General features: G+C 52.3%; 7 protein-coding genes and 2 long non-coding RNA genes across 26 annotated transcripts in view; 7 read left to right on the plus strand and 2 right to left on the minus strand.

Annotated features, from left to right (window-relative positions):
- Nucleotides 1-3,407: 3,407 nt before the first annotated feature.
- On the plus strand, nucleotides 3,408-69,249 carry KIAA1671 (KIAA1671 ortholog). 11 transcript variants are annotated; one of them, XM_039560752.1, is made up of 18 exons: nucleotides 3,408-3,556; nucleotides 4,085-4,138; nucleotides 10,909-10,986; nucleotides 15,604-15,742; nucleotides 16,348-16,480; nucleotides 17,048-17,176; nucleotides 23,897-24,026; nucleotides 24,287-25,925; nucleotides 26,431-26,524; nucleotides 27,940-31,137; nucleotides 31,925-32,047; nucleotides 59,029-59,147; nucleotides 63,662-63,917; nucleotides 65,383-65,557; nucleotides 65,749-65,876; nucleotides 66,066-66,199; nucleotides 66,351-66,423; nucleotides 66,848-69,249. In XM_039560752.1, exons 8-18 carry the CDS (start codon nucleotides 24,340-24,342, stop codon nucleotides 66,872-66,874), a joined length of 5,913 nt encoding a protein of 1,970 aa, XP_039416686.1. In that variant the 5' UTR covers nucleotides 3,408-3,556; nucleotides 4,085-4,138; nucleotides 10,909-10,986; nucleotides 15,604-15,742; nucleotides 16,348-16,480; nucleotides 17,048-17,176; nucleotides 23,897-24,026; nucleotides 24,287-24,339; the 3' UTR covers nucleotides 66,875-69,249. The 11 variants fall into 11 exon arrangements, with proteins under 11 accessions (XP_039416686.1, XP_039416687.1, XP_039416690.1 ...); XM_039560753.1 differs by lacking the exons at nucleotides 4,085-4,138; nucleotides 10,909-10,986; XM_039560756.1 differs by lacking the exons at nucleotides 15,604-15,742; nucleotides 16,348-16,480; nucleotides 17,048-17,176.
- Nucleotides 69,250-69,343: 94 nt separating this feature from the next.
- CRYBB3 (crystallin beta B3) lies at nucleotides 69,344-75,454 on the plus strand. Of its 4 annotated transcripts, none has more exons than XM_039560763.1 (6): nucleotides 69,344-72,077; nucleotides 72,862-72,941; nucleotides 74,132-74,250; nucleotides 74,329-74,461; nucleotides 74,538-74,680; nucleotides 75,188-75,454. In XM_039560763.1, the coding sequence occupies exons 1-6, from the start codon at nucleotides 72,035-72,037 to the stop codon at nucleotides 75,351-75,353; spliced, it is 684 nt and encodes a 227-aa protein (XP_039416697.1). In that variant the 5' UTR covers nucleotides 69,344-72,034; the 3' UTR covers nucleotides 75,354-75,454. The 4 variants fall into 4 exon arrangements, with proteins under 4 accessions (XP_039416697.1, XP_039416698.1, XP_039416696.1 ...); XM_039560764.1 differs by having other exon boundaries at nucleotides 69,344-69,983; XM_039560766.1 differs by lacking the exon at nucleotides 69,344-72,077 and adding an exon at nucleotides 72,143-72,160.
- A 2,248-nt stretch (nucleotides 75,455-77,702) lies between these two features.
- On the plus strand, nucleotides 77,703-81,421 carry CRYBB2 (crystallin beta B2). 2 transcript variants are annotated; one of them, XM_039560767.1, is made up of 6 exons: nucleotides 77,703-77,806; nucleotides 78,573-78,648; nucleotides 79,361-79,479; nucleotides 80,295-80,469; nucleotides 80,850-80,992; nucleotides 81,109-81,421. In XM_039560767.1, exons 2-6 carry the CDS (start codon nucleotides 78,592-78,594, stop codon nucleotides 81,275-81,277), a joined length of 663 nt encoding a protein of 220 aa, XP_039416701.1. In that variant the 5' UTR covers nucleotides 77,703-77,806; nucleotides 78,573-78,591; the 3' UTR covers nucleotides 81,278-81,421. The 2 variants fall into 2 exon arrangements, with proteins under 2 accessions (XP_039416701.1, XP_039416702.1); XM_039560768.1 differs by having other exon boundaries at nucleotides 80,295-80,427.
- A 13,698-nt stretch (nucleotides 81,422-95,119) lies between these two features.
- On the plus strand, nucleotides 95,120-155,456 carry GRK3 (G protein-coupled receptor kinase 3). Its single transcript, XM_039560844.1, is given in 22 exon segments — nucleotides 95,120-95,287; nucleotides 95,289-95,332; nucleotides 108,854-108,930; nucleotides 123,049-123,122; nucleotides 125,780-125,881; nucleotides 126,646-126,720; nucleotides 127,675-127,736; nucleotides 128,798-128,849; nucleotides 129,459-129,550; nucleotides 132,223-132,322; nucleotides 137,669-137,747; nucleotides 138,187-138,317; nucleotides 139,071-139,165; nucleotides 139,995-140,102; nucleotides 142,136-142,202; nucleotides 142,397-142,497; nucleotides 143,854-143,920; nucleotides 144,373-144,468; nucleotides 146,647-146,809; nucleotides 147,552-147,688; nucleotides 148,633-148,746; nucleotides 149,255-155,456. Coding segments are annotated over 22 exon segments (2,067 nt in total). The 5' UTR covers nucleotides 95,120-95,218; the 3' UTR covers nucleotides 149,417-155,456.
- A 48-nt stretch (nucleotides 155,457-155,504) lies between these two features.
- MYO18B (myosin XVIIIB) lies at nucleotides 155,505-212,482 on the plus strand. The gene is given in 45 exon segments (XM_039561332.1): nucleotides 155,505-155,522; nucleotides 156,574-156,723; nucleotides 158,546-158,701; nucleotides 158,795-159,835; nucleotides 160,071-160,137; nucleotides 160,336-160,448; nucleotides 160,626-160,802; nucleotides 161,644-161,842; nucleotides 162,471-162,613; nucleotides 163,563-163,663; nucleotides 164,102-164,165; nucleotides 165,454-165,598; nucleotides 169,215-169,379; nucleotides 170,170-170,260; nucleotides 170,537-170,729; nucleotides 171,993-172,073; nucleotides 172,463-172,610; nucleotides 172,744-172,903; nucleotides 173,621-173,804; nucleotides 175,186-175,378; nucleotides 175,904-176,013; nucleotides 178,131-178,196; nucleotides 179,497-179,625; nucleotides 179,881-180,024; nucleotides 181,231-181,320; nucleotides 182,567-182,686; nucleotides 182,792-182,900; nucleotides 183,519-183,643; nucleotides 184,930-185,084; nucleotides 185,403-185,526; nucleotides 186,142-186,336; nucleotides 186,449-186,559; nucleotides 187,235-187,339; nucleotides 189,480-189,626; nucleotides 192,825-192,938; nucleotides 193,340-193,456; nucleotides 194,161-194,244; nucleotides 195,070-195,207; nucleotides 195,419-195,604; nucleotides 202,495-202,628; nucleotides 203,597-203,638; nucleotides 204,348-204,509; nucleotides 209,723-209,810; nucleotides 209,812-211,015; nucleotides 211,784-212,482. Coding segments are annotated over 44 exon segments (7,587 nt in total). The 3' UTR covers nucleotide 211,015; nucleotides 211,784-212,482.
- A 6,110-nt stretch (nucleotides 212,483-218,592) lies between these two features.
- LOC109144425 lies at nucleotides 218,593-223,157 on the minus strand. The gene is made up of 2 exons (XR_002045192.2): nucleotides 222,956-223,157; nucleotides 218,593-219,738 (listed from the first exon to the last, which is right to left on the minus strand). It is a non-coding gene; the product is annotated as an uncharacterized LOC109144425 (long non-coding RNA).
- Nucleotides 223,158-231,281: 8,124 nt separating this feature from the next.
- On the minus strand, nucleotides 231,282-232,571 carry LOC109144413. The gene is made up of 2 exons (XR_002045180.3): nucleotides 232,472-232,571; nucleotides 231,282-232,031 (listed from the first exon to the last, which is right to left on the minus strand). It is a non-coding gene; the product is annotated as an uncharacterized LOC109144413 (long non-coding RNA).
- Nucleotides 232,572-237,856: 5,285 nt separating this feature from the next.
- SEZ6L (seizure related 6 homolog like) lies at nucleotides 237,857-273,616 on the plus strand. 2 transcript variants are annotated; one of them, XM_039561269.1, is made up of 17 exons: nucleotides 237,857-237,968; nucleotides 258,811-259,557; nucleotides 260,211-260,344; nucleotides 263,690-263,882; nucleotides 264,358-264,543; nucleotides 264,931-265,096; nucleotides 265,810-265,976; nucleotides 266,500-266,694; nucleotides 266,780-266,918; nucleotides 268,595-268,791; nucleotides 269,911-270,105; nucleotides 270,226-270,417; nucleotides 270,656-270,850; nucleotides 271,187-271,219; nucleotides 271,344-271,455; nucleotides 271,656-271,758; nucleotides 272,042-273,616. In XM_039561269.1, exons 1-17 carry the CDS (start codon nucleotides 237,899-237,901, stop codon nucleotides 272,069-272,071), a joined length of 3,054 nt encoding a protein of 1,017 aa, XP_039417203.1. In that variant the 5' UTR covers nucleotides 237,857-237,898; the 3' UTR covers nucleotides 272,072-273,616. The 2 variants fall into 2 exon arrangements, with proteins under 2 accessions (XP_039417203.1, XP_039417202.1); XM_039561268.1 differs by having other exon boundaries at nucleotides 237,858-237,968; nucleotides 271,341-271,455.
- A 3,936-nt stretch (nucleotides 273,617-277,552) lies between these two features.
- ASPHD2 (aspartate beta-hydroxylase domain containing 2) overlaps nucleotides 277,553-278,154 on the plus strand; it is an 8,283-nt gene continuing 7,681 nt past the window's right edge. Inside the window, exon 1 of one of the 3 annotated variants that reach the window (XM_039561277.1) lies at nucleotides 277,553-277,595. The gene's annotated coding sequence lies outside the window, so the exon portion shown is untranslated. Of the gene's footprint in view, nucleotides 277,596-277,808; nucleotides 277,922-277,959 lie in introns of those variants that run through there. The other 2 variants (XM_039561278.1, XM_010398270.4) reach the window with 2 other exon arrangements.

Genomic DNA, 278,154 nt, shown 5'->3' on the forward strand with positions numbered 1-278,154 from the left:
TTGGAGTGTGTCCAGGGAAGGGAACAGAACTGAGAAAGGGTCTGGAGCACCTGAGGGAGATCAGCCTGGAGAAAAGGAGGATCGAGGGGGGACCTTCTGGCTCTCCACAACTTCCTGACAGGAGGGTGCAGTCAGGAGGGAGTCGGGCTCTGCTCCCAGGGAACAAGGGACAAAACAAGAGGAAACGGCTTCAAGCTGTGCCAGGGGAGATTTAGACTGGATATTGTGGAAAATTTCTTCATAGAAACGATTGTCAGGCATTGGAATAGGCTGCCCAGGGAGGTGGTGGAGTTCCCATCCCTGGAGGGATCCACCAGATGTGTCGATGTGGAGCTTGGGAACATGGTGGCCTGGGCAGTGCTGGGGGAACAGCTGGACTCAATGGTCTCAGAGGGCTTTTCCAACCCAAATAATTCTATGATTCTAAGGGAGTGGCAGCACTGGGGTGGCACTGGGGTGGCAATTCTCCTGCCTGGTGCCAGGGCTGGGCTGTGATGGCCGGGGGGTTCTCGTCTCCCTGTGCAGCACTGCCGGTCCCACAGTTCCCTGCTCTGCGCTGGCCCCACACTACAGTCATTCCCTTTCCCACAGGTTCGGGGTGTCCCCAGGACAACAAGGGCCAGGAGAGGCTTAGGATTCGGCCCCTGCGGCCCCACACCGGTCGGGCCCGGGCCTGCTCCGTGCCCAGCACTGCCCCGCAGCGCTGCCATCCCGCTGGAGCTGCTCCTGCCCCGGGCCTGCCGCAGCTTGAACCAGCCCGAGTTTCTGTGGCCACTTTGAAGCTCCCAGGTCTCATCTCCTGGGGGAATTCACAGAGGCACCCGCTGAGGCTCCTCCTCACACAGCGGGAAACAAGACAGCAGCTCCTTGGGAACACGGCTGCTCTCTTGAAGCATCCATTTGAATGCAGCTCCCAGGGCTATGGAGCCTCCGGAGCCTGGCATGCCCAGTTCTCTGGCTCTGTCACTGTGGAGGTGTTTTTGTGGAGGGAGCTGCCATTAAGCGGCTCCTGAATAACTGATCAGGCACTTTCCTCATTCTCTATGACTTGCTGAGAGCCCCGTGTGCTGGAGCAGGGGTTCCCAGCCATGGGTGGAACAAGAACCGCTTCAAAGAGGTGTAAGAGGCAGGAACACCCTCCTTGCAGAGGCACCGGTCCAAGTCATGGATCGCCCTCCTCTGCGCCGGAGCTGCAGGGAAGGTGCTGGCAGGGAAGGGTGGCTGAGGGGATGGGTTATGGCTTGGCTTCTAGAAAAGCAAAAGGCAAATGAGTCATGGAATTGGGATCCCTTTGTGTGGTGAAGATAAAAGGGTTGCCAAGGTGGGGAAAACACCTATATTATCCTGATTTGGGAGCAAGGGGGGAAGCTGTGGGAAAGCGATCTTAATTTACATGGGATGTGGGTGGGGTCAGAGGAGGCGAGGCAAGCTCCGTATTCCTGCTGCTGTTACAAGGCTGGATGTTTTTGCTGCTGACACCTTTCCTCTTGCTTCCATCCATGCACCTGCTAAGGAGCAGCTACAGTGACTCTGTATGGCTCCCTTGGAATGGATCACGGAGAGATCCAGCAGCCCCACTGGTTCAGGACCCCCGTGCCTGCAACAGAAGGAGATTTGGGCTGGTTACAGGCAGATGAGTGAGTTCCCCATGGAGGGCAGGGACACAGGACCAGCTGCCTGGTCTTTCCCTGTCCTGCCAAGAGCTGGCTGAGGACATGGAGATGCGTTTTCCATGTGCCATGGTATCACCCTGGCCTGTGGCCAGCCCATCATCCACACTCTCCTTCCTCCTGCCGTGAGTCACGGCCTCACCTCGGAGCCGACTTTGGACTCCTCAGCAGGGAACCACACCTTTGGTAATGACAAAAAGCAGCATTTGGAGCTTTTGAACTGTGGCAGCTGTGGCATGGAGAGGATGCCAGCAGGCGGATCCAGTGACTCTGGTGCCATTCCTCAGGAGGGGACTGAGGAGGAACACTCCATGGTCTGAGGGGAAATGCCTTTCTGATTCTCCCTGCTCTGAGGCAATGTTCCCTGGACTGGGCTCCACAGTTGTGCTGCCCTGAGGGTGACAGAAGGACAGTGGTGGCCAAGGGGCTGCCACTGGTGGCCACAAAATTGGATTTCTTACCTGGTGTGCGACAAGCCAATAATGACACACTTGAGAGAGACATTGATTTTTTATTTCAGGATTGTGCAGCCTGGGTGCTTGGTGTGTTCCTCAAATCCAGCACACCCCACCAGACTTTCCTGCTATTATTTATACACAGAAATTCAGAGTTAGTAACTTTACAAGCACAATCCTTTATTAGGATTGGCCAATAATTTCCATACAAGTTGCTTCTCCACATGCTCAGGGGAAGGGTCTTCACCTGGGCAGGGTCTTTTTGACCTGTAGGCGTGATTTTTATTATTATAACAAACATAGTTCAGCTATAGAATATATGGGCTTTGCAAGTTACCAATGTTTACATAAACATACATCAACAAATTAATTTAGGTCCTTAAAGCTTGATAGTTTCAGGGTGTCCTTGACTAAGGGATGCAGCTGCTGCCTGTTCCACTGATTAGAATCATAGAATCACAGAACAGTTGTGGTGGGAAGGGCCCTCTGGAGATCATCCAGTCCAATCCCTCTGCCAAGGCAGGGTCACCTGAAGCAGGTGACAAAGGAATGCATCCAGGTGGGTTTGGAATGTGTCCAGAAAGGGAGACTCCACGCCCTCCCTGGGCAGCTGTCCCAGTGCTCTGCCATCCTCATGGAAAGAGGTTCTTCCTCAAGTTGAGGTGGAACTTTTTGTGCTTCAGTTTATTGCTCCTTTTCACCGGGCACCACTGAAAATAGTCTGGCACCATCCTCTTTGGCACAAGATTTGAGATGTTTGTATGGATTGATGAGGTTCTGTCTCAGCCTTCCTTTCTCCAGACTGACCAGGCCCAGCTCCCACAGTCTCTCCTCATCACAGAGATGCTCCAGATCCCTCATTATCCTTGTGGCCTCTGCTGGACCCTCTCCAGTAGCTCTTTTTTTTTTTTACTTGCACTTGTCCAGAACTGGACACAATAAGATAATCTTGACATATCCCACCTTTTCCAACACTACCCACACCCACCCCTTGTCCCTCGGGACGGCGGGGCCGGGACTCGAACCCGCGTCCCCCGCGGAGCAGGTGGAGCGGGGCGGAGCCAATCGCGAGCGCGCTGCGCGGGGGGAGCCCCGCCCACGGCCCGCACCGCGCGGTCACCATGGCAACAGCGGCGCTTCCCGCGGGGCCCCGCGGCCGCCGGGGCGAAGGGGCCGGACCGACACCGGGGCGGGACATTCCCTCCTCCCGCCGCCTTCCCGCCGCCTTCCCGCAGCCCCTCGCTCCGGGGGAGCGCGGAGGGACGGCCCCCTGCCCGCCCCGCCCCGCCCTCCGGCCGTGCCCGGCCGCCGCTCGCCGCCGCCGCAGCGGGGGAAAGGCCGCTGCGCGCCCAACTTCACTTCAAGCAACTTCCCCGGTGCGGCGGAGCCGGCGCCCGGTTTTGCGGAGGGAGCAGCCGGTGGTTTGGCTGGGTAAGTGCTGCTGGTGAGGCCACGGTGAGGGGCGAGGCGGCGGTGGGACAAAGGCGGACAGTGCTCGCTCACCCTTAGGGCCGGCATGGGAACCCCATCCCCGCTTCCCCCGGGGGTGCCTCGGCCTCCTCCTCCGCGACCCCGGGGAAACGGGGAGCGGGTCCCGTGCCGGCGGTGCTGTGGCTGCTCCCGCATGGCCCCTGGCCCTGGTGCCGGACCTCCTCGCTGCTTCTTTCTCACTGCGTCAGAGGCAAGGGCTCATGTCCTCGTGTGTTAGAAAGAGGGGAAAAACCCCCCTCCAAAAAACCCCGTTCTGTGGTTCCAATTCAGCGGTGTGAGGTGGGGAGGGGTTGTTAGGTGGGTTTTGGTGGATGGTGGTGTGCTGGTGGTTCTGAGGATTAGAGCGTAATTTTGTAATCCATGAGGGCTGCAATTATCTGTTCCTCGCTGGATTAGGGATGATAATGTGCTTGGAGGTCTTAAATGGACAAATAAAGATGTTCCCCCCTTCTCCCCCCTGGTTTACAGCCGGGCGACGGCTCCTTGGGCAGAGCAGGAGGGATTCAGGCATTGCCAAGAATGGTATGTGACTCTTTTATGCCTTGGATTTCAGGAAATATATTATCTGCTCGTTACAATTACTTTGAAGTGCCAGTTTAAAGTCATCACGCTGCTTCTTTTTAATTGAAGATGCACATAGCTTTGCTTGTTGGCATCGCGTGTATGTAGAAGCTCAGGATAGTTTGGCTCGGAAAGGATCTTAAAGCTCATCTCATTCCAACCCCCCTGCTAGGGGTATATATTTTTGTTTTGGAAGCACTTGGATGGACAGATTGGTGTTGTTCTCGTGATATGCAGCTCGTTTGTTAATTTTTCCTCCTAACTCCAAATCCGAGCGGTTTGTATGTGCGTGGAGAGACGTGGAGTGCTGCTTCTGGGTGGAAATAGCTGGTCCAAAAGATCACGTGGAGGTCAGTTCCCTGAATTTGCACAGAGTTCTGTGCTCAGATTCGGGAGGGAGCAGCACCGGGATTCTGGACGGGTGAAGCTAATCAGTGAAATCCCAGAATTTCCTGTGTGGTGCTGTTCGGAGTCGGGTGGAAAGCTTTGCCTTCCTGAGCCTGCCTACAGCATTGTTGCTGTTCTTGCCTTTCTCCTGTCTGGAGGTGGGAGATTAATCCCGTGGATTCAGGTATTGACTTGACTTCTATTTCTGTGGCGTAATCCGGGTGATTCTGATTTGTGTGTGGGCAATGGGATTAGGGGAAATCACACTTGGCAGATGGCAGAGCTCTTCTGTACCATTAGGAGATAGCCTAACCTTTGATTATACCTACATGTCTGGTAATAGAACTCAGAGTCTTTGGGGTTTGGTAATAGAATTCCATTCCAGATCCAGTATTGCTCATGATGAATTACCGGGATCACATTAAAGGAGCTGCAGCAAACAGAAATTGATGTTTTGTCCAAACTGGTGCTTTTCTCCAGGGTGGTAATTGCGGGCAATTTTCCCGTCTGCTGAGGGGTAAACTCTGTTTCCAGGGTAACTGGGAAGTTGTTCAGCTGCTTCTGAGGTACTTTTTGCCAGAGCTGAAGGTTGATGGCATTTTCTCTTCCTTGCCTCTCCTCCACAAACCAGAAGGATTTGCATCTTTCTAACGACCACATGAAAATGGGAGTTTTCTTTGTTTTCCTGTGACGTTGGCAGGGTGTGGCGGGGAAGCAGACAGTGTGTGGCAGAAATGCTAATAAAGTTGCCTGGCAGCTTAATCCAGGTAAAGACTTTCTCAGAAAAAAAAAAATCTTGCAAGAATTTACAAACTTTCCCCCGTTTTTTGGCTTTTTTGGGGTATTTTTTTTGGGTTAGGATTTTCTTCACTGTATGCTCTGCCTTTTCCAGTAAAAATTACCGGGGATATTTATTAGCAAGTAAAGCTCTAAAGCCTTTGTCCTTCAGAGTGGTTAAGGAGGTTGGAATCCTATTTAAATAAACCTCACAGCCTGTAATTCCCTTTTGATAGGTGTAGAGTTTATTGAAAATAGGTGTGTAAACTTCTCCTCTGGTTCAGACAATGCCCTGAGCTAATTCTAAGATCAATGTTCCCTTCCCAGTATATAGAAGACACAGACCCAAGTCACTCTGGAGTGTCACAGTATGGAAAGTCTGTAAAAGGAGGCAAAGTCTAGGACTGTTTCCAACTCAAATACTTTGGTTTGTCATTTTTTGCTGTCTCATATGTGGCAGTAAAGGACATGCACGGCCCCAGCCCCAGGGTTGTGCTCACGCTGCAGTTCTGGAGCTGCCACTCTTATGGCAGGAGAAAGGGCACAGTACCCATCTGTGCTCCTCCTCACCCAGCTCTGGACTGACGAGATAACCAGGGGTTCAGAAAATTTCCATGGCTGATGATGAAGCAGTTTTTCCCTCTGCCATACTGAGGCTTTGTGTAGCTGCAGGATATTTTTTTTTTTTAATTCTGTTTTCAGCCATGTGCAGCACCATCACCTTGGGTGTTAACTGAACCCCTTGTGTGTGCAGACTCCTCTGGCAGTGGCAATAGGCTTCCCCAAGTGCCTGATTTCTACCAAAGGAAAAAAAAAAAACCACTTACAACTTGGAAATAGATTTTATTGAAAGCAGGAATTTCAGACTTTGTGTTTCATAAGTTAACCAGCCCTTCCTGCCCTGTGTGCTCAAGGTGACATTCAGACCACATGTGAAAGAAGCAAGTCCTGACCAGCAGGTCCCAGGTGGACAGAGAGCTCAGGCATTCCCACTCCTGCGACTCTGCACAGCTCTGTGATTTTGCTTGGGTGTTGTCCTGGACTCTGCTCCATTCAGCACTTGTGTTTCTCTGGCTATTAGATAATTTTGAAACCAGTCCTGTCACCTGCCCTCTCTTTTGCACGTGTTTGGTTACTGCAGGGTAAAAGAGGAGCTCAGTCTCCGTGGTGTGCAATGTGTTGCTCTTCCCTCCTGGTCCTTGCCCTGGGGTTACTCTGTGTTTGTTCGTTGCTCATGGAGCTTCCTCCCTTCTGGCAGGTTTTCCAAGTAACATGAGAATCAAATTGATATGATTTGTCTGTCCTTGAGCTTGTAAACAGAGATAAGAATACTTCCCACAGTCTTGAAAACTTTGGTGTAGTGCTGCTTGTGGGGAGTGCTGTGCCCATCAGGGACAGGACTTGGGATCCTGTCAGAGAGGATTTTCTTGAGCACGTCAGTTAGGGACACCTTACAGTTGTGACTTCTCCTGGCTGCTCGTGTGTTTAAAAATTATACTGGTTTCTTATCGGGGAGTTTCATAGATCAAGATAGTTCTTTAAGCTATGGTGTGTTTTCTCGAATTGACACTCCAAAGAAGTTGGTAACTTGGCACTGTTGGCTATCCAGGGGAAGTGTCCTTTGGCACATGCATTGGTCATGCTGACTCGTGTGCTGGGTAGTTAGTGAAAAATTTGACTAGTAAAAGGGTGTGTCTAAATGCAGATTGGAGTGTTCTGCATCCATTTATGTGTAATGTCACTGTTCTTTCCTGATTTTCAAGCTGTTTCTTTTAGTGGGACATTTTCTTGCATGAGTTGGAAGTCTTTCACTTCCCTAGCTGGCTAAATGTACATGATGCTGTTGGTCATAGGGAGGTTTGCAGTGCTGCAGCTTTTCTGCTCATTGATTTTATAAATTTATTTCTTCGGGCGGGTGCAGCTTGTTCAATTCTCAAGTAGTAGGCAGCATTTGGGGAGGAAGGAACCATTCCAGTGAATCCTTTACGGAGCCATTCACAGAGCAGGAGATGCTGCTATGTGCCATGGGCTGCTTGGAAAAGTGAGACTGAAATAAATGCTTAATCCTGCAAGCCCAGGCATGAGGCTTGTGGTGATGCTGTGAGCCCAGTCTGTATCACTGGTTTGTGTTTGGTGCACAGGGCTGACTGGAACCTGGGAATGTTGCAATGTTTTTAGTTTTGTGTGTAGGAATCGCCCAAAGACATTGTAGGGCAAAAGCCATAGACTTTTTGCTTTTGCTTCAGAAATCTCTTTAAATGATGAGTCCCTGGTTGTGGAAGTAGCCTTTGTAGTGTAAACCACTGCGTGGTTGTCTTGAGCTCGCAGCCAAAGAGACCGGAATAATAGCGTTGGGAGAGCTGTGGAATTCTCTCCACAGCAACCAGTCTTGAATCCTAATCATGTTCCTTGGAGGGACCACAGCCTGGTAGGTTTAACAGCTTAACTAGAAGACTTCATGCTTGACAAACTCGAGATGCACCTGCCCTAGGCAGCTGGATGTGCAGACTTTTCCTAAAAATGTCCAGGAATTGGCTGTTGGGTTGCCTGGATATGTGCTTCCAGTGAGATATGTGATTCCAAGGAGATGCTCTGCTTGCTGGATTAGAAGTGAAGTTGGTTCTCTGTTCTCTTGTCCTTCATTGACTCTCAGTGAGATTGAAGGACATACACGAACTTTTGAACTCTTAGGCCATTCTTTTCAAGCTGTGTTCCAGGAATAATTCAAAAATTAACAAGTAACAAATCCAGAGGAAGTCAGTTGCTCTTTGCCTTGAGAGGGCTTCTGTGGGTGAAGAGGACTTCCCATGTCTTGGGTTCTGTTAACTGGCAGGAAAACCAAATTCTTATGAAAACCTGGATATTGAGTGTTGCCAAAACACACTATATTTAGTGTGGTGGCTGTTTTATCTATTTGCAGCTCTTGCTTAAAAAAACCCCTAATGCTTCCCTTTTATTCTCATGATTGGTATGACCTGAGCACCTGATCACAAAAGGATATTTAAGTCTACTGGGTGATGATTTTCCTCAGGCCTAGGCATAAAGAATTCAGACTCTTAAAATTAAGCTGTTTCTGGGCGCATACTTTATCTTTAGATTCTTTTCTCAAATGAAGGAGATGTATTTTCTTGGTTCTCGCTGTCTGTGGTTTGTTCTGGGAACATGGAATGCTGGAACTTTGCAAACAAAGAGGCTTTCAAACAGCTTGGGGATATTTTTCAGTGCATCTGTATAAATAGGAGATCATTAATACATATTTTTGCCGTTCCTGAATGCCTTACACTTACGTTGAGACAATGGGAATTGAGTTTTCTTTTTATGCTCTTCATGTCTACAAAACACGCTTGAGGAGAGGAAATGAATGTTTTCTGAGGGTTGTGTGATTGTGGTGATGCAGTTTGAGCAGTCCAGGGCACAGAGGGTTATTATCCAAAACACTGCTTGTTTGTGGTTGAGTCATGTCCAATGAGCACACACTTAAACGCTGGGGGTGGGGGATCTGGACTCCTCTAAAGCCACTTACAGAGCTGTTCATTAAAAGTTCTAACCAGAATTAAGTGCCAAAACTTCAGTTTTGGCCTAGAGTAAAGCTGCTGCTTGCCTGAAAGGAGATAGTGTTGGTCTTGCAGCAGTGTGAGAACTGAAAGCTTCTTACTATTGTAGTAATTACGAGTCAGGATGGTCATTAGGCTGGTGTAACGAGCAGAAAAAAATAATTCAGTTGCCGGAGGTTTGGTATGTCCCCAGTTTTCACTTGGAGGGAAGAAGCGTGTGCGCTCCAGCAGCTCTTCCAAAGAGAGGTGCTGCAGCACGGGCAGCTTTGGAGTAAGGCTTGTCTTACTGTACACAATTAGATGAGCTTTAATGTGGGCAGGGAGGAGATCTGAGGCTTGTTTCCAGGTCAAAACACCCCTTTCATTTGGTTGGGGGCTGGGAATCGCCGGGAGCCGAGTGGGCTGCTAACTCCAGCTCCGGGCTTGACCCAGTTCCTGTATGGAGCTCTGGGAAGTGCCTGTGCTCCAAACGGGCAACTCCAGCTCTGCTGCAGGATGCTGAGGAGATGGATGGCAAAGAGAGAAGAAAAAGAAGTTAGCTGCATTTTGTTGTTTGAATCTGAACTACATGGGTTTAGTGCATTGGGGAGGAGGAGAGGAAGTGAAGATGCTCAAGCTGTGCTTTGTTAGTTTGTCTTTGGTTCTGGTAGTTACGAGCCCTTTTACCCTTTGTAGTTTCCAGGGGTAGGAAGCTGCCAGTGTTTTAGTGAAGTGCATGAAAATAGGAGGATTTGTGTGTGCTTTTAGTGCTGCAACATTGTTGCCATACACAGCGGCCTCTTCTGTTTATATTTTCATAGTGACTGTTTTTGTAATCACAGTATTGGTTAAATATGTGCTTTCAATGCCTTTCAACAAGTGATGTTAATAAATGTCAAGTTCTAAAACTGGTTATTCCTGCTGTCATAAAATGAGGATGATCGTTATTTTACAGTGTTGGTGAGACTTTGAAAGGCACAAACAGGAGCGGAATTTGAAGTTTGTCTTTATTCTGCTCTTTTCATGAGCTCAGCCTTCAGCCCGTGCTTGGCCTGGCTGTCTCAGTGCAGCCCTAGCACGGGCGGCTCCTCGCAGGGAGGGAGTTGTGCCAACATTTAGGAGGGATGTTTATCTGCTGGGAGTATGTTCAACCATACAAGGCTTTCGATGGACAGAGCTGCCTCATCCATAACGAGCCCAGCAAAGCCAGGACGTGTTTTAAACAGAGTTGGAATTTCTGGTCACTGTAACTGTTTGATATTTCATGAGAACACTGGGAATTCTTCATTGACCCAAACGAGCACAACAGGCCTTTCTGCTGAAGCTGAGCAGCACGGCTGGCTTGCTCCCTAACTGGGGGACCTTACAGAAATGTCACTGTTGTTATTGTTGTCAAACAGTGTCTTACTGTATTGGCACTACTGAATGTCAAATATTAGTGTAATCTGCCATCAGAATGTTTTCAGTAACATGATGGTTGCAGATCTATCTAAATACGATCCTGTTCCTGCTGTAAACATGATGCAGTGTGGGTTTTTTGCATGTTTGAGCCTGCAGTAACAGTTATGTCCAAGAGAAGCTGTGGCTGCCCCATCCCTGGAGCTGTTCAAGGCCAGGTTGGACAGGGCTTGGAGCAACCTGGTTTGTGGAAGTTGTCCCTGCCCATGGCAGGGGGTGGAATGAGTTGAGCTTTAAGGTCCTTTCCAACCCTTCTGTGATTCTATAATATCTTCATTTAGCCAAGTAGTATTAAATATTTCTAAAACATTTGGATCTATGTATCACATTTCTTACAAGTCATCATAATGTTCAGTTAATGTTCTTCACAAAATTAATATTTTAAAAAATAATTAAATCACTGCACCCTCTGTGGCTGCTGCCTGCGAAGGAGAGATTAAATAAATCACTCTGATTACAGCAGAGCCTCCAGTACAACTTTAGGTCTTTGTGTCTCTCCTAAGTACAGTTTTAGTCCTATTCCTGTGTGGATGTGCAGGCTGCTGGAGAGGTGTCTGACCTGCTCTCACTTGACAGGACAATGATGTTTCCTTGACTCCTTCCTCAACTGGATGAATCACAGCACCCATCGGAAACGCTCATCAATAGTTACAGGTCAGCATTTCAAGAAGGTCAGGGAGGCTGCTTTCTGCCTTGTGAGCATTATGCTAATTCAGTCGTTAAACATATTGGAATTGTGCTTCCTTTTGCTTCTGCAGTGCTTGCAGATTCCATGGGATCCTTTTCCCTGCGCTCTCGCTGTCGGGGCACAGAGGGTTAGTTTTGGACAGGGAGAGGTTTTCTTGTAGCCTGTGTTGTCACATGCAGGAAATGTCTGTAGATCTCAGTCTGAATCTGTTCTTCATGTGAAATATTTGCTTAAATAGTGTCACTGTCATGTTGGTGCTTATGCATAAGGAGGAAATCTAAGGAGATGATGGAGAGGCTGAAGCCTTAGGATGAAATACATATTTTCCTATCCCAAAGGCACTTTATTGAAGCACATTTGTAACTTAGACCCCAGTGACACCTCTGACAAACAACACTGAGCCTTTTCTCTCTTATTTGCTCTTAAATACTGGAATGTGTTTTAGTATTGCTTCCACATCAGCACGTGCAGACTCTTCAGAGATTATTTGTGCTGCGTGTGTGTGATACATGTGTAAAGAAATGATCACACAGAGTGTTGTCTTTGTTGATATGGGACTGTTGCACACCATGTAGAATGCAGTTAATCTGGAATCCAGGTTTTTTGTACTGTAGATTTATGGCTGGTTAAGATGGTGTTTTCACAAGCTTGGCTCTGTAGGGAGCAGGTTAGTATATTTTTCAGATTGTCCCCGAAATTCTTGTTTCAGTTCCATTGAATTTATTTTATTTTTGATTTAACAGCTTTTCCCACTCTAAAAATGCTGAAAACAGTAACTTTAAGGTTAAAGCTTTTGTCATCTTTGTTCACCTTGACTCTAGAAATGGTTGTGCTCTTGTGTCTGTCATGTCCTGTCTAATAACCCTGGAAAGCTGGATTTGAACTGAGCTCCCAGAGCCCGAGATTGTAGCTGCTCACAGAGAGAGTCAGCACCACAACTTGTCTGCAAACAGTGCCCCTGGCTGATCCAATGGCTCTGCTCCTGCTCACATCTGGACAGAAGGCTGGAGTGAAAAACTTGTTAAGGCATGAGTGTATATTTTAAGATATATAATTAACAGAAGGTTGTTTATAACTGTTTAACCAATATTGGCTCTAAACCAATGTGCAAGACAGTGTTTGTAGTAGGCTGGAGTGGCTTTTATTAGACTTCAGAATCTGTGGCGTTCATCACTTTGCTGCAGAGCCACACGCTGCCTGAGTACTGGGCAGGTTTGGTCAGGCAGAGCTCTTCCATCCTGTCTGTCTGCTTTTTGTTCATCCTGATTTTTGAACACTTTGGCTCTTGAACCTGATGACTTTGGGGAGGAGAACTCATCAGGCTGACCGGGGCAGTTCCTGGGCAGTTTGTGTCTGGTAGTTCACATGGACCTTTTGTCCGTGGTTTGCTGGTTGATTCATATGTGGTGAAACAAAACGAAAAAATTGCCCAATCTTTTTCACTGAGCGGGTGTCTCCTGTTGGCTCATCAAGTTCAAAGCTACAGATTACTGGAAAATGAAAAGACATTTGATTTTGTGCCTAAGTCACTTCTGAAGCATCCTGTACCAGCTGCTGTGTCATGAAAGATGTTTGGATGTGTGGATCTTTAATTTCCAACTTTGCCATTTCACATTCAGTTGCTTGGATTGGCATGGCTCCTGTTCTGTAACTGATTTGGCTCAGGTGGGATTCCCCCTGCAGAAATTCTGGATGCAGTGCCAGTTATCTGTTTTTATGACAGCTTTATGCCACCCTTTGAACTTGCAGATCTGTAACAAAAAGGTCAGCGAGGGAGTTGGCTCAGCAGATTGCTCAGTAGCTGCAGGACTTGCTGTGCCTCTTGAGGCTGGTGAACGTCTCATGCCTTCCAGAGTGTTAACAGTGATCATGGTGGGATCAGTTGGTTGTGCTTCACTGTGTGGCTTTGTGGGGACAGGCATGAGGTGGGGAGCTGGGAGAACTCGGTATAGCCTGGTTTTCTTTTGAGTCAGATTTAAGTCAAAGGATCCTTCTTTGTAATAAATTCGGAAAGGTGTTTCTAAATTCACTGTGAGATCATTCTCAGGTTACTAAATCCCTTCCTGGGATATACCCAGAGAAACTGGGATCAGGTGCCAGGGCTGCTGTAATTGTGGTGTGAGTGTGGCTGGGTGGGGGCAATTTGAGGGAAGGTTCTTGGTCTGGCTGCTCATGGGCAAGTGAGTGCTCGTGCTGAGGCGCTCAGGTCTGGATGAACTGGTGAGGACAAACCTGTGATCTTTCATTCCTCCTCGTTTTTGTGAGCTGCAAAATACGCCTGTGTCAGCTGTTCATTATTATCCTGCCTTAAAATGTTGGTGGTCTCTACATTGGACCGTGAGTTTCAAGTGCTTTTATGTTACTCTTCTGTCTTCATTTTGATGTGTTAAAGTGTCTCTCTGGTCTCTGTGCTTAAAACTTCCCAGAAAGTAAAAAAGTCCCCGGGGTTCACTTGTGGTTAAAAATGCTCTTCTGTGCCAAAGCTGTGAGTGTGGTTTGAGCAGCCCCTGGGGTTCCCTGGGCCTCCCTGTCCCTGTGCTGGATGTGGGGATGTTCCACACGAGTGTTTGTGCACATCCAGGTGCTCCCAGGTTCCTGGTGCCACCATTTGGATTTCGGAGCTGGTTTTTCCTGCTTCAGCTATTTCTTTTTCTTTCACCCCCCTCAATAAATACGTTAATGTTTTTAGTGCCTGAACTGTTGTCTTTCAATTAATAGACATTTTTTCCCTTTCTGTGCTTTCTCAAGCATGTAGGGAGGTGGAGGGGATTGTTTAGTGCTCATAAAGCTTCTAGATAGTGTACGTGTTATCAATAATTCATTCCAGGCCTTGATTTTGCTGAATAATGTTGTGTTTCTGAAGAACAAGGTAGTGTACAATGCTTGTGCAGGCTTGTTGCTGTCAGAGTTCCTGGCTTAAACATCCTTTTGTTCAGAAACGGGGAGAAATGCAGCATCACTGCTCTGACTCCTCAGAGTCACATGCGACCGTCTGAGCCCTGTTCCGTGGGGCTTTGGGGGAAGAGGAAGCTCCTTTGTGGGTTGCTGATAACAATGACCTGCTCACAGGTAACCAGAGGAACACGTGTACAAGCTGGCAATACCCAGCCAGTGGTTCTGAGGTGGGCATTTGCATTTAAGTGGGGAAAAAACCCTATTTCCTGCATATGTGAAAAGCCAGATGTCCCCACTGAAGGAAAAAGAGGAGCCTTATCATCAAGGCAGCGGCAGTAGCTCCTCTGGCACAACGTCAGACATTGTTGACAGAGCAGGTTTTTTCTGGGTGTGCAGCTCAGGGCAGTTTATGGATGCCTGGCAGGAGGCAGCACCGTATCCTACTCGAGTTAATGCTGGGTTCAGTACACAAGGAAGAGATCAAAGAGCTGTTGGAACATTGGGAACAACCTGAGAGGCAAAAAGATTCATGTCTCAGTATGTCAGTGTGTTGTAGAACAGACGGGTGACATAAGGGATTTTGGCCCAGGGAATGATAAATGCCACCAAGTATTTGGCTTTTATAACAATATTTTATTTGACTCAGAATAGATCCACTCATCTCTCCTTAGTCCAATGCTTTTTTCACTATTTATGAAACGGGAGTGGAAATTGTAAATCTGAGGGTCATGTCCATTTGATCTGAATGATTTTAATGGCTCCATCAGTATCCTGAAAGGCATAACTGGAGTAAAATTAATCCAGTTTAATACTGTTAATAATTTTCTTGTTCAAAGTTGGATCATCTTTTCTGTGTAGCACTTGAATTGCTGCTGTAGAGCTGGGGAAGGAGGTGCTGCCTGGGAGACGGAGTTGTGTTGTTTATTAGTGCCAGCTCTGCCAGTCTCTTGTCACAGTGCTTGTCTCTTGCAGCAGTACCAGGGAGATATCCTTATCTCCAGCTGGGTACTGCCGTGCTGCGGCTTTGCTGGCTTGATCTTCAGGGCAGAGGTTGCTACGATTCAGAGGAGCAGGCTTTGAAATTGTTCATTTGTTCATGGAACAGAATAATCTGTTCCTGGGAACCACCTGGTCCAACCCCCTGTTTATCAGTGTCTTTCTCCCATGAAGCTGCAGTTTGTTTCTAGAGCACTGCCTGGTACAAGTATTTTGGGCTCAAGTGTAGTTGCTTGTTGACTGAGCTCGACTACGTGCTTATGCTCTGACTAATCAAATATCTGAAAGGTGGAATGATGGACTGAATGGAGAAATTGCTGCGACGCAGTATTGGCTGTCTGTTTTGACAGAAAATGTGTCATTAGCAGCCAAATCGAAAGCTGTTGAACACTGAGCTTTTTGCATATGATTTTTTAAGATCGCAAGTGGAAAATCAGTCATCAGAGAAGACATCAGACGGCAGAGCTGTGAGAGCTGAAGCAGTACACAAATATTCGTATTGAGAACGTGCAGTGACAGTTTTCCCCAGATCGCCCAGAGAGGTTGTGGAGTCTCCCTCACTGGAGTTATTCCAGAACCGTGCCATGTGCTCTGGGATGACCCTGCTTGAGCAGGAAGATGGGACCAGTTGACCCTCTGTGGTCCCTTCCAGCCTGAGCCAGTCTGTGATCCTGTGATTTCTTTTTGTCCAGGTGAAAGCTTAGGAGCAGCATAATCTATTGCAGCATCTCTGCTCTGAGTGTTTTATCAGTAGCTGCCACGTGTTCTTTGTGAATGAGTCTTTGCTGGCGACTGTGCAGCTTCCGAAGGTGTCCGTCAGGACAAGTACAGGTATAAAAATAATGCACTGTAAACCTGCTTTCTTGTTTTTGCAGAAGCAAAGGAATGTTAATTCTTAGCCCTCGAATACACGTGTTAGTCACCATAGCTATATATACACATATATAATTTTTAATGTCACGATTTTGGTCTTCTATGCCATCGCCCTGTTTCCTTTGTCCTTCAGTTTTATGGGTTCAGATTTTCTCCAGATGGTTAAACTGTTGAAGTGATCTCTCAGTGTGTTCAAGGTTGTGCTCCAAGGCCAGTAGCCTCAAGTTTTCTGAAAGTCTGGATGAAACCACTTTTTTTTCTCTCCATATGGCAATACCTTAATTAATTTTTCAACACTCAGATGAATGTATAAAGGCTCAGCATTTATAAATTCGTCCTGGTGCCCCCATGTCAATCACAGAACAGCTCAAGCTGCTTGTACTTTCTGAAGGTGGTTTACTGTGCCAGGCCACAAATGCATTTTCCAGCGCTGGAAATCCTGTTAGAATTTGAGGAGGCAGATCAGAGGATTAGAGGCTTTGTCCTTCTGACACAAAAGCACCTGCTGTGCATGAAGGCAAGCAGGAAATGTCTTCTCACCTCATTCTATTTCTGTGTTACAGTGACCTTCGGAGGCTGGGTTTGTGTGAAAAGATCCGTCCCCCGCATTCCTGCCTGGGGGCACAGGGCCATGGGTCAGCTTTATTTCTGAAGGCTTCAAAGTGCTGTGGAGGCACTTGCCTATTTTTGTAACAAGTAGGTGGATTTTTTCAATAAACCAAAGCCCACGGATCTGCTTCACTCGATCCTTTGACTTGAATTCCTCAGCAGGTCAGCCGAGCCCCATCTCCCACAGGAGTGCTGCACCTCCTGTGCTTCACATGAGCTTTGGTGTCCCCACACTGGCTGCCAGCCCTGTACTGCTGGGCTATTTTAACTGCACCTTTGCTCATCAAGGAGTTCCAATGTCAGTGTCCAAGTAGCTTCCACCACTGTTTCGGGAGAAAACGGTCCCAATTATATCATTGCTGCTTTTAAAGCATTTGCAGCAGCTGGTGGCTCTAAAAGCAGCGAGTAAAACAAAACCCAGTGGTGATATCCACGTCCTGTCAGCTCTGAGATCAGACAGTTGTCCTTCGTCTTCCCTTGCTGCCAAGAGGACAAGAAATATGCACAGTTACAGTAAATATTTCCAGGTGTGGGTGGTCTCTAAGCTCCTTTTACTGCTGAAACATGGTACAGAGCGTGGTATTGTGTAGGGGAGTATCAAATGGAAGAATGCCAAAGTTGTTTTTCAATCCCATATTTCTGTCTGTGCTGCAGCTGGCTCATCCATCTCCTTACACTCCTTCAGCTGTGTCCATGGTGTGCCTGCCAAATGAGAGCATTCCCACTCAAAGCTGGAGCCTCTGGAGAAACACAGCCCTGCCTCAGTTCTGGGGGCTTTGGAAGGTACTGCCTGCTTGGGGTCAGAGGGATCAGTAGCTGCTTGATGTATTTCTGAAACAATAATGAGCCAAATTGGACCTTTTTAAAGCAAGGTCATGGAGATCATACACTCAAAGGACATATAAATAAATTAGCTTTTGATTAATTCCATCGTATTCATGATGTATAGCATAAGATACGAAAAAGACACAGACAGGGATTTAACCCATTCCTTCAGAATCTGTGCAGAAAATCTGAACTCTAACCGAAATTTATTTTAAATACAGTTAAAAGTGAAGTTAAGCTTCCTTCAACAAGACCACCATGTTACAATTAACCAGAGGAATGATGATTCTGAAAAGGTTTGAGGAGAAATTTACTACATGGCAAATTCAAGTACCCACCCTCTGCTGGGTCCGGGACGTGACCCCATTGACCTTTGGGAGCTGCAGATAGAATAAAGTCCTCCCTGAAACAACCAAATATCTTCCTGGAATAGCCTTAATTTGACTTCTTTTTCTTTTTTCAGTTCCATACTCAGTTTTTCTTGCTTGTAGCCAAACCTGATCTTTAATGTTTCATCTGGCACGCAGTGCAGTTTTTTCTGGAATGTCTTTTTTTCCTGCTAAACTTCATGGGGAGGTTATTTGCAGGTCTTGTTTTGTGGTTTAAAAGCATTTGCAAGGAGGGAACCTAAAAGAACATTAGCAGGAGTTGAAACTGACCACAAAAGCAAAGATTTGATGAGAGAAGCAAACAGAACAGCACTTTGAGGCCTGCTGGGAATACCCACCTGCTGCCCAAACAGACTTTTAGCCTCTCTTCAGCCTTATCCCATAATTCATGTTGTTCTTCAGAATGTCATCCTCAGCTGGCAGAAATCAGGATTTTGCTTTTATTCCCTATTTCAACTGCCAAAAGAATTGGACTTTCTGAAAATACCCACCCACTAATGAGCTGGGTGGAATCCCTCATGTGGAATGCTGGAAGTAAAAGGTGATTCACACAGGAGGGTGAGGATATGTAGCTTCTGGTACCAAAAAAATGGTGATTCATCAACATTTAATGTAATTTTCCTTTGGTTGGGGTTTTTTTCTACCTGAGATTCAAGAAACTTTCAAAACAAAGTAGGCCTTCTGTGAAACTGGGAAAGGAGAAGAGTTACCTGTGAAACTGTCAATGAGAGGGTTGGGGAGAAGGAAATTGTGGGAGATTGGGGTGTAATGAGGCAGTTGTGCAGTCAGAGGAAATGCCGAGCGTGCTCTGGCAGTCCCTGTGCTCTTGAGGGATCTCTTGAGTAGAACATGATGGACAAAGAGGAACATCCCCAACCAGGAGCTGGCTTGGATGAAGCTGATCTTGACAGAAAAGGAGTTGGCCTGAATTGTTTGTAGAACAGTGGTCATTGCTCCCAAAACCCAGTGCAGAAATTTTTGGAGCTGAATACCCAAAAAATGGGTAGTTGGTAATAAATCTATGGTTGCAAACTGGACCTGTCTAAAGGATGATATTCTGAAACTGTTTTCTAGAAATAACTGGAGCAATCTGCCCCTTTTGTACATTAATCCTGTTGGGTTACATTTTGTGTGTGACAGACATTGTTATGAAAATAGCAAGGACTGGCAGCTGTGGAAGCCGATTATTACATGTAATTTTTTCCCCAAATCATTCTCTCCAGACACATCTCTGTCTCATAAATTCAAGGAAATTTGGAGGATGACTCCCTGTGCCCCACAGCCATCACGATGCATTCTGCCCTGGTTACACACAGGAGCATTTTGCTGTTGAATCCTATTCTACCATAAATTAATCACAGACTCACAGACTGGTTTGTGTTGGGAGGGACCTTAAAGCTCCTCCAGTGCCACCCTTGCCATGGGCAGGGACACTTTCCACTGTCCCAGGGTGCTCCAAGCCCCGTCCAACCTGGCCTTGGACACTTCCAGGGATGGGGCAGCCACGGCTTCTCTGGGCACCCTGTGCCAGGGCCTCCCCACCCTCATGGTGTTTTCCTGAATCCCTGTCTCAGCTGATTGTCCTGCTACATCAGGAATGTGATCTTAAATTCATGTTGACCATTACATGGACACACCAGTGTATTTAACATTGAATTTTCGCTTTAATAAATAAATGTTAAGGCCTCTGTGGGGCCAGTTTGAATTACTGAAGCTGCTGCTCTGTAACTTGTTACCATTTTAACTGCCCAGTCTTTGCAGCATGGAGAGCAAAATACAAGGTGTAAAGTTTTCATTGTGGTACCGAGATGGCAGCACTTAATGGAAAGGGTGGTTGAAAATATTGCAGTTCTTTAGTCTTTATTGCAGCTGCATGGGGGTGAAGTTCTGGCAGGTGATGATTGTTATGCAATTGTGCTGGCAGGAGCAATTAGAGATTTACAAGTGCTTGTAAATGCTGCTATTTATAGGATGGACACTTTATTTAACGAAATGCTAATCTTTTCTGCAGTGGGAGGAAATGTCAGAGTGGAGTCTTTCATCCTTGGGATGGGAGTGGACTGCAATGTCCAAAAGAACAGCACTTAGGTTTTTTTGTAAAAGAAAAGACCTAGAGGTTTCCAAGAGACTTGGACATGGGAAATGGAGGAAAGATATTCTGAACTTTGCAATACTTTGGAATTTTAATATTAATGATCTGTGGAGCTTCGCAGACCTATCTGGCTTGTGAGATTTGGAATATGTAGTTTTAATTCTCAACCTTCTAGTTTTCGTTATGGAAAAGCAGAACTGAGTTTCTCACTGTGAATCTGGGAAAAGATAATTTAAATGCATTTTATTAGCTGTTTTTACTTTGTAAATAAACTTGTCCTGGGAAATTAAAAATCAGAGCCATTATGGAAGTATTTTTGTTAATCTTTCCCCTTTAAGGGACCCTGAATGTCCTTTTAAGTACAACTGATGGATTCCATTTCAGTGAATGATGATGTGAATCAGGCTTAAACCCAAAAATAGAAAAAGCCTGCTTTTTACTGAATTAGTTTCATGATCTACTTGGTTATGAAAGTTTCAGAATAGGTGGGGTGGTTTTTTTTCTTCTTTGTGTTATTTTGGTTGTGCTGTAGTAAGTCGCGTTCTTGTCAGCACTCACACTCGTACGTGCACAGTAAGTGATAGGATCTGCTCTGTTAATTCTTATTTAATCCAATCACAGCACCTCTCCAAGTGCAGGAAGCAGCAGAAGGAGGATTTCTTGGGAGAACGGACAGGGATTGCTGCAGACTGACCCCAGTGTTCGGTCAGTGAGGACAGGAAGGAGAAAGGAGAGAAGTGTTTGTAAAGATTGAATCATTTAAGACAGGGGGGCAACCTTTTGTAGGAGGGATGAAATAAATCTTGGTTTATGGTCATCTGCTCCCAGTAGCTCCTGTGGCTGCTTGTGCCAGGGGAAAGCTGCAGGCCAGGGGAATGTATAGAATCATGGAATCCCAGACTGGCTTGGGTTGGAAGAATCCTTAGAGATCATCCAGTCCCAACCTCCCAACCACAGTCATGGACAAAGCCATGTTTTCAGGAGCTGCTGATACATGTAGTTATACAAACTTCTTCCTGTATTTGCACAATAAGGGAGTAATTTTTTTATACTGGAAGCAGATTTGCAGATAAAGTTGTATATAAAAAAGAAAAACTTTGTGTTTATTTGGTGATTTTCTATGGAGTATTTTTAGTGGGTATTCGCTGCTGGAGCCAGGCTTTCTGCTTGATTTCCATGTCATAAACATGGTTTTGGTTTTTGTTTGTTTGGGTTTTTTAATAGCAGAGAGATTTTCTTTGTGGAATTTTTATGCTTTCCACCCTTAGAGAAGACAGATGGACTTGTTTATCTGCTGCGAGGTTCAGGGCCAGATTATAGATGATTTTGCTTTGTGTCATTTGGAACGTTCTTGTTTCTGAGCGGGGAAGTTGGCAATAGTCACGTGATTCACGGTGGAAAAATTATCTGCAGGCTGTTGCCTTAATAGGCTTAAAGGAATTAGCAGTGATGTAAATAATAGTTGTGTGTGTGGTGGGTGGGCAAGTGCCAAAGCGAGGGTGTGTTTGGGGTGAAGCCCTTCCCGAATGATTTTCTGCAAAAATAACCCTGCAAAGTGAATAATCCATTTTGATTTCTTATGAGCAATGTTAACAATCTTTGTAATGATGGATCTTTTAATTAAAAATGCAAGCAACACCTGAGGGCATTAAGATTTGAAGGGGCCTGGAGCGGTGTTTGTGTGTGCATCTCTGTGACACCCTGTGGTGGCTCAGCTTGGCCCAGGAAAAATCCCAGTCGCAGGTGTTTGGAAGCTGAGGAAGAAGAGCAGCAGGGAAGAGCCAGGTCTTCGTGTGCCAGCCTTTCTGATAAAAGCAGGAGGATGTCTAGAGACACTTCAGTACCATTTATAATTTCATTTGTGTGCAGAATGCATCCGCCACAGCTGAGGGGAGCATGGGCACTGCTTGGGGGGCGTGGAGAGAAACAGTGCCCACAGCTGGGGACAAGGTGCCCACAACTGGGGACAAGGTGCCCACAGCTGGGGACAAAGTGGTTTGAGGGCTCTGTCACACGGGATGGGGGTGCAGGGGCAGCATGGGCAGCTCGGCTGACTGTCCCTGGGCAGAGGAGGTCAGGGAGGGAATAACACGATGTAGCTGATGGTGAGGGGTTTACAGCTGTAGCAGTATGATTACAGTAGTATTACTAAATTTTAATAGCGTCTGAAATCCTCCTGCAGTTTAATTTACAGTTGATCTTTATAAATTGCCCAGAATTTTGTGTGTTGCCAACTGGACTAGAGATATTTTATTAAGAAGGAAACACATTTATCTAAACCAAGATATGTGTTTCAAAACTGAGACACAGTGTCTAGTGTATGTTACACTTGGCATTGATAACATGATTCCTCTTTATCAAGTGTATTTGTATCAAGGAGCTTTATCACTTTGAAAGTTGGGTGATTATTTTTTCCCCTAAATATTTTGTTCTTTTTCAAATACTTGTCTGTTTGGGGCCAAGTATTTATTGTAGGGTATTTGAATTTAAAACATGAAAACTGACTTGGGTAGATTATGTAGGGGAAAATGGGGTCCTGTAAAGCTGGAGTGTAATGAAACTAAGGAAGGGGTAAGTTTTGTGTTAGGAATGTTGGCTGGAGAAGTGAGTTGTACTCTGTTACCAAGGATTAGGTCCTGCATTGTAAATTCACTGCCCCGCGTTCCATTGAGGATCAAGTTTTAGTCCATTTAAGAAGTGCTGTGCCCCCTTCTTCTTTTCCAGAGAAACAGGGACTACAGAATGGTAGGAGAGAGTTGATTCTCAGCTACTGCAAGACAGATGCTGTTTTCACAGCTGAATTTTTCCCTTTGCAATGTTGCCTGTGAGCATCAGCCTCATTCCAGCAAGTTTCCTTTTAGAGCGCCTCCCAAACCTTTGCATCCTTGGAATGTGAGAGCATTTTAATCGGATTTTGATGGCATTTCTTAGAACAAGGAGTTGGGAGAGGGAGGAAGATTTCATGGAGATCTGTGAGATGGTGGAAGGGGCAGATTGATGTGGATAAGCTGATTGGGTTAGTGGCTATTTCAGAGAGAGGAGGTCATGGACTTGGGAGGGGAGGAATGGCATCAGGGATAAGTGGTTGAGACAGAACTCCCAAGTGGATTGGAAGATGAAAGGGAACGGACAAGGTGAGTGGAGTTCGTTCTCCTGCCTGAGAGAGGGAGCACAAGCAGGGACAAAAATAAATCCCTGCAATTTCGGTGCCAGTGTGGGCTAAGTCTGGTCAAGGGAAGCTGAAGGTGAAATAACCACTTCTGCAGACTCAGGAAGGCAAGATCCTGGTTGGGGTTTTTTAATAATCACAAGCAGGAAGCTCCGTACTCCATGCAATCTACAAATAAGTTTATTTGCATGGTAAATTCACACCAAAATAGGTCCCGTGAGAGGAGTCCAAAACTGCCCCTTCAAAGGCTGCCCAAAAGAGACAAGAAGGTGGCGACACAAATTTGGGCCCCTGGCTATGAAGTGCAGTGTGAGTTTTCTAAAAAGGAAGAGTATGACAGCTTTTGAAGGAAAAAATAATCTAACTTTACATAGCTGCCTGCATCTGCTACGAGTTTAAATATACTTCTGTTAGGGAGAAAATTCAGGTTACTTCTTGTAGCTGAAATTCTAATTACTGCTGGTTTTCCCACTTCTCTGCAGTAAGAATATAATTAAAGCCAAAGCTCTTCTCCTGCCTTTGCTGGCAAGATACTGGGAAAACTGCTTTGTCATGGTAAAAGTCCCATTTTGATGGAAAATCAGCCGTTTGCAGGTCAGCTGCTCAGGTAGCACTTCACAGACTGCTGCCCCAGAAAAGAGCTTTACAATAGAAAGTAAATTGCAGTAATTGAGATTACAGTAATGCAGAGCTCTGTGTTTAACCAGTGATTGACAGCACTTGAATATGCAAACAGTCTTACCTAAGTGTGGTTTTAACCCTTCAGATTTGGTGTGTCTGGTGTGCAGTACAAGTTATTCCCCTTTCACCTTTCAATTACACCTTTAAGTGGTAATTTCTTGTTGATTCTTTAATGGCTCTTTGAAGAATAAACATTCTTCTGCTTTTTACAGTTACACGAGGTGCTTTTTTGCTTGGGAACCAGCTTTTTTTCCTTAGAATGCTCTGGAATTTTGTCTCCCATGGCATTGCCTGTGTAGCTCTGGATATGTGCCACACCTGAGTCTGAATATTTTGTTTATTTGCAGGGTGAGGTCTGGACAGTGTCTCTGCAGTGATCACATTCCCTGTCCTTAATGTGCCCTTGGTGACCAAGCTCTTGTTGTCATTATGAAAAAAGGTTCAGGCCCTATGGATTGGTTGCAGCAACAAATTATGGTAAGTGGGAGGGTGGAAATTTGTAGGATATGTTTATTTCCATTGTATTTGGTTGTTAGGCCAAGTCAGTAAATAATGGTGTTGCTGTTTCTTAGAGAAGGAATGCTATGTCTTTTAGTGAGATACACTCTGGGATCAGCATATCTGAAAGGCACCTTAATCTGAGTTTACTTCCTTGTGAATTTATGTGAGAATGATGTTATTTGATGTTCATGCTGATTCTACATCAATACTTGCATTTTTCTCTCTTTTTTTTGCAGATTCTTTTTCCTTGCTGGAGTTTTTCAGTTCTGTTGAATGTGTAATTCCAACTATGGCAACAAGAGTAGAAATAAATTCTGCTTTGGCGTCTTTGACGGCAGTCCCTGACCTAGCTGAGCTCAGGGCTGAGGAGAAGGCACAGCGTGTTTATGTCAGTGTGCTTTCAGAGGCCAGCAACAAGGCAAAGGAGGCCTCAGCATCACTGACTCTCGAAGAGAACAAGAAATTTGGGAATTCCTTGAGATCTGCAACGATGCCCTCGGTGGGATCAAGACCGAGACTTTTCCCAAAGCCTTTTTGTAAAGAGAAATCCTCAGATGCTTTTGCAAATGTCAAACCGCCCGTCCCAGCGTTCAGATCCAGCAGCATGGTGAGAAAAGCCACTGAGGAGACGTCCTCTGTGAAGGTGTTGAGTGGGAATGTCCCTCCCTTAGTGGATCAGAAAGCCATTGACACTGAAAATCAGGCTGACAGTGACATGGTGACAAATGTGACTTTCTACACTGGGCCCAGTGCCAACACGGTCATTCTGTTCGAGCCAGCGGGCCCCGAGCAGGCCAAGGTCAGCCTGGCCCAGGAGAAAAGGGCTCAGGACCGCAGGGGATTTACTGCTCTGCAAACCAAGGACCTCCAGGGCTCTGTGAAACCAGCAGAGACACCCAGGAATCCTGAGGGGTCTGTCCATAGGCAGATGTCGTTTTCTTCCAGTCTCAGACCAGTCTCCTGGAACTCCCTCAAAACCGGTGAAAAGAAAGATGCTCGTGAACTTCATCCAGTGGAGAAGAACAATGATGATGCAAATAATCTCAACAATAAAGTTGATTTCTCTGCTGATGTCCAGCACAGGGCAAAACATAGACCAGTGTCTGCTATTTTTCTGGAATCCTTACGAGATCAAAAGCATCACACTGTGGAAGCTTCTGAGGAAAAATCTCCTACGGAGAAATCCGGGGTTAGAAAACCAAGGCCTTTGTCCATGGACCTGACAGCTAAGTTTGAACATAAAGATCTTTCTTCTTGCAAGAAGGCTGGTTCATCCCATGAAAGCAAGGAGAATGTATCCATAATTGCTTTTACTGATGTGGGGAGTCATGATCAGTCTGAAACGGGGCCAAAACATGAAGAAACTGAATTTAATAAAAGCAGTTCTTCTAAAACAAATCTGAAATTCAGTAGTCAGGACATTGGCATCCTAAATAATGGGAAATACACCTGGGAAACAAAACTTAAATCTAAAAGTGAACAAATTGAGACAAAACCAGAAATAATTATTAACTTGCATGGTCCTGAAAGAAGCCCTGAAACAACCAGTGAAAGCAGAACTAATAAGGGGGGGAAAAGACCGGATCAGAAGGAAACGTACGTGTTCCTGGGCTGTGAAAGTCCTGCAGCTTCCTTGGAAAAAGAGAATAATATCTTAAGAGGTAGTGTTAAAAAACACATCAATTTGTTTACTTCGGAAAATCCCAGTGCCACAGTGGATACAGAGCTTCTCCCAGCAGCTGCTGAGAAGGAAAACAGGTGTGTGACCATCCAGCAGAGGATCAAGGAGCTGACAACAGAAAATGCTGACGTTAAGGCAGGAAATGTGCGCCGGTCGCTGCAATCACGGCCACTGTCTGCAGACTTAACCAAGATGTAGGTTACAGAGAAATTCTGTTTAATCCTCTTGCCTTCATGTTGTTCAGTAAAACTTGCTCTCTCAGTCCAATGAAAAAGCTGATCATTTTGCTTCCACTAAATGTGGGGGTTTTATGCTGTTATTCTTAAGCTATTCTCCTGCTTTTTTTAAATCCAAAAAAGAGAAAATTTAATATAGTCTGACGACAGCTGAAAAAAAAAATAATAACACTGTCAATATTGTGACCTTTGCATGTAGCTGTCAACAAGAGATATTATAGTATGTTATACATCTCTAAATTCTCTATTATCAAATAAGCTGCATGACTACCAATTTTTGGGGAAGTTCCTTTGGTCTAGATACAATTTAACCAGCAAATACAGCCATTTACTATGAAATAGTGATGTTTCTCCTTTAGGAAATGTGATTTGTTGGATAATTTCTATCAGTCTACTCTGGCAGGAAGTGACCCTGCTCACTGATGAACTGGGCTGAAGAAGTAACACCAGTCCTTTGTTTTAGGTTTTCAAGTCCAACGTCAGGCAGTGAAGCAAAGCCTGAGAAACCTGGTGAGACTGGAGCTGACTCGATCCACGACCTGCAGGAAAATCCAAAAGTAAGGAAGTGGCAGCAGCTGGTGGGTTCCAGCTGGCTCTGCAAGGAGAAGGTCCTGTTGTGTGTGGCTTCATCAATCAGTGACTTTTAAATGGGTGTGGAGAGCATTAGGGCTGCCACAATCCTGGTGGATTTGCTGGTGTGAGTCTGTCTTTAGGACTTGCAGATAAAAGTGCAGGAGTATTGTGTCTGCTGAGTTTGTCAAGCTCATTGTGCACACTGTTCAGTGCAGGAGTGGTAGAGAGGGAGAAGTATTTTGGGTGCTATTTTTAAGGGGTTTCTAGTACATGAAACCCCACAGTGAATCGCCTGTGGCTGTGGTGGGTTCATGCAGCAATTTTTCTTTATTTTCTCCAAGCAGAGCATTAGGATTGTGCTTTCCTGCATTCAAGTCCCAGCTCCTGATAAATCACAAGCCTGGACCTTTGTCAGTCTCCTCAACAACATTTACCTGAGCAGTTTAGACAACAAAGTGTTCCAGGGAAAATGGGGATTTGCTGTGGAAGCTTTAGGCTCTCTCTGTTTCTAAGCAACACTTCAGTGTTGCAAAACAGAACTTTTCTGGTGACAGTTCTTAGTAGAGGAGATTTAATGTAGTTTAAGGGTGTTTGTAGTGAGTTCTCATGGCTTTTTTCCTGTCCAAGATAGGAATATGTGGTAAGGAGAAGCTACAGGTGCAAAGTTTCTGTAGTTTGGTGTTATTTTCAAGAAGAGTAATTTGTTTTAAAAACAAAATCTGTCATTAATGGAAGTGCTGTTTTCAGAATCTGGCAGGAAAGTAGGGTTAAAGAAATTCCTAGAAGAATATAGCTCAGGCTTAAAAATATATATTTATAAATGCCTTTAGTGTTAATTTTCTGATGTTGTTTAGCTTTTTTTTTAAGACAATCTTAAGTCAGCTTTGAGTTTTAAATTTTAAAACTTGATGGAACTCTTGCAAGACCTCTAGTATTCTTTGATTCCCTTTATTATTTGCATGCTGTACTTTTTCAGCAAGTGCTATTAAAAATACCATCTTTTAGGATGCTGCTTGTATTTCCTGTGAGTAGGTGATAATGAAGCATTGGTAATAAATATTAATTTCCATCTTTCCTTTTTACTTTGGCTCAGCTTAACATTTCTCATAGCTGAGCAGCTCCAGCTGTGATATGTACTTAGATCTTCATGTTCCTTGCAGTTTCTGACCACGTAACTGGTCATTAGTGAGATAATTCTGTTAAAATCAAGATTCAGGAGCTGCAGCTACGCATTCCCTTAGGTTACCTTGGTGTCAGTGGAGTTTGTGTTCAGGGAATGTGGATGTGTTTGATTTGTACAGGCTCTATTGCACAAAGTAGGTGCAAATAGGTTTTAAAATACACTTTATTACGCATCTCTTAAATAAACACAGTTAACTGTTGGATTTTGTTGTTCCAGAGTAAGGAGCTGAAGCTCGCCCATGGCACAGATTTCACCGAGGCATTTGCTCCTGGGAAGCCTTGGAAATCCCGGCAAGTTTTAAAGATAACCAATAAACCTGATCAGCTGGAGAGGAAAGGAAGTTTTTTGGGAGATGGTCAGCATTTCTCACAGCAGAGTGAGAGTTCTGTCTCGTTCACAAGCAATTTTGAAAAGAAATTAAACCCAGCCCTTCTGGAAAAGCCCTTCATTAAAACTGTCCGGGCCACCCTGTTTGAGCACAATGTCCAGAAGCACAACGTTGTTGCTGAGCATTCTGGGGCTGATCCTGCACCAAAAAGGAACCAGGAGCCTGAGGCAAAGCAGGACCTGGTGGTTTCGGGGCACAGCAGACGCTCGTGGATGGGAGAAGGGGAGGAAACCGCTTCTGCAAAGGAGCATCACAAGCAACCTGATCCATCAAAACATCCAGCACATGTAGAGAAAAGTCCAAAACCAGCTTGTTCAAGTGAAGACAGGAAAATGAGTCCAGGAATTGTCTTAGAAAAATCTTCAGTTGAGAAAAGTGAAAAACCTGCTCCCAAAAACGCAGAAGATTCTCAAATTTACCAAAGAATAGAGCCCAGGTATGAAATCTTTCAGACATGTGGTGAAAGGGCTCTTAGTGAAGTCATCACAATGGCTCCTGAGAAGAAGGCCATGACACTCAGAGCTAGAAAATCATCTGTGAAAGAGAATAAAACTGATGAGGACGTTGTACCCCCAGGACAGTCGGTTAGGGCAAGTAGTCACACTCTGTACTTGAAAGAAGATCATGTTACTTCAGAAGCCAGAGAGGCAAAAGTTCTCACGAGCAAGGCTGTGTTGAGAGAACCTGCTGATTTTCCCTCCAGTGAATGCACTTTACCTGAGCAGAAAAGAGACTCTGATAAAAGTGATCCTGAGCCACTGTTCATAGCTGAGAAAATACCTTATTCCACAAACAAAAGTAAAGGTTTGGGAATGAATGAAAAAGTCAACAAGGTACATGCTGAAACTAAAGGTGATAAGAGTGAAGTCTCTTCCGTAGATAAATCAGAGAGGATTAATGTTGTGAAATGCTCTTCTGAGAAAAGGAGTTTCAGAGCAGGTGGGACAGACATCCATGAATTCCGAACCAACTTGGATCGTGAAGTGATTTCCACAAGTGTCAATAAACATGGAGCTCAGGCTTCAGTACTTGCAAGTGGGCAATTTTTAAAATCTTCCAGTAGTCACCAGGCTGATACAAAAGGACTGAACGTTACTAAAGAGGAATCTGGGGCCTTTGGGTTAAGGAAAAGTCTGGACTTAAATTGCAAAGAGCAAGACTTCAGCCTGGCTTGTACAGCTCCTGAAAACAGCGAGAAACTCCGAGGAGCAGATCCAGAAGAGAAGGTCAGGAGAAGCAGAAGTAGCGTTTCTGACTTGAAGATTTCTGAAAGGTGGAGGAGGAAGACCTTGCCTCAGGAGTCACTCAAGGTGGAAGAAGTTGTGTGGCTCACTCCCGAAAATATCAAGAGGCTGAGCCGGACAGATTCATTGCAATTGGCTGAAACTTCACTTAAAAAGAGGAGCAAAAAAATCAAAGAAGGGGTGGAAGGGAGTGAGGCAAACCAAGCTGTTCTTGGCAGTCCTGATGATTACACAAAACATCAGAGTTCTGTCTTTGAGCCAAAGGCAACTTATTTTGCAGTGACTTACCAGATTCCTGGTATCAAAAAAGAGAAAAGCTTTGTTGGTGCTCCCAGTGCAAGTGAAATTAATACGGTTTCTGGTTCAAGTGAGGGAGCAGCAATTAATCTGGACCATGTTTTTCCTGGAAGGTCCAAACCTTTATTGCAGCAACCAAATAAAAATGTGACGAGTTCATCTGGTAGAGAAGACTCACGGGAAGTGCATATTAGCAAGGATTGGGTCAAAGAAGATGAAAAAGATACCATTTTCTCCAAAAACGTCGCATTTGGTAATTTTCACGTGTCTAGGAAAGATAACCAACAGCATCACGAAAAAGGTCTGGATCATTCTAAAGAGAAAATTATAGATGTTGATGCTTTCCTGTTAAAGCAGGATCTGGAAAATACAGCTGCAGCTGATCTCAAGAGTGGCAGAAGGAAAATCTCCTCTTACCATGAAGCCCGGTCCCCGCCGCGTTCCGCGCAGGTGCGTAAGGACACTGAACCGGGCCCCCAGAAAAGGAGTGACAGTAATTCTGATTTGCCTGGAAGGAAGGCTGAGGATGGGTACAGATCCCAAATTCTCGATATCGATGCGCTTATGGCAGAATATAAAGAGGAATCAGCGAAGGCCAGTAAAGTTCAAGATAAGCTCTTCGAAGATTTTGGCTCATTGAGTAGGGAGAAATCAAAGAACAAAAGAAATGTGTCTGATAGGATGACTCTTACCTATAGCTGGAATGAGTGGAGGAGTGCATCAGATCATTATTCTGTTAATAACAAACCAGGTGAACGTGCAGAAGAGCAGCACAGGCCAGAGAAACTAACCCTAAATGAAAAGAGCAAAGAGAAACTGGAATTACAGAGCCCTGAATTCGATAAGCAGAAGTCCAAAGACAGAAAGGTCAGCCCTCCTTACTGGGGAAACCCCAGCAGCATTTTTCCAGAGAAGTTTGTAAATTCACCTGTGGAATTCGCTAGGAAGAAAACTTTCATCGTTGATGAGGATGAGGAAGTGAACTTGGTCTCCAGAAATCAGGGTGCAAAATTTGTAACTGATAAGGTACAGCCCATAAATGCAGTGAGTGCAGAGCAGAGGCTGGAAGTCAATCTGGCCTCCAAGTTGTCCCTAAAGGCAGATGATGGGCTCCTGCAGAAGAGGTTGGTGACAAAAGAACAGTTCTTGGAGGTGTCTCCAGAGAGTGATTGGAGCAAAAACATAGTGGGGAGCTCTACACTGAGAAGCAAAGAGAGCACGATTAAGATGTGTGAGGGTGACTCTTTCAAAAGTAAAACCGATTGGAAGAGCTACGTGTCTGGGTTTGGGACTGCACCCGCGGATCTCAGACGGTCCTACTCGGAAAAATGCCGCCAAGGAAGGGACAGTCTGCCCCTCATGCAGGAGGTGAGGGCAAGGAAGGACCTGTATCGATCCAGGCCAAGCTTCCCCTTGGAAAGTGTGGATAACGTGTGGAAACACAAGATGGCTCAGTCAGAACCATTCTTCCATGAGGATAAAAAGGTATTTCCAAATGGTATCCGAGTGTTTCATGTAACTGAAACTGAACTTTTCTTTATTAAAGATTCTATTGGGTCCTTGTACCGCTTTTCAGCACTCTGCAGCAAGGCAGCAGAGCCATACTTTTCACTGGAGTTCATTTCCTTTTGGGTTCTCTTTTCTTGAGCAACATCTGTTGTAGTGATGACCTGATTTTTGCTTCAGGTCTAGAAATACTTATTGATGTTTCTATGGAGAGCTTGAAAAAGCTTTTAAAAGTGTGCTCATTATTTTTTTTAATGCTGTGAACCTGGGAGGTTAAATTGTTAACTCTGCAATTTTATATTTACTTGAAAAGAATTAATTTCGGTTTATTTTACAAGTTGTTGGCAGTGATCTTTTTGGACTTCTCTTTGTTTTTTGTCTTTATCTGAAGGAAGCAAAATTTATTTTTATTTTCACTGGTTGAATGGCCTTCCATTTGTCTGTGAACTCCACTGCTGTTCTGACTTTTCTGAGAGGCAGGAGATTCTCTTAACACAGTGACATATGAATGAAATCCAGAGGTTGGATTTGGTTGGAAAAGACCTTAATGGTTGTATAATTCTGTGATTAAAGTGTAGCTCTTTAGTAGTTCATGGCTATCATGTTTTTCCATTTTGTGTTTTCAGCTTTGAGTTTCCTAGGCTTTTTTTTCAAAAAGGCATTTTGCATATCTATCTATCTATCTATCTATCTATCTATCTATCTATCTATATCTGTATGTGCATATGCATGTAGATTTAATTACATTCATAACTATATTTTACAGGCTTCCAGGAAAGAGTGGAGCAAGCAGAGCTCAGACAAAACAGAGGGAACAGACTTCTCCTCGGTGTCTGCGCAGAGGAGCCGCCACAGTTTCTACAAGGAGAGAAGAGCAGATTTTGGGATGGTATGTGACCCTGGAGGAGGGGTTTGGGGAGGGATCAGGGAGCTGCAGCTCTGTTTTCCTTTTTGCAAAGGGCTGTGGCAGAAGGATGTGTGTGCCAAGCAGAGAAGCGCTTGCTGGGGGGTTGAACTGGCGAGGCTGCCCCTCCCTGGGATTCCACCCCACTGCTCCCTGCCAAAGCTTCCAACACAAAGCCTCAGCCTTGCAGCTTGTTCAGTTTGCTTTCTGAGTGAAGAATTTTCATCCTGAACTCAAGATGGCTCTAGAGCATTATGGTTTTTGTTGTTTTCTGAGCTTGTGCAGACAAATAGAACTGTGTCCCGGCCTGAGAAATGATGGGTTTAATTTTCTTTCTGTAGGCAACACACAGAGAAGTGTTTCTGTGAAGGATCACAGCTGACATTTTGGGTGGTTTGATTTGTCTCTAACCACACAAACTGTTGGGGTGAATTCCTGCTTGAAGTTGTTGGGTGCTGTTCTCCTAGTTTCAGAAGGATATCCTGACTTTAGCTCTCAGAGAACTTTTATGTTGTGAAATAGCATCCTATATCCAGCTGTTGTTCTGAAATACAAAACAAAGGTCTGGATGTTCCAAAAGACATACAGTAAATGAAATATCAACTTTTTCTGAGGGAAATAAAGGATTTGGAAAGTGGAGACTGAAGGATGTTGTCCCACAGACTGTCCCAAGGTGACACCTCCCTGGTCCTGTCTCTGGCAGCACACTCTGCAGTGAGGTGCTGCTCTGCCCTGTTCTGTCATGGCTCACTGCTGCTGCAGCCCTTTAGCAGAGAACACACAAAAATATAAAAAAGAAAAGAAACTCAGTGGGTTTTTTTTCCTTCTAGCAAAGAAAAAGAGAGCACCTAAACCTGTAAGGACTTTATAAACAAGTTTCCTAATTGGAGTTATGGAAATGGGCTCAGATTGTCCTTCAGTTCTAGTCTTTAAGCTTCATGGAAGGTATCCAAGGACTAATGTCCCTTTGTCTTTCCCATTCTTAACATGGACTTCAGGTTCATCTTGGGGAATTTGGGTTATTGACAGAATGGGCATTTATCCAACCCCTAAAAGTTATGTGCCATCAGCTTACGGTGCAAATATGTAAAGGGGGTGTTGGCCAGGTAGGAAATGTGGGACAGAGGGGCAGTGGGAAGTAGTGCTGGGAAAAAGGAACTGTTTGGGTGCTGTACTCAGATAAATACAACTGTTATTCTCCAGCTTCGTTGTTAATTGAGAGGTTACTCAGAATAATCCTTCAACTTCACCGAGCGTAGTCTGAGACAGGAAAGGAAGGTGGGAAAGGTGGAACCCGTTCCATGAAAAGAGAAAACTCACATGTGTGGAATTCAGTAGGATCCGAGCGCTCTGCTCCTTTGTGTTGCTTTGGAAAGGCTCCTCGGGGTGTGTTTGTTGTGCAGTGCCATGGGAGCCAAAGGGCAGCCTGGTCCTCCTGGGTGTAAAGTGTGAGTAAGGGAAGTGTGTGTGCATAGAAGGGACTTTCACCTGTGCTCAGGAGGTGGAAAACTTACCACACTGATGTTTTCCAAATCGCCACACAGGTACTGCAGAGGATTATGTAAAACCAAACTATTTCTTCTGCACCAAGGCTCTGCCTTTGTTTTCTTTGGAGAAAACACAGACTTTGGGTGCGGAGTCGCAATTCTGTCAGCGCGTTCCAACACTCCCCTCTGCTGGAGACACATCTGAGCTGTGTGAGCTGGACAGACACGAGGGGTCAGGAAAGAGCCACGGGAGGAACAGTTAAATCCCGTATTTCCTCGGAATGCAAACGCAGTTTGTGTTTCCCTTGGTGCAGCTGTAAAGGGGGAGTAGACGGTAACGTAACGTCGTGCTGCTCTTTGCTTTGGGTGGTTTCTGGTCTGTGGAGTTGGGAAGTTACTTGTTTTTCCTTGTGGCATAGTGACAAAAAATATTCTCCAGTCCATATTCCTGGTCAGTGAGGATATTGGTATTGTTCAAGTGAGACTTGGTGCTCAAAGTGACAAGTCTTGTTGTAGAAGAAACGATTCCCTTCGATTCACATTCACCACTAAAGCAGCGTGAGGAACTGATATTGATACCCTTTTATATCTGACAAATGAATTTACAAGAATATCCATTCGTTGCATTATTCCACATCTGTCTGTGGTAATAAACAACTGCTTGAGTGGCATTTTCCAGGACAGCTGATGAACTAGGTTCTTATGAATAAACACAATTCCAAATGGAAGCAAGGTGCAGTAGTATCATTTTACCTCTGGAGAAGTAATTTCTTTGTGATTATATTCCAGAGAATCTGCTTGTAATTAACATTACATAGGATGACTTTGAAATCAAACCATTACAAAATACAAGTGGCAGTATGGGATTGGTGTTTGAAATTGGAAAGGATGATACTTGGGAGATTTTAACACTCACCTAGATAGCACTGTTTAGCTATTTTGAGTTTGTATTGATTAAAAAAACCGAGTAAGGCTTTTATAAAGATTCCAGCATCACTGCTAGACTGTCATCATCTGTGGTTTTGCTATGGCTGGTACTTCCCTCTCTTTTAGCTCTGCTGCAGCACAAAGTAGGTATAAAAATGAAGTTTTGTGCTTTGGACAGCGAGGGGTTTTTCCCACCAACTCAGCTGCAAATCTCAGAGCCTGCAGCAGGCTCAGGAACTTGGGCTCTTGTAGGGATCTTTTCCTTCAGACCTGGAATGCAGGTGAAGGGACAGGTGTGCAACCAAACCCTCTCTGGGCTGGTTCCAAGTGGGAACAGCCCCAACATGGGGACATGGGGCTGTTCCCACCCGGTGCTGCCCGGGAAGGCCCCACACCTGCACATCCAGGGGCGACCACGGAGCTCTGGAGATGTTTCCATAAATTGTGTGATTCCATCAGAGCTGACGTAGGGTCACAAGCCTGGATTCCTGATTGAGTCATCCAGACTGATAAGGATGTTGGGAATTAAGACCTGAGGAATGTATGCTGGGACTCATCCTCCAAATGAAGTAACTGTGGTTGTGCCGTGGGGCTGGAGGAGCTGCACCTTCAGCTGGAAATGGAGCAGCTTTAGTGCAGCTGTGGGTTATAACCCAAACTGCTGCTTTGGGGAGTTGGAACAGAGCACTGCTACTAGAACTGGTGTAGGCAGGAATTATTTTGAAGGCTCTCAACATAGTATTTATTTTTTTTTTATTAAACTCCGGGGGTTTTTTGTCCTTTAGGGAGGAAAATCTCTCTAATGGTCTCCACAGAAAGATGCATTCATATGAGACTGTGATGTGTGGGTGGAGAAGGGTTTGTTGAAGAAAATCATGAGCTGACTCTTAAAATATCTTGGAAATGAAGTGCAAGGGAGAGAAGATAAATATTTTATAAATATGTGCAGATGAATTTATGGTTTGGCTTGTCACAGTTCACCAGTTGTTTTCAGTTCTGCCCATGACAGGGGCTGTCTCCTGCCCACTGAAAACCACACCTTCTCTTTTTCTGGATTGTGTACAGCCTCTAATATTGGAGTTTGTTCCTTCTTGAGTTGTTCTACTACCCCAAACACTGACTCAACCTGGGAGAAGATCAAAATACCTTATTAGCTCTACTGGAATTCATAGGTGATGATTAGAAAAGTGAGGGGTAGTTTCCTTAAAGTACCAAAATTTCAAGGAGAGGAGGCTGCAGCATCTTGGAAGCTGTTTTGTGTCACCTCCACCTTGTCCCTCCCTGGGAAGAGTGAGAGCTGCAGCAGTGCTGGGAGGGGACGGGGTGTAGGGGCCCTGCCTGGATGAGTCCTGTCACTTATCTTTCCTTTTCCTATCAAAAAAAGGACATAAATAAAAAAAGCTGTGTTACAATTCCCATTTTTGCTGTTCACAAACCACCCACTGCTGATGTCCAACAACTCCACCACTCTCTATTTTAGACCCAGCCCGAGGAGGACGACCCGGGGGTGGGTAAAGCTCTGCCTGGGCTTTCTTCCTTTTTTGGCAGTTTTCGTTCCCTGGGAACATTCCAGGGGTGTATAAAAAGCCACTTGGTTGTGTCTATTTCTTCTCGTTCACAAAAGACATTTTTATATTCAGAAAACATAAAAACAGCAGCTCCTCTTGTTACATGTGTGGGTTTTTGTCTTTCCTGTACATCACCAAAAACAAGGTCAGCGAGCAGCCCCGCCGGCGTTCAGAGCGTTTCGTAACCGAGGGGATTTAGAGCTTCCTTTTCCTTCTGGAGGGCCTTTACTGCAAAACCCAAAGTCCTGTCACTAATTCCAGCCTAACCCACTCGAGATTACGGAGTTGGGAGCAGTGGGCTGCTCAATAACAAGTGGTTAAGTCACGTGCTGCCGGTAGCTCAGCGACTGCTCCTGAGGAGCCCCAGCTCGTGGTGACGTGGGGCCAGACACACTCGGTACATTATTCATGGTGCTTTTAATTGCTCCACTCTGCTTTTAACTGGTGCTGGAGGCGGGGAGAGCCGGGAGCTGCCTGGAACAGGGATGGGTTGGCGTTAACTGGGAGCTGTGAAAAATGGAGTATTATTACTGTCCACGTCTGCTGAAGTTCCTGCAGTATCTGTGGGTAAGTGTGCTCTGGAATGTCAGTGTGCTCTCCCAGAGCTGGCTGTTTCCACTGCTTGCAGAAATCCTGGGAGTGTTCATGTATGCTGAAGGCTTTCCTCAGCAGTTCCTTTCTGAGTAGTAACATGAAACTTGGGATTTATTTTGGGTGAGAAAGGCTGTTTTATCTCTAATACTTAAAGCTGTAGACTACCCGAATGTGCCTTGGAAAACCCTTTTAGGAATCAGCATTTCTTCCTTGTTTATACCGAGCCATGGGAGTTGTAGTTTAGTTTAGTGTGAATTAGGAATATTCTTCCCTCTTTGTGTAAAAGCTCTCCCTGGCTCCAGAGCTGCTGCCCCAGGACCCTCCTGCCCTGCTGCTGGTACAGCCACTGCCTGCTATTCTAGGAAAACAGCTGTGCCCATGGCTTTAGAAGTGTGTGATTTTACAGTTCCTTACTTGTTTTTAATTTGCCTCTTCATGGGTTTCGATGTCTCGGTGAGCACTTCCTCTTCCAGCACTCCTCAGGGCTGTCTGTCATGAAAAGCTCTTTTTAGCAGGCTCTGACTGTGCTGCCCTGCCAGCTTTGCACAGGGACTGCTGTGTGTCTGAAACCATCACATTTGAGCTAGAAAGCCTTTATGAATAAATACGGTATTGCTTTGAACTAATTAATTAATGCTTTAATTTCTCCTGTACTCATCAAAGATCAGTTTTCATTTGCTTGTTGTAGTTTGCATTGATCTTAATTTTTTCAGCTGTCAATTCAGCGTGTAATCAGCACTGACACCAAACCTTTTCATGTTAGCTGTTTGCTTCTATGTTTTAAAACTGTAGCAAAGAGTTTCCTCCCCTCATTTTGTGTTTAATTTTACAATCCTTGCCTGTATGTCCTTTGATCAGTTGTGAGGTGAGATTGCCCACTGCAAATTTCTTGCTGCTGGGAGAGAAAACTGTGCTTGAGGAACTGGGCATTTTATTAAAAACCTTTTGCTGTTGGAGACTGTAGTAGTGTGAAACATGGAAGTGCTTGGACATTAATTAAGGTTTTTTTTGACCAGCTGTATTTTTAAGAGACAAGCTTCCTTTAAATTGCAAACTAAAAAATTAGTCATTAGTGTGATGAGGGGGTGGATGTTCTTCGTGGTTTGTCAGTGTGAGAAGTGTGAAAGAGCTCTCTCCCTGCTCTTGCTTTGACATGGGATTTTCCATAAGGCCAGGGAAAAATCCCAAACCAACCCAAACTTTGGATCAGTCCAGAAGATGCCTGGGATGGTGGGCTCCGGTATTGTGCAGTTCTAGGCTGTAACAGAACAGATTGTTGTATCTTCTGGGTGTACATTGTCTTTTAGAGGTCTTGGACAATTCCTTAGGCACTTTAATTCATGCACACTTCCTGATTTACTGCAAGAAAATGTTGGAATGACAGTTGTGATATTCATGATGTTAAAAGAAATTTAAGGGACATACACAATTGTGCCTTCTGTCACTTTTTGTGCTGCTGTTGCAGCTGGAGGCTACTAAGGGGATACTTATCTCTACTTACAGTCAGGAGTAACCAGAGATGTTGGGGTTGGTTGTCAAGTGTTATTTAATCTGTCTTGGGGAGCTAAGATGCCTTATTCATTAGGCACATGTACCTGAAGAAGCTACAACTCTTAATTAAACAATATTATAGCAAAAATCTGCTTTTAAAGCTACTCTATGGAGTTACTGATGGGTTGCATCTCCTCTGCTGTGTATTTGCTTTACTCCTACAGTGGTGGAGTTGTGGGACATCACTGGACCCACTCAGTGCCAGCTCTCTGCTAATTCCTTGCTGATTGCTCTCCTGATCTTTGGACAGGATGTGTCTTACTGTGACAAACAGTATTTTCTGAGCACAGCAGGGTCTGTGGTCTGCCCCAGTCCGTGTGCAATGGTGTGACCACCACATGTCTGCATCCTGTGTGTGGGTGGCAGCTCTGGGTTTCTGAGAAGTGTCTTTGTGTCCAGTGAAACTTTTTTTCCCACAGCTTGTATATATTTGAGTATTTTCCAGGGTGCATGGGGTATCCATCACCCCTTTTCCAGCTGGTGAGGAGCTCTGCTGCAGCTGATACAAGACGTCTTTAGGCCTGGCTTGCACAGGAAGTTCTTTAAGTGCAGCTCAGTGGTCTTGCATCAGTCACAGGGTCAGACTGGTTGTGCCAGGTGTGCAGCCACAGCACTGGGGTTTCCTGTTCCAATGCCCGTTGTCCAAGAACCAGTTTTTTGGCTTCCTGGTGGACACAACCACTACTGGACTGCTCTCAGTTGGTTCTGTTCCTGCCCTTGGCCATCTCAGTTGTCAGCAATTCTTGCTCTGATTCACAGCTCAGTTTGGCCTTCTGGAATAGATGTGGTGGTGCGTCTCCTGCCCATGCTGGTACCAGTCCTGATGAGTTGTTTCTTCCCAGGCTGGCACTTGTCATTTTTCAAACAGCAAAGAAATGCTACATCCTGAAAGCACTCAAAGCAAATGGCTTGTTTTAAATAAAACGTTCCTCTGCAGCACTGAGATGGTTTAAAAAGACCTTATTCTTTATTGACAGTCATGAAAGAACAATTGCAAAATCAAAAGAAAATTGGGGTATTTAAGGAAGAAGAAAGATTTAGAGTTTGTTTTGACAAGATTTTGGTTGCTACCTTTTAAGAGTAGTTTTGATATGTTTTGTCAGGTGACTCTGAAGGAAGCAGCAGCTGGTTAATAACCACTGTCCTGAAGTGTCACTGTGGGAGGAGTTGGGTTGGTGATGGAAGGAAACTGAAACCATCAGCCTGCAGCCACGGGTGATGGTCATCCTGCCCCGAGCAGGGGTCATCCTGCTCTGAGGGGGGGAGGGGGCTCTGTGCAGGTGTGGTGTGCCTTCCCTCTCTTTGCACTTCTGCAAAGTCCCTGTGGACTGACTGTGCTGCTCTTCCCTTGTGGGATTTGGTTTTGGTGGTGGGGATGTGGATGTTTCTTCCAAAGAGTTAAAACCCCTCCCACCCAGGTGGTGGCCGGGTGTATCTGCCCCTGGTGTCAGCAGATACCCGAGTAACCTTTCGGAGAACCTGGGTAAATGACGTCCTTGCACAGGAAAATCTGGAAAGGCAATTTCCCCAATTCCCAGCTGCTGCTGTAGAAGAGGAGCTGTGGTGTCTGTGGCATTGCTGAGAGCAGTCAGACAGGTCAGCCTGGCCGAGGAGCCCCATTCCCAGCGGGAACACGAGGGAGTGCTGTTCCACCACGGAGCGCTGCTGGCCCGCAGCCACATCCCCGCTCCCAGCCCAAGGACACGTGCTCAGTGCAAGGCAGTTTGTTCTAATGAGGTGTGGTATTAAGTTTAATTTACCATAAAATGCTCACATGGAATAGCACATTCTAGGTTAACTTGTGGCAATAAGGGTTTCATTGAGTAAGATGTAATCGTTTGTAGACGTGATAAGTTTTTTGTAGCGACTGTGTCGTTCCAGGCTTAGAGCAGCTGGAAGTGGGGCTGACTGTGCCTGCTCTCCTTCCCCTTATTTTAAGTCTGGAATTGTGAATATGCTTCTGAAAAAGTTCTTCCCTGTGAGGATGGTGAGGCCCTGGCACAGGGTGCCCAGAGAAGCTGTGGCTGCCCATCCCTGCATGTGTCTAAGGCCAGGTTGGATGGGGCTTGGAGCAGCCTGGGACAGTGGAAGGTGTCCCTGCCCATGGCAGGGGGTGCAACTGGATGATCTTTAAGGTCCCTTTCAACCCAGGCCATTCTGTGGCACGAGGCTAAAGAGAATTGTTAATCCTCATTTATACACACAAAGCAGAGGTAACTTCACTGCCTCCCTCTTAATATTTTGATCTAAAGTTGTTTTGACTCAGTTCCTGCTTTCCCAAGCTGTTGTCCGTGTTGCTGATGCTGGGAGACAGCCAAGTTCCCACTATTGTTCCTGTCTTTTCAGCAGTGGTGAGTTGTTCATGCAGCCAGCGCGTGTTTACTGCGCTGAAAGGAAACGGCGTTTTTAGGGAGCTACTTGAGCATGGGGAAAGTAGCTTTTTGTAGAGGACTTTCCTCAGGATACCACAGGATTTGTGCTGCAGGGCACAGGTGTTCTTAAAATGTAACTTCAGCAAAATCTGGAGCCTGAATGAAGCTTGGAAGAATGTAGTATTTGGTTTAGTGATTCATGGTGGAGACTAATAAATCCCTGGCACATAAGGGGAGGCAGTATGGATTGTGTGCTGTCCATGTCCTGGGGGATGTGGGAGCACGGGGCTGTTGTGCTGTGCCTGGGAGGAAGAGGAGGAGGAGGAGGCAGTAAGAGCAGAGAGACCTGGAAGTAAAGGAAGGTGTGTGCACTTAGGGTTACACAGCCATGGCAAATAAATCCTCTGCTCTCGTCATCAAATGGGTTAAAATGGGTGAAGGAATTATTGTATTAACTTACAGCTGGTGTTTGGTCAATTTACTGCCATCAAGCAGTGCCTGATGTGAGTGGAAGACACATGGAATAGTGTTTTGTAGGGAGAAGATGGAAGAACAGTGTTCAGACAGGCCTTGGGCAGTTTGTGATCACGCCGGGAACAGCTGGAATGGGTTCAGAAGCAGCTCCTTGTTACTGATCTTTGGAGAAGAAAATCCCTTGCATGAAAAAAAGCTCTTCCTTCAGAGTGTTCTCCGTGAGTCAGATCTGAGCCTTCAGCAGCTGGAGATTTCCTGAGCACCCTCAGTGAGGAGAACAAATGCTATGGCATCTCTTCAGGCAGATGGTGTGGAGCAGGAGCAGCGTGTTCTCCTGCCTGTCTTTGTGCTCTCCACTCACCCTCTGTGCCCTGGGAGAAAAGTTCAGCAGGTGGAGGTATTTTAGGCCATGTTCTGTGCTTGAGAAGTCTCAGTTGAAGATGTTTTGTGGTTATCTGTGCTTAACATGTCCATTGGGTCAAGTGATGGAGCAGCAGCTGTTCCCATGATGGACTTCCTAGGAGAACCTTAACTATGGCACTACTTTGTTTTTCCTCCCTGGTGCAGGGAGATCCACTGCAGACATCTTCATCCTGGATTTTTGTTTGTACAAATTAAAAACAACCTGTAACTATTCATCTTTTGCTTGGCTCGATCCCTTGGACATAAACAAATGTAAAGAAAATCGGTTTGGTCCTTTCCAGTGTATTTGTGCTGTAGGAATTTCCTGTTTCTGTTTTTTCAGTTTTTCCTCCTCCATTGAGCTGGAGGGGAAGTGCTACAGGATTATGGACATGAGTTTGCAAACAACATCGTATATTTTTAGCTGGTTTCCTCAGCTTTAACACTGATAGCTTTGTTTTACAGTGAAACAATTCAGGGCACAAAAGCTGTGTACGTTCAGGATGTTTAACTGGGCCTTGCTTAGGTTCAGGATAGTTTGGGGGACAAAAGAATTGGCACTTTCTGAAATACTGTTGTGCTTTAGTTGTTGGAATTATTAGTCGTAGTTGTATTTAAATTGTTTAAGAACGTGGAGTAAAAATTATATTTCAGAGTTACCTTTATTTACAAATTTTTATTTATCTTGAAATAATGACATGCTACTGCAAAAGTGCCCAGAATCCTGTGCAGAGAAAGGATAGCTGACTTTTTTGATTACAAATAAAATGGGAAAGTTCAGGTTTTTGCTGATCCTATCAAGGATCACCATGGCAGTAGAATGGAAAAATTACTCTGGCAGGTATAAACAAGTAAGTGGAGCATTTGTTCAGTCACGAAAACTATTAATGTGTTTTCTTTATCACAAGAGTACTTCTGTAAGGAAAACAAGGAATGCAGATTTAAATTGTTTTTTAAGACTTTTCGTCTCTGTTTAAAATAAAGATTTTTAAAGTAGCCTTGCACTACATCGATGGGATCTTTTATGAACCCACTTTAAAAGCCTCTCATATCAGTGTGTGCTTGTGTAAACTTTACCAGTATTGATGCAGAGCATGTTGTTTCCACAGTCTCTCCTTGCTCACTGGTTTGCGAGGCCTCTGGGGGCTTTTAAAATTACCTGATTGAAGGAAAAAGTCTGGAAATGGAATTTCAGCCTCTTGTAGTTGGTGTGTGCAAGTAAAACACCTTTAATGCCAAGGTCTCTCTGCAAGTTGTCCAAGATTGTGAATAACCATTAATTAGAGCTGTGGCCATGAGTGTGACTTGCTTATTTTCAGTAGAAAATGAAAGTAGGAATAAAAACCAAATATTTGGTGTAAATATTGAGATACCTGGGATTTCAGGTTACAAAAGAGATTTCTCTGTCCAAAGTCTGTGTGTTAAAACACTCCATCCATTCCACTCTTTTTTCCTCTCTTTTGGTTTTTTTCCCCTTTTTCTTTTGACTGTAGAGTGCCTGTCTACACGTGATGCTGTCTGGGCATCTCAATGAATTGTATTATTGTTATCATCATGAAAATTTTAAAAAACCCACAAAACAGAACAGATAAAATCACCAAGCCCTTTTGTCTTTGTCTGTGTTAAGTTTCATGGGAATTCCTGGATTGGAGTGATGGGTGGGTATCTGCCATGGAGCCAGGTCCTCTGTTCCACCTGCTGAGCTTTGGTCTCTCTGTGCCAGATGTGCAGCCAGGCATTTCTTTTTTACTTTAAATAAGAGTTTGAAGGTGACGTGGTAAAATCTTCATGATGGGGTGTTTCATGTGAGAAATTCAGCCCATAGTTAGGAATGCTCACTGCTCCTTCATGGAACGTGACAACTCAGTTGGCAAAATACAGAACACAGAGGCAAAAAGAAGGAGCCTGTAAAACCATGGGTTGTTTGTTGTGTCTGAGGAGCCCAAGAAAATTGAGTCTGGAGCTGTGCAACTGAGCCCAGCCCAGTGCTGCATCTTTAAATAGTCCATCCTGTCAAACACAAGAGTTTAAATTAAGTTCTCTTACTAATGAAGCAGAAGGAGAGTTGGTGTGGAATGCAGGGCCAGGACAGCCTTACAAGGGCAGGCTCTGCTCCCAGGGGTGCTGAGCACTGGATGTCACAAGGTGGGACTGGAGCTGCCCATGGTCCTCACAAGTGCTGGGTCCTGCTCTTTGTAGGTGGGATGATGCCTCACAGAAAACCCTTTGGAAATGCCTGAATTAATGCTAATTGCTGATTGGAGTGATGGGGGTGGTGATAAGAGGAACCCATCAGAGAGTGAGTTCTGGACTGAGGTTCCCATAAGGGAAGAGCAGAAACTGTTGTCACAGTTAGTCCAGATTAAAATTGCCTATCCTTCTGTCCCGTCTACTCTGCTGGCAAAGGATCCTTCAGGGGACCCAGTCAAGGTGAAAACTAATCCCAGGTGTCTTGCTGGGTTTTCAACTGGATTTCCTTCCCAGTTCCATGCTGCTGGGATGGAGCTGGTGGCAGGGAAAACCCCATGGGCTGGAAGGACTCACACCCATAAAGAGGCTGCAAGTCCCACCTGCCCCTCCTGGGCTGTGTTCTGTACTCTGCTGCTTGCAGGCCTTCTTTGAATTGACCTTCCAATCCCACAGAGTCATTAACATAATTACATGTATTTGAGAGCAGGTGAAGCTCCAAATGAGCTGTAAGAGGCTTTTGGAAAATATAATGTAACCATGGAATTTTGTTTTCTGCTGAATGAGGGGAGAAACAAGGGTTGTTAGGTCTTTGTGCAGGGTTGTGTTTTTGAGCTGTAGGTGGAAGAGATGTTAACAATGGAAGTATCCAGCGATGTTTGAATAACGAGGTCCCATTTATACTGAGGTAATTAGTCATGCAGTTTGGGTAGCTGCGTGTATGTGCGCTCTTGTTTTCTGGAGCTGCAGATCCCTGACAGACCCAGGGTGAGATAATCACTTGGATTCGTCAAGGGCAGAAGATCATTTTGTGCTGTTCTTGTTCAGGAACAACCCCTCACTCAGCCAAGACTGCTGGGCTGGGGGCCAGTTAGAGAATCCTTCCCTGTGAGGGTGGTGAGGCCCTGGCACAGGTTGCCCAGAGAAGCTGTGGCTGCCCCATCCCTGGAAATGTCCAAGGCCAAGTTGGACAGGGCTTGGAGCACTGGTCTAGTGGAAGGTGCCCATGGTCTCCAAGGGAAGGGACCCTAAAGCTCATTTTGTTCCGCTCCCCTGCAAATTTAGCTGAAGTGGTGGAAAAATCTCCAGCCATTTGAATTTGATGGTGAAGGTGCATCTGGTTGTCCTCTAAAGCGTTTTGCCCTGATGTTAATTGAGGTGTAAATCTAAGCAGTGATTTAGATGCTTCAATACCCAGCAGTGTGTTCACGTGGTGCCAGAAGATCCTAAATTTAGTATTGCAGAAAGACTCAAATCAGCACTTTTTCAATCTTCTGAGGGCAAAAATGGTATATTTGGTATAACGTTCTTTTTTCAGGGGAGGTATAATAAAAAAGTGGAATATATTCTGTAGCGACTTTTCAGATCCTTCAAGTTCCATGCACATGTGAGGAGTCCTTGCAGCGAGCTGTAGGAGTGCCTTGCTCTGTGGAGCCTTGCTGAAACCTGGCTCTGCCTCTCCCCCTGTTTGCCCCAGGTGATATTCCAGAAGGGGAGTTAAATTTGGGTTCTGCTCTGCCCATCCTGGTGAGGTGAAGGAACTGCTGACTAACTCACATGGCAGCTCCAGGCAGAGCTCTCGGGCTGCTATTTGAGGGGCTCCCACATCAGATGGAGCCTGAAACCCTCTGGAATGGCAGAGTGCCCCGTGCAGAATCCCTGCACTGCAGCAGGCACAGAGCTGCACTTGCAAAGGCGCAGATGTTTGAAATATCACACTTAGATTTAACAGCATAAAAATGTGCAGTAAGTCTTAAATTCCAGCCTTGGATGCAGGATCGCTGTCGTTCGTGAAGCATTATCCATAACTCTGGTAGATAAATTAATTTTTTCCCTATTTTTTTACAAATCTAAGAAACACCGAGCTCTTGGGGTTTCTGGTCAAAACTATCTCCATTTCCATACAAAAATAACCCTGCAGCTCTTTAAGAGAAGAGCTGTTTGAGGGGGAGAAAAAAGTATTTTCTGTTGGTTGGATTTTCTTTTATCTCTGAGAGGTTTTATGAGGCTACTAATTTGAGAATGTTCAAAACAAATACATTCAAAAATAAGAATAAGTTAGGGAATGCTACATTCTGTCACTACTGTTTTTCTTGGAGATAAATTACAGCTTGGTGGAGTTGAGCTCCTAAAAGCAGGGATTAAAAGGGAAGGCACCCTGTTTCCTCAGGGCATCTTGGGATCGTGCATGTCTGCAAGGCACATTTCTGATACAATAAACCTTACGCAAGAACCATTGCATCAAATGTTATCTAGAAATTCTTTGTTCCATTGAATCCTCTTCCTGGATGGTTCAGAGGAGCAGAGGGTGATGCAAGTTCATGGTACTTTGTATGGCAAATTAAGCAACAGCCACAAACCCCCTTGAACAAACAAGAGAGTGAGCAGCTTCCAACATGCCTGTCTTGCCTCTTTACCCTCGGTCCTGAACTAGTCAGGTCTTGACTTTGGACTTCTAAGTCCAAATTTACATCATAAACTTAGGTTTATTGATTTAAACCCCAAGCTTTTATTCCTGCTGTCCTCCCAAGTGGGCTGTTCCCAGGAATTACATGGCTGGTGACACCTGCGCTCGTGTCATTACCCTCAGTTGTTTTGGGTTTGTGGTACCAGCCGTGGTCTCCCAGCAGCTGAGGAGGGAGCAGAGCTGGGAAAGGACATGGAGCCCTTCCTCACAACAGGGAACAGTGTAGAAAAGTGGAAAAAACCGGCTTCCAGTGGTCAGACCTGTTCAGCTTTGGTTTGAGCCTCTGGCTTAATCATTATCCTGTGCCGATAGCACAGTCGCTGACTGGGACGTGTCCTCTTTGAGGCCGTGAATGGCACAAGGAACCAGGTACAGGAGGTGGCACTGCCCGTGTGCCCGTTGAGCAGCAGGAGCGGGGTGTAGGTGTGGCCCCATCCCGGTGGGAATCCTCTGGTGTCTGTGCGAGACGTTCCGTGGCAGAGCCGCGTTCCCCAGGAAGGGTTAAAATCACTAAGTCCACGTGACATATGCAAACTATGAATCATTCCAATAGATCTGTGCAACTCCTGCCTGCTCCGGAGCCAGCAGATGCTGTTCCCTGCGTTGCCATGGTAACCCTGCCTGTACTATAATAAAGCCCAGCCCAGATCCTTCCTTGGGCAGACCTCTGCGGCTGGTCACCTCCTCATTGTTTCCTCCCCGGAGCACAGGCGAGGCAGGGACGGAGAGGAGGGATCGGCATTCCAGAGGCAGCGTTCTCCTGCTTGTAACCTCGTGTGCCTTAGTCGGGAGCGCTGGGAGCGTGGCAGACCCTGCCTGGGAGCCAGACGGGCTACAAACAGCTGTGCATCCAGAGCTGCTTGCAGAGCCGCTCGGGGCCGTGTGAGGAGAGCAGGCGTGGGGACAGTCCGTGCGTTTGTCCCTCGGCTGGGAGCCCCCCTGGAAGCAGAGGAGCTGATGTCATCCAGCAGCTCTTTTGGCAGGCTCTGAGCAGCCAACGAGTCCCGCGGGGAAGGCTGGACACGCTTCCCCTTCAGCCTCCCCGGCTTCGCTCCACAATTCTGCCAGGGGAGAGCTCCAGGATGGTTCCGAAGGCAGCAAGGCTGGTGAGGAGGGGATTCTGCTGCTGACACCCTTCTGCAGAGTTTTTTTGGGAAGAAAAGAATCTGGATTTATTGTTTAGAAGATCTAATCGATTTGCTGCTAAATGGATTGTATAGGAGCACCAGAACTTTGGTCAATGCACTCTCATCTGATGAGTGGCCGAGCCAGGAGAATAAGATTTGTTTTATCCTTCTGATATTTACAGCAAAACAAAAACTTGGCTTAAAAAGGGAGTTGCTTTTCCTGCTCAGAAATGAGAGAGTAAGAGCCTAATTCTCTGCTTGCAAATGGACTCGTTTCAAGTGACTGTGTCAGGATTTAAACATTGATTTATCTCTTTAACATGGCTGAATTAAACATATTTTGATGGAACTCTGGAAAGCCGATTGTAAGTAGGAAAAGTCTTTTATTTTTTCCTACTTGACAAATACCAATCTCCCACCTCACATCTTTGGTTATTTAATTTTAGGAATATGCTGAGGGTGATAGTGCAGTGCTGTTTACCTTAGCTGGAAATATTTTATACACGGAATCACTTTTCGCAAAATATATCAGGGTTGTTAAGGAGAATCTATTTTAATTGCTACTGGATATTGATATCTCATCTCTGCTGGAAAAAAAAAAAAATGGATTACCTTGGAGACAAACTGACAGTGGCACAAACTCACATGACCCAGTGGATGGGCACAGTGCGGAGATCCTTGCAGGAAGCACTAAATTTAGTCACTACTGCGGTGGCTCATGAGCGGAGTGGCGGGGAAGGTGGCACCAGGACTCCCTTCAAGAGAACCTCTTCCTTCAGGCACTTTGCATCCCGGAGCAGAGAGTCCTTCCGAAGGTTTTCAGTGCGGAGTCAGCAGAGGTTTTCCTCTTTGAGGAAGAGGCAGCCCAGCTCAGAGCCACCCGAGCTTGTAAGCGATGCACCTTTTTGAGACCCTCAAGGGAGAGAATATGATAAAAACCCTCGGGTTTGTTGCAGCATTTTATCTCCTAACAAAACCTACCTCCTGTCTGCTTTTCCATCTAAAAACAGCCCCCAAAACACCTCCAGATAGTGCTGTCTGTCTGTCTGCTCTCCCAGCTGCTTCCTGCAGCGCAGGTGGATGTTTTCATTTGCCAGGGAGTCAAGGTTTGGGGAATGGGGAAAATGTAGTTGATTTTTAAGGTAGGACAAGTATTGGTCTGAAATGAGAAAGTTAATCTGACAATGGTCTGGTGTTGGTCAGTTCCCCAGCACAGGCCAGCATGGCTTTGGGTGTGCTTCAGTATTTGTGATTTTCCAGTAAAAAAATGCCTGAAGCTAAATTTGTAAGAAGAGTGAAGTGCTGTCACTGTGCAGGCAACATAAATGATCATTATTCCCTTCTTTTATTGAAAAAAGGGTGTTTTTTCTCAGAATGCTTCCATCTTTGTCATGCCACAGATGTGATAGGGTCAACGTGACTTGTGAAGGCTGTGGTGTGACAGAGGCAGGGTGCAATTCCTGGGAGCAAAGCAAAGGTGAAGAGCTCTTGGTTCCCCACAGCTCTGTGCCAGATGGAGCCCTTTTCCCCCTCCCTTTTCCATTAGCTTCCAGGTTATGTTCAGGAAGGACTGTCTGTATTCCATGGCATGGCAGAGTGGTGGAAGAGAGGCTGGTTTCCTGAGGTTGCCACGATCCTCCCGACCAATTCTAGTTCTGGCACATCCTACAAAGCAGCAAAGGTTTGGGGTGATAGGGAGTGAAAGGGAAACAAACCTGGTTTATTCCTGTTTTATTTCACGGAGAGGAGCTGAAACCAGTGGTTTGAGTTGTACCTGAAACTGGTGATTTAAGCCCCATGTTTGACCAGGGGGAAGCGAGTGACTGTGGTTGAGTTGTGTGGAAAGGGGCCCCAAGCCTTGGTGCCAACGTGTTGAGTAAATCCAAACTCTCTGAAGTGGCTAAAATGTTTTGGTTTCTTTTTTTTTATTATTAAACAAAACAGTTACTCATTGTGAAGTGCAAACAACGGGCAGCTCTGCTGTGGCCTCGCAGGGTTTGCTCAGGGAATGAGTGCGAGTGACGCTGCATTCCTTGGGCAGGTGTGGTGTTTGAATATTTCTGTTTCCAGTGCTCTCTATCAGCTCTGGGTAGAGCATTTCTGTCCCAGCTTGCTATCCATGTCCTGTTTGGACAGTCTGGGAAAGAAAATAGTGTCAAGTAAGCACAAAAGAATGAAGAAGAAAATATTTGGTAACCACTGTTACAGCGTTAGCATGGTGAAGTTCTCTTGCCTTCTTTTTTAAGCTGGTGTTTTAGATTTATTGGAATCATCTGAATGAACAACTCGTGTGAAAGAAGGCTGAAAAATGGGAATGTGAAACCTGCAAAGGAAAAATGTTCTGCTGTCCTACGCAGCCCTGCTTACGGAGCAGAAATCGGGAGACACGGGGTGACCTTTTCACTTAAGTCACTGGTGACAGTGCTGGAGCTGCTGTTCCTCTGTTTCAGCAAGAATTTTGCTTGTGCTTGGCTTTATGTGTGAATTTGGTTTCACTTGGGCTCAAACGTAAGGTCTGAGCACTCCGAGAAGTTTGTGGTTGGTGCCATTGTGTCTGTGGCAAATGACTGAGACCTGAAGCTGGTACTTTTTTATCTGATTGCAACAGGGTCCTGTCTCAGTCCTTAAAACTACTGACATTGTGCTACCAAAAACTGTGGAATGAGTAAAAAGTGTGTAATTCATACGAACTGACTTCTGTGCTGCTTTAGGGCTGTAGTGTAGAGCAGTCACTCAGTGCTGATGGAGTTTTTAAACAAGGGTCAGCCGTGCTCATGAGCTCCTGCCTGACACAGCGAGGGCCAGTGGCTTCCAGCTCCCTTTCCTGCTGCCACTGGTGGCTACTGGTGGAGAATTTGGCATTGTACAAGGCAAGGAAACGTGTCCAAATTCAACTTGGGCAGCACAATTTAAGTCAGTGTGAGTAAACTTCTTCAGCCTCACATATGCGAATCCATAGCTGAGCTTGCAGAAGTTTTTACTTTACAGTGAGACTTTTTAAATAGAAGCTGATTTTTCTTTCAGGTATTTTTATTGAGTTAATTGTCCATTTTCATCTCATGTCATCAGCTTGGTGTCTTTGTAAGAGGAGCAGAGATACATGCATTAAACATGGCCTCTGATTTAATCAGGGTCTCTGGGTCATGGTTCTATTATAGGTGTGAGATCTGGTTTCACAGCCAGCTCTGTTCTAGGTCTTGAGGTTTGTTGCCATACAATAAAACCAGGGCAGTTGTCTGATGCCCTTGGCTCCACTTACACTGCTAAAAAAAGTCATGGAAAACCTTGGGGGTGTTTCACACAGAACAGGAAAGATGAATTCTGAGGCTGAGAGTGGTCGATGTGTTTTACCTAAATTGCTCTGCTGTGTGCTAGAAATAACACCAAAGTGCATTTAGTAGTGGTTTCCTTTTGGTGTACTGGGCAGTCAAAGAAAATGGTGTTTTCATTCAAAATTCATCTGGCAGCATTATTTAGTTTAAATTCAATTTTTGATATAGTTCCAAAATAAAGATGGAAGTGGAGTGATTTGTTTGCTGCACGTGTCCCAGATGTGCTGGGAGGGCACTTAGTCCTTCTGAGGGTTTTTGTTGCATCCTACAGCCTTTTCCCTGCTAGAGGCTGAAATTCCCATCCTAGTTTTTATTAATCTTCCCAGATGTTTCTTTTCCAGCCAGTCTAAGCTTGTGCAGCTTGTTCCTGGGGACAGCTGGTGGACTCTGACTTTTCCCATAGAACAGGATCCCTTTCTGGAGCAGGTGAGGGTCCTGGTTTGAGTTCCACACCTTCATTCACCGGGAGCTGTGTCTCTGTTTATAAAAAAGCTTTGATCTGCAGTGCCTGTTCTGTTGTACCCAAGTCTGTCTGCAGAAGTTTGTCCTTTGTGGTGAACATCCTTCAACAAACGATTTGTAAAAGAAATTACTACAAGTTGGCACTTTGATTCTGAACTTGGAATAGGTACAGACCCTACAGGGGATAGTTGCTGAACTCTTCTGCCTAATATTCACCAAGAACACAATGAATTGTTCTTAAAAGTAATTTTTTGGTACTATCAGTAAATGGAATTTTAATCTTTAAATGTTATCTTTAAATTCCCAGGGAGCTGTTAGGGTAGGGGGAAGCAAGTTTGCAGCAGGCAGGCTTTAAAAATGGGTTGTTTGTCTTGTTTGGGGGTGGGGGGAGGAGTGAAGCTGTTCAGTTTAATTAATGAAGATACAAGGGCCAGTGCTGAAACAGTTCCTGCTTTTTCATTCTTAATAACTTCTCTTTGGTTTAACAGGCCATGAACGTAGCTGGCAGATAAATCTGGGCCAGAAACCCATAGTGATGGGCATTTGGTGGCTGTCTTTGTTGTTCTCTCGTTATTTTGACAGGAATAATTATTTAAATGACTTTACTCTGTGATTTCACTTAGGCTGACTGCAAGGAGTTGATTTTTACCATACTCTTAAACAAGAAGAAAATAGCATAAATAGATTTAGAGCTGGTATTTTGTGCTCATCCACATTGCTGCCTTTTTTTTTTTAAAGCTCTAAGTGACAGCTTTCAGGAGAAGTAAATTGTATTAAACAAAAACTTCTCTGAATACAAACCTTAGAATCCTAGAATCCCAGAAGGATTTGGGTTGAAAGGGGCCTTAAAATTATCCAGTCCCACACCCTGCCATGGTTTGGGATACCTTGCAGTATCCCAGGTTGCTCCAGCCTGGCCTTGGATGCTTCCAGGGATGGGGCAACCACAGCTTCTCTGGGCACCCTGTGCCAGGGCCTCACAGCCTCCCTGTCCTGGCAATCCATTTTTACTGCAATTGGTAATACTGTGAAAGTTTTGGGAAACACTCCTGGTGTTCTCTGTGTGTGTGTTTTGACTGCTGTCTCTTAAAACATCTCCTGAGCTGTGCGAGCTGTGTGTTGAAACGAGCACGTTTGTTATTCACTTGTTGTCAGGAAATCCTATCACTGTCTGTACATCTTTAATTCCAGGCTTTAAGCTAATGAGCACTTCTTCCCAGGAATGTTTGTTTGAAGTTTAGCTTGTGTCTCATGTGGAGAGACGTTAACTGTGCAGAAGAGCTGTGAAATGCAGCATTTCGAGTAGGAGGTGTTGATTTCAACTATGCAGCTTTTCAAAAAAAGCAAATCTATTCCCTCCTTGGCATCCCAGTATGAAATTGCCTTGTTCTGGCTTGTGCCTCTTGCAGTGTTGAAGTCGAGGGATCCTGTTCCACGCTCGGTGCCAGGTTTTATTAACATTGATGGGAGTTACACGTGCCCTGGGGAGAGCCTGGATTCCCTGTCGCTGCTCAGGATCTTCCTGACGGAGCCTCTGGCTCCTTCCTGCTGCCTTGGCTTTCTTGGGGGTTCATTCCTTATCAGCTTGGCTGCCTGAGGCTGAAAAGGAAATTTAATCTGATGATATAGGAGAGGTTTTAAAGATGTTCCCAGCTAGTTCCTCTGCTGTGGTGTTGTACGTTCCCACCTCTCAGAGGAAGTGCTGTCGTGGCTCACGCAGCCCTAGCAGGGCTTATATTTAGAATTTAGTTCTCATCTGCTTTTTGCACATTGAGTCAACCTCTGCTCCATCTTCAGCCTTGCCCTGAACCAGCTGACGTGTGTGTGGTGAGTGTTCACAGCGGGGCAGAGCAGCTCGATTTGCAGGGTAGAAAAAACGATAAACTCTCAAATATCTTTGAAATCCTCTGTGAAATGAGGAGAGTAACGGCACCAGGAGTCACTGCAGGAGCAGGGAGCTGATGTCACTGCATGATCGTAACCAGATCCCTGGCAAACCCAACTTCATCTGCATTAATTTGACCACATTCTCTGTTGTGGCCAGAATCGATGCTGGGTAGACTTTGTGTCTGTCTCTGGTGTTGCAGCCTGTGCCAGGGCTTTACCACCCTCACAGGGAAGAATTTCTTCCTAGTATCTAATCTGAACCTGCCCTATGCCAGTTTAAAACCATTCCCCTCCATGTCCTTGTCCAAAGTCCATCTCCAGCTCTCTTGGAGCCCCTTTAGTACATCGGCTTTGCTGCAATTTTTGCTGTGCCTTTCCAGGGAGAAGGGGGTTGGGATTCAGGCCTGTGCATCAATGGGGAAGCAATGACAAGGTGGAGAATTAGACCAGTCACCCTCTAAAAACAACTCCTGTTTCGTAAGGGAAATGCTGTCAGGCTTTAGCATCAGGGATGTCGTTGGTGGTTGGGTATCGTATCCCTGTGGAAGAGGCAAGGAAAACACGTATGGAGAGGCAGCCCAGGGTTGCATAGCAACAGGGAGGCTGTCGGGGCTGATGGCATTTATGAGATGCTTGGTACCGTGGGACTGGAACATTACTGCCCATGGGAGAGGGAAACATCCATTATTTAAAGGATTTTTGAGCAGAGCAGTGTAGCTCCTCAGGATCTAACAGAGCTGAATATGTGGTGTGAGTGCTCACAGTCACATGGGGCACACGTGTGTTTCTCCAGGCGTTGCTTGTGCATTCAGCAGCAGCAGCTCCAGTTTCCCACATAAAACCAGCTTGTCCTGCCCAGCCCAGGATGCACTGGGGCCAGTGGGATCATGGAATGGTCTGGGTTGGAAGGGACCGTAAAGCCCATCCCATTCCACCTCCTGCCATGGGCAGGGACACCTTCCACTAGCCCAGGGTGCTCCAAGCCCAGTCCAGCCTGGCCTTGGGCACTTCCAGGGATCCAGGGGCAGCCACAGCTTCTCTGGGCAGCCTGTGCCAGGGCCTGCCCACCCTCACAGGGAAGAACTTCTTCCTAACATTAATCTGAAGCTACTGTCTGTCAGTGGGAAGCCATTCCGCCTTGTCCAAAGTCCCTCCCCAGCTCTCTTGGAGCCCCTTTAGGTACTGAAAGGCCACAGTAAGGTCTCCCTGGAGCCTCCTCTTCTCCAGGCTGAACAACCTCAACTCTCAGCCTTTCCTTATGGGGAGAGCTGCTCCATCCCTCTGATCATTTTCACGGCCTCCTCTGGACTCGCTCCAACAGCTCCATGTCCTCCCTGTGCTGGGACCCCAGAGTTGGACATCCCACAGAGGGACGTTCCACTTGAACAGACACCACAGCCACTCACTGCCATCTCCTTAATCCTCTGCCCACACTGGAGGTGGCCGTGTTGTGGTGTAAAAGACCTGGAGATTCTGGGTGGGATTAATTCCCTTAATTCTGTCCCTGCTCTTGGGGCTGGGCTCCAGGGATGGTGCAGTGCTGCCCTGTTTGAGGCTGTTGTTCTGGCTGGCGTGTTTGGGAGGGCTGGGGAGCCTTCCCTCATGCTGGAGGTCTGTAACTCATCCCTGAGCTCAGCTGGGCAGTTCCTGGAACTCTTTATCTGGGGCTGCAGCAGGGAGGGTGGGGGCAGAAGGTGCTGCCTCAGCCTGGGACGCTGCCTGAGGCACTGACTCCATCCAGCAATTAATTTAAACACGGAGCTGGCCATCTCACCAGTCTGAATCCCACCTGATCGCTGGGAATTAAGAGGAGCTGGAGCCATGACTTACTCCTTGTGGGCAGCATTCATTGGATGGATAGTAAGTACAGATGGAAATCCTGGGATCCTCTTCCCACTTGCTGTCCTGGCATTTGAGTGCTTCCAAATTAAAATCCACAGGCTGTGACCCACAGACCCTCTTATTGTGGTGGGGTTTTCAGTGTTTGGTTGGTTTCAATCTGATGTTATGTTCTGATGATTCTTTTAGTGCTCCAAAATATAGAGTTCACCTCTTAGTCCTTAGAATCCTTAGGATAATTGTAGAATAATTTAGGTTATAAAGGACCTGTGGAGCTCATCGAGCCCAGCATCCCATTCAAAGCAGAGTCAGCTACAAAATAATGTCATAAAATATGAATAGGTGGAGGTCTGTAGCTGTCTTCTGGCATGCTGCAGGGGAGCAGCTGGAATACTTTTCTGGATTTGTAAGGACTTGTGAGCTCTTCTAAAATTCAGTGTCACACTTAAGGGGCAATTTGACCACATTTTTTATTTCTTTAATTAAAGTAAGGAGAGGGAAAAATGAAAAAAAAAATCCCTTTTCAAGAAATCAGCACCATTTTTTCTCTGAGTTGTGTATTAACAAGGCAGATGGTCAAAACTTCCTTCCATTGTGCAGTTTCTCTTCATATCCAATCCATGCCAGTGGAATTCAGCTCTGAACATTCACACTCAAGCTGTGGGCTGTCACTTTGGCTGGCTGATGTCTCGGGCTCCTTGGCGAAGAAAGATATTTTTGAAACTGTCTGTGCAGCTTCTGACTCAGGAGATCTCTTGGAGCTGCTGTTCCTCCTGTGCCAGGTCTTCATTTCCCATCCATGCAGGAGGGTTTTGCACATAAATGTCTGTGTTGACTCAGATTTAGAGGTGATTTTGGGGCTTCTGGGACCAACGTTGTGTGTGCATCGTTTTCAGGAATGGGAAATTGCAGGAGTAATCAGCCCTGGACTGTAGCCAAGCCCAGCTTAATTCCAAGGGAGGACTGGAAGAGGCATAATGGCTCATTTTAGAAGAAGAACCAGAGGCAAAGCAGGACACAGCTCAGCTGTTTTATTTTATAGAAAAATTAAGTAGATTTTTTTTCCTGGCTCCTGGCATAACAATTGGGAAGTTAAAGATCAAAGCTTGGAGAATTACAGCATTTGAAACCTGGATCAGGTGTGGGTTTTATTTGATTTGGGAGATTTTTCTGTCATCGTAAATTAGAAAAGTTCTAATTTGGGTTCATCTTGTGTGCTAAAAAGACACCAGACCCCTCTTTACTGCTTTTTCCTTCGGAATGATTAGTTTTCCAGTTTCCTGAATATTCTGTTTATGGAGGAAATGTCTGTACCTGGCCTGGCTTCATGTGTTGATTGCCTTGAGTCTTTCAGGAATATGATGACAGCGATAGAAAAGAGATCTTCAGAAAAAAAAAAGCTAAAACTCTTCATTCTTGCTAATAATGACTTTCTGGCAAGGAAAATCTTCCTGATTTGTTATCACTTCCTTCCTCAGCACCCCCTCTCCTCTGAGCTGCTGCACAGGCTATAAATTGCTTTTCTGCACCGCCCTCGGTGCCCCCAGCCAACACCTCCTCCACCAGCCAAGGAGAGGATCAGCTCCTCTTCCCACTCCTTATTTTTGTGCTTGGTACCTAGAGAACATTTATTTTTTTCCAATTAATCATTTGGCACCTTAAAAAGTACATGTTGAAAGGGCCTGTCAGGGAAGGACACAATTGTCTTGAAATAAGCAGCTTCCTCCAGAAGCAAAATGAAATAATGATTCTGAATATAACAAAGTCCTTAGAATGTAGAGAACTCTAGGTTTCCTAGAGTTTGGAGTGTTTTATTCCTGACATTTAGACTTTGTTTGTTGTATTGAACTTTACTACTTCTGAAGACACTGTGAGGTTATTTTATTTCTTTTTCAGGCTTGTTTTGGGTTTAGCACAGAGAAATAACTCTGCTAATGGTGTGTTTCTGGCCAGCAGGGTAAAATGTTGTTGGGAATTACTGAGCCTGTCTTTGCATCTAAACTTGACCCCTGTGGCTGCTGAGCCCTTGTTATCTGGGCTGTCCACACCCCTCCTGTCCAGCCCCCACGGCCCTGATAACTCTGCACTGTGTAAACAAGGGCTCCCCACTGCAACAGGACAAAAGTTGCTCCTTTGCTGCTCCTGTTCCTGTTTCTAAGCTTTTTAGTCTAATTTCTAGTAGAAACAGTGTGAGTGATTGCAAATAAAAAGGTCTGTGCTGTGTGTGGAGGTAACGGGCTTTAGTCATAACCAGTGGGAAATACTGTACAAATGGATTGTAAGAGTGGGGTAACTCGTGATGTGAGATTGGGATTGAAAAAAATTCGTAATAAGCATCAAGCTGGGGAAAAAAAAAAACAAACCTGGATGAGCATGGACAGTTGGGGAAGGAAGTGGGAAGAACCACTGGAATTTGTTAGTGCCTTTCCTAGAAGTGCAGCCACCGGCCAAAGGTGCTGTGGCCACTGGGTGAGAGCCCAGCCCAGGAGTCCCTGGAGCAAATCATGGGATTGGGAAGTTGCAGAGGGAATTTATGGAAGGCAAAACATACAGCCAAGCCAAGCAGAAGGAAATGCCCTGTGGTTTCTATCTCCCATGTTGGAAGCAGCGTGTGCCTGGCTCGCGTTTGGAATCTTGTACCTGGCATGGAGTGGGAAATGTAAGAGCTTAACTCGCCTCCAGGCATTCATGTACATATCTGTATTTAGATATCTGTATAGGATAGGTTGGACTCCATCTTTCTGAGGTTTTTCTCCAACCTTAAGAATCCTATGATTGCATAAAGTGTAAGAACCAGTGAATTCTGGGGCTGCAGGAACATCTGGAGTATGAAAAGCAGGAAACATCTGTTCCGTGTAACTCACAAACTGAGCCTGTTTTACTTGAGTATTACAAACAGAATTTTACTTGGTCTTTTAACTCTGAGGTTTGTGGTGATAGTTGGAGTAAGTGGTGGAGCCTTTTGTATTTTCTTTGCATTAAAACACAAACACTTTGTCAGCAGCAAAGAGCACGACAGGGCTGGAGAGTGGCTGTGGCCACTGGGAAATAAGAAGTGGTTATGAGAGCTGGAAGTGCTGTGGGACTACTTCAGTAGCCAGCTATCAGCACTGCTGAATTATCCTTAATGGTTTTATAGTCTTAAGGTGGCCTTCTTTAGGTGTGCAAAATTAAGGAAACAAGAAAAAAATACAATCTCTCTTTTTTCCCCTCAGTAATATGAAGGAATTCTACATATTAAAGATGGGATTTCTTAATTACTGTTACTTTGTGTGTGCTGCCCAAAGAGAAGGAGATGTGGCTTAGTCCTAGCAACGTGTTCTGCTCAATGGGTCTGAGGCAGGGGGTACTAATAAAGAGGGAAAAATCCTTGGATTTTTCCAAGGACAGGTGGAAAACCATGTAATTTGCTGTCAGATAAAATCTTGATAAGCAAAGCCGATCTGGAGCTGAAAGCCATGTTTGTATTTGTTCAGGGTAATGAAGGTGAAAGGGACCAACAGTTAATTATCTGCTCCCAGTGTAGGATTTCAGGAACTCTTGAAGCTCCCTGAGTAACTCAGCACAACTGCAGGGCTGTGTTGAGATTGGTGTGCTGCAAATCTGGGGTGCCAGCACTGACCCACTTCTCTCCCTGGAAAGGGGCGGGCCTGGGATCCACTCTTTCCTTCTTAGCAAAGCAGCAGATCCATGAAATAAAAACAGTTAGGAAATTAAAGGTCAGAATAGAACAAAGCAAACCCACCATGGGCTCTCCTGCGTTGGGTTTGGACGTTACATCAGTTTGTAGAAGGCTTTTTGTGTCTGGCCCTGTGCTTATTTATTTATTTGTGCATTTTATTTTGAATGTCTTCCAAAGAAAGCTTAAAAAAAAAAAAAAGGATCTTTTTATTAAACCCAGGAAAAGAGCAGTGGAGTTGATGTTTGCCTGCTGTGCTTGAGGAGATGAAATGTCATTCCCAGCAGAATTCCTTGTGCTTGCATAGGTGCTTTGAGAAGTTGTATGCAACCTGAGATAAGAGCAATATTAAAGCAGCATGGAGTTACTGAAAACAGGGAGTCAGCTCCAACCTCTAGATCCATTACTTGGCCAGGAAAACAATTATTGTAATCATTGTGCAGAGAATTCTTGTACAGAGAATGGTTGTTCTGAGTTCCCAGCAGTTCTCCGTGTTTAAGTTCATTCCCAATCAGCCAAGTTTAATTGGCAGATTCCAACCCGTTATTGCAAATAAAACCTGTTAATCCCTCAACCAGGGGCTGGAGGACTGACAGAAGGTTTTGTTGCAGGACCAGCTGAGGCAATGCTTCTCCAGGCAGCCGCCGGGGGCGAAGGACACGGACACGCTGGTGCAGGAGCCCGACAGCCAGTACGGCACCTGGAACGAGCAGCGGCACAGCGGCGACAGGTGAGGCCTTTCCTCAGCTCCGGGCTGAGGGGGAAGGCTGGAATCCCACAGGCCCAGAATGGTTTGTGCTGGAAGGGCCTTAAAGGTCATCACATTCCTGTGTGGGTTCTCGACCCCCACATGTCCTCCCCGGATGGGGGAGAAAGTCCTTGCCAGGAGTAAGAGACGAACGGGACTTTTGGATCTTCTCAGTCTTCAGATTGTTTATTGTATCTTACCAGTAATTTACATGCTGCTGACATAGCATGAAGCAGAGCAAGTACCAAAAGACAAAATGCAGGAAACTCAAGGCCCTTTGAAAGATAAATCACCCAATTGTCACTAAGAATGTACATTATTTTGACTTTTCTACCAGTGCCTAATGAACTAATTATCTATTCATGTAGCCCTAAACTGTGGCATTTCCTAACCAATCATTCTGTGCTACCAACACTGCAGAAAATGGAGTAGGTGAAGAAGAAGGAGGAGACCTGAAAAACCACAGGGATCCATCTTGCCTTCATCTACTTACCATATTAGTAAACCTAAAACTCTAAATTTTTCACCCTGTAACAAACTGTATATTATACTACCACCTAACTCACACCCTTGTAGATTCTAATTCATCCCAAAGCCTTGGCAGCCCTCTCCATGGACAAAGGTTAAAAACAGTGTTTCCCTGGGGTGATGGGTCCCTCAGTACAGGCAGAGAAACATTCCCTGCACTCTGGGTTCCAACACATTCCAACCCATCCAACAATCCCAGAATGGTTTGTGCTGGAAGGGCCTTGAAGATGATCACATTCCAGCCCTCAGCCATGGGACACCTTCCACTAAACCAGGTTGCTCCAAGCCCTGTTCTTGGACACTTTTATTTGTTTTCTTTGCTTATAAATCTGTTTTTCTGCCATTGCCATTCCTTTTAACAGCCTCAACAATGCTGCCAGGTGGGCTGAGTGGCAAAATCCCTCTGGAATAGCAGAATGGCAAAATCCCTCTGGAACAAAGACTCTGGGCTTCAGATGGGGTGACACAGGGTTCATCTCTCCGTGTCCACAGCTCAGACTCTCAAGTGCTTTATTGGTGGTGAAGTGGAGGATGAAATGGGATATCAGTTGAGTGAAACAGAGTATTGCTGATGCTTTTCTGTTCTTAGAATGATTTAGTGAAATAAACCTAGAGCAGCAAAGTGTGAGGTTTTTTATAGTTTACACCTGTTGTGTAAATTACAGCTTGATCTACCCTGAACTCGTGTCCTGTCTGCTCAGTGTGGTATGAAAATAGCATTTTATCTGTTTTTTAATGCTATACTTGTTGGGATCTTACAGCAGACATTAATGTCAATTATGTTTGGTGTGTTCTGCATTTGAGAACTGTGTGTTATAAATATTTTATTGCTTATGAAATCAGGGTAACGACCAGCTCGGAGGTTCAGCAGCCAAGTGAATGCCAACAGTGACAGCCAGGCTGCTGTAAAATTATCTTGGATTCCAGGATGATACAGACATTTCTGAGATCAGTTTCTTAACAAAGGTGCTTGTCTCAGCTTCAGAGCAGACAGCACTGGAGAGTTATTTCAATCCATCCATCCTGATTAGAGCAGCTCCACCTAAACATTCCGGTTCACTGAAGGATTGAACTCAGTCCCATGTGCTGGAATTTTGTTTCCACTGCAAGAAATGTTTAGGTTTTGCTTTTTTTACAGTATCATGGTGTCAGTGTAGAGACTCTTCAGCATTTTGCCACCCCATTGCTCTGCTTTGTTTCGACTTACAGCTCATTGCAGGGGAATTACTGCTGTATTAATTCAGGCACTTGAAGAGAAATGAGATTAATGTACTTCTAAATAATGGAAGTCTTCCTGGAATATATTGAACGTGCGTTCTGTCTGCAGTTTATTTTGGATGAAGTCCCTGCCAGGAGCAGTGTAGACGTTCTCCTCATGTTGCTGTGGGTGCTCTGAGCTTTGGTGCCTCCTCCTCGCCCCAGCTGGAGGCAGGAACTCGCAGGAGATGTTGATGGTTCAGTTTTCCTGTTTGGCCTGGCTCACTTCCCTCGGAGCATTTCCCCTGCCAGCCCCCACGGTGTCACATCCCGCGGGGACCAGACGGTGTCCCAGCCTCCTGCTGTGCTGGGGGAACCTCCAGTCTGGGGCATTTCCCAGTATTGGAGCCATGGAGGGATTCTTTTAGGAGAGTTTTATTAGTGCTTGTGTGAATGACCTCATCTTCATGGAATCACAGCGTCCTTAAGGTTGGAAAAGCCCTCCAAGATCACTGAGTCCAGTGTGATTCACCTGAATCCCACCGAGGCCACTAAACCAACCAAATGCCACCAATGCTTGGCATTTGAACACTTCCAGGGGTGGTGACTCCACCCCTTGTCTGGGAGAGGAAGGGAATTTTAAAACAAAAAGCCGTAACTACAGGGCAACAGGATGAACACGGTCCTTTTCCTAGATGAGCTTTTGGAAGGTGAAGAAAGGAGCATTTTCCTCTAGAACTGAGTCACTGCTGGGATTAGTGTAAGGAGCTCCTCTGGGCTGCTTCCAGTGGGCTTTGGCCAGTAGCTCCTTGGAAGGACAGAGATGAAACCATCTCCTCCAATTTGGAGGCGTTAATTGGATTTTTCTTAGTTTATCTAAAAGATTTTATTTTAATTTTTCTCAAATTAGTAAGCTAGGCTTTGGTAAGCTTTTCCAAGTTGGCATTGTAGAAAACTCTTTTAGGTTAGAACAGTCTTCATAGGGAAAATTATTGGTTTTTACAGGAAAGGAATTGGCTTTAGGTGATGGATTCATGCATCTCTAACTCCTCATTTTACAGGCTGAAGTAACACCTTTATGGCCTCTACGCACTGTCTTGCTAAAACTAATTAAATTTAATTGCAGTTGAAGGTGAGGATTGCTGACACTTTATTGCCCATTGTGATAACCATCCTGCTGGGTTTGTGTGCTCCACGTGAGGGATGATTTCTCAGAGAAGTGTCTGTAAATGCACCTGTGGAACATCAGGGGCAGCTCATGGATGTGCTCACAAACCCTGAAATCTTAATGAAATAATGGAAGGAGGTGCACGATACATCTCAGTAATGAGAACTGAAAATCCATTTTCAATTTCATTTGTCTGAAGGGAGTTTTCCCCCCCTAATTTGCTGTTCACTGGAAAGAATCCACTGCACATAACAGGGTTTGGACTCCAGGCATCCTTCCCGTATTTGGGGATGAGCTGTGCCACAGGGGTTGTTGTATGGGGCTGTAATTGTGCAGGAACTCCAAAGAAAAACCCACTGGGAAGGTTTGTGAATGAGGAGCCACCAACCAGTGTGAATTCAGCTGGATTTGTGTCACATCTTGCTCTCAAATATTTCAGTTTGAAAAGCCTCAGTGAAATGTATCAGCTGCAGCCCTGGGATGGATGTAGCAGGGCAGAGACTTTTTGGAGATGTGCAAATCCAACAGGATCCTTTCAACACATGCTTTAATTTCCATGAAAAGTCCTACAGATTGTCCCTCCCCTCTCCATTCTTCCATGTTGCAGTGGCTCTAAAGCCTAATGCTGCAGCTACCAAATGTCATTTGAAGCACAAATCCTAGACAAAAACTTTCCCCCAGAGCTCATTAGTGCCATTCTTAATTATCCTGGGGCCCACTGGTGAAGGAGGGAAGCAGCATTCCCTCTGCTTGTGTGCTGGAAGCCCTCTGGGCAGTGTCTGCTCTGCCAGACTGGACATTGTACCATGTGCTGGTGCTGATGGAATGCTGTTATCCAGCAGGACACTCCTGAGTGTTTTTCTCCTTGAATTGCTGTGCCAAATACGAAGGTGTGTTGTTAAAAGATGTGCGTAAATTGATATATACGTGGTTTTTTTAGGTTTAGAACAGTTCTTCTAGATATGTGCCCAAGAAATGGTGCTTAGTGACATAAGACTTCTATCAAGAGGAGGAAAAAACAAATCAGAACTAAATCCTTTAGGTTCTTTTTTCAAACTGGGAATTAGAAGCAAGACGCCCCAATTTTTATTGACAGTAGAGTCTTCCTGCTGTTTCAAGGAATACTCCAGCCTTTGTGACAAAGGCAGCCACAACTGTGTACAGCTTCCAGTCCTGACCCTGCAGCCCATTCCTGTCAGTCTAGGCCACGGAAGGAATTCTAGGAATACACTGGGAACATCCCAGCACCGGGTGCAGGTGCTGCTGCCGTCCTCCCCGAGGCGCAGGAAGCTCTGCCCGTGGAGCCCTGCCTTAGGGTGCCACCTGGTGCCCACCTCTCTTCAGCTCCAGCATTCCTGAAGGGAAACATCCTCTGGCTGGCTGGAATACACCCCAATCCCCAACGCACTGTGAATCCAAGGGGTCAGGGCTGTGCTAGTGGAAGGGATCCCCACGCTGCTGCTGGTACCTGATGCCTCCCCTTGGTGCTCAAACTTTCCATTCCACTTTTATTTAACTCACGCTGATCATGTGGGATCCAGCCTGGCCTTGCAGGTATTTATTCACCCCGAAGTCTCACAGATTCCATTTGCTCCGTTTGCAGCTTTGTGGGAGAATCTCCTTCCCTGGAAAATGAGGTTGTGCCAGGGCGGAAGCAGCCCCCGGGCAGCCACCCATCCTCGCTGTCCTCGCAGACAGAGCCGCCCTCCCTGGCCGAGCACCATGACTTCTCCAAAGACCAAAGGAGCACCAGCCTGGACCGTTCGAGCACGGACATGGACTCCACTGATGGGACTGATTTGCCTCCTGCAGGAGACACACTCCCTGAGGACAAGAGCAGTTATTTCTCCTTCATTGATGTAAGTTGCCATCGTGCGTGCCCTCGGTTAATCCCTTCAAAGCAGTTTCTTCTGGAAACTGTGCAGCCAGTTTTGCTCTGCCTTTCCCAAACTTGATTTTCCCAGCTGCTTTCCTGCCCGAAAAGTTGAGGATCAAAACTACGGAGTTCTTCTAAGTCTCTGTAGTGTTCAGGTTCTGAGAGATTCCATAAAGCTGCTGGCCTTGGATAATCAATCATAGAATCCCAGGCTGGTTTGGGTTGGAGGGGATCTTAAAGCTCATTCAGTTCTACCCCTTGCTATGGGCAGGGACACTTTCCACTAGACCAGGTTTCTCCAAGCCTCATCCAACCTGGCCTTGGACACTTCCAGGGATGAACATTGGAAGCATAATTAAATAACACAAACAGTTAGTGGCTGCTGTGCTGTCAGCTGTGCAGATTTAAGGCCGTAAAGATGTTCACTAATATTTTTCTTATTTACAATTGGTTTCTTTCCATGGTAGCTCAGAGTTGAATTTTAAAGGATTTTTTTATAGTGAAGAATCCTGCAGCTGGTTTAAGGCCAGGAATTTCTGGCCATACACAGTTAATGAGGTCTAGTGCTGCAAGAACTTTGTTTAGTTTGGAGAACAAACTAAACAGTTGCACTATCGAGTACAACTGTTGCCCCAGCACTGCCAAGGCCACCACCACCACGTCCCCAAGTGCCACATCCACACCGTGTTTGAACACTTCCAGAAGGTTCTGTTTTGTCCCTGGGCCACTAAAGATGTCTCTGTAAAACATTAATAGCTCCAAATGCTGTGTGATGAGGAGTTTATTCCTGACCTGAAATCTTTCGAAAAGGAGCAAACCCACATCTGCTGGAGAAGGGAGGGCTCAGGGATATTTGGTGGTTACAGGCAAGTCTGTAACAGCAAATTGCTTTAAGCAAGCAAATCAATTACAGCTCCTTGTTTTGCTCTGTAAATGTTATTGCTGATTGGATATGTTGGAAATGACTGATCACAGAAGTTTTCTGAATGCTGTGACACTAAACTTGGAGTGTCTTTGTTGCTGGTGAGTGGCTTCAAGTGTTTGTGGCTGGCAGGGAAGCTGCAGCTCTGCACTATGAGGGAATTTTGTGTAGTTGCTCTTTTTAGATCCCAGTCTTGGACTAGCAAGGCCTGTATTCATAAAACACTCTAGGAACCAAACTCCTGATAATTGCAGTTATTTTTTATATTCATTTAGTGCAAATAATTCATGCAGCTCAGGTATCCACAGCCTAGAGAGACCAAAGGATTACACCCAGTTAGCCACGAAGTACCATGTCCTCATCATAAACTCTCTTCTGTATAATTTTAAGTAACTACAATAATAATAGTCAGGCAAATATATATATATATATATATTAATTAAACTGAACAGGTGAATGCAATCCAGTGGGTTGGGAAGTCACTGTGGAGGAGGTGGGGTTCACTCCCAGGTCTGTGTTCCTCCAGCACACGGCTGTCCTGGACTCCAGTGCTCTGAAGACTCGGGTGCAGCTGAGCAAGAAGCGCCGGTGCCGGGCGCCCGCGTCCCACTCGCTGCGCAGGAGCAGAGGGCTGGACCTGGAGAACAGGTTTTCCTTGACAGAAGAACCAGATAATGCCTGGATGTTCAAAGATTCCACAGGTAACCCCTCAGCTACCTGGAATAATTGGTTGTGATCAGCCTGGGTGCAAGGGTAGGAGTTTGTAAAGGGCATTTTTTAAGTACTGCCCTTCGTTCCTGCTCGAGTGCAGGAAGAGATCTAGGACAAGGCAGAGGTGAAAAGCTGGCTCATGGTTTCCCCCTCTGCTTTTTTATTGAAAACAATTAATTAGAAGAGAAGAAAACTATGCAACAGGAAGATTCTGAGGAGGAAGACAAGATCCAGCACACTCCAAGGTCATCTTCTGTGCAAGCCCAGAGACTGCCTGTGTTCCCAGGGATGGATCACTCTGTCCTCAAGGTGAGCTCAGGCAGAGCCCAGCAGGTGGGAGATAAACCAGTTCAGTAGCTGTGGGTGCTTTATAAAGAACTCCCTCACTCATTTCAGGGAATTTTTTTGTTTTTATAAATCTGGAGTGATCTGTTCTGCTTTCCAAAAAAAGCCTGGATGCTGGCTTCAAAGGACCCCTTTCTTTATTTTTGTATTTAGGCCCAACTGCGGAAAAGACAAGAGTCTGAGAGCACTGGTGACATCGGCTCTGCTCAGCTCTTCAAATCCCCCAAAGCACAGCTCGGCACTCCCGGCAGCAGAGTGCTGCCCTCCAGTGTGGAAAAGGAGGACAGGTGAGAGAATCCCAGCGTCAGGAAGAGGCTAATGCGCTTCTTGGTGGAAGGAAAAAATAATGCAACAAGTTGTACATTCCTTTTTTTTTTGTTGTTTCTGTCAGGAATTTTCATAATGAAAGAATAAAGAGTGGGTTTTTTTATATCTTAGGTCAGAAGAAAAGTCTCCTCAGTGGCTGAAGGAGCTGAAATCAAAGAAGAGACAGAGCCATTATGAGAATCAGGTTTGAAAAGGTACTTGGGTAGGAAGGGGTGCTTTGCTAAGTGCAGGTGTGCAGTAATAAACTCACATTTTCTTCGATGTGTTGGTCTCACCACTGTGCCCCCACCAACACCACCCTTACCCTGCCCTGTGCACCAGGGGTGTCAGGGAGTGGTGCCAAGCAGGGCAGTGCCCCTTCCCTCCCAGTCACAGTTCCACTGATTCTGCGCATCATTTGATTTTCACAACACTCACTCTGTTGGGGCTGTGATTTCCCAAAGTTTGAAAACTTGGTGTGGTTTCAGCACGATTCTGGGCAGCTCTTGAGCATTTAATGCATTAAATAGACACAACCAAGGTGGCACTACAACAGAAAACACATTTCAGGGAGTTCCTGTTCCAGCTGCCTGACTGTATCCCACCTTTCTTTCTGTTTTCCTTTCCAGACAGTGATTCTAACTAGGAGAAGATAAAGAACTTCAACAGAAGCCTTAACTCATCTGAACCTAAACCCCCATGTCATGTTGCTGCTGTTTGCTTCCTGCCTCAACTGCTCTGTGCATGGTGCCTTCCTGTTTTGTGGAGAAAAGCTGCTTCAGTTCATAGTCAAATACAAAGCTGTGTCTGTCAGGTCAGGGGGGACAGGGGCACTTCAGACCTGCCTGTCAGGAGAACCCCTGGGTCACAGTTAGCACTTCAGAAAGTCTTGGAAAACAGAGCTGTTTGGGAATGCTGTGATCCAGGGAACTCCCCTCGCTGTGGAACAGACTCTGTAGATGTTCAGCACTGACCTCTGGGAGATGTGTCTGGCTGGGCTTTGTGTTTGTTTATGAAAATAATAATTTTAATCGAATTTATCTTTTTTTTTTTTTTGTGAACAAATAGTAAGCTCCTATTTAGAATGAAGTTTGTGGAAGGTGAGAGTGGAAGAACAAATCATGTTTACTGCCATATTGAAAAAGGAAACTTGATTATTTTTTGTAAAATGTATTTTTGATTGGCTAATATTTACATGTGATCTGCTGACCCGGCAGATGGAGATAATTTTTAGATGAACAAAATGTTAACTTTTGTCACTCTTGAATTGGTATATTCTGTGTTTTGTCAGCATGTGGAATAATTGCTTCATTGGAATGTCTTTCCTAAAACGGATCAAGCAATAATGTCAACCAGTTCTCTTTAAAAAAAAAAAAAGTAACATTATGTAAATACTGTTTTTATAACAAAAAAAAGGAAGGGAAGAGGGAGGATGTTACACTCATATCAGGGTTCCAGTTAATTGTTGAATGTCACTTTAATAGCAGTTCGGATAGTCCCACTTCATATTTTTATTTGTTAATCTGTAAATACCAGGTTTAAGTTTTTATTTTTATGCTGATCTTGTGGGATAACCTAAATGTGATCTTCAGTTTCTCAGATGATTTCCTGTCCTTCCTTTGGCAAGATGTGCTGATAGCAGAGTAGAGATCTCCTGGACCACACGGGTGTTTGGGTATCCCTAATTCTCAGCTATTCCCTGTCTCTGGACTCTCATTCTGAAACACCAACCACCATGGCCATGGAAGACAGACTTAATTCTTGCCCCAGATAAGTGCTCTTTCAGTAACCTTTAAAAGCATAGCCCAGGGAGGGAGGTGATTCCAGGTGTTCCTCATGCTCAACCAGGAAAATGTGGAAGAGGGAGAAGGAAAGTGGAGAGCTCTCCTCACCTGGCAGAGCTCCTTGGGCTGCCCTCCCCATGTCCTGCTGAGGGGCTGCTCTGGATACAAACCATAAAGCACCAGCACTTCAGCTCCTTCTCCTTTTGTCTTTTTCCCCATCGGTGTTTCGGGAGCGCGGCTCCCACGGGGCCTGCCCGGGCCACTGTCTGTCAGGCTTGGAGCTGCCAAAACCATGTGCCAATTCTTCTCATGGAGGAGTCACAGGGGGGGATTTGCAGTCCCAGTCTGCAGGAAATAGCAGCAGGATGGCAGGAGACAAGTCCCATCTGCACATCTCTCGCTCCCGGATTTTATTCTGGCAGCAGCTTCCTGTGCTCCCTGGAGATGAGATGGAGACGTCTGTCTGATGGAAAAGTCTTTTCCTTGCTGCTTTGCCCTGTTTCTCATGGGAGCTGTTGCCACTGTTAGTTTGGCAGCCCCTCTGCTCCCCACGGAGCAGCGATCCCCAGGATTCCTGCCGGGCGATGGGAGATGGGGATGGGCCGTGTCAGTGCAGCCACCACCATTAACCAGCTCCCCCAGCTCCTTTTAAAACCTTGCACAGATTTCCTTCCCTCTCCTTTAGATGATGGTGGAAAAGGTGACTCTTGGTGTGTTCTTTGGGATATATTCCCGTGGCAGCACCCCAGGGTTCCATGGGTGCGTCCCACGTGTGACGCTCACAGGAACATTCCCACAGGCTGGGTTTTCCACTCCCACAGGTGACAGTGCTGCGTTCCCAACAGTTGGAGGATTTTCTGGTTCTTGGTCTAGGCCAGAAATTCTGTGACTGTTTGTGTTGAGGAAACTGAGGGGATTGACACGAGGTTTCCACAAAGCCCTTGAATGTGTTTGCATTTCCACGTCTGCTTGGACAATGCACTGAAATTACTGTATTGAGTAGTTTAACCTACTACTGAGAAATGTTTAATGCTTAAATGTCTAATTAAAAAGCATCTTTAGAATGTTGTTGAATGGGAAAGTGGTTTTTCTGCTCTGTTATTTCTTTATATTGTACATGGATTAAATATCGACTTCCTTCTCTTCGGGTTATCGCTCTGTAATAAAAGATATATAAATATGTTATTACTTCTTAAATGATAGAACAGACTGTAATACACTTTATATAATTCTATTTTAATTCCAAATAATGCTTCTTGGAATTTTTTTATTCTTTCACTTTTGTTGCCATGTGCCTTTTCCTGCTGCTTATTGGAGATGGAAGTGAGCTCTCAGGTTCCTTCAGATGTGCTGCTTCCTTCACTCCTGGATCCTTTTTATTTTTCTGTTTGCAAATTCACCTTTTTAACATCTGTGAATCTTCAGTTTGGTCATCATCCACCACAGCCTTTCACTTCCTGCAGAGAAAGAAGCAATGTTTGGTTCTCCAACCTTTGACATTCCAAGACTTTCCACAGAACTTACCCCCACACACCACCCCCTTTTCACCCCCACAAAAGTTTGTTCACCCTGTTCTTTGTTTGCAAGTTATTGGCAAACTGAAATGCATGTGGGGCGGATTTGGGAGTGCAAAGTGTGACCTGCAAAAGGTTTGGAATAGCCAATCCCTGATTTCTGCAGGGACAGTGTGTTTCAGGGGGAGATGGGCAGTTCTGGGGTGTGGCTCTGCCTCAAAAGGTGTATCCAGGTACAGAACCTCTGGAGCAAGTCCCCAGCGCTGTCACTGCTGTCCCCAGGCCAGCTCTGGGGGTAAAACAAACGATTCCAGTGAAATACAGAGCTGTCACCATAACCCTGCTCCCTGTCAGCCTGAGGTCACCGTCTGCACCTCCCTGAAGGACACTGGTGCAAGAGCTGCTGCAGCCATGTGAAGGATGTATTGGATCTGTTCCTTCAGCCCAGTTCTGAGAAGCAAAAACAGGTATTTACTTCAAAAGGAATTAAAGGTGGACTTTTCAGAGGTGAAGGCTTTTGGGGCCAGGTTGGACGGGGCTTGGAGCAAGGTGGTCTAGGGGAGGGTGTGAGGGCAGAACGAGATGAGCTTTAAGGTCCCTTCCAACCCAAACCATCCTGTGACACAACCTCCATGGAGCTTTAATGGGATTTGAGGTGTTCTGGCAGGGGCTGCAGAGTCCAGGCCTAGTTCTGCTCGCACTGGGAGTGGAGAGGGTGGAGGGTGGGAATCCTTCCCGAGCTGGTGGTGAGCTCTGTTCCATGGCTGTCCTGTTCACTCAAATATAAATGTATTGCAAAAATATAACCTGAAATAACTTCTGGTTCTTCTGGTGGGATTGGCAGAGAAGGAGAGCCAAGGTCCAGTGGTTTATGGGGTTTTCTCATTCCATATTAAACACGAGGGTATCAAACCTGGTCTAGAAGGGGCTGTTGTAGAGATTAAACTTTTATGTTGCTCCACATGGCCTTACAGAGTCTGTCAGTCTGGGTCACAATAAATACATTGTGTGATAGAAATAGCATATTTTGTATTACACATTTTCTTAGGGGATAAGGATATTCTGGCTGCTGTGTTTTGCACTGTACCATTACAGTTCCAGTTTAGCTCTGCCAGGTATTAACAAAAAATAGCTATTTTCTAATAGTCATTTTTCAAAGGGATTTAAGAGGCTGACAGCAAGAGGAAATTGAGGTCTGTTTGGGAGAGGCATCAAGGAGATCCAGTGCCCCTTCTGTCGTGTTTTTGGAATTGCCTTGTCAGCGTGGAGAGCTGGGAGAGGCAGATCCAGGGCCCTGCAGCTGTGGCAAAGCTCGGTGAATGAGGATGCTGGGAAGGGAGGGACTGGCATGAGAAATTCTGTTTCTCATCTGTTGAGAACAGATGTTGTGTTTGGTAAGACAGAAATGAATCCATTCCTCCTCAGCCTGTGCCTGTTGGAGCTGTGGCACCTGTGGGATGGCTCTGATGGGGACAGCAAATCCTCCATCAGGAACTGCAGGATGGGCAGGGTAGGGAACAGGCAGCTGGAGACACCATCCCTGTCACACCAGGCCTGGAGTATCACCCAGGGATGGGATGGGGATGAAGGGCCTCATTCTAACACGTGTAACAGGAGAGGTTTCCAGCCCTCTCCCATTCAGTTTGTCCAGCCTGGCCCAGGGGATTCGCTTTTCTGGCAATTTCAGTAAAGGTTTCATGAGTAATTCATGGTTTCAAGATGGGCCACACTCAGAGCAGGTAGAAAAACCTGCAAGGGCCATAGTAAATGGGTAATTCATGGTTTCAAGGTGAGCCACACTCAGAGCAGGTAGAAAAACCTGCAAGGGCCGTAGTAAATGGGGATATGTGCAGCTGAACTAAGAGTTCCCTGAGGAATCAGGATGGTTTGAGTCTGAAGGGACTCTCAAAGGTGAAGAGGGAGTCAGGCCCACTTGCCAGCAGAGTGAAATGCTCCCAGTTTGGTGCCTGGTGTGGAAGGGCTGCGCTCCCCCCTTACATCATCCTGTGCCTGTGAAGATGGATAAACCCTTGTGCCAGGCACCTGGCTCCAGAAATCCCTCATCACACACCCCAGGGTGTGTTCCCAGTGTGTTCCTGGGGAGGGAGCCGGACTGGGGGCAGAGAAGGAAAAGGGACTCGAGGGAGAGAACCTACTTAGGGCCAAAGTTAAAGCAAGAACACAAATCTGGAGATCCTGAGCTGCTCCAGCTTCCCACTGAGCTCCCAGAGCTGACCCCGGCCCTGCCTCGCACCTTGCGCTGGAGCCCACACAAACGGGGATATTTTGCCCGGATTTTGCTTCGCGCTGCGCTCAGTTTCCAGGCTAAACCCTCCCGTGAACTGCTGATGGCAGAGTTTTCCAGAGAACCTGGCAAGAAGCAGCGTGAACGTGCTGATGTGAATTTCGACGTTAATCTTCTGTAAATCGAGTGGCCCGTGTCCGAGGGACAGCCGGGAGAAATCTGAATGACGTTTCCATAGCCCGCTGCTCGCCCGCGCTATTGAGATGAGATCTCATGGATGGAATTCCGTGGACGCAGCTGCTGTATCAGCGCTCGGGTAATTCTGCTGTTCTGTTCAGAAGCAACCCATAAATAGCGGGGCCGCCCGCGCCGCCCGGCACAGCGGAACCACACGGAGAGGTAGCGGCGGCACCGCCGGGACTGCAAGGGGCTTCCACAAACAATTTGTGTGTCTGAGCCGAGGTGTCCCTGAGCAAAGGGTTTGGCTCGTGCGTGGCGAGAAGTGGAGCTGCAGGGTTTGATTCAGGATGTTGATCAAACTCTTTTATTCGTCTCTTAAACCCCCTGGCGTGGCGTGGCCGGGGAAGGCTTGTTCCAATGTTTGAGCAGAGTTTTGTGGATGTTCCTGGAGAGCGTGGAGGGGGCTCTCACCACCATCCCCCTCCCGGCCGAGGCGGCGGCAGCAGCTCCAGCTGCCGGATTTGGTGTCCCCCGGGATGCTGGAGCAAGGGAGAGGTGTCAGGTTTATGTTGTGGGGAAAGATGTCAGCAGCTGGAAGCTGACAAATTCCTGCTGGGAACAAAAGCCGGGCTGTGAGATGGGAGTTTAGTGGCAACTGGGCGAGCTGCCCTGGGCAGAGGGCTCGGTTCAGTCCTGCGGGTGCCTGGGTGAGGATGCGGGGCCCGTGTGCAGGAGGGAGAGGAGGATGCATAACAGAGCTTGTTCCTAGCCTGGACATCCCTGGGGATTTACAGTTGCTGCATCGGGATCTGTGCTAACCCGTGCTGCCTGTTCCCATGCCAGCTTCATGCTTCGTGTTTCATTACCGGCTGTAATCCCAGTGCCTCCTGCCTTAACCTCCTGCAATTTGGGTTTTCCAGGCACAATGACTGAGCAGCAAAGTCCCCCCGAGCAGATGGCGACTGGGGAGGGTGCTGGCGAGCGAGGTGGCAACTACAAGGTATACTGGGGTTTACTGGGGTGTACTGGGGTGTACTGATTATGGATGGGTGCCGGGTGATGCCGTGGGATGCGGTGTGCACACACCAGGCTGGAACCAGCTGGTGCTGGCAACAGGAGTGCCCTCCAGCTCTCCCACAGCAGCAGTGGGTGGTGGCCCTGCTCTGGGGGGAGCCGCAGGTTGGAGAGGCAGCTGGAGGAGCCAGGGATCTGCTGCTGCTGCCTGGCAGGAGGGGCACAGCTCCCTGCCTGCGTGGCTGCCAAGGACATTGGCTGGCCAGGCTGCTGTGCAACTGCCCAGAGATTTAATCCAGGACGGTGAGATCGGCTGTGGGCCCAGGCACTGAAACTCCCCGGGTGTGTTTGTAGGTTTGGATTCAGCTCATAGGTTGGTTGGAGACGGTGTGGTGGCTGCAGAGCCTCCCACAAAGCTGCTCCTGGACAGGGAAGGCTGGAGGTGGGAGCAGATCCTGCGAGTGGGATAGAGGGGTGCCAGGAGCTGGATCTGCTCCATGGTGCACAGAAGTTCCTAAGGAACGTGGGTGTCACCTCTGTCCCTTGAGCCCTGCCTTGTCCTAGGCTCAGGGGTTGCAGCTGGGACCCCTTTGGGACAGTGCCAGGGGGTGCCTGGTCACCCCACTGACCTTCCTGGTCCCTGAATGGTGCTGGGCACCCTGGGCCCTGCTCCGTGCCACACTCTGGCCACTGGGACTGGCTCCAACCCATCCCATAGCTCAGCCTTGAGGAGGCTTTGGGGTCTCTGCACCTGGCAGGGCTTAGAATGAAACACTGAATAAAGAACTTGTGCCAGGCCAGGCCAAGGGAATGGTTGGATCTGGAGGGAGCACTGATAAGGAAAGGATGGGCAGTGACCAGGCTGGGGGCAGGAAAGACAGCCCATAGCTCTGGAAGTCTCTTAGCCCAAACCCTCCATGTTTCCAGTGCTGTGTTTGAGCTGGCTTTCAGCCTGTCATGGATGAAATTCCAGCTTGTGCTTTACCAAGCAAACAGTCTTGGCCAGAGCTCGGCCCAGAGGCACTGGCAGGACCTGGCTCTGCCAGGTGAGGAGCAACATCAGCATGGGATGGCCGGGATGGAGGGACACGGCCAGAGCCCTTTGATCCACTGCTGCTCCCATTTCCCAGGGTACTCCCCTGGTGTGGTGGCTGACAGCATCTCTCCCCACCTTAGATCACGATCTACGAGCTGGAGAATTTCCAGGGCAAAAGGTGTGAGCTGACAGAGGAGCTCCCCAACATCACCGAGAAGGAGATGGAGAAGGTGGGCTCCATCCAGGTGGAGTCTGGCCCGTAAGTCTAGGGTGGAGAAGGTGGAGCAGCCCCGGGGGGTGGCAGGGAGAGCATCCCCCTGACGCTGGGGTCCCACAGGTGGCTGGGCTTCGAGCGCCAGGCCTACGCCGGGGAGCAGTTCGTGCTGGAGAAGGGCGACTACCCCCGCTGGGACTCCTGGTCCAACAGCCACAGCAGCGACAGCCTGATGTCCATCCGGCCCCTCCAGATTGTGAGTAGGGCTGTGCTGGGGTGGCCACTGGGGACTGCAGGGCTGGGGGCAGCCCCTGATCCGCCCTTTCCCCCAGGACAGCGCCGACCACAAGATCCACCTGTTTGAGAACGTGGGATACACCGGGCGGAAGATGGAGATCGTGGATGACGACGTCCCCAGCCTCTGGGCCCACGGCTTCCAGGACCGCGTGGCCAGTGTCAAGGCCCTGAACGGAACGTAAGGATGGGGACACAGGGGACACCCCAACAGGTTCCTGTCCGTGGCACCGTGCTTGGTCCCCCCAGGGTGGTGGCAGGGGTGCCTGGCACAGCCGCTGCAGCGGGGCTGGGGCAGCTGCTCCCACGGTGCTGCTCATGCCCATTGTGTCCCTTTTTCCCTTCCCACTGCCGCCTTTTCCCTGGCCCACAGGGAGTAATGGGGACCATGGCAGTGTCCCTGGGGCTGCGTGATGGCTCCTTGCCCTAACCCATCACCAGAGCAGTGGAGCTGTGCTCCCTTCTGGACTCTCCATCCCCTCCTGGCACACGGCATTTCCCACCTGGGCGCTGTGGCTGCAGCCTGTGCGGTGGCACTTGGTGACACAGGAGCAGCCCCGGGGCAGCACCACCTGGCTGTGGCAGGCAAAGACACGGGCACTGGGATGGGGATGGGGACGCTGCCCCTGCTCCAGGGGATGTGAGGGTGTGGGGTGGGCACTGCTGAGCGCCACCTCGGTCCCCACAGGTGGGTGGGCTACGAGTACCCCGGGTACCGGGGCCGCCAGCACGTCTTCGAGAAGGGCGAGTACCGGCACTGGAACGAGTGGGACGCCAACCAGCCCCTCATCCAGTCCGTGCGCCGCGTGCGGGACCAGCAGTGGCACCAGCGGGGCTCCTTCGAGAACAGCTGAGGGACCCCGAGCTCCCGCCGGGGCCGCTCGCGGGGTCCCCCGGCTGATGCCGTGACCGTGGTGATTTTTGTGCAAAAACCTCAATAAAGCTCTGAGCTGGAGGCTGCCGGGGCCTGCCTGGTCCTGGGCTGGGGGAGGTCGGGGAGGGGGGCAGGGGGATGGGGATGGGGCCATGGCCGCACCCAGCACCCCCCGCACAGGGCAGAGGGGGAAGTGCCAGTGTTTGCAGTGTTACATAAAGGCTGCAGCTTTCCAAAAATAACCCCCGGTGCTGCCGCGTCAGGGTTTTTCCAGCGCCTCTGTCCCTTTCCACAGCATCTCCTGCCCGCTCCCAGGGCGGGCGGCCAGGCCCAGGGCAGGGAGGGGGCCGGGGGGGACGTGCGGAGTGGCCACCCCTGGGTCGTGCCAGGCCCTGTGCGCTCCGAAGGGGGCTCATCCCGTGGTGGGATGGCTGTGCCCAACCCCAGCTCCCTGCAGGGTCTCCAGCCTGTCCCCAAGGAAGTTTCCCACAGTCCTGGGGTGGTTTCTCCTGGGGGATGAGCTCTGACACGGAGGGGCTGTTCTGGGGGCAGAGGTGAGGGGTTGAGGGGTGCCACACTGCCCTGCCCTGGCACTGCCCTTGCACAGGGACACCGTGGGCACACTCGGGGACCCACAGGGCTGGGGACAGAGATGGGAGATGGGCTCAAGACCACCCGAGGGCTTCGTGCAGGTCCCTGAGCAACCCCTCCGGAGCTTTTCCCTTCGGGCGGGGGTTGGCGGCTGTGAAAGGCGAGTGCCTGGCCCCGAGTGGCGAAAGCTGCTTCCAGAACAGTCGCTGGGGCTGCCACGGCTGCGGCACCGCCACCGCCTGGGGCTGGGATGAGCGGGAATCCAGCCCGGCAGAGCCAAGGGAGGGAATCACAGGAGCCGTGCTGAGCACCGTGTCAGCCCCATGCTGTGGTGCTGAGAGGACGGGATGTGGCTGCAGGGCTGCAGTGCCCTGCACTGGGACCTGGGACAGGTCCGTGAGGGTCCAGGGCTCGGGACCTCAATGGATTTACCCAGGAGATGGGGACGGCAATGCTGGGTCCCTCTGTGGGGCTGCAGCAGGAGGCACAGGGAAGAGAGGAGGACTCCAGGGTTGGGAATGCTGGAAACTCTTGATCTGGCCTGTCCGTGGCCTGATGGGTTCCTTGCAGAGCTGCACGGTCATCTTGGCCCCTCTGGCCCCACAAACCCCATTGCCCAGAGCCGGGGCAGCTGCAGACCCCAGGGACTGACCCCCCCACATGTCACTTCCAGGGCAGGCTCTGTGACAACACCCTGTGGCTGACCCTGCGTGCAGCCGTCCTGGGGCAGGGGATGGGGCAGAGGTGACCCCGGGGGGGGGGGTTGCAGCCCATCACCTCCTGTGGGACCCCCGGGAGGTGCAGTGTGAGGGAGGGAGCAGGCCTGGGGTCTGTTCGAGCTGGGTGACACTTGCTGGGGTCAGCTCCTCTGTGGGGTGAGGAGGGCTGTGGGTGCTGCACCGCACCCAGGGAGTCTGACAGAGTCTGTCCCCCCTTTGCCACAGCCACCCTCAGCCCCCAGCCCTGAGCAGCCTCCTGGGACAATGCCAGCAAAGGGGCTTCGCTGCTGCCCTCGGCCCCCAGCTCAGCCCTGGCACATCCCAGCCACGGGGACGTGTCCCACACTCAGCCCCTCATGACCTCAGCTTTGTCCCGCTCTCACAGAGGGCCCCCTTGCTGCTGCTCCCACTGCCCTGTGGGGCTGGGGTGCTTCTCAGGGACCCCAAAAAGGCGGGGGTAACGCGGGAGGAGCCCAACACCCAACACCGATGCTCAGGCCCACGGTGCTGCCTGGGTGCTGCCCTGCTGCAGCTGCCCCCAGCCCCTGCCCAGCCCCTGCCCATGCCCGAAGCCCCGGGCCGGTGTCGGGAAGGGGCTCCCGCGGTGCCCCCGGCGCTGGCACGGCCGCGGGCGCTCCCTCCCCGGGCCGCAGACGGGCAAAGCCAGACGTTCACCAGCGCTTTGAGGCGTTTTATCGCGCATGGAAAGAGCCGAGCTCAGCAGCTCCGGCGGCGGCTGCCGGGCTGTCGGGGGGATCAAGTCTCTGGCCCCGAAACGCCTGAAGCGGGGCTGGCGGGGCTTTGTTGGCCAGGGCCGCCCCGGCTCTTGGCACGCGTTCGGCTGATGCTTGCAAACTCCAAATCTCCTCGCCACCAACCCGACAAAGCGGGTGACTCGAATGTGACAGGTAATGAAATAACTCGGGCTTGGTGCTCGGGCAGACAAAGGCTGCGGCGGATCAGCTGACCCTGGTTTTCATTGGGGTTTAATCCAGCATTCTCGCTTTGAATCAGGCTTTAACTATTTTGTAAATAGTTTTGGCACCACTCTGCTGCAGCTCGGTATAAATTCCACCTCCCGGCCCCAGCCCGTCACTGGCTCAAGCGGGTACTGGTATAACTGGTAAGACTTTGCTATTTGTTGTCCTCTCTTTTGCCGTAGCCTCCTCCCGATCCCCGGGGCCGGGATCTCTTCCCGGTGCCAGCGGGGTGTGGGCACGCAGCGGCTGAGCCGGGGACAGTCCCGTCCCTGCAGCCCAAAGCAGGACATCACCACCCGGCCATGGCTCCGTTTCTTTATGTCAGGAATGAGCCGTTTTCACCTGTTTTGGAGCTGCTCAGATACTGAGGGCCCCGCTGGGCTTGAGGACGGGGCTCCTTCCAAGGAGTGGCAGTGCCAGGCAGAGTAGGGAGGGCTCGGCACAGGCTCCTCGGGGCTGGGGCTGGCGGGGGGGAGCCCCGGGGCTTCTCTCCATCACCCTTTCAAGCACCCGCGTGGGACAGGAACTCTCAGCTGCTACTTGCTGGACAGGGACAGCAGGAAAAGCCTCGACCATAGGGGCTGGGTTCCACTGGGAATGATTTGGGAATTCCCTGGGCTCACAGTTCCCAGTGCTGGAGAAGCCGGGCAGGTCCCAAGGACCATTGCCTGTGCTCTGCCACGAGCCTGGGGAGGTTTGGGGTGCTGAGCAGCCCTAAGCAGGGTTTGTCCCTGACAACCCCAGCCTGAGCCCATCCTGCTGCGAGCCCTGGTCCCAACACCCTCTTCCCCGGGCGAACTGCAGGGTACGGACAGGGGCACGGACACAGGGCATGAACGCGGGGCTCTGAGCATGGTCCCCAGTGTGTCCTCAGTGGCAGCTTTTAACATGCTGAGCTTCCCTCCCAAGGCAGCAGACAACCCAGCTGATGATGGCTTCCGAGCACCAAATGCCAGCCTCCAAGCAGCAGCAAGCCAGCTCCAAGGTCAGTGTGAGACTGCCCAGCCCTGCAGAGGGGCCAGGGCACTCTCAGCCTCACTGGGTGCCCAAATCATACCCTGAGACACCGCTGGCAGCAGCTGAGCTCCCCTTGCCAGCACCCCCAGTACCCCTGGCTGGTGCCAAGCGCGGCCGGCTGCGCTGCTGAGCTGTTTGCAGCAGGACGAGGGGATGGGGAACGGGGTTTTTCTGGCATCCTGCAGCCTCAGTGCAGGTGGAGCGGGTGGGAACAGATCAAGCGCTGATCTCCCACCACCGCTGCAGACACAGCAGATCTGTCCCCACTGCCCGCTGACCCCTGAGATCAGTGCTGAGCTGGCGGCCCTGGGGCTGTCCCCGAGCTGTCCCCGGGTGTCTGGGTCGCAGTGTCCCGCTGGTGGCTGCGGCGCTCCAACCACAACCCAAGTCCCTCAGCTGTTTGATGCCCGCTGTGAGTGTGGGCATCCCTCTACCAGGGGCACTGGGACAGTGCTGGCAGGGGCTCGGGGGCACCCGTGAGTGAGAGCTGCATCCCCAGAGGGATGGGAGCGGTGGCTTGCACTCACAGACTCCTTAAAACCCTCTGGAGTGCAGTTTTGGGAGAGTGAGAGGTCTGGGCTGCTGCAGATGTGCTGCCCAGTGGCCGGGAACAGCGTGTGCCCCCCGCAGTGGCAGCAGGGCCGGGGTGACCTCCACACTGAGGTCCTGCTCTCTTCCAGATTGCCATCTTCGAGCAGGAGAACTTCCAGGGCCGCTGCCATGAGCTCAGCGGGGCCTGCCCCAACCTGAAGGAAGCCGGCGTGGACAAAGTGGGCTCCATCCTGGTGCACTCCGGACCGTACGTGAGGGGCTCTGGGGGCCAGGCGGGGGGTGGGAGGGAAGGGGCTGGGGAGGAGGGGTCTCCCCGCTGCCACACCCGCATCGCACCCCGAATTTCTTGTGGCCAACACAGCTGAGCTGCTCGCCCACCTCACCCCAGTGAGTGCCCGGTGCCAGGGGGTGCCAGCAGGTGAGCAGGGGGACACAGTGGGTGAACAGAGGGTGACAGCATCGCCTGGACAGGCTGATAACCCCCACTCAGTGACAGGGAGACTGGAGGGGTGTGGGTATGGGCACAGATCACTCAGCGTTACCCCCAGTTTGGTTTCCTTCCCTTTGGGTACAGGGACAGGTGAGACTGGGACCCCCCTGGTGCCCGCTCCCCGCCTGCTGGCCCTGTGTGTGCTCTCCAAGCCACGGGCTCCGGGCAAGGGAGAGCTCCTGAAAAGCCCCTGGAGGGTTCCCTGCCTGCACCCAGCAGTGCTGCTCCCAGAATAACGGGGCAGCTGCCGAGCGCCCTGGTAGGAGCACAGCCCCAGCTGGGACATTTGGGTGATCCTGTGGGTCCCCAGGGACCAAGGACGGGTGGCCACCACGTCGGAGCGTCCCCAGTGGGAAGCCCTGCGGTGGCACTGCCAGCAGAGACGCGCGGGCTGGCCGGAGGCACCGCAGCCTCGCCCGCTCCCGGCTGGCACCTCCCTGGCACCTCTCCCTTCCTGGCGGGGCGCAGGGGACACGGGTGGGGCTCAGCCCCGGGCGCTCGCCGGGGGCGATGCCAGGGGCCGGTCCCCGCGCCGCTGCCCCCTCTGAAGCGCGTCCCCTGCTCTCTTCCAGCTGGGTGGGCTACGAGCAGGCAAGCTGTAAAGGGGAGCAGTTTGTGTTTGAGAAGGGGGAGTACCCCCGCTGGGACTCCTGGACCAACAGCCGGAGAAGCGACAGCATCACTTCCCTGAGACCCATCAAAGTGGTGAGAGCACCCAGACAGCCACTACCCACCCGCCAGACCAAGGTCTGCAGCCAGAAGTCTTCCCCAGCCTTCCCCCGCCCTCCCCAGCCCCGCGGGCGGAGGGGCACCCCCTCCTGCGCACCCTCGCCCCAGCCCTCGGGGCCCGGGGAGCCGTGGGGGGGTCGGAGGGGGCGCGGGGACGGGGGCAGTGGCAGGTGACCCCAGAGCGGAGGACGTCTGCTGGTAAGTCTGGCAGTGCCCGCGCAGGCAGCGGCTCTCTGAGCTGGATGGAGGGATGCGGAGCACCCCCGGCATCGGTGGGAGCGGCGGCACAAGGTGCCGGCCCTGGCCTCGGTTTCCCCATAGCCCTGGGCTCTGCCCCCCCTGCCCAGCCCCGCGGGGCCGGCAGCCGCTGACCCCCGTCTCTGCTCTCCCGGCTGCAGGACAGCCAGGAGCACAAGATCGTGCTGTACGAAAACCCCAGCTTCACCGGCAAGAAGATCGAAATCATAGACGACGATGTGCCCAGCTTCCACGCACACGGCTACCAGGAGAAGGTCTCATCCGTGCGGGTGCAGAGCGGCACGTGAGTACCGGGGGCGGCCGGGGGGGGATCCCGGAGCATCCCCACGGGGCTGGGCTCTGCCGGGTGATGGTTGGGGTGTGTGTGATGTATGACCCCCCCTCCGCTTGCCTTGGCAGGTGGGTGGGATACCAGTACCCTGGCTACCGGGGCTACCAGTACCTGTTTGAAAAGGGGGACTACAAGGACAGCTCAGACTTCGGCGCTCAGCACCCCCAGATCCAGTCGGTCAGGCGTATCCGGGACATGCAGTGGCACCAGCGCGGTGCTTACCACCCCACCAACTAAAGCCCCCGGCCCGTGCCGGGGCGCGGGGAGCGGAGCAAGCGTTCCCCCGGCCGCCGCTGTGCCCCCGCGGCCTCGCCTCCCGCCTCCCCCCGTGTGATGCACACGCTGCCGAAGCAACTCAATAAAGCTTGGAGTTTCAAAGTCCCAGCTCTACCCCTTCATTCCCGGCGCGCAGAGAAGTCGGGGTGCCCGTCCTGGCCCCCCGCGCTCCTGGGTGGGGGAGGGGGTCCCATGGCCGCACCCCCGATGCTCTCAGTGCCACCCACCGCCGGTGCCATCGGTGCTGCCAGGTCACCGAAGTGTCGGGGGTGAGGGAGGTGACCTGGGGCTCAGCGGGAGGGTCGGGGACTGCTCACCCTGTGCGGACCTGGGGCGTCCGGCCCCAGCGCGGTGGCTCTGGGGCTCAGCCCTGTCCTGGGGTCACATCCTGCTGCGGCCGACAAAGGTGTCCCCGGAGCACCGGGTGCTCAGGCGGATGCCGCAAATGCTGGGGGCGGGGATTGGCCCTCTCGGTCGGGGCACCTCCAATCCGAATAATGGCATTAGTTATTAGGCTCTGGAAGCTTTAATTAGTAATAATGCTTTAATTCAGCAGTCAGGGTGCTAGAGGATGCTTTTATGATCATAAGTCCGGCAAAGGAGGTGGAGGAACGCAGCCGCACCTGCTTGGCCGGGGGCTCCGTGTGGTGGCAGAGGCGGTGGCGGTGACGGTGACGGAGGTGGTGGCGGGGGCGGCTGGGCTCGGTCCCCTCCGGCAGCAGGACGTGGCCGTGGCAGCCTCTCTGTGTCACTGCGGCCGTGTGGGCACGGGGGGCCGATGGTGGGCACAGGTGAGGGGCGCCTGACGGGGCACCCCGTGCCTCCTGCCGCTCTCCTCTCCCGTGCACCGCCGCGCCCGGGGAGCAGGGACCTGCCTGGCTGCGGCGTTTTGGTGTGAATCCCGGCAAACCCGGGAATCTCGGGGAGTCAGGGATGCACAACATCCTCCTCATCAGCTCCCGCTGAGTGGGGTTTGCCCCCGAATCCTCCGTGTGCCAGAGGCTTTTCCCTGTGCTGCGGAGGAGAGAGCCCGGCGGAGCCCCACGGCGGGCACAGCCAAGCCCACGGGCGACCAGCCCAACGCGCCACACGCTGCTGCGAAATGTCAGCTCCTCGGCGAAGCGTGCTTTGGCAGCCACCGCGCCGCTTCCCTGCGGAAAGCTGCGCCTTTCCTTCCCCAGGGAGAATCCAGGAGCATCCCAGACACAAACGTTTTCGTGAAAAATGGGATTTCAGCGGCAGCAGCGGCAGAGTGCCCGCGGTGCTCTGTGCGTGCCGGGATAGTCGGTGGGAAACGGCGGCTTCTGGGGGGCAAACTGCTGAAAGCAGCAGCGACGTGGGGAGAAGAGACCCCAGAGATTCCCAGCCATGGAACCCCAGAACGGTTTGGGTTGGAAGGGACCTTAAAGCTCATCCCGTTCGACTCCCCTGCCATGGGCAGGGCCACCTTCCACTAGTCCAGGTTGCCCCAAGTCCTGTCCAACCCGGCAGTCGGGGACCAGGGCAGCTCCCGCGGGGACAATGGAGCCCGGCTGTGGGTGAGCTGGGAGGGTTCTGGGGGGAAAAGCACCGAAATGTGAACGAGCCCAGAGCAGCTCCTGTGGGACCCGTTGGGGGAAATTCCTCATCTGGCGGCTGGGTGCACCCAGGTGGGCGCCCTCGGGTCAGCTGAAGGCAGCTTCAGCTCTGCTGAGGAGGGTTTTTCCCTCGCTGGCTCTGGGGAAATGTGCTGAAAGCTTATTTTGGGGTTTTTTTTTTTTTCAATTTTATTCAAAAGCAGAAGATCGCCTCCGTCCCACGCCCGCTGCGGAGCTGCCATCTGGCTCGCTGCTACCGCGCTCGTCGCCTCAGCAGCTCGGAGCCCCCGGCCACCTCAGCCGTGTCCCTGTCCCCTCCCTCCCGCTGCCCATCGTCCCCCGCTGCCGGCGGGGCTGCGGGGGAACGCGGGGCTGCCGGCGCCGCTGCTGCGGAGATGTCAGCGGTCCCACGGCGCTGCGGTGGGTGGGTGGGTAGTTTTGCCGTCGTGCCAACAGCCGGCAGAGCTAAAGCTGTTCTCCAGGCTGGGGAAGGGATTTTTTTTCTTCACCCAGCAAAAAGGATGGGGGAGGGAAGGGGGGGATCAGACCCCATCGCCGCCGGCCGTGCTGGTTCCAGCCCTCCGGTTCCTGCCGTGCTCACCGTGGCTGGAGCGTGCTGGGCTGGGCGGGGGGACCCCGGGACCCTCGGCAGGTGAACCCCACAGGAACGGGGCTGCCTGCAGGGGAACAGCAGTAATTTGCCACGGAGTAATTAATGAAAGAATAACGCAAACCCTGGCTAAATCGCATCCGAGACTGAGGTGTCTTTTCCTTCCTGTTTTCTTTTCCACCTGGAGCAGCAGCCGTTGTCTGTCCTCGGGAGGCGCCTCCGTGAGGACCGGGGGTGATGCGGGATGGGCTGGCGAGGAGGAGGACGCAAAAGTGCTGAAGAGATGAAGATGTGCCTGTCGGCTCCCACTGGCTTTGCTTTGCTTTGCCTTTGCGAATTTCCCCCTCGGGACACCCCAGGTTGGGGAATCACCTTGAGCTAAAAAACACCAGTCTTGAAAAATACGAGTTGTTTATTCTTAGGCACAGTGGGGTGAGCTCAGTCGCACCTGCAGCCTGGGTGCTTTGGGTACCTAACGTGCCTTGCCCGCTGGGAGGGCTTTACTGTGGGTTTCACGGATTTTTATCCTCTGAAAATTATTGTTATGTTTAATTCTCCAGCTTCAGGAGCCACGTGATTACATGAGATTCTTGGCTTCAATTTTTTCCTCTTCTTCTTTGCATTAAATTGAGCCTCCAGCCTCATGTTTGTGCCTCCACGCACAGACCCAGCCACAAACACTGAAGGTTTAAGGAAGGAAGGAAAACCAAGCAGGAACCCAGCATGTTTTATTAAAGCCTTGCGGTTTTCAGGGCAGACTTGTGATTTATCAATGTTCAGCTTTGGCATGTGGAAAAGTAATCTCTGCTCTGATTTATGCGAGGGCTGAGGCAGGAGTGAAATATCCCGGAGAGAGAAAGGAGCTTTGGCAGGGAACGCCGGGCTCTGGCTGTTCCCGAGAATGGGCAGCAGCAGGGAGGAGCTGGATACCGAGCTCCCTGCGGCTGCTGCACCCGCTTTCCCCCTTTTCTGATTAGAGAAAACATCTGGGGAGGAAAAAAACCAGCTGCTGCAAGCGGGGACCCGCTGGGCAGTAGGGACCTGCTGGGTGCTGGGTCCCCGCCAGTGGCTGGGGGACTGGGGGAGGATGAAAGGGCTTGGGGGGCACCAGGCGCTGGCACCGTGTCACGAGCAGAACCTCTGCTTGTAGTGACCAGTAAAACTTGGATGCGAAGGGGGAGTGGGGAAGCGGGGGGTCAGGAAATTTTTCCGTTTCAGGCTCTGAATGCTGCAGTCAAACCCCAAGATTAGAAGTGGAAAGGGAATCAGCCGGGACTGGCGGCTGCTGGGCACTGGCTGGGGACACACTGGCGCTGCCGGGCCAGTGCCAGCCCGGAGTGGGGCTTTGCCCACCTTGCAGGGACCGTGTGGGGCAGCGGGGGAGAGCTCTGGGTTATGGGCAGAGGCAGCACAAACCCAGTTTGCAACTGGTGAGACAAACGGCGACCTCTTGGTACCTGGGCTCTGTGACAGGGACTGGTGGATGCTCTTGCCCTCAATGCCAGGCTCCCATTTCCTTTCTGCTCCTTGTTTTTGTTCCTGAGATCAGAGTAATGAGGGAGAGAAAGGAAGGAATGAAACCTCCACTGCTCCTTTCAGCCAGTAAAACCCCTGTCCGGTTGAAAAGCTAATTAAGAAACATCACTTCTTCAGAGGCCAGAATTGGAAGCAGCCTCGTGGAGACATAATGGGATTAACGGGTATCAGGGGATTGCAGCCGGCCAGGACAGCGACGCTGCGGCCCCACGCGCCCGCCCTCGATGATGAAACACTCGGGACCAAACCAAAATGCTTCATGGAGAGCCAAGGGGATGTGCTGGGAAGCAGCGGCTCAGCCGTGGTGGGAGTGAGGAGCTGGGCAGCCGCGGCCGCCCGGGTGCCGCGGGACGGGGCTCCCTCCGCATCCTTTCCCCAAACAAACGGAAAAAAGCAAATGCTGCATCTCCCTCCGGGCGAGCGGCCAGGGCAGCCCCGATTGCTTCCTCGGTCACCCGCGGGGACGGCCAGCAGTGACAGAGTGACCCCTCCACGGAGGCACCAGGGGCCGGAGAACAGCAGCTCCAGGTGGGGCATTGGCACAGGAGCAGCCAGCGTTGTTACATCCTTTGAGGCTGCAAATCCAGCGGCAGGGACAGCGCCAGCGGAGGCAGAGGAACATTGTCGGAGCTGGAAACCCCTGGGCAGCACAAGTGCCAATTAGGAAACATCTGTTCCTCCCAGTCCGGGCGGGCTTCGAGCGAGCGCATGGCAACGTAATGGGATTAAAATATATCACCGGATTACAGCAGAGCGGCACAGATCGGCTGCCGAGGATGTTCTTAGCAAATCGGGGGGGGGGGGGGGAAGAAAAGAAAAAGGAAAAGAAAATTTCTCTCTTCGGCATGGACATAACCTTTATGTTTCTTTTTTATTTGTACCTTTCACACGGCGCAGAGCTGGAGCCAGACCTTCTCTCTGCATGGTTCAGTTCATCTCAAAGGACAGCCGGCGCTGAGTTTAAGAATTTTAGATGAAATGGCCACGTGAGCAGCCAGTCCCTGGCGCTGCCACCACGGCCGTGGCTGCAGCCCGGCAGAAGTGGCCTTAGCTGGGTGCCTGGGGTATGACACGGTGCCCTGTCCCCTCTGTCACCTCTGTAGGTGCTGGAAGGTGCGTCATGAGCTGGGTTTGGTCCCTTTGGCAGAGCGTTGGGTGGTGGGAGGCTCGTGCAGGAGCGGGGCTGTGTCTGGAGCATCTCTGGGGGCTCTTCCCCTCAGGGGAAACACCCAGCCTGTGGAAAAACCCTGAGCGAAGCATCAGGAAAGAATTTTGAGGCAGGGAGACGAAGATGATCGGAGCAAGAGAAGGGCCTGCATTCATCGTTCCTCATGGCCTCACTCCATCCTGGCCACGGGGCCACCCCGGGCTCCCCCATCGCTGCCACGCCGGGCACAGCTCGGCTGGTTTGGGGGTCCCCATCCCTTTGTACCCAACCCCCCAACCCCGGCGGGCTGTGCCAGGCATGGGCACAGCAGCCCCGCAGACAATAGGGACATTCTTCGGGAAACCAAAGCAATAGCGCGGAGAGCCGCCCGCTATTTTGGGAGCTCATATGCTCCAAGGCAAATGTCATTTGTGTGTAACATCCATTTAGGGAGCCGCGTAATGAAGTCGTGCATCATGAGGAGGGACCAGCTCGCTTAGCAACCTTCCCGCGAGTGACGTCTGGTGTTCCTCTGCAGGACGGGATTGCTCCTTCGGCAGCCGCAGAACGAAACGCTGCTCGAAGCTGCCGGAGAGGCGCTTTGAAGTGCGAGCAGCCCCCACCACCAACACCCAGTTCCCGAGGCGGGCTTGTGCCCCTGTGCTGCGCGGGGTTTTTGGGTGCTGAGAGCCCCTGAGTTGCCCCTCGCCCGCGGAGCCCTCGGCTCTTTTAGGGGTGGAAGAAGCTGAGGTAGGGTGGGGGGACAGAGCCCTTTAGTTGAGGGGCTGAAAGGGAGAGCTGCCATCTCAAGTCCCACACTGAGAGCTTCCCCCTGGCTGGACGCGCAGGGGTGCACTGGGTGCCCTGGTGTGCTGGTTGCACTGGGCATACTGGGTGTTCTGGTGTGCTGGATGTACTGGGGGCTCTGGTTTGCTGGGGGCTCTGGGCACAGGCTGGCAGCAGGACAAGGGCAGGGAGGGAGAGGACGGCTGTCTCACACGGCGGGAATGTCTGTCCTGGCTCTCTCCAGGTTTCCGGATGATGAGCAATTACGGGAGAGATTTGCAGCAGATTAAGTCAGAAGGCAAAGTCCATTATCTGCCCAGATGAACTCCAAAGGCAGAGGCTCCTTCCACTCGTTCTGTTCCCGTGTGGAACGGGAAGTGGGGTGCTTTAACCCTCATCCCTCTGGACACCGCCTGCTCTCTAAAGGACAGTGGCTCTGCCCCCGTGGGGACAGTGGCCACTGTAGGGATGAAGGCACCAGGACCGCAGCAGGTCCATTCCCACAGTAATGGCATTTTGGTGCCCGAATTTGCCCTAATTCCCTTAGAGAATGCGTGGCACTGAGGCCTGCTACACCCTCCCGTTGGAGGTGCCTCTTCCCAGCCACAGGGTCAAGCTGAGCTGCAGATGCTAAGGCCATGGGAATGCATTTTAGCAGAAAGATGCTTTTGAGGTCACTCAGGGTTTATTCGCTGTGCTCTCTGACGTGTAAATCTCTCTGAGAATAGTCCCTGTTCACCCGGGGAAGGCTGTCCTGGCGGGGCTGCAGCCATCCGTGTGGATGTGGCCACTGACCCACTCCGGAGAGCCCCTGTGGCCACTCCCCCGGGCAGCAGCCTCACTGGAACCACGTTCCCTCAGCTGTGAAACGAAGGCAATTTATTGGTCTGCTTTACAAGGGCACCGAGAGGGAAGATTAATTGTTTGGCATATGGGGCTGCAGATAGGATGGGGCATGATCCTGCAAATCCTTCTGTTTTGCCATTTGCCAGGCACTGCGGGAGCGCAGCTCTGCAAGGATCGTGGGCTCCTTCACCCCCGCCTCGCTCCAGACCAGGTGGCCACGGATTTGGGTGCTGGCACAAGGGCATATCCAGCAGCCTGGGGACAGCACAGCTGGTGGCTCTGGTGACCTCAGGCCTGACATGCAAAGGGCAGCTCAGTCCCCAGCACCTGCGTGCGGGGTGATGACGCAGCCAGAGGCACCGGCTGCCACACAGACCTTCGGTGTCGGGATTAAACTTGACACTTAGAGGCCAAAAATCTGCTTAAGGGAAAGCTGACATAAATCTCAGCGCTGCCAGGACGTGGAGCGGGGTCAGAGCCCTCCCTGCGCTCTGGCTAATCCCAGGCTGGTGCCCCCGCGGGTGTTACCCACAGCTGGGACAGCGGGATGCTCCACACATCCCACAGCCCACAAGAGAAAAATCCTGGTGTGGGATGATGTCAGGGGCCTGCAGCAGACGTTCCTGCCATGCCAGCCCATCTACAGCTCCTGGCCCTTCCCCACAGCAGGGGTGTCCCCAGTGGCTTTCCCTCCTCAGTCCCTGGGGATATAGGACTGGAGCCCCACCACACAGTCCTCCTCCGAGTGCAGTGAATTCCCAAACATCCCTTTGCTCTGTCAACAGCACCAGTCTCTTGGCATCCATGCAGAAAGCTGTGCCCCTCCTTTGCTGGCCCATCAGCTTGCTGGGGTGCTCCTTCCACTCGTTCTGTGCCAGTCCTGGGGATTTTTGCTGCAGCATCAGGAATGTTGAGGGAGAAGCGGCACCCTTGCCCATGCTCTCGGGCACAGCACAGCTCCTCTGGGACCTGGGTGCTACTGATACCGAAGTGAGTTGTCACTGTCATCTCCCACCGAGCTGCAGAAGGCAGTAATGAAGGCTGCTGAGCACGCACTTCTTCCTAAATTACCTCATTTATTCAGGGAATCAGATGCTGCAGTCTTTCATGGCTTCTTGCGAGGCTCGGATCTTGTGGGATGCAAGGCTATTAATAGGACCCAATCTTTCCCCTTCTTCTTCTCCAGGCTAAAGGCAGAAGAATTCAAACAAGGGCCCCTTTGATGTGACAGAAGTACAAATAAACCCCGTGCCATTTCGCTCCCGAGCAGGCAGCGCATTCCCATGTTTCTGGTGGGTTTGCCTGCGTGAGGGCTGGACCAGCAGCTCCTGGGTGCTCTGGGGCCGGGCAGCCAAGCTGCATGAGCAGCCTGTGGTGCTCCTTTCAGCTGACACTGCCCCTGTCTGCGGTGACATCAGGCACCCAGGGCCAGCACCGAGCCCAGACAGGTGAGATGGGATCCGGGTGAACGATCAGCCAGGGCAGCAAATGCCAATTTGTGTGTAAACAGACTTGGAGCACAAAGAGCCAGCGAAGAGAAATAACTAGAAAGCATTTCCCACACACCCAGACTTGTTTCCAAGGAGCAGAGACAGCTTCTCTGGCGCTCTGGGGGGATTTCAGCCCCGCACCCTCTGGCTGCCGACCCCCTCCCACTGCGCCTGGCCCGGCATCACTGCGGCTGGAGCGAGCTCTGAGCCCTCCCAGCACCTCCAGCACTGACCCTGTCCTGATTCACCCCTGTGATGGGCAGCAGAACCTCCCAGGAGAGGAAGGCTCTCATTTCCAGCACTACACAATTTAACTTCCATAGATGCCACGACAGAATCTGAATTACCTCCTGCCATTTCAATATCTGCACAGTTGTTGGTTTTTCTCCTTCTGTCCCTCAGAATTTATAGCTAAATTAGGCAATTATTGATTTTTTTATTTTCCCTTTATGAAGTTACATTCAAGCCAGCCTGTGGAACAGCAAATGCTCAATGGGTCCCTCTTGACATCTGTTTGGCTGATCAATCTGTGCAGGGAAAATGCTCCTTCAGTGTCTGATCCCACCACAATGCTGAACCGGGAACACTTTGACTCTGTGGGGCTTTGAGACATTTGCTGTTCCAGTTCTCATTGGGTTCATTTGCTTTAATCTGTGACAACACACTCTATTGTTTTTAAATCAGGGACTTCTTGAAGATGGGTCAGTTCTGAGCTGGGCATGGGATGGCACAGGCTGGGGGACACGGGGAAGGTGCCCTGTGACCCAGGAGGGGGGGGGATCTGTGAGGGTCACTGCCCCACTGCCCCTGGTTCTCAGGCCCCTCTAACCCCCATGGGCTGTAATGAGCCCCCCCAGCAAGGACTGAGTGAGATGCCACATCTAGGTCACGACTGAGCTGTGAGGACAGCCACAAGTGGAGATTTATGTGTGAAAATGGCTCAAACATCCCTGCCCCTCCTGCAGAGGAGCCCAGGTGGCTGCAGTGGGGATGCACCAGGGGATGCTGCTTAAGGAACAGAACCAGGGCTGGGTGCTAATGCAGAGCCCTGGCTCTGCCCTCCTGCAGTGGGTGTTTCATCTGTCCAGTGTCACCCCTGTGCCTCCACTGGTCACCTGGGATAGTTTTGGCGTGGCAGTTCTGGCTCTGTGACCCAGCTTGTCCTGATGCTGCTCCTGTGCTTTTAAAGCTTGCCCTGGCCAGGTGAGGGGGTGATGCTTCTTTATTTATCTGTGTGCATGGTGGGAAGGAGGGAGGGAAGCTGTGCCATCAGTGATGTCCCCGTGTGAGCTGCCAGGGGGTCACAGCGAGGGCTCCAGGCTGCAGCTGGCAAGGCACAGCCTGGGGTGGGAGGCAGCACCAGGACATTGCTATGTGCCGTGTCAGGGGAAGAAAATGTGCAGAGGAAAATGTCAGTAAGATATTTTTATTCCATGGTGAGAGGGATGGTGTGATGCAATTGCGAACGGGAGGCCCCGGACTTCTCGTGCCTGTGTTTTCTCATGCAAGACTTTATAGATGTTGCATGACTTTCAACTCTGCTCTTATCTCTGCCCCCAGAGGACATAATTATTGCTAGTCTGACTATGCCAGTACAAATGTTTGATGGTGAATAATATTTTTGAGAATTGAATTGCCACCTGTTTCCTAATTAAAACCCAACCTCCTCATCATGTCAGCTATTTGCAAAAAGGAACATGCTGATGCTAAGCTACGTTGAGGCTTTACCTGTCTGAGGTGGCTGAAGTGCCTTTGTTGAGAGTATTCAGGAGCAAGCTGGAGGAATCCGTGGAGATGTGGAGGAGCCACCCTGCTTCTCCAGGAGGCCAGAGCTGTGGAACTCCCCCCACCCTGGGATTTGGGGTGCCAAATGCAAGGGCACTGCGAGGGCAGAGGCTGCCTTCTGTAAAGCTTCTCCTTCTGGAACAGACAGTGAATAAAAGCAGCAGCAGCCACGGCCATTAATTACTCTATTTGTTTTCCGCATTGCCTCTCACCACTTATTAGTGCAGCATTAAGGAGATGGGATGCAACTCCAGCCTGGGTGCGTGCGGATGCTGCAGAGGAATGAATGCCCATGGGATTGGCATGGATGTGCCTCCCACTGGAGGGGAGAGGGGCCAAAGCCACCCCGGGGCCTGGCAAAGTGCAGAATTTGACAGGCAGAGGGGATGGAGTGAGGCTGTTTCCTTGGGATGCCGGGCTAAAGCCGCAGGAGCAGTGAGGCTGCGGGATGGGGAGCGCTGGCATTGCCCTGCTTTTCCCAGGAATGGTTTGTATTTCTTCCTGCCCCACTGGCCTCCAGGCACTGCAGCACTGCTGCCTGGTGAATCCTCACACAACCTCATTAAGCAGGAGCTGCTTCCCCTCCAGGTAACCCTGTGCTCGGGAGCTGATTTGGCACACTGAGGGGAGCGTGGGGAAGGGGGTTCTGCCCTCTCCCCTTCAGTCAGGCACCCCACAAGTACTGCCAGTACTGCAGCAAAACAAGCCACAGAGAGTCAGATTCCTATGGGGATCCATCACCAATAAATTATCCTATCTATCAGTGCTGCCAGGGAGGAGAGAATTTGCCCTCTCCGTAGACAGCAGCATCCCACGGAGAGAACTGAGCTAAACACTCCTTAATTCTCTTAATCTCAACCTATGTGCACTTCTGTCAGTATATTAGAAATATTAGTAAAAATAGTATTAAAAATAATATTTAAAGATCTTTCATGTGAACATTCCCCTTGAGAGATGTTGCTGGCATCAGCATAGAGCAGAGATCTTATTTGATATGGGATTTGGCACAGCTTGGAGGGCAGCAGGATGGATGTGGTTCTGTCCTGGGTAACGTGTTGCAGAGTTATCTTGATGGGATGGTGTCAGAGTGGGACGCACTAATAAATCTACAACAGCCTCGTAGCTCCCTGTAATATCATCTGTCATCCTGTGAAGCAGAGCAGGGCAAAATAAAACATTTAAATCTCACACAGATGGTAGGAGGAACTCACTCCTCGGAAGGAAGGAGCAGCAGAGGGGTGGTTGGTTTCCTGGCTCCGCAGTGGATGCAGAGCCTGCAGCCCTGCCAGGCCTCGAGACACGCTTAAATTGATTGAGCAGCATCCATCACCATCCGCAGAAATGTCAGGAGATACTTAAATGCATTCAGAGTGTATCGTGTTCTGACCTCTGCTAACCCTGGCATCGATTAACTCCGGGTTTCCTTTACCTGGGGGAATCCCCAGAGCACTGTTTATAAACACAAACACCAAACCCAACACACGAGGCACAAAACAACGCAAGAACAACACACTCAGCCTGGGATACAACACGGGCTAAGGAAAGCTGCAGGCTTGCACTTGGGGAATTGAACTTCCCTGAAAAGAAGGCTGGCACTGCCTGTTCTGTTCGCTTCGGGGAAAAAACCCAGGTTTTATTCCACTCTGTTATTAAAAAATACCTGTCCCAGTGACCTTTAAAATATCTGAATACACCACTGAAAAATGCATGTGTTTTACACACTGCTAGAGGTGAGCATGAAGAGCCTGACGTGGGCTGCCTCTTCCCAGCCAGGGGTGGCTGTGGGGACGTGCCACCACCTCCGACTGCACTGCAGTCACACCTGGGAAATCAGCAGTGCAGAGAACACCTTTGCTTACCTCCCACCACCACCACCCTGGTGCCAGCTGCTGCTGCCACACCAGCACCAGTGGAAACTCAAAAGCAGAAAGAAAGGAACAAGTACCTTAACTTGGCCCTCACCAGACCTCACTTCCTAGAAACTGCCACCAGGAATGTCTTTGATGTCTACACAACAATAATATCCAGCTAATGACGATGAAAACGTGGCACAGGAATAAATAGGAGAGCATTAGGAATCCTATGGGGCATTTTGGTGGCCGCTTTTGCTGTCACCATCACTGTAAAGCCATTCAAATATCTCAGCAAACACAGGGGCCTCCTCATCCGGGCAATGGTTTCTGTTTGCTCGGGGTGTTTAGCAACACCCTCAGGCCAGTGCCGAGATCCTGCCCGTGAGCTGTTGCTTCTGCAGTCACATTTCAGGAAATGAAATGTGAAATACCAGTGAGAGATGGGCAGAGGGGCTGCAGAAGCCACAACGGGGCAGTCCCCTGGGAAGAGCCAGCAAAAGGCACGTGTCCAGTCACATCACCAGGCTGAGGGTGTGGTGAGAGGAATTTCTTTCCCCATCACACCCCTGCGAATGGAGAGCCCACGTGGAGGCTCTGGAGTAAGCTTTGGGTGGGAGCCCCAGGTCTGGACTGAGCCTGAGGAGCCTCAGGAACCACAGCCAGCCCCAGCAGTCTTGCCAGTCCAGAGGCTTTTGGGAGATAAAAATATCCCTTTTCATAGCTTGGATCAGTGAAACCTTTAAACGGGGCTGGTGGGAGACTTTACCCTTGAACCTCCAGGAGGGATGTGCCCCACTTCTTCCTCTGCTCCCTTCCACTCTTGCTTGGACAACCTGAGCTTCAGCTTTGCTCTGTGGCCACTGGTGGAGGAGAAACCTTCCCCAATGGATCTGCTGCGGTGGAAAGTGTTGGCTTAAATTAACATTTTCAACAAAAAGCAGGTTCTCAGACGGTTCATAATGAGGCACACGGTGAAATCCTCCCAGCTGTATACTCTACCTCGCTTTAATCAGATCATTAACTTTCATAAAGATGTAGGCAGGAGGAGTGGCGGCACTTGAAAAGAGCTCAAAACACGCTGAGTTTCAAACTTCAGACTTGTCATTGACTTAGCCTTTCATTGAGCCAATTATTTATGACATATTTGACGAAATTCAGAAAAGAAAGCACTTGAAATCTGCATATCTGCTTGGCTGCAGTGGAGCTACTACTACTTGAAGGAGGAACACGAGCAGGGAGCTCTGCTCAGAGCCCAAGGACACCTGGGTGCCCTGTTTCGCATCGTTATTTGCCAGCAAGCGGTTCAACGAGCGGAGTGTCACACACATGCGTTTATTTGTATCCTGTTTTTGTTATGCACGCGTTTTAATAAATGATGAGGAAATTAATTCTGAATTTATGTGTCCGACTGGGTGCTGAGGCTTGCAAGCAGCTCAGTGCTGCGTGGCTGGCGTTGGCTCTGGTGTTTCCCCCTTAGTGGAACCATGGAATCCCACAGTGGTTTGGGTTGAAAGAACCTTAAATCCCATCCCAGCCCTTGCCATGGGCAGGGACACCTTCCACTAGCCCAGCTTGCTCCAAGCCCCGTCCAACCCGGCCTTGGACAGTTCCAGGGATGAGGCAGCCACAGCTTCTCTGGGCACCCTGTGCCAGGACCTCCCCACCCTCACAGGGCAGAATGGACCCCCGGCCGTGTCCGGGCCAGCGAACCCCGCAGGTGCCGTCCCCGCTCGGTGCCCTCGGGGCGCTCCCCCCTCACGGCGCTCCCGGCGGGCGCTCCCCGCTCCGGCCGCCGCCGATCCATGTCCGGATTTTCGGCGGCGCCGCGGGGCAGCCCGGTCCGCCCGCCCATGGCCGCCGCGCGCGCTCCGAGCTGCGGGCCCGGGGCCGCGGGGGCCGCGCAGGCTGCGAGCGGCGGGGGCGGACCGGCCGCCGCCATGGGCCCGGCGGGGGCGGGCGGGCGCTGAGGGGGCGCGGCGGGGGCTCCCTCCTTCCTTCCCTCCCTCCCTCCCTCCCTCCCTCTGCCGTCTGTCCGACCGACCGACCGTCCGTCCGTCCGACCGACCGACCGTCCGTCCGTCCCTCCTGCCGCCCGCCCGCCCGGGGCGCAGGGCGGGAGGCGGGAGCGGCCCCCGCCCTCCGCACACGCGCACCGGGTGCCGCTCGGCCGCACCGGCGGAGCCGCCGCCGCCGCCGCCCGCCGCCAACCCCCGCCCCGGGGGCGGCTGCCCCGGCGGAGCCTCCATCTGCAGCCCGGCGGCGGAGCGGGAACATGGCGGACCTGGAGGCGGTGCTGGCCGATGTCAGCTACCTGATGGCGATGGAGAAGAGCAAGAGCACCCCCGGCGGCCAGGGCCAGCAAGAAGATCACCCTGCCCGAGCCCAGGTACCGCCCGCCCCGCCGCGGCCCCGGCCCGGCCCCCGGCGCCCTCCCCGGGCCGGACATAACGGTCCGGCCGTACCCCGGCTCCCGCGGCCTCCGCCGGCACCGGGTCCGGCCGTGGCGAGCGCGGAGCCGGGCTGGGTGTGCTGGATGTGCTGGATGTGTTGAATGCGTGCGTTCATTTGGCACAACTTGCGCGGAGTCCCTCGGCGGGTGAAGGGGGGACGCCGATCCCCCCAGGGACGAACCCCCGCAGCTCGGGGGGTTATGGATCCCCAGCCCGGTGGTGCTCCGGCCGGCGGGTGAGGAATTCCGTCCAGAGCAGTCGGTAGCACCGAGCCGAGCCGCGCTCTGGCCGTGTTGCTCTGCAGAGCGGTTTTTTGGTGATGCTTCATGAGGTTTGACAGGGGATGCGGGAGGAGGACGGGGTCGGAGCTCGCCCTTAGCAGGCAGCTCACGGAGCGGAGGTGCTGGTGCAGGTCTGGGCTCCATCGCCCCGACCTTCCCCGGTCCCACCGCGGGAGCAGACGGGTGCCTTAGCATAGCCGAGGTTGTTTGCTTGGGGCTTGTGCTAAAAGCAGATTTTCTTCTGCAAAACCAGCTTTTTCCTGTGGTTGTGTGTGTGTTATAACATCACCTGAGCATTGCTTGTTTATTGCTGAAATTAAAACGAAGCTTTTCCTTTCTTTCATGGCTCTCTGTGTGTGTGTGTATGTATATATTAAAAATGAAGATTCAGCCAGCAAACAAAATACTGCAACAGGAAAAATCTAAACCAAATTTTACTGCAGAATGTGTAGGCAGTTTGGAAGCCTGCTGGTGGCCTAGCCTAGCTGTCTGCTGTGAGCCAGGGATCGCTGGAGCCCTCTTCCCACTTCTTCACTCGTTTTCCTGCCTTTCTGCTGGAATGCTGGGTAGCACAGGGAGGCTGCGGAGCAGGGGAAGGTGAAGGGTGCCCTGCCCATGTTTATCCCCCTTGCAGGGGCAGTGAGACCTCAGGTGATGAAGTTTGGCTGTTGTGTTTGAGGTCTGGTTGAGGATGGTGTTATTGGACAGACAAAGGTGCCTGCTTTTCTCCTGGTATGTGTTTACACTTTCAAAAACAGTACGATATCCATGAAATTTCCCCTGCCCTGCTAGCCCGAGGTACAGCTTTGCTGGGGGTGCTGGTGGCTTCATGTGTCTCAGTGCTGTGATGTCAGTGCTGTCCTCGGTGATGTGCAGCGGTGCTGCTCCCTGTTCCCAGCAGGGACGTGACCCCTGTGGGCAGGTGAAAGGTGGGATGTGGAGGGTTGCAGGGCACGAGGAGTCCTCCCAACGCCATGAGAAATATCAGCACAGTTGGTGCTTGTGGAGAGGCTCGAAGCTGCTGCCTGCACCGACATCCCTCGTGGCCAGCGCGGCAGAAGCCTCCTCGTAGCAAGCACAGCACGAGGCCTCAGGAACCTGCTGTGCTTTGCTCTCCTGCTCCAGGATTTACGTGGTGTCAATGTTTGGTGGTTTCCCTGAGCTGGGAGAGATGATTCACCTGTGCTTGGCTCCTTAAGGTGGGAAAGGCAGCCAGGTGTCAGGGGGAGTTTTACAGAGCAGGAGGGAAGGTGAAGGGATCGGTGGCCGAAGTGCCTCGCTCCTTGGGCTGCCTGTGGAAGAACCTGTTGGCATGAGATCTTAAAGGAGAAGGTTGGTTTGCCACCCTCCCTGAGCTGTTGTGCTCTGCAGGAGGTGAGAAGCCTTCAGTGAGGAGAGGTTTGGGGCTGTACGTGGTGCTGTGGGACAAGGACACGCCAGGCCCTTAGCACAGGAGCGGAAGGAAGCACGGACATAACAGAACGGGGACTTACCTCAGCCCGGGACCACAAACGGCTCTAGGGTGCTCGAAATGACTGAACCTCTCAGCTTCTAACTGAAACCAGGGATTTCCTCATACAGTAGGAAATTGTGACCGTTATTCTGGTGTCAGATATCTTTGTGCTGGCTTCTGGATGGTTTTTTTGATCCCTCTCATTAGAGCAGACATGGTGTGCTGGGTATACTGAAATATTCTGTATCGCTGGCAAAGTGATTCATTTAAAATGACATAAATCGGCTGGTTAAAGGCAGGTTGATATAGTAACAGTAAAAAAATACAACACACGGAGTCCTCTCTTGTTTGAAATCAAACAATTTTTCCAGATATTCATTATTTCTCTGCGGGTGTGAGCAGCTCCTTGGAGGAGCACAAGCTCGGCTCTGTAACGCTGGGTGTGCAGCCATCTCCGCCGTCAGTCCTGGCTGTCACTGGGACAGACAGCGGGAAGGTCACTGGAATATCACATCCATGCTTGAGAATAAATATCCCTGCCTTACTGCAGCACTCTGCTCACAGGAACGTGTTGGTTTATCTCTGGCGGGCAACCACAGCCCAGGGACGGGTCCTGTGCACTGGCGTTATCTCCTCCAGAAATACTACAAAGGTTTTACAAAGGTTTTTTTGTTCCTTGTCCCTTTGCTGGAGCCCAATGCACCTGTCGGCACCCTTTTATCTTTCCCAGATAAGGCTGAGGCTAAATGAAGCAAATGAGTTTACTGTAATGCAAATTTGAGGGGGCTTCCTGTTTACAAGGAAATAGCTGTAGTGCCGGCAGAATGAATTCCAAGGCTGCAGGCCAAGGCTTAGCAGCAAATAAACTATGAGGGTGAAGAGTTTATTGGCCGTAGGGCTGATTATTGCTGAGTTTACCTGAATTATCCTCAGACTGGTTTTGTCCTGAAATCGTTGAGTATCACAGTTTGGGGAGGAAAACACTAATGAGCCGGCAGTGCCTAAGGAAGAGGATTAGTGTGTTTTTGTTTTTTTTTTTTTAAGCACCAAAACAAAACAACCCTTCTTCCATCCTCTGTCATCTGCTTTTCCTTCCCTTCTGCATTTCCTCCTTTCGTTCCTAAGAGCCTTGCCAAGAGCTGTGAGAGCTGTGGTATCTTTCTGTCGTACATTGTTTCCTAAAAGCCTGTTTTTCAGGGAGATTCGCATGGGTGGGCAGAAAGGCTGTCAGAGGCAGAATATCCTGCTGAAATCAGGCCTGGAATGGGAAGGAAGTCAGCCCTGTGGAAATATGAGCAAATACAAAACCTAAATCTTATTCTGCAGCAGTGCTTTCAAATATCTTAACTTTTGGTGGGAAAGGAGTGAATTAACTGCACTCTGATTTTTTTTGGCTATTCAGCAGGCTGCTGAGGTTTTTTACTTTTCCATGTAAATTTTACATTTCCCTTATTTTGGTCAAAGGGAGTGGAAGGGTGCTATAGAATAGCTGTTTTTGTTCTGGTTTGAGGAAAGGATTTGCGTAATGTGAAGCTGAGAAAAATGGTCCAAGAAATCAGGTAACAAATGGGAGAGCGTTCAGGGCTCGCAGAAGCCTCTTGTGCGTGCCCCTGGAAAGTTGACATTAAGCCTTTCTTACTATAAACATCACGTAAGCTTTGGGTGCTTTTGGTATACAAATACCACGGGCATGGTAACAAAACACAGCATTCATCTGTCCAGGCTTCTCCCCCTGAGGTTGTAGATGTTTCTCATCTCTCCTTTTCTAACCTGCTTCCAGTAATTACCTCTGTTGCAAGTTAATTCTGCTTTTGCTCTCAAGTCTTTTTCTTTGGTCTGCTGTGTTTCTCTGAGTCTTGCTCTGCTGGGGGAAAAGGGAGCATCTGCAACTGCAAAGTTGCAGTCACTTTTTTCTTAAAAATCATGCTTTTATCATGACATTTTTCCTCAGTTACCACCCCATCTTCACTTGTACAGGTGAAGACTGGCCCCTGGTACCCAGCTGCTTCTTGTAGGGTGGTTAATGTGCCCTTAAACCCTGATTGAGGGTTGTTGAAAACACAGAGGTTGATTTGCTTTCCCAATTCTATTCTGAGCTGTTCGTGATTTCTTTTCCTCCTCTGTTGGTGCTGAATATTGTTGAAATCCAAGTGACATCTCCTGCTCAGGGTTAAGCATCATTGCTCTGTTCTCTCTTGCTTCTGATTTTGTAATTCTGTTCTCTTGGCCTTACCTTGCTCTTTCTGTGGATTTCAGTTCTTTCTTTGAGGTGGCCTTCAGGGAGTTCTTGCACCTCGTGAAACTTCTGTAAATCTCTTTAAGTTGCAGGCTCACACTCCCCTGTCTCTGCTGTCAGTCTGGGTGACTTTGGTGGTGTTTTCTCTGGCATTGTTTAACGCCTCCGTGTTGTGTTTATTCATTTACGGTGCTGTCTCTGGGAAAATTTTCCTGACAATTGCTTGTGTAATTTTCATCTTTGTTGCTGTTCCGCCCATGTCAGCCCTCTGTGTCTCTCTAGGTGCTTCTTTGTTGCTGCAAGAAAACTGTTCAGTTTTGGGCACATTCCTGGGCCTGACAGCCCTTTCCATGAAGAAATTCTTCCTGACATACAAAATCTGAAGCTTAAATGAGTAAACTACAGCTTATCTTGCTATCTAGCACTGCTGGTGTGAAAAAGGCACATGTGAGGGTTCATTGGGAACTGCTTGAGGAAGAGGAAAGACTTGCTTTTTTTTCTGAACTAACAGTACTAGAAAGGCTGAACACTTGTGCTTTTTGGTGGACTAGCTCAGGGTGAGACAGAGTAGTGAAATTTTGGTTGGAAATTCAGCTTCCCTGCTTTGCTGTCAGCAGAAGTGTGTGGTTGTGAAGGCAGTAAGAAATGGCTCCCTCAAAATAATTGTGTGCATACAGAATGCCGGGGCTGCTGACAACGTGTACTTGCTTTTCATCTCAAGATAGCTTTGTACTACAGCACTTTCTTGGGAAGAATGCATGCCTAGGGATGGATATGGCCTGTCAGTGTAGGAGGCTGTATGGGAGGGCTCCTGCTTGCTGTGGGTGCTGCTCTTGGCTCTGTTTGGGTGCTCTCTCTCGGGAATTCAGTTGTTACTGTACCTGCAGTGTCCCATACCCTGATAACAGACAGGAGAGCATGGAAGGATGAAAGTCCTGTTGCAGAGCTGTAAGAGACAAGGAATGAGAGTCAGGATGAAGGACAGCTTGTTGTTACCCGCGTTATACAGATCAGGAGCCAGTTAGAAAATACCTGATGTACCTTTGTTCACATGTAGCACCTTGGGCAGGTGCAGGAGTTGAAGCAGAATTTTCTGAGCTTCAGTGGAGGTCCTCGACTGTCTCAGCTCCTGAGCATCTGGTGCTTGGAGCAGCTCTGGGCACAGGAAGGAGAGATCTGGCCTTCGGAGAGATGCTCCAATTACTTCTCCCTGGGGATGCTGTAGGATTGCAGTGTATGTTTTGCAGCGTAGACCTTCCCTCGGGTGTCATTACCTTAATTAAGAAAAAAGGTAAATAAGGGTGATGTGGGGGGAGATAAGTGTGCAGCCTTCTGTTCCTGTGCTAAAAACAGAGGGATGATTCTAGATGTGTTTTTGGGGAAAGCTTCCGAAATGTGATGATGTGTTATAGGTGTGAAGCACCTGTGTGAGTGATGCAGGTGGGCTGCAGGTGCTGTGGGACCTGCCAGATGTTTTTTCAGTAAAATGAATGAACTTAATAGCTTTTGCTCCTTTTATAGCTGATGGCTTTTCAGTGCCCAGACCTTCCTGTGTGAAACGGTTTCAGCCAACACTGGAACTGTAACATCAGGACTCAAGCTTGTGCAGCCCTTGGTTTCTGTTCTGGTGAAATCATGTGGAATGGCCTGGTTTAATCTTCTTATCAATAATAGCCCTATTTTCTTTGGTAATTAATAAAATTAGTAAAAAGCCTATCAGGAGCCGTCAGGTCCAGGTGCATAAACCAAATAACGTAATTTAATTGAACTAAATTGGTGCAAAAGCAGCAGTCTCTAGTTTAGAAAAGACAGCTGTTCTCCACAGGAGCTTCACCCCATACTTATCCAAAAAAATCATTCCAACACTGACTGAACACCTATATAAATATGCCTTGCAGAAACAAATAACAACTTTTGAAAGCGTTTGAAGGAATGTAGAGCCCCTCAGCCCCCTTCCAGTGTGCCAGGAATTCATCCTGTCAGCATGTGTCATGTCCTATTGAGGAGGGAGCCGGGGAAAGGGTGGATTTCTCGGGATCTGGTGGAGCTGTGAAGATAAAAGCCATCATTAGGGATCGAGTCTGAAATGTGTGACAGCAGACGGGCACCAGCTGCACTCCCAGCTCCTGTAGCTCCACTGGGATCTCGGCACAGGAGCTGGGAATTGCTGGGTGCTCGGGGGAGTTCTACCTCTGCTCAAGGTGCACACGAGGAAAGAGCTCCCGGCAGCTCCTGTATCCTCCTGGGAAATTAAAAAGCTCCAGGGAACCCAGTGAAACACTCAGTGCTTCAGACCTTGGAGCAAGACACCCCTGTCCCGAGGGGCCGAGTGCAGAATGGGGCTCTGCGTGACAGCTCTGGGGATGTGGCTTGACTGCTGTTATTTGTTGTGTTTCTGCCTCAATTTCAGCAGGGAAAACGAGCTCTGTGAAACTGAGCTTTAAGTGGAGAAGAGGGGTGGTGGGTGCAGAGAGTGGGGTGGGTCCAGAGGGTGATGGTGAATGGAGTTAGATCCTGTTAGCGCCCAGACGAAGCGGCCTCAAGTTGCATCAGGGGAGGTTTAGGTGGATTTTACAGAAAATTAGGTGATACTACAGAAAATTCCTTCGTGGTAAGGGCTGTCCAGCCCTGGCACAGGCTGCCCAGGGCAGTGGTGGAGTCCCCATCCCTGCAGGGATTTAAAAGCCTTGTGGATGTGGCACTTGGGGGCATGGGTCAGTGGTGGCCTTGGCACTGCTGTGGGAGCAGTTGGACTTGGTGGTCTCTGAGGGCTTTTCCCACCTAAACAATCCCGTAACTCAATTAAAAGAGGACAAATCGTGTGTGGATGTTTTACTCTTGATGTCTCAAGTAGGGATGGCTGGGACAGCCATGGGAATGGGACATAGCTGTGGGAGTGACATTCCTTTTTGAGCCTTCTCATCATTTGCTGTTGTTTTCCAGTCTCCAATCTGGCTTCTCCATTTCTTCTCCATCCTCTTCTGTTCATTTGCATTGTTTGAAGCAATTCTGTGTTGTGCATTAGTCCTCTAAATTTTTTATTAAGGGTTTTGGTGGTTTTTGATTTTTTCACCCGAGATTTTTCTAATTGTTCAAAAACACAGGAACATTCCTGTAGTTTTAACATGTTGTTTAAAAGAGCTTTGAAAGATCTGATTCTTAGGCCAAATATTTCATCCCAGTTTTCGCTTTTGATCAATCTTGCATTGCTAAACCTTTTAAATGCGCTTGTACAAAGAGAAAAAAACAACCCACTTTTGGCTGTCGTGGCTCTGGGCCATTCTGCCAGTGCCTTGAATTGTACTTGTTGACCCTGTCATGCTTTCAGTTCAGAGGCCTTTAGGGCAGGATCTTTGGTCCAATTTTAGCAACTTTATGATGGATTTGGAGAGTGGAAAGAAACATTTCAAATCTCTGTAAAATTGCATCCTGAGCTTATAAATGAATAAATAAATCAGAGGCGTTTGTCAGTGTTGGCAGTAGTTCTTGGTCTCTCAGTCAAGGTTTGTACTTGCTACTTGCAAAGAAAGTTCTAAACATTTGAGATTGAGAAAGATTAGAAAAAATTGGCACGTCTTCAGTAATTTTGTGTTTGTTTAAAAAAAAAAGTAATTTATGATTGGCGCATGCCTTAATTGCAGTCAGAGCGAGGAGATGTGATTTTGCTCTGATTTCCCTTTCTTGCAAGTTCTCAGCAGCAGCAATCTGGTGGAAGGGCAAGTCCTTGACACTGCAATTTGGTGTAATTATTCCTGAAAAATTCATGTACTTAGAAGCTTTTATATTAGTTTCAGATTTCAGCGCTGATAATGCCAGTGATCCTCAAGGATTTTGGGGCTGGTGTTTTGTGAAGTTGGAGCTACACAGCTCCTGCTTCTGGCTCCCTCCTTGTAAACTTTCTCCATTAAAATCATTTGCATAAGTGAGGCTGCTGATGCAGGGACAGGAGGGGGGTGTGGGCAGGTGCTGCTGAGCTCTAATCCCTTCCATCCCACAGGGCTTTGAGGTGAAATATGTTGCTAATCACCCACGACAGTTCTAAGAGCATTAGTTCACCGCAGTGAGCTTGGTGGTGGCTTGCTGCGAACTTCAGGGGGTGTGAGGGCACAAAATGGGGCAGAAATGGGTGAAACTTGGGCCAGAAAATGGCAGAGTCCCGTGGAGGTGGGGTGTGCGTGTGGTGTGATGTGTTCATGGAAAGAAATCAAAGTTTGGGGTCGCTCATTGCTTTGTCAGCACCGAGCATGTGCACTAATTAATAACTGACTCACAGAAGGATTTGCATTGGGAAAGACCTCCAAGACTGAGTGTGATTCTGTGAGTTTACAAGTCATAGATTAAAATATCAGTTTAGATGGTGTAATGATCTTTTCTGGCTTTCTGTGCTGGGAATTTGCCCCACGAACTGCTGGAACCACAATGACAATGTGTGAAATGGCTTTTACAGCCTTGAGAGCCGAGTCATTTGGAGAAGCACTGACTTCTGCTGAGCTTCGAGCTGGGTGCAGTCCGAGAGCAAGCAGAATGAAATGGGTTCAGTGGTTTGTGAGTGTTCAGTGTTTATTACCCCTGACACAGGAATAAATGAAGGTGGCTGTGGTGTGGAGATGGGATGTTGGGAGTGCAGAGAGTGGACAGGCACTGCCAAACCTTGGCAGTCAAAGCACTGGCCACGGAGTTGATGAATATCTGGTATTTTCTTGAAATAATTATTAATTTGGACGTGGCAGGAGCCATCAGGAGCTTAGGGTGCTGTTGGATGCAGAGGGATGGTACCTGCTCTGACGACAAAGAGGAGGGAAAAAATAAATCCAGCTTTATTTTACAGACTGGGGATCTGAGCAGATAAAGTTTATGACCTGCTCGTGACGATACAAGAAGTGTTGGTAGAGTTAAATCCTGAACTAAGCTCTTCCCAGTCTCTGTGAAGCTGCTGTTTCATTCTTACTTTGTTTTACTGTTCTCCTGTTTTTGTTTCAGCCTATTGGAGAATATATTAATGACTGGAACTGCTCGTTCTTAATGCAGGTGTGGTTCTTTAATGTTGGCCATTTTTTCCAAGCTGTGGTGTACATATGTGCACCTCTACACCAGATAACATCCCACAAGTCTGAACTCTTACTGATTTACAAGAAAAAATCATCTGCCCTGATGATAAATAATTCAAAGCCCCTTTAAGATCCAGTAGTAAGAAGGCCAGTAGTAAGGAGCTTCTTGACCTAGTTCCAATAGTAGGAGTATTGTATATATGGGTACACCCCGTTGCCTCGTTCTGTGCCCTTTCCTTTTCTGAGGTGTGAGTTGCTTTCAGCAGAACTTCAGGGACAAAATCCGTGTGAAATGACTAGCAGAACTTTTATAGAATCATGGAATAGTTTGGTTGGAAAGGACCTTAAAGGCCATCCAGTTCCACCCCCTGCCATGGGCAGGGACACCTTCCACCAGCCCAGGTTGCTCCAAGCCCCGTCCAGCCTGGCTTTGGACATTTCCAGGGATGGGGCAGCCACAGCTTCTCTGGGCACCCTGTGCCAGGGCCTCACCACCCTCACAGGGAAGAAATATTTCCTAATATCTAATTTAAACCTCCTCTTTGCCAGTTTGAAATCATTTCCCCTTGTCCTGTTGCTACATGCTCTTGGAAAAAGTCCCTCTCCATCTCTCTTGGAAGTATCAGAAGGAGTGCTGTTTGTTTTCCTCTCCTCTGTAAATCCTGGTTTGGGCATATTCCCGCATCCATTGTGGTTGTGCTCTGGCTGCCCTATGGATGGTTCCTCAGTTCCAGTGGCCATCCTTGGGCTCTGCTGGCAGAGACACTCGGACACCTAGCAGAAGTTTCATTTCTCCTGCTTGGCATGCTTCTCCTTGGAGAGTCCCAGGCTGTCACTGCTCTGTTCCGGGGGAACAGCAGGAGTGGCTGTTGTTGTCCAGTGCAGCAGCCAAAGACGAGTCCTGGCTTTGGCTGAGCTCCTCTCCAAGGCTCCTTCTGGTTTGCTGCTCCTGCTGGAACTCGTCTGGGAGGGAGGATCGTGGATGCTCTTGCCGTACATGGCCTTTTCTGTGTTAGAAAGGACATAATGTGTTTTCTTCTTAGCTTTTCAGACATGTTTTCAAGTAGATATTTTCCGCCTGTGCCGACCTTGGCACTGCGGCTGCTGCCTGTGCCCTGCCAGGCTGCTCATAGACAGCAAGAGCTGTTTAATTCCAGAATGGAGTTTAACCTTGAAGACTGCTTTTCAGCAGGTTTCTTTGATCAAGGCTGGAGTAACTAGAGCTCCAAGATGCAGCTTGAAGCTCCTTTCAAGAGACTCTTCAGCTCATGCTTGAAATAAATCCCTTTCCTGGGCAGGTGGAAGAGCTGACCAGGTTAGAGTGACCTGTGCTGCTCACAGAGTTTATAGTTTGATGAGGATGCAGATAAGTCATCTTTTGCCTGCTTGAGCCAGGCAGTATGCTCCAACCTGCTCTGCAGGCCTGGGGTGTTTGTTCAGCTCCTTCTTTGAGGGCAGCTTCACCCAGGGGCTCTCAAAGGTGCAGGAGCACCCAGCTGCCCACACTCTGGCACTGCTGGGCATCTCCCTGGGGCCAGTGGCAAAGGGCTTCCCCATGCTCCCAGTTAAACCAGCAATTTCAGAATCCCAGAATCACTGAGGTTGAAAAAGCCCTCCAGGATCATCGATGCCAATGTGTGCCTGATCCCCACCTGTCACCCAGCCCAGAGCACTGAGTGCCATGTCCAGGCGTTGTTTGGACACCTGCAGGGATGGGGACTCCAAACCTCCCTGGGCAGCCCTTCCCATGCCTGACCACCCTTTCAGTGAAGGTGAAGATGCCCAGAAAGGCATGCCCAGAGTCCAAGCTGCATTTCTCACCAAATTTTAGGCCTGACTTTTGACTTCCCCTAAACATACTTGTCTTGGGTATTTCAGTTGATTTGTGGTATGTGGACAGTAAGCAGAGTGTGAACTTTTTGTTGTTTGGTGTTTTCTTCCTCTTTGAATGAAAAAAATACGTGAACAGAAGGTTTTGCTGCAGTCCAGTTGGATGTACTTTTGTTTCTGAAGTCCCCCTAGGTTTTGTTTTTAGCCAACTTTTGTTTCTGCTCCTTGTGAGTGCTGCTATTAAGGTGGATCATGCTGTGAACTGAGATGAACTCGTGCAGAAATGGCCACTTCTTGCATTAGCGCGTGGTTTGTGCTGATGGCATCTCTGGCCAGGGAAAGCTTTTCAGAAATGGCTGCGTTTCTGTGAAATGCAGCTTTTAATCCCAGATTGTTTACGTGTAGGGCAACTGATGAGTCAATGGACTAAAGCAGAGAGGGAGCCTTTCTTCCTGTTTGGGGAATGTGCTGAGCTCCATTGTAGAATTTTCCATCCTTCTGAAGGATACATGGACTCTGCGTCAGTTCTTTGAACTCCAGAAGATTTCTACCTGTAGCTCCCATGTGAGAATTAGGAGGTGATTATTCTGGATAGTGATAATCCACTCCATGTAATTTATTCCTATTTATTCATATGGATAAGTAGCAATGATTTCAAAGGGGTGCGAGTGTTGAGGAGCTAGAAAGTAGTGCAGAATCCTGTAGCCTGTGATCATTTTACAGATTTGTTCAGATTCTGTGGCTGCAAAAGACATTTTGTTCCTTTGACATTATCCATCAGACCAGAAGTACGGCATGTCGGGAGAGGAGGAGGCGCTGGACAGGTTTGCTCCTTACACAATCACTGTTTTCCTGGGTGCTTCAGTCACACGTTAAATTTTCATTCTCTTCTCCCATTGTCTAGACTGAAGATCTGTTGATGTAATTTCTTGTAGTGCACTCGTTGGAGCAGAGGAAAGCTTTCTTGATGTCATTATTATGAAAAAGGCTTATTCTGTTGCTGCTGGTCTGGTGGTCAGTGGGAACGGGACGGTGCCGGGGGGCCATGGCAGCACCAAGGAGGGGGAGCTGCGGGCTCTGGGAACTCGTGCCAGGCTTGTTCATCTCCAGTGGGTCCTCTGTAGGCACAAAAGGATGAGGGGAACGTCTGGCTGGCAAAAGATTTAGGTTGGATTTTAGGAAGAAATTGTTCCCTGGGAGGGTGGGGAGGCCCTGGCACAGGGTGCCCAGAGAAGCTGTGGCTGCCCCTGGATCCCTGGAAGTGTCCAAGGCCAGGTTGGATGGGGCTTGGAGCAACCTGGGACAGTGGAAGGTGTCCCTGCCCATGGCAGGGGGTAGAGCAAGGTGTTCTTTAAGATTCCTTCCAATCCAAACCATTCTGTGATTCCACGATCTCTTATTTACTGCTTCCTCTTCATTTAAAATCAGTATTTTGTTTAGATTGTTAAAATACACAGAGAACAGACCCAGTTCTTAATGAACAAATAAACAGCAAGTTCGTCACTGAATAATTTATGATCTCAAACCTGATTAACAGTGTTTAGCCCTCCCAGTTCTTGTCTGACTTGATGTGGTGGTTGGCCTCCAGAGCTCTCGCTTTGGATCACACTGTTCAGAGATCCGTGTTCCATGTGGGACTTGGAGATACACAGAAAACTATTAATAGGATATTTCCCTACATGGGGGTTTAGGGCCTTCCAGCAAAGTCCTTGGCTTTATTATAGACTTTTCTGTGGTCAGGTCATTCAGACTTCGTGCTTCAGGTCCTCCTCTGAGGAGGAGTGTGGATACTTTCCTCCCTCCATGGAGGAGATGTTTGTCAGTATTTGGGAAATTTCTCAGAACTCCTGATGATGGGGTCCCTGTGAGCACATCTTGTCGACATCCCTGAGGTCAGCAAGGATTAGCTGCTCAGTTTTGCTGCTGCAGAAATATGAGTGATGTTTAATGGCCTTGTTTAGAGCATGAGTACTTTGTTCAAGGTTATTTTTATAATAATAAATAGTATAATTATAATAAAAAGTAGTATAATTATAGTAATAAATAGTACGTCTGGAAATTACCGATTTTAAAATTGGAAATTATCGATTTTAAAATTGGAAACAGAGAAAGTCTGGTGGAATTTTGACTCGATACTGTGACAGTAGAGTTGCTTTACCAAGGCCCAGCACTGCTGGCTTGCATTGATTTTAAGATTTATGTACTTGTATTGTTGCTCATATGAAATTTTTATAGGCATTATATTACAATGAATATTGAGGTTACTTGACAAATAAAGGAAATCTTTGTTAATGTGGTTTAAGTGAGTGACTGTGACATTATAAATTAGGCAAAGTAGATGTTAAGTGCACTGCAGCCAAGCGGGGCCTAATGGAGCTGCTGTTGGCTCGTTGTGTGGCTGATCTGGGGCAGCTCGGGGTGACTTGTGCAGTTATTTCACAGTGCAAGCTAAACCTGAGGCAGGAATAAAGAACCCAAGTGGTGACCAGGGTATCCAGGGATCAGCTCACCCAAGGCCAGGCCAGGGCTCCACCTGACTTTTCTTCAAAGGTTTAAAAAAAGCAATTTCAAGTAACTCCTCTTTTTTTTTTCCCCTTTTTTTCTTTCAGTATCCGCAGTGTTATGCAGAAATACCTCGAGGAAAGGGGTGAATTAACCTTTGACAAGATCTTTCATCAGAAAATTGGTAAGTCATGTCTCAATAAAATGTTACTCAGGTGGAGATTTTCAAGATGAGTTTGGTTTTTACATTTCTCTGTGATGCCTGCTGAGAAATCAGTACTGCAGATTGTCTGAAGAACACTGGAGAGTGGACAGGACTTAGTGAAACAGAGGTCTTCAAGAAGATGAAATGTTGTGAAAGGGAAGAAGACGAAGCAAGGCAGTCTGTCAACTTCAGGTTCTGGAAAACTACAGGGAAAATAATTAAATTATTTGGAAACATCGAGGAGAAAATTATATTACTTGGTATGGGCTTGTCAACAATGTAATGTGTCACATCAGTTAAACTTTTTTTTCTTTGCAGAGGTAATGAGCCTGTTGATAAGGGAGTAGGAGAAAAGATCCCAGATGTGTTGTCTTGACTCTCTGACATGGTGTTCTTGCTCGCAGCACGGGGCAATGTAGCCTGGGTGAAATTGCAGTGTGCAGGGGGTGAAACTGCTGGGCAAATGGACTTGTGAAGCAGTTAATCAGTATTCCACGGAAAGGTGGATCCAGGGAGTTTGCATGGCAACATCAGTGTTGGGATGAAGAGCCCTCTGTGTTCTGCTGTGACACACCGAGGACAAGGGCACGGTGACAAACACTCCATAAACCAGGGCAGGGGGAAATCCAGCAGTGTTCTTCCTCTCCACCTGTGCCAGAGCAATCTCACAGGCACAGCGTGGGGACCCTTGGGGCAGGGACTTGGCTGTGACAGCCAGCCCTGGGCTGTGTTGGCTCAGCTGGATCACACGACTAAATATAAAATCAGTGTTGTAGCCAGTGAGGCATGTGAAATAATCCTCTTCTGGCAGCATGTTGTGTCCATCCTGGCAGTGGATTAAAAAAAAATATACATGGACCTGCTGGGAAGAGTCCAGGAAAGAGCAGTGGGAATGAGCAGACCTTGCTGAGCAGTCTGTTAAATCTGACCTACAGGGAAGTATTGAAATAGGGTGTGATGTGTGCAGTGGAAGGGAGAAGTGAGGTTGAACATGATTCAAAACCAGAAAAGCTGTTGCAGAAATGAGGTTAGTCCATTTTCCAGTGCTTTAATGTGTCAATGAAAAAAAAAAAAATCTGGATATGAATAAAATTTAAAATTGTAGTGGTAGTGTGGGTAATAAAGCAGGGAGTGGATGTCATGAGGGGCTCGTGAGATCTTTGTCCAGCAGATTTGAGGAGTGGGTTGCCTGGGATAGCACAGCTGCTCCTGACTTGGAACATGAGGAACGGGCTGGGAAGTCTTGAGGAGGTCAGTGGTTTTATTCCTGTCTGAAATGAGACTGTAGTGAACAAAGTACCTGGTTTCCCAGGAAAAGTGGTGCAATGAGGGCATCTTTGGGCTGGTTGAGCATTCACTGGCCTCCCTTCAGGCTGGAGCAGAAATGCCCCAAAACCTTCCTGCTTGCCTGGCAGCGTGCAGCTCACTGGAGTGGGAGTTTTAGGTATTGCCACATTAAAACAATCAGTGTTCTTGTGTCTCAGAGTGTCATTAATGGGTCTCAGAGCTGTTGGAAGTCTCGGGGAGCTTTCCAGCAGGGTTCAGCAATTGGAGTGTGGTCTGTACTTGTGCTTAAAACTATGAATTTTTATTGTGGCCAAAACTTCTGCCGTGTAAATGCAAAGATACCTTGTTTGCTTGTACTGACACCTCAGTGTGTGCTTCAGCTCCAGCGCCTGTGCTGAATCATTAATATTTTGCTGTAGCCTGGCAGTTGCGAAATAAGCGGAATTTTAAGCAACCAAACACAGCCTGACTTCAGCTGAGTCTCTTTGGGGGCAGTGAAATGAAGAAGTTATTTTTTTCTTTTTCCCCCTCTATAAAAAAAGAAGTCAAACAGACCATCTTCTGTGTAATGGATACTTCTATTTATGTAATTGAATACTTCTCATTACCAGTTACAGTGAGGACTGTAGCAGTTATTTTGATAAGTTACAGCAATTATAGTTAGGTAACTGGAACCTTGGAAGGATTAGATCTTTCTTTTTTTTCCGCTCATGTTGGTAGTAGTCATTAAACCTGGAATTTTAGAGCCCAGAGTTCCATTAACATACGAGTTTCTATGCACAGAGGAGAGGTTTCCTCCTCTTCTCCCCGGGTACAGTCAGAGCAGTACTTGGCCTGGATTACCTGGAAATGAGAAGCAGTTCTGTGAATGCTGTGCAGGAGTTTCGGTTAATTCTGAAGCTGAAACAGGATTTCGAATGGAATTTAAAAAAAAAGATTAAAGCTAAACACGACTGTTCTTCACAGCAGACTTTGCATTGCGCTGGAAAATACAGTATTTCCTTACTGTGGTTGTTCATTTAAATTTGATTGCGTTTTCTAGCCTGTTCTTTGCCATTCAATTAGCTCTGTTTCCAGACATTAGCATAATTGCTTGTGGTAAAGTACCTGCAATTTTAGGCAAGCGTTATGCAAAGGGCTGTGAGAAGAAGTATGGGGAGGTAATTAAAAGCCTAATCACTTTTTTGTTCTGCTTGTTGTCTCTTTGTCCGGGGGGCATGTGGTGAGACCACAGGTGAGGCAGGTCCTGGGTGTGCTCATGTGGGGGGACCCACGGGAGGCTCCTCCTGCTCCAAGGAGTCTCCATGAGCCTGGATCTCCTGAGTAATTCTGCTGGATCATCCCTTGCTGCTGGCTCTCCTGGGCTGTTATTTCCTCAGCTGAGGAGCCATCCAGCACTCCCTGCTTTATCCTTACACAATGACTATAAAACTGCACCGAGCTCCCCAGTTTTTCCTTGGCAACTGCTCTAGATGAGAACTGGTTTGTTTTTTTCTTTTTTTTTCCCCCAGACCTAAATTCTTCCTCACAGCTCCAGGTCACTGTTTTTTTTTTCTGTTTTTCAGTATCCTGTCAAATGTATACCCAGGCTTTGATCAGCTGTCTGATCCAAGGGCTCTGATGTCAGTGTGGAGTTGTTCCTGTGGATGTTTCCCTATGAATGTGTCTAATTATGGTGCTAGTCTCATCATCTGCAAGTGTTTATTCTTGGTGAGCCCTAAAATCGTTTTAGGGTCAGTGCTTTCCTGGTCCCACTGCTAAAGGTTGGCCCAAATTCCCTTCCTGCCAGGTGTGCAACTGCAGGGAGCCACAGGGACAGCTCTGGCTTGGAAACCAAAACCTTTGGGATCAGGATAAGAGCAGGAAGCTCATCAGGGATGAAAATGGCCTGGAGGCGCCCATCAGATTTGCATAAACAAGCGTCTGTCCCCTATTTGCATCTCTTCCCTCAGGAAGGCAAATAAGCTGCTCTCATCCCTTGGTGCTGGCGCTGCTGTTTGCCCCCTGCATGATGCTCCAGAAAGATCTTGAGCTCTCTAAGAATGTCCTGGTGAGTCAGAGGACATGGAGCTCATAGAAGCACCCAGAAGAGTGCTCTGGCAGCGCTGGCAGCCCAGCCCAGCCGGCTGTTCCTTCAGAGGCTGCTTCCTCCACAGCAGAAGCCTCTTGGGGAAGTACAGCCTGTCTCGAAGCCGAGTGCGTAACCACCTTAGCTGGTTTTCTTACACCACATCCTGTTTGCTACAACACCAGATTATGAGTTTCTTTAGAAAAAGAGACGTTTTGAGAGGTTTTGGAAGTGCTCAAGGCCAGGTTGGGCAGGGCTAGGAGCAGCCTGGGCTAGTAGAAGCTGTCTGTGCCCATGGCAGGGGGTGGGGATGAGATGGTCTTATAAGGTCCCTTCAAACCAAGCCATTCTATGGTTCTGGTATCCCAATATCCATAATTTACATGTGGAATCCGCTCTGCTTCACAACTGCATTAAAATTGCACGTGGAGTCCTTGTCATGTACCCCTTGCCCTGTGGGGTGGGGACCCTTGGGGAGCCCCTGCCCTCAGAGGGCAGGTGGGAAATGAGCAAATCGGGGGCTGCTGCAGTCAACGTGCTGCCAGGCCTTCAAAGGAATCTCCTAGATCATAATATTGCTTTAGAACAGGATTATCCTGGTTATTAAATACTTTGGAGCAAACTGGTTGCTGCCAGTTACAGCTCGGTGACTCTTGTGTCTGACTCCGGGCTTTCAGACAAACTGCGCTGTGAGGAAGGGAGCGAAGCTGGGTTAGAAATCCTGGGATGTGATGTTAAAGCATCCTACAGCTCCATGCCTGGCTTGGGTTCAGCCTTTGGGTTCTCTGGTGAGTGCTTGAGACCCTTGTGAAGGCAAACAGGCTGCTCTCATCTCCTGAAGCTGGTGGGACGTGGCAGTTCCTTCACACCCTTCTCAGTTTCTCATCTCTCGCAGAGCCGTTGGGTTTGGGTCTGGGGGAAGGATGAGAACAGGACATATTTTAGCTGTTTCAGCAGCTGGTCTTGCTGCAGTGTAAATTTTTCACCTTGCCTAGGAAGTAACTTGCATTTTTTTCCCCCTGAAGGTGGCTCAGTTATATTTTCATTAAATAAGACTAATTAAAACATCTTGTAGTTGACGTAAAAAGTTACAAACCTTTTTTTTCCCCCCTTATTTACCATCCACTTTGGCAGAGTGAGGGATGATCTTTCTGAGGTGATTCATTCCACTGTCTTCCATATCCTCCTCAACCAACTCCAAGCTGGAGGTTTTCCCAGCTGGGAGGAGAAGCATTTTGCCATCTGCATCAGCGCTGCTTCCTACCCACGGGGGCTTGTGGGGGCTCTCAGCACCTTCCCTGCTCCCATTGTCCTGATCCAGCTCAGCATGGATCATGTTCCTTCTGTAGCTCCTCAGCTGAGCTTCCAGAGCGTTTGGTCTGTTTTGTAGCTCCTTCTGCACAGGGACTTTTGTGCCTGCCCTCCTCAGTTCGAGGGAGATGTGCTCGAGCTGACCCTTCTGGCTGTTGCTTCCTCCAGCTTGGTCAGGGACAATTTTCTGTTAAAAAAAAAAAAACCCAACTGAAACTAGGGTGAGAACAGCTACAGTGGTTTTTTTGGGGGCAGTGAATCGTGCTTTCTGTTGCTTCTTTCTCAAGTTATGGACTCGTATTTCATTATTTCAGAGCTTTGGCGCTAATCATTAGATAGGAGTTAAAATCTGTTGAGAAAAACGTTCATGCTCTTCCTCTTTCTGCTGGCACCACACTCCCCGAGCTGCCTAAAAATAACAGGCTGGGAAAAGTGCCTCCCTAGAGCATTATTTAAGCTATTGTTTAATTTAAGCAGAAGATGTATGTGCTGTTGGCATTCTGGACTAATTAAATAGTCCTCTGAGGAAATAACAATGAAGGCAATAAAACTTGGTCAGGAGTAAAGAAAAGCACCTGTGAAGTGAGCAGGGATGACTTTTCTTAGCTGTATCATGAGCACTGTGATTATTTTGCTCTGTTCTGCTACCTGGATGTTAAATAATGTCCAGCCAAGTAGCAGGGACATTGTAATTTGGTGGGTTTTCTGTAAAAGCAGGGGCACAGGTTGTTTGTTCAAAGTGGTTTTACTCTGAGGTTCTGGTTCTGACCTGGCAGCCACCACACAGAAGTAGCCACCACCAAAATTAGGAAGTTGCCTTCCGAACAAAAAATGACATTTAAAATGCTGTTTAAAGACTGATCTTCTTCCTCATGGTATTTCTAATTTTCAGTACAAGATCAGCCTGGGACGTGGGTTGAGGACAGCCTGCAGGAGGTTCTCAGGGGGGCTGTGGAAGCCCTTCTGCCCTTGCACAGTTCTGTGATCAGTTAAAAACGACACAGAACCCAAACCACAAGGAGACATCGGAAACTGTGTGGCTGTAAACTGAAACAGAAACCGTTCATGTGGGACATTTCACAGGGTTCTGCTCCTCACACGATTCTGTGCTTGTACCAAACTGGGGTGAGGGGACAGTGATAGAGAAAATCTGCACTCTGAGCCTTCTAGAAGTTGGTCCTTTTTGCTGTTTGCAATGTTTTTCACCAAATGAGTGTTAGATTTAAGATCTCTTTATTATGTCATAATTTCAGTGTTACTGGAAGCTACATTTCTTTCAACACCCTCTTATTTTGTGGGAAAATAAAGTGATACTTGGCATGAATTACACTGAAGATCGTTTCGAGGGGTGTTGCTGGAGCTCCTGCTGTAGATTTTATGTGCATTGGAGTTGTCTGTCTTGGTGTCAGGGATAAAGAGTATCCGTGGGCACTATCAAAATGCATGTATTCGTTTTGGATTTTCTTTTGATGAGAAATAATTGAGCATTTCTTTGTTGGGCTGCAGCCTGATCCCCCTGCCTGCCTTTGTGGGGGGTTGAAGATGCTGAGTTGTGTGATTTCCCAGGGGAGCTGCAGATTAAATCTGAGCTTTAAAATAGGAAAAATATATACCCTATCATCTGGAACGTCCCATGATGGATAATGTACACATCCTGGTAGATTAGCATTTATATGCAGTACAGTTCTTGCAAGATATAAGGCATGGGGAGAAAGTCTTTATCTCAGCAGAGCAGTGCAGTTATACGGTTTTTGGGTTAAATTATCAAGAATTCCAGGCAAACTGGCAATTTTGAACTGAAGTAGTAGTATCATAGGAGAGAAGAAGAGAGTGTTAAGGACTATCACTCTATTATAGAGAGAACAAATGATAAATTATTTGCATGACATTTCCCTTGGATGTTTCCAAGGAAGCTTCCAGCGAACAAACACAAACGGCTGCCCTGCTGTGCACCTGCCAGAGGTGTGTCCCTGGAGTCCTGTAGGAAAATTCATCCCCTTCTGATCAGAGGGGCCCTGTGTGGTTGGTTCAGCCCTCTCCAGCCTCTCCTCAAGCTCCCTTTGCCGTGGCTTTAAACTTTGTCAGGGAGGTTTAGGTGGGAGAGCAGGGAAAGGTTCTTCTCCCAGAGGGTGCTGGGCACTGCCCAGGCTCCCCAGGGAATGGGCACGGCCCTGAGGCTGCCAGAGCTCCAGGAGCGTTTGGACACTGCTCCCAGGGATGCCCAGGGTGGGATTGTTGGGGTGTTTGGGCAGGGCCAGGAGCTGGGCTGATGATCCCTGTGAGTCCCTCCCAAATCTGGATATTCTGTGATTAATACTGTGCAAAGTGACTTCCATCCCAAAGGTGGTGTTTTTCTCTGCTTGTCCTTGTCCTCACCTGGGCTTTATTCACCCATTCCTGGTGGATTCTTCTCCTTGTGCATTTCCACTGTTCACACACCATCCTGATTTCCACTTCTTCCCGCCCAGCAATTCCTCACTCAATCCAAAACAGTTGCACTCCCATGGAGTTTTTATCAATGTGTCTTGAAACAGTTCACAGACTAATTAAGCCTCTGAACACCACTGTGAAATAGGGAAATATTAACTTGCCAGGTCTGTAAGGTGGCATAACAACAGCTTTAATGAGTTTTACCTGCATAACTGTGTGTCACTAATAAAGCAGATTCTCTGGGCCTGCCAGTGCTGCTCATCCCGCTCAGTGGGATCACTCAGCAGCCACAGAGCAGCTCAGAACCAGCACCAGTCAGTAGAATCTAAATTACTGGAGCTATTAAGTGTTCTCACTTTCAGCAGTGCATTTAAGGGGTGGAGCAGTCAGAGTTGCAGAGCAGAGGCGCTGGAGAGCTCTGGCTATCAATTATCCCATTTCCAGGTGCTTTTATTGGTCCATACCAACATCTGTCCTATAAAAGAACATGGGCAGTACACCTGGCAAACCCCCTTCCCTGACAGTGCCCTGTCCAGCCAGGGCCTCTGTGCCATCCTGCTGTCACATGTGTCCATGGAGGTTGGATAGGTGGGGTCAAAAAATCTGCAAACCAGTTTCTGAACGTTTCTAGGTAGTTCTGCCCATACTTTCTGTGATAAAAAGAGGAAAAACAGCAGAACTATCTGTTTCTGAGCCTCCAGCTCACAGCAGCTTTCTCAGAGTGCCAGAATGAACCAGAGGAAGGCTCAGAAATTCCTGTAGGAGAATCAGCTGGGCTCTGTCACTGTTGTTTTAGTGGTTTTGCTGCTCTTTACCTAAGTGCTGTGTGTATTTACCAACTGAATACTGCTGGCTTTGTGTTTTGATTTTGACCACAGCACAACAGTTCCTCGATGCTCTGGCTGAACAATTTGGCTCTTCACAGTGGTTCAGATACTGAGCAGAGCTTGCTGAGGCAAATACTGGCACCAGGAACTTGAGAACACCCTTCTGTTGTGGAATTACTCCATGTCTTCATCAAATGATCCCATCACCTTGCTGCCACCTGAAAGCCATACCTGGATCTAGGCCCTTCCTGAGGAGCAGAACTGCAGCTCCCAGTGTAGTTTGTGTGTTCAGTAATTGGTAACAGTGAAGTTCATAGCTTGGAGCAGGGCAGAAAGAAAAGTGGGATTCTCAGTAATAAAGGGATGTTGGTTTGTGTTATGTAATTAATTTTAAAATGTTGTATAATGGAAAAATACCGGTCAGGAAAATAACAACTTTCACGTCCTTCATAGGGCCTGAATTTTGATGTGGGGAAAGAACAGAGACAACAGACCCCAATCCCACCACCATGAGGTTTTTTAGCTGCTCCTGGTTGTTAGCTTGCTCACAGCTTGCTGGAACCTTCTATTACCAGTTGCAAAGGGCTGAGATTATCTTCTGTTTACAAGTGAAGAAAAAAGAAAACCTCAAATGCTGTGTATTCCTTGATGAGACTTAGTGAAGGAATTTAATCACATTCTTTGCAATAATTGATTGAAATGAAGTGCTTCAATTCTGTGTTTAGTGGTCCTTTTAAAAAAACTAGAATTTCTTGCGTACCTCTGTTTAGTGTTATTACTTCTCCATCTTTTAGAGGAGATTTTTCTTGTGTAAAATGCTCTTTTTTCTTTCATCTTTGATGTGTTGAATGCCTTTGATCCTCGACTTCAGTCAGCTGGAATCTGCATGTTAGGGGAGACCAGAATATGAAAGATTTGTAGTAAATATGGTTCTGAGATAAGTTTTCCCCATTCTTTTCTCTCCATGGCTTTAAAAAATGATTTATCACACGCTCAGTGTTCAGAACTACTATTTCATGAGGATATTCAGAGAATCCCTGAATGTTTTGGGTTGGAAGGAACCTTAAAGCTCATCTAGTTCCACCTTCCACTATCCCAGGTTGCTCTATGCCCTGCTCAGCCTGGCCTTGGACACTTCCAGGGCTGGGGCAGCCACAGCTTCTCTGGGCAACCTAATAATGATAATTGAATGCTTTCTTTAAGTCTGTATATTCACTGCTTGAGATGCTTTTACCTGTGTCAGACCTCAAGCTTTTGAGATTTGACACAGAATTTGTGAATACCCCTCCACTGTGTCCCCAGTGTCAGTGCTGGAGGAGCAGCTCAGCTCTCCTGCTCCTCTCCCTGCAGGAATTTCAGGCATGCACAAGTCTGGTTTAGAAGGAGGGCTGACCAAGCTTGAGCAATGATTTCCCTGGGTGAAAAGCTATTGGAAAATACTCCTGGAAATAAGAAGTTCCTTTGACAACACGTAAAACCTTTTAGCCAAAGCTTATTTTCATATAATGATTTCTAGACGTCATTAAACAAGCTACCTGGCAACTTGCAGCCTAATTTTGAGCTCAATTTGGTTCTGTTCTAGGGAAATTGTTCTGTTCTCCTCACCATTGGATGCCCGTCCTCTTGTGAAATACAGTTTGTTCTTTTCCCCTGCTTTCTATGCACAGGAATATGTTTCAGTCTGTTATAATGTATTATTTTTAATACAAAGTGAATGAGCATTAGGCTCAATTAGGAAAGAATAGATTAGGGAAAGAAAAGTAGTGGAATGTGTGGTGCTTTCTGGGTTGGGAGGATTTTTGTGGTTTTGGACCTTGCCAGAGCACAATTCCTACACAGTTTTCCTTGGTAATCTTTGTTCCTGGAGAGGGAAATTGGTGGTTCTCTCAGTTCTGGAGCTCTCAGGTGGCCTCAATTACCCTGTGCTGTGGCAGCTCCACGTGGGCACTGGACAGAACAGGAGTCTGAACCTGGCCTGGTGTTCTGTGACAATTGCAGGCTGGTGGGAATTACAGTTTTTATGTGGTTTAATAGTAGACTTTGTCCCAGTGTTTGTGTCTGTGACCCAGATCTGTTACTGGTACTGATGGATCTGAAGGTCACCGAGGGCTATTTGAGGAGCCCACATCTGGATTTAAACACAGCTGTGCTGTAATGTCACTGTGGTTTGGTGGTTGAGCTTTGCTGTCCTGTGGCAGTTCTACATGAGAGACATTTCTGGGGAGGAGATGCACCAGAATCCCAAAATCATTTGGCTCAGGAAAGCCCTCCAAGACCATCAAGTTCAGCCCATGACCAATCCCCACCTTGTCACCAGCCCAGAGCACTGAGTGCCATGTCCAGTCATTCCTTGGACACCTGCAGGGATGGGGACTCCAAACCTCCCTGGGCAGCCCCTTCCAATGCCTGATCACCCTTTCTGAGCAGAAATTCCTGCTGATGTCCAACCTGACCCTCCCCTGGCACAGCTTAGGGCTGTTTCCTCTTGTCCTGTCCCTTGTTCCCTGGCAGCAGACCCCGACCCCCACCGTGGTACAGTGTCCTGCAGAGAGCAGGAGGTGACATGTCCCTCTGGCCATGGCTTCTTGCTGTTGTCTGACTTCACCAAGCAAGAAAGATCATGAGAGACATCTTGGAGGGACTTAGATTGGAGACCTTTAAGTGCCCTAAACAGGGCCAGACCCTGTGTTGCAGACTTTGCAGAGACATTCCCAAAGCTTTTCCTGCCCGGGAGCCGTTGGCCGGAGCGCCGGGAAAGGAGCCCGTGTCTGGTGCAGATGTCAGTGCTGCTTTGTTTGTCAGGATTCTGTATTTATACACAGCACGTTTCGGGAGGATTTGGAAACAGCTTGATATTTTTGTTCTCTAATTTGCTATTTTGCCTGCTAGAAAGAGGCTACATCAGCGTTTTGGACCACGTTCAGGCCTGCTGTAAATAGATGCAGCTTCCTTTCAATCAGTGACATTGTGAACACTTGTATCGGGGCTAAACGTGGCTATTTTTAGCTCTGCTCTCTCACCTAGTCACTCCTGTTTGCTTTAATAAGATTTTTATTTACTCCTGTTGAAAGGTTACTTGAATCAGATGCTCATAAAATTCCAGTTAAGTCGTTTTCTCCAAGTGTTTTATGATGGAGTTCCTCGTTGTTGTTTTATTATATTTATTATTCAGTGCTCTCAGCTAATTGACAGGGATGGAGAGGTGGTGTTGTGGCTGCAGGTGACCTTTAGACTGCTGGAGGAGGTGGCCCCTGTGGCAGCTATCCTGGGGGGACATTGGCAGTGCCACAGACTGGGAGCAGGGCAGGAAAATGCCACAGAACTGGGAGATGAGAAGAAGGTGGCTTTAATCGTGATGAGTGGCCACATCTGGAGTGTGGTGTTCAGTTCTGGTCTCCGCTGTTCAAGAAAGACAAGGAGCTCCTGGAGAGGGTCCAGCGGAGGCCACAAACGTGATGGGGAGTCTGGAGTGTGTGGCTGGTCAGCAGCAGCATTGTGGGAAGGGCTGAATTCTGGAGACAAAAACCAGGGGTGGAGGGATGCCGTTGATTAGAGTTGGGATTTCATGCAGAACTCCTGAGGTCATGCTAGAAAAGCGTAATTATTTGAAATAAATACTGAAGTAAACGTTTGTATTCTTTTTAAAAGAGTTGGGTTAACTTAGTTCCCCTCCTTGTGCCCTCCAAGCTTGTGACAGGGACCTTGTCTAGCTGGGGATGAGCTCTGGGAATACCTGGTCACAGGTGAGCTGCCTCACCTGACTCTGCTCTCCCCACCACCCCATCCCTCCCTGCTCCTCAGCCTCTGGTGTACACTGAGCTGCAAACCTCAAAGGTGGCTTTTATCCCTCCTTGGAAGATATTTTGCCTTGGTAATTAGAATCAGTGCAACCCATGGCAATTGGCAAATTTCTCTTAGGATTGTCCGTACAAAGATAAAGGGGAAAATGATTGTCCAGAGACTGAGAAGGAGGAGGCTGGGAGCTGGGTGCTGCCTCACACTCTGTGTGTGTATTATTGATACCATCCATCACTTCAGTGCTACCAGAAGAAGCTCTTAAAAAATATTTTTCCTTTCCCTTAACAACCAGTGATCTGGTTGTTGCAGAAATTATATAGTTATAGCAGAAGGAATCTTTAAAGCCAAAGCTGTCAGCATCTTTATTTCATAAATAATTGCTGGTTCTTTTTAGCTGTTACTTAACGCTATCATTTTATTAATTCCTGCTTTCTGTTCCTGGGCTTATTTTTCTGTGTGCTGTTAACTGTGCTTATTGTGCTCCTCGTCAGCACTCCCTGAACTTCTTGAAACTCCTGTCACTTACTCAATGCTGCATCTGTCACTTCGTTGTGCCATTATGTGAGAGCTGCAGTTTCTGGCTGATCATTTTTCACTTAATCCAAGTGCAGCAGTAAAGGAGGAGATTTCCTTTGTGCTGCAGGGGAAGTGCAGGGTCTGTTGATAGAATGGGAGGTCGAAACAGAAACAATTCCAGTCTGAGGAACATTAAGCTCTAATTGGATTTTTCTGAGTCATAGAATCGCAGAATGGTTTGGGTTGGAAGGGACCTTAAAGCTCATCCAGTCCCGTGGGTAGGAACACCTTCCACTATCCCAGCTTGCTCCAAGCCATGTCCAACCTGGCCTTGGACACTTCCAGGGATGGGGCAGCCACAGCTTCTCTGGGCATCCTGTGCCCAGGGCCTCCCCACCCTCACAGGGAAGGATTTCTTCCATACATCTCACCTAAATTTCCATTTCAGTTTGAAACCATTCCCCCTTGTCCGGTCACTCCAGCTCCTGATGCAGAATCCCTCTCTGGCTTCCTTGTAGTCCCTTCAGATCTTGGAAGGTGCTGTGAGATCTCCACACGACCTTCTCTTCCCCAGGCTGAACAGCCCCAGCTCTCAGTCTGTATATTTTGGGTATATCTGGGTTTTTGCAGTGCAGTGCCAAGGGGCCTCGGGGAGGAGCAGGCCGTGTCCTGTGGCTGCATAAGCCTCTGATTGTTCCCTGTGCCATGGGCTTGGGAACCTCTTCTTTCTCTGCCATAATTAAATTTAAAAAGTTTGGAAAATACTAAGCAGGGCTGGAATGTTTGGCGTGGCCTTGCTGGAAATGTGTGTTGGTATATTTTCACACTCCTCCCACAGTTGTCTTTGTGGTTTATTGTTGTGTTTTTTTTGTTGTTTGTGGGTTTTTTTGGGCCCCAGCCAGGAGCTGGGACCAGGCCAGGGATTTTTCTTTCACTGCATTCAGCGCTGTTTGTGCCACTCTTCAGTCTCTTAATTACCCAATCTTCTTTGGTTCATTGTCCTAGAAAAGTTCAGTCCATTCAGCAGGATTCTGCTCCGTGCTGCTGCTGCTTCCATCACGGGGGGAATAAGGAATTTGAGTCAGCTCCCAAAGTTTCACTTTTTGTCCTCAAAAAGCCACGCTGGCAAGGAGAGGTGGTCTGGCTGGGGAGATGGGGGACTTTGGGTGGGTTTGGCAGTGATGGGGACATTTGTGACACAGATCCCTGCATGAAATTCCAGGGTAGCAGGTGCCAGCTCAAAGGCAGGGAAAGACATTGCTTCCATGGGATGAGGCTTGTGACAGTGCATTAAAATGCTCCTAATGGAAGATTCTCATCTGCAGCCTGCCGGGGTCATGCTCTAAATTACTTGCAAACGAACTGTAAGGACCCTGATGTAATTTATTGAGCAATAAAACCCATTAGAGGTAACATGAACCGGTAATTCTAAAATGGGAGTGCAGAAAAGGTTGTGCTTCATCAGTGAAATGTAGGTAAATCTCTTGCAAAAAAAAAAAACCCAAAACATGAATAGTATCTAGTTTTTACTGGGGTAAAAAAAAAAAAAAAAAGGAAGAAAATGTGGTCTGTGAAGAGGAAGAAGATATTTTGGTGCATTATGGAAATGCCTCATAAAATCCTCAGCAGGTGGAAGCAGTAATGGGCTTAATCCACCTGTGGGAGGTGAAGCAGGCTTGGGATCTTTTTGTGCTGGAAATGAAGAGCTGGGTGGGAATCAGAATCCTAAACCTTGGCAATTGGGGATGCTCACACAGGTTTACACAGTCTGTGGTGGAACCTGGGTGGTTCCATGAGCCTTTTTACAAGTCATCAGCGTAATGAGACAAGTTTTTCTGATTTTTCTGGTTTTCTTTCCAGGATTTTTGCTCTTTAAAGACTATTGCATGAATGAGATCGATGAAGCTGTCCCTCAGCTGAAGTTCTACGAAGAGGTGAGTGCTGGTGATGGAGGTTTGGGGCTGTGCAAGGAGCGAGGCTGAGGGAGGCTGTCCCACTCCTGCTCCGTCAGGGAATGCTGAGAGGCAAGGAGAGGGTCCATGGCGTGAAGCAGTGTGGACTGGTAGAAAAGGATCTGGGATGAAGTTGCTGGTGTTGGGATGACACTGAAACCCTTCAGGCCTTTCCCCAGCAGCCTTTTGCCTGTAGAAAAGCCAGCAGGGTACAGCTGGAGGGGATTGTAGGGTGGGAGCTGCCCAGATGTTTCAGGAGCCGCTGTGGCAGGGCCGCAGAGGGGACACGAGAGGCAGCTTCAGGTGGGTGAGTTGTGTCCCTTGTCACGAGATAGCCAGGGAAGGAGCTGACAGGCACTGTGCAGGGCATGTCCCAAAGGATCAGGAATTCCAAGGAATGCCCTGGTCCTCTCCAGCTTCCGCTGCCGCACGGTCCGAGCTCCATCACTCCATTCCCTCATTCATTCATTCATTCCCTGTTACATTTGTGACACTGAACAAACCCCCAGTGAATTCTCTCCCAGGTGCTGGTTTCAGGGCAGACATGCCCACGCCTGATGGTCAGGGTTAATTAGAGCTGGGGTGGTCTTGGCTGCCTCACTCTTGAGCTGATAATTTAACTTCTTTCTTGCTATCAGCGCAAACAGCTGGTATCAATTTGGAGGTCAGTCCTCAGCAAGACTCCATTCCCCCACTCAGATCAGATACCTGCTGTCAATAAAGAATCTTTTTCTATCATTTCCATCTCTCTGTACACTGAAGATATCACTGTCATAAGTAATCCGAAAAGGCCTCTTGTACCAGATTATTTAGCAAGATATTTTTAGCTGCCTCTTTATCTTTGAAACAATTCGAAATTGTATTTTTAGGTTATTAGCAAAGTGTTGCCTCAAAAGAATTTCAGTGCTTTGTCATGTACTTCTGGAAAAATCCCATTAAAGATATTTAAAGAGAGGTTCATTGTGTTTTCCTCTGTGGCATACCAGATCCAGGAGTTTTTCCTTTTTTTTATATATTTGATTTACTTGCTGCATTTATTACACATAGAATAATCTGAGTACATTGCTACATTAAAAATTGCTTGATGTAGAAGAGCTCCGTACTCCAGGGATTTCATATTGCTGCAGCTGGAGTCACGATCAGGCATTTAACAGGATGAGTGAGTCATCCCGATCAGTTTCAGAAGGAAAAGAAAAGGAATTAAAAAGAAAAAGGGGGAAAAAATAAAAGAAAAACAGAAAAAAAGGAAAAAAAAAAGAGTAGGAAAAAAAGAGCTTCTAAATACTTGAAAACAAATGCATTCTGATCCCAGTTTTTGAGGAGATCCTTTGTCTGCCCCTTCCTGGAGGTTGCCGGGGTGGCCTTGGGTACATTCCCTTCTCCCGGGGTCAGGAGTGGAGCTGCTGCCCAGGCACAGGTTGTGTTATAAATGGGACACTCCCAGGTGTGCCTGTTGCTGGTTTTTGGGATGGCTGGGGGGTTCTGCTGAGACCCTTCAGCGCTGGCTGTGGAATTGGGTGCTTTAACAACCAAACACTGAGGGACAGGAGGTTGTACTCAAGTAAGACGTTCAGATATCCATCAGGCTTCCTCCTGTACTGCTAATTATTTTGTGTCATTGCATTAATTAAAATTGTTTCTTGGGCAAAGATGTTTTGAGTCATTTTAATTTTAAATTGGTATCAAGGGGGAAGCAGCACAGATGGCAAATCGGGGTGGGACTGGTGCCTTATCATGTCAGCAAACAAGAGGAGTACAGCTAGAAAGATACGGAGTTTAATTAATGTTCCACCTCCAGAGGTAGGTTGGTTTCAGTTTGTCTCTTGATAATTGGACTCGATGATGTTGGAGGTTTTTTCCAACCTAAGCAATCCTGGGATTCTGTGGCACGGAGCAGATCTGCTCACTGACAGGGATCTGGATCCCAGGACTTCACAGGCTGGGAAGGTCTAGGAAGTCAGAGCTGAGTCTTTCCCCTAATGATCTTGCACAGTTTTTCACATTTTGTCACTCCTGGAAGAACTCTTTCCCTAAATATGCTCCAGAGGACCCTTGGACTTGGTGAACTTCTTGTTCTGGAACTGGTTGTCAGGTTTTGTTCTGTAATTGAACCATCTGGGATTGCTGTTGTTACACCTGGAACATGCTGATCTCCTACAGCACACCTGAGGAAACTTGATATATTTGGTAAAATTGTACTTTAGCCACCTTTAGGCTTCAAATCCACAGTGTAGCTGAACTATGTGAACATTTTGAAATGTGCTTGTTATTCTTTCTTGGACATCTGTACCTGATGTGCTGTGGTCAGGGAATCAGGGAATTGTTTGGGTTGGAAGAACCCTCTGAGCCCATCGAGTCCCACTGTTCCCTCAGCACTGTCAAGGCCACCTCTGAGCATGTCCCCAAGTGCCACATCCTATTAAATCCCTGCAGGGATGGGGACTCCACCAGTGCCAGCTGTGCCAGGGCTGGAAAATTCTAATATCAAAGAGAAATCTCAACTCTAACTGTGCTGTTACAGGTGATTTTTCATTAATAAAGAAAACTATAAAGTAAAGCTCCAGCCACAGTCCTGTTTTGACCCAATGGGTGAGAAATCATTAGAAAATGAGTGGTGTGTGCTTGCCCTTGTGCTGCAGATCAAGGAGTACGAGAAGCTGGACTCGGAGGAGGAGCGGCTGTCGCGGAGCCGGCAGATCTACGACACCTACATCATGAAGGAGCTGCTCTCCTGTTCCCACGTGGGTATCCTGCCCTTTTCCCCTTCCTGGCAGCAGGGATGGTGCAACACATCTGCTGTTCCATCCACAGGGTGCTCTGGGTTTGGCCAAATTCAGAATATTGCTTTTTTTATCCTTTCTTTTCTGAGGTGTAAAGGTTGACGGTGTGCTGCAGTTTTCACTGAACTTAGTGGCACGCAAAGGAAGGATCAGGAGATGTATCTGGTTTATGTTTCTTTAGACTAAATCTCTGTTTCCAAAAGGATGAAATTAAGTGGCTAAAGTCACTGAAAGTACAGTTTTCTCCAGCTGAAGTTTGGGCCCACTGATCTGTTCTTAACAGTTTCATGTGCTCTCATTTGAAAGAAGGATTTGCAGGGTGGTATCATGCTTTGGGTGGAGGGTTTAAGTGGTTTTTTGGGGTTTTTTTGCCAAAATGCATTATTTTGTTAGTAAAAAGTCCATGTCTGCTTCTGGCTCTGGAGCTGTGCCTGTAAATGGAATTTTTCATGGATTTGTTAAAGGAAGATCATCACCCCCTTTGATTTTTACCTTCCTCCTCTTCATCTTTCCCTCTCCTGCCTTTCTGCTTCAGATTAATCCTGTTATTGGATCATTCTGCACACTTCACACTAAAATTCACTCTAATACACCTGTGGGAGGCCTTACTGATTCCCCCTGGGGTCGGTGTTTCCATGTGAGGAAAAGAACAACAGTGCTGTGACCTGAAATGAAACTCCTGCCAGTTCCAACTGTTTGAAATCTTTCTTTTTCTTTTCCAAAAGCCTTTCTCAAAACAAGCTGTAGATCATGTACAAACACATTTAGCCAAGAAACAAGTGCCAGCCAGCCTTTTCCAGGTGAGCTTTCACAGTCTGAACGTTCAGCTTCTCTGACAGAAAGTGACTTTGTAGATATTATTTAAAGAGACAGAGTAAATGGGACCAGTTTAATTCTGTGCTGTAAGTGGGATTGAAATGCTTTTCCAAGTCAAAATTACAATTTGCTCTTCTTACCTATAATATTTTCAAGCACATTTAGAAAAGCAAACTGTACCTTGGTATGTGAACAGAAGAGTTTTTATAGTTGTGTAATTTTAAGCCATTAAATGATTTGGAGTAAATCACTTTCCATCAGGAAGATGCTCATCCTGTCAGGGTGAACTGAGCTGCAACAGTGGAGAAATTGTCTTATCCATCATGGGGGTGTTTGTAAGCTTGAATCTCTTTTATGTAAATCTGATGTATTTTTATATGCTGAAAAAATGTGGAGGTTGCCCCTGCCTGATCCCTCTTGTGCTCCTGAGCTGTTCTGGCTGTTGCCATGTGGTGATGGCAGTGCTGGGTGATGTCTCAGCACTAACTGGGGGGAGGTTGGGCCATCACACAGCCAGGGGAGGGATTTCCCTGGAAAAAGTCACCTGCAATTTGAAGGTGCTGATCTCTCAGCAAGGACAGAGAGGAGAGAAGCACCACAAAGATGAGGGAGCAGCTCTGGAAAGTTTGGATTGCGCAGAGGGTGACAATTTATTGTTTAAATACATTGGAAAAAAAGAACTTTTTGCCCCCACACCCCTGCCCCTGGCAAACCCTTAAGGTTCTCTAGCTCGTGAAAATACTTTGTGTTTGACTTCAGGACACCTGCTCAGTTTTCAAAAGCCAAATAAAGCTAAAATGCTTCACTGAGGCTTCTTAAGGACAACCCAGGATGTGCTGCAGCTGTGTGGGGCCAACAAGAGTTCTCTGTAATGGATGGGGTTGAAAAAAGCCATTTATTGTCTGCTTAAATACTAATTGTTTCCTCACCCTTTTTAGCCATATATAGAAGAAATTTGTGATAGTCTCCGAGGAAAAATATTTCAGAAATTTATGGAAAGGTATGAACATGGAATATTACCTGAATTAGCTGCCTAATGTAGTGGGAAGCCAGGTCCCTTCAGTACTGCTGTAAATAAGGCTAAAAATGGGTATTAATACACCATGAATCAGATGGAGTTTATCAGCAAGCTTTGTAAATACCCAGCTTTGTGGGACGACCTAACCAGTGTCAGGATGTGTGAGTGGAACAGCTGGAAAGCTGAGGGATTTCTCAGTCCCAGCAGGGAGAGGTTGGAGTTTGGGCTCCAAGGTGTGAAAAGGCAGAACTGGGGTTTTGGGGATATTCTCTGAGTGCCCTTCTCTGGTGTGGGACTGGGCCCCTTGCAATGAAGGTGTAATGAAGGATTGGAGGCACAAGTCTGGCTCAGCAGAGCAGCCCTTTCCTGCTCATGTGTCAGGCTCTGGAAAGCTCAGCTGCCACCCAGCAACACCCAAATCCACTCTCTAAACTGGTTTGCTGCTATTCTGTGATAATTATAAAAATGCCTCCATAAAGCTGTTATTTCTTACTTTGAGAATAAATACTTAATTATTCATGTAGGAATAAGCAACTGTTTTATTTATTTTTTTCCCCAAAGCCTGTGGTATTGCTGATGTTTTTCCTATTTTAAGATACAATGAATTTAAAACGTTCCTTGGAGTATATGGAGGTTCATTAACATAAATCCAGCTGCCTCTGTTTTCTTATCATTATCTTCCTCTTGCTGTAATTTAAATGTTTGTTGGTTCCAAACGTAGTTGTTTAAAAATCGAGAACCATCTTTGAATGGTTGAAAACCCTGTGAGAGAGGTGTGGGGACACACTGAGCCCTTACAGGGATAAGGTTATCTGCTCTCTTCCTCTCCCAAGGACGTAAAACGTGGAGTGTGCTCTGCCTGGGAATTGTTTTTCTTGGTGGGGGTGAGATTACAGTTGGTGAAAGGAAGGCTGTCATTTATTAAATACCACCCCACGCCCTAGCTCAGACAAGATTTTAAATATCAGAGTCTTGACATTTCCTGTAATACTCTACACAATAGTCTCAGACAACTTTTAAACTTTTTTTTTTTTCTTTTGCAGTGACAAGTTTACTAGATTTTGTCAATGGAAAAATGTAGAGCTAAATATTCATGTAAGTACTTACAAGTATATTTATCTTGTCAGAGGCTGATACAGGAAAGAGAATGTTCAGTTTCGAATCCTGCTCTGCAAAGGCCTCATTAAGGAGGGTGGTGGATGTCACTGCTCTGCTATTCTTAGGCACAGCCCTGATGATTCCTGTCTGGACGTCCCCTCTGCCTTCCTCTGTTAATAGAATTTTGATTTTTTAATGGCTGAAAGAGCTGAACTGCCAGAATTGCTGCTCTTTATCAGCCCCAATCCCTGTCCATCTCCCTTTCCCACTCCAGTCCTGCCATGATCCCAGCACCCTCTGAGCCCCTTCCCTTGGCCTCTGCTTTTGTTCCTCTGCACTTCTCTGTGACAACTTGGGCTGCAAAAATAGCCCTGAATGAGACTGGCAGTTTTTGGGAACATTCCCCTTATTCCTACTTCACAGTGTAGTGCTTCCAAGTACATGGAAATATCAACAAGAAGGGGCTGCTTTTCCAACACAATAGATGCAGTTGAATTACAGTTGAAGATCTCAACACATTCATGGATCATTTAGATGCTTTCACAGTAAGTTTTTTAATGGTGAAAAATGAAGGTTTTGTTTTGTTGTCTCTGTTTCCATTTGCAGCTGACCATGAATGATTTTAGTGTACATAGAATAATAGGAAGAGGGGGATTTGGTGAAGTGTACGGCTGCAGAAAAGCAGACACTGGAAAAATGTGAGTATCACCCACTCTGTGGCAGAGGTGATTGTAAACTCTGGACTGGTAAGGAAATCCTTTTAGTCATTTCCTAGGAAATCACTGGAAAGCAGCATCACGTTGCTGTAAAGTTCTTTGTGATGAAGTTTTATCCCCAGAGGTTCTGATTCCTGGGCACATGGAATGTCCTGTCAAAACTGCTGGAAAATGCACGTGTGTTAAAATCAGGTGTGTGTGCTCCAGCAGTTCCCTGGATCAGAGGCTGCCAGGGCAGAGGGATGTTCCTGTGGAAGCTGTGGTGGCTGCTCGGGTGTCACCTGCTCCAGGGGCAGCTGGGGGTGCTGCAGGAACCTGTCCCCAGTGCTGGGCAGTCAGGGCTGTGCCAGGGCCCATTCCCAGTGTGCTGTTCCCGATTTGGGGAATTGCATCAGTGCCTGCCCCATGTGTGGTTAAAGCAGTGATCCCTGCTGCTGTTTGGAAGGGGGTAGCCCAGTGTTGGGCTTGTGCTTCCCAGAGCTCTCCGTGGGAACTCCAGGGTCAACCCTGGGTGGTTTTTTATTCTTTTTGTGATCTCACCATTCACACACCTCACCTGGTCATCAGATTTCCATTTCTAGGCATCACTTTCCCATGATGTTCTGATCTGAACATCTGGGCATGGATTTAAGCAGTTGATCTCAATGACAATCCACTTCTTTACACCCCACCCTTTCATCTTGCTTTTCTCCTAACAATTCTAGTCCATGGCCCATCGTTAAACATTTCCCTTCCAAGTGAGCAGGGCGTCTGTGACGTGCCCTGTCTCTGGTTCCAGCTGGCTCCCCTGGCACTTGTGTGACATCCCTGACAATAATAAACTTCTGACTCTGAACAAGTGGAAGACATCTTAATGTTGCTATTCTTATATTCAGTATTTCTGCAGTGACTTCAAGTATTTATATTAATATTCTTACTAACAACGCTGGCTTTATTCTTGCTTTGGTACTTTTTGTCCGTGTACAATTCATTCATTTGTCCACATACAAAAAATAAACATTTTATTTAGCTTGAGGCACACTCAGCAGGCAGTTCTCAGAGTCACAGCCATCTCTGTGTCTGAGCAGGGCTCTGGCAGGAGGTGGATAAACCTTGAGAAGTGAGAAGGACAGGAAAAGTGAAGCAAAGGACAGGTTTTATCAGATATAAATAGAGCAAAAGGAAGTGAAATGTGGGAAAACCAACCTTCTTTTCCAAATGTGAAGCAAAAGTTTACATGAGGTTCAGCTTCTGGGTAGAGGTTTGGTTTAATTCTTTCTTGATCCAAACCTGTCTGCCCATCCCTAACCCAGATCCCATCCCCTCTAGATGGCTGCCTCTGCTGCACTTAGAGCCTGCAAGGAGCGTGGGAAGCCTCCCTCCCTCCCAGGTAACACGAGCAGTGTTCACTGAACACACACACACCTGAGCCTTCTGCCAGCCACCCCTGCAAGGACCTCTAGAGAGGGGCCAGAAGCAGGATGCAGCCTGCATTCCAGGGAGAGGGACAGCAGGACAGTGACAGACTCGATTTGGGACAGGTGCCCAGAGAAGCTGTGGCTGCCCCATCCCTGGAAGTGTCCAAGGTTGGACAGGGTTTGGAGCAACCTGGGCTGGTGGAAGGTGTCCCTGCCCATGGCAGGGGGTGGCACTGGATGAATTTAAGGTCCCTTCCCACTCAAGCCATTCTGTGATTTCCATCAGCCTTGAACATCCCCAGTCCCTCTCTCCGGTCAGGGCAGAGCAGGGCAGAATCAGAGGTTATTTTTACTCACCCTTCACAGACTCCTCAGCAAGAACACATGAATAATATTCCCAGTCTGGAAACTTAAAATTCACCCTCACTCCCCCACTCCCAACACGCTGATGTCAGGAATGACGTGGCTGTTTTCGGGAGCTGGAGCCAAGGTGAAGCCCTGGGGCTGGCTGGGGCTGGCACAGTGAGGCAGATGGGCATTGAAGCACTGCTGTAATGTGGCATCTTCCTAAAAATCCACGGGTGCCCATGTCTAGGAGTCTTCTGTGGAGGAGCACAAGTGTCCTTCTCACTGATAGCTATTAATGAACTCACCCAACGTCTTGGAAAAATACCCAGCCTGTATCATATCCTCCTGTGGTTGGTGGTTGTTAGGGTAACATCCTTTGTGAGCAAAATTGTATTAATTTGTGTAGCACAGATGGTAGAAGACTAAAAAAGCTTTCTTGTGTGTATCTGACCTTTTTCTGAGTAGAAAGAAAATTAAGGGGAAAAAAAAAAAATATATATATATATAAAACTCAGTGTGTGTTCGAGAAGATATTGCTTTCCTGGTAGAGTTGAAACTGTTGGAATTAAATGGAACCATAACAGAATTTCTGTTATTTAATTCCTATGGCAGATCCTTGCTTGTAGGTATGAGAAAATGAATATATGTTGTGTAATTCCTATCTCACTGTGATAGCTTGGACATGGAATTTTTTGTTAAAGCACTTTTCTCTGTTAGGAGGCTTCTGCTGGAAATGTATTAATTCTGGGAGGTTTTGGAGGTTTCATGCTTAGCCTGAAATGATGTTTTTAGTCCTGGGTTTAAGCTTGCTTACAGGATCCTGTGAATGTGCATGGCCTGGCTGCCAGTGAGTAGTACTGATAGAGGAGGTTTTTGTGCTTTTTCTGAATTGTTGTCTTTTTTTCTCAGGTATGCAATGAAATGTTTAGATAAGAAGAGAATTAAGATGAAGCAAGGAGAAACATTAGCCTTAAATGAAAGAATTATGCTGTCTCTTGTCAGTACAGGAGTAAGTATCACTATTTGTTATTCTTTCTTCCTTCTGTGTAATGGAAAAGCTGTTACATGTAATGCATATTCCATCAATTCCATTGTGTGCCATGCAAAAATTAACCCCCACTGGAGCCTCCCCCTGATCCTTGCAATGTGTCTGAAATGAGAAGGGAAAACCAAACTTGCTTGATCAGTTTGGTTCCTGCAGAATGAGCATCTTTGCTGCAGAGGCTTGAGGGGGTGCCTGTTTCTCAGGTAATTCATCCTCCTCCCCTCCTGACTTCTTAAATATCCTTTTTTTAACTATTTCTGTTTGAAACGTTTCCAAAACACGATTCTGTCTTTTAAAAAAGATTCCTTTTTTGCTCTAGTTACATAGTGCTTTAGTAGAATCTAAAGTGCTGCTGCAGAGAAAACTCCAGTTCATCCGCTCTTTCCTGTTACTCTGATATCCAATTCTTGGTTTTTATGTACTTCAGCTGAGTCAAGGTGTACCAAGCTGCTCTGCCTATCTAGTCTACTTATAAATTGCATTAAAATTGGATTAATTCAAATCGAGTACAAGTTGAAACCATCACTGATGTGTGCAAAAAGCCAACACCTGCCTGGCATTGGCTGCCCAGCCCTGGGGCCACTGGGTGGTGGCTGAGGTGTGTTGGGCTCAGAGAAATTCCAGGCAGGATTGGAGGTGGCTCTGCCCTCGTTGCAGTGACACCGTGGTTACCATGGCTACGGGTGATGCTGGCAGGAAGGTTCACTTCCCTCACCTTGTGGTGCATGAATTAAACGCTCAGTGTGGGAACACAGCCCCCGTTCCCAGCAGACACGGGAGGAATGAGGAGGAATCGTGAGTGGTTTTGTTCCAGGCTTGTACAAGAGCTGTGCAAAGAGCAGAATTCCCTGCAGTGGCAGCGAGCAAACAGTGGGATTTCTTCTCATGGACCAGGGCTGTGTCCCCAGAGATCAGAGGATTTTTTCTGTGGGACAGACCTTGAAGATCCTTGAGTCCAGGCATTATCCCAGCCTGGCCACCACTGAGCCAAAGCTCCAGGGAGACCTTAGAGCCCCTTCCAGTGCCAAAAGGGGCTCCAGGAGAGCTGGAGAGGGACTTTGGACAAGGGGGAATGGCTTCCCACTGCCAGAGGGCAGGATTAGATGGGATATTAGGAAGGAATTCTTCCCAGTGGGAGTGGGGAGGCCCTGGCACAGGGTGCCCAGAGAAGCTGTGGCTGCCCCTGGAAGTATCCAAGGCCGGGTTAGACGGGGCTTGGAGCAATCTGGGCTAGTGGAAGGTGTCCCTGCCTTGTGGGAGTGGAACTGAATGAGCTTTAAGGTCCCTTCCAACCCCAAACCATTCTGGGATCTGTGATTTATCCGTTCAGACTTTTTAATCAAGTTACCTGTTTTCACCAGAGATAAGTTGTGGCTTGTCCGTGTGTGTCAGGATTCCTGAAAACCAGTGGGGAGTAGGTCTGTAGCAGAGACTAGACAAGAAATTGAGGCAAATGAGTAATAATTGTCCCATTAACTTCAATTTGTGATTCTGTGGCTCCAGCACTGAATGTGAATTTGCATGTCTAGAGATTCAAAGAGAAAATAGTTCAGGAGCTGCTGGTGGAGGCAGCTTTCTCACAGGCCAGCACACATTGGGGCTTTGAGCAGGGGGAGCAGCAGGAGGAACCATTTATTTCTTTCATTAAGGATTGTCAGCTCATTAGAGTGACATTTCTTTCAGATTCTCAGGAATTTGAAAGACTTTGAAGAGAGGTTTTGTACAAAGTACTGCTCATTTAGGTCAGGTACACCTGGATAGCAGAGGCTGGAGCACTTGGAATATGCAGGATGAGATAGGTTTGAAAGTGGTGGAATAAGAGAATTCCTTCAATCCCTGAATAGAAGCTGGGGGGCTGGAGTGGCACGTGCTGTGCTCAGGGACAGGAGTTCTGCACTGCCCAGAGCAGAATGGAACTGGGGAAGTTCATCACAGTACAATTAGTCACTTAACTGGGAATCCAGATGTCTCTGCAAATAACAGCTGTGCAGATGACACAGCTGGTTGTGTAATCAGTTCTGTTAATCCACCTAAAGCTCTGGCATTCCCCAGCACTCCTGGAGCAGGGAGCTCCCATGCTGGAGTCGGTCGTGGCTGCGTGGTGAGAGCAGCTTTCCATGGGTTCAGGAGTACAACAGGCACCTCTGCAGAGCATCTGGAGCCTCTTGGATGGGTCTGGTGGCACCAAGCTGGGCTCTGCAGGGCTCAGTCTCCCTTGGTGCCTTTGCTGTGTCACTGTGGTGTAACAGGGACAAACTGTCACTGAGCTTTGGGTTTCCTCTTCTGCGAGGCACAGGCCCCGTCTTCCCCTCCCACACAGACCTTCAGGCTGGAAAGGCATTGTGAAATCCTTGGAAGGTCACAGAGTAGGGAAGAGAGTTTACTTTCTTTTAAATATTTAATTTCTGTAGTAGCCAATATTTGCCTAATTTCTGTTCAGAAAACTGGAACATGGAAATCACCAAGGCGGTGATGGACCCTGTGAAACCAGCCAGCCCCAAGGTGCTGTTTGTGGAAGGAAGTGGTTATTCCATGAATCTTTTCCTGAGGGTAGGAGGGGGTCATTCCATCTGTCTGTTGTAAGACCAGGGGCCGTGCAGGGCTTCTCTCTGTTGTGGCTCCCAGTTTTCTCCTTCTGAAAAACCTCAGCACTTCAGCTGCCTTATCCAGATCTTCTTGAGATAATTTGACTAATGGCTGGATTCAAGACTCCCTCCAAGGGATGATAAATACAATCACAGAATCCTAGAACATCCTCAGTTATCCCTGCCCAGGACACCCCAGGAGTCCTGCCCACCGTGAGGTGGGTCTGAGATCAATAATTGGGGTTTTTGGAGCAGAACTGGTACTTGGTTTTCACGTGTTTCAGGCAGGGACTGGCACATCTTTGAGTGATGCCTCAGGGCAGAGCTGCCCTCCAGTTAAAATGGGGCACAGCTGCTCTGTGCTCTGAGCACCTTTGTCCCCTCTTTGCTGTCACTTTGTGCCCCCAAAGCCGAGTGCTTGGCTTTCAGGGAAGAGTCAGAACCAAAGGTTTCCTCCTAGAGCACTTTTTAATGTGCTAATGTCTTTAAAATATCACATTTCTGCATTTTTTATGGTTGCTCTAATATTTTTTTTCCTTCCACTTGATTTATTACCACAAACTTGACTTCAGCAGTTCTCTGGACTCAATCCAGGATTGTTTGGATGTAAGGAACTCTTTCCAAACTGGTCTTAATTCACACATTAATGTCATAATGTTGCTTATTTTCATCAGAGCAGAAACTTGACTGCAATGAAGAATTGCTCTCCTGGGAAATTGATTTTATTGCTTTATGTGTCCTTTAAAAAAATAACTGTAGGGTGGATTTTTAAAAATTTTTATGCTGTAAAATACTCTTTTGCTGTGGTTTTTGTGTCAGGAAAATACTGCAGTACAGTTTTTCTCTCTGTGAGCAGAGAAAAGGGTAATGATGAAATTAGGAATGCTTCCACAAAAATGAGTTATGCATCACATTTACACTTCCAGATAACTTTTTATTTTTCAAATCCATAAAAATAGAGGCAAGCTATGTTCTGGTGTCGAAAAAACCCTTTTATTTGTCTATGTGTGGTGTTTAAATTCTGCCACTAAATCCTTCTGGGTAATTAGATTGCTCTGAAATTTTAGGAGTCCTGCTTGGGGACACTTCTGAATTACCCAGTTGATGCAGGAAATTAAGTTAATAATTCTGCTCAAGCTGCTGTTGTGAAGTTAAGTGGCAGCTGCAATAGTCCCCAGCACAGAGTTCATAACCAGAGGTGGTATCTTGTGTTAGACACCACATCAGGCTCCTTATTTGTAGGGCCATTGGCTTTTCTTCCTGGATGTTGTGCAGGTGTTTCACACCCATCCCTCCCCTCTGCAGGGAGCGTTTGGGGTGAGCAAAACATAAAGTGCAGTTGGGTTGGAGCAGGGCAGGATGTACCCAAGCACTGTGGGGATCCCTGGGCTTACAGTCAGGTCTATAAAGCTTTGTATTTGAGCCTCATGGAAGGATGAAGGGGCTCTGAAGTGTCCCTGTCCCTCCCTTTCCTCTCTCCGGAGCCGGCCCCGCGCTGCCCAAGGCCGCCGTGTTTTGCTGTTTCTAAATTGGGAAGGGAGCGAGTTCCTGTCAGAGATTCCCAGAGCTTTCCCTTGTCCATCCTGCAATGCTGAGCATGTTGTTGGAGTCACGTGAGGCCACGCTCTGCTTCCTGCGGGGTGTCTCCTCTGGGATCGTCTCCCTGCCCCCCTTGGAGCTTTGGGATCAGATGTGGGATGGGGCAGCACAGCCATTCCTGGAGGGTTCACTGCAGGCTCACCAGACAGCCCTGGTTTTGTACCACAGCCATCCATGGAAGGTGTCCCTGCCCCATCTGGAGCAAGATGGGCTTTAAAGTCCCTCCCAACCCAAAGCATTCCATGATTCCATCCCATATGGCTTTGGAGAAGTTGATGAAGTGATAGCCACCCCCAAGAGCCTCCTGGCTTGTATCAGCAATAGTGTGGCCAGCAGGACCAAAGCAGTTCCATTCTTCCTGGAAAGGGTTCTCCAGCCCTGGCACAGCTGCCCAGGGCAGTGGTGGAGTCACATCCCAGGAAGGATTTAACAGATGTGTGGATGTGGCACTTGGGGACATGAGTTAGTGGTGGCCTTGGCAGTGCTGGGGGATGGACTCGATGATCTCAGAGGGCTTTTCCAACCTCAGCAATTCCATAATTATGAATTAGCCCTTGCATCCAGCACAGGCCCAGTGCAGAGGAAGATCTGCCAGCTGCTGCCGTGGAGTTTTGAATGTGTGTGCTGGAGGTACCAGGACACTGGGAATAAAGATGTGTTTTTCAATGGAATTTTTTATGGCTGCTTGTCTTAAACATGGGGTGAATTGAGGTTCCAGGTGCATCTGGAGGTGGGCTGTAACCCATCCCTGCCCTGGCTGCTCTGCTCTGACCTCCTAAAGCTGCTCCCGCCCGCCTCGTGTTGTGGGTTTTACACGATCTGGACTTTGCTGTTGCTGCTTCCTGGCCATTGTAACACCCCAGAATCCCAACTTCCTGCCTGGTGTGTTCACATTCCTTCAATCCTCTGTTGGAAATGCTGCTGGGAGCCAAACACCTTCCCTGTCACCTGGGCAGGGCCCTCCCAGGGGGACAGGGGTTACCAGCATAGCTGCATTTCAGGAGTGAGGATAGAACTTGGGAATACTGGCAAATAGCACAGGAAAAATACCAGATGTATTTTTAGCTTTCCTAAGTCACACTTTGCTCATTGCCTGAGGTGAAACCTCTTTGCTCTTCCCTTGCAGGACTGCCCTTTTATAGTCTGTATGACCTATGCCTTCCACACCCCTGACAAGCTCTGCTTCATTCTGGACCTCATGAATGGTAAGCAAGACTTGTGCAGATGATGATGATGATGATGATGATGATGATGATGATGTTACAGGAATTTTGGCAGGAGGATTGTTGAGATGGTTGGTCCCTCAAGCCTGGGCTGCTCTATGAGCTGATTTATTCAGCTCTCACAAACCAATGTGTGGTACAGCCTTTTGCTTGGGTGGAAGTCCTCTGCTGGATTAGTCACTGAATGCAAATGTTTATGAAACAAATGCATTTTAAAATGGAGTTTCAGACTGATGAAATCTCTGTATGAACTTTCTCAGCTATTTTGTCACCACACAGACTTGCAGAGGGTGGGCCTGTGTGCTCCACAGGTGATAAGAACCTACAAAAGCTGTGCTGTTCCCCCACAGTGTCACCCTGTCTGCCTGCAGGGTAAGATTTTACTGTTCATTTAGTTACATATCAATTCTTCTCGTTTCAGGAGGAGATTTGCACTACCACCTCTCCCAGCACGGAGTGTTTTCTGAAAAAGAGATGAGGTTTTATGCTACTGAAATCATCCTGGGGCTAGAGCACATGCACAATCGCTTCGTGGTGTACAGAGACCTGAAGGTAATGGTTGGTGGGTGCCTGCATCCACACAGGCCCGTGGATAACTTCATGGATTACCTTATCTGAAACCTTTCCTTGGCAGGATTATTTCTTTATCTGCCTGGTTTTCATAATAAGGTTTCAAAGTCGTTCTAATCTGTGCCGTTATCCAATTTAACTAGCCTGGGAGAGGCTTCCTGGGGGTCACAGTAAATCCTGTGCAGTGTTACTTATCTCCCTGATGGGAATAATTTAGAGGATCTACTGTGTTTCTGGGAGCCCTGAAAGAGGCCTCTGTGTGTGTGATGGGGGACAACAGCAGGGGAGTTGCTGGGGGGTTTCACTGACAGCTGGGAAGTCCAGAACAGGTCCCAGAGAAGGGTCCCTGGACCAAGTGACAGCACAAGGGGATTAAAGTCTACCCAGAGACTGAGAATAAAAGGTGTGAGAGCCACACACAGACCCTGCTGTGAAGAAACCAAAAGCAGCTTGAGGCCAGAATGGATTATTCATTTATTACCTGCTTTGTGTTTCAAACCCTGCCTGGTTGTTCTCTTCTGGTGTTCAGTCTTTCATAACCTGTGGAGTTGATGGTAGTGCTCTGTGAGAATGTAGATTTTTATCTGGAAAGTGCCTGGTCTAGTGATGTTAAATAAAAAAAGGGCAATTACCAATTACCAGGGAGTATTGATGTTTGAGTTGCTGTGCTGTGAGAGTTTGCACTTGTGTCAGCTGAGGAATACCAAGCACTCACCTCCCTGTGTTGGTTTCCAGCCTGCAAATATCCTGCTGGATGAACATGGGCACGTGAGGATATCAGACCTTGGACTGGCTTGTGACTTTTCCAAAAAGAAGCCACATGCCAGTGTGTAAGTATTATATCTGGGAGCTCTGCTGCACATACAGGTAGTGCTAAGTACATCTTGAATTTGTCTTTATAATTTAACTTTGCTTGAAGGGGAGGAGTGACACTTGTGTGGCCCAGGCTTGCTGAGCTGGAGGCTCTAATGAGGTTTTTCGGACTTCTCTCCCTGTTTTCCTACACGGTTGTAGCAGCTGATGTGTAGGCATGGCTGGGAGATGACACATTATTTTGGGATGATTCACTGCTCAGAGAAGAACCCGACTGAGTTAAAGTACCAGATTGCTTTAATTGTCCCAACCTGGTAATTAAATATTCCCAAACTGACTAAAATCCTGGATTTATTGTGCCTTTGTCTTTCTGGATATTCTTGGAACTGGAGGCAAATGATGTTCCTTTCTGCCACTTGCCATCAGGATTTAACTAGGACCTGAATTCCCAGAGTTGTGTGTGGATTTACATCTTACCTGGCACATTTTATTCTGAAGTCCTCAATTGCCCTGATTTAGTCTCGGAATTTATGCAAAAAGGGAAACTCCAGCCTGTCACACCTTAAAAGATTTGCAATTCAGTAGCTTCTTGAAAAAAGTCCATATGTTTTGAGTATGTCAAGGGTAAAAGCAATACCTGGTGGCTGCTTCTAGTGGTGCCCAGGGCTGAGCTCAGGAGTGTCCTGTGCTCACCCAGGTGACACATGAAACCCACTGGAAGCAAAATAAAATGGTTAAAATGAATTCTTTCCAAACTGGGCTGTCTTACTGAGAAAACATTGAATGATTTTGTTTCCAGTGATAGTGTTGGATGTAATGAATGTTCTGTGCTGTTGTGCTCTGCAGAGGAACCCACGGGTACATGGCCCCCGAGGTGCTGCAGAAGGGCACGGCCTACGACAGCAGTGCCGACTGGTTCTCCCTGGGCTGCATGCTCTTCAAGCTGCTGAGGGGGTGAGTGGGGCTCTTGCCTTGCCTTTGGGAGCCTGGGGGCCTCTGTGGGCATCCCTTGGAATATCAGGACATCATGTGTCACAGGTTGTCTGAAATGATCCCTCAGTGCTGACCCACATCCTCATGTGAGACAAAACCAGGCTATTCCTTCCAAACCAAACCCAAGCCCTGCTCCCTGTAGTGGCTACACATGTGGGACATGAGGAAGGCAGGTCCTCTGTGTGCTCTTTGAACTGCTGCTGACAGCAGTTTACTCCTCTCTTGGCAGCTGGTAGTGTTTTAAATGCTGGGATGTTACTCCTTGGAGTGCACGAAGCAGCCCTGTTAAATCGTGGGCTTCATGTTAAGCTGAGATGTGGTGTGGTGGAGAAGCTCTTGGCTGCACTGGTCCCTTGTTGTGTGCTACTCAGCCTTCCCTCCTGCAGGGTTTGGGGCAGGTACAAAGCGTGGATCCTTCCATTTGCTGACTCTGGCCTGTTACCTTATCAGTGTCCAAAGGTCCACGGTAATTACAGCCTTGTCAGCAATTACCTTCTCATTAAACTTACGTGTCTAGAATTGATTAATACCATGGGATTTATCTGAGCAGTCAACAAGCACTGATGGGCAAGTGCTTGTTGAAAATGGCATCCTCGATGTTAATGGCAAACCAGAAGAATCTGAGGCTTTTCACAATGCTTCTCTGCAAAGATTGATCATTAGGTCATCCTGTGTCCTCACACATAATTAATTATAAGCTTTTATCTCCATCCAGACACTGTACAAAGGAAGGTCAGTGTGTGACTTGTGAATTGAACTGCAGAGCTGTATCAGTTTAACAGTAATTGTGCACAAAAAGGGCTATGTAAGGGTGCAAACAGAGAAAGAAGTGTTTAAATTGCTGGTCTTTGGGCTGTGATTCTCCCTGGCAGAGATGTTCAGGGTGGTATCAGTGCTCAGCCAGAAACCAGAGCATTATTCACGGTGAACTCCTGGTTCCTCATCTGTTCTGAAGCCAATTAAACACATCCCAAAACAAGGGCTGGGCACATGGTGCCATTTCTTGGTGTTTGGTACATTTAGTCTGGCAAAGAATCTGCCCATAAGTTGCCAGTGAATCATTTTCTTCCCTGATCTACTCAGAGCCTCCTTGTCAGAGTACATGAGGCTGTGTGGGAACCATTTACCTGTCATGCTAAAAAGAGAAATATTGAAGTCCTGGTCTGTCCATTGCATCCATCAATCAGAACAATTTTGAGGATAAAAGGAAAATAACTTGGGAGTAGCGGGTCTCCAGCTGAAACATGCTGGTACACTCCGCCATGTGGCAAGGCAGAATGCTTTAGAATAGCTAATTAATGGAATTGATAAGTGAGTAACATTTTGATTTCAAAAAAATAATCATCCCCTCAAGGTTTTGAAGAAAAGAAGCAGGGAATATGTCCTAAATGTAATTAAAATATCTCTTACTACAATGCTGCTTCTTTCTTTCATGAAGGACTGTGTGATAAATCTCTAATGTGCCACGGTCTTCCATAGCTTAGAGGAAAATTCAAACTCAAACCAGAATTATAAAGCAGGAAAGGGATAAAGCTGATAATTTACTAGATACCATCAGATATCTTCCCAGTGCCTGATGCTGTGGGATCTGTGGTTACCTTCTCTCTTATCTCCTTACTCTCCATGATGGGGAGTGATGAGTTCAGTGGGTCATGCTCAGCTTCCCTATAGAAATCCATGGATTTAAATCCCTGTGGGTGATGGCTGTTTGGGGTTTCCTTGTTAGCTGAGAACTGTTCAGGTTTTTGGGAGACAGACGTAATTGGTGAGGCGTTTGAAACACATCTTTAAGGCCAGATCACTGTTTAAGAATTACCCAGCTTTTTTGCTCACCTTCCTGTGGATCAGATTGTTCTGCAGGACAGGATTGATGAGGGGGAAGGATGGAACTAACAGGATGCTCCACTCTTTCCTGGCATTGCCACAGCTGAACTACCCCGATATGCTGTGGCTTTACATTTATTAGTGTTTTGGTTTTTTTCTTCTTTCCACAGGCACAGCCCTTTCAGGCAGCACAAAACCAAAGATAAGCACGAGATCGACCGGATGACGCTCACCGTGGTAAGGCCTGGCCTCAGTGACATCCCCGTGTTCCCCCAGCTCCCATTTCCCCTAAAACTAAAACTGCACCCCCTGCTCTCCCAGAGACCTGTATCTGCACATGGCAGAGCAGTTAACAAACACCATCAGAGACAAGAAAGCAGAACACACCACTTCCATCCTGGAATATCTCTTTGTACTTCCTTTCTCCACAGAATGTGGAGCTCCCGGATTCCTTTTCTCCCGAGCTGAAGTCCCTTCTGGAAGGGCTCCTGCAGCGGGATGTGAGCAAGAGGCTTGGATGCCAAGGAAGAAGGTAGGTGTTGTCTTCTCCTTGGACCTCTGCCTTGAAAAATTTCCACTTCTCTGTCAATGAGTGAACTCGTTTCAAGTGAAAATCTGCTTCCTGTTGTGCGGATTTTAATTTTGGAAAGAGAACATGAAAAAGTGCTGCTGCATGGAATTACATTTCAGCTTCCTTTGGTTTGGACATGTTTTTTGGACAATTTCTGTCCTTAAAGCCTTCCCCTGAGTTCCCTGCAGTCATGCTTGCATTGGGTGGTGTTCCTCCTTCTCATCCCTTGGTTGTTTTTCTGGTTTTGCCTGATCTGTTTTGGCATGAGATCATATGACTTGACTCAGACATACTGATAGGGAAAAATTTATTGCTTTTATTGTATCTGTAATGATAGGAGCATATTACATACAAAAAAACCCCCCAACCCAATCCCAAAACCACCCAGCAAAAAGCTCTGAATATTGCTGGTGTTGCCTGTGTCACTTCATTATTCTAAGGAAAAGAGCTTTTGTTTTGTTTCTTGACTACAAAACACTCCTTGCTCCTGCCAAGCTCACCTTGCTTGTAGCTGTTCATGAAATTGTTATCTCCTGCTTCAAAATCCAGTGTGAGACTGGGAGAGAAAAGGAGGGGAGTAAACAACTGTTGGGAAACTATTGGGGTGTGTGATAACAGATAATGGTCACACCTGAGCCTGGGGCTGGCTCCAATTCCAGTGGGAGATTTTGTCTTGGAGCACTCTTTGATAACGACCCGAGATTGCTTTTCCCTGGGGCCTAACAAGAGTAGTTGATTATTTTCCCATAGAATTTGTGTAATGTGAAATGGTGTGGAGCAATGTGGTTATTAACAGGTAGTGACTGGGATCCGCCAAAGGATCTGTGTTTGGGATCTGACCCAGATCAGTGTTTGGGGCCTGACACAGATCCATGTTTGGGATCTGACACAGAGCAGTATTGGGATCTTACGCAGATCCTTGTTTGGGATCTGACACAGAGCAGTGTTTGGGGCCTGACACAGAGCAGTTTTTGGGATCTGACCCAGAGTATTTTTGGGATCTGACACAGAGCAGAGTTTGGGATTGACACAGATCAGTGTTGGGATCTGACAACAGAGGAACACTGTTTGCTGTTGGAAATGATGGAGTGCCATCAGGAGTTCTTGCCTGCCAGCCCTAGAGCACTATTCCAAGTGTTTCCACATGAAAATCTTCTCTCCTGTTGCTTACTGAAGAATTCTTATGTTTTTCTTACAAAAAAAGCGTTTCCCCGATACTCTCAAGTGATAGAAATGTGACCTTTGAAGGCTTTGTATTTCTTGAATCCACTTGAAAAGCCCCTCCCTTTGTTGACTTCAGTCACTTCTGTTTTGCAGCGCACAAGAAGTAAAGGAACATCCTTTCTTCAAAGGCATTGATTGGCAGCAAGTCTATTTACAGAAGGTAAAGCATGAAGACAGTAATTTTGGCTTACTTGCTAAAGCAGTGAAAGGAAAATAAACCCAAACAGGTACTGAGCAGAATACTCGAGGGTCGCAGTGCCCAGCACATTGCTCACTCACACAAATACAGGGAGGGTTGTTGATGAATATTCATTCCTACAGATCTTCCTGCTTGTTAGGGGTGAGTTGTTACATTTCTGGGGTCAAGTGACTTCATGGTTTCCTTTCCTTTGCTGTCTCTAAACTGGGGAGTTTTATCCCCAAATTTTTGAAGGAGCTTTAATTAAAAGAAGTGGCAACGACTTTGCACTGAAGTTTAATTCCAAGGGGGACACGCTGGCACGGTCGAGTGTAATCTGTGCAAAAAAATCAAAAGGGTGTGTGCATAACTACAGAATGGAGTTAAATAATGCCCATTAATTTGTCTTTAATGATGCTGCTTTTAATTTCTAGTACCCTCCCCCCCTGATTCCTCCCCGGGGAGAAGTCAATGCAGCAGATGCCTTTGATATTGGCTCGTTTGATGAAGAGGACACTAAAGGCATTAAGGTACCCAGCTCTCAGTGGTGGAGGGTGGCACTGGGACTGCTGTGCTTGGCTTTCCGTGTGTGTGTGGCATTCCTTTGCTTCAGGGCTCTGGATGTGCAAGGAATTCCTTCAGGCTGGGAAATTCAGTCTGTGCTGGTACCTTGGGCTGGTTCCCAAGTCCTCATGGTTTTAGATTAACTGAGGTCTACTTTTCTTACCCAAAAGTTTTATGGGATAAAGGAAATGTTTCAAATGGTCAGGAAGCAATTGGGAAAGCTTCAGATTTTTTAGAGTACCTTATGGTTTGTGTCTTTAAAAGCTGTGATTTATTTCTGGTGGCTTGGAGAAATGGAGCTAAACATTATTTTAACAGTTGAGTGGTCAGAGAGTGGTAGGGAAAACTCTTAAAAATGACAAACTATGTTGATAGTAACAATGCCATAAGTTAAAAAAAATGGTAAAAGAGATTTTCAGGTTCTGGTATTATCCAAAATGTAATGAGAATAATATAAATGATAAAAAAAGAGAAGTTAAAGCTGCTGGCCCCTTTGGGACTCACACGAAGGGGTGACCCCACTGTGAATTCCTCCACTCTCTGAAGTTTCCCTGGGACTTTGGACAGCAGGGCTTGGGGTCAGTGCTCTTCATTGTTTTCATCCCCCATTTCTGCAGTAGATCAGACCTTGTTATTGTTATTACAGAAGTGAGTCAGGAGGGAAACTAATTGTTCTAAACTTTATAAGCAAAAAGCCCCATTAAGTACTCGCTGAGCCTAAAAAGGAGCTCGTCTGTCAGTGTCACCTGCTATGGTGACAGAAGCTGGCACAGAAAAGTGCACAGAGCCCAGGATGTTCTTTATCCCAGAAAATTCCACATTTTCAGCATCAATGTTAGCCTGGCAGGATTCCAGCCTCCTGTAATTCTGGAATGCCAGAATTCAGAGGAACATTTTTTTGCAAGGAGGAACCGGGCGGTCTTTTTATTTATTGAGGGGATCAGATATTCTTAATGAGATGATCTAGTGAGAAATCCTGTCACTTCATGTGAATTATCATCAGGTCAGTGCTGTGTCATCTCCAGTGTGAACTCAGAATCCCACAGCTCAGGCTGCCTATGGGATAAATTTACCCCTGGGGGTGAATCAGGGAGGGATAGCACAGCCTCCCCGGGTGTCACAGGCGTCCAGAGGGGACAGGATGGTTCCTGCCTGAGTCAGCTGCCAGCGAGGTGCCAGGAGCCCTCTCTGTTCAAGTTTGAACACCTTGCTCTCCTCCGTGCCCCCTGGGATTATATTTATCCTGCAGAATGTCCTGTGGCCCCGAGTAGAGCACGTGAGCTTTGGGGTTACGGGGTGGGGGGAGCCAGCAGGGGACGCCTGGGTCTTTTCCCCCTTCCTCGGGTGCCCCAGGGAGTCCTTGCAATTGCAGAGAGGTCTTCTTGGTGTGTATTTTCCTGCTGGGATGTGGCCATGGATCTCTGAAAAGGAGAATATCTATTCCAGGAGTGTCTGGCCTGACTGCAGGAGGGGAATTAAGCCAGTGCTGCTCCTACAGCTGTTGGTGCTGCATGCACGTGGCTTTAAACCCCTCCAGGGATGGGCATTCCACCACTGCCCAGCTCAGTGCTGGACAACCCTTTGGGTGCGGAATTTGTTCCTAATTTTCTTCAGTGCAATTCAGTTTACATTCTCCAAGGATTAGTGGGGAAAAGAATCCTTATAGCAGGGAAATTGAGGTCTGCAGCACATGCTGATGAATTCTGAGGGTTAATTATTAAGAAAATAAAGCCAAGCTGTGGAAGCATGGAAGGCATTGCTGTGGGAAAGGTGTCTTACCAGTTATTCAGGGAATTTTTGTGCTGAGGAAGTTTTTGTGCAACAAAGTTAAGAATGCTGCTGCTTCCATTGGAGTAATTATTGAAATGTGAAGTCTAGAGAGCATTATGGGACAATGCTGAGGATTTTAGAGCTATCCATCCAAACAAGTTTTGAGCAGGTGGCCTGTTCTCTGCACATAAATTAATATCTTTGCTTCAATTAGTGTCTGTGCTTCTCTTGCTTGCATCTGTCTGTTTTGTGAAGGTTTGAGTTCAATCCATCTTGTCAAATAATACTGTTGCATGGGTAACTATTAACTGTTGGGGATAAGAATAGTGAAAGTTATTAAAATGATGGGTTTTTTGTTGTTTTTCTCTTGCAAGTTGCTTGATAGTGACCAGGAGTTATATAAGAACTTCCCTCTGGTAATATCGGAGCGTTGGCAGCAAGAAGTAGCAGAAACTGTTTATGATGCAGTAAATGCAGACACAGATAAAATTGAGGCCAGAAAAAGGGCTAAAAATAAGCAGCTTGGCCACGAGGAAGGTAATCTGTCCTTACACTTCTCTCATCTTTTGCTGCTAGGTAGTAATTCCTGGGTTTGGAGTTCCACAGTCTCCTGTTGCTGTCATTCCTGGGAGTTGTTAGGGTTCGTTTGATCACTGTCGTGTTGCTTAAGATGTTTCTTAATGTTTTGAAATGCTGAATGATGACATCAGGCTTTGGAAAGAGATTCATGGAATCACAGAGTCCTGGAATGGTTTGGGTTGGAAAGGACCTTAAAGCCCATCCAGTTCCAACCCCCTGCCATGGGCAGAGACACCTTCCACTAGCCCAGGTTGCTCCAAGTCCTGTCCAACCTGGCCTTGGACACTTCCAGGGATGGGGCAGCCACAGCTTCTCTGGACAACTTGTGCCAGGGCCTCCCCACCTTCCCAGTCTGTGGGATTTGATTTCCTGCCCAGGAGTTGGGAAGGGCCCTAGGAGGTTTTGCACAGCAAACTGCAGCTTGCACGGGGGTGTTGCATCAAACCCCCAAACTTTGGAGAGCAAATGCTTTTAATGAACTCCTCCAGTGAAATACTTCTTTAAGAGCCAAGTCCTGTCCTTGATCCCTGCTCTGCAGCCACAGCAGCTGTGTAGTTAGGGCAGAACTGGGGCTGTGTGTGTGATCTGAACCTGCTGAGGGCACGGCGGGTCCAGGGCTCCGTCCCCTCCTCACAGAGCTCACGCAGAATGCTTTAGGCTGCACCTCCTGTGGCTTTGCTAACATCTCCTCTTGGTTTAGATTATGCCCTGGGGAAGGACTGTATCATGCATGGATACATGCTCAAGCTGGGGAACCCCTTCCTGACTCAGTGGCAGCGGCGTTACTTTTACCTCTTCCCCAACCGGCTGGAGTGGCGAGGAGAAGGAGAGTCCCGGGTGAGTGAGGGGCCCTGGGGAGCTGTGGTGGAAGGCAGCTGGAGGTGAGACACACATGGAGTGCCCAGGAGTTCTCCTGGGGAAGGAGTTTTCTCTGAGTTAAAAGCCCAGTGGATTTGAGTAACTTCTCTCGAGTCTCACTGTAGTTAAGGGGTAGCTCACACTGCACGGAGGAGACATAAAGTTGTCTTGAGAAACCTGTTTGCTCTGTTTTGTCGTGTTTTTAAAGGATTTTGGTAGTTGATGGTGTTGTTTTTCATTTAGGACCTCTGGACTATTTATACAAAAAAACACAAACTGGTAAGGTGACAAATGCTATAGCATTTTGTTTCCAAGAAAATGCTATAGTGGCTGTAGTGTAGCCCAGCTGTGCTCATGTGCAGGGCAGATAAATTGTATATTTAAGTTAAGGAAAGGTTTGGAATTTAAGACATTGTGTCCTCTGCAGTCCATAGGGAGAGTTTTCCTGCACACTGCTGTGTATGTTCTCTTTGTCAGTGTTCAGTGCTGAAATATTCCCTTTCAGCTCTTTGAAATAGTAAGATTGGCTTTGGTTTTTGGTGGTTTTTTTTTTTTTTTGTAATAACAGTAATGCTTGAAAAATGTATCAAATTATATGCAGCTCTTGAGGGGAAATAGTGAATATTCTGTTTGCAGACACACCTATTTGTAGATTCTTATTTCGTGCTGTCATTACTGGCTTTTAGAGCTGATATTTTGTTGTCACTATTGAAGCAACCAAGCCCCTTGTAAATCTCTCTTACCTTCCTGTCTATCTTTAGTTGATGACCCAGCCTTCAGAAATAAATGTTTGTGTAATGACACTTAATGTTCATAACTTAATTCATGTGGGTAGTCCAGGAAAATGAGATAGTGGCTTTATTTGATGGGCAACAGGTGGGGTTTTTTTCAATTAATTCTCTGCTCTTTTGCACATGCTGCAGCAAAATCTGCTGACAATGGAACAAATAGTATCTGTTGAAGAAACACAAATTAAAGATAAGAAATGCATCTTACTGAGAATTAAAGGAGGAAAACAGTTTGTCCTACAGTGTGAGGTAAGACTTGTTTTTTGATAACTTGATCAGATTGTTTTGCATATGATAAACAATTGACAAGTTTTTCAGGTCATCCTGTTGCATGTTAACTAAGGCACTTGGTGAAGCAGAGCTGAAGTGTTTATCACAGTCGAGTTTTGAAAGCAGGAAACCTGCAGCTGTGCCAGTTCCTGTCATGGATTTCAGTGGTATTTGGGCCAAAACGAGTTCAGTTTATTAAATAGCTAAAAGCTCCCAAACTGCTCAAACTCCGTGTGCTCCAAGGGCCTCGTTGGCTCATGTGTCACTGTGGGGAGCTGCTGTGTGGAAGGGGGAAGTGCTCAAGTCCTCAAAACATTGTACCAGCCTTCGTTGGGGTGATGGAGAAGCCAAGGGCTGCGCGTGGGCAATACCCAAGTTGCTCATTCCTTCGGAAAATTAAAATAACTTCCCTAAAGTGCTGTCTGAGCGAGAAGATGCTGTTGGCCGCGTAGGATGAAGTGCCAAACTGCTTCTGTGTCTCTTGCAGAGCGACCCCGAGTTTGTTCAGTGGAAAAAAGAGCTGACAGAGGCTTTCACTGAGGCCCAGAGGTTGCTGCGCCGGGCTCCAAAGTTCCTCAATAAATCCCGCTCCACAGTCGTAGAGCTCTCGAAGCCCCCGCTCAGCCACAGGAACAGCAACGGGCTGTAGGAGACACCGACCACGTCCCCACAGGGAGAGCTGCTTGGTGAACCTGCAGAGTGTCCCAGAATCCTTGTGAATGAATGACTTTGTGCAGTCCTGGACGCGGGAAGTGCTCGCAAGAGGAGGAATTCGATGTTTACAGCGTGGGATCACGTCAGGACTCTGTCTCCGGAGGCTGTGCAGACTGCAAGGGTGCCGGGGGGGAGACCCTGCCCCTGGAAGTCACCAAGCGGAGAGGCTGCTCCTTGCTCCCACGCGTCCCCACCCCCGGCGGGGCCCGGCCGAGCTCCGTCCCTCTGGAACTACTGATGGAAGGAAGAGGCTTTTCCCTGCCGTGCCCTGGCTCGGCGGCCCCGGGCCGGGGCTGGCGCGGGTGCTGCTGGCTGGGTGACGCTCCCGCGGTGGCACCGACGGAGCCGGAGCTGCCGCCTGGCCGTGGTGGGTGCCCCTCACTCTGTCGTGTTGCCGTGTCCTTCCCGACCATTACTGCTGACTCTCTGATAACCTTGCTCCATACTGCTGATGATCAACAGTGTGACTCTGATGCACTTCAAAGTACTGAATTCTAACTGTCCTGTGGTTTAAATGTTATTGCTACTTCATGGGAGCGTTGAACTCGAATTATTCCCTGGGTTTGTTGTACTCACTAATAGTAGCTACCACCGTTTTGCTTCTTCTACGTATATGCAGTACTATAACTGACACAATAGAGTAATAATTTGGTGAAGAGGAATTTATGGTAGCTTCATCTAGTGCTCTGTTGTATAAATTGACTATTTTAGCACAGTTTTTAAAGAGCAGATTCCTTTTGACAAGTTTACAGTGAACATAAAGACAGTTCTTTTCCATTTCAGGTCAACTGCACTTTTTAAAAAATTAAAAAGAAATGATTCAAATCCAGTGCATTGTAGAGCATGTGCTGGGTTCCGGTGTGTGTGGGTACCTCGGTACGTATTCCGGATCACTCCTCAGTCCTGGGACTCGGGATCCTCCTCTGCTGTACACAGGCGTGTTCCCATAGCATAGAAATCCCCAGAAATCCCCAGTTCCCCCTGGAGCCCGGCCCGGGAGGTTCGTGCACATATCACAGCTCAGCTTGGGAAAAGATCTCTCGTTTTCTGTTCTGAAGAGTTCAAACTGCCCACATGGAAACCAGTGTGGGAAAAGTGAGTGTGGAACTGACAGAACGAGCTGATCAAATGCTGGGTTTATGGTAATTCTGCTTGGGGCATCAGGTGTGTTGGGTGGAAGGTCTTGCTGAAGGAAAGGAAAATCCTGAGCTGCCCCACAGCTTCCAGCTGGGACACAGCTTCCAGCCCTGGGTGTTGTGGTGGTTTGTAAGAGAGAGGTCAGGGCTGAACTTAGCTTTTTTTCCAATTCAGTGAACACCTTAGAGAAGGTTTTTCTTCCCAGCTACAGAGGTACAACTCTCCCAGTCCCTGAAGACAGTGGAGCTGTGCCTGTGTAAGTGGGAGCAGAAGTTGTGCGTGGTTTGTCGAGCGTGTGTGGCTGTCAGATCACCACAGAGTTCCTTGGAGAAAAGTAGTAAAAGTGGCTCTGTTTGCTTCTGCGTAGGGGCTGGGTTTGCTGCAGAGCTTGTGCAAACCTTGACTGACCACCTGGGGCTGCACCAAAGGGAAAATGCATTCTGGAAAATACCCCCAGTGAGTCAGTGGTTCCTTTCCATGATTTTTTTCCCCCCCCCATTTATTTTCCAAATTATTCTGTATAAAGAGTACCAGCCTCTCTGTCATTCCTGTTGAGCATCTCAGCTCCTCTGTAAGGAGCAGTGTCAGAGGTGATTGGTCAAAGGTTGTGTTTGATGATCTTGGAGGTCTTTTCCTACCTAAATGATTCCATGATTCTGTGTGTGGTATTTAACAAGTGTTTGGGATAGAAAATGTCCCATCCCGCTGGCTGTGGTTCAGCTTTCCCTACAATACCATGCAATGCTCGTATTTTCCTCCTTGATTTAGAAAAAATCTCCCTCAGATGGTGTAAAAACCTGCTCACAGTTCTTGTGTAACTTGTTTTTACTTTCTTAGTCCCTGATCAGTTCCATTCTTCTCCTTCAGTTATTTTCCATGGCTGGGTTTCACTCTCACTCCCTGTCAGCAGATTCCGGTGCCGATGTCAGGGAGGGAGGAACAGGTCATCAGCTGGGAAATTGTGCCTCAAACCCAGAGATTTTTGTATGAAATGAAGGCTGTGTATTGACTTAGGGTAATACATCTATTTTGGAATGTGATGGAGTTGGGATGGCCCCGGAATACCCTCGTTATCCTGGTCCTTGCTGCCCCATCCCGATGGGAGGGGCAGGAAAAGATTTGGATTTCTTTAGCCAGCTGATTTATTGACAATTTAAAGTAGCTGTATTTTTTTGACTTGTATCCAACTGTGCAGCTAGGAGAGGAGAGGTTATCACAGGGACAAACTCCCGAACGAAGCTGGGATCCCAGTAAGAAACGAGGGCTCTCTGTGGAAGTGACTGGATGTGCTGGTGTGGAGGGAGAGCTGGAATTGCTCCCTCCAAACCAGAAAAATCTGGGATACTGCCCCAGACTGCTCCTTCCTGCTGTAGGAAGCAGGGTCTCTCAAGCTTTTGTTTTGGACAAAGATTTCTGGTGGTGTTAATTTGCAGGAGGGTCTTTGTGTGTTTAGGAACCCCTCGTTTATTCGGTAATTATGTTGCAAACTCATGAGACCTGTTAAAGAAACACTTACTTTGGGGTGTTTTTTGTGTTTTTTTTTTTTCCAATCCTTCATCCAAGTGTTGGCCATCCACTTCTCCAAGTGTAAAACTTCTTCCTCTTAGTTGTGTTTGAGCTTTTTGTGTTCTTGTCCCTGGTCCAGTAGAGCCTCAGCTGCAGGCTCACGGATTCTTCCCAAAATGCTGCTGTGAGAGAAGCTGGTGTAATGCTGGAGTGGATCCAGCTGGGATTGACATTCCTGGTATGTTCCCCCACCCCCCAGCAGGCTTCAAAAAATCTTGGAACAGGCTAATAATAGCTGGAAGTGTGTCTGGGAAGGGAAGCCTGGCAGGTAGGGAGAGCAGCTCCGGGGATAGACCTGGGCTTAGCCACATTCGAGTTTCCCTCAATTTCTTGGGGCTGTCCTGAGCAGGGCCAGGAGTTGGACTCTGATGATCCTTGTGGGTCAGGATATTCCATGATTCTGTGACTCAGCACCTCCCCTTTGGAAACGCAGCGGGAGTTTTGCCTCTCCCACTTCCATCAAGGGGTGAAAACCCAGAAATTGAATTGTGAGGTTGGGTTTGGCTTTGAGATATATCAGGTGTTTGCAGCCCGGTGTGGAGGAGGTGGAAACGCTGCTTTGTGCTAAAAAAGGCTTGTTCTGGTTGTGCTCCTGCCCGTAGTGGACACTGCTGGTGGCCAGAGGAGCTCTCAGGGTTGATGTTCCCTGAGCAGGACCAGCCCCAGTTCTGGGGTGACTCGGCATCGTCATCCCTCGGGTTTACAGTGAACCAGCTCATGAGGAGTGGAATCCCTGGAGCTCTGAGTTGCTCTTTCCCTGGCAGCTGGTCAGCTTTAGGACCAGGTTCCTTGATTCCACGTCCATATCCATGTCCCGTGGCCGTTGGCATGGCGGTGTCACCTCCCAGCACGTGGCAGTGACACAGCTCCTCTGCCTCTGAGGTGTTTGCACCTGAAATATCCCTGGAGGAAGGACTGTTTGAAGTGTACAGTAGACAGTAAATAATTCTAGTTGTGTTGATTAATGAAAGGAATGAGTCAGTTCTACGAATTAAAGAGAAAAAAAAAAATCTGAAAAGTGTATTTTGACAAAGCATAGTATTAATTTTAATATTGTAAAAAAAAAAAAGGAAGATATCTAAAATATACAGAGAAGATATGTATATCCAAATGTCTGAGGAGTTTCAAGATAATCTACTTTTGTTTCCTGTTGGTTTCTATTCCATGGTGTACATATTGTGTGGATGGAACATTGGCTGTTTTAATACTGTTGTTAAATTGTATTTTTATTTTGTGTTAAACTAATCATCACAGACTCAGCTTTATTTTGTTTATGTAAAGGTTGCTATGCTCTGTAGGTATAAACCCGAGAATTCTATTTTAACAGAAAAAGCATTTTATATTATTTATTAAATACATGTTTCTCCAACTTCTGACATTCCACAGAATTTCTGCTCTGTATGTGTATGGAAGTGGCAGCTCCTTTCAAGCAGGATCAGCCAGCTTTATTCTGTTTTTCATGACAAAGTGGGGATAGATTCCCTGAGGCTGTGCAGCCCTTCTCTCCCAGCACAGGGACTCCAGGCTCTGTCAGGACCATCTCAGGTAGCTCCTGAATGCAAAAACACCTGGGAAGCTCTTGCAAATCCACCCCTCAATGTGGTATTTCCAAATTTCCCCTTTATCCCTCAGCATTCCCAGAGCAAGCGTTTTATTCACAGGAGTCTGTGCTGAGTTAATGAGAACTAATGACCCAATTTGGGGCAAGGAGTCAGCTTGGTGTTTGATCCAGCTCAGCCATCAGGGAATTGCAGAGCTCCATCATTCCGAGGGGAAGGAGTGAGCGGAGGGAGAGCCTGGACCCAAAACATTCTTACTGGAGCTGGGTTTGGTGTTTGAGGGGGATCAGTGATCCTAAAAAACAGGATCCTGAGGCAGGAGCAGTGCCTGTCCCATAGCCAGGGCCAGGGCAGGACCCTGCTTCGTGTCACATCCCAGGAGGGGAGTGGCTGCCCCGGGACCCTGCAGGGACTGTCCCTCGGGGGTGTGGGGAGGGTGACCCCCAGGCAGGACCCCCCTGTGGTGCCACTGCTCCAGGAGCTGCTTCTGCTGGGCACATCTGGGCACATCTGCAGAGTCAACCCCGGCACCCCCATCCCTAGTGAAGTACAGAAATAGCCCTAAATTTATCAGTTCCTAAAAATAGTTCCAGTTGCAAGCATGGCCTGTGAGTTTGAGGAATACTTGAGGTGGAACGTCGTGTGCTCTTGAATTTCCACCTGCTCTGAATTTCTGCCGTGGTGGGGCTGGAGGTGTGTTCTGGTCAGGGCTGATCCCCGAGGCTTTTCCGGGGTTAAATGTGGCATTTTCCTGCTGCTGAAGTTCTCTCCTTGCTGAGGAGCTGCCTGGGGCAGGGAGGGATCTCTGCTGTGCTCACTCTGGAGCAGTCTCTGCCTTCTTTCCCGTTTCCCCCTCTGATCCCATTGGATTTTGGGGTGAGCTGTAGCCTGAGGTGTTCCTGGAGGGAGGGGGGAGCTGGTGGTGGGTGAGACTGTGCTGGTGGCATTGTGGCTCTTTAATGTCACCCCTGCAAAGGTGCCCTGGTGGGGACAGTGCTGAGGCTGCTGGCCTGGGGTGTGTCCAGGTAGGGCTTTGGCAGAGAACCAGGGGCCAGGTGCAGGAAGGTGGCTTTGTCCAGGGCCAGGTCTGGTCTGGGTTTGTGTGACACGATGTGTTTCCAGGCTGGAAAAGGAGATGGGGTGAGGTATGGGCTGGGAAGAGGCTTTCCTGTTGGTAGCAGGCATCTTCTGCCTGCTCCCAGACAGTAGATGTGGGCAAGATGGCACAAAAAATGCGTGTGAAAAACAGAATAAAGCAGGAACATCCTCGGAGAGGGGATTTGTGAGCACTCCCAATGCCTCACTAGGTCCTTCAAAACAAAAAGGAGCAGATTCACACGAACAGCTACTCGTGATGAAGGAAACGATCGAAAAGAGAACCTGTCCAAAATGTGTAATGAATGGTAAGCAAAGCCAGGATCTGTAAATAACTTTAGATATTGTATCGATGAGATCATTCCTTGTTTTATGTACTTGGCTCTTTCCATATTTATTGTGGGGAGGAGGGTCCCGGTGCCTGTGAGCTGTGGCCTCGCTCCTCACGGACTGTCCCGGAGTTTACAGCCCCGTCGTGGCGGGTGTGCCACCCTCGGTTCTTGCCGCCAGTATTTTTTTAACGGATTATTTTGGCACAGCTAAGCTGCTTCTGTGTGTTGGTCAGTACAACTGCTCTCCTACGACCAGACCCCAATAAAAACCGTCCTTTGCGTGTGTGCCGGCGCCTCGTTCTTTCCGTGTCACCTGTCCCTTGCCGCTCCGGCCATGAGGCTGTACTGGGCCGTACTGGGCCATACTGGGCTGTACTGGGCTGTACTGGGCTGAGCAGCTGCCTGCAGGGCACAGCTGGATGGAGCCCATGCACCATTGCCCCGCTGCCAGGTAAGTCCCTTCACTCCCCCAGCCCTGTGCACTGCGTTTGTCCTGGTTTTTCCGAGGGACACACCAGCCGTGTCCTGCGGCTGCGGCGGTGCTGGCTGTGCCAGGAGGCCCTGGAGTTGTGTGATAGGTGACCAAGGGTGGCTTTCTGCAGTGCCACCTGGGAAGGATCATAGAAACTGCGTGTCCTTGTGCTGTCCCGGGTGGAATTGGGGTTGGTGAGATGCTTGGGCCAACCCTCAGTCTCCTGCCAGGTGACTCCACAGTGACAATCCCATTTCCTTTCTTACTCCAGAGCTGTTCTGGCTGTGGGTGTTGATGTCCTGGATGTGTCAGATGTGGAGCAGCCGAGGTGGGGACATTGCACCTTTGCAGCTCAGCTTGGCCTGAGCTGGTGACCTGTATCCTGACTGGCTGTCGGCTGCTGGGGCATGTGGGACACAGGTCCTGCTGGGCCCGGGGGGTCACCCTTTACCCCATGTGGTCACCACGTGTCCACTCTGCTGCTCCCCTCCCACCTGCCCTGGCCGGGTGCTGACCACGCTGGTGTTGGTGCCAGGGGCTATTTTGAGCTCTGTTCTCAGGTCCTTCTCCAGCTCGGCCCCATCTCAGGGCGGGGGGAACTGGGGTGCTCTGGGGAGCCCCGTGCTGGGCTCCCAGCACAGAGCGTCCCCTCGGGCAGCACCAGAGTGCCCTGGATGGGCTCACACCAAACCAGAGCGGTTGCCCCCGTTTCTTTGGGGTGCAGCGGTGTGCACCGGGGGGGGGGGGACACAAACAGTGTGTGTGGGGGGGGGCACGGGTGACACACGTGTGCTGAGGAGAGCACAGGTGACACGCGTGTCCCAGCCGGTGCAGAGGCCAAGGAACAGGAGGGCCCCGCGGTGCCTCTCCCCAGCCGAGGCCCCGGTGCCACCGCCGCGGGTATTTTTAGCAGTGACATGTGTCACCTCAGCTGCCACCGCGGCGGGGGCGGGGGGAGGCGGCTGCTGACCCTCTCGGCGCTCCCCGCGCTGCCGCCGCCGCCGCTCTCGGCTCGCCGGGGTCCCGCGGAGCCCGGTGCTGGTGTGGGACATCAGCTCCCTGCTCCCACCGCCCCCACCAGGTACCGGCGCTCGGGGGGGGGGGGGCTCTGGGTGGGGGTCGGGGTCCGGTCGGTGCCCCTGGGCCGGGAGGGTTATTTTTAGTTGGGAATGGATGGCGATAGAGGCAAGCCCCGGCTCCGAGGGCGGCTGTGCTGCGGAAAGGAGCACGGCAGGGCAGCGATGGGAGCGGGGCTGGGGACGGGGATGGTGCTCCCTGCCCTGTGCAGGGTGGTGGCTGGGGACCCCTCAATGGCCTCGGCTCGTGGCACGCACCAGGGTGGCAGCGGGTCCCAAATAAGGACCAGACCCAAGCGCCCGGGGCCCAGCTGGGGCTGCATCCTGAGCGGAGGGAGCGCAGTGCTGGTGTTGGTGGTCCCGGGGCCCCCCGGTGCCATCCTGGGTGCTTGGTCAAGGCACGTCCCCTCCGTGCCTCAGTTTCCCCGTGTGCCGGGCAGGACGGAGGGTCCCGCTCCGGCCGGGGGGTGACAATGCCCTGTCGCTCGCCCCCTCCGGGCTCTGCGGTGCCATCGGGGCCACTTCTGCCGGGGCCGGGGAGCCCGGCCGGGGGGACAGCGCGGGGGCAGCGCCGGTCCCTGAGGCCACGTGGCGCTCGGGGCAGCCGCCCGGGAAGGCAAGTGACATTCCCCAGCCCGCTCCTGGCCGCTCCCGCGCTCCTGCTCTTTACTGTACAAGGAGATGCGGCTGCCGGGGAGCGCAGCAGGGCCGGGCGAGCCCCGACGCGCTCGGTGCATGAATGATCCCGACAGGTGAAGCCGGGGTCAGCCCCAAGTGGGGCACGGACGGGCTCCTGCGGCCACCCAGCCTGGGGCCGTGGGGTCCCACCATCACCCCCGTGCCACCAACCCTGTGTGCCACCACCTCGCCACGCTGCCTGATCGCTGCCAGGGCTGGAGGTGGCCGCTGGTGGCCGTGTCCCCCCTAACACTGCCACACCACCCCGTCCCCTGCCGTGCCGCGAGCTCGGGTGGGCAATGCCCGGCAAGGTCACGGTGCTGCCGGCGTGGCACAGCTCTGGGGCCAGCGGCAGCCCCTGGCTAACTCTCTCCTCTCTCTCTGCGCGGTGTGTCCCCACGTGTCTCCGCACAGCACCGTCCTGCCTCGCCGCCACCATGGCCATCTCCTCGCGCCTCGCGCTCTGGGAGCAGAAGGGAAGTCTCGGTCCAGGCTGGCACTGGTGGTGTTTCGGGGCTGGGTGCTCGGGCTGCCCGGGGGCTCAGTGCTGGGGGGGTGTCACTGCAGCAGCCCCCGGGGTCGCATCCCCACAGCTCCCTGTGCACTCCCTTGTGCTCTGACCCCCAGGCTCTGGGCTCCTTCACAGCCTCAGTGTTCTGGTTTGAGTGATTTTTGCCTGCCTGGGTGAGCCTGGCAGGTGGCCGCAGGGTTTGATGCTGGTGCTGCTGCTGGGAAAGCTGCAGGTAGTGGGGCTGGTTTTGGCCTGGAGCCTGGCTTGGAGGGACCTGCAGGGCTGCATGTGGCTGCGGTGATGCTGGAGCTGCTTCTTGCCTGGCTGCAGCCAGGATGGTTCCTCCTGTGGCCGTGCCGGGGCTGCTAGCACAGAGCAGAGCTGGCAGCACTCGTGGGCTCCTGCTGTGCCAGCCTTCAGGGGCTGCACCAACCTGGGCACTTCTCTCTGGGCTTTTCTTCTCAGTTCTTCTGCTCCCACAGCATCCCTGACCCAGCGTGGTGCCCACGGGTGCTCCGTGGCCTCGGTGGGAGCCTGGGCAGTGCCTCAGCCTGAGCAGGGTGCTGCTGCCACTAACGGGATGTGCTGGCTCCTGTCTCTGTGCCTGCCCTGTGACCCACCTCTGCTCCCACAAACAGATCCGTGACGAGGACCGGGGGCCGCCCCCGTCTGCACCCCCCCTGCTCCTGTCGGTCATCCCAGGGGGGTTCATCAAGCAGCTCGTGCGGGAGACCGAGCAGGAGGCCAAGGCGGCGCGGCGGAGGAAGGAGAGCAGGGTGGCCACCAAGGAGGAGGTGAGCACTGAGGGACCCCACGCAGCACCGGGGGGCTGGATGTGCCCGGGTGTCCCCAGGTGTCACAGCCGGCTCCTCTCCTTTGCTTGGCAGCCCGTGGGGAGGGACGGCGAGGCCCGAGCCGGGGACGGCCCCGCTGCCCGAGGAGGGCGGGCCAGCGAGGGGCCACTGCGGAACGGGCTGAAGGCTGAGGGGCAGGGGGGCAAGGGGGTCACGGCCGCCCCCCACAAGGAGCTGCCCCCTGAGAAGGCTGTGCCGGGGACCATCCTCAGCAAAAACCCGGCCCCTGCACCTGGCCCAGCAGTGCCTGCCCCCAAACCAGCAGAGACACACCCAAAAAGAGCAGAGACCCCCCGAAAACCAGCAGAGACACCCCCCAAAAAAGCAGAAACATCCCTCAAAACAGCAGCACCTGCTCCCAAACTGGTGGAGGCACCCCCAAAAAGAGCAGAGACCCCCTGCAAACCAGCAGAGACGTCCTCAAAACCAGCAGAAACATCTCCCAAAACAGCAGAGGCTTCCTCCAAACCATCAGAGACCCCTCGTCTAGGGGCTCCCAAGGTGGGAAAGCCATTCTGCCCTGGGAAGACCCCTAAGGACCCTTGCCTGGGGGGCAGCCCCCCAGCTCCAGCCCCTGCATCCAGCCAGGGCTCCCAGCGTGGCAACAAAGTCCCAGTGAAGGAAGGGGACACGCTCAAGGGGACAGTCCCCAAGAGCACCAAGAAGGAGAAGGGGACGCCCCCGAGGCACGAGGAGCCCCCAGCCAAGGTGAAAGCCCAGAGGGAGCTGTTGTCAGCCAGGAAAGAGCCAGAGAAGATGAAGAAAGATGTTGGAGGTGGCAAGAAGGAGCCAAGGGAGATCAAAAAGCCTGAAAAAACCACAAGCAAGTCAGAGGGGCTCAAGGGGGAGCCAGGAGGAATCCAAGAGAAGTCCACAGATGTGGGAAAAGAGGTGGCGAAGGTGAAGGAAGAGCTGGGAAAGGGTAAAGAGATGCTGAAGGAGAGCAAAGGGATTGGCAAGAGCACAGACAAGGACCAGGCTAAAGAAACATCGGGAAAGAGCAAAGAGATGAGCAAGAACACGGAAAAGGACCAGGATAAAGAGGCATCAGGCGAGAGCACGGACAAGGACCAGGTAATGTGTCGGGGTGTTATCTGGGGTTTTGGGGCCCTGATGAAGTTTTCTGGTTTCACGCAGCTCTTCCCGTTCCCCTGGGCTGGGCCGGGCCTGGCAGGAAGGTGGCCCCAGGCCTGGATGGGCAGCAGAGGGGCAGGAGTGTGGAATTGTCCCTGTCCGTGGGGCAAAGGCAATTTTGTTCAGCTCAGTTTTCCTCCTGCTCCTGCCCAATTCCCCTCTCTCCTCCCTGCAGGCTCCGAAAGACGTTTGGTACGAAGCAGAGAAGGTCTGGCTGCTCCAGCAGGACGGGTTCACGCTCGGTAACTCTCCTCCCTCTGCCCTGGCTTTCCAGCGCCGGGGATGAGACGTGTCGGGAGCAGGGCAGGCTCCGGGTGCCGTGGCCGGCTGTGCCCCGCTGGGGCCGGGGTTGGATTTGGCCCCTTGGCCTCTCCCCACGTCACAGCCAGCTCTGCCCTGGGCTGCCCCACTCCAGGGATGCTCACCAGCCTCTCGTTCAGCCACACAGCTGAAGCCAGACGTGGGGACACCGGAGCTGCCGGTGGGGAGGGTGAGAGTGCGCCGGGACGAGGACGGCACTGTCACCGAGGTGGACGAGGACAGCGTGCAGAGGGTGAGCCCCCTCCCCAGCCTGGGCTGGTGCAGGGACGAGAGTCCCGGTGCAGGACAGTGCCCGGGCACAATGATGCTTCTGCTTCTGGCTGTGCCCGAGGTGTCGCGGTGCCAGCGGGGCTGGCACAGGCCTGCCGTGACAGCAGAGCTCGAGGGGTCTCTGCCTCTCGTCCCGCAGACCAACCCCCCCAGCCTGGACCAGGCCGAAGATCTGGCGGCGCTCATCAGCCTCAACGAGTGCAGCGTCATGAACACGCTGCGGCAGCGCTTCCGCGCCCGCCTGCCCTGCACCTACGCGGGGCCCAGCCTGGTGGCCATCGCCACCGGCCCCGCGCCCGCCGGCAGTGCCGCGAAGGTGAGAGAGGGGACCTGGGGCGGCGGGATCTCCCGTGGGAAGAGGCCACCAACCCCCCTGGGGACAGTGGCGGAGGGCGCCGGGCGCGGCGGGGCCGGCAGATGGCACCGTGAGACCGTCACAGTGCGGGGACAGCCGGGGCCGGGGATGCTCTGGGGACGTTTGGAACCGGGGACGTTCTGGGGACGTTTGGAACCGGGGACGTTCTGGGGACGTTTGGGACCGGGGATGCTCAGGGGACGTTCGCGACCGGGGATGCTCAGGGGACGTTCAGGACCGGAGATGCTCAGGGGACGTTTGGGACCGGGGATGCTCAGGGGACGTTCAGGACCGGGGATGCTCAGGGGACGTTCGGGACCGGGGATGCTCAGGGGACGTTCGCGACCGGGGATGCTCAGGGGACGTTTGGGACCGGGGATGCTCAGGGGACGTTCAGGACCGGAGATGCTCAGGGGACGTTCGGGACCGGGGACGCTCGGGGGACGTTCGGGACCGGGGATGCTCTGGGGACGTTCAGGACCGGGGATGCTCTGGGGACGTTCAGGACTGTGGTTGCTCTGGGACACTCGGGACCCGGGTTGCTCTGGGGACGTTTGGGATTTGGGATGCTCTAAGGACGTTTGGGACTTGGGAATGCTCTGGGGACACTCAGGACCGGGGATGTTCTGGGAGGAGGATGCTCTGAAGATACTGATGGCCAGGAATGCTCTGAGGGTGCTTGGTCTTGGGGCTGGGGGTGCTCTGAGGACACAGTCTCAGGGGTTCTGCACCCTGAGGTGTGAATGCTTTCAGGATTTTCTCCTGTTTGGGATGTGCTCTGCCACTCTCTCCCTGCCCGCAGGTTCCCAGGGGCAAGCGGGACAACCTTCCCCCACACATCTGCTCGCTGGCACACCGAGCCTACAGGAACCTGCTGATGCAGCGGCAGGACCAGGCCATCGTCCCCCTGGGGCACAGCGGGGCCGGCAGGACCCGGTGCTGCCAGAGTGCCCTGGAGTACCTGGTGGGCACGGCGGGCAGCCTGGACGGCAGGGTCTCAGGTAGGGGCAGGGTCTCAGGTAGGGGCAGGGTCTCGGGTAGGGGCAGGGTCTCGGGTAGGGGCAGGGATGGCACTGGATGCTGGGCAGAGGCAGCACATGGAGGGGGCAGGCTGGGGGCACACAAACACACCAATCGTGGCCTGATTTGTTTCCCCTGCGGTGGCTCCTAAGCAGCCAGTGTGGCCACGAGTGTCACTGTCCCCGTCCCAGACTCAACAGATTTGCTGTTTTGACAAACACCGGCGTGAGCAGCAGGAGGGAATTACTCGAATGACTCCGGTGCTTGGGGCAGTGCTTTCCCACCTGCTCGGGTTACTGGTGATGCAGGAGGGAGCGTTGCTCAGCAGGCAGTGGCTTCAGAGGGCGTGGCTGGATTTTGGAGCTCTCTTGGGTGCACCGTGCTCTCGCAAAGGACTGAGGGGTGGCCTGGAACAGAGTGGGCAGGCTGGGCAGGCTGGCACATCCCCTTCCTGTCAGCGTACAGCCGGTGTGGGATGTTGGCCCCATGCCTGGCCAGTTCCCCAGTGCTGGGACAGACCCTGGGAAGAGCAGGCAGAGGTGAGGCAGGAGGAGATGACTCCTCCAGAGCTGCAGGGGGGTTGAGGGGGCTCTGGTGGTGGTTTTGCAGTGGAGAAGATCCAGGCGATGTTCACAGTCCTGGGAGCCTTTGGCTCGGTGACCACCAGCCACAGCAGCAGCTCCACGCGCTTCTCCATGGTCCTGTCGCTGGATTTCAGTGCCACCGGCCAGGTCACTGCTGCACACCTCCAGGTACCTGTCACCTGGTGGGATGGGAGGGCTGTGGCTGAAAATGGGGGTCCTTGGGGTGGGGATGAGCCACGCCTGTGCTGCACTTCCCAGCCAGGCTGGGCATGAGGAGCGACGCTCTGCTCCCTGCTCCCCTCCCTGCTCCCCTCCCTGCTCCTAAACCAGGGGTGACCAAGTGGCCCCTGAGCAGAAGCTCTGTCAGCAGCGTGGCGGGGTCCCCCAGCCTGTCCCCATCCCTGGCAGGGAGCTCGGGGCAATGCTGAGATGAAATGTTGATGAGGAAATGTATAATTCAGCGTTTCATTAGCAGCACCTCACGGCCGCCTGGAGCTGAGCCTCAGAGGGCTTTTATCACCGTCAGGGCTCTTATCAAAGGCTCTTTAATCAGAGCTGCCCGTGCCTCTGGGCCTTGTCTGAGGGAGGAGAGGGCTGGAGCCTTGTCTGCTCCTGGGGAGCACCAGGGCTTCCCACTGCTGTCCCTGCTCTGCCCTGGGCACCCGCAGGGAGCCGGTGGCCCGGGAGAGCTGTCCTTGTGCAGGAGTGGGGATGTCCCCATTAGTACCACTGGAACCATCCTGGGATGTCCATAGGACAGTCTGGGATGGGGACCCCCAGCTCTGCAGAGACTCATTCCTGGCCCCAGTGCTGGTACTGAACACCTTCGGCAAGGCTGGAGATGAGCTGGGCTTATTTTAAGCCCAGGCAATGACTTATCCCGATCCTGCAGCATCTTCCTGGGGCTGTGGCACTGCCCAGACCTCTGGAAGCTCAGAGGGACCATGGGTGTTGCTCTCATGCACTGAAGTGTTGCCCCTTGGTGCCTGGGGCATGATTCAGCTCCTGCTTGCACAGCCCCCAAATCCAGCTGAGGCCCTGCAAGGAGAGATCCAGCCCCTCCCTGGCAGGTCCCAGGAGCATCTCCTCATCTCCCTGTCCCCTTTTCCCTCCCCAGACCTTGCTGCTGGAGAGGGCCCGCATTGCCCAGCAGCCCGACGGAGAGAGCAGCTTCAACATCTTCCCTCTGCTGCTGGCGGGGCTGGATGTGGCAGAGAGGTGGGTGTGAGGCTCCCACAGCCATGGGCTGTCCAGGGATTCCCCCTTTATACCCAAATTCCCTCCATCAATGGTTTTGAGACCCCCCCTGATGAGAGATTGTGAGAGCAATTGCATTAGTGGGGCTGCAGGGATCTTGCGGCACACAGAGAGATTTTCTGTGAAAGGGGGGTGTTTCCTGGTGCTTTTTTGCCCCTCCACTAAAGCTGAAATTGGGGTGATAAATGGGATCGAGGTCCCTTTCCCTCTCACTTCTGGTTCCACCCAAGCTGTGTCCCCAGTGAAGGCTCCTGGTGTGCCAGCTCATGTCCCTGCACAGGGCAGTGCTGTGGTGGCCTGTCCCATCCAGGTCCCTCCGATGGTGCTGTAAAGGGGGCTGGGGGTGCTGGGGGCAGGCAAGGGGGGAGCTTGACTCTCTTTTTCTGTGCCTACTCCCAGGACGATGCTGCACCTGCACCAGGTGGCTGAGAGCAATTCCTTTGGGATCAAACCGTTCACAAAGGTAGGGAGAGGGAAATGCTGGAGTCTTGTGCCCCTCTGCCGTGGGTTGCTGCAGGGCACCCCCTTTGTCACCCCCAGTTAGAGGAGTCCCTGGCTGCTGGGTGGGTGACTCGTGATGATGCCACTGTGCTGGGAGCATGGAGGGGAGGGAGGGAATGTTGAGATTTGAGGAAGGGGCTGCCTGAACAGCCCCCAGCACCCCTCTGACAGCCACAGGGGAGCTGCTGGGACTGGGGCTGCCCTGCCTGGGATCTCTGCTTGGGTTTTTCCACATGCCACAGCCACCCTGGGAACACATCCTGCTGCTCCAGGGTCACCTACACCCAATGTTCCCCTGCAGCAGCAACTCCCAGCGGCAAGAGCATCCTTTTGGGCAGCCCAGAAGGTGAATTTTAGGGGTTAAAGCTCCACAGCTGATTCCCAGCCCCAGCCCCTCATTAGTCTGAGCTGTTTGCAGAGCCCCAGCAGATTGTCCACAAGCCAAAGCACGGGGATGAATCGCAGCAATTTGCAGTTACATCATCTATTGATGAATCCAATATTCCATCTTCATTAGGGAGCTCCTGCTCCGCCTCGGCAGCCAAAGGAATCTCCTGCTGGAGCAGCAGCTCCAGGGAGGGCACAGCAAAGTCCTCACCCTGCTGATGCAGCAGGCTTGCGTTCAGAGATGGGGTTTTCCCCTCCTTTCACAACTCTGATTGCTGGGGATTTGCCATCCCAGCACGGATGGTTTTCCCTGGTCCTTGCCAAGGAGGGATGCTGCCCGCTGGAGCCGGTGGCTCCTGGCCCCACGGAGCAGCCCCAGCTCAGGGACTGCAGGAGGGGCTGTCTGTGGTGGGAGGTGGCAGGTGAGGCCCTGCTGGTGGCCGGGAGCTGCTCAGCTCTGGGCAGGTGTGTTTGGTGAGGAGTGAGGGGACGGGGCTGGATGGGCAACCTGGGCTGTGGAAGGTGTCCCTGCCATGGCAGGGGCTTGGAATGAGATGAGCTTTAAGGTCCCTTCCAACCCAAACCATTTGGTGATTCCACGATATAAAGCATCCATCTCCAGCTGCTGCTCTGTAGACACTCCTGAAGCGGGAATTACATGTCCTTGTCCGATGAGGTGGTGTACCCAGCTTGCTCCTAACACCAGGCACCCAAGGAACCTGCCAGCGGCTTCTCCACTTTGTCCAAATTTTCCAAAAACCCCTTGCTGTCTTTCCTTGCTGTCCTGATGGTTTCGCTCTCCCTTCTGTCGGGCACAGTGCCCAGCAGAGGCAGTGACATCCCCTGGCTCTCTCCCCCTGCAGCCCGAAGACAAGCAGAGAGCCTCGGTGGCCTTCTCCCAGCTCCGGGCTGCCATGGGCACGCTGGGCATCACCGCAGAGGAGCAGGCAGCCGTGTGGCGCATCCTGGCCGGAATCTACCACCTGGGAGCTGCTGGAGCCTGCAAAGGTACGGGGGCTCCTGCCTCTGCTTCCCTCACACCTTGTTTCTGTGCTTGGAGCGGGCAGGGAGCGTGTCCTAGCGGGGACCAGGGGTTTTTGGGATGCAGGGAATGGGGAGGTGTGCGGGGATGATGCTCATCCCGAGGCTGTTCATCTGTGGGGGCTCCAAGCTTTTCATTGCTCTTCCTCCACGGTGGGATGGGGGGTGTTGGTGTCCTGCCCCGTGGGGGCTTCTGGAGCAGGTTTGTCCTTGCCACATGTGGACAGGGCAGGGGCTGCTGGGTGTCACCTCATGCCAGCTCCTTAGGAAGAACCCGTGGGTGACTCCTTCACTGGCACGTTGTCCCCAATGACACCACGAAGGGACAGCTTCAGGTAGCACTAATGCTATCATCTCTTGAGTGTCTACCACAGTAACTGAATTATAACAGGCTGAGTCTGGATGAAGATTGTATTTATAGAGACTTTGTTAATACGGGCGAGCAGAAATTGCCTTATCCCTTGCAAATTATTTTAGGACGTGCTCTAACCCATTTTGGAGGCAGCCACATTGATTTACACACTTCAATTTATGAGGGCTGCACAAAGGCTGCCATAAACCAAGCCATAGACATTTATAAACGTCTCTGCAGCATGTCATAACACATCTTATGGTAATTTATGCCATTAATCATTTATTAATTATTTTAAAAGGATAGATGCTGTCATGACTTACAGTGAGTTCTCTTTTCTCCTTCTTTCTGGTGTTCTCTTTCCTCATCTCCATCTACCTTAATGCCCTTCCAGCTTTTATAGATGACCCTGTGGGCGCAGGCCGATGAGTGTCAGAAGGCTCTTGGCCAAAAAAATTTGAAAGTCCTTCTGCCCTGTGAGTTTTCAGGAGAGCAGATTTTGGAGAGGTGTCTCGTTTTGGGAGTGCCCAGCTCAAGGGCAGGTGGAGGAATGATCGCAGGGAGCTTTTCTTTGCTCAGACTTCCTGCACATCCTGTCCTCAGCCCTCTGTAAATCAGTCTGGGAGGGAATCGAGTGCTGGATCCAACAAATCCTGCTCAATTCTTGCAGCAGGGACAGGAATGGGAGTAGCGGATCCAGGCAGGGCTGCGGCTCCGAGCGCGCTCGGGTGTGGGATTAACAAGCAGAGCATGTCTCAGTGTCACTCACTCTGGTATTGATTCCCCCACCGTGTGTCAACAAAAGGGGAGAAATGAAAGGAAATATGGATAAAAAATGGATCAAAGCCGGATGGAGCAAAAGTCTCAGTGGGGGCGACGACTCTTTTAATGTGGTTAAACCTGTCTCCCGATAGCCATCTCTTCCCTTCCCCTTTCATGCCCTTTGATGTTGTGTATTCCAAATCCTCTCCTTGAAATCTCGCCGAAGGGAGCCTCGGCACTCGTTTTCCAGGGCATTCAGGAGCTCAGCCGGGCGCCTCCTCCATCCCCATCCACAGCCACGGCCCCGGCACGTGTTAAACGGGCCCCAGAGTGGGCTAAAGGCACCTTTTTCCCTTCTCTCCTCACCCGTTCAGTATGTGCGGGAATAAACCAGGAGGGAACAGCACCACCTCTCCCTGGCTGGGGGTGGGAAATGCATTTGCAGCTACAAAAACACTGAGAAGAAAAGGTTGAATTTCAAAAGCTCGTTCTGCTCCATGCCGGTGTCAGCCCTCCCCGCTGCCTTTGAAACGTATTAGAGCAGCTCTTTCAGTGGGAAAGCAGCCTGGCAGCTGGAGGCCAGCGGGGCACCTCGGGCACCATTCACCTGAGTGCTCCAGTCCCTTTGTGGGCTGCAGAAAATCCCCTGTTTTCATTTATTTGCTGCCTCTGTAAGCGGGAGGGAGGTTTGGGGCGCAGCGGGCCTGGCGTTCCGCTTGCTCCCCACGCTGTCCTTTTGCTGGCTGATATCAGAATAAACCATTGTGGCTCCCAGCTCCCTGGGGGCTTCCCACCACGCACCTCTAACGGAGGTGGCCGCGATTCCAGCCCTCCTGGTGCTGCCACAGGTGTGTCAGGAGTCAGTCGTGGTCAGGAGTCACTGCAAACCCCATGGCACAGCGAGGCTGCTGCAAACCCAACCTCCTGAACCCCTCTGGATGGAGGAAAACCACAGGGCAGGAGGGCTGGAACCTGCTGGAGGACATTGAGCTGCCTAAAACCATGCAGAGGTCAGGGGCACCAGGGCAGCAGGAGGGATGGGAGTACCCAGACAGCCAGGGGCCAATTTTGGGGTCAGTGAGACCACCTGCAATAGGCCGGGGTGAGTGCTCAGGCTGCTGGTACGTGGGGGCTGCTGTTGCCCAGGAGCTCCTGCACAGACCCACGCCTGTGGCATCATGTCCTGGAAGGCAGGAAAAGGAGCATCCCTGTTTCTGACCCAGGAAATTGGGCATTGAGTGGTTTGTAGAAGGGCTGGGGCTGTAGAAGGAGAGGCTGAGCTGTCCCTGTGTTTTCCTTCTGCTTCTCTTAAATATTACCTGGGCCAAAGTAATTCCTTTCAGGTTAAAGTCAGTGAATTTTCCATGGTCACATCACACCCAGGAGGGCCATGTGGAGCTGCTGCTCGTTGTAGTTTATGCAGGGTGAAATGGTGCCTGGGGATGCCCAGGGCTGAGTGGACCCCCTGGTTTGTCCCAGGGCTGCTGGAGTGGGCAGTGTGGGATACTGGAATGGGCAGTATGGGATGCCAGCCAGGTCTGTGCAGCCCTGGCCCCCCAACCCCTCCACTCCCTGGCAGGCAGAGCTTTTGTGTCTGACAGGAATCAGTGTCTGTCCAGCCAGCTCAGACAAGAACAAGTGGGAACAGAATAAATCAAAGCCTGGAGCGTTGAGGCAATTCCTCTGCCTGCTCCAGCACAGCCCTTGATGTTGGAGTCCTTCAGTCAGCATAGGAAATAGTGGGAAAGGATCAAAGGGGAAGGGAGAGGCGGCTGACTCTTGTGGGTGTGCTGTGAATCACCCCCAGGCATCGAGCCCTGCTTTGTGCATCCCCTCGGCCAGGAGTGGGTCCCCCATGGAGTTTCCCAGGATGTGACCACCTCTCTCTCTCCATCCCACACCCTCTCCCCACCACCAGCCACCAGCTGTGTTTTAAGGGCCCATTTTAGCTGTGAGCCCCATGAGCTCCTCATCACTCCCCGAGCACCCAAAAGTGCCACCCTGAGGTCTCTGGGTGACTTTGGCTGCTGCCATTTGTGCTCATCCCCCGTGTTCCTGAGCTGTGCTGCCCGGCTGCCTCCACGACACCTTTCTGCCCTGGATCTGTAAAAGGATTAATCCTGCAGATTACTTCCCTATTGATTTTAATCATTAAGCTGGAATCATTATCACCGGGTGTGAGCGATGTGCAGAGCTCTGCTCGTGGGGAGGAACCTCTGCTGCCGGCTGGAGGGACAGCAAACACTGCTGAGACCCTGAAAGGTGATCCCGGATTTCGAGGGATTGGTTTGTAATCCCATCAACTCCCATCAACACATCTGCTGCTTTGCTCTGTCATGTGGTTCACCTGGTCCCCGACTTGCCTCGGATCATTTTGATTTTGGGGCAGCACGAGGGAGGGGGTGGGAGGTTTTTGGTGATGCTGAGGCAGAGCTGGCCGTGGCTGAGCCCCCCGTGCCCCCTCCCCAGTTGGCAGGAAGCAGTTCCTGAGGTTCGAGAGCGCCAGCCGCGCTGCCGAGGTGCTGGGCTGCGACGTGGAGGAGCTCGGCACCGCCGTCTTCAAGCACCACCTGAGGCACATCCTGGCGCAGGTGACAGCCCGGGGCCGGCCCCCAGCAGAGGAGAGCCCGCCAGGTACTGGGATGCCCCATCCCTTTTTCCTTTATTTCTGTAGGAGAGGGAATGGTGAGGCAACGTGTCCTGTTCTTCTGGCCCAATTAGGTTGTTAATATTAATAAAATCATTAACTGGGCTGTGTCACGTCGCTGCCCTCAGCTCTGCAGCTGCCCCTGCCTGACTCTCCTTAGGGACACATGAAGTCAGGTGAATTTGGATAAGTGATGTGGCTTAAACACTGTGAGAGCTCTGCTAGAAAAATGGGGAAAAAACCCCAAACTCCACGAATGGAGCTGAGCTGGTGTTGTGTCCTGCAAGGAGATCTGGATCAGGGATTGTGCTGCTGAGCCACTACAAACGTTAAATTAATGTACGGATCTAATTCATGGAGGCAGATCCAGCATGTGCAAGGTGGGAGGGTGAGATACTGCCTGGGTTTCAGGTCAGCCTTCCCACACTCCTTGAAGGTTGGACTTGATGATCCTGGAGGTCTTTTCCAACCTTGATGATTCCATGATGCTCAGCAGCAGCAGAATTCCAGCTGGGCCTGGCAAGTTCTCCTGATAAAAGTGAGAGCCTGAGGAAGTGGCCTTTGTCATGGCAATAGCTGTATTCCTTAAATCCTCGTGAGGCAGGAGAGGAGCCGAAGGCAGGCGGGGGGAGTGGGATGTGCAGGGGTGATGCTGTGGAGCCGTGTGGGCTCTCCTGCACTGAATCCAGGGAATCCCAGGTCCCACCTCAGCTCTGAGCAGGCTGAACTTGGCTGGAAATAAATGTGTGTGCCTGCTCTTCCCTCCCGCTGTGCCAGGGCCCAAGATGACGGGAGTGGAGTGTGTGGAGGGAATGGCCTCGGGGCTCTACGAGGAGCTCTTTGCTGCCGTGGTCTCACTCATCAACAGGTACCAAAGAGCTGCTGGGCACTGGGGCTGGGGTGGCAGCCGCTTCTCCAGGGGCTGCTGAGGAGAGGGAGCATGGAGCAGGTGACTGATTCCTGCTGGAAAACCAGGAAGTTGTGTGAAAAATCTTTGTGTGGGAATGGCGGTGGCCCTTGGGGCTGCAGTGGCACTCGGGACTCCTGTGTCCTGCCCTCCTGTGGCACAGGCACTGCGTGTGCCTGGCTGGCACCACTTTGCTGCCCGTGGGTAAATCCTGGTGGTGTGTGTGGCTCTTCCCAGGTCCTTCTCCTCCCAGCACCTCTCCATGGCCTCCATTGCCGTGGTGGACACCCCTGGCTTCCAGAGCCCGCGGCAGCAGCGCAGCGAGCGAGCAGCCACCTTCGAGGAGCTGTGCCATAACTATGTCCAGGAGAGGCTGCAGGGCCTCTTCTATGAGAAAACCTTCCTGTGGCAGATGGAGAGGTACCGAGAGGTGAGGAGCAGGGGCTGGGAGCAGCTCCCAGCACCAGGGAGCGGGGCTGCCTTTGTCTCCAGGAATCCCTGTGTCCCGCCGTGGTGTGGGTGAATAACTCACGAGTTTTACTGGGGGTCTGCACGGAGCAGGAAGCTTGGGCTGTCTCTCTCTTCACCCCCTGCCTCAGTTTTGAATCCTCTTGGCTATTTCTGATGTGCCAAAGACGCTCTCTTGGCATCTTGGTGGAACCTGCCATGGCAGGGGGGTTGGAATGAGATGATTTTTAAGGTCCCTCCCAATCCAAACCATTCTGGAATCCTGGGATACACTTGCTCCAGCTCAGGAGACTTCATGCCCTTCTGCTGGTGCAGCTGACTTTTTCCTCAGGTGATGAATAATAGAGAATAGAAAGGAAAATGATAAATTATTGCAGAAATAAGCTGCTGAGAACCCTACAGGCAGACATGAACTTACTATAGGCTTAAAGGAGTTACCATAATGCCTCTAGCCCTGGGAAAATAGCTGAATTCCCATGGTTTAACACACACATCACCGAGTAAGGACAGATGTGCCCTTCCCTAGTGATGAAGATGTAATTGCTGCCTGGAATGCCGGAGGGCTCGGCAGGCTCCCCCTGCCTGGGCTTTGCTGCTGGATAAGGATGGTGCAGGACATGGCCCTGTGAGCCCCAGACCACTCTGTGAGCCCCTCAGTGCCAGTGCTGGGTCCCACATGGGTGACAGTGGCACGTGCCCTGTGCAGGAAGAAACGGAGTCCCCGCTGCTGCCTTTGCTCTGCCCGCAGAGCCGGATCCCTTGGTAGAACCTCTCCGTGTCGCCATGGAGAGACGCTGGAGCCACGACTTTTGCTGAGCACCCCTGGTTCAGGCATGAGGAAGGACCAGCCGTGCTCTCCCTTCCCTTCCTGGGGGGCTCCTGGTGCTGGGGGTGTTGGGATGACCCCTGGAGCCCCCAGGGAGGGAAGGACACAACACCTGCAAGCTGCGAATTAAGTAATTGGTTGTTTTCTTGTCAAGAGATTCTTTTCAACTATAACATAAATCATATTATTTAGGCAGCCTGGCTGACACCCCGAAGCAGCATTCCGTAGGGAATTCCAGGGGGGCAGACATGGCCATGCCTGTGTGTCACAGCTCTGGTGGCTGCTCCTCTCCCCTGGTGCTGGATCTCTGCCTTCCTCCTTATCCCTGCCAGTGGATCTGCTCTTGGCTTCCAGATGCCATCCCATGACTGAAGCAAGCTTTTAAATGATGTTTTCCAGGAAAATGTTGAGGTGTCTTTTGATCTTCCAGAGCGTTCTCCACTGGCCACGCTGTCCATCATCGACCTGAGCTGCTCCCAGGTACCCTGTCCCCTCTGCATCCCGCTGCTCCGAGCAGCGAGGGTTCCAGAGGCAGAGCGGGACCCTGAGGAGTGTCCCAGAGCAACCTGAGGTGTTGCAGGGGAGGGGACAGCATCCAGCAGGACCTTTGTGGCTCTTTAAAATACAGGGACCCTTCCTGACCAAGCTCTGCACTCCATCACCCCTCCCAGCCTGGGATGATGGGCTCCTTTGGGACATTGTCACTGTGGAGGGCTCAGGGTGATGTCCAGAGCTGGATCAGGTCGGGAGGGTCTCCTGGCTCTGCTGTGGGGTAGGGGCTACATCTGGGCAGTGGGAGCAGGATAGAGGGAGCAGAGCAGGCTGGCGTGGCTGTGGCCAGAGCCCAGAGCCCTCTTGTCCCCTGGCAGCCGCAGGTGCTCCCTGGCAGCCCCGGGGCCGCTCGCCGGGGGCTGCTGTGGATCCTGGATGAGGAGGTGCTGATCCCAGGCTCTGGTGATGGCACTGCCTTCGAGCGCCTCTGCTCCTACTTCGCCATGAAGGGACCCGACCAGGAGGGTGAGTTGGGCTCGGCTCGACTGCCCAGCCTCTGCCATCACCATTTGGCTTTGGGAATTTGGGAGATGAGGACGATTAAACCCCTCACTGGGCTTTTCTCTGGGCTGGCCCTGGGGTGCTGTCGCTGTCACAGGGGACGGGCACCTGCGCAGGTGTGAGCAGACGCTGCACTTCGAGATCTGCCACCAGCTGGGCACGGCCCCCGTGCGCTACGACCTCACGGGCTGGGTCAGCAAGGCCAAGTTCAACCTCTCGGCCCAGAACGCCATCCAGGTGCTGCAGAATTCCACGGTGTAAGTACCAGGAGGTGCCACGGCACCAGTGGAGAACCCTGTGCCCCTGGGAGGGGGGTGGGGATGCCCCTGCTCTGAGCTGCAAACCTGCCCCAGCTCTGGAGATGGAGGGGTGTGTGAGGCATCCCTTGTGTGGACAAGGGGGAATGGCTGCCCACTGCCAGAGGGCAGGGTTAGGTGGGATATTGGGAAGGAATTCCTGGCTGGGAGGGAGGTGAGGGCTCTGGCACAGGGTGCCCAGAGAAGCTGTGGCTGCCCCTGGATCCCTTGGAAGTGTCCAAGGCCAGGTTGGACAGGGCTTGGAGCAGTCTCCTCCATGGACAGTGTCCCTGCCTGGGGGCATCCTGCACAAGTCAGAGCCGTGAGGCTTCACCAGCAGCTGCCCGGGTTTCCCACTGCTTTGAGCAACCTTGTAAACGAAATTGGAATTGAAAAGGAACTGAAGTGCTGCAGGTGTCTGCGCACACGAGGGGTTTTTAACCTTCTGCTTGCATATTCCTGACTCATTCGGTTTGGGCTTCAGCCCAGGGAAGCTCTAACAGCAGCCAACAGCTCCGTGCTCGGACCAGAGAGGATGCAGTGGGTGGGGGTGTCCCAGCATCTTGCTCCACTCTGCAGAGCAGCACCACTTCCGAATTTGGGGCCGTGGGTGTTGCACCCCTGTAGAAGAAGCTGGGAAGCCGAGCCCGGTGCCCCATGGCGTGTGTGTCCCGGCAGAGCCGCGGTCCGGGAGCTGGTGCAGCCGCGGGCGAGCGCTCCGCTGTCCTGCCGAGCCCTGGCCGGGCTGGAGGGGCGCTCCCAGGCCGCCCTGCACCGCAACGCCTGCCTGAGGAAAACCTTCGCCAGCAGCTTCGCCGCCCTGAGGAAGAGGTCGGTGTGTGCCCAGATCAAGCTGCAGGCGGTGAGTGCCGGCGCCGGGACCCTGCTGCCCCTGTCGTGGCACAGAGAATGGTGACCCCACGCTGGGACTTTGCCTTGGACACACTCCCTTACTGGGGTGCCCCAAGGCCCCAGCAGTGACCTCCTGGACGTCCCCGTTGTGGCTTTGGCCACCGGGGATGCTGTGCTGGCCTGTCCAGCATTGCTGTCCCTCAGGGAGAGCCTCCCAGGCAAAGAGATCAGGTGCAGATCACATAGAGATCACACAGAGATCACACACGGATCACATACAGATCACACAGAGATCACACACATCACACACAGATCACACACAGAGATCACAGATCACATACAGATCACACACATATCACATACAGATCACATACACATCACAGAGATCACACAGATCACACACAGATCACACAGATCACAGAGATCACACACAGATCATGCAGAGATCACACAGATCACACACAGAGATCACAGATCACATACAGGTCACACACATATCACATACAGATCACATACACATCACAGAGATCACACAGATCACACACAGATCACACACAGATCACACAGAGATCACACACAGATCACACAGAGATCACACACAGAGATCACACAGAGATCACACACAGAGATCATACACAGAGATCACACAGAGATCACACAGATCACACACAGATCACACAGAGATCACACAGAGATCACACACAGATCACACACAGATCACACACAGAAATCACACAGATCACACAGAGATCACACAGAGATCACACACAGAAATCACACAGATCACACAGAGATCACACAGAGATCACATACAGATCACACAGAGATGACACAGAGATGACACAGAGATCACACACAGAAATCACACAGATCACACACAGATCACAGAGATCACACAGATCACACACAGATCACACACACCTCTCTGCTTTAATCCTCTTAAGTGCTCAGACAGTAACCAGCCCTCGGTGCTGGGCATGGGCCAGGCTCCTGCTGCTCTCACACTTAATTAGGTGTCCAAACACTCTTGAGATGAGGCTCACGCTCTGCTGACTCCCTGACCAGCCCATTTTGGGGTCTTGCCTGTGCCTCACAAACCCCCTGCCCAGCATCCCTCAACCACAACGATCTTTAATGCTTCCAATCCAAACCATTCCATGATTCTGTGAATCCTGGTAATTTTTGTGGCCACCAACTGAAAACATGGGACATTAGGAGGAAGGGTCCTGCTCACCACTCGTGTTCACCCCTCTGACTGGAGCTGCTCCCAACTCGGAGCTGACTCCTCCACCTGCCCAGACACCCTGCAGGCGCACAGGGAGCATTTCCCACTGCCAGCACATGCTGACCCTTTGTCCCCTCCATCCCCACTGACCTCTGCTGCCCTCCAGGATGCCCTCACCAACCTTCTCCGACGGTCCCAGCTGCACTTTGTCCACTGCCTCCTCCCAGGGATGGGTGGGGAAGGGCCGGTCCCTCGGCCCCCGGCGCCGCCGGACGCAGCCCCACAGCTGGATGTGGTGGCCCTGAGGACACAGCTGGAAGGGACCCAGCTCCTGGATGCCCTGCGGCTCCACCGTGTTGGTACGTCCAGACCCTGCCCTGGCCATGCCAGTCCCACCCTCTGCTCCCTGCCCCTGGCTCAGCCCTTCCAGCCTTTGCTCATCACCTGCTTCTCACCAGCAGGCAAGGAAATCCCCTCAATTCAGAAATCCCCTCAATTTTTATTCTTGCTTTTTGCATGGGTTCTGAGCCCCTCTCATGCCTGAGCTTGGTAGCTGCAGCTCCAGTGGAGGTCCCCTTGGAGCATCTGTGAATCAGGCTGGACCTGCACTGACCATGACCACAGCCCATGCCATGTGCAGAGGAAGCTGTGCAGGAGGTCCAGGGGCATGTCCTGCCTGACACGAGGTGCTGGGGGGCATCTGGCCACCTCAAATTCATCTCAGCACCCTCTGCAGGGGTTTCTCTCTCATGGAAGCTCCCCATGTCCCCTCCACCCCTGGTGCCCTTTGCTGTGCACAGGATGTCCCAGCAGGTCCCTCCCCAGCGTGCCAGTTCCAGTGCCCTGAGCCTGGTGCAGCCCCCAACACTCCTGTGTGCCCCCAGGGTATTCGGATCGACTGCTCCTCACCCAGTTCCGCAGGCGCTTCCAGGTGCTGGCTCCGGAGGTGATGAAGAAGCACAACTCTGCCTACGAGGTGCCAGATGAGAGCAAGGTGTGTGCTGGGCTGGGGGGCACGAGCTGAGACCCCCACGTGGGGCTGTGATGATGCCAGAGCTATTCCAGCAGGACGGGGCATGAACTGAGGGCAGGATCTGGGCACTGCTGTGGCCCAGCAGAACAAGTCCCTCTCCTCGGCTCCCCCAAAACCAGGCAACATTCCCAGGGACCCAAGAGAGCAGGGACTGTGGAAGCTGCTGGGCACTGGGCATCACCTGCAGCCTGGGGTGACTCCTCACCTCATCCCATGATGCTGAAAGCCAAAAGAGCTCAGGAAGGAAAGCGGACATTTGCCAGTTTTATTTGTTTCCTGGTAAATTTGTAGCAGAACCAGGGAGGTTCAAAGCCACCCCTGGAATAGGGCCATGGATGAGGCAGGAAGAGCTGAGAGGAGCTGAATTAAAGCTGGGCACGTGCTGTGTTGTGCAAACTGCAGCCAGCATGTGCAAAGGCAGTTAAGACCTCGGGATTTAATAAGACAAGTCTGACAATCGGGAAAGGTCAATATTGCTATGAAATGCTGTCGGAGGCAGAGGGTGCCTTGTCAGCAGCGTGTAAGCAGGGGATTTGGAAAATCCCATCCTCCCTGGAGCCACAAGGGTTTGTTAGCTGGGAAATGCTTCCCAGGACATGGCATTAACCCGGCTGCTGGAGCAGGAGAGAGGCTCGTCAGCTGTGAGGGGACAGTGCAGTGACAGCTGGCCCTGCACTTGTGCTGGGATGGGATGGGGCTGTCCTGCACAGCCCACACCAGTTCCAGTCCCAGTCCCAGTCCCAGTCCCAGTCCCAGTCCCAGTCCCAGTCCCAGTCCCAGTCCCAGCAGTGCCACCACAACAGGCACAGCAACAGCACTGGTGCCTCCTCACCTGTCCAGGACAGGACACTGTGGTCCACATCCCCATTCCCTGGTGTACTCCATACCCGTTCCCTGGTGTACTCCATCCCCACTCCCTGGTGTACTCCGTCCCTACTCCCTGGTGTACTCCATCCCCACTCCCTGGTGTACTCCATCCCCACTCCCTGGTGTACTCCATCCCTGTTCCCTGGTGTACTCCATCCCCGTTCCCTGGTGTACTCCATCCCCGTTCCCTGGTGTACTCCATCCCTGTTCCCTGGTGTACTCCATCCCCACTCCCTGGTGTACTCCATCCCCGTTCCCTGGTGTACTCCATCCCCGTTCCCTGGTGTACTCCATCCCTGTTCCCTGGTGTACTCCATCCCCACTCCCTGGTGTACTCCATCCCCGTTCCCTGGTGTACTCCATCCCTGTTCCCTGGTGTACTCCATCCCCGTTCCCTGGTGTACTCCATCCCCCCCTTGCACAGCTAATGGTGAGGTCAGGGGTGCAATCCTGCTCCTCTTGGGTCCACGGTGGAATATTCCTTCTGCGGGTTTGTCCTTCGGGGAGGAGCTGCGTGAGGCTGCCGAAGGATCTTGTGTGGAGCGAGGTATTAGCAGAGGAATTTTGTAATGATTTCTGCAGCCCAAGGGCTTTCAAACCATCCACCCATGCAGACAGCGTGGCTGCCCCAGGGGAATGGCTGGTGGTGCCGGCTGTTATGTTCATGTTTTAGTCCAAAGCTCGGAGTAATTGAGTTCAGGCTTCTCCTTGGGATAATCTCCTGCTCAAATCTTCCAGGGAGTTCCGTGCTGTGCCGTGGACTCAGGGAGAACTCAGCCCATCCCCCTGTTTTTGGCTCCATGGGATGAGCTGTTGGTGAGGTGGGCAGGAGGGAAGCACTGAGTGCTGTTGGATGGTCCTGGGGCAGGCACTGTCCCCTGTGTCACCTCCTGCCCGTTCACCAAGGCCCTGCCAGACCAGGGATGGCAGCAAAAGGGGCAAAATCTTGCCTGCAGCTGCAGATCTTTACTCCCCATGCTGCTGAAAGCCTTGGGGGAGGGAAGTCCTTGCACTGGGACTTGGGACTGGGCAGTGCAAGCGGAGGAAGAAAGGAGGGCAGAGCTGGGTGCTCCCTTGTGGGGTGCCACAAAGCTGGATGAACCCTTACTGGGTGCCTGTGAGGACTGGGGGTCTCTGCACCCCATTTCAGCAGCTCACAGCAGGGTGGGGGTGTTTCCTGAGCAATCCCATGACGTGCCCCTTCTCCGCAGGCTATCGAGGAGCTGTTCCAGGCGCTGGATCTGGAGAAGAAGAGCGTTGCCATAGGACGCACCCAGGTACCATGACTGGGCCCTGCTTCCCCTTTGCTCTGGTGTGTGTGGGCACAGCCCCATGCCAGGCTCCCCAGCAGCCCAAAGTTCCCCAAACTGGAGAGAAAGGCTCCCTTCACTGCTGCCTGTGGCACCAGGTGGGCTGGGAAATAGCCTCGCTAAAAATCAGAGCAAAAGGCTCCTAATTCTCATCTGAAAGCAGCACCCTGGGTAAAACTCGTACCTAATTACCAAAATCCAGCCAGCCCCTGGTGGTATTTAAGTTCCTAATTACCACTGATGTCTCCTGATATTGAAGGGGGCTTGGGCAGCTCGTGGGTTTGCTGCAGAGCAGGAACTGTCGCAGCAACAACATTTGAACTTCGATGTGACGGTCTCAAAGAGAAATTAATTTCACGTGCGTGCTCGCCTTCAGCTCTGGAGTCTGTGAAGAAAGAATTCATGGAACGGGTTCTGTGGAGCAAAATGACTTTCTTTCATCCTGCACTGTGCAGTTTGTAATTATCTCCTCTCTGGAACCCTCGTCCTTAATCAATAGCGCGGTGGCAGCCCCGGTCACATCTCGTTAGGGACGAGTTCGCTTTGCCGTCGCTTTGAGCATTGATTTTGTAGCAGCTGCGAAACTTGCAGGCTTGGGGAGTTAATTCAGGCATTAATGAGGCAATCGAATGGGTGGTGGAGCAATCACGGCATCAGCTCAGGAGAGCCACTTTCCTTGGGATTGTGCTTTGATTCAATTTGGCGTGGTTAAAATGCAGTTCTCTCAGCACAGCCCCGGCCTCGCCCGTGTCACTCGGGGGTTATTAAAGCTGGGCCATGCAAATGGGTGGGAGCTCCCGGTCCTGGATTCCAAGAGCTTCTCCCAGCAGTTACCCAGAGACACCTCAAACACTCAGAGATCGATACCGGCCTGGATTTGATGGCATCAAGCACATCTGTGTCATTTCTGAGGGGTTTCTGACCAGTTCAGTGAAAGAAAACCTTGTGGTTCATTTTGGTTATGTTATTGTCACATATCATTGCTGTTACCTGTGTGCAGCTGTGTGTTACCTGTCAGAATCCACTGCCAGTGGAGGTATCCATCCATCAATCCATCCATCAATCCATCCATCCATCAATCCATCCATCCATCCATCCATCCATCCATCCATCCATCCATCCATCCATCCATCCATCCACCCATCCCCACAGTGGGGGGAAAGGGGAGCATCCCAAGGGAAAAGTTTTGAGGAATTGCACCTCGAGCAGGAGAAGGGAAAGGTTTCAGCCCCCAACCTGGGGTGTGTAACCTGTTCCTTGCTGCCAGGTGTTCCTGAAGCCGGGGGTCATCTCCAGGCTGGAGAAGCAGCGGGACAAGCTGATAGCCCAGAAGATGACTCTGCTCCAGGCTGCCTGCAAGGGCTTCCTCAGCCGCCAGAAGTTCAAGAGGTTGAAGGTACCCATCCTGTGGGTTGGGGATACCTGAGCCCATCCAGGTCAGCGCTGCTGGGGTATGGCCCAAAGCACCCAAATGACAGCTCTTTCGAGCTCCTTTGAAGGGTACCAGGTTTACCATGAGCCATGAGATGCTGTGCTGCCATCCCTGAGCTCCTCTGCCACCCTTCCCTCTCCAGCCTGGTGTCCCAGCCCAGTCCTTCCCAGCGGTCCCGGTCATGGCTGGGTGAGGGTCATTGCTGCTGTGTCCCCACAGATCCAGCGCCTCGCCGTCCGCTGCATCCAGAAGAACCTGGTGGTGTTCCAGGCAGTCAGGCACTGGCCCTGGTGGCAGCTGCTGAGCCACGTTCGGCCCCTGCTCAGCGTTAACCTCGCTGAGGAGCAGCTCCGTGCTAAGGAAGTGAGTGCCAAGGGTTGGGATGGGATGGGATGGGATGGAATGGGATGGGATGGGATGGGATGGGATGGGATGGGATGGGATGGGATGGGATGGGTGAGACAGGCCAGGCCAGGCCAGGCTGCTTTAGGGGCTCTGCCAGGTGGATTGGTCAAATTGGAAGTCACTTCTGTGCAGGCAAAGATGTTTTTGCCACCCTCCAGACGTTGCCATCTGTTCTTAGCGCTGCAGTTTTTGCCCTGTGTCACACGTTCTGCAGGGCTGTGGAGGGAGAAGTGGCTTCTTCCTTAGAGGGACAATAGCAAACACACCACGTCCCCACAGTCAAAGCCCATTCCAGGGTTCTCCCACTGCCTTCTGCAAGCTCCAGGGGCTGTGTCCCCTGAGCCAAACCCCTGGGAATGGGCTCATCAGCCTGTGGGATGCTGGAAGATGAGCATTCAAACATCTGTGACAGAGGGGACTCCACTCTCTACTGTCCCCAGTGCTGTGCCGGCATCCACCTGTGTTGCCCTGAGTGATGGGAGATGCTAATGGACATTTTTTGACACAGGAAAGGCTCCTTTCACCCCTCTGCACCATCTGAGACCTGTGCTAAATTCCTAGTCCATCTTCCCTGGAGTCCTGCTCCTCCTGTTGCTTTAGTGAGGTTTTAACAAGATGTTTTCAGGCTGGTTCAGATGAAATAAAAGCTGCCCAAACCTCTGTTTTTGTCTCCAAACCCACCTGGGATCCATCAGGCCCCATCATCTGTTAACCTCTGTTTTTATCACCGCTCTGCACGTTCTGCTCCTGCTCAGTGTTGGACATCAAAGCAGAACAAGGCTGCGTGGAGCAGCTCCTGCTGCCTGGGAAGGAATCACAGCCAACACCGTGCCTTTGCACCGTGCTGTGATACCTGCCAGGGCCCTGGGACGCTCCCTGGGCATGATCCAGGCCCTTGGCTGTTCATCCCAGGCTTTTGAGGTTTGCTGCTGTCTCATAAAACATGCTCTACACATACCAAAGCTGACATTCCCTCCGATGGAATTCATGTCAGGAGCTGTAGTCCCGGCAATTTGCAGTGAGCAGCCTTCAAAGTTGCCTGGTAAATTTTATTAATAAGGCAGCTATGTCCCTTCCACTTATTTTGAACAGAAAACAAGGTTTTCATAAATAAACAGAGGATGCTGGAACTCTCTGTGCATGTTTTTTTCCAATCTTCCCTAGGAGGAGATGGCGGCGCTGAGAAGGAAGCTGGAAAAATCCGAGCAGGCGTGCAGCGAGCTCAGACAGACTACAGAGAGTCTGGAGAGCAAGGTACAGCCCCAGAACCTCTGGTACAGACCCCAAAACCTCTGGTACAGACCCCGAAACCTTTGCCACAGCCCTGTTTGGCTGGGTTGGGAAAGAAGCCGATGGACAGGAGCACCAGTTCCATCAGAGCAGGAGAAGCCATGGGCAGGGGCAGATGCCAGGGATGGTCCTCTGGGCAGGACTCCGGACAGGCTGCAGTGTCCAGCTGCAGAATTCCAGGCTGGCATCACTCCAGGCTGCCCAGAGAAGCTGTGGCTGCCCCATTCCTGAAAATATCCAAGGCCAGGTTGGACAGGGCTTGGAGCAACCGGGGATAATGGAAGGTGTCCCTGCCCATGGCAGGGGTGGAATGGGATGAGCTTTAAGGTCCTTTCCAACCCAAAGCATTCCGGATTTCCCTGATCCCAGCTGGCTGCTGGTCCTCTCTGGGTTCCACTCTCGTATGCGCAGCTCCCGTGTGATTGTGCCTGGGATTTTGCCAAGCACCATGAGGAGAAGGAGCTCCCAAGGTTTCTATAAATACCCTGGGCTTTCCCAGCTCCCTTGGCTGCAGCAGGGCTCAGCTGGGTCTAGGCTGCAGCTCTGCCTCACGGTGCCAACAGCCCCCAAGGCCAGGACCCTCCTTGTCAATGGGAAGGGGGTAAAGATGGTAAAGATGATTTTAGTTTAAGCTCTTTGTTAAAGGTGAAATCACCCCCATGAGGCTGGGAGTGCTGAGCAAGGCGACTGCCTCAGGGCAGACCTAGGAAAACACTGTCTCCCCAGGAAGAGAAATCCTGTGGGATTTGCTTACTGGGTTAAACTTGCGAGAAGCCCTAAGGAGCTGGTGCCTGCACTATGTGAGGTGCCTTAAAATGCTGTCAGACAGCAGGAAAGGAGCGTTGGAATGCCGTGTTTTCCCGTGGCCCTGCTGCCTCTGCAGCCCCTCGCTGGGCCGGCTGAGCAGGAAGGACCATGTGCCCATCTGCTCTGCGGAAAATGGAATTGATTTTCTGGATTAATAATTCTCCCCTTCATTCATCTGCTCCTGGTTTGAAAGGAAATTTAATGTAATCAAGCAGGACAATGGAGACACGTGCTGAGCCCTGCCTGCAGCGCAGTGCAGGCAGCTGCCAGACAGGAGCCTGGGCTCCTACTGGTGACACTGGTCAGTGCTGGTGTGCACTCCTAGGAACAGGCAGAGCTGTCAGGACTCTGGGTGGCTGTGGGATGGCAGAACTATGCCCAGACTGATGCCCTGCTCCCCCAGATCATCGACCTGACCACGGAGCTGTCGGACGAGCGGTACAAGGGCGATGTCACCTGCCAGGCCCTGGATGGGGAGCGGGCGGAGCGGCTGCGGGGCACCCGCGAGCTGCAGGAGCTGCAGGTACCAGAGCCCTGAGCCTGTGACAGTGGCCGTGCCATCCCCCTGGCACTGCCCACCTGAGTGCCCCAGAGCCAGGTAGAGATGCTCCCTCCCTCCCTTCCCCAGAGCAAACACGACCAAGTGCAGAAGAAACTGGAGTCGGTGGAGAAGCAGCTGGAAGAGGCCCAGCAGCTGGTGCAGCTGCGTGAGATGAAGATAAGTGGCTCTGGAGGAGGTAGGGACGTCCCTCCAGAGGCAGTGCATGCTCTGGGCATCCAGCCTGACCTGTGGGGCCACAGAGAAGAGGGCAGGGGTTTGTCCCCCCCAGTCAGTGCCACTCTCCAGCCCCAGGCCTCTCCAGTGTGTTCTGTCATCCTGCATTGCTCGTCCAGCGGGAGCTGGCAGTGACAGCTCGGTGACACTCAGCTCTGGGACTGGCATGGGGCTGGTGGTGCTGCCAGGGACTGTGCCCCAGGGTGCTGCTGGCAGTGCCTCGCTTCCCCACTTCAGGGTGGGTCTGAAGCAGGTGTGGAGTGAAGAGGACGCTGCTGAGGCACGGACGGGGTGGGATGGGATGGGATGGGATGGGATGGGATGGGATGGGATGGGATGGGATGGGATGGGATGGGATGGGATGGGAGGTGGTGGGATGTGGCAGGATGGGCTGTGCCTGAGGCAGGGCACGTGTTCTTTGTGACCGGGGCAGCCTTGGGCACACAGAGCAGAGCCATGCCCTGTGAGCTCCGTGCTGGTGTCGGTGCCTTGTGCATCCCCCTCCCTGCCTGCAGCAGGGCCATGGGGGCTGGTCAGGCCCCAGCACCCACCCTGCAGCCCGGGTGTCTCTCCTTGGCAGAGGATGAGTGGCAGGTGAGGTTTGACTGCGCCCAGACCGAGATCGTTTTCCTGCGGAAGCGGCTGGCACAGCTGGAGGAGCGGCTGGAGGCCGAGCTGGGCACCAGGACAGCGCTCGAGCAAAAGGCAAGTGCTGCCAGCCCAGGAGGGGCCAGGGACCCCGAGGGAGCAGGGCTATTCCTGGAGCTGGTTGTCCTCTCCCTGCTCCCAGGAGCTTTGCAGGGCTGAGCCTCAGCATTGCATCTGCTTCTCATTGCTGCTCCCACCGACCAGGGGAAACCAGATATTTTCTACTGGTTTGAGCTTCAAAAATCACTTTTGTATAGCAAAATCCCACCTTGGTCAAATGTGAGCGTGGGCAGAGGGTGGGGAGCTGTGGGCAGGGGATTTTTGGTGGTGGGGCTTGCTGCTGCTCTGCCTTTGGGATCTGTAAAGGGCTCTGCTCCCCTCATCTGCCACACAAAGAGCTGCTGGTGGAAAGAGCTGGCAGCTCCTGAGCTTTGCCCCAAGGAAGGAAAAAGCCAATGTGCTTCCCTGAGCAGTGCCTGGGAGCCAGGTCACTCCCCATAAGGACAAAACAAAGAAATAAAGATTTCTCATGGCACATTAAATAGTAATAAGAAAGAAGCTGAGTCTTAGGAGCTTGGGTAAAGCGAAGCAGCCCATTTGCTCTCCGTTTGGAATTACAGGCTTCATTAACGCAAGATTTTGCTTATTTGAAGTCATTCCTTAACGACTCCATTCCCTGGCGTGGGAGAGCTCTGCATGTCTGTCCCAAACACAACGGGAATCCATGGGGATTCCAGTCCAGACGCTGCTTTTTGCAGAGAAATGGGATCAGGCACGGCCCCGTGGTAGCTCTGCTGACTCAGCAGGGGGGGCTGGGATGCTGCAGGCTCTCGGGAGGGTGCCTGGAGCTGGAGGGGTCACAGCACCTCAGGTTGTCCTTATTTAGTGAAAAATCTCTGGGTGAACCTACCCCGGGGACTGAAGCGAGGCTGAGTCCTGGTGGGGATCTTTTCCAGGGGTTGTGCGCTGTGGGGTCAGTGGGGTTCCTTCTCTGTGGGTTGTGTAGGGTCCATGGATCCAAGAGTCCCTTTTCTGTGGGGTATGTGTGCCATGGAGTCTATGAGGTCTGTCCTCTGCGGGGTGTGTGGGGTCCATGTGTCCCTCCTTTGTGGGGTGCATGTGCCATGGGGTCCATCCTCTGTGGGGTCCATGGGTCCATGTGTCTCTCCTTTGTAGGGTGCATGTGCCATGAGATCTATGGGGTCTATGAGATCCCTCCTCCATGGGATACCTGTGCTGCGGGGTCCATGGGGCGCACGTGTCCATCTTCTGTGGGGTCCGTGGGCTCCATCTGTCCCTCCCCCGGGGTCCACGTGCCACAGTCTCTGCCACCCCTCCCGCAGCTGGGCGAGGCGCAGGCCGCGTGCCAGGCGGCGCGGGACGGGGCGCAGCGGCTGCGGCGGCGGTGCCAGCGCCTGGCCTGCGAGCTGGAGGACGCCCGGGTGCTGGCCGAGAACCAGCAGAGCCGCAGCCACGAGCTGGAGAAGAGGCAGAAGAAGTAAGGCTGGGGGGAGCACGGGGAGGGCTGGGGGTGCTGGAGCAGGAGCCAGGGAATGGGGAGGATTGGGGTGCGTGAGGAGCTGCTGCAAGGGTGGGGTTGGTTTCATCTCTTTCGGCTGCTGGGAGTTATTTTTCCATCCCATTGCTGTGTGACTGACACGTGGTCTGATCCCACACTGGGCTGGGTTGGAAGGGCTCTTAAAGCTCATCCAGTTCCATCCCCTGCTATGGGGGATGGGAAGATCCCCCTTCCACCCAGAGTGCTCCAAGCCCAGCCCAGCCTGGCCTTGGAGAGGTGACGGGTGTTCCCCTCCAGGTTCGACCTGCAGTTAGCCCAGGCCCTGGGGCAATCTGCCTTCGAGAAGAGCCTCCGTGAGAAGTTGTCCCAGGAGAACACGAGCATCCGCTGGGAGATGGGCAAACTTCAGCAGAGCCTGGAGGTGAGAGGAGACCCCACTTTGCTGCGTTGTGCCCAGTTTTGGGAACAGCTCTGGGAGCAAAGCCATTACCTTTGCAATTAGAGCAGAGGCAATCAGGAAACTTGATTCCAATTTCTTTTAGCACAGCTCTGTGTGTTTAAATAACTCTCTCCTTCCAGAAGAAGGGCTGTTGCTATGTATAAGTGATCCCCATCCCCTGATTCAGCTAATCAGGACCACCCCCCATTTTCACTGGGGTCACTTGTGCTCTTCCTCACATCCCTACCCTCAATCCCACCTTTGGGAAGCTGCCAGTTTGTGCCCCGTGGGATGGGGCTGCATCAAATGCCACCGTGGTGGCAGGGGCACGGCTGCTGGGGTGGGGGGAACCCCCAGGGCTGCTGCCAGCACTCCCAGGCAGCGGGGGCTGCAGGGAGTCCATGGGGGACACGCCCAGGGGAGTGGGAAGGTGAGATCAGGATCAAGAGGGAAAGGTGGGGATGGGGCTCTGGGTGTGGGGTGGGGGCTGCCCAACCCCTGCTGCTGCTCCAGGGGGTTGGGATGATGCCACTGGAAATGCTGTGGGTTCTAAGGGTGGGGTGTGAGTGTCCAGGCTCTGACCACTGCTCTGCCCAGCACAAGGAGGCCGAGGTGGCCAGGCTGGACCAGCGGGTGGCCGTGCTGGCCGGCCGAGTGCAGGAGCTCAGCACTCCCGGGGCCACGGACACGGTGCCCGCGCTCAAGAAGCAGCTCTGGGACCTGGAGGGCAGCGCTGCAGAGCAGAGGAAGGAGCTGGAGCGGCAAACGGCCGCCGTCGATCACCTGGAGCAGGTAGTGTGGGGCTGGGGGGGGCTGGAGGTGTCTGTCCCTACTGGGCACTTGGACCCCAGGCCAACACTTTCCTCATCCCCTCGGGGCTGAGCGTCATCGCTGGGTGTTTCAGGTTCACGAGAGGCTGGAGCTGGAGATGGAGCGGATGAAGCAGATCCACCAGAAGGAGCTGGAGGACAAGGATGAGGAGCTGGAGGATGTGCAGAAGTCTTGCCAGAAGAGGGTAGGTCCTTGCTGAGTGGGGGTTGATGCTGGTTGATCCCCAAAGCTCCCCATGTCCTCCGGAGCCATTCCAGGGGTCCATGTTCCCAGGGAAGTGCCAGGGTGCTGCTTCCCCACCATCATCCCAGCGTGAGCCTCGGTCACAGCCTGGGGGTGCAGATCAGGCTTTGGGTCCGGGGTGAGCCCCTGCCATGCTGGAGGGGCTGTTGGGGACAGTGTGGGAGAGCCACACGTGAAACAGCAGGTGGACCCGCTGCTCCCAGTAACACCAGTGTCCCACCAAGGGTGCCAACTCCAGGGCTTCGAGCTTGGGGATGATTTGCAGAAAATACCATTTCCACAAGGCCATGAGGTTGGTGGGTGCAAACACAAATTCCAGAGCTGCAGGGGCAGCCCTTGGGCATGTCTGGGTGTGTGTCAAATAGCCCATCCAGTCCCCAAAGTCCTGCAGGTCCCTGGAATGCTTCCCCTCTTCCGCACTGGCACTGCCAGGGGTAGCAGGTGCTCCAGGGGACAGGGGCCATTCCTGGTCCCCAGTGCTGGCTGCAGAAACCTCAATGCACTCCCTCTCCTGGGGAATGCCACGTCCCCACCGTGGCAGTGGCTTTGCCCTGCTGGGACATGGGGCTTTGAGGGGTGGCCGGGCACTGAGTGTGGCTGGGTTTCTCCCACACAGCTCCGGCAGCTGGAGATGCAGCTGGAGCAGGAGCACGAGCAGAAGCAGCTGGTGCTGCACGAGAAGCAGGACCTGGAAGTGCTCATTGGCACCTTGTGTGAGCAGGTAAGGGGACAGTGCCCTCCCAGGGGCTCCTTCCTAGGCCATGTCCTGCCCTAAAAACAGGAGCGGGGATAAACAAGTGCAGCCGGAGCAGCAGCCATGCAGCTGCCCACGGTGCTCCTGTCCCTCATCTCTCCCGAATGCCAGCCAGCCACAGCAGGCACTGGCATCTGGAGGTGTTGGGACTGCAGGGATCACACAGGAGCCACGTGGTCCCACTAAGGACCTGCAGAGAGGAACTGTTCCTTTTTGTACAGGAGAATTATCCAAGCAGGGGGAGGCATCTGCTTTTTGCTGGTGTTTGATCAGAGTCAAACAAGCCAGGTCTAGCACTGGAGTGCATCCAACTGCCTAGAAAAGCAGTTTATCCAAGCCTGCTTGTAGCAGAGGAATTATATCCCAAGCACATTTAGTGAACAAATCCTTTTTCCCTCTCTGATGAGTCGGTGACAGCAGTTGGAGAAAAGCACACCGCGTTCTGCTCCTGCTCAGTCAGCAGGTGAGGAGCTGCACGCAGCCTCCAAGAGCAGCCCTTGGCATCACCCAGAGGCCATCCCAGAGCTCTGGTGGCTGAGTGAGGTCACCACCCAGCCCTTCCCCCAGGGATGAGGGTGGCACCAGCTCAGTGTCACCGTCTTGGTGGTGCTGCACCCCAGGACTCCCCAGAGGATCTGTCCCGATGCCTCCTGCCCACCCTCATGTTGGCACGAGCTGGATTTCACCATTTCCCCAGCCCTGGCAGTCCTGTGTGTTCATTGACCGGGATGAACCTGGGATCTTTGCAGCACCGGAATGGGGGGAATATTTCAAGTAGACACAAAATGGTCTGACGAGGTTTATCCAACACAACCCTCCCGGCTTGGAAAATGTTTTGGGAACTGTCACAATAAATACTGCTGTATCAAAGCAGGGGATTATTACAACAGTCCAACATGTCCTGCTTGTTCAGTGGAGGAGAGCTGAGATGGATGAGGAGGCAGCAGGAGCTGGGGGGGGCCTCCTGAGGAAAGGCTCCTTGTCCCTCCAGTCCCCAGGTGTTGCCCTGGCAGCCTGCAGCCCCCCAAGGGCAGTCCTGGTGTCAGGGAAGGGGAGATGGGAGTGCGTGACACAACCACAGTTTGGCAGCAGCAATTAAATCAAATCCTGGCTTTGTCACCTAAAAATCCTGGGCTGCAGTGGCAGGAGGGGGCAGCTGGTTCCAGCCACGGAGCCAAATTTATCCCCCGTGGTTGTGGACAGAACCTGAGCAACAGGAAAATGATGTGAGCAGTGTCCAGGATCCAGCTGGCGGGATGGCAGGAGAACAGCAGTGCTGGTGCTGCAAACACCCTCTGGTTTGCAGAGGCGAGTTCATTAAAAAATGGGAAGAAAACAGCCAACCCAGAAAACTAATTAAGGAAATGGGAGATGCCAATGATTTCTGGTTCCAGCAAATTCCAGCCAGCTCTAAAGCAGGCTACAAGGTCAAATCCACTCAGTTGATATTAGCCAGTGAAGAGAAAAGAGGAGAAGGAAGGGGTTTGAAAAAAGAGCCGTGGAAAACAACCTAAATGGAAAATGTTCTTATACTTCAATTACGCTGAAATCAAGCACTGAAACCATGTCCCTGTTTATTTGGTGGTTTTCTAATTCCTTTATCCCTGTAACCATGGTTGCTCTCTCCCTCTCTCCAGGGGGGGAGCGTAGAGGGTGGGCTTTTTTAAGATGCTCCCCACAGTTGTGTGGCCAGGCTGTCCCTCTGGCCACAGGGGTGGTCACTGGGGAGGGTGTGGCCGATGGAGACCAGGGGTGGGCAAATGTTTTCGGAGGAGCAGCTCTTTGGTGGGGAAAAATATGGAACACCCCAGAGGTGTTCAAGAACCAACTGGACGTGGCACTCGGTGCTCTGTGTGTAGTTGGCAAGGTGGTGATCAAATACTGCACTCAATGACCTTGGAGGTCTTTTACAACCTGAGTGACTCCGTGATTTGTCTGTGAAAACGGTAATATCTACTCATTATTACTCAACATCTTCTTGCCTCACAACCTCAGCATCACCAAAATACTCCTAAATTGCGTGGGGAACACCTTGGGGTGGGTCAGAAGGGCCTGATGGAGGTTTCGGGAGGCAGCAGGGCTCAGACACCCCCTGTCCCCTCCCCAGATCGGCCACCGTGACTTCGATGTGGAGAAGCGTTTGCGGCGGGACCTGCGGAGGACCCGCGCCCTCCTGGCCGATGTGCAGCTGCTGCTGGCGGCCCCAGCAGAGCCCGGAGCCAGCAGCCAGGAGCTGGAGCACCTCCGCAAACAGGTAGGGAGGGGGAGCTGCGAGGAACATTCCCAGCTCTCCCGGTTTGACTGAGCGCTGACACCCGGGCGGGCGCCGCCGAGAGTCTCCTTGTAAGGAGCACTTCCCTGTAATTAAGCCAACGGTGTTGGAGTGTTTTTCCCTTTTTCCCCTGTTAATTACCTTCTGTTTGGTGCGTTTCTGTGTGTCTCATACGGCCGGGCTGGGGCGGCGTTGCCATAGGGATGCTGGAAGAGGGAGAGGGATCTGGGGGATTTGCCGTGGTTTGAGCGCCCTCAGCCCTGGCTCAGCGGTGCTGAGTGACCTGGGCAGCGGCTCCAGCTCTGTGCCAGCTTGTGCCACCACACTGGGGACAACCCCAGCCCCAGGGTGAGCTCTGGGTCCTGCGGGGTGCCCTGCCACGGGACAGGGGTGCCACGGAGCTGTCCATCCCCTTGTGGGCTGTGTATCCCGCAGTGCCAAGCAAGGGCTCAGCAAACGATGCTGGTCCTCTAAAACCACTCGGGAATTAATCTGTTCTGCACATTTCCCCTGGAAACAAACGAATCTGGAGGCACGAGCGATTCCAGCAACATCCAGATATAACTGGGAGGGTCGTTGTGCATAAATTAACAGCTGGGAGCAGCAGCTGTTCCCACCTGTGCCGAGGGAGAAGGGGAAGGTGAGCTGGGCCTGCTGGAGCCAGCGCTGTGTCCGTGCCCATTCCCGTGTCCGTGGCCTTACCTGTGTCCATTACCTGGATGTCCAGGGCAGGAGATGGCCATGGCCAGGACAGGCAGTGGGAATGGCCATTTTTTGCACTGACGTGTTCTCTCTTAAATGTTACTGACCCAGTGCTGTAGTGCTGCACTTGGTTAATCCCTCAATATTTCCCAAATCCCACTTGCGGGCTGGAGAGGTTGCACTGTCCCTGCTTTTTCCCAGTCCCTGATGGGAGGAAATGTGGCAGGACTCTGCTCTCAGGTCCCTTCCATGTGCTGAGCTGAGGGACCTACATCGATGCTGAGGTGCTGCTTCCTCTGCCCATCCCGTGGCCATCCCGTGGTGTCCAGCCCCATTTCTCTGGGGAGTGATGCCCAGTTGGGGAACAGAACTGGGGAAGTAAATCTTTACTCTCTAGAGTAAAGTCATAGGAAGAGCAGCTGAGGGAGCTGGGAAAGGGGCTCAGCCTGGAGCAAAGGAGGCTCAGGGGGAACCTTGTGGCTCTGCACAAGTCCCTGACAGGAGGGGGCAGCCAGGGAGGGTCGGGCTCTGCTCCCAGGGACAGGATGAGAGGAAACTGCATCAAGCTGTGCCAGGGGAGGGTCAGGTTGGACATCAGGAGGAATTTCCTCATGGAAAGGGTGCTCAGGCCTTGGCAGGGGCTGCCCAGGGAGGTTTGGAGTCCCCATCCCTGGAGGTGTCCAAGGAAGGGCAGGACGTGGCACTCAGTGCTCTGGTCTCATGGATAAGGGGTGATCAGTCAGAGATGGGACTCGATGACCTTGGGGGTCTTTCCCAACATAAATGACTCTGGGATTCTGGGATTCTTGCTCCCTGCACAGCCCAGCACCCACAGCAAGGCAGGAGGTCACTCTCTCTCCCTGTGGTGCCATTCAGTCCATCCCTGGCTCCCTCACTCCACAGCCTGTGCTCAGCTGCCTTGTATTTGGGGACAAGCAAGCGGCCTGGATTTTGGGAATGTGGAGTTTTTGCTGTGCCACCAACACGGAGACTCTGCATGTGTTTAAAATGCCACATGATTATTCTGTCCTTTAAGCTGAAACAATTTCTAATGGCATTCATGACGACTTTCTCAAAAGCCAGTGCATCCTACCAGCAGCCCACGGACTTGCACGAGAAGAAAAACTTTGCTAAAATGCTGTATTTCCGTTAATCAAAATCCATATGTGTGGAAGTGCAGCATTGTTTCTTAATAAGGCTGAGGCATCCATTTTATGCAGGTATTTAACAGATGGTGTTCACAGCAAACTAATGTTGTTCCACAGTTCATACATTATGCATTTTTTTGGGGGGAATTTCAATTTATTCTTCCCAAGTGGGAAAATTCCATTACACCGAGTGAAGTGGAAGCTGATGTTTAATGAAGGGTCCTGGAGGTGCTTTTCTATCTGACTGAACTATCAGGAGTTTGGTGGGAATTGTGGCAGGGAAGAGGCCGCTCCAAGGGCTGATTGTGGATGCAGCTGGACAGGTGAGAAAGTCCTCGGCCATAAAACCAGGAGCTGACCTGAGTGGCATCTTCAACTCATCCCAGCAAAGCACAGAGACTATTTTTCAGCTGATGGAAGAAAGTTTTTCTTTCTCTAGTGAAAGGTCTCAATCTCCTCAAACGGTGGAGGGAAACGAGCTGAGGATTGCTCCAGTTGTAGTATTCCATGATTCCCCCGTTTCTTTTTCCTTTTTATTTTCCTTTTTTTTTTTTTGAGGGAGAGATAAAAAAGAAAGTAAACCCTAAGGAAACAGCCTAAAATTCTCAAACTCTGGCCATGGTGTGCAGCTTTTCCCGTTGCTCCTGGGAACTCCACAGGGAAACCAGGACCAGGCACAGGAAATGAGCAGTGAGTGAAGGGTTTAGTTTTCCATAAAGGAAAGAAAGGAACCCCAGCGAGCAGGGGAAGGAACTGGATGTTCAGGTACAGCCTACGACAACTCCTCCGCCCGGGCAAGGGGGGAGTTTTGGGGATGACGCTGCAGCTTCCAGATGTTTGCAACCCATTGAAGATCGCTGTGATCTTAATGGCTGAGCTGTGAAACCCGAGAGCACATTAGCGTTTATAAATGGGATCTTCCACGTGTATTTGCAAATGCAATTTACGCCACGTGAAAAGCCCATTTGCAAAGCCCCGAATCGTGAATTGCTCTAATCAGGAATTACATGTAATTCACATAATTTTGCAAATTAATGATCCCAGCTCTACCTCACCGAGGCAGAGGGAGGATGTGCCATCGAGGCACTGGCTGCTGGACTCACCAGGACTGTCGGTGGCGTTGGGGTCTGTGCTGGGAACTGCCAAGGAAGCTTTGCTTTCCCTGAAAACCAGGAGCAGCGCAGGTTTAAAAGGTCGAGAATCTGTGCTCTTTAGCAGGGAGAAAAAGCTCTGTGGAAGTGGAAATAAACGTGGCTGTGTGGCACGGGGACAGCACCATCAGCACGTGGTTTCTGCTCCTTTAATGATGATCCCCTGCAACTTTTCCCAGCTGGAAGAGAGCGAAGCAAAGTGTGCAGAGGCCCAGAGATCTCAGCAGACAGCGGCCCTGGAGCTGGAGAACCTGCACACGGAGCTGGAGACCCTCAGCAGAAGCAAGACCCTGGTGGGTTGCTGGAGATGTGACCAGGGCAGGGCAGGTGGGAGGGCACAGTCCCACCTCGGGGCGTTTGGCAGCAATGGGCAGCTGCTTGCTTGAATCAGCCACTACCAGAGCGTTTAATAAATCCCCTCGGAGTGTTAATTACACCGTGCAGGATATTTACAAAGTGTCCGAGCGTATTTACTAAGTCTCCAAGGATGTTCAGTGAAATCACTCGGACTGTTTGGAAACAGCAGCCCCCGGGTGGTTCAATGGGTGGATAAAATTCCTGCAAGGGAGCAGCGTCCCGTGGTCCTGCTCTGCCTCTCCTGCGGGTTGGAGGCTGTTGACAGCACATCCCAGAGGGGATTTTGTGGGTTCCCTGTGGGATCCGTGAACCAGTGGTCCTGTGGATCCTCCTGCAGGTGGACGAGCAGCTGTTCCAGCTGCAGCACGAGAGAGCTGACCTGCTGAAACGCATCGATGAGGACCAGGAGGACCTGAACGAGCTCATGGAAAAGCACAAGGCTCTGATCGCCCAGGTGGGAGCTGGGGCAGTGTCTCCAACCCTGGGAGGGCACTGAGAAAGCCCTGCAGGCTGGCACAGAGCAGGTGGTGGCCCCTGGGGGTGCACAGGGGGTGGGGACCGCAGGACACAGATGCTGTGATGAGGAGGGGGAGGCTCACTGCTGCGGCTCCGCTGACCTGCACTTGAGAGTCTTCTTCCAAGAGGTGTTTTGCCTTTAGTTTCAATACTTGGGGAATCCTACAGCTGCTCCTCTGGGTCATTTTTTTACTCTTTCTTTCACCGTTTACTCATGCAGAGGTTAAAAAGTGCTGCCAGACAGCCCTGGGGCTTTCAGTGCCACACCCAAACTATGTCAGGCTCTCCCAAAGGATTGTACTGGGAGCTGAGGGACCCCAAAACTCCCATGGGAGAGGGGCAGGGTGGCCAGACTGACAATTCCCAGTCTGGTGCCCCTTGCAGAGGTGTTAGGGATCCGGGAGCTTCTGTCTGGAAGGGTCCTGAGGACAGAGATGACAACACAGTTTCTGTCCTGATCCACAAACACTTCTTTCAAAACTTAAGGAAGCTGCACCGAGCTGGGAGCATTAAGCTCCAGCAGGGCAGTCCAGGGGCAGCTCACTGTCTCAGTGGCAGGAGGTGCAGGCAGGAACCAGCCCTCTGCTCCGAGCCCTTGCTTCTGATCCCGCTGCTCCCACTCCCAACTTTCCGTTTCCACAGTCGGCCACAGACATCGCTCAGATCCGGGAGCTGCAGACGCAGGTGGAGGATGTGAAGAAAGAAAAGCAGAGCCTTCAGGAGAAGGTAATTCCTGCAGAGGAAGCTAATTCCTGCAGGAGAAGCTAATTCCTGCCAGCCTGCGGCACCCCTGCTGAAGAGTGGGAGCTCTTTGGGCTGGAGAAAGCTTTTCCTGGCCAAGTTCTTGGGATTCACAGCCTCGCTTCTCCCTCCTCCCCAGCTGACCCCAGGGCTGCCCTGGGGTGGGCACCAGCAGGGGCTGCACCCCCTCGCCTCTGTGGCTGTGCCAACCCTCCTGGAGTGATGGATTTAATTTTAAACACATGAGTAATCCCATTAAGTTAAGTGCTTTATTGGAGCGTGGCTAAGCTGCCCGGGAATCAGAAGCGGGACTCACTCGCTCCCTCCGAGGTGGAGCGGGTGGTGCTTTGGAGATAGGCCGGATAAAAGGAGACAAATTCCCATAGTTCTAGGTCAAATTCAAAATCTGAACCTGAGCTGTACCGGGATCACTAAAAGAGCAGTTTCCTTTGGAGATCCTGCTGTAAGAGCTGAGGAAACAGCTTGGCCCAGGCAGCTTTCCACAAAGACTGAATTTTTATGCCTGCTGTCCTCGAAGAGTCTGTGAGAAGAGGAAAGCAAAGGAGCCCCGGACACGTGCCCCTCGCCAGCAGGTTCTCCATTCAAAGCCACACGTTGGTGTCAGGCCTGTGCCGTGTGGCTTTAACAGCAGGGAATTCTTTGGGAAATGAGGGCAATGCTTGGCCACAGTGCCCGTCACCTCAGGGGCCAGGAGAGGCCCCCAGTGCATGTGAAGTGTTCAGCAGAGGGGTTTGGGGGTGTTGGCATGGTCAGGGCTGGGGGATGCTGACACAGCCCCTGCTCTCCCAGCTGCAGGCAGCTCAGGCCAGGGCGGCACAGCTGGAGCAGTGCCCGGCCGAGCGCTCCATCGTCAGCCGGCAGGAAGCCCGGATCCGGGACCTGGAGAGCCAGCTGGACTTCCAGGCCGTGCAGATGAAGCGTTTTGAGGTACCCCCTCCTCACCAGGCAGGGCAGTGCCACCAGCATGGCTGTGGGGACAGGAGCACCTGCGAAGGGCTGGGAGGGACAGGTGTGGGCTGAGGCAGCCCAGATGGTTCGTGGCACTGCTGCTGTGTCTGCGTGGGGGTTTCTGACAGCCAACAGTGGCTTGGTGCTCGCAGAGAGCTTTCTAACACCTCACCCTCCCCTCGCACCCCAGGTGCTGGTGCTGCGCCTGCGAGACAGCATCATCCAGATGGGAGAGGAGCTGGAGAAGGCGGCCGAGTCAGAGGCACGGGAGAGGGAGAACAGCAGGTACTACCAGAGGAGGATGGAGGAGATGAAGGCTGACATGGATGAGCTGGTGCAGAGGGAGCTGGAGTCCAGCCGCCGGCGCATGGAGCTGGTGAGGGGGTGCTGCTCCCGGGGTTTGGGTGGTCCCATGGTCAGGGGGGTTTTGCTGCAGACCCCTCATAACCCCTGGGTTGGCCTGAGGGCCCCAGAAAAGTCATTTTCTGTGCGGTGCTTTGTGTGCTCTGGGTCTGGGGATGGAGCTGTTCCCTGTGCAGGTACTCCCTGGGTCCTGGGCTGCTCCTCTGGGAGGAGCAGGGAATTGCTTTGCGTCCCTCTGCAGCCCCAAACCATTGAACCAAAGCTGTCCTTGAGGACCCTCATGTTGCCTTTCTCCATGGCTGGGCTGGAAGCCTGGACAGTCCCTCTGCTCCACGTTTTTTTGTGGGAAGGAGGTGGCTTTGCCTGCTCCTCTCACAGAAATGCAGTTCACGTGTGGATGTGGCACTTGGGGACATGGTTTGCTGCTGGACTTGGCAGTGCTGGAGTAACGGTTGGACTGGATGATCTTGGAGGTGTTTCCATCCTAGATGAACCTATGATTCCAAGTTGCTCAGGTCATTCCTGCAGCTCCTCAAGCTGGTTCTCCTCATACCAGGCAGAACCACGGTGGGTGGGAAATGCCCCAGTGCTGCAGCAGCCCCTGAGTGCTGGTCTCAGGGCTGGGTGTGCCAGGAATCAGCCCAAGCACCAGATCCTCCTGGAGCTCCCAGCTTTGCCAAACCACCCCCGTGGCTGCAGCTCAGACGGTGCCAACCAGCAGCTAAACCCGCTCTGAGCGAGCAGAGCCCCAGCTGGGTTTGGAGAGCAGCAAAAATAGATTCACCTGCACTTTCCAGCCCTTTCCCAGTGTCTCTTTTTCATGTTGTTTCTTCCAGTAATCCAAGGGAAAGCCTCACTCCCGAGCGGTAATTGAAAGATATTGCAGTTCTGCTGGCAGCAGGACCTAATTAGGAGCAGTTATTTTATCAATAATCTTTTATTTAGCAATCAAGGAGATTCCAGCATTTATTCTGCCCCGAGGCTGCCAGCCTTCCCAAGGGGAATGGTGTGAATGATTCCCAATCCTCTGCCTTCGCCATGGTCAGGCTTTGTCCTTGCTCTGCCAGGCTGAGCCCTGAGTGCTCTGGCTCCCCTGGGCATGGAATGAGGTTGCATCTCTCAGCCTCTGATGCTCTGCAGAGCCATGGGATGGTGGAGTGAGAGGCTGTGCTGAGGAGCCACGGGCATGCCAGGCTCCCTGATCCTGCTGCTTTCCCTGTGGGATTGAGGGATTGGTTGCTGGGTGTTGGTTGCAGCTCTGCTGGAAGGGCAGTGTTTGGAACATGGATGCTCTGGCTGTTGGAATAGGGGTGGGATCTTTTGCTGTATTTTTGGGTTTGTGCCTAGGTTTTTAGAAGCTTTTTGAATGTTTCATGTGGGGATGTGAGCAACGGGTGAAGGAAGGAACTTCCTGGCACTCTTGTGCTCTCCCAAGTGAAGTGTGCTAAGAGGTCTGAAAGGGATTTTAGGGGCACCGCCCTCAAATACGACACAAACCCCCATAAACAGCTGAATCTGTAAGGCAGAACTGAGGAGTGTGGGGTTATCCAGACACTCAAATATTTGGGGTTATCTGGCATCTGCTGGAGGAAGGAGCAGGTGGGCTCCCCCAGACACACCTCCCCATCCCGGCTTCTCCGTGGTGATTGCTCCATGGGAGCTGGCTCCGTGTGCATGGCCACAGCCAGGGACTGCTGTGACATTCCTGGGAGCAGAGGCATCCCCCAGACTGTGCGTTCTCTTCAGAGCAGTTAAATAAAACATGGGGCAGGGCTGTGATCGAGGAGCCCGGCCGAGCTTGTCGGGAGCCTGGTGGGGAGCATCAATAGTTAATAGGAAGCCACTTACGGCTCTGCTCCTTCTAAACCCCCCATCAATTATAAATCCAGCGTGAATTATTCACTTGACATTACTTAAGTCATGCTCTGCTCCTAACAGTTTTTTTTTTTACTTTTTATTTAAATACACGGTGGTGGGGTTGTGGACTTGCCACACACTGTCGAGGTTTAAGGAGGGACAAATTTCTTGCACAGACTGGGTTAGAAATCCTGTCTTGTTTCACAGCTGCTGCCTGTAGATGTAGTTATGTATGGCATACAGATGCAATATACAAAATAGAAGGTATTTTTGTTCTCACAACTCGTATTTATCAGTGGTGGATGCACTGGAAAATCCCATGCCACCATCCCCAGCCAGGCTCAGGGCAGCTATTTCCATCCCTCCCTCGTTTCCCACCCAGTTTAGGGCAGTTGGGAGGCAGCATTGTGCCGTTCAGCAGGGAATGTGCAGTGAGGATCAGGGCTGGGAGCTGGAGAGCTGGCTGCCAGGCAGGTGGCTCTGCCTTATGAATTTTGTAAGAAGGATGGGTTTTGAACACTTTCCAAGCGTGTTTGGTAATGGCAGGGGGTAGGACTTGGCCCTGCTGGTCTCTCTTTGCTCTGGCTGCACATCGAGGGTTTCCTCCCTGGAGCTGGAGGTCCTCTTCCAACAAAATCTGGATCCCAGCCTGCAGCAGCTCCTCATTGCTCAGCTGCTGTGCTGTCACCCAGAGCTTGACAAGCCATCCCCAGTCCCGCTGGTGTCCTCAGACCACGGCAGACACTGAGTCATGGTGAGGAGTGAGGGATGGATTTCCAGGCTGGAGTTAATCCTGCTGGGCTTAAACCCAAGCCGTGCTCTCTGTGTTCATCGTGTGTGCACTTAGGCTCGTGCTTGTCCCCTACACGTGTCCCCTGGTGAGGCTGCAGTGCAGGGAAGGATGGAACAGGGGCTGGGAAGGATGGAGAAGGGCTGGCAGCAGGCGTGGAGCAGGGATGTGGGACGATGAGAGGGTGTCATTGTGTCTGGGACATGGCAGCATCCAGGATTTCTGAGGGAAGGATGGTGCTGGCTGTGCTGCTGCCGACTGAGCTGCCTGTACAGCTTGGATTTCATGGCAGAAATCAAGCATCTGGATGAGGGTTCTGGGATGAAAACTCTGGAAGGGGGTCCAGCCATGGGCAGGAGCCCCTCAGTCTCTTCTTCCGGAGAGCTAGGTGCCTTCTTGATGGAATGCCAAGGGAAAAACAGAGGCTGATCCAGCTGGGACGAAGCCCTGGCTGGCCGAGGCACAAGCCAGGGACTTGCTGGGTCTCCTCCTGCCCCTCTGTACCCAGCAGAGCTCCACTGACCCCCCTGAGCACACCACGAGGGCTGGCGGGTGCTATCCTCGAATCAGGTTTCTTTAACGAAGCTGTGAAAATTCATCAGCATAATAATTAACTAATTTTACAGAAAACTGAAGTACAGGTGTGAAGACACTCTTCACAAGTTGGTTTTTTTTTTTTTTTTTTTTTTTTTGTGAGAGCCTCAGAGTAAATAACCCTTTTTTTCCCCTGGTTCTTCTGCTGGCAGATCTTTGTGCCCCGGCCCCGCTATGGCCACGTTGTGGAACACAACACAGCCCGAACTCCAGGATTAGGGCTTTTTGCTCATTTTTGCAAACTTTAAAGCTTCTTTTGTTTTTTTGGCGCTTCCAGTGAACTCGAGAAGCGAAGTGGGAGCTGTTTGTGCCTCCAGCCGGGAATGCCATGCTCCCACCCAGGCGAACGCTCAGCTCCCAGCAGGGTCCCAGCAAACCCTCTGATGTCTCTTGTCCCCATCCCCGCCTGCTCCTGGGTCTTTCCAGCTGCTCTTCCCTTAAAGAGCGAATGTCTTTGAGGAAGTGTAACGACAATTATCATCAAAGGCAGCCGGTCCTTAGAGGTGAGGGTGGATGATGGAGGAGCCAGGAGTGAAAGCTCGGCTGTGTACGTGCTAATTAGGGCTGTTGTGATCCTGCTTTGCCATTAAAGGAGTAAATTCCTCAGGAATCCATCAGCACCGGTGGCTGCTCACACACCAATTACACGGTGCTCGCCCCATCTCACTCCCAGCCGTCGGCTGAGTGAATTTTGTCACTTCAAACTTTCTGGAAAACCCGCGAGTTAACGGCTTAATTAAAAATAATAATGATGGATGAATTGTGCAGGTGCGTGCTAAGTTATCCGAAGAAAAGTGATCCAAATTGCACTAATTAGATTGCACTTCGCTCGAGGTGGATGGGAGCGAGCAAAGGTGGTGTTGTCACAGCAGAACCACAAACAAAAATACGAGGTGGTGATAAGGACGAGGTGGTGATAAGGACGTGGTGCTCGATGCTCTGCGGCGCCGGCCTGGGCATCCCTTGGAGTCCCACGGATCATTTCACTGCTGATTTTGTTTATCTCCTTTTAGCTTCTCTTCCAGTAATTCTGAGAGGAAATCAGTTGGGGGGAAAAAAAGAAACAAACCTCTTAAGAAAAAGAAGGTTTAGAAATTGCCTTCCATGAGGGATGTGCAGAATCTCCTCCCTGGGAGCCCCTGGGCGAGGGCAGGAGTCCAGCTGAGAGTAGCTCGCCGTGGGTTTGCTGAGTGCCAGCCATCACTGAGTGAGCTCCTGCCCCCTTGAATTGGGGAAACCTTTAATCCAGCCTCCCTGTCAGCCAGAATCAACCTCAACCTTCTAGAACCATGGTTTCTGACCCACCAGCAGAGCCAGTCCTGTACTCTGGGGTGATCTTTCCCCCAGCATGAATGGGAGAATCCGGTTTGGAAATGTACTCAGTAGCAGGCAGAACGTATATTTTATTTATTGATGATAAAATATACATCAGCCAGGGGTTTTGCACTGGTCAGGCTGGTCCTGCTGTGCATGTCTGACTGGTTTGGTGGAAGCAGCCAGAGATGCTGGTGCCAGGAGGGATTTAATAGCAGAGGATGCTCCTTTCAGCCCTTCAGGTCCAGCCGTGGTGCAGTTTGCCCAATAATATGAGTTTCCTCAACTGATCTATTTTCCCCTTTATTTCTCCCCTTTTTCTGCTCAGAGGAAACAAAAAGCCAGCTCTGCCCAGTGTGAGGGTGTCAGTTCTCAGCCCAGGGACTGTTGGAAAAGAGAAATGCTTCTTGGATTTACATTTAGATAGAAACAACATGTGTCAGAGGTGTCCAGCAGCTCCCTGCGTGCCAGGGGCCTGGTGCTGGGATGGGCCTTGTCAGTTTGTGTTCTGCAGACAGTATTTTTCCATCTGAAATTGAATTACATTGGCAAAATGATTCCTTTCCCTGAGACAATTGTAGGGTATAAAGAAAAACATGAGGTGTCTCCGTGGGTGAGATTTGGGACAGCTGGGATGTGGGGTGGCATGTGGGGTTGAGCAGTGTCAGCTCCATTTTCTGGCTCACATTCAGATTGCCCCTTGGGTGGCCTGTGGGTGGGGGACCCCAGGGTCACCCACAGTCCCCAGTGTCACCTCAGTGCCTTGCAGGTCCCCTTCCCAAGGCCACCAGCGTGGGTGCCACAAAGTGGGGGTGTCCAGGGATGTCCTGGGAGGAGGCAGGTGGGGCCCCAGCTCGGCAGCATCACCTGGGATGGTCCCTTTCCTCTCCGCATTCTCAGTGCCATGCAGAAGGTAGCGAGGTCAGGGGGGACCCCACCAGCCAGGGTGACCCCTCCAGCCCCCAGGACTCGCTGTTTGCTGCTCCCACAGCCATCCCAGGGGATTTCTGTGTCCGTGGCTGAAGGAAGCGGGGCTGGGGTGCTGGTGGGGGGATGCTGCTCTGTGCCTCCCTGCCCATCCCTGTTAATAACAGCAGAACAGAGGAGTGGAATTAAAGGCAGCTACTGAACCATATTTAATTTGTGCCGTATCCTGCAGCTGAGGAGCTGGGTCAATAGAGGCTCTTACCAGCCTGTGGAAGGGCTCAGCTCTTTATCTGGGGTCACTCCCTGCTCCTGCAGCCCCAAATAGCTGAATACAGGCACAGAGGCACCCAGAGCTTGGGGCTCTTTCCTCCTCTCAGGGCTTGGTGTTTCACCATGTGCCCTGTTCTGAGCCCCCGAGCTCCTTGACAAAACACTTCCCTTGATGAAACAGGTCCTTTCTACCTTCTGCCCGAGCCAGGAGGGAAGTGGAGGGCTTGGAGACACCAAGTTTCAGAAAACTTCTGAGCAGCACTGAGGTTTGCACCAAGACCAGCGCGTTCCCAGGAGCCGCTGTGACACCGTGCGACCCAAATGGGGCTGTTTCTTTGCCTGTTTTGATGAACCAAGATGCTCTTCCCCTGGGGCCTGTGTGCCTGGTGATTCCAGGCCTCCCATTATTTACTGTGACAGTGTGCCAGCTCCTGTGCCACGGCCTGTCACAGATCATCCCTCCCCTTGTCACCGCAGCCACGGCGATTTCACAGCTGGCAGCTTCAATCACTGGGGATCTGCTGCTCCCTCCTCTCTGCCCTGGGATGGCTTAGGAGCAGCAGGAAGGGTTCCTTGGAGGAACAGCAGGAAGGACTTGGAGGGTGATGAGCAGGGGTGCAGGGCCAAGTTGATGTCCTTGGTGTGCAAGGTGGGCGATGCTGGGCCCGTGGAGCCGTGGGGGTTGTGTCAGGTTGTAAATCCTGGGACGGTTTGGGTTGCAGGGACCTCAGAGCTCATCCTGTCCCACTCCCTGCCGTGACAGGGACACCTTCCACTATCCCAGGTTGCTCCAAGCCCCATCCAACCTGGCCTTGGACACATGCCAGGGCCTCCCCACCCTCACAGGGAAGAATTTCTTCCCAATATCCTATCTATTCCTGTCCTCTGGCAGTGGGCAGCCATTCCCTGTGTCCTGTGACTTCATGCCCTTATCCAAAATCCCTCTCCAGCTCTCCCGGAGCCCCTTTAAGCACTGGAAGGTGCTGGAAGCTGCAGTTTACATTCACAGGTGCCGCAGGGCGTGGTGCAGGTAACCAGCCCTGACAGTCACTGGGAGCACTGGGGTGAGGAGGGGGTGGTTTAGCAGTCACCCCACTCGTAGTTCAGGTGCCACGTCAGGTGCAGGCCCTCACCTGGTGTCCCCTGTGCAGGAGCAGCAGCTGGCAGAGCTGGCAGAGGTGAGGCAGGTGCTGCAGGCTGACCTGGGCACCTCCATCCGCCGCATCGCAGACCTGCAGGTGGCCCTGGAGGGGCTGCGTGACAGCGACGACAGCGATGCCGACAGGTGAGAAACGGGGCCTCAGGGGAGCTGGAGGGGTTGTGGGGGACTCAGCTGCTCTCTGGTGGGGAAGAGGCAGCGCTGGGCAATGCCAGGGTGGCTGTAGTTTCATGTCCTCATGCTCACGTGTTTGCGCTGTGTCTGTGAGCAAAAAACTTCGTGTTAATGGAAGGTTTCATGAAAAAGTGGCACCCTTGAAATCATCCTGTGTGGCCCAGTTTAAAGCGAGCCAAAAGGGTGGGAATAGCCCCATTTGTACAGCAGGTGCCTGGCAGCAGCATGTTGGTGCCCCAGCACTGGGTTCATCGAGAAAATCCTGCTTTGATCATCCCCAGGAGCTGGAGGAGCCAGGGGTGATTTGGGTAGAGGGTTTTACTAGGGAAAAAAATGAGGGAAAAATTCCAGTGCGTTTTTCAGGTGTTTTTCCTAAAGCCCTTCAGTTTTCCCCTCTGCCACACAGCTAAAGGGGCATCAAATGGACAAATGGAGACAAAAGAGATAAATGAGCTTAAAAAAAAAATAGAAAAAAAGCTGAGGTGTGCTTGTCAGCATTTGCTCTGTGTGGTGATTAAACGAGGGAAGAAGGGTGAGATACAAACCGTGAGCTCAGACACTCACTGCTTCCCAAAAAAAGGATGATTTCCAATGCAGCTGGTGCACCGGTGGAGGTGAGAAGTGCTTCCCAGCAGGAACGGCAGCTGCTGCCGGCAGGAGCAGCCCTGTGCCGGGGTGTTCTGCTCCCTCCTTTTGCCCTGGGGTCCCGTCTGCAGCCAGGGCTGACCCTTGCAGGTCTCCAGCCCTGCTCCCTGCTCCAGCGCTGCAGCTCCGGCTGTTTTGGGAGTGTTCCCCGGCTCAGCCCAGCCCCTGCTCCGGCCACAGCGGCTCTGCTGCAGTCGGTCTGGGAAGTTTTGCACCTTGGAGTGGTTTTGGGGTGCCCATGAGCCGTCGCTGACCCTCTCCTGTGGTCCTTGCAGCGTGCAGACGGCGCGGGAGTCGCTGTGCTCCAGGAGAGACACGTGAGTGATCCCGGGGGATGCTGCTGCCAGAGCCTGTGCCTGCCTCTGGCACAGCTCATGGACCACCAGCTGCTGCTCTGAGGGGTCCAGTGGCTGCTGCAACTGCACGGGCAGGGCTCACATTGGCTTCCAGATGTGCTGGCGTTGTGTGCCCCGTGCCCATCGACCTGCTCCCATTCCCTGGGAGCTCTGGCTCTTATCCCAAGGGATGCTCCCAATCCTCTGGACTGTGCTTTGAGAGATGAAGCTGATCTGTGGCTTTGAAGGAAAACTGAGATCCTAAAGGATTTCATCTGCTGCACCTGGTCTGGGGGCTCCTGGAGGGTGGGCTGGGGTAGCCCTGGCTCTGGGGGAGCCCAGGAGTGCACAGGTCCCAGTGGGGTGCCCAGGGTCACAGCAGCTCTGTCACTGCAGCTCCAGCCCCAGGCCTGGCAGGCAGTGCAGGGTTTTCCTGCCCAAGGGCTGCAGGGCACTTGCAAAAGCTTGAGGAACTAATGAATGGCAGCAGCAATGGCACAAGGACCAGGCTGCCTGGAAAGATTTCTTTTTATCTGGTACCACAAACCAGCCCGAGCAGAGCTCACCAGCTGGAGCTGCTGCGGTGGAAGTGTGAGGACGCCCCGCTCTGTGCCCTGTGTCACCATCACAGTGACCCAGCACCACTCCTGCCTGCACCTGCAGAGCTGACAGGTCTCTCGTGTCCCCTCAGGGATGCCTGCTCCAGTGTTGGCTCTGTGCTCAGCCTGGAGCCTGCGGAGAGCGTCAAGTCCTGGCCGAGTTCCTCCGCAGGCTGGACGTCCCTGGCGAGTGCCAGCGTGGCCGGGAGCATCTCAGCACCGTCCGTCGGCAGCCGCAGCACCCAGAGCCTGAGGTAAGGCACCCCCAGCCCATCCTGGGTGTGTTGGGGGGTGCTGAGATGTGGGGGCTTCCTCTGGGCTCCCTCGGGATATGCAGGATGGAGCTCAGCAGGACCTGTGGTGTTTAAGGTCAAAGCATCAAATCAAGGAAGGCAGCCACTGCCACGCCAGGATCAGTGAAACACCAGATGAAAGTCACTACATCAAAAACATGCTTCAAGCAGGAAAATATCCCTTGATGTATTCTCTGGAGATAATTTAAAGAGGCAATGCAGCCTATTTGAGGATTTGTATGCCATATGCTTGCTGCTGAGGAAGAGGGATTCATTTCTACCATTCTAATATCAAATATGTTAATTTTTGATAGTGATGCTGACAGGCTGGGAGAGAGCTGGAGAGGGGCCTGAGCACTTGCACAGCCCAAATGTCTCTGTTTGGCTCTGTGGGTGCCCAGGTGCCCAGCCTGAATTGGTGCCCACCCCCCAATCCAGAGAAAAACCCCATTTCCAGGTCACAGAGAAACTGGTTCTTTGTGTTTCATGTGTGAAACAATCACGTGGGTTGAGTTTGGAAAAGCATCGTGGAGGGAGGTGGTGGGGATGGAGGAGTGTGTCAGATCCCCTTGGAGGCTTGTGAGGGCAGAGATGGAGCAGGGATGGAGCTTTGAGTCCTGGGGCAGGGAGCAGAGTGGGCTCCAGAGAGAATCATCCCTCTGTAGGCAAGGTGGAAAAGGTGCCAACAACCCAAACTCAGGGTGGGCAGGGCTGGCAGTGCCCCTGCTTGCAGCCCCTGTGACTTGGGGCCTCCCCACCCTGCTGCTCTCCCGGGGATTGGTCTCTCAGGACACCCATCGCTATTTTTGCATCGCTATTTTTCCTGTTTTTCTCCCCATAACCAGGGCAGGTGCCAGGCTGAGGCTGGCCACAGCTCACTGCAGCTCCCAGCTGCTCCCTGCTTGTGTTCAGGTGTGTAGGTAGATGCTCCAAGGCGATGGAATTTGTCAGGAGCACAGTTGCACTGCAGACATTGGTATTAATCTCCCTGCTCCCATTCTGGCGAGCTCTGTCCCCCACCTGCCTTGTACAGGAGAACTGCTGTTGTCAGAACTGATGTTCTGAAGAGCAGGAAATGCCTTGGGTGAGCTGGAGCAGTTCGTGGAGGTACAAGGCAGAGTCTAAGAACAGTCAGGTAGGGCAAAGACCTGTGGGGAGATCACAGAATCCTGGAATGCTTTGGGTGGGAAGGAACCTTAAAGATCATCTTCATTCCACCTCCCTGCCATGGGCAGGGACACCTTCCACGGACCAGTGATGAGTGGGAGCCCTGAGAGCAGTTGGCTGAGCTCACTGGGACCCTGCACAATAAATAAGGCCCTTCCTAAGTGCTGCTGAGGAGGTTTTGGTCCAAATGACCCAACTCTGATCGTTAATGGGTGACAGAAAGACAGGCATTGTGGCTAATACCTTATTCCTGAGCTGAAACTCCTCAGACTCAGAGTAAAAGACATGCAGGCTTTCAGGTTGGACACCAGGAGGAATTTCCTCATGGAAAGGGTGGTCAGACATCAGAAGGGGCTGCCCAGGGAGGTTTGGAGTCCCTATCCCTGCAGGTGTCCAAGGGATGCCTGGATGTGGCACTCAGTGCTCTGGGCTGGGGACAAGGTGGGGATTGGTCACAGCTTGGACTCGATGCTCTTGGAGGTGTTTCCCAACCTCAGCAATTCTGGGATTCCGGGGTTTGCTGGGCTGCCTGTGGCTCTTGTGAAAAGCAAATTGTCCCGAGCCCTGGCCACAGTGTGACCATCACCCTCCATCCTGGGGCTTGTGAAGGGGCAAACTGCAAATGCTGGTGTGGGAGCTGTGTTTGGCTGCAGCTCATCTAAGATGGAAATAGAGCGAGGAGGAGATGAAATGCAAACAAACAGGAGACGAGACTGGAGGTAATAAAAATGAGATCAGGGAAACGAGCTCTTCCTTATTAAGATTCCTTTGTCTTACAGAAGCACCCAGTAATGAAAAACGAGTCTTGCTCATGTTGGCTGCTCAGCACCACATCTGGGGTGTTTGCTGAACAAACAGCTGCCAAGAGCCAGAGGAGAGTGGGGAGCTCTTATCACCCGTGTGCTTACAGGAGGGAGAGCTTTGATTAACGTTTCCTTTAATTCTCTGCTATTTAAATGGCTGTACAGAACGCTGGCCAGCAGAGCTAAGCCTCCGTAAATATGACACAGCACAGAGCTGGAATAAATACGATTTTTTTTTTATTAAGAAGCCAATTTAAAAGTTTATGTATTTATTCTGCCCCTTTCCAGGCAGGTTAAGGTCGTGCTGTGATGGGGGATTATCCAGAGGTGCAGTCAGGGAGTGGATCCACAACCCAGGATCTGCCTTTCCATCCTGCATCCCACAGCTGTGGCATCACCCCAGGATCACCCTGGCAGCAATTCCCCTCCCACCTGGGTTCACAAAACCAGGAGCCCTGGTCCCAAGGCTGCTGGGGATCCAACACGTTTATTTTTAACCATGATTGTGTCAAAAGCAAATCATTACATGGGGAAACTGGGAGCTGTTGAGTAGATGACGGTGTGACAAGAAAATCCTCTTCTGACAGAAATGAGGCCGGTGTCCCTTCCCTCCCTGAAATGGAGCTGTCTTGGCTTTATTTATGAGCTCCCAGGAAAAGCATCCCAGCCACACTTTCGGCCCTGGTCATGTGTTGCAAAGCATGCGTGGATTTTATTGTATAAATGATTTCAACTGGTATAATTGTAATCATGCTAATTGCTATGTAATCTTCACTAATTATTGTTGTATGTCATTTGGTTTGGTGTGAATGGCAGATTGCAGAGCTCCGTTGGCTTCCAGGCGCCTCCTGGGCTCGGCATCTTTTGCCTTTTGCTGGGAAAATCATCTTCCCTGAAGATGATGGAGGAGCTCAGGGCTGGAGGGGCTCATGGTCCTTCCTCCTGAGGCATCACCTTCCTTTGGGGCTGCCTGCGACTTCCTGGGGTCATTCCAAGCCCTGGGAATTCTTGCTGGTACCATTTGCCAGGGATTTATGGATGAGCAGAGGATGCCGCAGGATGGGGTATGACCGTCTTGCTCTTGTGTCCTGCCTTGTGAGGAGGATGAGGATGAGGATGAGGAAGACTAGCCATGATTTTGGAGGGGGATTTTGGTAGCCATAAGGGTACAGTTAAAGAAACAAATCATGGAATGGTTGGGATGGGAAGGAACCTTCAAAACCATCCAGTTCCATCCTCTGCCATGGACAGGGACACCTTCCACTAGCCTGGGTTGCTCCGAGACTCATCCAACCTGGCCTTGGACACTTCCAGGGATGGGGCAACCTGTGACAGGGCCTCACCACCCTCCCAGGGAAGAATTTCTTCCCAATATCCCACCTAACCCTGCCCTCTGGCAGTTTAATGGGTGCAGAAAATGGAACGGTTGGGAGAGACAAGGATGGATGGGGCAGTCTTAGCCTTTGGATGGAAACAGGGGCATGGAGAGTGTGAGATCCTTGCTTGGACTCTGGGGCTGTGTGGCCCTTGCCAGCCACAGAAGCTGGAACAATCCCAGCTTCACAGCTTTCACTCCATTTCAGACTCCAAAGATTTTCATAAAAGCAGTACCTGTCCGCCAGGCTGAACAGGACAATAAATACGGCACGTTCAGTCCTTGTTCACAGCCCATTAGTGATTCTCACCTCTCCACTCACTTTTATCTCAGCCTTTAAACCCAAATAAAAACACTGATGCTGGCGTTGAATTTATGAAAGCCATTCATGCAGCACATGGGTTACAACGTTATTATTTGGAAACGTGCAGAGTGAATGGAGCAATTTCTGTACAAAACCTCACCGAAGGATTACACCAGCCATTTTAAGTAAGATGCAATTTAGGATCCTAAACTCCAGCATTATTGAAATGTCTCAAACTATTAATCAGCCGTAGTGCTTCGGCAGCGTCAGCACGGGATGGCCCTGAAGGGTGCAGTGATTCAGGGAGATGAAATCTCTGGTTAATTCCTTTTTATATTGAATAATCAAATGATTTAGGCTGGTTTAATGAGCAGGGAAAGGAGGTGGGTGCCCGGACAGGTGGGCACCTCTGTTCCCTGGGCTGTGCCAGGAAGGTGGAGCTGCTCCACTGCCCCTTCCCTTCTGCAATCATGCATTTCCCAGCTCTGGAGTTTGTCTGCAGCCCATCTCAGCATGTAAATTATTTCACGGGTCAGCAGAGCCTGGTCCGAGCGTCCGGCGGCGTGCCTGGATTATCTGCTCCCACCCCATTCCCATGGCAACAGCAGCATTCCCAGGGCAGGAAGCTTCATTACAGCCATGCACAACTTGAGTGCTGCTCCCTCCCAGAGATGGGTTTGTTGTTTGGGTTCTGCTGCTTTGCTCTGCCCTGTTCCCTCTTTTTCCCTCCTCCTTTCTTTCCCAAATTCACATCCCAGCAGAATTCCCAGTCAGGCCAGTCGTGGGTTCCCTCGGCTGAGGGACAGTGATGGGAGTGGGGACACTGCCAGCAAGCAAATGTAGGTGCTTGGAGGGGGCCATAAAGTGTCCCATCAGGGGCTTAGTGGCACCAGTGACCCCAAGCCCACCGGTGGCTGCAGTCCCCCCCATCTCTGTGCATCAGCTGCACGAGGACAGGGACAGCCTGCGTGGTTGGGGGTTCTGGTGTGGATCCTCAGGGCTGAGCAGAGGTGGATCCCACGTGGTTCCTGCACCAGCCCTTGTCCCAGGTGTGGTCCTGTCTGGCCGTCCCCCCTCGCTGTGCAGCTGCTGCCCAGGTGTTGCAGGGCTCCTGCAGTTCAGAACTGTTAGAGCAGCAGCCTGGGTGAAACATGCCCAGCAATAACAGTGAGATGCGTCGGGGGTGCACTGCGAGCTGGTTTCATAAAATTTTAGTGAATAATCTTTGGCTTTGACAGAAATAAAATAAATCCTACATATTGCTGTAATCTGTCAAGAAAAAGGATATTTGGAGGTAAGTGTTGGCTTGGCAGAGCTGAAGCCAACACCACACGCTCTACACCAGGAATTACCCGGCCTGGCTGACCTGGGCTAAGATAAAATCCTTGGGCGTTGCCCAACTGCCGGATGCAGCAGTGAGTTTATCCCGAGACTCCCATGCCAATGCCGGCTTTTCACATGCTGAATGACATCCCAGTCACTGGGAATCCCACAGTCTAAAGTAACACCAATTTCTGTCGTTCAGGGTGAGCAGAGACACCAAGGAGCCCGCTCTGAGTCGGCCGCTGTCCTCCCGGAGCTCTTCCAGGCCTGGCGAGGCTGCAGATCCGGGAGAGGACGGCGAGTCCCCTGCTGGGGGCCAGAAGACGGGACTATGGAAAACCTCTGGCAGAAGAAGAGGAGCTGGAGAGCCCAAAGAAGCCCACGGATAGGACAGGAGAGACGTCCCCAACGCTGCTGCGGCGGGGCAGCTCCCCGGCTGCGGACGGGAGGTTCTCCAGCGCGGTGTCTCCGCCGGTGCCCAGCAGAAGGAGGCTCTCGGTGGCATCGGGGCCGGTGCCCAGCTCGGCTGCCCTCTCCGAGTACGTGGAGGAGCTGCGGCGGCAGCGGGCAGCGGAGCGGGAGCCGGGGCTGCCCACGCTGGGGGCGGACACCTCTCCGCTCCCCATTTACCGCACCACCGGTGCCGCGGCCCTGCGGCGCTGCCGGGCGGTCCCAGCGGCCGAGGAGCCCCTGGGGAGGCTGGAGGGGGGTCAGGCAGGGGAAGGGGAGGGAGCAGGTGCCAGCCTCGCACGCTCCTCTAGCCTGCGGAGCATGGCCTCGGAGCCAGCCGAGCCCTCGCGTTCCCCAGCGCTGAAGAGGGCATCGAAATTCGGCTCCTACGACTCCCTCCTGCCGGCCCTCGACGGCTCCGGCCGCCGGCCGAGCTCCCCGGCTGCCGGGGTGGAGGTGCTGGGTGTGTCGCGGCTGAGCTCCTGGAGGAGCTGCCTGGAGCCGTCGCTGGAGGACGTGGAGCTGGGGAAGGAGCCTGAGGGATTTCTGAGCTCCCTGTCCAGCGATGGGCTGGGTGAGGGGAAGGCGAGTGACCCCTTCAGCTGGCGAATACCCACCCTCAACTATGAGAGGAGAACCAAGGTTGACTTTGACGATTTCCTGCCGGCCATCCGCAAGTCCCGCTCCACCAGCAGCCTGGCCAGACCCCGCAGGGACAGAAGGGACGGCCACCGGCCCCTCACCGTGCGCTTCGAGGATGAGGCCATAGCGGGCACTCTGGAGTCCTCCGAGACCAAGGGCACGGCCAAGAGCAGCCGGGAAGAGCCCGGAGACCTCTCGGACACCTCCTCATCCTCTGGCTCCCACCTCTCCTCCCGGAGTGCCGACAGCATCAAGCGCCGGCCGCAGCCCCCGAGAGGGGACGGGGAGGGCTCCAGCAGCAGAGGCAGCAGCCAGGGCAGCGGGATGAGCCGCCGTGCCGAGGCTGAGGGGAAGGAGGACGATGTCAGCAGCATCATGAAGAAGTACCTGGGCAAAGACTGAGGTAACTGTGCTGAGCCACTGAGCTCAGAGCTGTGGGGGCGCGTTTGGGATGCTGGCTCTGATCCACGGTCCCTTGGTGCCTGTGCTGATGCTGGGGAGTGTGTGGGGACGGGGTACCTCAGGGCAGCTGGAGTCCCTGTGCTCCTCCTGGCATGTCAGAGCATCCCAGGGCTGCCAGGGTGTGCCTCGGGGTGTGTGGCACTGGGACTGGCCCCCGCTTGCCTTTGCACCTTCAGGGCTGCAATGGGGACGCTTCTGTTGCCAGGGTCAGCCCCAGCAGAGCCGTCCACAGCACCAGCTCAGAATTCACTGGGGTTTCCCAAAACAGCATCCCTCAGCTCCCACCCTAGCACCCAGCAGACACATCCCCCCAAGGCCCTCGAGCGCTCTCTCCTCAGGGGCCCAAGTTTCTTTTGGTGATTAGAAATCAGCTCGGGCTGGATGCTGGGAGTTCCCTCTCTGGAGAACAGGGCTCCTGCCTGGCCCAGACATCCTTCCCCCAGTCATCAACAGCCCCCGACACCCACTTGGCTGCCATGTCTGGATTGCAACTGACACTTGGAAAATTAGGATTTATTGCTGCAATCCAGGTTTGAAAGCAGAGTCCCTAATGAATGCGCCAGAACTGTAATTAAGTGTTTAAAATAGATTAGAAAAACATTTTGTAAAACCACTGCCTTTAGAGTAACTTATTGGATGTCAAGCTGTGACCGGATTGACTAAGCCAACACACGAAGGGAGCGTGTGTTAATAAAACATTTCTTTCCAGGAAGCAAATCTGCATAATGCAATGTCCCACTTTCTGCAGGATTCCTTTCGATCAAGCGCAGCAGCCGGCCCCGACGAGGAGCCACGTTGGGCACACGGCTTCCCTGCTCCTGGCAGAACCACCTCACGTGAGCAGAGACTGCAGGTGGCTCCACAAAAGTCATGGGATGGTTCTACAAACTTTTTTGGTCTTGGACACAGTTTCCTTGTGCTCCTGCCCCATTTCCCAGCGCCGCAGCTTTGCTCAGGGCCAGCCGCGGGGATGAGGACTTTCCTGTTCTCCTGCAGTTTTTTGACGTGGGAGTTGGTGCTTTAATTAAAACCCAGCGGCTGCCACAGATGCTGAGGACATGTCATGGCCAGGGAAAGGCCACGCTGGGAGGAGCTGGAGGAACACCAAACCTCTCCTTTGTAACCCAGAGCTGCAGCCCGGGTGTCTCATCCAACATTGTACTGCTCAAAAACCATCTTTGAGAAGGCTGTTGGGTCTCAGTGTGGCACCCAGCAACAGCAGAGCTCGGAACCATTTATAGTTCCACAGGTATTTGAAGATGGATCTGTCTGTGCTTCCATGGCTCCAGCCTGTGGGGGATATCTGGGCACATCCCAGTGGCATGCCAGGCACGTGGTGTGGGGGGCAGTGGGAGGCTCTATTTAATGCCTGCTTGGTTTTTACACAATAAAATATTTGCTTCTTTGACACGCAGGTCCCTTCTCGTTATTCCGTTCCCCACGGTGGGAGCAGGTCCATGGGAGTGGTGCAGTGCAGAGCCCAGCCCGTCCTTCCACATGCACAAAAAGCTCTTTTCTCAGCCTCACCCTTCTTTCCTAGAAGAGATCCAAACTTAATCCTTGATCAGAGGTTTGGGGCAAAAGGATCTGTGCACAAATCTGTCCTCTTCCATCAGCAATTTCCAAGTCATTTGCTTGGCTGGGAAATTTGCACCAATTTGCACAACCTCCCTGGACCCCCCGGGACAGCCAGGGGGCAATGGCAGCTTGAAAAGCCAGTTGGGCACTGTTCAGCATTTTGTTTTGCCTGTTGGATTCTTCACCTTCACTTCTAATTTAAAGCGAAGGCCTTGCAGCAAGCAGCATTTTCCTTGTCAGCAATGGATGAGGAGCCTGGGGATGAGGCCTCACATCAGCACTTTGCTCGGCCGCCTGTCAGCAGTTCCTGGCGATTCCTCGGTCCCTGCAGGGCCAGCAGCCTGGCAGGAGGCAGCTCTGCTCAGGGTGACATTCCCTGTGCTCCCACGTGTCCCTTTCACGACGTGTGCCTCATGCAAGAAGGCAGCAAATGAAGAAATTGCCTCTAATTAGTTTAAAATTGGTCTTTTTTTAATGATTCTGCTGTTTCTGGGAGAGAAAAGCAAGTGCTTTTCTCTTTGCAGCAAGTATTTCTCCCCAGAGGGATTTTATAGAAGGAGGGAATCACAGAAGGGTTTGGGGTGGGAAGGGACCTTAAAAATCATCCAGTTCCTTCCTCTGCCATGGGCAGGGACACCTTCCACTGTCCCAGGCTGCTCCAAGCCCCAATGTCCAGCCTGGCCTTGGACACTGCCAGGGATCCAGGGGCAGCCACAGCTTCTCTGGGCACCCTGTGCCAGGGCCTCCCCACCCTCCCAGGGAACAATTCCTTCCCAATATCCCATCCAGCCCTGCCCTCTGGCAGTGGGAAGCCATTCCCTTTGTCCTGTCCCTCCATCCCTTGTCCCCAGTCCCTCTCCAGCTCTCCTGGAGCCCCTTTAGGCCCTGGAAGGGGCTCTGAGCTCTCCCTGGAGCCTTCTCTTGTCCAGGTGAACGCCCCCAGCTCTCCCAACCTGGCTCCATGGCAGAGGCAGCAGCCCTTGGGAGCCCAGCCTGCCCAGAGCCAACTGCTGGCACCTGAGGGGAGGGACACCAGTGGCACCTGGAGGAGGGACACCCAGGGCCAGGAGTCCAGTGCTGCCCCACCTTTGGCTTCTGAAGTCAGACCTACAACCACCACCAGCTGAGGTGTCTCTTTGCAGCTCGTTTTTAATCTAATCTCCAAACGTGACATAAATTGCTCATTATTTGTGGCTGTAGCAAAATGATTTCTTTGACACGAAGCCTTTGATTTGGAATTACTACAGCGTTGGCTTTGCTGGAAATTAAGCTGTTCCTATTTCAACTTGCAGGAGAAAAGCAGATTTGTGTGTAATACGCTGACTTCTTTCTTTTCCTTTTGCTTTGCAGGACACAAAGGAAATTGCTCTGTCACTTGGAATGGCTGTGCACATCCTTTAATGACAAACCAGGACAAAACGATGCTTGGCCTGGAGCGTTTCAGGCTGAGTCCAGAGAATTGTTTGCCCTTGGAGCAGCCAGAGAGCAAAGCTCACGGATGGTGAGACCGAGCCATCCATCAGTGCTGGCCAGCGGAAAATACGGCGTGTGCACGGCACAGGAGAGAAAGCTCCTGTTCCTCACTCCCCCCGGAATGCTCAGGAGACACAAAAACGATGGCTGAGCCAGCCAGGAGCAGGACCATGGCCATTTATAGCCTGGAGTGGGAGGACAGGAGTTATATTCCCTTTGCCCCTGTGTTTTAGTACATTCTCCTGCTTCCAGCACAAGAGCTTTGCCCTGTGCTGCTGGCAGGGATGGGAAGTGTGGAGGCTCCACATCACCCCTGGAGAAAGGATCCTTCACCCAAGTGCATCTCAGAGCTGGGATCAGCAGGAATGTGAGGGTAATGCCCCTGGACCCCAGCACCCCACAGCAGCCATCCCTCCCTCTCCGGGAAGGGCAGACCCTGGCAAAGGGAAATGTCTCCGCAGCAAATGCAAAAAGCATCAAGCAACGAGACTGCCAAGTCTCTAATTAGCGCAATTAAAGCGTGCTCTTTTCTTCCACTGGCTGTGCCTGTGGAAAGCCCTCCTCAGAGGAGTGATCTCTGTAAGAGCTCCTTCTCTGCATGATGCCCATCACTGAGGATTGAGTGTCCAGAGCTATCCTGCAGCACTCCCGGTGCTGGGACCGGCTGCTTTCCTGCTGGCAGAGCTGCCTTTGGCTCGTCACATCCATGTCTCAGGGAGAATCCAGCAGCACTGAGCGTGAGCTGGGCAGGCTTGGGTGCAATTCCCAGTCCCTTCTGAGGTGGGTACCAGGGCTGGAGACCCCCCTGGTCTCCCCATCACCCCCCTGAATCATGGCACCTTTGCTGTGCTGAGCATCAGGGAGATCATGGAATTCCTGAGTTGCAAGGGACTCACAGGGATCATCAATCCAACTCCTAGTCCTGCGCCACACCACCCCGAGAATCCTACCATGTGCCTGAGGTGCTCTGTGGCCTCCTCCAATGCTCTCAGAGCAATCAGGGAACTCCATTTACTGCACTTCCAAGTGATTAACCACGTCCATGAGCCTCTTTTCCAACAAATAAGCTGGTCTTCCCAACGCCTGTATCTGTGAATGCTTGGCTTTGACTCCTAGCTCTGCTCAGAGGGATGGGAACCACCCAGAGCTGCACATCCTCACCTGGTAGAGCAGCCAGGGTTGTCCTGATGGGTTGGTGGCTCTGGCAGCAGGATGGGGACGTGGAAGCCCCACCTCTCCTGCACCATGTTCAGCTCCTGCTCACGCTGACAGGATTCAATTTCACGGCACTTGGATGAAGGGAGTTAATTCCCGATTGCTGCCATGCATGGAGCCTCTCTGCCATTAAATGTGTCCCTTCCAAAAGGGAGATAGAATTGAAATTATTCTTCCTTCCGGTGGCTCAGCAGGCGTGGCAGCCTCCCCCTGCCCCCTGCTCACTGCTTGCTCTTGAGGCTGGGCTCGTGCTCCAGCAGCTCCGGCACTGGCCAAGCCCATCCCCAGCACAGGGACTTCCAAATGGGTTTGGAATGGGGAAAAGGGTCTGTGAAGAGATGAGCCAAGTCCTTGGCATGGCGTGGCACGGCAGGGATGGATGGAAAATTAAAATGGACTGGGTTTGCCAAAGCAGTGCAGCCTTGGGCACCCTCCTCATCCCTGTGCGGATGGAGAGCGGGAATTGTGTCTCTGTGCTGTGCAGGACCACTGAGGGTGACCCCAAGTCCCCTGTCCCCACCAAAATCAGGATCTTAGCCCTTCCCAGGGTGTCCCTCATTGCCGATGCTGGAGTGGGAACAGTAGGGAGGAAGGCAGGATGTGCTCCCTGCCCAGCTCCCGCCTTTCCCCCTCGCTCAGGGCCATCTGTCAGGCTGGGGCTTGGTTTTATCAGGCTGAGCTTTATCCTTATTGAAGTCCCGCTGGGATTCCTGCCTCAGTGCCAGCCAGCCCACACCCTCCTGCCGCGCTGCTGACAGGCGATCCCGGCGGAGCCCAGAGCATCCCGGATCATCTGGGAATATCATCCACCCCACACACACACACGTGCCAGCACCTCACTCTCTCTGAGGGGGAAAAATCCCTGAAGGTGGGACAAGGAGTCAGAGGAAGGAGTGGGGTGTCTGGGCTGAGGCTCTGCTGGGCTCAGTTTAGGCTGACGCTGATCCTGCTGCTCCGGGGGCCTGGAAAAGCTGAGATCCAGATGGCAAAGGGGGATGTGGTGGGGCTGTTCAGTGACCTCCCCAGGCTGGAATCTGCCCAGGAGCAGTAGGGACAGGACTGGCTCTGCTCCAGACCCCCACGTGTCCCTGGATGGCTCCTGGTCTTTCTCAACTCAAAATGTCCAGAAAATGTATTATGTGCATTATATAATATATATATATATTATGTATCTTCTATATTAAATATATAATATATACATTAAATATATTGTGTATTTTATATATTAAATATATTATGTATCATATACAGCTAATATATATTTTGCATATTCATTATAAAGAAATTATTAGATATAAACAGATGTTAGATACATATTATCTATTGATACACCTTACAATTACATTGTCTACTGTATATTATGTAAGATGTTATATATTCTGTGTTCTGTATCCTGTATGATGTATTTTATTGATGTGTTCTATATTTATAGAGGAGCTTGCTAAGTCATCAAATGACTGATACAGTAGGGAAAAACCACTATAATTATCCTCATTCTATTTTCCACTTTCACTAAATGTACTTTTGAGCTGTTATAATGGCTATAATTAATTTTTGGTTGTTATTTTGGAGTGCAAGCCCACGCAGGCCTTTCCCACCTGTGCCCAAGAGATCACTTTTACAACACACCCACAGAAGGCCACCCTGGCCATTAAGGAAAATCGCTGCCAAATGAGCTTTATACAAATTAGATTTTGCTGGACAGACAGTGAACATTCCCAGTAATTTGGATTGTGCTAAATAATTTATAAGAGGACTGAAGGCAGGATGGGTCCTCATTTGCTCACCCATGTGATGAAGAGGGAGCAGCCACTGCTGGGCATAAACCTCCACACACTGGCCGTGGCTTTGGGGGGAAAGGGTTGTTTTTCCCTCAACTCCCAGTCAAGCTGCTCTTTCTGAGTGATTAATTTCTCTGAATCTAAGTTCTGAAAGAACAGCCAGAGCTTAATTACAGTGCAAGGTCTTTGTGCTTGTGCGGCACATTGCAAATCAGCCGGGAAGAGAGCTCCTGCTGCAGGAACCCTTCCAGAGCCCCTTGCTGGCACTGGGGCACCTGGAGCAGAGGGAGGGTTTTAAAGGGAATAAAACCCACCCAGCAGAAGCAAATCCCAGATCTGAGGCTGATTTGCATTCCCGTTGCAGACCTCTGGGCTGGCACTGACTCCAACCCACCCAGGCATCACCTACAGCAAAAATCCGAAACTGGGGCGAACTGGTGCTGCTGAAAATGCTTTTCCTAAGGAATATTCATGTTTTCATCTGCTGGCTGGAGCAGCCAGGGCACCATGGCTGTGCCTTGGGAAAAGGGCCCCTCGGAGCTGGCTGTGACCCTGAGCTTGTCACGCTGCTGCCACTTTTTGCTGATGTGTCAGAAATAGCTCAAGGTCTCGGGGGTTTTAAGACAAAGGTTTGGTACCTGTCCATTTTAATTACTCTCCAACAGCACCGCCTTTGTCAGCTGCCATCCTGAAGGATAAAGCCATCCTGCTTTGCCAGAGTTTCCCAGCAGTGGTGGGTGGGATTTCACAGGGATTTTGTCTGCCTGGTGCTGTACAAACACACCCAGGAGAGGTGCCAGGGAGGGGGAACAGGGTTTGGTGCTGGGGTGCCCTGGGCAGGCACCAGGACCAGCACTAGGACCAGCACCAGGACGTGGCAGCTCAGCCGAGCACGGGGAACGTGGGCAGGGATCCAGGGAAACAGGACTCTGTGCTGGAAACGTGAACATGTGCTTTCTGGAAAGTGCCAAGAAAGCAACATTTGGAGGTTAAGAAATGGCAGAAAACAGACAGATTTTTCCATGCGAAATTCGCAGAAACGACGACTGCGAGCTTGGCGGAGCGCAAGCTGTGCGGTTTGGGTGATTAATTCTTTAATATTTGCAGGGGGCTTTGGGCTCCTCAGATGAAAGATGTCAGTGGCATGGCTGTGATGGGTGGCCGAGGACAACGCAGGACTAATGGGGTGTAGGAAGGGGAATGTGAGCCCCCTTTTTCCCCGTGGGTGGTGGGATGGGCTGGAGGTGCAAACCAGATGTGTGAGGGGGCACACCCAGGGCACACCTGGAGGGTTTTGTGCTCACATCCCTGACCCCAGCTGGAGCACTGTGAAATGGCACTGCCTGCTCCCCCGTCTCACCTCTGCACCCCCCAATATCTTAGCGTTGTGGTTTTGAGCCCAAAACACCCTGCAGATTAAATTATTTATTCCTATGAAATGTGCTTACAACTGCAGAAATGATTCACTTAATTGAGAGTGCAGCCAGCGTTTTAATAAAACTATAAAAGGGTGAAACGTGCATAAACAGAAGAAAAGTGTTTAATCTCAGCACAATCACTTGATGTTCGTGAGAGCATTTAGCTTCCAATATAGCAAAGCAAATAATACCGAGATCCCACGAGCAAAGAGATATTTTTATCCTTTTGCACAAGCCCTGGGTTTAAATCTGACATTATAATTGTGAATTATGGTAGTCCATTACCATAGCTACAGGAGGTTCTGACCAGCCAGGGGATCACGTTACTAATGGCTGCCACAGGTTGGCTGTGGTGACAGCAACCCCTTGGGACTGCCGTGCCCTGGGTGACACCGCCGAGGTGGCATTGCAGCACGTGGCACCGTGGGCACAGCATTGGTGCAGGGTCAGAGTGGCAAACTTGTGTTGAAGCCACTCCTGCCTGTGCTCTAGAGCTGGGACCAGCACCTTTTTGTCACGGGATGTGGGACTGGCACCCTCCTGTCACTGGATATGGGACCGGCATCCTCCTGTCACTGGATATGGAACCAGCATCCTCCTGTCACTGGATGTGGGACTGGCACCCTCCTGTCACTGGATATGGGACCAGCATCCTCCTGTCACTGGATATGGGACCAGCACCCTCCTGGGCTTCCCTGGAGGAGCTGGGTGAGGGCTGAGGCTCTCTGAGCCCCCTACTGCTCCCCATATCCTCACACCAGTTCCAACAGGCAGCACATCCCCCATTCAGTCTTGTTAATAGCTGGCAGCAGCTCGTCCAGGCTTTGGGATCTGGGATTGCACAGAGTCCATTGGATCTGCTCTGACTCTCAGCAAAACCAGCAGGAGCCCGTTCCCCACCCCGTCGTGTGCTGAGCATCCTCCCAGCACCAGGTATGAGGCAGGGAGATGGGGAACCTCTCAAAATCTGGGATTCAGACTCCCTGCTCACAGCCTGCTCTCCGAGAAAAGCACTTGTGTGGCGTACTGTAACCAAGGAGACTGGGAACTCGGGGAATGGCCAGTCCCACTTATCAGGAGCTTTTCTTCATCTCTGCTGGTGCACAGGATTGTGCTTGGTTTAATAAAGAGGTTGAAACTGCGTCGCCCTTTGCAGAGAGAGACAATTCTTCACCAGGCACTGACGTCCCAGCTGGCATCTGCCGATAGGAAAAGATGGACAGCTTAGGAATCAGCGCAGCCAGAGGCTGGAATTCTCTGCACTCCTCCAGGCATCAAACTTCCATCTGAATTGCAGGAATTACCAGGCAGCTTCCAAGCCCTGGCATTGCGGGAAAGGCTCCTCGTGCCAGCTGGGGTGGGGATTTGGGGGGCTGAATCCAGAGGGACCCCTGGGCTGTGCCCAGAAGACATGGAGATAGAGATGAGTGGGAAAATCCCAGTGGATGCTGCACTGTCGCCTCTGCGGCCCCCAGCAAGGTGCTGCTCCTTCCATCTGCGGGACAGAGCATTAACATATTCCTGCCTATCTCAGAGCCTGCTCCTGGGGAGGAAAGCCATTATTTAAACATTAATTCCTTGTGTGGGCTCTCCTGCAATAAAGCAGGAGTGCGGAGGTGTTGAAGGAATTACGTTTTTATTTAATCACGGAGTAATTACAGGACCAGAGCTCTACGGAGCTGCTGTGATTGACTTCCCAGCTCAGCCCCGGCTCACGGGAAGGGCCAAACTGTCTGACACCAAACACACAGGGACACCCTCGCCTCAGGCATGGCCACAGCAGCAGTGGCACCGCTGGAGGCTTGTCAGTGTGCCATAGAAATGTAAATAGATAAATATAAATACAGATATCTGTGTATTTACAGTGTCCTGCAAGGAGAGCCCCAGCTCAGACAGGGCTCTGCTTCCAGTGTGGTTTTGCACCTGCACCATGACCCAGAGCAGGTCCCTGGGGCAGCATCCAGGCCATTCTCCAAATTCCAAATTTTGTTCGGACAATATTTACCAAAGGGCAAAGGAATTACCCCGAGGGTGACAAGTGTAAAAGCACGGCCTGTGGCAGGGCCAGCGGTCCTGGCTTCACTGGGAATAGGAATATGATGGGAAATGTCTCTTCTTCCCATTTCCAGGGCAATTACTTAAAAATTCCACCAGTTTTATAAAAAGCTGGTTTTGTGGCCAGAGTGTTCTGCAGGGTCTGGGCTGACTTTCGAGCACAGGCAGTAAGTTCCTCCAGTTGTTTTTGCTCAAGTGAAGATTTTTCTCGGAAAAAAACATCCCAACTTAATTTGAAAACTTCAAGAGGCTGAGAAAACACCACTTCCCCTTGATAATTCGTTCCAGTGGTTAATTACCTCACTATTAGAAATGTGTCTTTTGTTCTAATTTAAGTGTGTCTGGCTCTGGCTTCCAGTTGTTGGCTCTTGTGTGCTTTCCCTGTTGGATTAAAAGGCCCTTTCAGAGCCTGCTGTATCCCAGGAACATTCTTGCACAGTGGATTCAAGGCACCTCTGGATCCTCCTTCGGCTAAACCCCAGGGACCTCCCTTCCTCCTCGCCTTTCAGTGGTGTTTTTTCAGTCCTCAGAGAATTTTCCTCCTCTTTTATTCACCCTCTCCTGTTTGTCAAACCCCTCTTTAATGAACCACGTTTCCCAGCCCTGCATGGAATATTCCCCTCGGTCCCACAGGTGCATCAGGACTGTGCCAGGACCATGGCAACTCCCTAAACCTCACCAGGGTTGTTCTGGGGCTGCTGGCTCCAGCCTTGGAGGATGCCAGAGCCCTAAGAATGCCTGTGGAGCTGCTTTTACTCCTCCAGCCTCTAAATGATTTTCACATTTGATGTTTTCTGGGACGCAGCCTCCCAGTTTGTGAACATGGCCTATATTTCCTGTGTCTAGATCGCAGCATTGCCTTGGATTTGATTAAAATGTGTTTTCTTCTTGGATGGCAGTAGATTTACCAAGGAACCCAGATCCGCCCGCTCCCGTGGGACACCGTCTCGCCAGCAGTCCCAGAAAACAGGGCTTTTCACCCAAACTTTGTGGGAAGGGAACTGTTTCTTAATCCCAGAGAATCACCCTCAGCATGGAGCCATCGGCTCCTGGGTGCTGCTGCCAGCACTAAGAGGTTTAGCATCAGCCCCATGGCTTAAGCTCCTTAGTGGGAGCAGCGCTGGGTTTGTGGGAAGATCAGGACTCAGGGATCCCCGTTCCCATCCCGGCAGCCTGGGAAGCACTGAGGGAATTCCCTGCCCTGCTAAGTCCTTGTGGCCCTCCTGCAGCTGCTGCCACAGCCACTGGCACACCCTGGAGGGCGAGGGGTGGCCAAGCCACCCTCTGAGGAAAGAAGAGGGTGACAATGCACCCTCCAGGGCTCTGGCTTGGCCACCAGGCCACAAGCGAGGGCCCAGCCCCATGGGGCTGCTCCTGGGTTATCCAGCAGCAAACGGTCCCAAAGAGGCCATGGGAGAGCTGTTGGTTCCTGGGAAATGCAGGTGGGAAAGCTGAGGGTGCTGGTGGTGCCCTGCAGGTGGACGGCACCGCACAGGCACCGGAGCAGCCCCATCCCAGGCCGGGCATGTGCCCGCGGTGGCTGTGGCGCCCGGAGCTGGCACTGGCCCAGCCCTGCTGGCAGTCACGGGCTCTCAGCAGTCAGATGTCACCTCTAGCGATGGCTCCAGCCAGCGGCAGCGGCGTTCCAGCTCCGTGCAGTGCGGGAACACAGCAGCTCTGCTCCCGGAGCGCTGACACCGGCAGCGTCCAGCGCCGGGGACAGCGCGGGCGCCGCGGTCAGCGCTGCACGGGCTAATTAATGGTGATGGCATCACCCAGCCTTAAAAACCCCATCCCAGGGACATTCCTCAATCCCAGCACAGCCCTGGAGCCACTTCCTTCATTCCCACATTGCTGGGACTTTGTGTCACCACCAGGTGAGTGGCGCAGCACCGGGTCCCTGCTTGGTGGTGGCTTTTTGACCTGTCCATCCCCCCTGGGGACACCGCAGCGAGCTTGCTGGGAATACTCATGGATTGCTCCTTGCGGGTGAGTGCAGACACGGCCCCGCTCCTTCCTCCTGGCTGGGTGACAAACAGGAAGGGACCACGCGACACCCACCGCCACACGGCAGGAGGAGATGCGGGGGCGTTTCCTCGGCAATGAGGAAATCTCTGGCAGCTTCTTTGAGCATCGCTCAAAGGGCCGGTTCCCTCCTTCAACTAACCCAGTGCGAGGCAAAAAGGGACCTCTGCCCTGCACGGGAGAGTTCATAAATCATCGATGCTCAGCCATCCTCCCACCAGAGCCAGGCTGGAAGTGCTCACGGAGGCTCCTTGTGGACCTGCCCCTCCTCCTCCGAGGTCTTCCACAGCGCCGGCACGAAACCATGGAGTAAATAAAGATGAGACTCTTACTCACCGCTGCCCACGTGAATCATCGCTGGATCCCGTTAGGGCAGCCAAGGAAAACGCTCCGTTTTCCCAGACCTCTGCAAACTAAAAAAAGCAATCCTGGCTGTCCCCTCGCCCTTGCTCTGGGCTGTGCCGGCGGTGCTGAGCTGCCAGAGCCCAGCACAGGGAGCCTTTGCCAAGCAGCTGCAGCCGGCACAGAACAGAGCCCGGGCTGTGCTCTCGCAGCCTGTGCTGCTTTCCTGCATCTCTCTCTTCCTCTGACAAGGCGCTCGCACACGGGGGAACGGCACGAGTGGGAAAGGCACCGAGGAGAGGCCAGCAGAGGGAGGAGAACAGCAGGGATGTGACCAGAACGCCACCAGCTCGGGGACCTGCCGGGTCCACCCAGGGTCTTGGGTGGATCCAAATCCCAGCCAGAGCCCTTGCTCAGAGCTGAGAGGCAGCAGCTGCAGCCTGGAGCATGACAGGGGGATGGAATGCTGCTCCAGGACCTGTGGATTGTTATGGGGGATTCAGGGATCTGCTCCGGGAGTAAAGCACCCAACACCAGTCCAACAGCTCGCTGGGGGAACAGGCCACCATGCTCAGCTGGGCTCCTGTGTGACAGCTGGGCAGGCTTTATGGCTGAACAAATGGATGGTTCCCCATCCCTAGAAGTGTCCAAGGCCAGGTTGGACAGGCCTTGGAGCAGTGTGCTCTAGTAGAAGGTGCCCCTGTCCATGGCAGGGGGTGGGACAAGATGGCCTCTAAAGTCCCTTCCAACCCAAACCATTCCAGGATTCCATGACAATGAGAGCTCCTGCCGGCAGCAGGAGGAGAGGCAGAGCCGGCATCCCCCAGGCCGCTCCTGTCGCAGGGCATACGTGTTGCTGCATGATGGATGTTTGCTCTGTACCAACCCAGGAGCCGAAATAAATTGCAGCCATACAATGAAGAGGCACTTTATTGCTCAGGCATTAGGCAAAGCTAATGTAATCCGAACCGATATTGAATACAAATCCTTGGCTGTGACTCACCCTGCTATTACATTGTGTTCTGCAGAGCAGCCGCGTGCCATCAGAGTCAGGCTTTAGGGAAAAATAAGAAAGGAACAGGCTTTTCTCTCTCCCTGTGAAAGACAGCTGCAATGATGGCCAAATCACCCAATCATTGCCTTAATTAATAATTATTTAGAGCCTCCTGGGATTGATTGGATCATTATGACACCAAGTGAAGCCTGAAGAAGAACTCCAGGGGGAAGACGGTGCTGATTCCACGTTCCCTTTGGCTCTCTCACTCGCAGACAGAGCATGTCAAAGCTTCAGGAGCCCACAGGAGGAGAGAACCTGCATTTTTCCTGGGATAACTCATTCCTGCAAGCAACATGAGACTTTACAACCATTACCTGCTCTTTCTGCCCAGAGCCCAGCATGAGGCCTTTCTGCTGTGCCAGGGCAGAGCTGCAGCAGAAGGACAAGGGGATAGGGGAGCTTTATTCCCCCAGCCTTCCTCAATCATCTCCCTCCCTCCCTCCCTGAGACTGGAGCTGGGATCCTGCTCAGCACAACGCTGGGTTTCAGATGTTGGTGCCTGATGCACAGTCAGCAGCCAGGACTGTGGGTCCCACTGCTGGAGCATCCTTCCCCTCCGGGAAATGGGGGTGTTGAGGAGACACTGATGAATCAAGACCCCAAACACTCCTGCGAGGCAGGGGCTATGGCTGCCCATGCTCTGTGAGGTTTAGAGTCGAGCACAGCCTTGTGCTGAGTTAGGAAATCTCGCCACACCCGAGGTCGATACTAATGCAGTCCTTGATCCCACAGCCAGCACTGCAAATCTTCCCTCTAACACAGCCAGGAACCTTCCCCTGCTCAAGCTCCCACTCTCCCTTTAACTGTTCACTTCAAGGGCAAACAAAGTTGGGTACACCAAACTGTGTCGCCCTGGGCCATGAGCCCCGGAGCATCCCAGCATCACTGAAGGGCAGAGTCCATCTCCCCTCAGTCCCTGCATCCCTGATCCCCTACCAAAATTGCACCCAGTCACCGCTGGGGAGAGCCTGTTCATCCTCTACACCGCTGCACAGAACTCCTTGAAGCATGTCAAGAAAACAAACATGATCCCCAAAAGAAAAGTCAAAATCCCTCCCACTCCTGTGTTGGATCATCGCCCTGTTAGATATCCACGCTGCAAGCACACGGGGATGAACTAACCACGAGTGGTGAGCATGGAGATGGCTCTCCAGCACAATGAGGTGCTTTCCCTGGCTGCAGGCACATTTCCAGCCCCGTGACATCCTTGGCTGCTTTGGATCATCTCACTGGCTCCTCCTGGGCATGGGGGCTGGAAATGGAGCATCGCTCTGGGCTGCAGGAGGATAGGGACCAGCAAGGAGCACCGCAGCCTCTGTCCAGCATCTGCTCCCAGGAACCTCCCAGGCAGTGATGAGCACACCTGCTGCTTCCCTGGCTTTGGGGAAGAGGGAATGAACCATCCTCACACTGCCAGCAAAACCCCCAGTGAAGGCAATAAGTCATTTGCTCCCCTCCCTCCCTCGCAGTGCACCCCTGGGTAATGAGATCATCCATCACCAGGGTTTTTGGAACCTGTCAGCTTGGTTCAGGGTGAAAGACTCGGCCATCAGTCACAGGGATCCGTCAGGGTCTGAGGAATAGGCAGAGGCACCGACTGCTTCCCAGAGCCGCACTGTCCCACCAGGAGCACTGCCGATCCCACAAAGGCATCTGCTGCCTTGCCATGATGCTCAAGGTTTTCTGGGCATCCAGATGCTGGGATGAGCCCCTTTCCTGGCTGTGCTGCTGCTGTGGCACAGGGAAAGCCGCGTGCAGCATGAGCAGCCCTGCCTGGGCTGCTCCCTGGAAAGGTCAGGCTGGCAGAGCGCAGTCTCCGGGAAAACGCTCCCAGTCCCCAGCACTGCCAGCCCTCAGCTGCTTTATTTGCCCTCTGACAAACACAGGCAGCAGAGCAGAACCAGGGAGGCGCAGGGGCAGTGGGATGAACGGGGATGAAAGCAGATGGCAAGACTGGGAGGAACCAGAAATACCTGGAAGGCTTGAACTTCAGAGAATCAGTAATATGTGAATAAGTGCATTTTCCACAGTGCTGTGCATGGCAGGAGGACAGGCAGGGGCTGCTGCTGAGTGGCTTCTGCACCGTGAAATCAATCCCATCCTGCACACACAGGCTCGTTCCGCCAGGAATCCTTCCCGGGTCTCGCTGGTCCACCTCTGGCTGACACCCACAGCTCGCAAACAGAATTAGAGCGGTGACGAGTAAATGGAGACCTTTTATCTCCGAGTGGTAAAAAAGCTTATGAAAGTGAGGAAAATGCCAGGAATTACGGGGTTTAGGGAGGCGTAGGACAGCGCTGTGAGCAGAGCATGCACACAGCAGCGCTGGAAGCGGCACCCAGGGCGCTCAGAACTGGAGTCCCCAAATGAGAGGTTGAAGATGCCCTGGACATGTTTATTCCCAATTTGAGCCCCTTACCTAATCCTTTCTGCCCGCTCACATCCGTCACCAAACCCTGCAGCATCCCCTGTAGGATCCCCACTGCCTTCCCACTGGGATAGCCCAGAGATGTGGCTCATCAGGGGCTACCACCCTCCCTCCCTCCCCGTGTACCAACACAGTGCCACACTCACAGCTCTGCTTATCTGCTGCCAGGCTGACCGGCTCTGGCTGTAATTTCATGCTGTTATAAGCAATAACACTTGTAAAGCAAAAATCACGGCTGTGTTTCATGGCACAGAATGTGAAGGAGGCTTTTAGGTGCTGGAGAAATCCCAGCTGATGGCTCATCCCTCTATCCCTCCGCTGGCATCACTTCATCCCAATGCCCGGACATCCCCACAGCCGCCTCCTCACCCACAGCTTTCAGGGCAGTCACAGAAAATAATTTCTTCCTAATATTTAATCTAAGCCATTCCCACTTACCCCGGCACTGCACACCCTTGTAAAAGTCCTCCCCATCCTTCTCCTCCTCCTCCTCCCTGGAAGGGGAAACCCTGCGTTTTTAGCAGCTCTCAGTAACGAGCCCCAGGTGGAAGCAGGAAATCTCCAGCCTGGCTGTGCCGCACACCTGCCCTCAGCTCCCCAACCTCCTCTGTGCTGCGCTGTGACAAGGAGTGGGGTGGCCCAGTGGTGGACGTGGGGTGTGGGGGGACAGAGCCCCCTCAGTCCCCGCTCAGGGACGTGGATGATCCCTGGTTGTGCCTCGCACCGTGTCACGCAGCCTGGCGCGGACACCTTGTTAGACAGGCAGGGAATGTGTCGTGTGTTTTGGGAAGGAAACAAAACTCCGTATGGCGCTCTCCATCTGGGCTGAAAGGCTGCCTGGAAGGAAGGAAGGACAGCCAAGAGTGCAGACACCACTGTCCCAGGGTGACAAAACCTGTCCTGCTTCCAGCCCAGCTCCCCTCCACGGCTCTGCTCCCCTTCCCATGTGCCACCGTCCCCCAAAGTGTCGGGAACAGGGACGGGGAGCCCCGGTCCTGCCAGCCGGGTGACACGGGGAGGACGCACCACGGAGGGCAGCCGGGAAAAGGAGGGAGAGGATGTCAGGCTGCAGTGACGCAGCTCTTTGGCCGAGCAGGAGGGGACTGAGAGCAGCTCGGCTGAGCCCTGGGGCTCCGGGGGAGCGGGGGAAGAGTTTCTCCGCCTGCGACTGGCGATTCTCAGCCGTGAGCTGGGACAGGGAGGGTGCGGCTCTCTGGCAGGGACGGGCTGCAGGTGCTGCAGTTTTGCTCCGGGCTGTGAGGTGGCTCTGACACCGTGCCCGGGGACAGCCCCCACACCCTTGATTTCCGCTCTGGCATCGCTGAGGAGTCGATAGTGGGGAAATGCAATGGGAAATCTTTTATTAGATCAACACAGGGCAAGTCTGTGAGGAGAAGGTCGCTGTAGCGAGAGCTGAGAAGCTCCGTGGGCTGTCAGCATGGCCGGCCCTTGGCTGGCTCCTGACAGCCCAGAAACCCCCAGATCCAGCTGGGCTCAATCCTCGATGGGCACCCAGCCAGGGCAGACCCTGCCACCGTCCTCAGCTGACCCCATCCTTCCTCTGCCGCCAGGAGGGATGGGGCTGCCGCGGACCCGCAGCTCTTGGCAGCTCTCTGCCCTCCCAGTCTCTCACCAAAGCCTCCTGCAGATCCTTCCCTCCTCCAGCACCTCCCCAGCCCTGTGAGTTCTCTCCTCCTGCAGTAACCGATGAAAAACCTGAAGGGTTTTCAGGCAGGAGACCGTGTGGTTCCCACCCCTGCCTGCCCTGAGGGGAATTCCTGCTTTCTGTCTTATTTATACTTATAAATCCAGACTTGGGTGCAGCCAGGCTCCCCTCTGGGAGGAGATTTCTGACCCATGCTCACGGCACTTGGTGTTGTGTTCAAAGCTCCAAGTCAACAGCTTGTCCTGGGGCTCTGAGGATCGGGAGGAGCTGGTTGGCACTTCCCTTCTCCCATCTGTCTCCAACAGCAGGTGAACAAAGCCTTTGGAGGGTGGGGAAGAGCCAGCAGCGCTCAGGACCCTCCCGAGCTCGGTTAAGGCTTGGATTCAAAGATGTTAGAGGCCTCATCTGACCAAAACTCCATGATTCTCACCCATGAGCTTTCCATGCCCTCATCCTCCACCTTCCATAGGCAGCCTGGGCACCCCAGAGCCTGGACACCATCCCACTGGGTGAGCCCTGTGCTGGCACGGCCATGTCATTCAGAGCCAGCCTCGTCTCAGGAGAGGGATTATTGATCTGCATCTGGCACCGGGGCCAAAGCCTGCTGCAAAGTGTAATTAATTGATCAGTAAGTGCTCTGAGATCCCAGATGAAAGAGCCACGTAATTACCGAGTATCATCCAGTGGCCCTGGGAGTAATTGTGATAACGGCTCAGGGTTAGCACTCAGAGGCAGAATTACCTCGGTGCTTAATGTCACCCTCCAGGGACAGACCGTGTCCTCCCTGTGCCACATGGAGGGGACTGGAGAGCTCGGGGCCCAGGAAACAAAACCCCTCTGTGCATTCCCTGGGGTGCCAGTCCCTGTGGAGAGGCTGGGGACGGCGGGAGGGTGGTCAGGAGGGTGCAGGGCGAGGGGCTGCTCTCCAGGGTCAGAACAGAGAGGGGATCTCTGCCTCCCAAAATCACCGAGGTTGGACAGGACCACTGGCGATCTCCATCAGTGACCCCACCCATCACCCTCCCATCACCAGGACTGCGGGAGCCCCGTGAACACCTCAGAGTTTCCAGAGGAAGGCACTGGAGCCTAAAAACGGTGGCTCCAGAATTTCTGATTATGCAGAAATTCAGCTCCGTGTGGGATTCTCTGACAATTCCCAGCCTTATTTTAGATTTTTACGGTCTGCCATAAAAGCAGTTACAGTAAATTATTAGACCTACGTGTGGGCTGTCAGGAGACTTCTCCCCTATTAAATCCCCCACGATGTTGTGGCTTCCCTACACTCAGCTGGGCTGTGTCCCCCATGTCCCTCCATGGCACACGCTGGGCTCAGGGCCACCAAGAGTTTGGGGAACTGGGGCTGGTGCAGCACCTTTCCCAAGGAGCTTTTCCCAGGTGCATAAAACCCTCCTGGGAATCAAAACCACTCCTCACTATTTCATCCCAATGGCCAGGTCAGGGAGAGTAGAGCAGGATTTGCTTCCATGGCCAAACACAAAACAAAAGCTGATCTCCTGCGTGCTGGGGAGAGTTTTACAAATTTCCCTGGTTTATTCCATTAACCCCGTGGCTGCTCAGGGATCTCAGCAGTGCTGACTGCAATAACGTGACCTCCTTTAACCTACAGCCAAGGCTCCTTCCCACTCTCCCAGCTCCTGAGCCACAGCCTGAGCAGCTCTGAGCTCTGGTGCCACCTCTGGGTGACAGGACAGGGCCAAGGGCATCTCCCCGGGGGTCACAGAGAGCTGAGCTGCCGTAGAACACGCTCGTGTCACTCAGCTCACACGCTGTGACTCGGTGCCTCACACACTCATTATCTGCAACTGGAAATGGCTCCCACAGGGCTGGCACTGGGGTGGGATGGGAACCGTGGGCAGAACCATCCCGGAGTGATGCCTCAGTCCGTGCCTGGTGGGACAAGTGAACAGAGGATGTGTGGCCAGCAGGGCAGGGCTGGCAGCTCTGTATCCCGTGCCATGGAGAGGCAGGACCTTCCCAGGAGGCGCAGGCGCTGCTCCCAGCGTGCTGGAGCTGCAGGAAACGATGGCTTCTCCCACTAAGGGACGTTCCCTGCACACTCACCAAAGCTGGGCAGCAGCACCCACGGTCCAGGGCAGCGAGGTCGGTGCTCCCCGGGAGCGCTTCCCTGGCGGCTGGCTGGTGTTTGCAGATCACTCCCTAAATCTCGTGGCAGCTTGTGTTACATCTCCCACCACGCGAACACACACGCACACGCTGCCGTGCTGAAGCCCTGCCAGCGCCCCACAAATGTTGCTTCCAGCCCGGCTGCTCCTCCTCCTCTTCCTCCTCCTCCTCCTCCTCCTCCTCCTCCTCCTCCTCCTCCTCCCCAGCCTCCCTCCCACCACTCCGAGTCCTGCCCGGATCCCTGCGGATCCCCCAGGTGCTGACGCCTCTGCAAACAGCGATTTGGGGTGGCGTTGGTGCTGCTGGCTGCTGTGGCACCATGCCGGGATCCTGCCCACCCTTCCAAAACACCCCGAGCAACCCCCTGTCCAGAGCCACGACCGGATCCTGCCGGGAGCTCAGAGCCATCCAGGGACAAGCCCCTCCAGGAAATACTGCTGGATCCCATGCCCAGACCTTCCATCCCCACAAATCCCTGCTCGCAGGATGCTGAGCAGGTGCTGGGAGCCAAGGCACCGTTATTCCAGTTGTTCAGAGGAGGCGTTTATCCAGCAGCACTTAGGCAGTGCCGGAGGTTTATTGCCGGCCCCTCATCACGCTGACACACGCAGCAGCAGGAAGTTCCAGCGAGCTCTGTAATAGCTCTGCACAAGTGAAATGCTGTTATTTTGTTAAGATCTCTGGCAATAAATATCCCTGTATCCACGTGAGCTCACGGAGCTGCAGGATGGGCAGCGGCTCTGCCCTGGGGGGTGACACTTTGTGTGGGATCCCCCCAGGTCCCCAGCCCAGGGCAGAGTGTGAGGACCCCTGCCACGGTGTGGGGACTGTGTTTTAGGGGTTTTCCTCTTAAAACAAACACAAAGCATCCACCCAAGGGCTCCCGGGAGGCGGAGGGACGAGGCTGGAGGCGGTTAATGGCTTTCCACCTGCGGGAGCTGCAGAAACACTCCCAGCAAAGCACGGGCTCTGCTCCAAGCTCTTACAAGCTAATCAATGAAACATCACAGCTTGGGAGCCGGGGCAGAGCAAAGCAGCGCAGTATGGATTTTATTTTTTCATGCAAAGAGCTTTAGTACAAATCCCTTTCTCCCCCACAAAGAGAGCAAGCAGCCTCTGCGGAGAAAGCCAAGCCTGGGGCACCAGGGAGGACACAGGGATGGGCTGGAAGGGGGCTGCCACCCCCCTGTGAGGCACAGCCACAGTTAGTGCCACTGTCCTGCTCCTTGTGCCACCCAGTTCACAGGTTCTGGTCCCTGGGTGGTGCCCAAAGCAAGGGAGGTGCAGGTGTGGCCCTGCTGGCCGAAGGTTTTGCTGGCCCCAGGCCACAGACACCATCAGGAGTGGGCTCTTTGGGGCTGCCACTGCCTCTGCAGAGCTGTGGGGGAGCAAAGCACCACTCTCTGCTCCAGCTGCAGGGGGTTTCTGGGGTCTTTAGCCACCGCAGAGGGACCCTCCAGTCCCTGGGACACTCCAACCCCCCTGTTTCATGGCACAGAAATGAGCTGATGCGAGTGGCTGGACTGCTTTGGGCTGAACAATTGACTCTGTGCTGTGATCGGGGCTGTGCAGTGTGGCTGCACGTCCCCGCTCCCGGTAACCAGTCCCTGATCCCAGCTCGTAACAGCATCTCCAGGGATTTGGTGTTTGCCTGAAGGCCGTGGGAACGCGAAGCAGTGGCAGAGCAAACGCCGGCTCTGAGTGGGCTCGGAGCAGGCTCGTTACTAATTCCTCCTTGTGAGGATGATTCTCCTCATCTGTCTGTTCTCGGGATCTGTCAATGAGCCAGTTCATTCCCACTTAGGATGCACTGTGCTGATCCTGCATGGCGCTGATTCCAGGAGAATGTGCCTGATGCCACATCCAATCCCTCACAGCAACCCACAGCAGCCACTGGATACCTCCCTCCCTCCCTCCCTCCCTCAAATGCATCATCCCCTCGAAGATCACAATCAGCTGTTGGACAAAGCCTGGCTTTCACAATGCCATGGTTACTGGTGCCGATTGTAATCTGTGATTTCCTTCTTTTCCCTTATTTCCTTTCCCTTCCCACCCGTCACTGGTGCACACCCCCTCTCTCCAGTGTCTCCAACAGCTCAGGGATTATTCCCAATCAGCATCACTGAGGAATGCTGATTGCATCAGTTCCTCACAGGCTGCTTTTATGATTCCCATGGGGAAATTATTTGGGCAGGACTGATGAAAAATATTTACCTGTGGTTGGTGCTGAGGGCCAAGGTCTGCATCCAGCTCATCCCGTCCTGCAGACACCTCCAGCCTTCTTGGGCATTCCTGCCTGGCTTGGGGGACTGAGACCTCCTGCCTGGGTAAGGGGACCCTGAAATGCAGGGGGAGACGCTGGTGTGGCAGAGAAAGCCAGAGCACTTTCCTCAAGACAATTAATGGATTACAGTGAGTGTAGAGTAATGCAGAGGCAAAGAAATCCCTCTCTCCAGAGGCAGTGGGATAGCACTAAAGTAATGCTGCACTCTGCCTCACTTCATAAAAACTTCTTGTTATTCCTCAAGGAGGAATCGCAAGAGAGGACAGCAGTTCTGTGCGCTCCTGGATTTACAAATGCTGTTTTATGTATCAGGGTAATTTCTCTTGCAATTTATACGGGATACAATGAGTAAACACCAGCACTCCTGGCAGGAATACCGATTCTGGAATGGATGCAGAGAATGGAGGACAAGGTAGGAAGGCCTCCCCAGAGCAGGTATTTTCCAGCTGAAAGGCAGATTTGTAGAAGGCACATTTCTCCAGGAGTTGTGGGGATGGTCAGGATGGGAGGACCATGGAGCCACTGGCTGCTCCTTGCCTGATGCCAATCCTGCCAGAGCAAAGAACTGAAAATCACAGCAGAAAAGTCTTGAAAACTTTTGGGACATCACAGAGCACGAGTGAGACATGGTTACAGCAACCAGAGCAACACCATTGCCTTGAGAAGGAGCCCAGCAGCCATGGACTGGAGTGACTGGAAGAGCTGCAGTGCCTGGAGCTGGTGGGAGCCGCTCCAGGCATTGCCACGAGGAGCTTTAGTTAATTAAGCTCTGAATTATGAATTATGCATAGAGTATAAAACAATGTTCTGATTTCTGGCTGGGGAATTAAGGAGCCGTGGGCTCAGGTAGGTGCTCCCTGGCTAGTGCAGGATGAAAGCTTTTGCTCCACGGGGGGATGGCTCACTGGGATGTGACACAGGGACTGTGGAGCCGTGCTGGGGCCCACGGCCCACACAGGGACACTGAGGGGTGCAGAGGTGATTCTGGGGACACAGCACCCTGGGCAGGCTGTCCCTTCCCTCCCGTTCCACCGGGATGCTGCCGCCTGCCTTCCCCTCAGCGGGTTTGTTTCCCTCAGCCCCCTCCAAACCCCGGTGGGCAACAGGGAGCCTATTTTTGAGCTGTGCAAAGTCTTCTTCTGTTGACAAGGAACAAGGACTTCCCTCCTGCGCGGGCCCCCAGCTGTGCCCGCCGGCACTGGCTCAAAGGGGCTGGATCCCAGCCTGGCCTCCGGCTCAAACCCCCCATTCAGCACCGTGTTTGGAAGGCAGAGCAGGGAATCAGCCCCGTTCCCAAAGCCAAAGGCTGGAGTGGCTCTGCCATCTCAGAGGGACAAAGGCCTTTTCTGCCCTGGGACAATATTGCCACTCACCAGCCGTGCCCCCAGCCAGCGGAGCCCGGGGACAGCTCCTCAGAGCCTCCTTTCAGCTGCACTACGGGGCACCTCTGCCTCCAAGTCTAAAGCTGAGGTTATTTTTCCGCTTCCTTCTGCCATTGAAGCCCCCCCGGGCACTGTGGAGGAGGGGTGAAAGCTTCCCAAGGAAGCTGCAGGGAGGAGGCCGGTCCCCTGTGGGCACAGAGGGCTCGGGAGGCAGCAGCCTGGCACCCTCTGGGTACCCTGTGTGCCCTCACAGGAGCCCCACGGAGCAGCTGCGTCCTCGACAGGATCCCCAGCGTGTTTTGGGACAGCTCACACGGCTCTGGAGCCAGCAGTCAGGGATGTACTGTGGTGGGGTCTGTCCCCCCAGCACCTCTGTCCCTGTCACCCTCCAGTGTGGGGGGGCAGCGGCTGCCTGTGAGGTGCTGGGGGGCTCCGGGGGCCGCAGGGTCTGTCCCACCCCGCTGCAGGGCAGCTGCTGCAGGATCCCACAAGGTGGACGTGTCCCAGGGCTCCACGGGCAATGCCCAGGCTGGATGGAGCCCCTGGCAGCGCTGCCCCTGCCCTGTGGGCGCGGGGAGCTGCGAGTGGGCGGCGATCAATAGGCACAACTGCAGAGCCAACGCGGCAGCATCGGCGGCTGCAGCACCATCGCGAAAATAAATGAGAGATTGATTTTCCAGGCAGTTGGGATCTCATGGATCTCAGCTGCCGTGACAAGCGGAGCGCAGGCATGGCTGGCGCCGTGGGGCTGTCACCTCCCTGCATTCCTGGCTGCTGAGGAGCAGCCGTGTGAGGTGTTTGGGGGCTCAGGCATCCAAAATAAAAGCAACTCTTTGTCAAAAGGCAAAGCAACTCTGAGTGGCTTCAGGGCCCCGCTGCAGTGCGGGGGACAGATCCCAGGCAGGGATCTGGCAAGGCTGGGGACATTGGGAAGGACAGGGAAGTGGGTGTCCCAGCTCCCTGTGGGACCCCCTGGCTCCCTGGCATCAGCCCCATCCCAAACCCCGGTGAGCAGCGCCAGAAAGGCATTGTCTGCCTTTAACGTCTTATCTCCAAGCTGCTCTTGCTAAGTCACATCTGACTTAATTATGGTAATTAAGATTGACATTAATACAAGATTAAAATGTGAAATTAAAATTAGCTGTGAAACTTATCTGAGTTTTTAGAGCAGTTATTGATTTTCTCCACTGTTAATCAAAGGTCTGAGGTAACGGCCGATGAACACGGTGCTAATTAGAGCAATGCCCATAAAGTGGCCTCGGGAGACGTGTGTCTTATTTCTCGGAACACCTCAGGTTTCTGACCACGCAAACATCTCTGGCCCTGAGTGCTGCTGAAGGAGCTCAAGAAGCTACGTTTACCTGCTCCTGTCGGTGCTGTTCCTGGTATGGAGCTGGGCTGTGCATGCAGCGATGCCCAGCCATGCCCAGGGCTGCAGGAGCTGGTCCAGCTCAGGGAGGTTCAGGGTGACAGGTCCCAGCTGCAGGCAGAAGGGCCCTGGGGTTTCAGGGGGCAGCAGGAGCACGGTGATCCCAGGAGCACCGAGGCTGCCGCTCTCCCTCAGCACACATGCCGCTGTTTCTTTGGGTGAGATTTCACAGCCCATTAGGCCTCAGCACCGGCTGCGGGAAGGAAATGATTCAAATCACAGCAGCTCCAGGGAGTGCATCCCGTGGTTCATCCCAGCCCATCTCCCTACACAGACTCCTGCCTCCCAGCTCACCTGAGCCCTCAGCAAAGCTGTTGGAGGGATGGGAGGGCCCCAGCACCGCTGTGAGACCCACAGGCAGGAGAAATTCCCAGCAGCAGGTCCCTTCCCCAGGTGTGATGCCCTAGAGTCACGGGGTGCAGTCTCGTGAGAGCTGGGCCCACCTGCACCCCCTAAACCTGGCTGAGCAGCTGAGGCCTGAGCCTCACCATTCCCTCTCCATCACTAACAACTTTTGCCACTTGGTGGGCATTTCTGCATCACAAATACAATGTTTGGTCTCTTCTCCTGCCTGTTTCCATGGCACTGCTGTTATTATCTGGCTATCTTAGGAGTTTACTACAATGCAGATGAGCACAATAAAAATCACTCAAGGAGAACTGCAAAATGAGAGCCAACTCTTATCTTTAGCACCGGCAGGTCGAGAGGGAAGCAGGGCTGGAGCCGAGGGGGAGCGGCGCAGGCTGTGCTCGCTGTGCCACAGAAAGCTTTGTTCGACCAAATTAAACCTCTGAGCAGGCGAGTCCCAATTGGGTACGAGAGTGACAGTGTTAAATAACACGCTGCACCTCTCGCTGCTTTCTCTCCCTTTCTTATTTTGTTCTTCTTGCGCCTGCTGCCCAACTGCTCCCAGCTGGCAGCGGCTCGGAGTGACACCGGGAATGCAAATGACCTGCCGCCCGCTCCCCGGCATCCCCGGGCTGCTGCCTCCGCTTCCAGCGGCGCCGGGGCAGGAAGGAGCTCAGCAGAGCCCGGCAGGGGAAAACGGCAGCAGGATCAGTCCCTGTGTTTGGACAGTTCCTTGACTCGGTGTGTTCTGCGCTGGCAGTGACACCGGAGTGTGATGGTTGTTGCTGAGGTAACGGGGTCGGTGTAATTGCTCTCGCAAAGGTAGCGGGGGCTTCTCAGATGGCAGCATCAACAAACTGTCTCTTTAGGGAAGAGGCCGGGCTCCGTCTCGTGCTGTTTGACACCGGTATTGTGCATTCGTGACATCGCTCTGGCTATTTGACTTGACAGGCAGAGCGGCCGGGAGGAGCAGGCACTCTCACCGGGAGGTAAACATTTCAGGGCAGGATCTGGGGTTTCAAGAGAGCGAAGCCTCCGTTTCTGTTCTTCTCAAAGTCAGTGTAGTTACACCGTGTGATCTACGGGCTCAGGAGGGGCCAGATGGGAGCCCTGGGCTCACTGCTCCTGCTGGTGGCCTGGGCAGGGGGACGGGCAGGGGGTTCCTGGGAGCCATCCAGGCCACGGTTCCTCGGCAGGCAAGGAAGCTGAGGAGTTTTGGGACCAGGTCCTGAGCAGGGACCGTCTGTGTGCTGCTTCCTTTGTCACAGGACTGGGGGTACCCCAGTGCTCACCCATGGCCGCGGTGCCAGTCCCACGTTGCAGGGGGCCCTAAGCAGCACCCACAAACGGAGAGCTTTTGTTTGCCCAGTGCCCCCACCCCACTGAGATCAGACGGGTCACAGCTGCAGCTCCCTCCAAGCCAGGCTTTGCTGGCGCCAGTAGCAGCACCAGAAACCCCGGAGCATCCCTGATCCCAAGGGAATTATGGGGCTGTGTCAGCCTTTCCATAGCGCCTCTCCCCCGTTCACAGCCTGCTTTGGGGGAGCCAGAGCGGAAGGCAGTAGGGTACATCTGGGGTGGAGAAGGGAGTGAGAAGGGCTTGGAGAGCTGAGGGCGGCTTTGGGTGCAGGGGGTGGGTTGCTGAGCAGAGTTGGGATGCTGAGAGGGGCTTTGGATGCTATAGGGAGCTTGGGGGACAAGGAACAGTGACATGGGACAAGAGACTGGGCACGGGATGAGGGAGGGCCTGCTGTGGGATCACTGCCCAGGCTGGGGGCGGGGGGGGCACTGGGACTCCCGGAGCGGGAGGGAGCCGAGGGGGACGGAAGAAACCACGGGCAACCGTGTGCCCGGAGCTGCTGCGGGGGCCGTCCCCGGGCTGGTCGGTGGGGCCGGGGCGAACGGGGGGGAGCTGCGGGCGGGGCCGGAGCGCTCGGCGCTGCGCGGGGGCCGGGGCGGCCGCCGGCGCCCTCCCCCGCCGCTCGCTCCGCGCCGCTCCGCGCTCCCCGCGCTCTCCGCTCCGGTCCGCCCTCAGCCGCGCCCCCGCGCCGCTCCGCTCCGCCGGCAGCGCCCGCCCCCGCCCGGCCCGGCCCCGCTCGGCGCGGAGCGGCTCGGATCGCATCGGCTCGGCCCCGCTCGGCTCGGCTCGGCTCGCCCAGCTCGCCCCGGCGCGGAGGCTCCGCCGCGCCCGCCGCAGGATGCCGGGGCCCCGCGGGCTCTGCCTGCTCGCCCTGCTGCTACTGGGCACCCCCGCGGCCCCGCGCCCAGGTAAGCGGGGCGGAGCGGGGCGGAGCGGGCCGGCGCTGCGGGGCTCCCCGGGGCCCGCCGCCTCCCGGCTCCGGGGAGGGGGCACCGCCCGGCGCGGGGGGATGCAGCCGGGACCGGAGAGGGGGCGGTGGGAGCGGGAAGGGCTGCTGGAACCGGCCGTGCCGCTCCCGATCGGGGACCCCCTGCTTCTGCTGCTCGCCGGGCCGGGATCAAACTTCTGGCATTGCGGGGAAGCGCAACGGCACCGGGAGCGGCACCGGGAGCGGGGCCCGGCGGAACGCGGCGCTCAGCACCGCGGGGCGGACAGCTCCCGCCGCCCCGGAGCGCTCCGGGAGCCGCGTCCTCACCGGGAACCGAGCGCGAACGGGGCCGCGGCCTCCCGGGAGCCGTGCCGGACCCTCCGCCTCTCTCCCTCAGGGAGAGCAGTCCCCGGTGTCCCTAGCCCTTCGCGGGTCCCCGGTGTCCCTCCAGCCCCACTGCCAGGTCCCCGCTGGTGTTCCCGACCCACCGTCTCTGCCGGGGGGTGTCCGTGTGGGGGGGGGTGTGTTTACCCAGGGGCTGCCTGTTCATTCCACGTGTCCCCCGTTTCCACGCAGACCCGCTCCCTCTCCCACTGCCGCGATGCCAGACCTAAGAATAGGCTCTGGGATGCGCTCGCGGGTGACTTGGCAAAGTCATTGCAAACTCGCGTGGGGCTCGGAGATGACTGAAGCGGTGCCTGTGCCCAGTCCCTCGGCACTGCTGGGATGCCAGGACGAGGCAGGCGGGCTCGGGTGTGCGTCCGGATGGGGTTACCAGTGTGGATTGTTCGGGGGGAGAACGGGAGAGGCCGGTGTGTGCTGGCGCTGCAGTGTGCTCGGGGCCTGAGGCTGCCCTCCGGGGCTGGCAGGGTGTTGATGGCAAAGACAACCAGCTCCCGGTGTCGGGAGTGCTGTGCGGTGCTGTCTGTCTACTCCAGTCCCTGCTCTCGTGGTCAGATTGCGTTAAATGGTTTTGACTTTTCAGTCTTAAACCCGGCTCTCCAGACAGGGATTGTATTACAGAATCCATCCTTTCTGGGCAGCAGAACAGCAATGGATGGAGAGGGTGGCATTTCTCCCTCACCTGCACGGGTTTGTGGTCTGTGTACGTGTGGAGGAATCAGATGCGAGGTCCCTGCCAGTTCTGGCATCCTGTTCCAGCGTGGGGACACACAGAGAGGCACGTTCCTCTGGGGTGTTACACAAACGCTCTGGTCCAGGCTGCCGGTGCTCTATGTGAAAGCAGCGATGATCCTGGGCTCCCGGGGGGCCTGGGGGAGCTGGGAAGCAAATCCAGCAAGCACGGGCCCAGTGAGGGCTCTCATCTCCCTCACTGCCTCGTGTGCTGAGGCAGGAGGGCTGCCCCAGTCCTGCTGGGAGCATCAGCAGGCAGTCCAGCTCCCGGGAACAGGATTTGGCACAATCTGCCATAAATCTCGTGGTGGAAGAACACAGCGTGCTGAACTCCTCTTTCCTTGGCAGAGAGAGGGAGCTGATAAATTGTTGACCCTTTACAAGGTTTGGTGAATTATTGCAGTAAAATCCCAACTCCTGCCTACGCAGCCTGGAGCCAGTGGCGACGTGGCAGCTCTGCCCATGCCTGGGGGGGAGGGGTCTTGCCCATCCGTGTGGAGGGGGACACAGCCAGGGGCCCAGAGCAGCAAATCCTGCTGTTCTCCAGCTGGATGGGGAGCAGGATCAGACCCTGCAGAGACAGATTGCTGTGCTCCATCTGCTGCTCTTTCAGTTCATGCGTCCAAGAAAAAACCATTTTCACATGATTTGCACCCATCGGGTGCTTGGCTGGTGGCTCTGGGTGCTCTGCACTGGTGAAGCCATTTAGATCACCAGAGAGGAGGTGTGAAAGCCTCTCCTCTGCTCTCGGCATCCGCTCGCACCCACCCACCGGCGCAGAGCAGAGCAGGCAGCAGAGGCACGTCCCTGCACAGGGACCTGTGCCAGGAGGCTCCGGGCAGCCTGTGCCGGAGCAGTGGCATCCTGGGAACGTGGGCACCAACAGGGGCATTTATTTGTACCCTGGAATGATGCAGTGGGCAAACAGGGGGGGTGTGGGCAGCTGCGTGCAGAGAGGGCAGCGCTGCCTGTGCTGCCCATGCAGGCCCAGCCCCTGGCTCTGGGGATGGCAGGGGCACAGCTGAACACTTGGGAGATCCAGGATTTCTAAATATATTTGGGGCATCCACTATAGGCTGTGATGAGACCAGCAAACCCTGCCCGAGGCTGCAGTGCGAGGAGCAGAAATGCAGCTGCGGGTGCTGAGCTTCGGGCTCCTCTGCAGCCCCAAGGTTTGCGCCCTCTCTTCTCTTCTTCGAGGCGTTGGGGCACTCCCGGGGTGGCTGTCACAGCCCCACAGCAAGGACAGAGATCCCTCTGGCTCTGTGGTGACCACGGCACCATGGGAGGCTGTTTCCAGAGGATCAGGTGTGTCCGGCAGGAAGGAAAACCGAGCGTGAACTCGGTGAGGGCTGCAACAAGTGCGTGGTGAGCTCTCGCGGCAGCACCCCGAGCAACGAGATAACAGCACAGAGCCAGGCTGCCGGCGCAGATAACAGGAATGGGGCTTGTCTGATGGACAGCTAACAAAGGCCATGGCAAATGGCTCCTCTTCCTTCTCTCCTCCTTGGCAGAAAGGATGAGGAGAGACTGGATCGGGAGTAAATGAAATTAGGGCTCTCTCAGCCCTCTGCTTCTCTGGTATTTTTTGCCATTATGAATATACAAAGATGCCATTTCAAGCACAGTTTCGTAGATGTCACGGTGTCGCAGACATTTCCTTCTGTACATTTTTAACTTCTCCTTCACTGAGGAATCTGGTACCAGGACTTAGGGCCGAGGAGCCAGGCTGCGCCGAGTCAGCTGAATGTGCTCCCTTGGCATCCAGAACGGCAGCAGAGATCTTGGAACAGCAAAGCATGTAAAAAGGGAAGCGTGTGAGCCATCCCTTGGAAGTCAGGTGGTGCTGAATTTGGAAGTTTAATGGATAGTAAGCCATGCATGAGGCAGAGGGCCGTCAGGGCATTGCTGGACAGGTAATGTGGGCATCAAAATGGGCTGGTGTGAGCATGGCCCATCCTGCCAACAGGCAGGGGTGTTCCCTGGGTATTCCAGGTCAGTGCTGAGCACTGGGGTGCTTTGTTATCCCATTTTGTACAGAGAGTTGTTTTTTAAATGAAATGGGCTTTGTCTGATTAAATAACACACAGCTCTTGATGTAGACTACAAGCAGCCTCAGAAATCTGTATTTTCTGTCCTCTGTCACTGCGATGAGCGCGGCTGCTTCCAGTGGGCTTTGGGAACAAAAAAACCGAAACCAGAGTAATCTTCTGTGAGCAATCCAAAAGTTATTTACTTGATGCGATTTTATTTTTCAAATATTTGAAAGTGGTTACTGAGCAGTAAAATAGGCTCCAAGGAAATCCTGTTACAAAACACAGGCTCTATTTTAATTAGCATGATGTGAGCGACACGGCTGGAACCGGGGCTGCCACCGAGTGCATCTTTCAGGAGCTCGGAGATGTCTGTAGGAAACACGGCATGAACACTGGCTTTCCAATTTTCCAGTCCATCAGGATGGATTTACACTCTTGTCAGGGGGATGAAATTGCTGGATTCGGCCGTGAGAGTTGTGTGTCTTTAACCACTTGGTTTGCCAGGCACAGGGTGCTCTGGAAGGTGGGGATGTGCCTGTCCCTGCTCTGGTCCCAGTCACAGGAGGGGCAGGAGGACACCTGCACCCCAAAAGCGCCCAGCCCTCTGCCCCTGTCAGGGCTTGAGGGGGATCAACACCAGGATGAGCCACTGGGGACCAAGGGCAGCACCCAGCCATGCCCCTTCTGGTGGGGCAGAATGTGGGGCCAAAGCCAACGTTGCCAGCAGAAACCTCGGGCTGCGGCTGGTGCACTGCTGGCAGCGGGGAAGGGGTCCTGCCATCCCTCAGCTGGTGAACCCCAAAGCAGAGGGCAAAGGGCAGAGTGAGGAAGGCTCGTGGGGCGAGAGAGGGTTTGGCATCGCTCTGGCTCAGGCTGCTGCCCTTCAGCTGCTGCGTCCCACAGCTCTCCGGAGCCCTTCCCAAAAGGACCTGCTTCGTGAGATGGCTTTTCCTGCCGCTGCACAAGTGAGTGCTGCTGGATTGATGGGATGCAGGGAGCAGATCCACCCGGTGCAGGTGCCTCAGCTGCTTGCCCTGCAGCCCCGACGCAGTGTCAGGGAACTCAGGCTGCAGGAACCAGGAGGAAGGGAAGGAGAAGGGCTCTGCAGCAGGAGCCCTTCCTGCCGAGGTGCTCGGGGAGGGAAGGTGTCCTTCATTCCAGGGGACAGGCTGCCAGCTCCTGGCTGTCTGTCTCCTTTCACAGCTTGTTAACCGACAAGTTGTTAAGGATGTTCTTGCTCTGTCCCGTGGGGCCAGTCCTGCTCTATGCACATCCTGCTCTATCCACATCCTGCTCTACCCACGGATAAAAATACCTGCACAATGGAAACGGCAGCCAGAGAGAGGAGTGAGAATCTGCGAGAGGAGCAGCCCTGCAGACACCAAGGTCACTGAAGGAGGAGGAGGAGGAGGTGCTGCAGGTGTGTGTGGTGCAGCCCAGGGTGAGGCAGCTCAGCTCCTGCAGCTTGTGGGGATCCACGGGGAAGCAGAGATCCACCTGCAGTCCATGGAGTCCAGTGCTGGAGCAGGATCCTGGCAGGATTTGTGTATCCATGCAGAGAGGAGCCCACACTGGAGCAGGTTTGCTGGCAGGACTCATGACCCCATGGAAGGGATCCAGGCTGGAGCATTCTATTCCTGAAGGACTGACCCTGTGGAAGGGACTCTCATTGAAGTCCATGGAAGACTGCAGCCTGTGGGAAGGACTCAGTTTGGGAAGTTCATGGAGGAATGCCTCCTGTGGGAGTGATGGACCGGCTTTGGTGGGCACCCAGCATCAACCCAGCACACCCACAGGGTCAGCTGTGCTGCTGGGAAGAGAGGGGGAGCAAATGGATCTCTGCTGCTCAGCTCTGTTATGTCTCAGACTTCATCCATAAGGATTTCATAAATCAGAGGAGAACCATGGAGCTGGGTGGCTGGAGGAGCCAATGGGAGCCTGGCACCGAAGGGGCAAACCTGGGAGCAAGGGAGGCTCACCTTCCTTTCCGGAGAGGGACGTGCTGTGGGTTTCCAGCAGAGCCCGTGGCGTTGGCTCAGAACCAAGTGCAAGTGTTGGTTATCTCTGACTTGGATCTACATCCATGGTTCCTGTGGTTGGGGGATGCTTGGGCAGCCACAGTCAGTGCCAGGACCCCCAAAAAACCAGGGGATGTCAGGGAGGAGCTTCCAGGAGCTGTAAAAGTGGAGGCTGTGGCTGGCAGGGAGCATTCCTCTGGCACTTTTGAGAAGACATCATTCCTGCCCCAGTGTCTTTGTTGGATGGCACAGATGGGGATAAGGAGCCCTTTGAAGCGTGCTGCTGGGAGTTCGTGTCGCACTGCCACAGCTGCAGGAGCCACACGGAGCTCTAAATCAGGGAGCCAGCCCCGTGTCCTGGTCCTGGGGAGCGAGCAGGGGCACCTGGATCCAGCCCCCCTGGGATGGGGACCCTTTGCTGCAGTGCTCTGCCCCGTGGTGGCTCAGGGCTGTGGGTACATGGAGGTAATGCTGTCCCCAGTCAGGGGGGGATGGTGTTCCCGGGGTGCTGTGGAGCTGATTTCCTCTCTGTTCCATCTTTTTGTTTGCTGGAGCTCCCGGCAGTGGTGCAGCTGCGGCTGGCCCGCTCCCAGAGTGCAGCCCCGACTCAGACATCTCTCTTTTATTCCTTTTTCCTCCTTTTCCTTTCTCTGGGAAGGGGCCAGAGCAGCAGCTGACCAGCCCCGAGCGCTGGCTGAGCCTGGAGCTTTCCTGATGTACAGCGAGGAGGCTCTGCCTGGATTCCCAGCTCTGCGTTGAGCTGAGAAAGGTCTGATTTGTCCGGACCTTTCTCCCTTTTCCTGGCCCGAGGAGCCCATGGACTGACTGCAGGAGGTGCTCAACCCCCAGAGAGCCCAGGAGGTCTGTGCCTGCTCCACAGGGGTGAGGACAAGGCGTTGGCACCTCAGGACAGATGGCTGCAGCAGGAAGGTGCAAGGAGACTTCATGAAAGCGCAATCCAAGCTGCTGGCAGTGCGGAGGGATCGGATGAGCAGCCTGGCCACTCAGCCCGGCTCCGAAGGCATCATTCCAAGTGCAAAGCTTTAGTCTAGGAAGGAAATTTGGTGCCAAATGCAAAGGCATCCAAAAAACTCGAGCACGACAGAAGGGATAACTGTGGGATGGATCCCAGAGCGGCGTCATCTGCTCGGCAAGGAGGATTCTCACGTCTCGGCCCGTCTCTCTGTCTTGCACACTGGGGGGAGGGGGGGGGATGTGCCAAAGCCAGGGGCTCAGGGGCCAGGAGCACCTCAGCGAGGGGACAAGAGTGGTCCCCAGGGCCTCCAGGGGACACTCAGTGATGTGCTCCAGCCCAAGGGCAAGGGAAGCACTGCGGGGACCTGGCACTGCCGTGGGGGGCTGGGGCACAGCAGGCAGGAGTGACCAGGCATGGAACAGCGTGGGGGAGTGAGGGAATGTTCTGGAAAGCGTTCATTGCGGGGCAATTTCAGAGCGAGTCGGAATGGCTGGGTATATTTAAAATTCAAGAGAGAATGTCCATCTGACGTTTTAGGGTGGATTAATGGAGCATGGCAACATTTAGTGGATGAGATGCTTCATCTCGGGTAGAGTGGTGGCTGGGGGACAGTACTGAGGACATCACTGCTGATGTCCCCTCTGCCACCCTGCATCTCTTCCATGATGATGGGGCTGCACAGGAACGGGGCTTGCATCTCCTGATGCTGATTTAAATGCAATTCCAGTAAAAAACCAGGCTATTCCTGACCGTCCTGAACTTCCATTTGCAAAGCTACCAAGTCCCTAAATTGACAGGCCACTCTGCTAAGAGCTCCCAATGCTCCCAGTACACCAGCACATCCCCGCCCACCACAGGAGTCCTGCAGACGCAGCTTTGGCAAAGTCCTCTCGGACACATCCAGCGCCATCCTTGGAGAGCTCAGACTATTCCCAGCACTGTCAGGGTTAATCAGTTCTGGTGCAAAGGGGTCAGATCCTGGAGCAACACTGCCCAAAGCAGCTACCCACTGCAAAGGCACCCCAAAATCTGCTGCCCCAAGGCCAGGAAAGGCTCCTTTTGCAGGGCACACAGCCCCCACCAGACAATGTGTCTGCCTTCACTCCTTATCCATCCACATTATCCACGCAGCAGTTTTTAAATTGCTGCTGGACACTATATTTACATAAATATGTGAGCCAATGAGGTCTAAAACCCTGGTGAGCCTTAAATGGTGAATTAGGTTTTTGGAAAGAGGATTTTATCAATTTACTGCGAGTGCAAATCAACGGAACAGAATTTACAAACCCGTCAAAAAGCGAGGTGACAGTTTGGAATTAATCCTCTGCCCCAGGCACAGGATGTACCTCCACAAACATCTCCCAGCATAAATATATTTGAGAAATAGTGGAGGAAAACGTAACTCCTAATGCCTGAGCACGCTGGCGGCGGCGGCAGCGGGAGATGAATGGAGTTAATGTCATCGGGAAGGTGCTGCCGCCTCCTGCTTTATTTTTATCCAAGACTCAGTGCCCAGCCTGCGCTGAGATATTGCAGTTTGTCTTTGTGCCAGAATTTCCCCCGAAGAAAATCTCCCCGATAATCGCTCTTCCTCATCTCTTCCTTTTTAGAAAAAAAGAGAATAATTTAATTCAGTTCCTCCGCACCCCTCACTGCTTGGAGCAGCCCCGGAATGCTTCGTGTCCTGGGGGGGATGAGCACCTGTGTCCCCTCTGGGTTGGATGCGGCTGGGGCACGGATTTGGGGCAATAACTGGCACCCTTGGGGCCATTTGGGCGCTGATGAGTGTCAGGGATGCCCTCAGGTAGAGGAGGATGCTCCTGGTGCCCCCGTCCTCTCCTGGGGGAAGCCGAGCTCTCTGGCACCTGCTGGGCCCCGGCGCTGCTCCTTCCTTAAGGACCGAACACAAACCCGTGTCCAAACCCAGCGCAGCATCCTAAAGACACAGAGATTCCCAATTCCTGCTTCTCCTGGGCGCTCGGTGCACGGCTCCCACAGCAGGATCGGTGCAGTCGCCTGGCGAGGGACTGGGGCTGCTCTCCTGTCCCCTGAGGGGTTCAGAGCTGCCACGGAGATGAAATCAGTGAGGCAATAACAAGTAAAAGCCAAACTTCTCAAGCTTTCTAATCGCAACTAGAAAGGCTCCTTTTCAGCTTTTGTTTCCAGCTCACAGAGGAGCCCGTGGCTGCCAGCGGCGAGATGGCTGGCTTTGTTGTGGAGATGACTGTGAAGGACACAGGCTGTGTTCCCGTTTAGGAATGCATTGAGGCTTTCTTGGAATTCATTAGGAAAGGTAGGGAGGGAAGGGTGCAGCAAAACCAGAGCCCTTGTCGCTGCAGCCCGCTCCCCAGGGGGGAGAGCTTTTCAGTTTTTCCACTGCAAAACATCTAAATTCGGAATTACAACATCTAAATTCAAAAGCGGTTCCGTTTCTCTCTCCAGCGGGGCTCATCTGCAGCCTGCCGGGAAGGGGAAGGTGCCCGCCCCGCAGTTGTTCCCCAGCATCGCCGGGCTGTGGTCCCAGCAGGACCCCCACATCTCCCTCGCACCCATCTCATGTACCCAGAACAGCTCTGCATGGAATCCTGGAATGGTTTAGGTTGGAAGGCACCTTAAAGCCCATTTTTTTCCACCCCTGGCCATGGGCAGGGACACCTTCCACTATCCCAGGGTGCTCCAAGCCCCGTCCAACCCAGCCGGACCCAGGAGCGGCCACAGCCTCACCAGCCTCACAGGGAACAATTCCTTCCCAAATCCCATCCATCCCTGCCCTCTGGCAGTGGGAAGCCATTTCCCTGTGTCCTGTCACTCCATCCCTTGTCCCAAGTCCCTCTCCAGCTCTCCTGGAGCCCCTTTAGGTACTGAAAGGGGCTCTGAGCTCTCCTTGGAGCCTTCTCTTGTCCAGGTGAACGCCCCCAGCTCTCCCAGCCTGGCATGCACTGTCGCGATGCGGCACAGGGCGATTGTGACTCATTGTCCTCACGGGCACATTGTCACCCAAGGGCACAAACTGAATTGAGTCACACAAACATCATCTCCATCAGTGGCTCAGGTGTCCGCTCAAGCTTCCATGGGGGGCGGGCTGGATTTTTCCACGTTTCCACTCGGCGTGCACCGACCTGGCCTCAGGAGCAAAGTCTTGCTTAAATTATGCAGCGTTACATCTCGGATCCAAACACGAAGCCTGAGCAAGCAGCGGGGGCAGGAGCCTGCCCAGAGTCAGAGTCACATCAAACAGGGGGTCAGCTCTGAAAATTCCTCCCTCAGTCCCCCAGCACCATCCCCAGCTACGGCCCAGAGCTTTCTATTGCAGAAAATATGTTACGAGTTTATGTTGACCTCCTGCTGCTCCCCCTGCTCCCAGGAAATCAGCTGGTGTGTTTATCCTGAGCCAATAGTGCCAGCCTGGGGCCTCCTGCCTCCATCCAGCTGCTGCTCCAGGCTCTGCTGCCCCTCTGGGGTCCCTGCCAAGCACCCGGGGCAGGATGCGACCGTCCCTACAGGGCGGTGTCCAGGGAGGTGCTGAAGCTCGGGGTGGTTTGCCAGAGGCAGGTGGTGGCACAGCCCAGGAGCCCTTCAGCCCGATCCCTGAGCGTTCAGCATCGTGTGTCAGAAAGGCAGTGCTTAAACCCAGATTTATGTCTAGGATGTGCCTGTTTTAATCACACTACACCGCTATCAAAAGGACATTAAAAATTACGATTACCCTCCAGGAACATAAACAATGGCAGCAGTGACAAACCCCTTATCCCAGGCGGGTGACACACGGCTTTGTGTAATTGCCCCATTCATTACCTGCTGGGCAGAAGAGCCAGGTCCTTTCTCTCCGTGTTTCCCCATCACCAGGGTGGGTCAAAAATCACATCAGCAGGAAACGTGCCCAGCCAGCAGCGGCAGGAGAGCAAAGAGCTGCCCAGGAGAGCAAAGAGCTGCCCGTGAGAAAGTGCAGTGCTCTGCTCCTCAAAGCACCCTCCTGAGGCAGAGCTGGGGATTCAGAGCAGCCTCCAGGGGTGGGATTCAAGGGCTTTCTCTAAACTCAACCCAGCTGTGGTTCATGAACAGCCAGCCCATCACTTCCATTCCGATTTTGATGTTCAGGGAATTTTTGGAAGTAGAGGAAGGTGACATTGCCTAGTGCCTTTCCATCAGCATCCTTGGAGCTGTTCCCAAGGTGAAGATGGTGGCAGCAATGCCCCATGGGCACAGGGGAAGGTGACATGTCCCCACCAGGGCAGGTGACACAGGTGGGACATTGCAGAGCAGGTCTCTCTGCTGGCCACCGAGTCCTCTTTGCTTGTTTATGATATGCTTTTAGCCTTCTGTTCCTCAATTTTGGGGAATCCAGGGATTTCATGGGTGCTGCACTGGGCACAAAGAGGGGCCTGGGTGTCCCACAGCCTGTCAGAATCATTAGCTGGGCACAGCGGCCCTTGGCAAAGCGTTGTCCTCTCTGTTCCCAGTGTTCTCGCACCCCCCCCCAAAGCCTATCATTATCCTTTCTGATAGAATTCAGATCAATCAAACAGAATAATAGAGCAGAGGTCAAGGAAGGCTGTTCCTTCCCCAGGGAACAAGGGGCTGCTTTCATCAGAAGTACCAGGGAGCCGGTTTAATTGTTCTAAATCGGAGAAATTATGAACGTGCCTGATAATTGTGTGTCCTGCGCTGGAGAGGGAGGAGAGCTTTTGGATGGGAGCTCCCACCATGCGTGGAGCAGCATAAATCAGCTTTTAATGGTGCCACCCATGCTGGACTGGGAGGAAACTCTGCCCTGTGCCTGCCCAGCTGGTGCCCACATGAATGTGGAGGGATGCAGGGGGATGTGGAGGTGGCTGGAGCAGGGGACCCAGCGGGGCTGGGCACTGCACCCAGCGCCAGGAGCGAAGCTGCTGCTCACCATGCAGGAGGACCCTGCTTCTCTCCTGACATTCTGAGGGCTAATGAAAATATATTTGCTATCTGTATTAATTAAAATAAAGCGCAGCAGCTCGTCATGAGGCTCCGTGGGAGAAGCTGTACATGGGTTATCATCATCCAGCACAGCATCGTGCGGCGATGGAATTAGTTCTGCCAGGCCATCTTTAAAACACAAATCACTGATGGCTGATAGAGCTGACAATTAGTTATATAAAAACCCGTGTCACTGGGAACGAGGTGAGTGCTGAGCAACACCAGCAGCAGCCCAGGGATGGGCCCAGGGTGGGCTGGGTGGTCTCAGGGGCAGGGACATGAAGGGGGGCGAAGGCTGTGCCAGCCCCAAACTGCTTCTCTGCCCCCCAGAACGGCTCTGGTTTTAGTGAGAAAAATTTTTTTAAGAAGTTAAGAATTGATTTTCAGCCACATCTTGTTTGGGAAGAGGTTCCTTTCTGAAGGAGTGAGCCAGTGCAGGGGCACATCTGAGGGCTGGACATGGGAACATGCTGGGGGCTGCAATTCCCACATGGAGCTGCTGGCAGGATGTGCCAGTGGAGCTGCTCTGCTGCCACCCCCAAATTGGCCTGACATAATGCAGCAATGAAATGCAGGTTATTGCTTTTTTAGGAAGAAAAACCAAGGAATGGAGGGGGTGACAACCTGCACCAAGGCCAGGCTGGACGGGGCTTGGAGCAACCTGGTCTGTGGAAGGTGTCCCTGCCCATGGTATGGGGTGGAACTGGACGGATTTAAGGTCCCTCCAACCCAAACCATTCTGGACTCTGTGGTTGTCTGATCACATCTGGCACTACTCCAGGCTGTGGAAGAGCATTTGGGAGCCCAGTGTGCCCCATCTCTCAGCCATCCTGGGCAGTTCTGAGCCGTGCCAGGTCCCGCGGGGCCAGCAGCAGGAATGGGAATGGGAACGGGGCACTGTGCCCCAGTTCCTGCCAGCCTCAGTGCACAGCCCGTGCCTGTGATCGATGGGGGCCAATAACTGTAATAACCACAGCCATCAGTAACCCTCCCTTTCCCTGCCTTCCCGATTGCCAGCAGCGGGGCCCTTCCCGAGCTGTCAGGAATCATTAGGCACCGGAGCTGCATCATTTCAGAGCAGGCAACAGTGTCTTTTCAAGGGCACCAGGCAGCACCAGGCAGCCCTGGTTCCTGCACGGTTCCTACACGGCCTCAGTGAGGGGAGAGAATGCAAAGAAAATCATTGCCTGGGAAAAAAGGATTCTCCCTGCAAACTGATCCCAATGCCTGTCCCGACACGTTGTTCATGCAGGCAGAGCTGAGACTCCCCCAGGAACGAGAAATGAACAGGGGCTGGGAGGTGCAGGGGACTGAAGCACAGCCTGGGGCATGGGGAATGCCCAGATTGTCCCCTTCCCTCATCCTGAGCAGCTCCAGCTCCGCTGCCTGCACGGTGTGATCCCGGGGGCTGCATCCCCGTGGTGGGAACAGCCCGGAGGAGTCCATGGAGAGAGCAGAAAACACCGTGTGGGCCCTGTGCCAGCTGTCACCTGTGCCACCCTCATTGCTCTGAGACACCTCTGCACCTTGGGAAGGCGGGCAGGACCTGATGGGCTTCAAATCCTGCCTTGAGATGCCCCAGGGCAGCTTTTAGGACACGCCAAAAAAACCCCAAAATCTTTTGGGGTATCCCTGGACAAACCCAGGGAGGAGAGCAGCCATGGGCAGCAGTGCTGAGGCCATGTCCTGCCCTGCTGCCAAGGGGGACGAGTGACACCCCCGAGGTGCTGCCAGTCCCTGCTCCTCTCTCTGAGTCTGGACTGGAGCCATGCTGTGATTCCTGTTACATCCTGTGAAAGAAATATAAAGAGCTGCCAAACAGATTTAGCAGAGGCAGCTCAGCTCTCCCCCAGCCGCTGCAGGGGCTGTGCTGGGAGCTCAGGCAGGAGCCGAATCCTGCGGCTGCTCCAGCCAGGGAGAGCTGGGCTGTGATGCTGCTCTGCTCACCTGCACCTCCAGCATCACGTTGTCACCTCAGATTTCCAGTGCTGGAGTGGAAATCAAATCAAACCGAGCTGCAGACAGGTGGAACAGCAGAGGAGGTTGTGGACAGTCACATATTCCGTGGATGTGACCGCCTGGGAGTGAGCCCGTCAGTGATTTGTGGCCAGACACAGGAACAGTCCGCTGTTGTCATCAGACTGAACTTTGTCTGTCCAGATGTTTTAGGGCTGTGTCTCCAGAAAGTGTTTCCCAGTGCCCCCAGGAGCAGGGATTTTGGCTGAACCCACTCCTGCATCCTTCCTGGGGATCACGCAAGAGGCAGTGCCAGGGCAGAGCACCCCAGTCAAGCCCTTGGCTGGTGCAGCACTGGCACTGAGAGGCGCTGGCATGGCAGGGACACAGCTGAGCAGAGCCAGCCAGGCAGGACACCCAGGAGTGCCCAGGAGCCCCCAGGATCTCCCACGGCATCGCAGCAGGAGCTGCTCTCACAGGGCTGAGCTGCTCCCAAAGAGTTAATCCCAGCACTCACTTCTCCAGATCTGCTCCGCTGCATCTTAACAGTGATGGGAGATTAATTATTTTAGCTGCAGAGAGCTGACTAGAACGGGGTTTTGTAGCTAAATATACTCTCTCTTTAGGAACCCATTTAATTTTATGCCCTGATGTAGACGGCTGGGCTGGATGATTGGTGAAGAAAGAAGGAGCTTCTCTTCCCCCTCTTCAATTTGTAGCCTGAAAAGCTGCCAAAACACTCAATTTCCTCTCCCCAGGTAGGCCCTGAGGAGTGAACATCCGAGCTGGAGAGCCTGGGAGAGGCACAGGAGGGATCTTCCTCCGCTCCTTCATCCCTCTGGCTGCCCCATCCCTGGAAGTGTCCAAGGCCAGGTTGGACAGGGCTTGGAGCAACCTGGGCTAGTGGAAGGTGTCCCTGCCCACGGCAAGGGTAGCACTGGATGTTCTTTAAAGTTCTTTCCTAATGAACTTCCAAAGGAAATGAATTCCCCTTGAACCCAGCCTGTTAATTCCTTTCAGCTGGGTCTGTCTGCCTGTGACAAGGCACAGATATGCTTTTCTTATGTTTGATATCATAAAACCCCATGATAAACTCAAATTATTACCTGCATCAAAGTTCCTCTCTCTCTAATGGCTTTGCTCTCCTGTTCCCTGGTCCCTACCAGTCCGGAATATCAGGATAATTCCTGCCCCCCAGGAGCTGGGAATGCAGTGGGATCCAGCTGGGACCAGTCAGCACGTGACAGGTCGTGTCACTGCCATGCTGCAAATCTCTTGATTCCTCCATAAATTGGATGAGCCTCTTTAATTCCTCTTCCTCGTTAGCTGCTGCTGCTGCTGCTGCTGCTCCTCCCACATGCCTTCGGGAAGGAGCTGGGCAATTCCCAGCATGAGCTGGGCTCATCCCTGGGGATTTGGGCTGTGCTGGGAGTGACGCTGCAGTGAGAGGGCTGGGGACACACGGGCTGTGGAGCCAGGGCACCGTGGGCAGGTGCCCCAAAGCCACAGGTGCCCGTGCGTGGCCAGAACAGATGCCGGGGAGTCAAAGTCTCATTGATTCCAGCTCCATGAAGCAGCAGTGGGGAGGAAAATCCATTTTCCTCCTAGCTTGGAGAAGTGTGTAATTTGCCGGCATCTGCCAGGCCTGTGTGGATCGTTACAGCAGTTACAGCTCCTCCCAAGCACAGGGAGAAGGGGGAGAGGTTTGCGAGTTTAATTCCCTCATTCCTTGTGGTGTCCTTGCTCCTGAGCCGAGCGAGCCAGGCACAGGCAGCGTGGATTCTCCAGTCAGGCACAAACAGGATCGATTTGCCACTAAATCAGGTTTTCAGGAGTGTTTTGCTGTTGGAATCTTGCCCCCACCTGCAGCAGTGGAGCCTGAACCTCCTGCTCCCACCCAGACCAGGAACCTCCTCGCCCATAGCCGGTTCGGGGAGATTCCCCCCTGTCTCAGCCCAGGGCTGGGACCAAGTGTGGGTGTGGGTGTCTGGTGCCCCCAGAACCATGTCCCAGCCCCGTGTGCACTGCCAGCACAGCAGGTCCCTGAGCCCCTTGGTACAGGCAGCAGGAGCCAGTGAAATCCCTCCCTTCCATCCCTGGAAGTGCCCAAGGCCGGGTTGGATGGGGCTTGGAGCGAGTTTAGTGGAAGCTGTCCCTGCCCATGGCATGGGGCGTGGATGAGGTGATGTTTAAGGTTCCTTGCAGCTCAAACCATTCCAGGATTCAATGATTCCATGATTCTCTGCTCTCTGCCCTTCCCAGCAGAGGCGAGGTTGCCGCTGGGCATGGGAGCTGGGTGGGCAGCGGGAGCAGAGCCTGGTCCTTCCCGGCCATGGCTCCTCGGGCTGGGCACCACTGCCAGCATCCTCACCCAGTAATGAGGGGTTTCCATGGCAACCTTATTTGAGCATCTCGAGTGACACAGATGTAAATTTTAAAATGAAATATTCAGACCACAGTCCTGTGAGCATAAATAAACCCCTGCACACGGGCAATTGAACAGCATTTTAAAGCAGCTCCGAAACTCCCCAGGGCCAGCGGAGTCTCTGTGGCATCGGGAAATTCATGGGAATGGAAAGAAAAGCGTCCTGACCCCTTCCTGCCCCAGGAATCCCAGCACCCAGCTGTATCCCAGCCTGATCCAGAGCGGCATCAAATCAACGAGGTGTGGGTCACACCTGCCCTGCAGAGGATGCGGCGCACAGGGACAGCCCAGGAGGGACAGCCAGGTGCCCCCTGGAATGGGAGGAAAACCGCTCCAAACTTTCTTGGCCTCTGCTGCACGGTCTTCCTGAGCAAAAGCTGGGCATCTTTCTTCTTCTGGATCATCTCCTATAAATTGCTCTTTGGAACAGACCAGGTTTTCCCGTTGCACAGGACAGACCAGAGTCTGGAGGCTCCCAGCATTTCCAGACTGTCGCCAGCACTGGGCAAGACCCAGGGACGGGCACTGCTCCTTCACCCTTGTGCCACAGAGGAGAACGGCTCTCTGTTTTCTCCGACTGCGATGGGAATGTTTGGCTGAAATCCCTCCACAGCCCTCCCGTCCCTGCCTCACCTTTCCCAGGAAAGCGGCGCTGAAACTCCCGGTGCCGCGGGCAGCCCCAGCTCCGGCTGCGCTTCCCGGAGCTCCCACGGGGATGACTCAGCCGGATCGGATTGCTACGGTTTTATTTGCTTAGAGGGGGAGCTGACAGGATGCTCTTGAGGAAAACTTTTTTTTCTTTCCTGTTGGAAAAACTTAATCGGCTGAAATTGTAACTGCAGGAAAACCTGGGATTCACATCTCCTGCCTTAAAGGCTGCATCCGCCTGCGGGGACATTTGGAGAATGAAAGATTGTTTCAATTAAGGTTTTTCTGCTCTTCAAGATTCAAGGCCAAAAGCTTTTAAAATCTTAAACCAAACCAATCACAGCCAAGTGTTTTGATGGATACAACCTGCTTTTTCTCAGATCCTCCTTCCCACTCAAACCCTCTGTTTTCCTCCCTGAGGGTGAAATGTGTGTTGCATGCCCTGGAGGTTGGTGTGGGAAGAGGTGGGAGAGCAGGAGGTGCCCAGGGTGCCCCTTCCCACCCTGGTGATCCAGGGTTACACCAGGACCTGGCCTCGACATCCCTGCTTTATCCAAGATCTGGATCAGCTCTGAATGAACTCATCCCCAGCAGGAGTGATCCCGTTCCTCCCAGAGCGGCTTCTGCCAACCCTCCTGCACCGACCGTGTGGGAATGGGCGACTCCAGGATCTCTGACTGCGTGCAGAGGGTGCTGGGCAGTGCAGGATCAATCCCAGCTCTCCATGAGGGCTTGGATGCGATGCTGGCAGCAGCTCTGGGCAGGAGTAGCACAGCCCAGCACCCATGAACCCTCCTGAGCCCATCACACAGGCAGAGCTGAACACCACCATTAATAGTGCCTGGATCAGCTTTATTCATTTCTGTTACAATCAGATCCTAAACCCTTCCAGAGAGTGATTCCTGAGCTGGAGCGATCCAGCTGCCCTCCCTGGAGCGAGTGCTCACGGCGATACCATCGGCATTAGTAATGGGAGCCGGGATATGGCTACTCCTGCTCCAGCTCTTTCAGGAGCACAGCAGCAAAACGAGGCCTTTGTGGTTATTCCAGCATCCTTTTATCAGGCATTTGCAGCTCCCTAATTCCTCTAAGCCCCTCTGGCTGAGGTATCTCGGCAATCAGGTTTTGCCCGTGCTCTCCAGCCACAGCACCTCTGGAGCAGCACACGCGCCTTGGCCACGGCTGCCCACGGGACACGGGCCTGGCTGGGGGTCCCGGGGACCCTCTCACAAGGGGATGAAGCTTTGGGGCTGGGGAGGATGGGTTTGGTGCTGCCCGGGTGGGCGGGTGCTTGGTGCCCTGCCAACACCCAGTGCTGCGTCTGGGTGAGAGGAGATGCTCCAGGAGCTCCTGCCCTGCCACTCCTCCTGTCCTGCTGCCTCTCCAGAGCCTGGTGCCACCACCCCAGCCCAGGGACGGGGCTGTGCCCCGCTGGCAGCTCCCACACGCAGCCCAGGCTCGGCACTGGCGCTTCCTCCTTGGCTAAGTATAAACCGCGGGGGCTGAGGCTGGTTGGAGACATCCTCCCCGGAGCCCAGCTTCCTGCGCGGTGTTTGCACACAGCCGGCACCAGGCACAGCCCAGAATAGACCTGCAGACGAGCTGTCGTTCTGCGTGAAGGTCGCTTTGTGCTCCAAAGTGTCCCGGCCGTGCCTGGCCCGTGCCGCAGGAGCAGCCGCTGTGCCCGCGCTGCCGCGCAGAGCACAGAGCCCCCGGTGCCAAGCTCGGGAGTAGCAAGGGCGGCAGGGCCACCGCGGAGGTTTCCATGGATTTGGAGAAGGCTCTCCAGTGCCGAACCGCCTGCGGAGAGCTCCTGATCGAGATACAAGATAAACCCCTTGTTCATCTCAATAGCGTTTATTTCCTCCAGAGCTGCTTTAGCAGATTAGATCAAGGTCAAACGTGACCGTTTCTCTTCCAGCAGCTCTGAATGGATCACTTGTGCGGAGCAGGATGGGTTTCAGCAGCTGGGGAGGGTCCTGCTCTGCCGGCTCTGGCCTCAGCCCAGCCCCCTATGGGTCCACGATCTCCCCATGGGCCTTGGAGGTGGCAGAACGGCTGTTGGAATTCAGATCAGTGTGGAAAGGATCTTTCCAAAGCCCACCCTGGAAACCCACTTCAGTCCTTCCTTAAGGATGAGGATACTCGGTTCTGCTTCCCAAGATGGGCTCCAGGCAGGAATGAGTGGGCAGGGGGCTACACTGGGGCTGTGGGGGCAGCACCGGGGTCCATGGGGAGGGAGCAGGGTCTGGCAGCCCAGGGAGGTGCTGGAGCACAGCTCGGGTTTGGGGGCGGTGATCAGTCAGGAGCTGAGATCGACAACCAATTCTCTTTCTGATAACGAGGAATAAGCCCTTATTGATCCCCGATGCTGGGGCCGTGTGCCTCCCCCTCCCCTGCTCCAGCCTGGCTGTGTTCCGCCCTCTCCCGCTCCCCTGGAATGCACATTTGCCCTTTACAAACTGCGGCGTGTTTAGTGTCTCATTAAGGAGTCGCTTTACAGAGTGTTTTATTTCATGCTTTGTTAAGGACAGAATCAAGTAAATGCATCCTGGCAAAGGATCTAATAAGGAATTAGTCAGCTTTCTGAAAGCAGAAAATATGGTTTAAAGGCACAATCCATTAAGAATTAGGGTTCACATGACAAATAACCCGGGGATCCTGGGTTGGTGGTTTTGGGAACACATCAGGTTTAATCCTTGGCTGTCCTGCTGTGAGCCGGTGTCCCAGCATGTCCCAGTGTGTCCCAGTGTGTCCCAGCGTGTCCCAGCATGTCCCAGAGTGTCCCAGAGTGTCCCAGCATGTCCCACTGGCCAGTGAGCCCCCTCCCCTCCCAGGCCTGCGCTGCCTCCCCTCTGTCCGAGAGCCCCATCTTCTCCTGTCATGGACAAAACCTTTTGCTGCAGATCCCTAAAACTGTCACCTGGGCCATGGGAGAGCAACCACCGACTGCTCATCCCGGGCTTGGGATGTGAGAGGACGAGAAGAGCCCACGAGAGCCCTGCAAAATTTCTCAGGGAAGGAGAGCTGCCACTGGCATGGCCTTGGGGATGTTTCCCCCCAACAGCCCATGGCAGGGTGCCCATGGAGGCCAGGATCAGCCCAGGGTGGGATGGAGAAGGAAGCAGAGACATCGAAAAACAAGCAGAGGGTGTGGAAGCTCCCTGTCTGCCCCCCTAGAAGTGTGGGGACATCGAGGCACCCAACCTTCCTGGAGGGAGATTATTCAGAGCCGACACAAGCTGGTGTTTGCAGATGATGTGTGTGAAACGTCTCCTAATGTGCTCAGGGAATCGGTGATGGATTTGCTGAACCACTTGCTAATTAAGGAATTAATGCTTTAACTTGTGGGAAACATCAGGAGAGGCCAGGAAGCCCTCGGGGGCCGGGACAGGTTTGCTGGTGGTTGCAGCAGGGTGGTTGCAGCAGGGTGCAGTGGCTTGGGGCAGGCACAGCTCTGTCCCCGGCTATCCCAGGGGTAAAGGACCAGCCCAGGCGCCAGGAGAGTGTCCAAGGACTCTCCTGGACCAAGGAGCAGTGCAAGGGACTGCCAGAGTTTTGCAGCTCCATCCTTCAGGCTAATTCACAAGCCTTTGCCTGTTGTGTTCCTTATCTTTGGTTCTTGCCAGAAACTGCTTCTATTTTCCAGAAGATGGAGCAAAGTCAGTTTTCAGTGCTGCTCGGTCCCTCTGCACGGGCTGCTCGTGCCATCCCTCAGCTCCCCTAGCCAGTGTCACCCAGCAGTGTCCCTGTGTTTCAGGATTCACATCCAAAAGCTCCTTTTTTTTTCCTTTCCCCCTTTTGATTCCAGTCCGACCATAATGAGCAGAATTTGAAACAGAAATCATCAAGTTAAATGTGACCCAAGAGTTGTGCTTTTGTTTAAAGCACCCGTACAACCGAGGTGAGCTGAGGTTTATCAGGAATCTGCTTGGGAAGGAAACCTGGACTGCTGCTCCAGCCCCCATCCCATGGGGAGCTGGTACCGTGGTGGACACACATCCTGGCTGCCACCACGGGCACGTCACAGCAGCTCGAGCTGCTTTAGGGGTCAGTCAGTGCCTTCGTCTGCAGCCACAAAGGGGAGCACGAACCCGGGCAGCCCCAAGCCAGCAGTGGGGCTGGGGGCTTGCAGACCCACCATGCCCACACAGGGACAGGGACCCTGCATTCTGGGGGCTCCAAACCCTCCCAGGGGAGCTGAGGGGGCTGGAATTATGGTCTTTAAGTACCATGCATTAAGCGCTTTCCCTGGCAACTGCTGTTTCCATGGAAAGCGTTGACTCTCGGGCTCTTGGAGCTCTTTGAGGCATCTCACAGAGCTCACGGCGAATTCCAGCCCATGGATCACAGCCCGGTCACCTCGGGGTGCTGGATAAATCTGTATTTATGCAATTACCCCCCTGGCCAGAGCGGTGCTGGGCAGCTTTGGTCACTCGCTCTTTCCTGCCATCCCTGTTCCCAACAAATGTTGGGTTGGGTTTGCCCAACACGACGGTGCCTGAGGGGGCTCTGCCAAGGCGGGTGTGTTGTGCTGTGGGGGCCGGTTGTTCCTTCTTCGGGAAGTGGTGGGTGTTCCTTCAGCCACAGCTTCCTGGGGGCTGATTTCACGCCAGCAGCACAGCTCTAATTTCATGCCCAGCTTTGCCCAAATCCCACTTTTCCCTGGTTTTTTTCAGACAGCGGATCGGGGGCAGCGCTGGTGCCGGCCAGCCCGGACCCTCTCACTGCAGATGAGCCAGTGGAGAAGACGGGCGGTGGGGCTGCAGAGCTCGGGCACAGCACGGGTTTGACTGGTGGCGCTGAGGATTTTGGGCATGTTGTGGGCTCAGACCCTGGAGCCGGGCAGCTGGGGCAGGGCACTGCCCTCAACCTGCTGCCAGCCCCGGAGGACGGTGCCGCGCCGGCGGAGGAGACCACGCAGCTGCTGCAGAGCCACGTCCTGCCTATGGCCACCGCTGCCCCCAGACCCGATGCCAGACAAACTTCCCCTGTTAAGAAAAAGCCACCGACTCCAAAGCAAGTAAATACAGGAAGGAAGCACCCAAGGCTGAAGCCCACCCTGGCAGGGCCCCCCGGAGCTGCCTCTCCAGCCAGCCCACGGAGCTCCAGGCTCCCCACGGCCACCCAGGAGCTGCGGGTGCCAGCAGAGGACACGGAGCGGAGCCCCCCCGAGCTGCCCTGGGGGGACCAGACGACCACCAGCCGCCCCACGCTGCAAATGTCCCCTTCCACGCTGCCCCCAGCGCTCCCTGACAGCACGGGGGATGCCGGAGAGGCTCCGACCGCGGCTCCCGCTGGCGCTGCCGTTATCCCAACAAACAGCGCGGACAGGGACGCGCACGGCTCTGCGTCGGAGGAGAGCCAGGAAACCACCACGTCCACCATCGTCACCACCACCGTCACAACCACGGAGCCCACCCCGGGTGAGCTGAGCTGAGCACGGGGCTATGGCACTGGTGGGGAGCATGTCTGGGTTTAGGCAGCCCCCCAAAATCAGGTCACCACCCAGGTTTGGGGGCTGCCTAAAATCTTCTGCTCTGCGTGCACTTCATGGTTGGAGGGATGAAATATTTCTCCAATGAGGAAAGGTTGGGAGAGGTGGGAGAAGATTCCAGGGAGAGCTTAGAGAGCCCCTTCCAGTTCCTAAAGGGGCTTCAAGAGAGCTCAAAAGGGACTTGGGACAAGGGCCTGGAGTGACGGGACAAGGGGAAATGGTTTCCCAGTGCCAGAGAGCAGGGTTAGATGGGATATTGGGAAGAAATTCTTCCCTATGAGGGTGGGGAGGCCCTGGCACAGGATGCCCAGAGAAGCTGTGGCTGCCCCTGGATCCCCAGAAGTGTCCAAGGCCAGGTTGGATGGGGCTTGGAGCAACCTGGGCTAGTGGAAGGTGTCCCTGCCCATGGCCAGGGGTGGAAAAAAACGGGCTTTAATTTCCCTTCCCACCCAAACCACTCTGGGATTCTGTGATTCCATGGGGTCACCGATGGAGCAGGGATTGGGATGCTGGGTTTTGGGGTGTGGGAGAGAAGTGCCAGGTGGCTGTCCCTCGGTGTGACCCGGCTGTGTGTCCCCCCAGTGCTCTGCAGCATGAGCTTCCATGACCCCGAGGGCTACATCGACTCCACGGATTATCCCCCGCTGCCCCTGCACGGGTACCTGCAGTGCACCTACAACGTCACCGTCTACACCGGCTACGGTGTCGAGCTCCAGGTGAGCTGTGCCTTGGGGGGCATCCCCACAGCCAGACCCCCCTGGTCACGGCAGCAAATGATGCCAAGCGCCCACAGCCTTGGGCATCTCTGCCCACTTGATAAAACACCCCTTTCCAGGGAAAAAGTAGATTTTTCTGAGCTCTTGTAATAAATGAACTCTGGGATGGAGCTGGAACATCCTGAATGTCAGGGATGACCAAACCTTTTAAATGTCATGCAATTAATTCAGCCAAGAGGCACTGGCAGCAGGTTGTGAAAATGGCACTTGATGGGAAGGGGCCACCAGCCCCCTGCTCTCTGCACCCCTCATTTGCTGGGAGGGGTTTGGGTGGCCCCGAGGGTGCTGGAAGCCCAGGAGGGCAGCCCAGGTTCCCTCTCTGGTGGGTGCAGGTGCTCAGCAAACGCCCACTCCTCAGAGCAGGGGGTCTCACCCAGGCTGATGTGCGCCATCAGCTCCCCCCAAAATGAGCATCCCTCAGCCTGGCGAGGCAGCGAGCAGGGCAGGGGCCTCTGCACATTCCAAACTCTCTCTGGGTCAAACCATCCCAGGATGCCCATGCTCCCTGCAATCCTTTCTTTTTGCGTTTTCTCCACGTCACCATTTGCATGCCATGAAAATCCCTCCACTTTGAATTTGTGTGATTGAAAGTGAGCATTAAAAGGAACAGGAGTTCCAGCGGGGTTGCCCCCACTGTCCCCCTGGTGGGTGCAGGCAAGGGCTGGCCCCCAGGGCACGAGGCCGCTGTGGCTGGCAGCCCTGGTGGGGAGGTTGCCCTGGGAGCAGCAGTGGTGCAGGTTGAGCACTGGGGAGTCTGAGCGGCTCAGTCACTTTTCCAAGGCAGTGGAAAAGTAACTGGACACGGCAACTGTCTCCTCAGATCCACGGGGTGCTGAAGACAGGCTGCTCTGCTGTAAATTCGCCTCTGTCCTTAATCCATCAGGTGACACCGCTGCTGACCTCACTCCTTTGCGAGCTGAGGTTTTAATGGAGCATAAAATTGGCCTCTCCACCCCCCCAAGCTTTGCATTTCGCTTTGCTGATGCTTCGGAGCATTTCAGACAAATTAAATCACAACAGCAGGTCGGTGCTGGTGGAGTATGCCTTCATCTGCAGCTGGCAGTGCCCTGTGCTGCAGCACCGTGGGCTCGGGGCTCAGAGGTGAATTCCAAAGGGAAGGCTCTGGATAAACCAGGGTGTGGGGTTTGGGGTCCCATCAGAGGGGTTTGGATTTGATTCCCAGCTCCTCTAGCAGGGAGGTGCTGCCTCTTACCCTGGGAATCTCATTAAAGGCATCTGCAAGAGCAAAGAGAAGCCCCTGGCACAGGAACCCCTGCGTGGGCAGTCACCTCTCACTGCAGGGGCTGTGGAACAGCCTGGCGGCGGCCAAAATGCCTGCAGCATTCCAGCCCTGCCCAGAACTGCTCCTGCCGGCACTGGGAGCCATTCAGGAGGACACAGGGACCCTCCACTTCCTTTGGAGCCAGACCCCCACTCACTGCAGGGAAATCTGCCCTTGGGGAGGAGTGGACACAAAGCCTGGATGTCAGGCATGGTCCTGGGAAAGGCCGGGAGCTGCCCTGGGCTGTGTGAGAGCTCAGGGTCCCTGCTCAGCTCACTGCCCACCCCTGCACCCCTCACAGCATCCCAGGGAGAGCCGTGTCCCTGCCTGTGCCACGGCAGCCCTGGGAGCTGGGAGCAGCCAGCTCTCCGAATGCTTCGCGAAATTCTATTTATTTTTAAAATTCTTGAATCTTCTTGTCAGGAAATAGAATTTCCCTAAAGAGGCTTTCCAGTGGGTGAGCGAGGCTGGCAGCCTGACTTGAGGATCCCTCCTGCTTTCCCCAGGCTCTGGAGGAGCTGCTGCCGGTGCAGGCTGTGATTGAAGTCCAAGCCCATGCTCCCAGCCCCTGGCAGGAGCTCGCACATATGGTCCCTCTCGCTGGGCTGATGGTCCCTGGCATGGGGCCACAGCATATTCTGAGCTTGCTGGTTACTCCAGGCTCCTCTGGGAGTGCCAGCCTGGTGCTGGCACAGGGAATGGCACTCGTGGTGACACCCTGCTCCTCAAGGCTTTACCGAGGGTAGCTGATGGTGGAGCCGAGGGGGTGCCCCGTGACACCCAGCACTGATCCCCAGCCTCCTCCCTTCTGCAGAGCTCTGCCTGCTCCAGCTGCTCCCCTGAATCCCCTTCCCAATTTCCTGGAGTGATTTGGCTCCGTGTCATGTGCGTGGTGCCACCATCAGTGGAGGGAGCCAGCTGGGGAACAGGTTTGGCTTGAAGGGATTGCAGAACAAAATCTGCTAGAAACACCTTGGAAAAATCCCCTTTGCGGGGATCCAGACCCAGCTGGGGAAGCAAAGCTCTGTCCCAGTGGGAGCTGGGGGGAATTGTTGGCGTTTTATGGAGCCCACTTAGATCCCTGGACTCCAAATAATTCACCCAAATAACGCCTAATTCATCCCATTTTTTAATAATTAGATCTGAGCCATCCCAGCAGCCGCAGTGTGTGCTGGCCATGCTGGGGAGGCACTTTTTTGGGCCAACATCTGGAAAAGAAGAAATGACCCAGGGCAGCTTGGGGACCAGAGTTGCACTTGGCCCATGCTCCTGACAATGCTTTTCCCTGCCAGGACCCAGCTGCAAAATAAGGGACAATCAGCTCCTCTTGGATTGAAACACGGGCTGGGGTCAACTCAGGCACACTCTGAACCAGCCTGGGGATGTTAACTCAGCTTTGCGGCGAGGAATGGGCTTTTCCAGGGATTTTCCTTCGTGAGCAGGCTCAGGGTGCTGAGGGCTGAGGGTGGCTCCATGCAGTGCCCTTGGAGCCAGGCACATCCTGGCCCTGTGTGCCAGGGGGAGGTGGGCACAGTGGTGACAACAGCCACAAATCCCTCCAGTCACAACATCGTCGGGAGCGCTCCCAATCACGGCTGGGCTGGTGCTAAATATAGAGCCCCGGGCCTCACACACTCAGGGAAACAAACGGTCTGATGAGCATCTTTCTGCTGAAATACGAGCCCATTTATTAAGCTAAATGGACGTGAAATGTAAATGTGAGGTTACTGCTCAGCTCTTTCCAAATAATAATTAAAGCCTTTTGGAACTACTCATTAGATGCACTATGTGGCTCCCCGTGCACTCCCCGGTGGGGTGAGGCATCCTGGGGAAGATTCCTGGAGCACGGGGTGGGTGGTGAGCACCAAACCCTGAGGAGTGCCCTGGTTTGGTGGCAGCACTGTGCTGGTGTGATGCTCTGCGGGTCTGTGTGACAGGGCTAGGATGTGACCACTGGGGCCCCCACCCTGCCCCCACAGCTCACAGGGCTCTGCTCCCCGCAGGTGAAGAGCGTGAATCTGTCGGATGGGGAGGTGCTGTCCATCCGCGGCGTGGACGGCGACGCCCTGGTGGTCTTGGCCAACCAGACCCTGCTGGTGGAGGGCCAGGTGATCCGCAGCCCCACCAACACCATCTCCGTCTACTTCCGCACCTTCCAGGACGACGTGGTGGGGACCTTCCAGCTCCACTACCAGGGTGGGTGTGTCCCCGACACGGGTGGGAGGATGGTGGACTGTGCCCTCACAGATCAGCCACGCTCCTGTTTCACCCTCTGCCCGTGCCCAGAGCATCGCCTGGGGTGGGTTGAGGTGTTGTGCCCAAGGTGGAGGGTTCAATGTACCCAGATGTCCCCAACCCCGGTGCTGGCTGTGCCACTCATACTCGCCTTGCCCTGTTTCTGTCCCCGTGCAGCAGCTCCTCCTGCACACACTCACACTGCCAGTCTATTTTTTACCTCGAAGAGCTGTAAAAAATAAATGAGTTCCAGCAAATTATTTTTAAAATAGAAACTGGGTCTGGGCAAGAGCAGTAACAGGTGGGGAAGCAGCAGCAGGGGGGGGTTGGTGGTGCTCTGCCGTTGGTCTGTGTGACATGCGGGCACATCCAGCATGTCCCCACGGGGTGGCTGGGAGCAGCTGAGCCCTGAGCTCCCAACGTGTGCCTGTTCCAGTGTTTATGCTGAGCTGCAACTTCCCACGGAGACCTGACTTCGGAGACGTGATGGTGATGGATCTGCACTCGGGTGGCATTGCTCACTTCCACTGTCACCTGGGCTACGAGCTGCAGGGCCCCCGCATGCTGACCTGCATCAACGCGTCCCGGCCGCACTGGAGCAACCCCGAGCCCATCTGCTCAGGTACCTGCACATCCCAGCCCCAGGGGTATGGAAAATTGGGCTCTGCTGAGGAACACATGAGTCCCTTTCTTTGCCCTGTGAGATGAATGTGGTCCTGGGAGGGGGTGAGAGTGATGCCCAGTCCTGCACAGAGCACGGCCTGAGGTGATCAGGCAGTGACAGCAGAATCTGTCCCCTCGTTAGGCAGCAAAAGGAAAGGAAATGAAGATTTTATGGGCGTGTGTGAGTATAAACACACATTTGTGAGGATAAATATGTACGGACAGAGCAAAGCAGAGCCAGACAAGAGCTTTGTGCACTGGGGACTCTGAGGAGAGCTGGGCAGAGAGGAGCACAGATGCCACTGTCCCCATGCCCATCCCAGCGGGGCTGTGCTCTGTGTTGCAGCTCCCTGTGGAGGGACAGTCCACAATGCCACCATCGGCCGCGTGCTGTCCCCCAGCTACAGCGGGAACCAGTCTGGCAGCATGTACTGCGTGTGGGCCATCGGGGCCCCCCCGGGCCAGAAGCTGCACCTGCACTTCGAGAAGCTCCTGCTGACCGAGAAGGACAGGTGAGGAGGATCCAGGAGCTGTTTCCCCACAGCCCTGGGACTGCAGAGAGCTTCCAGGGGGTTCCAGGGGGCTTCTTCTGCATAAGTGAGGAGCAGGGCCTTTTGTTGGGTGCTAAATATAGAAAAATGGAATTATTTGGGTTGGAAAAGCCCACTAATGTCATTGAGTTCAACTGTTCCCCAGCACTGCGAAGGCCACCACTAAACCATGTCTCCACGTGCCACATTTACATGGCTGTTTAACCCCTCCAGGGATGGCGACTCCACCACTGCCCTTGGCAGCTGTTTCTATGCTTGACAGCCCTTTTGGGGAAGAAATTTTCCCTGATATCCAGTCTGAACCTCCCCTGACACAAGCCATTTTCTCTTGTCCTGTCTTTTGCTCCCTGGGAGCAGAGCCTGACCCCCCCCGGCTGCTTCCTCCTGTCAGGGAGTTGTGCAGAGCCACAAGGTCCCCCCTGAGCCTCCTTTGCTCCAGGCTGAGCCCCTTTCCCAGCTCCTTCAGCCACTCCTGGTACTCCAGACCCTTCCCCAGCTCCATTCCCTTTCCTGGACACGCTCCAGCCCCTCCACGTCTGTCTTGGAGAGAAGAGCTCAGAATATACCAAACTTTGGAAGCTCCCAGCTGGTCCCAGCTGCTCCACCTCACCCGCCCTGTGTCCGGGTGGGACTCAGGGACGCTGTCCCGAGTGACATTCCCTGTTGCCCTGCAGGATGGTGGTGTACAGCGGGGACACCAACCGCTCGGCCGTGCTCTACGACTCCCTGCGCGCCGACAGCGTCCCCTTCGAGGGCGTCATCAGCGACGGCTCCTCCATCAGGATCGACTTCCTCGCCGAGGAGCCCGCGGCCGCCACGGCCTTCAACATCCGCTTCGAAGGTGCTGTGTCCCCATGGTGGGACACGAGGGCAGTGCCCGGCTCAGCCAGGACACCCAGCCCCAGGGGGCAGCTACAGACTCGTGGCTGCAGGAAGGGTCCCGGCTGTCCCCAGCACAGGCAGTCCTGGTGCCCGTCTGTAGCTCCCGTTGTCATTTAAGTGGATCCCACTGCAGGATCGTTCCCACAGGACCCCTATGGCCCTGAGCAGGCTCAGTAACTCAGAGCAATCCCAGGGTGGATGGCTTGGCATCTCCAGCTTGGGAAACACGGCCTGGCACATCCCTAGAGCTGATCCACCACCACGGGAGTGGGGTTTGGTTAGGCCTGCATGGCTCAGAACAGATAAATTGTTGTTAATCCTAATTGCTTGTAAAACACTCCGTGGAAGAGGCCATCCATGCGGGTGGGGATGCAGGGGTCAGGTTCTCATGGGGACAGCAGCAGGGCCTGGGGGTCACCCAGGGAAGCTCAGGGAGCAGGGAGAAGCTCCATGTCCCTACAGCTAACGGGGTTCTCTTCCAGCCTTCGAGCGCGGCCACTGCTACGAGCCCTACATCCAGAACGGGAACTTCACCACCTCCGACCCCACCTACAACCTGGGCACCACCGTGGAGTTCACCTGTGACCCTGGGCACTCCCTGGAGCAGGGCCCTGCCATCATCGAGTGCATCAACATGCGGGACCCCTACTGGAATGACACGGAGCCGCTGTGCCGAGGTCAGTCCTGCCCCTGGGCCATGCTGGGTGTGGGGTGAGCACCCCTGGGCCCCCGCTGAGCCCTGCCCACCCCTTTCCCCCACAGCCACATGTGGAGGGGAGCTGACTGCCATGGCCGGGGTGATCCTGTCCCCCAACTGGCCGGAGCCCTACACGGAGGGGGAGGATTGCATCTGGAGGATCCACGTGGGCGAGGAGAAGCGGCTCTTCCTGGACATCCAGCTGTGAGTAGCCCAGGACCCCAGTGTCTGCCTCTGCCCTGCTTTGCTGCAGTATCCCGCTCTCCTCTCCCGAGGGATCTGCGCCACAATGGAATCACAGAATCCCAGAATGGTTTGGGTTGGAGGGACCTTACAGCTGATCTCCCATGGGCAGGGACACCTTCCACTGTCCCAGGTTGCTCCAAGCCCCGTCCAGCCTGGCCTTGGACACTTCCAGGGATCCAGGGGCAGCCACAGCTTCTCTGGGCACCCTGTGCCAGGGCCTCACCTCCCTCACAGGGAAGAGCCTTGCCATGTCCTGTTCTCCCCCTCAGAGCTTCCATAATCCCCTTTGATGCACTTGGCACCCTGGGCAGGACTGAATGGTGCTCCCTGAGTGCAAAGCACCATTACACCATCCACAGCAGCAATTAATCGCTGCTCCAGTGGCTTTGGAATTCTCCACGGGGAGTGGTGCCACGGCAGAATGTGGCCATGTGCTACTGGGGTGACACCCAGCACGTCAGGAGCTGGGTCACATGGGGTTAGGAGAGCCTGGGGGCATCAGTGAGATGGAAACAGCTTGATCTTTGGGATGGATGTGAAATACAGGCAGTAAGGGAGTGGAGCCACCCAGAAAGCCCAGGTTAAAATTGCCGGGGTCAGAAGGGAATAGGATCCAATGTCAGATTGGGAGCTCTTGGCATGGTAATGCTGCTGCTGCAGCGGGAGCCTCCTTTGATGCTATTTTGGGTTTTCAAGAGGAGGACGTGTTTCAAGTAGAGGCTTAGAGTCATAAAGATTTTAAAGCTCCCCATAAATTCCCAAGTCGGAGCTCCCAGCACACCTCTTCCAGCTCCGTGGGGTGCTCGGGCTGAGCAGAACTGGAGGCCAAGTGATTTGAAATCATCAGGCATAAATGTCACTGAGAAAATCGTGTTTGACAGAAAGCAGAGATTTACTACAAATGTCAGCTTGCCATGGGGATTAGCTGGGCTCCCTCCAAGAACATTCCTAAAAAAACGTTTGGGGATCAGCTCAAGTGTCTCCTGTGGGGCCGGGAGCATCCTGGTGCTCTCCTCTAGCCTTCTTGCCCCTGGGCAAGGGGAGGAGGGTTGTCCCTGTCCCAGTCCCTCCTGTGCCACCAGGCAGCAGCGCACTGGTGCCGGCCGTGCTCCCAGCCCTGGGGAGCCTTGCTGGGACACGGACACGGCAGCACAGCGAGCAGGGAAGGGGTGTCAGTGCCCACCCTTGGGGTTGATGTGGTCGTTCACCCACTCTGCCAGCCCCGGGCACCCAGAGAACCCTCCCATCACCAGAGCCGTGGGCGTGTGCATCCATCCCCTGCCCTTGGCCTTGGAGCGGGGGGAGAGGAACGAGGTCCCCCATCCCCTTTCGGCTCAGGGGCAGCCGCATCCCCGGGGTGGACGGAGGCTGCAGCCGGCGCGGCCCGGTGTCCCCAGCCGTCCCCGCCATCCGCGGGCCGCCACTGCGCTCTGGTGGCCGCGGGGGCAAGCGCGGCACCGCCGGGACCGGCACTTCCAAGCGCGGAGTCCCGGGAGCCGCCGGCACCGCCCGGCCTCGAACCCCCGGAGGGAGGTGACCCGGAGGGAGGTCACCGGCTGCCCCTTGAGCCCCACATGTTTCGTCCTGCCCGGGCTCCCGGCACACGCTGCTCTCTAATCAAACTCTCCTCTCAGCCTGAACATCACCAACAGCGACATCCTCACCATCTACGACGGGGACGAGCTCTCCGCCCGCATCCTGGGGCAGTACGTTGGCAGCAGCGGCCCCCAGAAGCTCTACTCCTCCAGCCCCGACCTCACCATCCAGTTCCACTCGGATCCTGCCGGGCTCATCTTCGGGAAAGGGCAAGGATTCATCATGAACTACATAGGTACGGGGTGCTGGCCTCAGGATGTGACACACGGCCAGCCCAGACTGTCCAGCTGCTGGGTCTGGAAGCAGGGAGCATCACTGTGCACCCTCTCCACATCCCATCCAGCTCCTGCAGAACCCCCAGCCCAGCTGCAGGTCTCGGGTCAGTCACTTCTGGGGTGTCCCTGTATGTCTCCCCTCCTTCAGGCTGGCAACAAGGCATTTTTGGTCTCTGTTAGCCCTGCTGTGGCTCGGAGGGAAAGGAATTGCTGGAAACTGGGATGCAGGATCCCCACACACACCCTGTCAGGCATGAGCTGATGGCAGGGGTGGTCACTGAAGCCAGTCCCTGGGTGGGCTCCTGAGATGGATGTTCCCAGCTCCCATCTCTTTGCTCCAGAGGGGCTCAGACTGCACCTGGAGACATCTGTTCCACTGTCCTTCGGGGCAGCCGTGCCTGCCAGGCTGGGGCTGTGGGTGCCCACAGCAGGGACAAGGACTGGGAAGGGCACTCCATCCCCACAGCTGCCTGTGGCCTCTGGCTGCCTCTCCCACACCCTGCTTCCCCTGCCAGGCTCCTTCCAGGCATGTTTTCCTCGCACTGCTGACAGCCCTGGCTACGACAAACAGAGCGAGCTGCAATGCAGAGCACCTGGGAGGCTGCAGGGCCCTCCTCGTTGCTCTGCAGCACACGGGGCTGGGGAGGGCAGGGCATAACCCCTCCCCTGAGCAAACCAGCCTGGGAGGAGCAAGGAACAAACCCTCCCCTGAGCAAACCAGCTGTGCCATGACCGTGGCGCTGGCACCTCTCCTGTACCCACAGCGAGAGCTGAGCCTGGTGCTCCAGGGTTGTCCTGACCCCAGCACAGACACTGCCCCATTTTCACCAGCCCAGCCCTCTACCTGCCTCTAGGGTCAAGACTGGGGAGGCTTCAAAGAGCCCCTGTCTCCCCCTGCTGCCCTTTCCCTGTGCCCAGGGGATGCTGCCCGCAGACCAGCTGCTAGCCATGGCCACGGCATTTGTGGGGAGGGACAAGCCCTTGGGAAGAGCCATGTGTCCAGCTGTGGTGGCTCTGAGGAGGGTTGTGCTGCGGGGTCCTGCTCGATGGGTGACAGCCAGAATCCCTCCTGGCTGCAGAGGTGTCCCGCAACGACTCCTGCTCTGACCTGCCTGAGATCCAGAACGGCTGGAAGACCACGTCACACACAGAGCTGGTGAGAGGGGCCAAGATCACCTACCAGTGTGACCCGGGCTATGACATCGTGGGCAGTGACACCCTCACCTGCCAGTGGGACCTCAGCTGGAGCAGCGACCCCCCCTTCTGTGAAAAGAGTGAGTGCCCCAGCAGGAAGGTGCTGCTGTCCCTGTCCCACACCCTGTAACAGCACCGGTCCTGCTCCAAGGGGTTCCCTGCTCCGAGGGTCTCCCCGCTCATCCATCCTCTGTCCCCAGTTATGTACTGCACGGACCCGGGGGAGGTGGAGCACTCCACCCGCCTCATCTCAGACCCGGTGCTGCTGGTGGGCACCACCATCCAGTACACCTGCAACCCTGGCTTCGTGCTGGAGGGCAGCTCCCTGCTCACCTGCTACAGCCGTGAGACCGGCACCCCCATCTGGACCTCGCGGCTCCCGCACTGCGTCTGTAAGTCCGGCTGGTCTCTCCTGCTCCCCTGCAGTCCAACTCCTCTCTGGGAGTCCTGGGCAGCCCTTTCCTGCAGCCAGGACCTTGCCCAGCTGCGGGGAGGTGGTGTAGAGCCTTGAGCTACCTGGAAGCAGAGTGAAGGGAGAGCTTGGGTGTTTCCTCACTGCCCTCAGGCTACTTCTCTCCCTCGGCAGCCCAAGCCCTGGGCTCACCCTGGGTGTGTTTCATTCCCTTTCAGCTGAGGAGTCACTTGCCTGTGATAACCCGGGGCTGCCAGAAAACGGGTACCAAATTCTTTATAAGCGCCTCTACCTGCCAGGAGAGTCCCTGACCTTCATGTGCTATGAAGGCTTTGAACTCATGGGGGAGGTGACCATCAAATGTATCCTGGGCCAACCATCCCACTGGAGCGGCCCCCTGCCCATCTGCAAAGGTAACAGGGAGAGGGATGGGGGCAAGGGGACAGCCAACACCTCTGTCCCCAACCTGGGACAGCCCAGGGACCTTGGTTTGGCTGCAGACCCCAGCTGGGAGCTGAACTCAGCTGAGACCTGGAGCTTCCCTGGATCTGGGCTCTGCTCAGCCCAGCGTGCTCAGTCCTGGCCACGTGCTTACAGACACCAAGAGCTTATTAAAAACTGGGAGTTCGCAGGGTGGTTTGGGACCCAATGGGGCAGGAGATCCCAGGTTTGGGTTCCCCAGCAGGCAACAGCTTCCAGCACCCAGTCAAACCCAGCTACAGACCAGTAACTCTCCATCTCTCTTCCAGTGAACCAAGACAGCTTTGAACACGCTCTGGAAGGTGAGTGCCGTGGGTTTCCTGGATGTGCAGGATCCTGGTGGAGCCTGGGAGGAGAGGGAGAGGCAGAGAGGGGATCACACGGTGCCTGCAAATGCCGACATAATAGATCTTGTCCTTTCAGTAGCAGAAGCTGCTGCAGAGACGTCGCTCGAGGGGGGAAACATGGCCTTGGCCATCTTCATCCCGGTGCTGATCATCTCCCTGCTGCTGGGAGGAGCGTACATCTATCTCACCAGGTGGGGCTGCAGGGGGCTGGCACAGAGCTGGGGGGCATGGCTAGGGCTGGCTCAGCATCGCCCTTGCCAGCCACACGCCCCGGGCATGGTGCTGGGAGTGCTCTGGGGTGCCCGGGGAGGAGCTGGGATGGGGGGATGTGGAAGATGGGGCTGGTCTGGAATTGGTCCGTGCAGCCCAGTGACTCCACCTCTCCCTGCAGGTGTCGGTACTACTCCAGCCTCCGCCTGCCCCTCATGTACTCCCACCCCTACAGCCAGATCACGGTAGAAACGGAGTTTGACAACCCGATTTACGAGACAGGGGTGAGTCCTGCTGTGCCTGTCCCTGCTGAGGACACTCCTGAGGCACTTGGCTGGGTGGGCAGCCAGGGCATGAGTCCAGCCAGGCTGCTGTGGGAGCACTGAGCAACAGGGCACGAGTCCATCCGTGTGGGTTGGGAGGCACAGGGGGCTGTGGGGTCCTGGCTGCGAGGGCATCACTCCCCTGGGAACAAAACAACATGCAGGATCTCTCTTTCTGCCTGGGAATGGGGAGATGATCCTGAAATGCAGCTGCTGCCCTCAACTGGCTTTTCCTTGCTTGCAGGAAACACGAGAATACGAGGTTTCGATATAAGGACAGCGGTAAGAGAGTCTCCAGCAGCGAACTTAATGTGCTCTCATAGAACTTCCTCAGTAACTAATCCAGAGACCACGTGGAGTTTGGTTGGACCCCCGGACCTGCTGTTGTCTTTCCTTTTGCCTCTCTATTGAAGATTTTACTGTTTTCTTCACTGTATTTATTCTATTTAAACTGCGATAGGTGTGCTGCCCAGCCCTGGGCGCAGGCAGCAGCGGGAGCCGGGGCAGAGCTGGGTCCTGGTGAGGCCAGGGGGGCATGGGGGCACTGCTGTGTACCCCTCCATGGCAGAGTGTCCCCCTCCACGGTGGAATGTCCCCCTCCATGGCAGAGCATCCCCCGGCACTGCCCACACAGACGCAGGGGGATTTTTGCGGTTCTGATGTTGTTAAAAATTAAAGATGTCTCCATTGCAAGAGCCTGCGGTTGATTGCTGGGAGCTGAGGTAGCGCAGGGTCCTCCACAGGGTCCCACCCCGCAGCTCCCAGCTCTCCAAGTGAGACTCTCCCCCGGGGGGCTCGGGGGGCACCGGCGCAGGGACCATCCTTGCTGCAGGGCTCAGGAGAGCAGGGACAGCCCGGCACACACGAGGTATGTGCTGCTTTCTTTTCCCACTTGGTCTTGGATGTGGAGAGGCAGCGAGCCAGGACTCCGGGGTGATGCTCCGCGGAGAAGCACCAACCAGTGCCACCCAGCCACCCTGGAAGCCACCCTGGAGTGAGCAGAGCTCCCAGCCGGTGCCTCTCTGCTCTCTGCCCGTTGTTCCTCTCCAGCAGCACTTCCCATCACCCTGCCAGGAACATCCCAACCCCGCATGGCCGGATGTCACCTTTTGCCCCCCCGGCAGCATCTCAGGGTAAGCGGGCTGGGCTGGGCTCCCTGGCTCCTGCTGCAGGAGGGGCCCGGCCGAGCTGTGCTGCACAGCCCACTCCGCACATCCCGGATCCGCACCTGGCTGGGTCCCACAGCCGGGCAGGGGGTGAAGGTGGAGGTGTTGGGAAGAAGAGGCAGGTGGGATGTGTGGAGGCCTCAGCAAAGGAGCTCTGTGGGGAGCAGAACAGGCAGAAATCGGCCCCTCAGTTCCACCCTTGCCATCCCCTGCGCTCCTTCACTGCATCACCCCTGCCAGAGCTACACAGCGGTGGGGACACGGACCTCAAAGGGCCACCCCATCCCTGTTGTCACCCCCAGCCAGCCCTGGGGGAGGGCAGCGAAGCCACCGCCACGTCCTTGGCTGGTGGTTGTCCTTCTTTTGTCCTTGTAGAACAACCGCAAGCGCGGGAGGCTGGGTGAGCTCGGGGTGGTTGGTGCAGCTCTGCAGTGTACAGCTGGGATTTAGGGGTTTTCCTTTCAAAACAACGAATGTGTGTTTGTAATTTGTAACGGTTAAAAAGAAAAACAAAAAAAAAAAAAAAAGAGAAAAAAAAAAAGAGAAAAAAAAATGTGCCAAAAACTGTACGAAGCATTTCATTTCCCTTCATACATGTCTGTTTTTATAAGAACAATGTGAAAATTGCTGGGATTAAATATTTTTGAACATGATAAAGTAGTTCCGTGGGAAGCTCTAGCGTTCAGTATAACCTCAATACTAATTATTCTGTATTTTCAAATGTCTGGAATCAGTTTGCAGAGACTCTGGCCGCAGGCTGCAGCGGTGCAGAGCAGGGTGAGGGCCGGGCATGCTGCGTGCCCCGCTGTGGGATGGTGGCCCGATGCCACTGGCTTGGCTCTGAGTGCCAGACCCTGCCCTGGTGCAGCCCCATAGTGCCCCCTGCTCCCGTGGGATGGAGCCCTGCTGGGACATGAGGTGACCTGGCATGGCTCTGGGGACATCTCCCCTCCATGGGTCACCCCACAGGAGCATTATGCTCTGAACTCAGCACGGCCCCTTCCCATGCCAGCCCAGCCCAGTGATGTCTCACAGAGTGGGTGGGGGTCTGGGTGCTGCCCCGAGGCACTGGGACCCCACTGGAGACCCGTGGCCATGTCACGGGTGACATGCTGAAAGTTTGGGGGAGCACTGGTAGCCCAACCCCATGGGACAGGGGGTCTGTGGGGACCCATCCTGCCTGTGCCCTGCTCACCCATCGGCTGCCCAACAACCTGTGGCTGTCACCTGGCAGCTCCCACGGGAGCTGAGGCAGGGCAGCTCCCCAAACCAACAGGGAGAACACTGGGGGGACAAGGTGGGGCTGCCTCACCTGCAGCCTTCACACTGGCTGCATCCCACACGGAGCAGGCAGGCACAGCTTGGGAAGATCCTGGGGCTGGGTGGGAAAAATCTGCCCCTGCTCCCTGGGAGCCCCTCCGGGCTGAGCTGCTCCGGTGGGGGCAGAAACGAGCACCCACGAGGTTTCCCTCCAGCATCAGGTGTGGGCAGGGCAAGGTCCTGCGGGGGGACCCCGGGTGCCTTCGGGACACCCTGAGCACGGCCCTGCCTGGAGCGTGGTGGCAGCGTGGGTGACTGTCACCTCGCCAAGAAGCAGCGCCACCGGGACACCCCAGCTGGAGCAGCATTCCCTGACGCCAGCAGAGTCCCAGATGTCCCCAGCAGCGGGGAGGGAGGGGGATGCTCAGCCCACTCCACACCCGAGGAAATGCCCGGCCGAGGAAACCTGGGGCCTCCCGTCTGTCCCTGCCCTTCCACACCCGAAACAATGCAACAACACTGCCCTCCCTCCCTAAACGTGCTTTTAACCAAGGTTACGCTGTGACATCGATAATGGCTTTGCTCAGCAGCTGCCAGGCTAATGCACAGGGGGCGAGGGAGCCAAGGCTCTGATGCAGAGCATTCCTGGGGGAGGGAGCTTAGGTTATTTTTGGACAGAGATTGCAAGAGAATTAAAATGAAGGGGAAAAAAAAAAAAAAAAAAAAAGCCCTTGATGCTGCCGTTCCTCCTCGGTGACGTAAAGCCGGAGCCAATCTCTGGCCTCACGCGTCGTGCTGCGGATGGAGCTTGGTCTGGGCCCAGCAGACTCGGCCACAACGGCCTCCCCCAGCCTGGGGCCGGGCAGGGGCACAGTGGGGCCATGCCGTGGCTGAGGGACCCTCAAGGTCATGGATGGAGCAGCAGGGACCCCCTGAGTCCCTGCAAGCTGCATCGCAGGGTGGTGAGGCACAGCATCCCTGCCCAGCCCGGGTCAGGCACAACATCCCAGCCCAGGTCAGGTACAGCATGCCTGCCCAGCCTGGATGAGGCACAGCATCCCTGCCCAGCCCAGATCAGGCACAGCATCCCTGCCCAGCCCAGAAGGGCTGGGAAAAGCCCTGGGATGCACTTGGCACAGCTCTGCCAGCGACACCCTGGCAGGAGCCCAGTCTGTGGGCAGCCTCCTGGCTCCAGTGGTTCCTTCTCCCTTTTCCCAAGATGTCCTCCTGGGGCAGACACTGCCAGTGTCCTCCCCTCAGCTGCTGCCAAAACCGTGCTAGTGTTCTGCCAGGGCTGGGATTTCCTGGAATGTTCAGGCTGGAGCTGGGACAGTGCTCCTGGAGGGGCCATCCCTGTGCTGAGGAATCACAGAATCATGGAATCACTGGCTGGAGTTGGAAAGGACCTTTAAAGTGCATCTCGTTCCAACCCCCTGCCATGGCCAGGGACACCTTCCACCAGCCCAGGTTGCTCCAAGCCCCATCCAACCTGGCTTTGGACACTTCCAGGGATGGGGCAGCCACAGATTCTCTGGGCACCCTGTGCCAGGGCCTCACTACCGGGAAGAATTTCTTCCCAATACCCCATCTAAACCTATTCTCAGTTTCAAGCCATTCCTCCTTGTCCTGTCACTCCAGGCCCCCATCCAAAGTCCCTCCCCCGCTCTCTTGGAGCCCCAGAGGAAAGCCAGGAGCAGGTTGATCTGCAGGGAAGAGATGAGTGGTAGAGCTGGAGACCAGGGGCTGGGCCAGAGGAAGCAGAGAGCTCAGAAGGCAGAGGCAGGGGAGGAAGGAGGGGAGAGCCCAGAGCCGCGGAGCCTGCGAGTGCTGACAGAAGGATGCGCGGTCTGCCAGGAGCAGGAGCTGTGGCTGAGCCTGGGGGGTCTGGGAAGGAGCAGGATGGAATAAACTCCCTCTCCTTTCACCCTGCAACACGCAGCGCTGCCAGGGCCCCGCAGCAGCACACCGGGCTGGGGAATGTGCTGGTGGGAGCAAAGGGAAGCAGCAGGAGTGGGCAGGAGGCAAGAAATGGACGGAAAACAAGGTGCATTTTAGGATTGCTGGGGATGAAGTTGCTCGGAGGAAGCACACGCACACCTGAAGGGCTGTGCAGGACAGCTCTGCTCCCACTCCAGAGCCCAGCCTCAGCAGTGCCAGGGGAGGATTCGTGGGCACTGGATGACTGAATCTGCAAAACAAGGCAGGGCTTTCCTTGTGCCAGGAGCAGTGACACGTGTCCCACACAGCTCCACGTGGCACTGCCACAGGGCAGGGCAGGGCAGGGCAGCACTGCCAGGGCTCTGCCTGCACCCGGGATCTGCCCGGATCCGGGATCTGCCTGCGGGCAGCTCAGCCCAGCCGCTCACCCGGCATCTGGGCAATGGAGGAGGGGGGGCCGGAGCACTGGATCCCCTGGGGCTCCCGGAACTGACAGCATTGGCTTAAGGGAACAGGAAATGGGTTGGGGAGGAAAAAGGCAAGCAGGAAGGCTCACAACAGTTTCTCCACCAGCACTTAAGAGTCGTAAAGGGACACTCCAACCTGGGAACATTTGGAACAGTCCCCCCCTCCTTGGTGCCGCAGCACACCCTCACATCCTCGCTGAGGCATTCCCTGGCTGCCTGCATCCTGGGCATTGCCTCGCTGGGAGCTCCTGTCCCCTGCACGCCAGATGCACTTATTCTTGGGGACAAGCAACCCCTGCAGCCCGAGGGCTGCAGCACCAGGGGCCGGAATCCCTGGAGCCAGTACTCCCTGAATCCCTGTGTCCCTGCGTCCCTGCGTCCCTGGACCCAGCATCCTGCACATCCCAACAGCTGCATCCCTAACAGCCTGTGTCCCTGGAGCCAGTCCCCGCTCCCTCGGTGGCTGCATCCCTGCGTGCTCCCACCCCTGGGACCAGCATCCCCAGACTGCTGCAGCCCCCGGTGCCTGAATCCTTGGAGCCACTGTCCCTGCGCGTCCCCCTGCACCCCCGGTGCCCCCGCACCTCCCGCGCCGCCACCGCCACTCAGCCCCCGCGTCCCGGGGTGCCCGCGGTTGGGATGGGCGCTCCCCCGGGGACCGTCGCCGCCTCCTCCCGCCGCTCCATCCCCGGGACCCCTCCCGAGTGCCGCAACCCCGCGGCTCCCCCGCCCCTCCGGGCCCCTCCCGGCGGCGAGGGGCGGGAGCGCGGGGCGGGGGCGGGCGCGGCGCGGGGCGGGCGCGGGGGCGGGCGGGCTGTGCGGGGCCGGGGCCGCAGCTGCCGCCCGGCGCGGTCCCGGCGGGGGCGGCGCGGCCCCTCCTGCCCGGGCTGCTGGGAGTTGTGGTCCGCGGCGGCGGCGGAGCGGCGCGGAGGGAGCGCGGCCCCGCGCGGCCCGGCGCGGGCGGCAGGTCGGTACCGCAGCGCTCCGCAGCGCATCGCGGGGGGGCCGCGGGGGCGCGGGGCGGCAGCGGGGCCCGCGGCGGGGGCGCAGCCCGAACCCCCCCCCACCGCCCCCCGGCCGGGGCAGGGGCTCGGCGTCGGGCGGGCGGCACGGCCGCGCCGGGTGACAGCGCGGCGGCAGGTGCCACCGGCTCGCCGGGTGATGGGACAGCCGTGCCGGTGCCACGCCGGGTGATGGGACACGGGTAGGGCCGTGCCATTGCTACGCCGGGTGATGCGGCCACACCGGTGACACCGGCTGACGCCGCCACGCCGGGTGACACCGTCACACTCGGTGAGAGCAGCGCGCGGGTGACACTTACTCCGGTGGCGCCGGCGGGGTGGCATGCTCAGGAGAGGGTGAAGGGAGCACCCACTGCTCCGGTTCCGGAGTGGCAGCGGGCATCCCGCCTCACCCCAAGGCTCCTGCTCCTCGTGCTGCTCCCAAAGGCGACACCAGCCGTGCCGAGCCGAGGACATCCTCGCCACGCGTCCCCGTCGCCGCGGGCCCACGGCCTGGGGACCCTG

The sequence above is a fragment of the Corvus cornix genome, chromosome 15 (genome assembly GCF_000738735.6).
Source record: "Corvus cornix cornix isolate S_Up_H32 chromosome 15, ASM73873v5, whole genome shotgun sequence".
NCBI classification, from domain to species: domain Eukaryota; kingdom Metazoa; phylum Chordata; class Aves; order Passeriformes; family Corvidae; genus Corvus; species Corvus cornix.

Bases quoted from the DNA above. Each gene is read 5' to 3' on its own strand.
- KIAA1671 (XM_039560752.1), top strand. From the start codon at position 24,340: ATGGCAACAAGAGTAGAAATAAATTCTGCTTTGGCGTCTTTGACGGCA. The intron at 63,918-65,382 runs GTAAGTTGCCAT...GTGTTCCTCCAG, and splicing joins GTTATTTCTCCTTCATTGAT to CACACGGCTGTCCTGGACTC. The intron at 66,200-66,350 runs GTGAGAGAATCC...TTTATATCTTAG, and splicing joins AGTGTGGAAAAGGAGGACAG to GTCAGAAGAAAAGTCTCCTC.
- CRYBB3 (XM_039560762.1), top strand. From the start codon at position 72,789: ATGCTTCGTGTTTCATTACCGGCTGTAATCCCAGTGCCTCCTGCCTTA. The intron at 72,942-74,131 runs GTATACTGGGGT...TCCCCACCTTAG, and splicing joins AGCGAGGTGGCAACTACAAG to ATCACGATCTACGAGCTGGA. The intron at 74,462-74,537 runs GTGAGTAGGGCT...CCTTTCCCCCAG, and splicing joins CCATCCGGCCCCTCCAGATT to GACAGCGCCGACCACAAGAT.
- CRYBB2 (XM_039560767.1), top strand. From the start codon at position 78,592: ATGATGGCTTCCGAGCACCAAATGCCAGCCTCCAAGCAGCAGCAAGCC. The intron at 79,480-80,294 runs GTACGTGAGGGG...GCTCTCTTCCAG, and splicing joins ATCCTGGTGCACTCCGGACC to CTGGGTGGGCTACGAGCAGG. The intron at 80,470-80,849 runs GTCTGCAGCCAG...TCCCGGCTGCAG, and splicing joins TACCCACCCGCCAGACCAAG to GACAGCCAGGAGCACAAGAT.
- SEZ6L (XM_039561268.1), top strand. From the start codon at position 237,899: ATGCCGGGGCCCCGCGGGCTCTGCCTGCTCGCCCTGCTGCTACTGGGC. The intron at 266,695-266,779 runs GTCAGTCCTGCC...TTTCCCCCACAG, and splicing joins CACGGAGCCGCTGTGCCGAG to CCACATGTGGAGGGGAGCTG. The intron at 266,919-268,594 runs GTGAGTAGCCCA...CTCTCCTCTCAG, and splicing joins CTCTTCCTGGACATCCAGCT to CCTGAACATCACCAACAGCG.